Below are 281930 nucleotides of genomic sequence, written 5' to 3'. Positions count from 1 at the left end.
AAATGTAGCGAGTGATTAGGAAAGTGAATAGAATGTTATAATTTATTATAAGTGAAATTCATTACAAAAATAAGAGGTTATGCTTCAATTGTACAGGACTTTGGTCAGATCACATTTGGAGTATTGTGTACAGTATCGATTTTCATATTTAAAGAAATATGAGAAGAAGATGGTTAACGAGAATAATAGCAGGAATTGATGGGTTGTCTCATAAGGAAATGTTGGAGAGATTAGGTTTGTATCCACTAGAGTTTTAACGAGTAAGAGGCAACTTTAACAGTACGTTTTAGATCAAAGATTTTAAAATCTTTTTATTGGCATTTCTTATATTTGTAAACAATTGTATATATACATCACATTTTTCTTATCCGTGTTAATTTACTTTATTGTATGGAGTGGTTTATTTTGTCTTTCATTTAATTGACCCTATATACATTCCGTCGCCCTCTGGATCAGTCTATGGTCCCTCCTACCCTCCCCAACCACCCCTTTGGCTTCGGCTGTGTTTTGCTTTTATTTTCGGGAAAGGGGAAGGTATCCCCTCCCTCCTCTTCTCTTCTTTTGTTGTTTTTCCACCTTTCATCCGTCTCCCCCCCCCCCCCCCCCAACCCCCCCTCCCCTCCCCCCCTCCCTCACCGCAGTCCTTTGGTTCCCCATCTATTTTGTTTTTTTATTCTTAACTTACTCCTCGTTGCTGGCCTCGAACAGGTTTTGGAACTGGCCGACAAACTGCCCCCAAGTATCCAGGAAGCCTAGGATGGCATATTTAATCTTCTCCACCTTGATTCATGTATGGGGACATCCATATCTTCTGTATGTCAGAGCTATCAATCTCTCACCATTTCGATAATAAGCTTATTTTTTTTTATTCTTCCTGCCAAAATGGACAATTTCACTTTTCCCACATTATACTCAATTTGACAGATTTTTTGCCCACTGACTTCACCTCTCGATATCCCTTTGTAGCCTCCTCATGTCCTGTTCACTGTTTACTTTGCTACCTCAATAGGCATCGCTATGGAGAGGATTTGTCCTCTCGTTAGGGAATCTAAAACTATTGTTATGGGCGAGGCGTTTTCAGAATCCCAAAATGTATCATGGAGTTCAACCAACTGCTCCCTTTAATGGATTTGTTGCTTTTCCTAGCACACGGCTTTTTCCCTAGGGGTGGTATTACAATTATGGACACGTGCGTTTTCAAACACAAAACACTGTTTATTCCATGAACTCAACTTAACATCTTAAATAAACATTGGACCTCTTAACACCCCTTACTTCAGAGATAACTCAGAAAATATTGCAACAGTAAATAACTCCTTAAAATGTTCCTTCAAACTTCCAAGAGACTTAACAACTTTAAACAGTATCAAATCAGGTTAAAGTATATATATTTTTTCTGTAGAATGGCAGAGATATATTAGCTTGATTTCAGCTCGAGCACCTTGCTTTCTTCTTGCAGCTCTCTGGACACACACGGACACCCACCCACTGCTTTTTAAACTGGAACTAAAAACCTGCAAAACCAAACTGCAAAATGGCTGATCTGAGCTGAGCTCCACCCACTCTATGGCATCACTGTTTTCTTAAAGGTACAAGGTACATTGCTTAAACATCCATGTCTTAAAGGCACTCTCGCATGACACCTCCCCCCAAGAAAAAAAAATAAACCATCAACTTCAAGATGGTTTCATTTTTCACTTTTGCACCATCCACTAAGAAATGTACACAGTAAATATACCTTTTCATTTTTTAACAAAAACAACACATGCAAACAGGTATAATAATATAGTCCATTTTTCTTTGTTCTTCTTCCTCCAACCGAAATCTTTCTCGATTGACAGTCTCTTTGAACAAAGTCTCTGCACGATCCATCCATTCCTCTACTCCTCGGCATTTCTCTTCAGAATCAGATAATTTAGTTCAACCACAGAGCCCCTTGCAATTCTTCAATACAGGACCATTGGTGATCACAGCTTTCAGGCAGTGAAATGCCTGTTGAAAGTCCGCTGTCCATTGAAGTTTTTTTTGTTTCTTTAGCAAGTCCATCAGTGGAGTAATCACGCCACAAATCTTTTGCACAAAGGTTCGATCAAATTCATTCATGTTAAGAGATTGCATTGCCTCCCTTCGTCTTGAGGGTATCGGAAACTCCTCAAGGAAAGTGATTCGGGCTTCTCCAAATTCACTTTCGGCTAGGTTAATCACCAAACCCGCCACCAGAAGTCGATTGAAGAACTCCATACGATGTTTTAAATGTTCTTTCCTTGTCTGGAAGTTGGAAATAAAAGCAGATTGTCCCACTTTCTCCATGCAATCCTTCAATGGTGGGACAGGATAAGAGTCCGTTCTTGTAACTGCATTCACCTTTTTATAGTCCACACACAACCGTTGGGTACCGTCTTGTTTATGTACCATCACTATGGGCGAGCTCCATTGGATGCAACCCACTTCAATTATGCCATTTTTAAGCATACTCTCAACCTCTTTGTTAACCTGTGCCAATTTTAAAGGGTTAAGTCTATATGGATGTTGTTTGATTGGAACAGCATTTCCCACATCTCCATAATGTATAGCCATTTTAGTACTTCCCAATTTATCTCTACAAACATGCCCATGTGATATCAATAACTCTTTCAGGTCATTTCGTTTTTCATCTGGAAGGTAACTTAACAATTCATTCCAATTTTTCAGAACATCCTCATTTTCCAATTTAATTTGAGGTATGTCAAATTCACAGTCATCTGGATTTGGTTGGTCACTTTGAGTTGAAATGAAATGAAAATCGCTTATTGTCACAAGTAGGCTTCAAATGAAGTTACTGTGAAAAGCCCCTAGTCGCCACATTCAGGCGCCTGTTCGGGGAGGCTGGTACGGGAATTTGAATCATTAAAACCTTATTTTTTTCTCCTTCCCTTTCAAAGTACCTTTTAAGCATATTCACATGACACATTTGGTGAGTCTTCCTTCTATCTGGTGTTTTTACCACATAATTCACCTCACTTAATTTCCTTTCAATCTGATACGGTCCACAAAACCTAGCTTTTAAAGGCTCCCCTACCACTGGTAACAACACTAAAACTTTATCCCCACTGGCAAAACTACAAACTTTGGATTTCTTGTTGGCTACCCGTTTCATCACATTTTGTGCAACTTTCAAATGTTGTCTAGCCAATTCACCTGCTCTATTTAATCGTTCCCTAACATTTGACCCATAATCCAATAGTGTAATTTCCGATTTCTCACCCACCAATTTTTCCTGAATCAATTTAAGTGGTCCTCTTACCTCATGACCAAAAATTAGTTCAAAAGGACTAAATTTGGTAGACTCATTAGGTGCATCCCTAATTGCAAACAATACGAATGGGATTCCTTTATCCCAATCCTCTGGATAATCTTGACAATACGCCCTCAACATTGTCTTTAATGTCTGATGCCACCTTTCTAACGCTCCCTGCGATTCTGGATGGTACGCAGTTGATTTAAATTGTTTTAACTTCTTTGAATAACTTTGAAGTACAATTCGTTCCTTGATCCGATTGAATTTCTGTGGGTAGTCCATATCTAGTTAAGAATTTAAGTAACTCCTCCACAATCCTTTTAGCTGTAATATTATGTACTGGAATGGCCTCTAGAAACCTAGTAGACACATCCATTACAGTCAAAAGATATTGATTCCCACTTTTGATTTAGGAAACGGTCCTACACAATCGATTCGGACCCTTGTAAAAGGTTCCTCAAATGCTGGAATGGGTATTAAGGGTGCTGGTTTTATCGCTGCTTGAGGTTTCCCTATCACTTGACATGAATGACATGATTGACAAAATTTAACTACATCTTTATGTAGTCCAGGCCAATAAAAATGTTTCTGGATTTAACTTGAGTTTTCCTTATTCCCAAAAGACCTCCCACTGGTACCTCATGTCAACTCGCAACACCTCCTTTCTATACCCCACCGGCAACACTACTTGATGAACTTCTGCCCACTTTTCATCCGCCTGCATATGTACAGGTCTCCATTTTCTCACCAAGACATCATTTTTACGGTAATAACACTCTGGTATACTCTCAGATTCCTCTTCAGTATATGCTTTCTGATATATCCGTTTTATTTCTACATCTTTCTGTTGTAACTCCGCCAATTTTCCTGAACTAAAAATATCTGCCTCATCCTCCACCTGTTGTTGTTCTTTTTCAACCATCTGATCAAAAATCGTTTCTGATAATTGCACTTCAACTTCATCTTCACTCTTTGATTTCTCCTCTTGTCTTAACCTGTGACTTTGCGACCTTGTTACTACACAATCCGGAACAATCCCAGGATATTCGTCCTTCAACACTTCAGTTGACTGATTTTCCACTGGCTTATCAACCACAGTAGGCATCACTCCCACCTGCAATCCAGCTATATCATTACCCAAGATAAACTGTATTCCTGCACAAGATAGTTTATCTATTACTCCTACTACCACTTCACCACTCTTCACTGGACTTTCCAACCTTACCTTATATAATGGAACGCTACTCCTCTCACCCTGAATTCCACATATCACCACCTTTTCTGGCAACATTCTTCCCAAACTACATAATTCCTCATCTCTTACCATTAAAGATTGACTAGCCCCTGTATCTCTTAAAATTGTGACTTCTTTACCTGCTCCTCCTGATACACATGAGTAAACTTTACCCACACAAGTAAATTCTTTAAATACATCTGGCACCTTCTTAACAATTACTTCTTGAAAAGGCTGTCCAATCGTTTTCACCCCTTTCGCTTCCCTTGGGCCTTCCTTTACCACTCTAACAAATCCCACTGTCTTATCCTGTTTTACCACATCAGCCTTCCCAGTGCTTTTCTTCAACCACCAACACTGTGACTTTACATGGCCTAGTTTCTTACAGTGAAAACATTTGAAACTTTTCATTTCTTTTCCACCCTCCTGGATTTATTTTTCAATCTGAGGTACACTTTCTTTATTGTCCCCCATCAGATCACCTTTACCTTTTCCACTTGAGTATTTCTCATGTCCCCAGTTTCTATCCCTCACCATCTGAAACTGATGTCAGAAACCAATCTTTGATTTATGAACTAATTCATAATCATCTGCCATTTCCGCTGCTAATCTCGCAGTTTTAACCCTCTGTTCTTCCACATGAGTTCTCACTACATCAGGAATTGAATTTTTAAACTCCTCCAAAAGTATAATTTCTCTGAGAGCTTCATACGTTTGGTCTATTTTCAAAGCCCTTATCCACCTATCAAAATTACTCTGTTTGAGCCTTTCAAACTCCATGTATGTTTGACCAAATTCTTTCCTTAAATTTCTAAACCTTTGTCTGTAAGCTTCAGGCACTAGCTCATATGCATTTAAGATGGATTTCTTCACCTCCTCATACGTTCCAGATACCTCCTCCGGTAGTGATGCAAACACTTCACTAGCTCTACATACCAGCTTTCTTTGAATCAGTAACACCCACATGTCATGTGGCCATTTCATTTGTTTAGCTACCTTCTCAAATGAAATGAAAAAGGCTTCCACTTCCTTCTCGTCAAACCTTGGCAATGCTTGGACATATTTAAATAGGTTCTCACCACGTCCCCGACTATGACGCTCTGTCTCATTATCCTCATCCATCTGTACGTTCCCCTTTACGTCTGCCAATTTTAACTGATTGTCATGTTTCATGGCCATTTTCTGAAGTTCAAACTCCCTCTCTTTATCTTTTTCCCTGATCTGTATCTCTATTTCTTATTCTTTTTGTTCTGCTAGGGCTATTCTTTCTTTTCTCCTTTCTTCTCTCTCCTTTTCTTATTCCTCTCTCTCTCTTTCTCTTTCCTCTCTCTCACTCTCATATGCCAGCCGCTTTAATTCTTTCTCATGTTCCATTTGTTTAATTTGCAACTGAATGTTTGCCATTTCCAATGAGTCAAACTCTATCTCAGGCAACTTTAGATGCTTAACCACCGCCATAATTACCTCATCTTTTTGCATTGATCAGGTAATGTTAACTGCAATGTTCTTGCCAAATCTAACAGTATGAGTTTTGTTTCTGTCCGTAAAGTACTACGTGTGACATTCTCCACCCCCAAAAACTTCTGAGCCTCTGAAAGAACCATTGTTCACAACACTCTCCCCACTTAAACTAAAACACCACACCGGAAAAGCAACAATCCTTCACTGTCTTTAAGTTCACAAAAGCCAATCCAATAGATAGACTTTTATCCCCCTCGAGCCCCCAATTGTTATGGGCGACGTGTTTTCAGAACCCCAAAATGTATCATGGAGTTCAATCAACCTCTCCCTTTAGTGAATTTGTTGCTTTTCCTAGCACACGGCTTTTTCCCTTGGTGTGGTATTACAATTATGGACACGTGGGTTTTCAAACACAAAACACTGTTTATTCCATGAACTCAACTTAACATCTTAAATAAACATTGGATCTCTTAACACCCCTTACTTCAGAGATAACACAGAAAATATTGCAACAGTAAATAACTCCTTAAAATGTTCCTTCAAACTTCCAAGAGACTTAACACAATTAAACAGTATCACATCAGGTTAAAGGATATATATATTTTCTGTAGAATGGCAGAGATATATTAGCTTGGTTGATTTCAGCTCTAGCACCTTGCTTTCTTCTTGCAGCTCTCTGGACACACACACCCACTGGTTTTTAAACTGAAAATAAAAACCAGCAAAACCAAACTGCAAAATGGCTGAACTGAGCTGAGCTCCACCCACTCTATGACATCACTGTTTTCTTAAAGGTACATTGCTTAAACATCTATGTCTTAAAGGCACTCTCACATGGCACTATGGGTCATTGTTTTAAAATAAGGGGTCGATCATTAAAGACAGAGATTTTGAGAAATGTTTTCTCTCAGACAGTCGATAGTCTCGAGATCTCTCTTCCTCAAAAGCAGTGGAAGCAGAGACTTTGAATATTTTAAAAGCAGAGCTGGATAGATTCTTCATTAACGAGGGAGTGTAAAGTACTGGGAGTGGGCAGGAGTGTGGGATTGAATTTACAATCAGATCATCTATGATCTTATTGAATGACCGAGCAGGCTCGAGGTGCCAGGTTGCTGATTCCTGCTCCTCATTTGAATGTTTGTGACAACCTCCACTTCAGTGCTCATCCTGATCAGCAGCATCAGTCTCTGTTATTACCGAAGGGTGATGATCTCACGTACCGTGCAAATGGTAATGAAGTCAACAGGGGATAGGACACAGTTGCTGCCTGAGCACCACCTCTAAAGAAGGGATGTCAATATGACAGCTATAGAGTTTAATCTGGCTATCCATGTCCAAGGCGATATGTACATCATGAGGATGAACATTAAAGCTGTAAGGGAACTGCAAATTGACCGATGATATAAATAGTACCACAGTTTGATTCCCACAGGAGTCTAGTGGGATCCCTAGACAACCCTGTCAGCTCACAGTCCAATCATTATGTCCATCTGGGTCAGATGTAATTTGTCCAGTGGGTAACAGGAGGGATTGATTTGGGGACATACGATTACTGTGAGTTAGCGAGTGAGTTGTATTCAACTTCCTTGATGTTTGATTTGATTTGCTTTATTATTGTCACATGCATTAGTATACAGTGAAAAGTATTGTTTCTTGCATGCTGTACAAGCAATGCATACCGTACCTAGGGAAGGCATGAGAGGCTGCAGAATATAATGTTACAGTCATAGCAAGGTGTAGAGAAAGGATCAACTTAATACGAGTTAGGTCCATTCAAATGTCTGATGGCAGTAGGGAAAAAGCTGTTCTTGAGTCGGTTGGTACGTTACCTCAAACTTTGGTATCTTTTTCCTGATGGAAGAAGGTGGAAGAGAGTATGTCCGGCATGCGTAGGGTCCTTAAATGTCGCAATGACTGCTATTTGAGATGTTTGGGTTCACTGAAAGCATTCCCCAGCAGGCTTGTAATAAATGTTCATACGTTCCGCACATTCCCGACTCTGAGTGGTTTCTTCTACAATAGAAAGGAACTAACTGCTATTCGGAATATTACAAAGTTTCAACACATTGTATTCATCACAAAACGGATTTATTTGACTTTTATTCAGAACACTGACCCCTATAAATGGGCTGGAAAAGGTTGAAATAGGTGAACAAACCAGCTGAAAAAACTTCTGAAGAAATACAGCCTGAGTTTCAGCATGCATCCATCAGGAATCTCAGATCTTTTCTTCAAAGCAGCGTCAAGAGTTATATCTTTCTCAAAGAACAGCTCTGTAATGTACATATTCCTGAGTGCTGATGATTTAATTGAAAGCTGCAATGGTTACATTCTTGTTGCCTGAGTGGAATAAAGATAGCAGTTAAGTGTATTGTATTCACGACATTGAATACCATTGTTTCATGAGTAATTGTAAGTTATTTTTTCGTGTGATGTTAAAGATATACTAATGCTGTATTAGTAATACATTTATTTGAATATACCATATCCATGTTCCTTCATGAAATCAATCCTGAAGCGAGGTGTCCCTTCCACAAAGTCTTATAAAATGAAAATAAAATATTGGGGTCTCTGACCAGCATCCTAGCCACTGTTGGGGTCTGGTCAAGGATCATAATGCCATGGAAGCTGCTGGATTGTTGTAAAAATTCAATTGGTTCATTCATGCCTTCAGGAATTGGAACCTACCACCCAGTTTGGACCTAGACAAGCCTCTGGCCTCTGTGGACAGAAACAAAGAGAGAAAAACAGAGAGAGGTAGAGATCGGTGCATGGGCAATGGACTTCATTCAGCTGCAACTCCACCAAATTTGGATTGAACCTCCCCAACTCACAGCCCACACCACCCACAAAAGAGCCACTGGTGCATGAGAAAACCATCATCTCCAAGACAGACACCAGTGGATTTACTCTGGAGAGCAGCCATTCACCAGCTTCGAGTATGAGAAGGGATGTAGGTGTTCATCCAAGTGTTGAGAATCGGCGTGTTCACATGTGACTGCAGTGGTTCAATTCTGCTGTTAATCACACCCAGGACTGAACCATGTTCATTCAGACAGTTAGTGTCCATTTCTGGTGATGTTAAAAATCCTTGAAACTGGACAGAATTTCATATTCTGACAATCACTTTGCTTCACTATGTAACCTTTACTCTTGAAATTAAGTATTTTTCTTCAGGCTGTTCTCAAGGTGTTGGAAGCTGAAAGCAAACAGTGATTTATTTGTACCTTTTGCAATGTAGTTCATGTATGGCTTTCTCGCGATGTGGTCAGCTCTACACTGAGAAGACCAAAGACAGATTGGATCATCACTTTGTGGAACAATCTCCGTTCATACTGTGAGCTTGACCCTAAGCTTCCGCTCGCTTGTCATTTGATTTCTCCGCCCCACTCTCACTCTGTCTTCAATGTCCGTGGCCTGCTGTACTGTTCCAATGAAGATTGAGGAACAGCAGCTTATCTGTTCATCACTCGGATCGAGTTCAGTGGTTTCTGCACCAATGGAGAATTGCCGTTTTCTTTCATTTGGCCACAAGTCTACCAGTCTGCCATTGTTGTCCTGAAGCTGCACTATTTCCCTTGTGTCTGCCTACTTTCTCAGCTGGTGAGCCATAAGGCGACTGGTTTGTTCTCTGTGTTCATATAAGCTCACCCATGTCTGGCAGAGTTGGCTCACTTCTTTTCTGGTGGGCGACAGGTTAACATCCATTTGTAGCCTTTTCCCCTCTGCTAGAAGCTCTTTGGTCGGGGCCTCAGTGTATTGTCGGTCCACCTCCAGTACAGAGTGAAGCAGTTGTTGCCTAGCTGCTCTCTCTTCCCTGTGTTAGCATGCCTTGTAAGCGATAATCTCTCCTCTGATCATAGCTCTCAATGCCTCCCAGAATGTGGAGGGATGGAACCTCCTTCTGGTTGCCAGTAAATTTCTTTTTTGATTTGTTCATGGGACGTAGGCGTTGAAGGCTGTGCTAGAATTTATTACCCATCCCTAAATGCCCTTGAGGGGGCAGTTAATAGTCAACAACATTGATGTGGGTCTGGGGGCCAGACCAGGTAGGCAGATTTCCTTCCCTAAAGGACATTCGTGAACAGATGTTTTTTTTCTGACAATCGACAGTGGTTTCATGGTCATCATTAGATCTTTTTTTAAAATTCCAGATCCCACTCTGATTAGTTTGTGGGTGACCATATGGGTCTGCCATGGTCTTATTTATAAATTCCATGTCATCCCAGTTGGGCATGGACATTTTCACCAGGACCACTGGTGCCCCGTCCAGGGCACTGCTAACCATGTTGTACCATCCCCCTTGATTTGTAACTGTCTTCGTTACTGTAATTGCTGTCTTCTTACCAAGGAGTATGACTATTCGCTAGCTCTCATACCAAGACATGAATGGTACGTCTGGCCCACTCATCCCTTTCTTACCAGCAGTCGGTCCTTCTCCATCAGGTGTTTCTCTTGGAGGTAGACTCTGTTGGCTTTCATACTTTTCATGTGGTTGGCAGCTTCAAAGTCCGAGGAGCAAACATCACCAACAATCTGTCCGGTCCACACATGTCGGCGCTACGACCAAGAAAGCACAACAGTGCCTCAGGAAACGACGGAAATTCAGCATGTCCACATTGGCTCTCATCAATTTTTACAGACGCACTATAGAAAGCATCTTATCTGGCTGCAGGGCAACCTGGTATGGCAACTGCTCGGCCCAAGACCGTAAGAAACTGCAGAGAAGACTTCCAGTGTCGCCTCCAAAGCACGAAATGAGCTCGCAGAAAGATGGCTAGACCATCCCCTCAAACTCTACCACACACCGGCAAGGAGAAATGCCGGGAAGCAGGAGCCCCAGAGGTCGCAAAGAGACCAAAATCGGCGGCAAAGGTCAGGGGAAGCGAGTGAGGGGTTCAGCGGACCCACAAGGCGGGGTTCCCCAGCCACACTCAAGAGAGGAAGCTCAGTAACCCAGAAAACTAGCTCCACTCCGCCCGCCCACTCCGAGAGACGATGAACGGAAGACGTTCCTCATGAAGGAGCTGAAGGATGAAACTGAGGTCGAAATCAAGGCAGTGGTTAAGGTGGAAATCACAGAACCGTTGGCCACCTCCCTCAACAAGGTGGAAAAGAAACTGTTGGCCCAAGGAAACATGAATACGGACCTGGGAAAAGCCTTGTTGGACCAGAGCGACTGGATCGTCGCGCTGCAGTCGGAAATAAAGAAGTTGATGGCAATCCAGGAGACCACGAAGGAAAAGATTGAGGACGAGGTGAACTGGTCGAGGCACCAAAACCTCGATAGTGGGCCTGCCAGAGGGAACCGAGGGCAGGTAACCGACAGACTCAGTGGCCCAGATGCTGGGAAACCTGGTGGGGAAGGACAGCTTCCCCAACACGCAGAAGATCGACAGGGTCCATAGGTCATGCTGACCAAAAGCCAATGCTGGGGAGAAGCGAGGACGATCATTTCCAAACTGCTCCAGTACCAAGACCAGGAGAACATCGTGCACTGGGCCAGACAAATGAAGGCTTGAGACTGGGAGGGACGCAAGATCAGGATATACCAGGACATTGGGGCAAACCTGGAAAAACACCTCGACAACAAGGACACCCACGTGGGATTGCTTTTCATACACTACAGCCACGCCTTCAACACCATTATCCCGAATAGACTCATAATCAAACTCTGCAATCTTGGACTTAACCCCTCCCTGTGCAACTGGTTCCTTGATTTCCTCACCAACAGACTGCAATATGTGAGGATAGGCAACAGCACCTCCTCCACAATAGTCCTCAACACCGTGGCCGCGCAAGGATGTGTGCTCAGTCCTCTACTGTACTCCCTATACACACACGGCTGTGTGGCAAGATTTAACTGCAACTTAATCTATAGGTTTGTGGATGGTACGACTATGGTGGGTCATATCTCAAAGAATGACGAATCAGATTACAGATGTGAGATAGATCACTTGGTTGCACGATGTACCGAAAACAACCTCTCTCTAAATGTCGGAAAGACCCTGGAACTGATCATCAACTTCAGGAAGCGTAGCATGAGCCCCCGCCCCCCCTTGCCCGTCTGCATCAATGGCTCTGAAGTTGAGATGGTCGATAGCTTTAAATCCCTCGGGGTCACCATCACCAATAGTCTATCCTGGTCTACTCAAATTGATACAACAATTAGGAAAGCCCAACAACGTCTCTACTTCCTACGGGACCTAAAGAAATTTGGCATGTCTGCACCGACCTTTACAAGCGCCTACAGATGTGCCATAGAGAGCATCCTATCCAGCTGCATCACAACTTGGTATGGGAACTGCTTGGCCCAAGATCGCAAGAAACAGCAGAGTGTGGTGAACTCAGCCCAACGCATCACACAAGCTTGCCACCCTCACATTGATTCTGACTCTGGAAGGCAGACAGCATTATCAGAGACCCCTCTCTCCCAGGATTTGCCTTCTTCCAGACCCTTCCATCAGGCAGAAGGTACATAAGTCGCACATCCAGACATAGGAACAGCATCTTCCCCAAAGCATTTGGACTCCTCAACGACTCTCCCTCTTACTCATCTGTTCCCTGTAAGAACACAATTCACGATGCCCTACGCTGCTCTTGCTCATGTATTTGCTTTGTTTGGCCCCTTGCTCCGCACTGTAACCAATCACTGTTTGTGGATGTACCATTTGTCAATGTACTCTGTGGATTATTCTTTTTGTCTGCTATGTACGTACTGTGTACTTCCCTTGGCCGCATAAAAATACTTTTCACTGTACTCCGCTACATGTGACAACAAATCAAATCAAATCAAAATCAAATCAAATCAAACAAGGCCTTGCATAATTAAGGCAAGACACCCTTGATGCTGTACTCAAATTTTCTCGCTATAGTGGCCCACATTCCATTTGCCTTCTTTACTGCCTGCTGCACCTCCATGCTTGCCTGCAGGGACCGGTGTACGAGGACACCTAGGTCTCTTTGCACATTCCCCTCTCATAATGTATGGACAGTCGTGTACTAATATGCCTCCGTATTTTTGCTACAAATGTGGACAACCTCACATGAATCCAGCTGCCATTCATTTGCCAACTCACTCAGCTTGTCCAAATGACACTGAAACATCTCTGCATCCTCCTCACAGCTCACCCTTCAACCTAGCTTTGTGCCTTCTGCAAATTTGGAGACAATACATTTAGCTCCCTCATCTAAATCATTTATAGATATTGTGAACACCGATACCCCACGAGTCACTGCCAGCCATCTGGATAAATATCCGTTTATCCTAATCTTCGCTTCCTGTCTGCCAATCAGTTTTCTATTCATCGCTAACCAGAATCTCATACACTTTCAATTTTATAGGCTTATCTCTTCATAGAATTGATCGTAGAATTTAGAGTGCAAAAGGAAGCCATTCGGCCCATCTAGTCTGCACTGGCCCAAACGTCTACCCGATCCCCGGAACCCAGTAACCCCACTTCAGTTTTATGGACACTGTGGCAAATTTAGCATGGCCAATCCATCCAACCTGCTCGTCTTTGGAATGTGGGAGGAAACCGGGGTACCCAAAGGAAACCCACGCAAACGACATGCAGACTCCACAGACAGTGACGAAAGCCCGGAATCGAACCTGCTACCCACTGTGCTACTGTGCCACAATCTTAAGTTGGACGTTGTTCAAAACCTTCTTAAAGGTCAAATAAACTACATCAATTGGCGCCCCTTCATCAACTCTACTAGTCACATCCTCGGTGAATTCCAGTCGATTTGTCAAGTCTGATTTCCCTTTCATAAATCCCTGCTGACTCTGTCGGATCCTGCCACTGTTTTCCAAGCGCTCTCTTATAAAATCTTTGGGAATATATTCTGGAACTCTCTCCACAGCCGACGGCAGCCTTGCTGCTCTATAATCCCGTTTTCTCTATACCTCCCTTTTTGAATAGTGGTGTTGCATTCTCTGCCCTGAAATTTGTAGAAATGGTTGCAGAATCTACGGAATCTTGAAAGATGACCACCGTGATGCTATTGATTGGTGGCGAAAGTTGGGTGGGCCAAGTTGTCTATTCCTGCTGTTATTTATTGTGTTCAGGTGTATGATGAAATCAGTTCTGGGCAGCCTTCTCCAAGGCAATGCCCAATGTTGTGGGGGTGAGGGTAAAGCCATGCCCAATAGTGGCAATCTTCGGGGTATCGGAGCAGCCAGAGCTACACATGGGGAAGCGGGCTAACGCCCTTGCTTTCGCTTCCCGAATCGCACGCGGGAGAATCCTGCTCGGCTGGCGATCGGCAGCACCACCCACAGCTGCAGACTGGCTCGCTGACCTCTCGAAATTTCTCCACCTGGTCTCTTACCAAATATTCAAATTGCCCAGAAGCAGGTATTCGAGTTGAATTCCTGATGTGCAGTAACGAGAATCCCTCCGATGTCTCAGATCAGTTAATTTAACTGAAACATCAGGGAAAGACGTCTTGACTGTCTCAGCTCATTCTGACAGTTCACCCTTCATTCTCCTCTGATTCCGGTTCCCAAAGAGTTTCCAAAGATTTAGAAAGCTGGAGACTGGGTTTTCTAGTTTGTTCCTTCTCCAATCTACCCAACTGCCAACTGACAACATTTTTCAAAATATCCTCTCAATCCTTCACCTTGCATCATATCCAGGGGTGAGGAAATTCAGTTTTGTGGAGCGATTATAGAGACTAGGATTGTTTCAATTCCAGCAAAGAAGGTTAAATGGAAATTTAAAATTCAATCTGTGGTAATGGGTACCGGCAGTTTAACGGGGAGTAACTGATTCTCCTGCCTGGAGGCAAGAATCGGAGGATGGGGTTTGACGAAATAGAGGTTTGCGTTTACATCGCACAACACCCTTTTTGAAAGTTCTTTTTACGTGTCATCATTTTTGTTACTGAGCAACAAATCACTTGTGGCACCCGGATTTGAATGGGGATCTCTTCATCTGCACTTATTTGTTCTGTTACTGAGATCTCTGTTACTGCCGGGTGTGAATGGGGATTCCCCCTCCCCAGCCATACAACACAGAAGACTCAACACAGTCTTAAATTGCTCCGCCACGATTCCACACAAAAACTGTGCTAATCATGTCCTGAGAAAGAAATTAACGGAGTGACTTTTGGTTTTCCAGACTTCCATAAGTAACTTCGGCGAGGTGAATATCGTAAACCAGGAAAACGGCGCTTGTTGTCTGTGATTGCAATGTTCTCTGCTGCAAACGGAACATTAAATACACATTACCCTCACCTTTCCATAAAATATATGTACAACCTCTTCAAAGGCATCAGGGACGCAAAGAGACAATACGTGACCGAGCTAGAGTCCCCGACTAACACCAAGAATCAGTAAGCATAAACAACAACACATCCTCTACAACAGTGCTCAATACCGGGTCCCCACAGGCTGCGTACTTAGCCTCCCACTGTACTATACACACACGATTGTGTGGAAAAATTTGGCTCCTACTCCATCTACAAGTTTGCTTGTTACACGACCGTAGTGGGTGGTATCTCAAACAGCAATGAATCAGAGTACACGAGGGAGATAGAGAACCTCGTGCCATGATGCAACGACAACAGTCTCTCCCTCAATGCAGCAAAACTAACGAGCTGGTCACTAACTTCAGGAAGTGATATGTCCGACAGCCCCATATCTGCATTAATGGTGCCCTGGTGGAGATGGTTGTCAGCTTCAAATTCTTGGGTGCAAACATCACCAACAATCTGTCCTGGCCCAGCCATGTTGATACCACGACCATGAAAGCAGAACAGAACCTATGTTTCCTCAGGATACTAAGGAAAGTCGGCATGTCAACATTGACTCTTACCAATTTCTGCAGATGCACCACAGAAAGCATCGTATCTGTTATGGCAACTTCTTGGCCCAAGACCGTAAGAAACTGCAGAGAGGATTTCCGGTGGTGGGATGAGCCAATTGGACGCCCACAAGGTGACTCTCCCCCAAAGCTCGAGAAAATAGGGACTTCTAACCAAAATGAGCTCGCATAAAGATGGCAAGACCATCCCCTCAACACCGACAAGGAGAAATGCCGGGAAGCAGGAACTCCAGAGGCCGCTAAGAGACCAAAATCGACGGCAAAGGTCTGGTGAAGCGAGTGAGGGGTTCAGTGGACCCACGAGGCGGGGTTCCCCAGCCACACTCGAGAGAGGAAGACCAGCAACCCCCCCCCCCCCCACTCTGCCAGACGGTGCATGGAAGACGTTCCTCATGAAGGAATTGAAGGAGCTGAAGGATGGAATTGAGGACAAAATCAAGGCACCGGTTAAGTTGGCGATTACAGAAGCGTTGGCCACCTCCCTCAACAAGGTGGAAAAGAGACTGTAGGCCGAGCTAAATACTAAAACGGACCTGCAAAATGCCTCGATGGACCAGAGCGACTGGATCGTCGCGCTGGAGGTGGAATTAAAGAGGTTGGTGCGACCCAGGGAACCTTGAAATGAAAGATTGAGGACCAGGTGAACTGGTTGAGACGCAAAAATACCTCAGGATAGTGGGCATGCCAGAGGGAACCGAGGGCAGGTACCTGCCAGTCTACGTGGCCCAGATGCTGGGAAACATGCTGGGGAGGGACAGCTTTCCCAACCCACAGAATATCGACAGGGCCCATAGGTCACGCTGGCCAAAACCCAATGCTAAGGAGCAGCGAGACTATCACTGCAAAACTGCTCCGGTACCAAGATGAGGAGAACATCCTGCACTGGGGCAGAGAAATGAAGGCTTAAAACTGGGAGGGATGCAAGATCAGGATATACCAGGATATTGGGGCCGAATTCAATAATGCGAAGGCGGCCCTGTACAGGAATGAAGGGAAATTCAGGACTCCCTAACCAGCCAGACTTTGGGTCACGTACCAGAACAAGGATCATTTTTTCCGATTCTTGCGGATGCGGATAAAGTCGTCCAAAATAATGGGCTGGGTAAACAGCAGCGGAGGCTGCAATGAGGCAGACTCAGGAGATGCGCTAAATGTTAAAGAACAATTTGCATGGAACAGTATTGCCACAGTCGAATAGGTGAGGATGGATAAGAGTTCCTGCATAGGGATGTCCGTCCGAGCCTTGCCACAACAGCATTCCCATCCATAAGACCAACAGACCATATGACATATGAGCAGACTTAGGCCACTCGACCCATCGGGTCTACTCCGACACTCAATCAAGGCTGATATTTTTCTCATCCCCATTCTACTGCCTTCTCCCCAGAACCCCTGATCCTCTTATTAATCAAGAAGTTATCTATCTCTGTCTTAAAGACGCTTAATGATTTGACCTCCACAGCATTCTGCGGCAAAGTATTCTACAGATCCACCACACGCTGGCTGAAGAAAGTCCTCCTCATCTCTGTTTCAAAGGATCATCCCTTCAGTCTGATGTTTTTCCTCTGGTTCTAGTGTTTCCTTCGAATGGAAATATCCTCTCCACGTCCACTCTATGCAGGCCTTGCATAATGAGTTTCAGTAACATCCCCCTCATCCTTCTAAACTCCAACGAGTACAGACCCCCAAATCCTCAACCGCTCCTCGTACAACAAGCTTTTCATTCCAGGGATCATTCTTGTGAACCTCCTATGGACCCTTTCCAAGGCCAGCGTATGCAGGGTCCAAAACAATTCACAATACTCCATATGTGGTCGAAGCAGAGTCTTATACAGCCTCAGATGTACATCCCTGCTCTTGCAGTAATAATAATCTTCATCATTGTCACAAGTCGGCCTACATTGGCACTGCTATAAGGTTACAGCGAAATGTCCCTAGTCGCCACACCAAGGCACCTATTCAGATATACAGAGGGAGAATTCTGAATGCCCAATTCACCTAACAAGTGCATCTTTCGGTACTTGTGGGAGGAAACCAGAGCACCCAAAGGAAACCCACACAGACACGAGGTGAACGTGCAGACTCCGCACTGACAGGGATCCAACCGGGAATCGAACCTGGGACCCTGGCACTGTGAGGCAACAGTGCTAACCATTGTGCCATCCTAAATTTCATTCCCAGGTTTCGAAACCAGCGAATGGTGGTGAAAGCACCGAATCCTAACCATTGGACCACCAGGGAAGCAGCAGTCTAGCCCTCTCGACATGAATGTTAACATTGCATTTGCCTTCCTAACTGCCGACTGAACCTGCACGTTAAACTTAAGAGAATACTGAACAAGGACTCCAAAGTCCCTTGAAGCATTTTCCCATTTAGAAAATAGTTTGTGCCTCTATTCCTCCTTCCAAAATGCGTAAGCTCAGTTTTCCACATTGTCTTCTACCTGCCACTTATTTGCCCACTTTCCTATCCTGTCCAATTCCTTCTGCAGCCCTCTCGTTCCTCAATACTACCTGACCCTCTGCATATCTTTGTATCATCTGCAAACTTAGTCCTGCCCTCAGCTCCTTCTTTCAGATCGTTAACATGTATTGTGAAAACTTGTGGTCCCAACACCGACTCCTGAGGCACGACACTCTGCAACGGCTGCCATCCTGAAAAAGATCCATTTATCAACACTCTCTGCCTTCTGGCAGTCAGCCAATCCTCTACCCATGTCAGTATCTTACCCTTAACACTATGGGCTCTTAACTTAGCCAACAACCTCCTTTGTAGTATCTTGTCAAAGGCCTTCTGGAAAGCTAAATAAGTCTTGTTCACTGGTTCTCCTTTGTCTACATCTTTGTTACCTCTCAAAGAACTCTAACGGATTCGTCAGACATGACCTTCCCTTGACGAAGCCGTGTGAACTCAGTCCTATTTTATCATGCACTTCCAAGTACCTCGAAATATCATCTTTAATAATGGACTCTTAAATATTACCAATGACTGAAACCGAGCTAACTGGCATATAATTTCCTGTCTGCTGCCTTCCTCTCTTCTTGAATAGGTGTATTAAATTAGCCATTTTCCAGTCCACTGGGACGCTCTCTTCCTCCAGTGATTCTTGAAAGATCCCCACCAAAATGTCGACCATGGTCCCCATCTGCGGCACCCACTGGTCCACGCCAGCCACGAGAGATGCCACCATTTAGAAGTTGACATAGGATGGAGGCACATTGACAATTAGGGACTTCTACGTGGACGGCAGAGTAGCGACGTTCGAGGAACTGACAGAAATGTTACAACTGCAAATCTGGGATTAAATGCGACAATTACAAGAAAGAAACTTCCTCCACAAGGCGACGCCATAATACCAACGGACACCAAGATTCTAAATATTAGAGGAACTGTTGGCCACTGGCAACGTGGGTAGGGTGAAGTGCGTGTATCTGTCTGGATAACTATTAGAAGGGCCACCCTCTCCGATGAATGAGTAATGGTGCAAATGGGAGGGAGAACTAGGGATAGAAACAGGGTGGGGATTCTGGACGAAGTACTAATGCGGACCAACTCCACTTCCACATGTGCAAGCCAAATGCAACTGAACGTCGTGTAGAGAGTGCAGCTGACTAGAATCTGTGAATGACCAGTTTCCTCTCGGAGATGGAGGTCAAATTTGAACGGTGCCAGGGAGGCCTGGGCAACCTCATCAATATGCTCTGGGCATGCGTTGATTTGTCGGGCTCCCGACCGCATTCTTTGAAGCAATGTTCAAAGTTGTGGGGGTGAGCGAGGTGTCAAGCCCGAATTTGGCTGTTTTGGGGTATCAGACCAGCCAGATCTATTCAGGAGAGGGGGACCGATTCCGCTGTTTTTGCCTCCCTAACCGGCCGCCGAAGAATCTGCTCGGAGGGCGATCAGCAGCACCACCCAGACATGAACTCTGTCGGAGTTTCTCCACCTGGGGAAAATCAAATTTACCATGTGGGATTGGAACATGGCTTCCAGATGGCGTGCAAGTCATTTACCAACTTGTTCCAGGACCTGGTTGAAGACAAGAGCCAATAGAGCGAGGAGGGGAGAGGGTGGGAGCTCTGCAGAAGGGCCCCAAAGGGCCAAAGAATCAGAGAAAGTGGGTAATGTGGAAGGGGTAAAGGAGCGACGGTGTGGGGTGCGAGAGCCAGACTACAGAGAAATGACCCGACGCAGGGTCAAATATCAGAGGTCTGAACGCTGGCAAGGACATATGGAACTAACCTGTACGGGGAGGGGCATCACCGCCGACAACACCGCCCCCCCCCCCCCCGCCCCGCCAGACGGAAATATGTAAATAAAACCGGCGAACTAGCCAACCCATTGCACATCCGGAGGGTGCGAAAGGGATAGAGGCGAGATACCCACATTTAACACCTGCCTCTCTCGTCTTTTTTGATGGAGTTGGCATGCATAAATAACGAAAACCCTGAAGATATGTAATATAGAATTTGACGCCAACGAAATTCTTAAACAGTTAGAGTTGAGATGGGAGTGAGTCAGTTGATTTGATGTGAGGGTTGGGGAGGGGTGTTCCTCCTGCTCTATGTTAATTTATGGTCTTATGGAAACTCAGTAAAAAATCGTTAAAATCTCAATGAAAATATTTTTTTGAAATATAAAATATAGTCATGAACACAGCCCAGCCCACCACGTGAACACGTTTCCCGTCCATTGACCCTGTCCACATCTCCCGCTGCCTTGGGAAAGCGGGCACCATAATCAAAGACCCCGCCCATGCAGGGAAAACCTCTCCCATGCAGGGAAAACCTCTCCATCAGGCAGAAGAAACAAAAGTCAGAGAACAGGCACGAAATACAAAGCAGATTCAAAAACAGCTTCTTCCCCGCTGTTACCAGACTGCTGAAAGACTCTCTTAGGGACTGAATTAATCTCTCCACGCATATTTTCTAGCAGTGAGCGCTGTACTCCCTATGCTTCAGCCCATGTCTATGTCTATCTATTTACATTGTGTATTTATCGTATGTCCTGGGTTTTTCATTTATGGAAACAGCTACCTGCACTGTACGCAGAACAATAAACTTCACTGTACCTCGGTACACGTTAATATCATAAGGCGATACAAAGTCGCTTTCCGCCTGTCATTACAATGTATATGGCACACTGACTGCCAGTCCATTCCCCACTACCTACATGTTGCAGCTGCAGCAAAATGCAGGTGAGGATCCAACTCACAATCTTGGCACAGCCCGCTGATTGCACTGTTGCGCAAGTACTGCCCGACAACCCATTGCCCCACTGGGGCACATGGCACTTTTGCAATTGAAGCTGCTTCTTTTCATTCACTGTTACCCATCTCAGAAAATTCCACATCCAACAAATATCAGGCAACTGCAAATTCCGCCAGTTTCACGCTCCACTGCTTATGATCGACTTTAGGGTCAACAGCTCAGCAGTCAGCTCCATAACTCAGTGGTCAGAGCACTGGTCTTGTGTGTCAGGGATTGGGAGTTCAATTATCGCTGGAGCCTAGGTTTAAATTTGGCTGCCGTTCGCAAGTTGGATGGCAAAGGAAGCTTTTAGGGACAGACTGAAGAGAGATTCAGATCGTTGACGGGGTAACAACCTGGTCAGAAGTGGGGGCAGTATTTGAAAAGCTGCGAAACCTCTCTGGTCTCAATGTTCCACCTGCAGAAGAAACGCAGAAAGTTAACATACTGTTGCAGTAAATAATTTGCAAGGCCAATGGCATTTTGGTCAATACTGAAAGGGGTGAGAGTAAAATGAAAAAAATACTTTATACAGTTGTCCCTGTAAGACCACATCTGGAATACTGTGGGCAGTTTTGGTCTCCACATTTAAGAAATGGTTCCCCTGCATTAGAGACGGTACAGCAAAGGTTCACAAGTTTGATCCCTGGGATGATGATGAGAGGCTGAGTAAATTGGGCTGAAATCCCCTGGAGTTTAGAAGAGTAAGATATCTCATTGAAACCTCCACAATTCTGTCAGGATAAGGGGCTGATCATTTACGACTGAGATGAGGAGACATTTCTTCACAATGTGAATCTTTGGAATTCTCTACCCCAGAGAGTTGTGGATTTTCCATCAGTCAGCAGTCTCCACTCAAATAAAGAACCAGCGAGGGTCAATATACTTTTGCAACTTTTAAGCGTGCTGGTAAAAATGTGTTCATCACCATGATTGGATTGGATTGGATTGGATTTGTTTATTGTGACGTGTACCGAGGTACAGTGAAAAGTATTTTTCTGCGAGCAGCTCAACAGATCATTAAGTACATGAGAAGAAAAGGGAATAAAAGAAAATACATAATAGGGCAACACAGCATATACAATGTAACTACAAAGGCACTGGCATCGGATGAAGCATACAGGGTGTAGTGTTAATGAAATCAGTCCATAAGAGGGTCATTTAGGAGTCTGGTGACAGTGGGGAAGAAGCTGTTTTTGAGTCTGTTCGTGCGTGTTCTCAGACTTCTGTATCTCCTGCCCGATGGAAGAAGTTGGCAGAGTGAGTAAGCCGGGTGGGAGGGATCTTTGATTATGCTGCCCGCTTTCCCCAGGCAGTGTAGATGGAGTCAATGGATGGGAGGCAAGTTCGCGTGCTGGACTGGGCTGTGTTCACGACTCTCTGAAGTGCGCCTCACTGGCACATGCAGTGGGATTCACATAGATACGGACACTGAGGGTGACAGAGGGCTGAAGAGAAACAGACAGGAGGGATTCGGAATCTGAGCGTATGCTGCTCATTGATGGAACAAATAAGATGAAAAGATTATGTGTTCAAATCTGAATGCTCCGAGCGATTCGTTGCTCTGCTACGATGATGATGATGTGTAAAAATGTGTGTCTTCGGCTGTCATTTCTCCTTCATTGCAACAGTTTAGAAAGTTCTCACTGGAACTTCGCATGCAGACATCGTCTGGAGAAACGACGAGACGTCATCGGCTGCTTGAACGTGAAGCCGATTCTGTTTTTCTTTATTCGTGTTAAATCCCCATTGCTGCTGCTGCACTACGTCAGTGAAAACAGCTTCTTCCTATTTGATCTGTTGACCAGTCCACACATTCATAATTTTTAGCAGGTCCAATAAGTCCACCTTTTATACAATCCAATTTTTGGTGAATATTGGTCCATGCAATTCGTGAGATATACGTTTGAGCAGTATGCACGCCATCCCCGAGTGAGTGCGTCACCAAAAAAATGATGACGGAGCTGCTCTCCGAAAGCTGGAGATTCCAAACAAAACTGTTGGACTTTAACCTGCTGTTGGAACACCTCTTACTGTGCTCACAAATAAAAGGCACAGCAACTTACTGAATGTCTTCACTGTTCAGTTCCATTATTTAAATGAAAAGCTCACCTTTGGGAATCCGACAACACCACCACGCAACTTGTGTTACCGAGCGACTTCTTTCCAATTGCTTGTCCGTCACGTTTGCAATTCAATTTGATTAATATATGTAACCGAATGTAAGTTTGAAATGATTGCACAAAGCGGGAAAATCTTTCCTCCAGGAAAAGATCCTGCGGAAAGTAGATCACAATGGCAGAAATGGAGTACATTGGTTAGGACTGATGCTTGGCAGGTTGGATTGCCGACTTGGTTCACTGTCCGTGTGGAGTTTGCAATGCACGTTCTCCCTGTGTCTGCGTGGGTTTCCATGATAATGTCCAAAAATGTTAGCTGGGGTTATTGGCATGGGAGTAGCTGTGGGCTTATATAAAGTACTCTTTCCGTGAGGCGGTGCAGACTCGATGGGCCTACGTGTGCACTGTAAAATCTATGATTCTGTGATAATGCTCGGAAGGCGTTCCAGCTTAGAAACGGAAAATGTGATTGCTTCAATTAATTTCGCTCCCATTGCTTTCAAGCAGTTATAATACTGTGATAAGAAGCTGAATGCTCGGCCATCTCAGTCGGAAGAGCATGAGTGTTTCAATATCAGGGTTCACGTCGGGCGCAATTACTTTGCAACTTCACTGTTTTCCTGGGTGAACTCTCGCACTCAATTTCTCCGGCAGTGCCAATGCTCAACCCGAGTTCTTCTCCACTATGCTTTGTTAATATCCTAGTTTATTTGTGAAAACTGATTCCAAATGTAGATGAGGACTGATGTACATAGAATGATGACACTTCATCGTGGACTGATAGCTGCGGGCTCTCGTCCAAGGGGATCCAGACAATAACAATCCAATGGAAAAATCTAGGCGAGAGAAATCCAGAACTCGCTCTGAACGTTTTCCAGGACGAAATGAATATGTTTCTTCATGTGTGAATTGTGTTCCTTTGCTCACCGAAGTGTGTATTCTCTTGATCAAAGGGCAAGGATTTGAGATCTTTCAGTGTGCGGCAGCAGTGATCTGCATGAACAAACAGAAAAGCAAAATATTCCCAGAGCAGTACGACCTGGTTCAAACAGAATGACATTTCCACATTCTATCCCTTTAGTTGTTCCATTGATATCTTATTCTGTTTTTCACCATCATCCCATTTGTTACTTAATCTCTTCTGCCGTCCATTCTTCCACAGTTTCCCTTTTGATCTTTCATCCTGATCTGCTGAATATTTCCAGTGCGTATCGAATGTAAAGTCAAGAGACATTGTGAAAAATGTGCATCTACGGGAATAAATTGAAGGTCGTCACCAATATATCGAACACACACTTTGGACTAAAGCAGACAGAATACAAAGCTCGATAAGTGGAATGAGGATTCATCGTATCATTGCTCTGAAACAGCTTGTGGGGGTATAGCTCAGTGGTAGAGCATTTGACTGCAGATCAAGAGGTCACTGGTTTGAGTCCAGATGCCCCCTGTCCTCTTTGGCTGTCATTTCACCTTCAGTGCAGCAGTTTAGAAAATTCTCACCATAACTTGGCATGCAGACATGGTTTGGAGAACACTATGAGAAGTCATCGGCTGCTTTAACGTGAAGCCGATTCTGTTTTTCTTTATTTGTGTTAAATCCCCATTTGCTGCTGCTGCACTACGTTAGTGAAAACAGCTTCTTCCTATTTGATCTGTTGACCTGTCCCAAATCGCACATTCATAATTTTCAGCTGGTCCATTAAGTCCACCTTTTATACCAGCCAATGTTTGGTGAATATTGGTCCATGCAATTCGTGAGATATACGTTTGAGCAGTATGCACGCCATCCCCGAGCGAGTGGATCACCAAAAAAATGATGAAGGAGCTGCTCTCCGATAGCTGGAGATTCCAAACAAACCTGTTGGACTTTAACCTGCTGTTGGAACACCTCTTACTGTTCTCACAAATAAAAGGCACAGCAACTTTATGAATGTCTTCACTGTTGAGTTCCATTATTTCATTGAAAAGCTCACTTTTGGGAATCCGACAACACCACCACGCAACTTGTGTTACCGAGCGACTTCTTTCCAATTGCTTGTCCGTCACGTTTGCAATTCAATTTGATTAATATATGTAACCGAATGTAAGTTCGAAATGATTGCACAAAGCGGGAAAATTTTTCCTCCAGGAAAAGATCCTGCGGAAAGTGGATCACAATGGCAGAAATGTAGTACATTGGTTAGGACTGATGCTTGGCAGGTTGGATTGCCGACTTGGTTCACTGTCCGTGTGGAGTTTGCAATGCACGTTCTCCCTGTGTCTGCGTGGGTTTCCATGATAATGTCCAAAAATGTTAGCTAGGGTTATTAGCATGGGAGTAGCTGTGGGCTTATATAAAGTACTCTTTCCGTGAGGCGGTGCAGACTCGATGGGCCGACGTGTGCACTGTAAAATCTATGATTCTGTGATAATGCTCGGAAGGCGTTCCAGCTTAGAAACGGAAAATGTGATTGCGTAAAATAACTTTCGCTCCCATTGCTTTCAAGCAGTTATAATACTATGATAAGAAGCTGAATGCTCGGCCATCTCAGTCGGAAGAGCATGAGTGTTTCAATATCAGGGTTCACGTCGGGCGCAATTACTTTGAAACTTCACTGTTTTCCTGGGTGAACTCTCGCACTCAATTTCTCCGGCAGTGCCAATGCTCAACCCGAGTTCTTCTCCACTATGCTTTGTTAATATCCTAGTTTATTTGTGAAAACTGATTCCAAATGTAGATGAGGACTGATGAACATAGAATGATGACACTTCATCGTGGACTGATAGCTGCGGGCTCTCGTCCAAGGGGATCCAGACAATAACAATCCAATGGAAAAATCTAGGCGAGAGAAATCCAGAACTCCCTCTGAACGTTTTCCAGGACGAAATGAATATGTTTCTTCATGTGTGAATTGTGTTCCTTTGCTCACCGAAGTGTGTATTCTCTTTATCAAAGGGGAAGGATTTGAGATCTTTCAGTGTGCGGCAGCAGTGATCTGCATGAACAAACAGAAAAGCAAAATATTCCCAGAGCAGTACGACCTGGTTCAAACAGAATGACATTTCCACATTCTATCCCTTTAGTTGTTCCATTGATATCTTATTCTGTTTTTCACCATCATCCCATTTGTTACTTAATCTCTTCTGCCGTCCATTCTTCCACAGTTTCCCTTTTGATCTTTCATCCTGATCTGCTGAATATTTCCAGTGCGTATCGAATGTAAAGCCAAGAGACATTGTGAAAAATGTGCATATACGGTAATAAATTGAAGGTCGTCACCAATATATCGAACACACACTTTGGACTAAAGCAGACAGAATACAAAGCTCGATAAGTGGAATGAGGATTCATCGTATCATTGCTCTGAAACAGCTTGTGGGGTTATAGCTCAGTGGTAGAGCATTTGACTGCAGATCAAGAGGTTTCTGGTTCGAGTCCAGATGCCCCCTGTCCTCTTTGGCTGTCATTTCTCCTTCAGTGGAGCAGTTAAAAAAATTCTCACCGTAACTTTGCATGCAGACATGGTCTGGAGAACACTATGAGAAGTCATTGGCTGCTTGAGCGTGAAGCCGATTCTTTATTTGTGTTAAATCCCCATTTGCTGCTGCTGCACTACGTCAGTGAAAACAGCTTCTTCCTATTTGATCTGTTGACCTGTCCCAAACCGCACATTCATAATTTTCAGCAGGTCCATTAAGTCCACCTTTTATACCACCCAATTTTTGGTGAATATTGGTCCATGCAATTCGTGAGATATACGTTTGAGCAGTATGCACGCCATCCCCGAGCGAGTGCATCACCAAAATGATGATGAAGGAGCTGCTCTCCGATAGCTGGAGATTCCAAACAAACCTGTTGGACTTTAACCTGCTGTTGGAACACCTCTTACTGTTCTCACAAATAAAAGGCACAGCAACTTTATGAATGTCTTCACTGTTGAGTTCCGTTATTTAATTGAAAAGCTCACTTTTGGGAATCCGACAACACCACCACGCAACTTGTGTTACCGAGCGACTTCTTTCCAATTGCTTGTCCGTCACGTTTGCAATTCAATTTGATTAATATATGTAACCGAATGTAAGTTCGAAATGATTGCACAAAGCGGGAAAATTTTTCCTCCAGGAAAAGATCCTGCGGAAAGTGGATCACAATGGCAGAAATGTAGTACATTGGTTAGGACTGATGCTTGGCAGGTTGGATTGCCGACTTGGTTCACTGTCCGTGTGGAGTTTGCAATGCACGTTCTCCCTGTGTCTGCGTGGGTTTCCATGATAATGTCCAAAATTGTTAGCTGGGGTTATTGGCATAGGAGTAGCTGTGGGCTTATATAAAGTACTCTTTCCGTGAGGCGGTGCAGACTCGATGGGCCTACGTGTGCACTGTAAAATCTATGATTCTGTGATAATGCTCGGAAGGCGTTCCAGCTTAGAAACGGAAAATGTGATTGCGTAAAATAACTTTCGCTCCCATTGCTTTCAAGCAGTTATAATACTGTGATAAGAAGCTGAATGCTCGGCCATCTCAGTGGGAAGAGCATGAGTGTTTCAATATCAGGGTTCACGTCGGGCGCAATTACTTTGAAACTTCACTGTTTTCCTGGGTGAACTCTCGCACTCAATTTCTCCGGCAGTGCCAATGCTCAACCCGAGTTCTTCTCCACTATGCTTTGTTAATATCCTAGTTTATTTGTGAAAACTGATTCCAAATGTAGATGAGGACTGATGTACATGGAATGATGACACTTCATCGTGGACTGATAGCTGCGGGCTCTCGTCCAAGGGGATCCAGACAATAACAATCGAATGGAAAAATCTAGGCGAGAGAAATCCAGAACTCCCTCTCAATGTTTTCCAGGACAAAATGAATATGTTTCTTCATGTGTGAATTGTGTTCCTTTGCTCACCGAAGTGTGTATTCTCTTGATCAAAGGGCAAGGATTTGAGATCTTTCAGTGTGCGGCAGCAGTGATCTGCATGAACAAACAGAAAAGCAAAATATTCCCAGAGCAGTACGACCTGGTTCAAACAGAATGACATTTCCACATTCTATCCCTTTAGTTGTTCCATTGATATCTTATTCTGTTTTTCACCATCATCCCATTTGTTACTTAATCTCTTCTGCCGTCCATTCTTCCACAGTTTCCCTTTTGATCTTTCATCCTGATCTGCTGAATATTTCCAGTGCGTATCGAATGTAAAGTCAAGAGACATTGTGAACAATGTGCATCTACGGGAATAAATTGAAGGTCGTCACCAATATATCGAACACACACTTTGGACTAAAGCAGACAGAATACAAAGCTCGATAAGTGGAATGAGGATTCATCGTATCATTGCTCTGAAACAGATTGTGGGTGTATAGCTCAGTGGTAGAGCATTTGACTGCAGATCAAGAGGTCTCTGGTTCAAGTCCAGATGCCCCCTGTCCTCTTTGGCTGTCATTTCTCCTTCAGTGCAGCAGTTTGGAAAATGCTCACTGCAACTTTGCATGCAGACATGGTCTGGAGAACACTATGAGAAGTCATCGGCTGCTTGAACATGAAGCCGATTCTGTTTTTCTTTATTTTGTTAAATCCCCATTTGCTGCTGCTGCACTACGTCAGTGAAAACAGCTTCTTCCTATTTGATCTGTTGACCTGTCCCAAACCGCACATTCATAATTTTCAGCAGGTCCATTAAGTCCACCTTTTATACCACCCAATGTTTGGTGAATATTGGTCCATGCAATTCGTGAGATATACGTTTGAGCAGTATGCACGCCATCCCCGAGCGAGTGCATCACCAAAAAAATGATGAAGGAGCTGCTCTCCGATAGCTGGAGATTCCAAACAAACCTGTTGGATTTTAACCTGCTGTTGGAACACCTCTTACTGTTCTCACAAATAAAAGGCACAGCAACTTTATGAATGTCTTCACTGTTGAGTTCCATTATTTAATTGAAAAGCTCACTTTTGGGAATCCAACAACACCACCACGCAACTTGTGTTACCGAGTGACTTCTTTCCAATTGCTTGTCCGTCACGTTTGCAATTCAATTTGATTAATATATGTAACCGAATGTAAGTTCGAAATGATTGCACAAAGCGGGAAAATTTTTCCTCCAGGAAAAGATCCTGCGGAAAGTGGATCACAATGGCAGAAATGGAGTACATTGGTTAGGACTGATGCTTGGCAGGTTGGATTGCCGACTTGGTTCACTGTCCGTGTGGAGTTTGCAATGCACGTTCTCCCTGTGTCTGCGTGGGTTTCCATGATAATGTCCAAAAATGTTAGCTGGGGTTATTGGCATAGGAGTAGCTGTGGGCTTATATAAAGTACTCTTTCCGTGAGGCGATGCAGACTCGATGGGCCTACGTGTGCACTGTAAAATCTATGATTCTGTGATAATGCTCGGAAGGCGTTCCAGCTTAGAAACGGAAAATGTGATTGCGTAAAATAACTTTCGCTCCCATTGCTTTCAAGCAGTTATAATACTGTGATAAGAAGCTGAATGCTCGGCCATCTCAGTGGGAAGAGCGTGAGTGTTTCAATATCAGGGTTCACGTCGGGCGCAATTACTTTGAAACTTCACTGTTTCCCTGGGTGAACTCTCGCACTCAATTTCTCCGGCAGTGCCAATGCTCAACCCGAGTTCTTCTCCACTATGCTTTGTTAATATCCTAGTTTATTTGTGAAAACTGATTCCAAATGTAGATGAGGACTGATGTACATAGAATGATGACACTTCATCGTGGACTGATAGCTGCGGGCTCTCGTCCAAGGGGATCCAGACAATAACAATCCAATGGAAAAATCTAGGCGAGAGAAATCCAGAACTCCCTCTGAACGTTTTCAAGGACGAAATGAATATGTTTCTTCATGTGTGAATTGTGTTCCTTTGCTCACCGAAGTGTGTATTCTCTTTATCAAAGGGGAAGGATTTGAGATCTTTCAGTGTGCGGCAGCAGTGATCTGCATGAACAAACAGAAAAGCAAAATATTCCCAGAGCAGTACGACCTGGTTCAAACAGAATGACATTTCCACATTCTATCCCTTTAGTTGTTCCATTGATATCTTATTCTGTTTTTCACCATCATCCCATTTGTTACTTAATCTCTTCTGCCGTCCATTCTTCCACAGTTTCCCTTTTGATCTTTCATCCTGATCTGCTGAATATTTCCAGTGCGAATCGAATGTAAAGTCAAGAGACATTGTGAAAAATGCGCATCTACGGGAATAAATTGAAGGTCGTCACCAATATATCGAACACACACTTTGGACGAAAGCAGACATAATACAAAGCTAGATAAGTGGAATGAGGATTCATCGTATCATTGCTCTGAAACAGCTTGTGGGGATATAGCTCAGTGGTAGAGCATTTGACTGCAGATCAAGAGGTCTCTGGTTTGAGTCTAGATGCCCCCTGTCCTCTTTGGCTGTCATTTCTCCTTCAGTGCAGCAGATTAGAAAATTCTCACCATAACTTTGCATGCAGACATGGTCTGGAGAACACTATGAGAAGTCATCGGCTGCTTGAACGTGAAGCCGATTCTGTTTTTCTTTATTTGTGTTAAATCCCCATTTGCTGCTGCTGCACTACGTCAGTGAAAACAGCTTCTTCCTATTTGATCTGTTGACCTGTCCCAATCCGCACATTCATAATTTTCAGCAGGTCCATTAAGTCCACCTTTTATACCACGCAATTTTTGGTGAATATTGGTCCATGCAATTCGTGAGATATACGTTTGAGCAGTATGCACGCCATCCCCGAGCGAGTGCATCACCAAAATGATGATGAAGGAGCTGCTCTCCGATAGCTGGAGATTCCAAACAAACCTGTTGGACTTTAACCTGCTGTTGGAACACCTCTTACTGTTCTCACAAATAAAAGGCACAGCAACTTTATGAATGTCTTCACTGTTGAGTTCCATTATTTAATTGAAAAGCTCACTTTTGGGAATCCGACAACACCACCACGCAACTTGTGTTACCGAGCGACTTCTTTCCAATTGCTTGTCCGTCATGTTTGCAATTCAATTTGATTAATATATGTAACCGAATGTAAGTTCGAAATGATTGCACAAAGCGGGAAAATTTTTCCTCCAGGAAAAGATCCTGCGGAAAGTGGATCACAATGGCAGAAATGTAGTACATTGGTTAGGACTGATGCTTGGCAGGTTGGATTGCCGACTTGGTTCACTGTCCGTGTGGAGTTTGCAATGCACGTTCTCCCTGTGTCTGCGTGGGTTTCCATGATAATGTCCAAAAATGCTAGCTGGGGTTATTGGCATGGGAGTAGCTGTGGGCTTATATAAAGTACTCTTTCCGTGAGGCGGTGCAGACTCGATGGGCCTACGTGTGCACTGTAAAATCTATGATTCTGTGATAATGCTCGGAAGGCGTTCCAGCTTAGAAACGGAAAATGTGATTGCGTAAAATAACTTTCGCTCCCATTGCTTTCAAGCAGTTATAATACTGTGATAAGAAGCTGAATGCTCGGCCATCTCAGTGGGAAGAGCATGAGTGTTTCAATATCAGGGTTCACGTCGGGCGCAATTACTTTGAAACTACACTGTTTTCCTGGGTGAACTCTCGCACTCAATTTCTCCGGCAGTGCCAATGCTCAACCCGAGTTCTTCTCCACTATGCTTTGTTAATATCCTAGTTTATTTGTGAAAACTGATTCCAAATGTAGATGAGGACTGATGTACATAGAATGATGACACTTCATCGTGGACTGATAGCTGCGGGCTCTCGTCCAAGGGGATCCAGACAATAACAATCCAATGGAAAAATCTAGGCGAGAGAAATCCAGAACTCCCTCTCAATGTTTTCCAGGACGAAATGAATATGTTTCTTCATGTGTGAATTGTGTTCCTTTGCTCACCGAAGTGTGTATTCACTTGATCAAAGGGCAAGGATTTGAGATCTTTCAGTGTGCGGCAGCAGTGATCTGCATGAACAAACAGAAAAGCAAAATATTCCCAGAGCAGTACGACCTGGTTCAAACAGAATGACATTTCCACATTCTATCCCTTTAGTTGTTCCATTGATATCTTATTCTGTTTTTCACCATCATCCCATTTGTTACTTAATCTCTTCTGCCGTCCATTCTTCCACAGTTTCCCTTTTGATCTTTCATCCTGATCTGCTGAATATTTCCAGTGCGTATCGAATGTAAAGTCAAGAGACATTGTGAAAAATGCGCATCTACGGGAATAAATTGAAGGTCGTCACCAATATATCGAACACACACTTTGGACTAAAGCAGACAGAATACAAAGCTCGATAAGTGGAATGAGGATTCATCGTATCATTGCTCTAGAATAGTTTATGGGGGTATAGCTCAGTGGTAGAGCATTTGACTGCAGATCAAGACGTCTCTGGTTCAAGTCCAGATGCCCCCTGTTCTCTTTGGCTGTCATTTCTCCTTCAGTGCAGCAGTTTAGAAAATTATCACCACAACTTTGCATGCAGACATGGTCTGGAGAACACTATGAGAAGTCATCGGCTGCTTGAACGTGAAGCCGATTCTGTTTTTCTTTATTTTGTTAAATCCCCATTTGCTGCTGCTGCACTACGTCAGTGAAAACAGCTTCTTCCTATTTGATCTGTTGACCTGTCCCAAACCGCACATTCATAATTTTCAGCAGGTCCATTAAGTCCACCTTTTATACCACCCAATGTTTGGTGAATATTGGTCCATGCAATTCGTGAGATATACGTTTGAGCAGTATGCACGCCATCCCCGAGCGAGTGCATCACCAAAAAAATGATGAAGGAGCTGCTCTCCGATAGCTGGAGATTCCAAACAAACCTGTTGGACTTTAACCTGCTGTTGGAACACCTCTTACTGTTCTCACAAATAAAAGGCACAGCAACTTTATGAATGTCTTCACTGTTGAGTTCCATTATTTAATTGAAAAGCTCACTTTTGGGAATCCAACAACACCACCACGCAACTTGTGTTACCGAGTGACTTCTTTCCAATTGCTTGTCCGTCACGTTTGCAATTCAATTTGATTAATATATGTAACCGAATGTAAGTTCGAAATGATTGCACAAAGCGGGAAAATTTTTCCTCCAGGAAAAGATCCTGCGGAAAGTGGATCACAATGGCAGGAATGTAGTACATTGGTTAGGACTGATGCTTGGCAGGTTGGATTGCCGACTTGGTTCACTGTCCGTGTGGAGTTTGCAATGCACGTTCTCCCTGTGTCTGCGTGGGTTTCCATGATAATGTCCAAAAATGTTAGCTGGGGTTATTGGCATAGGAGTAGCTGTGGGCTTATATAAAGTACTCTTTCCGTGAGGCGATGCAGACTCGATGGGCCTACGTGTGCACTGTAAAATCTATGATTCTGTGATAATGCTCGGAAGGTGTTCCAGCTTAGAAACGGAAAATGTGATTGCGTAAAATAACTTTCGCTCCCATTGCTTTCAAGCAGTTATAATACTGTGATAAGAAGCTGAATGCTCGGCCATCTCAGTGGGAAGAGCATGAGTGTTTCAATATCAGGGTTCACGTCGGGCGCAATTACTTTGAAACTTCACTGTTTCCCTGGGTGAACTCTCGCACTCAATTTCTCCGGCAGTGCCAATGCTCAACCCGAGTTCTTCTCCACTATGCTTTGTTAATATCCTAGTTTATTTGTGAAAACTGATTCCAAATGTAGATGAGGACTGATGTACATAGAATGATGACACTTCATCGTGGACTGATAGCTGCGGGCTCTCGTCCAAGGGGATCCAGACAATAACAATCCAATGGAAAAATCTAGGCGAGAGAAATCCAGAACTCCCTCTGAACGTTTTCCAGGACGAAATGAATATGTTTCTTCATGTGTGAATTGTGTTCCTTTGCTCACCGAAGTGTGTATTCTCTTTATCAAAGGGGAAGGATTTGAGATCTTTCAGTGTGCGGCAGCAGTGATCTGCATGAACAAACAGAAAAGCAAAATATTCCCAGAGCAGTACGACCTGGTTCAAACAGAATGACATTTCCACATTCTATCCCTTTAGTTGTTCCATTGATATCTTATTCTGTTTTTCACCATCATCCCATTTGTTACTTAATCTCTTCTGCCGTCCATTCTTCCACAGTTTCCCTTTTGATCTTTCATCCTGATCTGCTGAATATTTCCAGTGCGAATCGAATGTAAAGTCAAGAGACATTGTGAAAAATGCGCATCTACGGGAATAAATTGAAGGTCGTCACCAATATATCGAACACACACTTTGGACGAAAGCAGACATAATACAAAGCTAGATAAGTGGAATGAGGATTCATCGTATCATTGCTCTGAAACAGCTTGTGGGGGTATTGCTCAGTGGTAGAGCATTTGACTGCAGATCAAGAGGTCTCTGGTTCGAGTCCAGATGCCCCCTGTCCTCTTTGGCTGTCATTTCTCCTTCAGTGCAGCAGATTAGAAAATTCTCACCATAACTTTGCATGCAGACATGGTCTGGAGAACACTATGAGAAGTCATCGGCTGCTTGAACGTGAAGCCGATTCTGTTTTTCTTTATTTGTGTTAAATCCCCATTTGCTGCTGCACTACGTCAGTGAAAACAGCTTCTTCCTATTTGATCTGTTGACCTGTCCCAATCCGCATATTCATAATTTTCAGCAGGTCCATTACGTCCACCTTTTATACCACCCAATTTTTGGTGAATATTGGTCCATGCAATTCGTGAGATATACGTTTGAGCAGTATGCACGCCATCCCCGAGCGAGTGCATCACCAAAATGATGATGAAGGAGCTGCTCTCCGATAGCTGGAGATTCCAAACAAACCTGTTGGACTTTAACCTGCTGTTGGAACACCTCTTACTGTTCTCACAAATAAAAGGCACAGCAACTTTATGAATGTCTTCACTGTTGAGTTCCATTATTTAATTGAAAAGCTCACTTTTGGGAATCCGACAACACCACCACGCAACTTGTGTTACCGAGCGACTTCTTTCCAATTGCTTGTCCGTCACGTTTGCAATTCAATTTGATTAATATATGTAACCGAATGTAAGTTCGAAATGATTGCACAAAGCGGGAAAATTTTTCCTCCAGGAAAAGATCCTGCGGAAAGTGGATCACAATGGCAGAAATGTAGTACATTGGTTAGGACTGATGCTTGGCAGGTTGGATTGCCGACTTGGTTCACTGTCCGTGTGGAGTTTGCAATGCACGTTCTCCCTGTATCTGCGTGGGTTTCCATGATAATGTCCAAAAACGTTAGCTGGGGTTATTGGCATGGGAGTAGCTGTGGGCTTATATAAAGTACTCTTTCCGTGAGGCGGTGCAGACTCGATGGGCCTACGTGTGCACTGTAAAATCTATGATTCTGTGATAATGCTCGGAAGGCGTTCCAGCTTAGAAACGGAAAATGTGATTGCGTAAAATAACTTTCGCTCCCATTGCTTTCAAGCAGTTATAATACTGTGATAAGAAGCTGAATGCTCGGCCATCTCAGTGGGAAGAGCATGAGTGTTTCAATATCAGGGTTCACGTCGGGCGCAATTACTTTGAAACTTCACTGTTTTCCTGGGTGAACTCTCGCACTCAATTTCTCCGGCAGTGCCAATGCTCAACCCGAGTTCTTCTCCACTATGCTTTGTTAATATCCTAGTTTATTTGTGAAAACTGATTCCAAATGTAGATGAGGACTGATGTACATAGAATGATGACACTTCATCGTGGACTGATAGCTGCGGGCTCTCGTCCAAGGGGATCCAGACAATAACAATCGAATGGAAAAATCTAGGCGAGAGAAATCCAGAACTCCCTCTCAATGTTTTCCAGGACAAAATGAATATGTTTCTTCATGTGTGAATTGTGTTCCTTTGCTCACCGAAGTGTGTATTCTCTTGATCAAAGGGCAAGGATTTGAGATCTTTCAGTGTGCGGCAGCAGTGATCTGCATGAACAAACAGAAAAGCAAAATATTCCCAGAGCAGTACGACCTGGTTCAAACAGAATGACATTTCCACATTCTATCCCTTTAGTTGTTCCATTGATATCTTATTCTGTTTTTCACCATCATCCCATTTGTTACTTAATCTCTTCTGCCGTCCATTGTTCCACAGTTTCCCTTTTGATCTTTCATCCTGATCTGCTGAATATTTCCAGTGCGTATCGAATGTAAAGTCAAGAGACATTGTGAACAATGTGCATCTACGGGAATAAATTGAAGGTCGTCACCAATATATCGAACACACACTTTGGACGAAAGCAGACAGAATACAAAGCTCGATAAGTGGAATGAGGATTAATCGTATCATTGCTCTGAAACAGCTTGTCGGGGTATAGCTCAGTGGTAGAGCATTTGACTGCAGATCAAGAGGTCTCTGGTTCAAGTCCAGATACCCCCTGTCCTCTTTGGCTGTCATTTCTCCTTCAGTGCAGCAGTTTGGAAAATGCTCACTGCAACTTTGCATGCAGACATGGTCTGGAGAACACTATGAGAAGTCATCGGCTGCTTGAACATGAAGCTGATTATGTTTTTCTTTATTTTGTTAAATCCCCATTTGCTGCTGCTGCACTACGTCAGTGAAAACAGCTTCTTCCTATTTGATCTGTTGACCTGTCCCAAACCGCACATTCATAACTTTCAGCAGGTCCATTAAGTCCACCTTTTATACCACCCAATGTTTGGTGAATATTGGTCCATGCAATTCGTGAGATATACGTTTGAGCAGTATGCACGCCATCCCCGAGCGAGTGCATCACCAAAAAAATGATGAAGGAGCTGCTCACCGATAGCTGGAGATTCCAAACAAACCTGTTGGACTTTAACCTGCTGTTGGAACACCTCTTACTGTTCTCACAAATAAAAGGCACAGCAACTTTATGAATGTCTTCACTGTTGAGTTCCATTATTTAATTGAAAAGCTCACTTTTGGGAATCCAACAACACCACCACGCAACTTGTGTTACCGAGTGACTTCTTTCCAATTGCTTGTCCGTCACGTTTGCAATTCAATTTGATTAATATATGTAACCGAATGTAAGTTCGAAATGATTGCACAAAGCGGGAACATTTTTCCTCCAGGAAAAGATCCTGCGGAAAGTGGATCACAATGGCAGAAATGTAGTACATTGGTTAGGACTGATGCTTGGCAGGTTGGATTGCCGACTTGGTTCACTGTCCGTGTGGAGTTTGCAATGCACGTTCTCCCTGTGTCTGCGTGGGTTTCCATGATAATGTCCAAAAATGTTAGCTGGGGTTATTGGCATGGGAGTAGCTGTGGGCTTATATAAAGTACTCTTTCCGTGAGGCGATGCAGACTCGATGGGCCTACGTGTGCACTGTAAAATCTATGATTCTGTGATAATGCTCGGAAGGCGTTCCAGCTTAGAAACGGAAAATGTGATTGCGTAAAATAACTTTCGCTCCCATTGCTTTCAAGCAGTTATAATACTGTGATAAGAAGCTGAATGCTCGGCCATCTCAGTGGGAAGAGCATGAGTGTTTCAATATCAGGGTTCACGTCGGGCGCAATTACTTTGAAACTTCACTGTTTCCCTGGGTGAACTCTCGCACTCAATTTCTCCGGCAGTGCCAATGCTCAACCCGAGTTCTTCTCCACTATGCTTTGTTAATATCCTAGTTTATTTGTGAAAACTGATTCCAAATGTAGATGAGGACTGATGTACATAGAATGATGACACTTCATCGTGGACTGATAGCTGCGGGCTCTCGTCCAAGGGGATCCAGACAATAACAATCCAATGGAAAAATCTAGGCGAGAGAAATCCAGAACTCCCTCTGAACGTTTTCCAGGACGAAATGAATATGTTTCTTCATTGTGAATTGTGTTCCTTTGCTCACCGAAGTGTGTATTCTCTTGATCAAAGGGCAAGGATTTGAGATCTTTCAGTGTGCGGCAGCAGTGATCTGCATGAACAAACAGAAAAGCAAAATATTCCCAGAGCAGTACGACCTGGTTCAAACAGAATGACATTTCCACATTCTATCCCTTTAGTTGTTCCATTGATATCTTATTCTGTTTTTCACCATCATCCCATTTGTTACTTAATCTCTTCTGCCGTCCATTCTTCCACAGTTTCCCTTTTGATCTTTCATCCTGATCTGCTGAATATTTCCAGTGCGTATCGAATGTAAAGTCAAGAGACATTGTGAAAAATGCGCATCTACGGGAATAAATTGAAGGTCGTCACCAATATATCGAACACACACTTTGGACTAAAGCAGACAGAATACAAAGCGCGATAAGTGGAATGAGGATTCATCGTATCATTGCTCCGAAACAGCTTGTGGGGGTATAGCTCAGTGGTAGAGCATTTGACTGCAGATCAAGAGGTCTCTGGTTCGAGTCCAGATGCCCCATGTCCTCTTTGGCTGTCATTTCTCCTTCAGTGCAGCAGATTAGAAAATTATCACCACAACTTTGCATGCAGACATGGTCTGGAGAACACTATGAGAAGTCATCGGCTGCTTGAACGTGAAGCCGATTCTGTTTTTCTTTATTTTGTTAAATCCCCATTTGCTGCTGCTGCACTACGTCAGTGAAAACAGCTTCTTCCTATTTGATCTGTTCACCTGTCCCAAACCGCACATTCATAATTTTCAGCAGGTCCATTAAGTCCACCTTTTATACCACCCAATGTTTGGTGAATATTGGTCCATGCAATTCGTGAGATATACGTTTGAGCAGTATGCACGCCATCCCCGAGCGAGTGCATCACCAAAAAAATGATGAAGGAGCTGCTCTCCGATAGCTGGAGATTCCAAACAAACCTGTTGGACTTTAACCTGCTGTTGGAACACCTCTTACTGTTCTCACAAATAAAAGGCACAGCAACTTTATGAATGTCTTCACTGTTGAGTTCCATTATTTAATTGAAAAGCTCACTTTTGGGAATCCAACAACACCACCACGCAACTTGTGTTACCGAGTGACTTCTTTCCAATTGCTTGTCCGTCACGTTTGCAATTCAATTTGATTAATATATGTAACCGAATGTAAGTTCGAAATGATTGCACAAAGCGGGAAAATTTTTCCTCCAGGAAAAGATCCTGCGGAAAGTGGATCACAATGGCAGAAATGTAGTACATTGGTTAGGACTGATGCTTGGCAGGTTGGATTGCCGACTTGGTTCACTGTCCGTGTGGAGTTTGCAATGCACGTTCTCCCTGTGTCTGCGTGGGTTTCCATGATAATGTCCAAAAATGTTAGCTGGGGTTATTGGCATGGGAGTAGCTGTGGGCTTATATAAAGTACTCTTTCCGTGAGGCGATGCAGACTCGATGGGCCTACGTGTGCACTGTAAAATCTATGATTCTGTGATAATGCTCGGAAGGCGTTCCAGCTTAGAAACGGAAAATGTGATTGCGTAAAATAACTTTCGCTCCCATTGCTTTCAAGCAGTTATAATACTGTGATAAGAAGCTGAATGCTCGGCCATCTCAGTGGGAAGAGCATGAGTGTTTCAATATCAGGGTTCACGTCGGGCGCAATTACTTTGAAACTTCACTGTTTCCCTGGGTGAACTCTCGCACTCAATTTCTCCGGCAGTGCCAATGCTCAACCCGAGTTCTTCTCCACTATGCTTTGTTAATATCCTAGTTTATTTGTGAAAACTGATTCCAAATGTAGATGAGGACTGATGTACATAGAATGATGACACTTCATCGTGGACTGATAGCTGCGGGCTCTCGTCCAAGGGGATCCAGACAATAACAATCCAATGGAAAAATCTAGGCGAGAGAAATCCAGAACTCCCTCTGAACGTTTTCCAGGACGAAATGAATATGTTTCTTCATTGTGAATTGTGTTCCTTTGCTCACCGAAGTGTGTATTCTCTTGATCAAAGGGCAAGGATTTGAGATCTTTCAGTGTGCGGCAGCAGTGATCTGCATGAACAAACAGAAAAGCAAAATATTCCCAGAGCAGTACGACCTGGTTCAAACAGAATGACATTTCCACATTCTATCCCTTTAGTTGTTCCATTGATATCTTATTCTGTTTTTCACCATCATCCCATTTGTTACTTAATCTCTTCTGCCGTCCATTCTTCCACAGTTTCCCTTTTGATCTTTCATCCTGATCTGCTGAATATTTCCAGTGCGTATCGAATGTAAAGTCAAGAGACATTGTGAAAAATGCGCATCTACGGGAATAAATTGAAGGTCGTCACCAATATATCGAACACACACTTTGGACTAAAGCAGACAGAATACAAAGCGCGATAAGTGGAATGAGGATTCATCGTATCATTGCTCCGAAACAGCTTGTGGGGGTATAGCTCAGTGGTAGAGCATTTGACTGCAGATCAAGAGGTCTCTGGTTCGAGTCCAGATGCCCCATGTCCTCTTTGGCTGTCATTTCTCCTTCAGTGCAGCAGATTAGAAAATTATCACCACAACTTTGCATGCAGACATGGTCTGGAGAACACTATGAGAAGTCATCGGCTGCTTGAACGTGAAGCCGATTCTGTTTTTCTTTATTTTGTTAAATCCCCATTTGCTGCTGCTGCACTACGTCAGTGAAAACAGCTTCTTCCTATTTGATCTGTTCACCTGTCCCAAACCGCACATTCATAATTTTCAGCAGGTCCATTAAGTCCACCTTTTATACCACCCAATGTTTGGTGAATATTGGTCCATGCAATTCGTGAGATATACGTTTGAGCAGTATGCACGCCATCCCCGAGCGAGTGCATCACCAAAAAAATGATGAAGGAGCTGCTCTCCGATAGCTGGAGATTCCAAACAAACCTGTTGGACTTTAACCTGCTGTTGGAACACCTCTTACTGTTCTCACAAATAAAAGGCACAGCAACTTTATGAATGTCTTCACTGTTGAGTTCCATTATTTAATTGAAAAGCTCACTTTTGGGAATCCAACAACACCACCACGCAACTTGTGTTACCGAGTGACTTCTTTCCAATTGCTTGTCCGTTACGTTTGCAATTCAATTTGATTAATATATGTAACCGAATGTAAGTTCGAAATGATTGCACAAAGCGGGAAAATTTTTCCTCCAGGAAAAGATCCTGCGGAAAGTGGATCACAATGGCAGAAATGTAGTACATTGGTTAGGACTGATGCTTGGCAGGTTGGAATGCCGACTTGGTTCACTGTCCGTGTGGAGTTTGCAATGCACGTTCTCCCTGTGTCTGCGTGGGTTTCCATGATAATGTCCAAAAATGTTAGCTGGGGTTATTGGCATGGGAGTAGCTGTGGGCTTATATAAAGTACTCTTTCCGTGAGGCGATGCAGACTCGATGGGCCTACGTGTGCACTGTAAAATCTATGATTCTGTGATAATGCTCGGAAGGCGTTCCAGCTTAGAAACGGAAAATGTGATTGCGTAAAATAACTTTCGCTCCCATTGCTTTCAAGCAGTTATAATACTGTGATAAGAAGCTGAATGCTCGGCCATCTCAGTGGGAAGAGCATGAGTGTTTCAATATCAGGGTTCACGTCGGGCGCAATTACTTTGAAACTTCACTGTTTCCCTGGGTGAACTCTCGCACTCAATTTCTCCGGCAGTGCCAATGCTCAACCCGAGTTCTTCTCCACTATGCTTTGTTAATATCCTAGTTTATTTGTGAAAACTGATTCCAAATGTAGATGAGGACTGATGTACATAGAATGATGACACTTCATCGTGGACTGATAGCTGCGGGCTCTCGTCCAAGGGGATCCAGACAATAACAATCCAATGGAAAAATCTAGGCGAGAGAAATCCAGAACTCCCTCTGAACGTTTTCCAGGACGAAATGAATATGTTTCTTCATGTGTGAATTGTGTTCCTTTGCTCACCGAAGTGTGTATTCTCTTTATCAAAGGGGAAGGATTTGAGATCTTTCAGTGTGCGGCAGCAGTGATCTGCATGAACAAACAGAAAAGCAAAATATTCCCAGAGCAGTACGACCTGGTTCAAACAGAATGACATTTCCACATTCTATCCCTTTAGTTGTTCCATTGATATCTTATTCTGTTTTTCACCATCATCCCATTTGTTACTTAATCTCTTCTGCCGTCCATTCTTCCACAGTTTCCCTTTTGATCTTTCATCCTGATCTGCTGAATATTTCCAGTGCGTATCGAATGTAAAGTCAAGAGACATTGTGAAAAATCTGCATCTACGGGAATAAATTGAAGGTCGTCACCAATATATCGAACACACACTTTGGACGAAAGCAGACAGAATACAAAGCTCGATAAGTGGAATGAGGATTCATCGTATCATTGCTCTGAAACAGCTTGTGGGGGTATAGCTCAGTGGTCGAGCATTTGACTGCAAATCAAGAGGTCCCTGGTTCAAGTCCAGATGCCCCCTGTCCTCTTTGGCTGTCATTTCTCCTTCAGTGCGGCAGTTTAGAAAATTCTCACCACAAGTTTGCATGCAGACATGGTCTGGAGAACACTATGAGAAGTCATCAGCTGCTTGAACGTGAAGCCGATTCTGTTTTTCTTTATTTGTGTTAAATCCCCATTTGCTGCTGCTGCACTACGTCAGTGAAAACAGCTTCTTCCTATTTGATCTGTTCACCTGTCCCAAACCGCACATTCATAATTTTCAGCAGGTCCATTAAGTCCACCTTTTATACCACCCAATTTTTGGTGAATATTGGTCCATGCAATTCGTGGGATATACGTTTGAGCAGTATGCACGCCATCCCCGAGCGAGTGCATCACCAAAAAAATGATGAAGGAGCTGCTCTCCGATAGCTGGAGATTCCAAACAAACCTGTTGGACTTTAACCTGCTGTTGGAACACCTCTTACTGTTCTCACAAATAAAAGGCACAGCAACTTTATGAATGTCTTCACTGTTGAGTTCCATTATTTAATTGAAAAGCTCACTTTTGGGAATCCGACAACACCACCACACAACTTGTGTTACCGAGCGACTTCTTTCCAATTGCTTGTCCGTCACGTTTGCAATTCAATTTGATTAATATATGTAACCGAATGTAAGTTCGAAATGATTGCACAAAGCGGGAAAATTTTTCCTCCAGGAAAAGATCCTGCGGAAAGTGGATCACAATGGCAGAAATGTAGTACATTGGTTAGGACTGATGCTTGGCAGGTTGGATTGCCGACTTGGTTCACTGTCCGTGTGGAGTTTGCAATGCACGTTCTCCCTGTGTCTGCGTGGGTTTCCATGATAATGTCCAAAAATGTTAGCTGGGGTTATTGGCATGGGAGTAGCTGTGGGCTTATATAAAGTACTCTTTCCGTGAGGCGGTGCAGACTCGATGGGCCTACGTGTGCACTGTAAAATCTATGATTCTGTGATAATGCTCGGAAGGCGTTCCAGCTTAGAAACGGAAAATGTGATTGCGTAAAATAACTTTCGCTCCCATTGCTTTCAAGCAGTTATAATACTGTGATAAGAAGCTGAATGCTCGGCCATCTCAGTGGGAAGAGCATGAGTGTTTCAATATCAGGGTTCACGTCGGGCGCAATTACTTTGAAACTTCACTGTTTTCCTGGGTGAACTCTCGCACTCAATTTCTCCGGCAGTGCCAATGCTCAACCCGAGTTCTTCTCCACTATGCTTTGTTAATATCCTAGTTTATTTGTGAAAACTGATTCCAAATGTAGATGAGGACTGATGTACATAGAATGATGACACTTCATCGTGGACTGATAGCTGCGGGCTCTCGTCCAAGGGGATCCAGACAATAACAATCCAATGGAAAAATCTAGGCGAGAGAAATCCAGAACTCCCTCTGAACGTTTTCCAGGACGAAATGAATATGTTTCTTCATGTGTGAATTGTGTTCCTTTGCTCACCGAAGTGTGTATTCTCTTTATCAAAGGGGAAGGATTTGAGATCTTTCAGTGTGCGGCAGCAGTGATCTGCATGAACAAACAGAAAAGCAAAATATTCCCAGAGCAGTACGACCTGGTTCAAACAGAATGACATTTCCACATTCTATCCCTTTAGTTGTTCCATTGATATCTTATTCTGTTTTTCACCATCATTCCATTTGTTACTTAATCTCTTCTGCCGTCCATTCTTCCACAGTTTCCCTTTTGATCTTTCATCCTGATCTGCTGAATATTTCCAGTGCGTATCGAATGTAAAGTCAAGAGACATTGTGAAAAATGTGCATCTACGGGAATAAATTGAAGGTCGTCACCAATATATCGAACACACACTTTGGACGAAAGCAGACAGAATACAAAGCTCGATAAGTGGAATGAGGATTCATCGTATCATTGCTCTGAAACAGCTTGTGGGGGTATAGCTCAGTGGTAGAGCATTTGACTGCAGATCAAGAGTTCTCTGGTTCAAGTCCAGATGCCCCCTTTCCTCTTTGGCTGTCATTTCTCCTTCAGTGCAGCAGTTTAGAAAATTCTCACCACAACTTTGCATGCAGACATGGTCTGGAGAACACTATGAGAAGTCATCGGCAGCTTGAACGTGAAGCCGATTCTGTTTTTCTTTATTTGTGTTAAATCCCCATTTGCTGCTGCTGCACTACGTTAGTGAAAACAGCTTCTTCCTATTTGATCTGTTGACCTGTCCCAAATCGCACATTCATAATTTTCAGCTGGTCCATTAAGTCCACCTTTTATACCAGCCAATGTTTGGTGAATATTGGTCCATGCAATTCGTGAGATATACGTTTGAGCAGTATGCACGCAATCCCCGAGCGAGTGCATCACCAAATAAATGATGAAGGAGCTGCTCTCCGATAGCTGGAGATTCCAAACAAACCTGTTGGACTTTAACCTGCTGTTGGAACACCTCTTACTGTTCTCACAAATAAAAGGCACAGCAACTTTATGAATGTCTTCACTGTTGAGTTCCATTATTTAATTGAAAAGCTCACTTTTGGGAATCCGACAACACCACCACGTAACTTGTGTTACCGAGCGACTTCTTTCCAATTGCTTGTCCGTCACGTTTGCAATTCAATTTGATTAATATATGTAACCGAATGTAAGTTCGAAATGATTGCACAAAGCGGGAAAATTTTTCCTCCAGGAAAAGATCCTGCGGAAAGTGGATCACAATGGCAGAAATGGAGTACATTGGTTAGGACTGATGCTTGGCAGGTTGGATTGCCGACTTGGTTCACTGTCCGTGTGGAGTTTGCAATGCACGTTCTCCATGTGTCTGCGTGGGTTTCCATGATAATGTCCAAAAATGTTAGCTGGGGTTATTAGCATGGGAGTAGCTGTGGGCTTATATAAAGTACTCTTTCCGTGAGGCGGTGCAGACTCGATGGGCCTACGTGTGCACTGTAAAATCTATGATTCTGTGATAATGCTCGGAAGGCGTTCCAGCTTAGAAACGGAAAATGTGATTGCGTAAAATAACTTTCGCTCCCATTGCTTTCAAGCAGTTATAATACTGTGATAAGAAGCTGAATGCTCGGCCATCTCAGTCGGAAGAGCATGAGTGTTTCAATATCAGGGTTCACGTCGGGCACAATTGCTTTGAAACTTCACTGTTTTCCTGGGTGAACTCTCGCACTCAATTTCTCCGGCAGTGCCAATGCTCAACCCGAGTTCTTCTCCACTATGCTTTGTTAATATCCTAGTTTATTTGTGAAAACTGATTCCAAATGTAGATGAGGACTGATGTACATAGAATGATGACACTTCATCGTGAACTGATAGCTGCGGGCTCTCGTCCAAGGGGATCCAGACAATAACAATCCAATGGAAAAATCTAGGCGAGAGAAATCCAGAACTCCCTCTGAACGTTTTCCAGGACGAAATGAATATGTTTCTTCATGTGTGAATTGTGTTCCTTTGCTCACCGAAGTGTGTATTCTCTTTATCAAAGGGGAAGGATTTGAGATCTTTCAGTGTGCGGCAGCAGTGATCTGCATGAACAAACAGAAAAGCAAAATATTCCCAGAGCAGTACGACCTGGTTCAAACAGAATGACATTTCCACATTCTATCCCTTTAGTTGTTCCATTGATATCTTATTCTGTTTTTCACCATCATCCCATTTGTTACTTAATCTCTTCTGCCGTCCATTCTTCCACAGTTTCCCTTTTGATCTTTCATCCTGATCTGCTGAATATTTCCAGTGCGTATCGAATGTAAAGTCAAGCGACATTGTGAAAAATGTGCATCTACGGGAATAAATTGAAGGTCGTCACCAATATATCGAACACACACTTTGGACTAAAGCAGACAGAATACAAAGCTCGATAAGTGGAATGAGGTTTCATCGTATCATTGCACTGGAATAGCTTGTGGGGGTATAGCTCAGTGGTAGAGCATTTGACTGCAGATCAAGAGGTCTCTGGTTCGAGTCCAGATGCCCCCTGTCCTCTTTGGCTGTCATTTCTCCTTCAGTGCAGCAGTTTAGAAAATTCTCACCATAACTTGGCATGCAGACATGGTCTCGAGAACACTATGAGAAGTCATCGGCTGCTTGAACGTGAAGCCGATTCTGTTTTTCTTTATTTGTGTTAAATCCCCATTTGCTGCTGCTGCACTACGTCAGTGAAAACAGCTTCTTCCTATTTGATCTGTTGACCTGTCCCAAACCGCACATTCATAATTTTCAGCAGGTCCATTAAGTCCACCTTTTATACCACCCAATTTTTGGTGAATATTGGTCCATGCAATTCGTGAGATATACGTTTGAGCAGTATGCACGCCATCCCCGAGCGAGTGCATCACCAAAAAAATGATGAAGGAGCTGCTCTCCGATAGCTGGAGATTCCAAACAAACCTGTTGGACTTTAACCTGCTGTTGGAACACCTCTTACTGTTCTCACAAATAAAAGGCACAGCAACTTTATGAATGTCTTCACTGTTGAGTTCCATTATTTAATTGAAAAGCTCACTTTTGGGAATCCGACAACACCACCACGCAACTTGTGTTACCGAGCGACTTCTTTCCAATTGCTTGTCCGTCACGTTTGCAATTCAATTTGATTAATATATGTAACCGAATGTAAGTTCGAAATGATTGCACAAAGCGGGAAAATTTTTCCTCCAGGAAATGATCCTGCGGAAAGTGGATCACAATGGCAGAAATGGAGTACGTTGGTTAGGACTGATGCTTGGCAGGTTGGATTGCCGACTTGGTTCACTGTCCGTGTGGAGTTTGCAATGCACGTTCTCCCTGTGTCTGCGTGGGTTTCCATGATAATGTCCAAAAATGTTAGCTGGGGTTATTGGCATGGGAGTAGCTGTGGGCTTATATAAAGTACTCTTTCCGTGAGGCGGTGCAGACTCGATGGGCCTACGTGTGCACTGTAAAATCTATGATTCTGTGATAATGCTCGGAAGGCGATCCAGCTGAGAAACGGAAAATGTGATTGCGTAAAATAACTTTCGCTCCCATTGCTTTCAAGCAGTTATAATACTGTGATAAGAAGCTGAATGCTCGGCCATCTCAGTGGGAAGAGCATGAGTGTTTCAATATCAGGGTTCACGTCGGGCGCAATTACTTTGAAACTTCACTGTTTTCCTGGGTGAACTCTCGCACTCAATTTCTCCGGCAGTGCCAATGCTCAACCCGAGTTCTTCTCCACTATGCTTTGTTAATATCCTAGTTTATTTGTGAAAACTGATTCCAAATGTAGTTGAGGACTGATGTACATAGAATGATGACACTTCATCGTGGACTGATAGCTGCGGGCTCTCGTCCAAGGGGATCCAGACAATAACAATCCAATGGAAAAATCTAGGCGAGAGAAATCCAGAACTCCCTCTCAATGTTTTCCAGGACGAAATGAATTCATGTGTGAATTGTGTTCCTTTGCCCACCGAAGTGTGTATTCTCTTCATCAAAGGGGAAGGATTTGAGATCTTTCAGTGTGCGGCAGCAGTGATCTGCATGAACAAACAGAAAAGCAAAATATTCCCAGAGCAGTACGACCTGGTTCAAACAGAATGACATTTCCACATTCTATCCCTTTAGTTGTTCCATTGATATCTTATTCTGTTTTTCACCATCATCCCATTTGTTACTTAATCTCTTCTGCCGTCCATTCTTCCACAGTTTCCCTTTTGATCTTTCATCCTGATCTGCTGAATATTTCCAGTGCGTATCGAATGTAAAGTCAAGAGACATTGTGAAAAATATGCATCTACGGGAATAAATTGAAGGTTGTCACCAATATATCGAACACACACTTTGGACGAAAGCAGACAGAATACAAAGCTCGATAAGTGGAATGAGGATTCATCGTATCATTGCTCTGGAACAGCTTGTGGGGGTATAGCTCAGTGGTAGAGCATTTGACTGCAGATCAAGAGGTCTTTGGTTCAAGTCCAGATGCCCCCTGTCCTCTTTGGCTGTCATTTCTCCTTCAGTGCAGCAGTTTAGAAAATTCTCACCATAACTTTGCATGCAGACATGGTTTGGAGAACACTATGAGAAGTCATCGGCTGCTTGAACGTGAAGCCGATTCTGTTTTTCTTTATTTGTGTTAAATCCCCATTTGCTGCTGCTGCACTACGTCAGTGAAAACAGCTTCTTCCTATTTGATCTGTTGACCTGTCCCAATCCGCACATTCATAATTTTCAGCAGGTCCATTAAGTCCACCTTTTATACCAGCCAATTTTTGGTGAATATTGGTCCATGCAATTCGTGAGATATACGTTTGAGCAGTATGCACGCCATCCCCGAGCGAGTGCATCACCAAAATGATGATGAAGGAGCTGCTCTCCGATAGCTGGAGATTCCAAACAAACCTGTTGGACTTTAACCTGCTGTTGGAACACCTCTTACTGTTCTCACAAATAAAAGGCACAGCAACTTTATGAATGTCTTCACTGTTGAGTTCCATTATTTAATTGAAAAGCTCACTTTTGGGAATCCGACAACACCACCACACAACTTGTGTTACCGAGCGACTTCTTTCCAATTGCTTGTCCGTCACGTTTGCAATTCAATTTGATTAATATATGTAACCGAATGTAAGTTCGAAATGATTGCACAAAGCGGGAAAATTTTTCCTCCAGGAAAAGATCCTGCGGAAAGTGGATCACAATGGCAGAAATGTAGTACATTGGTTAGGACTGATGCTTGGCAGGTTGGATTGCCGACATGGTTCACTGTCCGTGTGGAGTTTGCAATGCACGTTCTCCCTGTGTCTGCGTGGGTTTCCATGATAATGTCCAAAAATGTTAGCTGGGGTTATTGGCATGGGAGTAGCTGTGGGCTTATATAAAGTACTCTTTCCGTGAGGCGGTGCAGACTCGATGGGCCTACGTGTGCACTGTAAAATCTATGATTCTGTGATAATGCTCGGAAGGCGTTCCAGCTTAGAAACGGAAAATGTGATTGCGTAAAATAACTTTCGCTCCCATTGCTTTCAAGCAGTTATAATACTGTGATAAGAAGCTGAATGCTCGGCCATCTCAGTGGGAAGAGCATGAGTGTTTCAATATCAGGGTTCACGTCGGGCGCAATTACTTTGAAACTTCACTGTTTTCCTGGGTGAACTCTCGCACTCAATTTCTCCGGCAGTGCCAATGCTCAACCCGAGTTCTTCTCCACTATGCTTTGTTAATATCCTAGTTTATTTGTGAAAACTGATTCCAAATGTAGATGAGGACTGATGTACATAGAATGATGACACTTCATCGTGGACTGATAGCTGCGGGCTCTCGTCCAAGGGGATCCAGACAATAACAATCCAATGGAAAAATCTAGGCGAGAGAAATCCAGAACTCCCTCTGAACGTTTTCCAGGACGAAATGAATATGTTTCTTCATGTGTGAATTGTGTTCCTTTGCTCACCGAAGTGTGTATTCTCTTTATCAAAGGGGAAGGATTTGAGATCTTTCAGTGTGCGGCAGCAGTGATCTGCAAGAACAAACAGAAAAGCAAAATATTCCCAGAGCAGTACGACCTGGTTCAAACAGAATGACATTTCCACATTCTATCCCTTTAGTTGTTCCATTGATATCTTATTCTGTTTTTCACCATCATTCCATTTGTTACTTAATCTCTTCTGCCGTCCATTCTTCCACAGTTTCCCTTTTGATCTTTCATCCTGATCTGCTGAATATTTCCAGTGCGTATCGAATGTAAAGTCAAGAGACATTGTGAAAAATGTGCATCTACGGGAATAAATTGAAGGTCGTCACCAATATATCGAACACACACTTTGGACGAAAGCAGACAGAATACAAAGCTCGATAAGTGGAATGAGGATTCATCGTATCATTGCTCTGAAACAGCTTGTGGGGGTATAGCTCAGTGGTAGAGCATTTGACTGCAAATCAAGAGTTCTCTGGTTCAAGTCCAGATGCCCCCTTTCCTCTTTGGCTGTCATTTCTCCTTCAGTGCAGCAGTTTAGAAAATTCTCACCACAACTTTGCATGCAGACATGGTCTGGAGAACACTATGAGAAGTCATCGGCAGCTTGAACGTGAAGCCGATTCTGTTTTTCTTTATTTGTGTTAAATCCCCATTTGCTGCTGCTGCACTACGTTAGTGAAAACAGCTTCTTCCTATTTGATCTGTTGACCTGTCCCAAATCGCACATTCATAATTTTCAGCTGGTCCATTAAGTCCACCTTTTATACCAGCCAATGTTTGGTGAATATTGGTCCATGCAATTCGTGAGATATACGTTTGAGCAGTATGCACGCAATCCCCGAGCGAGTGCATCACCAAAAAAATGATGAAGGAGCTGCTCTCCGATAGCTGGAGATTCCAAACAAACCTGTTGGACTTTAACCTGCTGTTGGAACACCTCTTACTGTTCTCACAAATAAAAGGCACAGCAACTTTATGAATGTCTTCACTGTTGAGTTCCATTATTTAATTGAAAAGCTCACTTTTGGGAATCCGACAACACCACCACGTAACTTGTGTTACCGAGCGACTTCTTTCCAATTGCTTGTCCGTCACGTTTGCAATTCAATTTGATTAATATATGTAACCGAATGTAAGTTCGAAATGATTGCACAAAGCGGGAAAATTTTTCCTCCAGGAAAAGATCCTGCGGAAAGTGGATCACAATGGCAGAAATGGAGTACATTGGTTAGGACTGATGCTTGGCAGGTTGGATTGCCGACTTGGTTCACTGTCCGTGTGGAGTTTGCAATGCACGTTCTCCATGTGTCTGCGTGGGTTTCCATGATAATGTCCAAAAATGTTAGCTGGGGTTATTAGCATGGGAGTAGCTGTGGGCTTATATAAAGTACTCTTTCCGTGAGGCGGTGCAGACTCGATGGGCCTACGTGTGCACTGTAAAATCTATGATTCTGTGATAATGCTCGGAAGGCGTTCCAGCTTAGAAACGGAAAATGTGATTGCGTAAAATAACTTTCGCTCCCATTGCTTTCAAGCAGTTATAATACTGTGATAAGAAGCTGAATGCTCGGCCATCTCAGTCGGAAGAGCATGAGTGTTTCAATATCAGGGTTCACGTCGGGCACAATTGCTTTGAAACTTCACTGTTTTCCTGGGTGAACTCTCGCACTCAATTTCTCCGGCAGTGCCAATGCTCAACCCGAGTTCTTCTCCACTATGCTTTGTTAATATCCTAGTTTATTTGTGAAAACTGATTCCAAATGTAGATGAGGACTGATGTACATAGAATGATGACACTTCATCGTGAACTGATAGCTGCGGGCTCTCGTCCAAGGGGATCCAGACAATAACAATCCAATGGAAAAATCTAGGCGAGAGAAATCCAGAACTCCCTCTGAACGTTTTCCAGGACGAAATGAATATGTTTCTTCATGTGTGAATTGTGTTCCTTTGCTCACCGAAGTGTGTATTCTCTTTATCAAAGGGGAAGGATTTGAGATCTTTCAGTGTGCGGCAGCAGTGATCTGCATGAACAAACAGAAAAGCAAAATATTCCCAGAGCAGTACGACCTGGTTCAAACAGAATGACATTTCCACATTCTATCCCTTTAGTTGTTCCATTGATATCTTATTCTGTTTTTCACCATCATCCCATTTGTTACTTAATCTCTTCTGCCGTCCATTCTTCCACAGTTTCCCTTTTGATCTTTCATCCTGATCTGCTGAATATTTCCAGTGCGTATCGAATGTAAAGTCAAGCGACATTGTGAAAAATGTGCATCTACGGGAATAAATTGAAGGTCGTCACCAATATATCGAACACACACTTTGGACTAAAGCAGACAGAATACAAAGCTCGATAAGTGGAATGAGGTTTCATCGTATCATTGCACTGGAATAGCTTGTGGGGGTATAGCTCAGTGGTAGAGCATTTGACTGCAGATCAAGAGGTCTCTGGTTCGAGTCCAGATGCCCCCTGTCCTCTTTGGCTGTCATTTCTCCTTCAGTGCAGCAGTTTAGAAAATTCTCACCATAACTTGGCATGCAGACATGGTCTCGAGAACACTATGAGAAGTCATCGGCTGCTTGAACGTGAAGCCGATTCTGTTTTTCTTTATTTGTGTTAAATCCCCATTTGCTGCTGCTGCACTACGTCAGTGAAAACAGCTTCTTCCTATTTGATCTGTTGACCTGTCCCAAACCGCACATTCATAATTTTCAGCAGGTCCATTAAGTCCACCTTTTATACCACCCAATTTTTGGTGAATATTGGTCCATGCAATTCGTGAGACATACGTTTGAGCAGTATGCACGCCATCCCCGAGCGAGTGCATCACCAAAAAAATGATGAAGGAGCTGCTCTCCGATAGCTGGAGATTCCAAACAAACCTGTTGGACTTTAACCTGCTGTTGGAACACCTCTTACTGTTCTCACAAATAAAAGGCACAGCAACTTTATGAATGTCTTCACTGTTGAGTTCCATTATTTAATTGAAAAGCTCACTTTTGGGAATCCGACAACACCACCACGCAACTTGTGTTACCGAGCGACTTCTTTCCAATTGCTTGTCCGTCACGTTTGCAATTCAATTTGATTAATATATGTAACCGAATGTAAGTTCGAAATGATTGCACAAAGCGGGAAAATTTTTCCTCCAGGAAAAGATCCTGCGGAAAGTGGATCACAATGGCAGAAATGGAGTACGTTGGTTAGGACTGATGCTTGGCAGGTTGGATTGCCGACTTGGTTCACTGTCCGTGTGGAGTTTGCAATGCACGTTCTCCCTGTGTCTGCGTGGGTTTCCATGATAATGTCCAAAAATGTTAGCTGGGGTTATTGGCATGGGAGTAGCTGTGGGCTTATATAAAGTACTCTTTCCGTGAGGCGGTGCAGACTCGATGGGCCTACGTGTGCACTGTAAAATCTATGATTCTGTGATAATGCTCGGAAGGCGATCCAGCTGAGAAACGGAAAATGTGATTGCGTAAAATAACTTTCGCTCCCATTGCTTTCAAGCAGTTATAATACTGTGATAAGAAGCTGAATGCTCGGCCATCTCAGTGGGAAGAGCATGAGTGTTTCAATATCAGGGTTCACGTCGGGCGCAATTACTTTGAAACTTCACTGTTTTCCTGGGTGAACTCTCGCACTCAATTTCTCCGGCAGTTCCAATGCTCAACCCGAGTTCTTCTCCACTATGCTTTGTTAATATCCTAGTTTATTTGTGAAAACTGATTCCAAATGTAGTTGAGGACTGATGTACATAGAATGATGACACTTCATCGTGGACTGATAGCTGCGGGCTCTCGTCCAAGGGGATCCAGACAATAACAATCCAATGGAAAAATCTAGGCGAGAGAAATCCAGAACTCCCTCTCAATGTTTTCCAGGACGAAATGAATTGATGTGTGAATTGTGTTCCTTTGCCCACCGAAGTGTGTATTCTCTTTATCAAAGGGGAAGGATTTGAGATCTTTCAGTGTGCGGCAGCAGTGATCTGCATGAACAAACAGAAAAGCAAAATATTCCCAGAGCAGTACGACCTGGTTCAAACAGAATGACATTTCCACATTCTATCCCTTTAGTTGTTCCATTGATATCTTATTCTGTTTTTCACCATCATCCCATTTGTTACTTAATCTCTTCTACCGTCCATTCTTCCACAGTTTCCCTTTTGATCTTTCATCCTGATCTGCTGAATATTTCCAGTGCGTATCGAATGTAAAGTCAAGAGACATTGTGAAAAATGTGCATCTACGGGAATAAATTGAAGGTTGTCACCAATATATCGAACACACACTTTGGACGAAAGCAGACAGAATACAAAGCTCGATAAGTGGAATGAGGATTCATCGTATCATTGCTCTGGAACAGCTTGTGGGGGTATAGCTCAGTGGTAGAGCATTTGACTGCAGATCAAGAGGTCTTTGGTTCAAGTCCAGATGCCCCCTGTCCTCTTTGGCTGTCATTTCTCCTTCAGTGCAGCAGTTTAGAAAATTATCACCATAACTTTGCATGCAGACATGGTTTGGAGAACACTATGAGAAGTCATCGGCTGCTTGAACGTGAAGCCGATTCTGTTTTTCTTTATTTGTGTTAAATCCCCATTTGCTGCTGCTGCACTACGTCAGTGAAAACAGCTTCTTCCTATTTGATCTGTTGACCTGTCCCAATCCGCACATTCATAATTTTCAGCAGGTCCATTAAGTCCACCTTTTATACCAGCCAATTTTTGGTGAATATTGGTCCATGCAATTCGTGAGATATACGTTTGAGCAGTATGCACGCCATCCCCGAGCGAGTGCATCACCAAAATGATGATGAAGGAGCTGCTCTCCGATAGCTGGAGATTCCAAACAAACCTGTTGGACTTTAACCTGCTGTTGGAACACCTCTTACTGTTCTCACAAATAAAAGGCACAGCAACTTTATGAATGTCTTCACTGTTGAGTTCCATTATTTAATTGAAAAGCTCACTTTTGGGAATCCGACAACACCACCACGCAACTTGTGTTACCGAGCGACTTCTTTCCAATTGCTTGCCCGTCACGTTTGCAATTCAATTTGATTAATATATGTAACCGAATGTAAGTTCGAAATGATTGCACAAAGCGGGAAAATTTTTCCTCCAGGAAAAGATCCTGCGGAAAGTGGATCACAATGGCAGAAATGTAGTACATTGGTTAGGACTGATGCTTGGCAGGTTGGATTGCCGACTTGGTTCACTGTCCGTGTGGAGTTTGCAATGCACGTTCTCCCTGTGTCTGCGTGGGTTTCCATGATAATGTCCAAAAATGTTAGCTGGGGTTATTGGCATGGGAGTAGCTGTGGGCTTATATAATGTACTCTTTCCGTGAGGCGGTGCAGACTCGATGGGCCTACGTGTGCACTGTAAAATCTATGATTCTGTGATAATGCTCGGAAGGCGTTCCAGCTTAGAAACGGAAAATGTGATTGCGTAAAATAACTTTCGCTCCCATTGCTTTCAAGCAGTTATAATACTGTGATAAGAAGCTGAATGCTCGGCCATCTCAGTCGGAAGAGCATGAGTGTTTCAATATCAGGGTTCAGGTTGGGCGCAATTACTTTGAAACTTCACTGTTTTCCTGGGTGAACTCTCGCACTCAATTTCTCCGGCAGTGCCAATGCTCAACCCGAGTTCTTCTCCACTATGCTTTGTTAATATCCTAGTTTATTTGTGAAAACTGATTCCAAATGTAGATGAGGACTGATGTACATAGAATGATGACACTTCATCGTGGACTGATAGCTGCGGGCTCTCGTCCAAGGGGATCCAGACAATAACAATCCAATGGAAAAATCTAGGCGAGAGAAATCCAGAACTCCCTCTGAACGTTTTCCAGAACGAAATGAATATGTTTCTTCATGTGTGAATTGTGTTCCTTTGCTCACCGAAGTGTGTATTCTCTTTATCAAAGGGGAAGGATTTGAGATCTTTCAGTGTGCGGCAGCAGTGATCTGCATGAACAAACAGAAAAGCAAAATATTCCCAGAGCAGTACGACCTGGTTCAAACAGAATGACATTTCCACATTCTATTCCTTTAGTTGTTCCATTGATATCTTATTCTGTTTTTCACCATCATCCCATTTGTTACTTAATCTCTTCTGCCGTCCATTCTTCCACAGTTTCCCTTTTGATCTTTCATCCTGATCTGCTGAATATTTCCAGTGCGTATCGAATGTAAAGTCAAGAGACATTGTGAAAAATGTGCATCTACGGGAATAAATTGAAGGTCGTCACCAATATATCGAACACACACTTTGGATGAAAGCAGACAGAAGACAAAGCTCGATAAGTGGAATGAGGATTCATCGTATCATTGCTCTGAAACAGCTCGTGGGGGTATAGCTCAGTGGTAGAGCATTTGACTGCAAATCAAGAGGTCTCTGGTTCAAGTCCAGATGCCCCCTGTCCTCTTTGGCTGTCATTTCTCCTTCAGTGCAGCAGTTTAGAAAATTCTCACCATAACTTTGCCTGCAGACATGGTCTGGAGAACACGATGAGAAGTCATCGGCTGCTTGAACGTGAAGCCGATTCTGTTTTTCTTTATTTTGTTAAATCCCCATTTGCTGCTGCTGCACTACGTCAGTGAAAACAGCTTCTTCCTATTTGATCTGTTGACCTGTCCCAAACCGCACATTCATAATTTTCAGCAGGTCCATTAAGTCCACCTTTTATACCACCCAATTTTTGGTGAATATTGGTCCATGCAATTCGTGGGATATACGTTTGAGCAGTATGCACGCCATCCCCGAGCGAGTGCATCACCAAAAAAATGATGAAGGAGCTGCTCTCCGATAGCTGGAGATTCCAAACAAACCTGTTGGACTTTAACCTGCTGTTGGAACACCTCTTACTGTTCTCACAAATAAAAGGCACAGCAACTTTATGAATGTCTTCACTGTTGAGTTCCATTATTTAATTGAAAAGCTCACTTTTGGGAATCCGACAACACCACCACGCAACTTGTGTTACCGAGCGACTTCTTTCCAATTGCTTGTCTGTCACGTTTGCAATTCAATTTGATTAATATATGTAACCGGATGTAAGTTCGAAATGATTGCACAAAGCGGGAACATTTTTCCTCCAGGAAAAGATCCTGCGGAAAGTGGATCACAATGGCAGAAATGGAGTACATTGGTTAGGACTGATGCTTGGCAGGTTGGATTGCAGACTTGGTTCACTGTCCGTGTGGAGTTTGCAATGCATGTTCTCCCTGTGTCTGCGTGGGTTTCCATGATAATGTCCAAAAATGTTAGCTGGGGTTATTGGCATGGGAGTAGCTGTGGGCTTATATAAAGTACTCTTTCCGTGAGGCGGTGCAGACTCGATGGGCCTACGTGTGCACTGTAAAATCTATGATTCTGTGATAATGCTCGGAAGGCGTTCCAGCTTAGAAACGGAAAATGTGATTGCGTAAAATAACTTTTGCTCCCATTGCTTTCAAGCAGTTATAATACTGTGATAAGAAGCTGAATGCTCGGCCATCTCAGTGGGAAGAGCATGAGTGTTTCAATATCAGGGTTCACGTCGGGCGCAATTACTTTGAAACTTCACTGTTTTCCTGGGTGAACTCTCGCACTCAATTTCTCCGGCAGTGCCAATGCTCAACCCGAGTTCTTCTCCACTATGCTTTGTTAATATCCTAGTTTATTTGTGAAAACTGATTCCAAATGTAGATGAGGACTGATGTACATAGAATGATGACACTTCATCGTGGACTGATAGCTGCGGGCTCTCGTCCAAGGGGATCCAGACAATAACAATCCAATGGAAAAATCTAGGCGAGAGAAATCCAGAACTCCCTCTGAACGTTTTCCAGGACGAAATGAATATGTTTCTTCATGTGTGAATTGTGTTCCTTTGCTCACCGAAGTGTGTATTCTCTTTATCAAAGGGGAAGGATTTGAGATCTTTCAGTGTGCGGCAGCAGTGATCTGCATGAACAAACAGAAAAGCAAAATATTCCCAGAGCAGTACGACCTGGTTCAAACAGAATGACATTTCCACATTCTATCCCTTTAGTTGTTCCATTGATATCTTATTCTGTTTTTCACCATCATCCCATTTGTTACTTAATCTCTTCTGCCGTCCATTCTTCCACAGTTTCCCTTTTGATCTTTCATCCTGATCTGCTGAATATTTCCAGTGCGTATCGAATGTAAAGTCAAGAGACATTGTGAAAAATGTGCATCTACGGGAATAAATTGAAGGTCGTCACCAATATATCGAACACACACTTTGGACTAAAGCAGACAGAATACAAAGCGCGATAAGTGGAATGAGGATTCATCGTATCATTGCTCTGAAACAGCTTGTGGGGGTATAGCTCAGTGGTAGAGCATTTGACTGCAGATCAAGAAGTCTCTGGTTCGAGTCCAGATGCCCCCTGTCCTCTTTGGCTGTCATTTCTCTTTCAGTGCAGCAGTTTAGAAAATTCTCACCATAACTTTGCATGCCGACATGGTCTGGAGAACACGATGAGAAGTCATCGGCTGCTTGAACGTGAAGCCGATTCTGTTTTTCTTTATTTGTGTTAAATCCCCATTTGCTGCTGCTGCACTACGTCAGTGAAAACAGCTTCTTCCTATTTGATCTGTTGACCTGTCCCAAACCGCACATTCATAATTTTCAGCAGGTCCATTAAGTCCACCATTTATACCACCCAATTTTTGGTGAATATTGGTCCATGCAATTCGTGAGATATACGTTTGAGCAGTATGCACGCCATCCCCGAGCGAGTGCATCACCAAAATGATGATGAAGGAGCTGCTCTCCGATAGCTGGAGATTCCAAACAAACTTGTTGGACTTTAACCTGCTGTTGGAACACCTCTTACTGTTCTCACAAATAAAAGGCACAGCAACTTTATGAATGTCTTCACTGTTGAGTTCCATTATTTAATTGAAAAGCTCACTTTTGGGAATCCGACAACACCACCACGCAACTTGTGTTACCGAGCGACTTCTTTCCAATTGCTTGTCCGTCACGTTTGCAATTCAATTTGATTAATATATGTAACCGAATGTAAGTTCGAAATGATTGCACAAAGCGGGAAAATTTTTCCTCCAGGAAAAGATCCTGCGGAAAGTGGATCACAATGGCAGAAATGGAGTACATTGGTTAGGACTGATGCTTGGCAGGTTGGATTGCCGACTTGGTTCACTGTCCGTGTGGAGTTTGCAATGCACGTTCTCCCTGTGTCTGCGTGGGTTTCCATGATAATGTCCAAAAATGTTAGCTGGGGTTATTAGCATGGGAGTAGCTGTGGGCTTATATAAAGTACTCTTTCCGTGAGGTGGTGCAGACTCGATGGGCCTACGTGTGCACTGTAAAATCTATGATTCTGTGATAATGCTCGGAAGGCGTTCCAGCTTACAAACGGAAAATGTGATTGCGTAAAATAACTTTCGCTCCCATTGCTTTCAAGCAGTTATAATACTGTGATAAGAAGCTGAATGCTCGGCCATCTCAGTCGGAAGAGCATGAGTGTTTCAATATCAGGGTTCACGTCGGGCACAATTACTTTGAAACTTCACTGTTTTCCTGGGTGAACTCTCGCACTCAATTTCTCCGGCAGTGCCAATGCACAACCCGAGTTCTTCTCCACTATGCTTTGTTAATATCCTAGTTTATTTGTGAAAACTGATTCCAAATGTAGATGAGGACTGATGTACATAGAATGATGACACTTCATCGTGAACTGATAGCTGCGGGCTCTCGTCCAAGGGGATCCAGACAATAACAATCCAATGGAATAATCTAGGCGAGAGAAATCCAGAACTCCCTCTGAACGTTTTCCAGGACGAAATGAATATGTTTCTTCATGTGTGAATTGTGTTCCTTTGCTCACCGAAGTGTGTATTCTCTTTATCAAAGGGGAAGGATTTGAGATCTTTCAGTGTGCGGCAGCAGTGATCTGCATGAACAAACAGAAAAGCAAAATATTCCCAGAGCAGTACGACCTGGTTCAAACAGAATGACATTTCCACATTCTATCCCTTTAGTTGTTCCATTGATATCTTATTCTGTTTTTCACCATCATCCCATTTGTTACTTAATCTCTTCTGCCGTCCATTGTTCCACAGTTTCCCTTTTGATCTTTCATCCTGATCTGCTGAATATTTCCAGTGCGTATCGAATGTAAAGTCACGAGACATTGTGAAAAATGTGCATCTACGGGAATAAATTGAAGGTCGTCACCAATATATCGAACACACACTTTGGACTAAAGCAGACAGAATACAAAGCTCGATAAGTGGAATGGGGATTCATCGTATCATTGCTCTGAAACAGCTTGTGGGAGTATAGCTCAGTGGTAGAGCATTTGACTGCAGATCAAGAGGTCTCTGGTTCGAGTCCAGATGCCCCCTGTCCTCTTTGGCTGTCATTTCTCCTTCAGTGCAGCAGTTTAGAAAATGCTCACCATAACTTTGCATGCAGACATGGTCTGGAGAACACTATGAGAAGTCATCGGCTGCTTGAACGTGAAGCCGATTCTGTTTTTCTTTATTTGTGTTAAATCCCCATTTGCTGCTGCTGCACTACGTCAGTGAAAACAGCTTCTTCCTATTTGATCTGTTGACCTGTCCCAATCCGCACATTCATAATTTTCAGCAGGTCCATTAAGTCCACCTTTTATACCACCCAATTTTTGGTGAATATTGGTCCATGCAATTCGTGAGATATACGTTTGAGCAGTATGCACGCCATCCCCGAGCGAGTGCATCACCAAAATGATGATGAAGGAGCTGCTCTCCGATAGCTGGAGATTCCAAACAAACCTGTTGGACTTTAACCTGCTGTTGGAACACCTCTTACTGTTCTCACAAATAAAAGGCACAGCAACTTTATGAATGTCTTCACTGTTGAGTTCCATTATTTCCTTGAAAAGCTCACTTTTGGGAATCCGACAACACCACCAGGCAACTTGTGTTACCGAGCGACTTCTTTCCAATTGCTTGTCCGTCACGTTTGCAATTCAATTTGATTAATATATGTAACCGAATGTAAGTTCGAAATGATTGCACAAAGCGGGAAAATTTTTCCTCCAGGAAAAGATCCTGCGGAAAGTGGATCACAATGGCAGAAATGGAGTACATTGGTTAGGACTGATGCTTGGCAGGTTGGATTGCCGACTTGGTTCACTGTCCGTGTGGAGTTTGCAATGCACGTTCTCCCTGTGTCTGCGTGGGTTTCCATGATAATGTCCAAAAATGTTAGCTGGGGTTATTGGCATAGGAGTAGCTGTGGGCTTATATAAAGTACTCTTTCCGTGAGGCGGTGCAGACTCGATGGGCCTACTTGTGCACTGTAAAATCTATGATTCTGTGATAATGCTCGGAAGGCGATCCAGCTGAGAAACGGAAAATGTGATTGCGTAAAATAACTTTCGCTCCCATTGCTTTCAAGCAGTTATAATACTGTGATAAGAAGCTGAATGCTCGGCCATCTCAGTGGGAAGAGCATGAGTGTTTCAATATCAGGGTTCACGTCGGGCGCAATTACTTTGAAACTTCACTGTTTTCCTGGGTGAACTCTCGCACTCAATTTCTCCGGCAGTGCCAATGCTCAACCCGAGTCCTTCTCCACTATGCTTTGTTAATATCCTAGTTTATTTGTGAAAACTGATTCCAAATGTAGTTGAGGACTGATGTACATAGAATGATGACACTTCATCGTGGACTGATAGCTGCGGGCTCTCGTCCAAGGGGATCCAGACAATAACAATCCAATGGAAAAATCTAGGCGAGAGAAATCCAGAACTCCCTCTCAATGTTTTCCAGGACGAAATGAATATGTTTCTTCATGTGTGAATTGTGTTCCTTTGCTCACCGAAGTGTGTATTCTCTTTATCAAAGGGGAAGGATTGGAGATCTTTCAGTGTGCGGCAGCAGTGATCTGCATGAACAAACAGAAAAGCAAAATATTCCCAGAGCAGTACGACCTGGTTCAAACAGAATGACATTTCCACATTCTATCCCTTTAGTTGTTCCATTGATATCTTATTCTGTTTTTCACCATCATCCCATTTGTTACTTAATCTCTTCTGCCGTCCATTCTTCCACAGTTTCCCTTTTGATCTTTCATCCTGATCTGCTGAATATTTCCAGTGCGTATCGAATGTAAAGTCAAGAGACATTGTGAAAAATGTGCATCTACGGGAATAAATTGAAGGTCGTCACCAATATATCGAACACACACTTTGGACTAAAGCAGACAGAATACAAAGCACGATAAGTGGAATGAGGATTCATCGTTTCATTGCTCTGAAACAGCTTGTGGGGGTATAGCTCAGTGGTAGAGCATTTGACTGCAGATCTAGAGGTCTCTGGTTCGAGTCCAGATGCCCCCTGTCCTCTTTGGCTGTCATTTCTCCTTCAGTGCAGCAGTTTAGAAAATGCTCACCATAACTTTGCATGCAGACATGGTCTGGAGAACACTATGAGAAGTCATCAGCTGCTTGAACTTGAAGCCGATTCTGTTTTTCTTTATTTGTGTTAAATCCCCATTTGCTGCTGCTGCACTACGTCAGTGAAAACAGCTTCTTCCTATTTGATCTGTTGACCTGTCCCAATCCGCACATTCATAATTTTCAGCAGGTCCATTAAGTCCACCTTTTATACCACCCAATGTTTGGTGAATATTGGTCCATGCAATTCGTGAGATATACGTTTGAGCAGTATGCACGCCATCCCCGAGCGAGTGCATCACCAAAATGATGATGAAGGAGCTGCTCTCCGATAGCTGGAGATTCCAAACAAACCTGTTGGACTTTAACCTGCTGTTGGAACACCTCTTACTGTTCTCACAAATAAAAGGCACAGCAACTTTATGAATGTCTTCACTGTTGAGTTCCATTATTTCATTGAAAAGCTCACTTTTGGGAATCCGACAACACCACCACGCAACTTGTGTTACCGAGCGACTTCTTTCCAATTGCTTGTCCGTCACGTTTGCAATTCAATTTGATTAATATATGTAACCGAATGTAAGTTCGAAATGATTGCACAAAGCGGGAAAATTTTTCCTCCAGGAAAAGATCCTGCGGAAAGTGGATCACAATGGCAGAAATGTAGTACATTGGTTAGGACTGATGCTTGGCAGGTTGGATTGCCGACTTGGTTCACTGTCCGTGTGGAGTTTGCAATGCACGTTCTCCCTGTGTCTGCGTGGGTTTCCATGATAATGTCCAAAAATGTTAGCTGGGGTTATTGGCATAGGAGTAGCTGTGGGCTTATATAAAGTACTCTTTCCGTGAGGCGGTGCAGACTCGATGGGCCTACGTGTGCACTGTAAAATCTATGATTCTGTGATAATGCTCGGAAGGCGATCCAGCTGAGAAACGGAAAATGTGATTGCGTGAAATAACTTTTGCTCCCATTGCTTTCAAGCAGTTATAATACTGTGATAAGAAGCTGAATGCTCGGCCATCTCAGTGGGAAGAGCATGAGTGTTTCAATATCAGGGTTCACGTCGGGCGCAATTACTTTGAAACTTCACTGTTTTCCTGGGTGAACTCTCGCACTCAATTTCTCCGGCAGTGCCAATGCTCAACCCGAGTTCTTCTCCACTATGCTTTGTTAATATCCTAGTTTATTTGTGAAAACTGATTCCAAATGTAGTTGAGGACTGATGTACATAGAATGATGACACTTCATCGTGGACTGATAGCTGCGGGCTCTCGTCCAAGGGGATCCAGACAATAACAATCCAATGGAAAAATCTAGGCGAGAGAAATCCAGAACTCCCTCTCAATGTTTTCCAGGACGAAATGAATATGTTTCTTCATGTGTGAATTGTGTTCCTTTGCTCACCGAAGTGTGTATTCTCTTTATCAAAGGGGAAGGATTTGAGATCTTTCAGTGTGCGGCAGCAGTGATCTGCATGAACAAACAGAAAAGCAAAATATTCCCAGAGCAGTACGACCTGGTTCAAACAGAATGACATTTCCACATTCAATCCCTTTAGTTGTTCCATTGATATCTTATTCTGTTTTTCACCATCATCCCATTTGTTACTTAATCTCTTCTGCCGTCCATTCTTCCACAGTTTCCCTTTTGATCTTTCATCCTGATCTGCTGAATATTTCCAGTGCGTATCGAATGTAAAGTCAAGAGACATTGTGAAAAATGTGCATCTACGGGAATAAATTGAAGGTCGTCACCAATATATCGAACACACACTTTGGACTAAAGCAGACAGAATACAAAGCTCGATAAGTGGAATGAGGATTCATCGTATCATTGCTCTGAAACAGCTTGTGGGGGTATAGCTCAGTGGTAGAGCATTTGACTACAGATCAAGCGGTCTCTGGTTCAAGTCCAGATGCCCCCTGTTCTCTTTGGCTGTCATTTCAACTTCAGTGCAGCAGTTTAGAAAATTCTCACCACAACTTTGCATGCAGACATGGTCTGGAGAACGCTATGAGAAGTCATCGGCTGCTTGAACGTGAAGCCGATTCTGTTTTTCTTTATTTGTGTTAAATCCCCATGTGATGCTGCTGCACTACGTCAGTGAAAACAGCTTCTTCCTATTTGATCTGTTGACCTGTCCCAATCCGCACATTCATAATTTTCAGCAGGTCCATTAAGTCCACCTTTTATACCACCCAATTTTTGGTGAATATTGGTCCATGCAATTCGTGAGATATACGTTTGAGCAGTATGCACGCCATCCCCGAGCGAGTGCATCACCAAAATGATGATGAAGGAGCTGCTCTCCGATAGCTGGAGATTCCAAACAAACCTGTTGGACTTTAACCTGCTGTTGGAACACCTCTTACTGTTCTCACAAATAAAAGGCACAGCAACATTATGAATGTCTTCACTGTTGAGTTCCATTATTTAATTGAAAAGCTCACTTTTGGGAATCCGACAACACCACCACGCAACTTGTGTTACCGAGCGACTTCTTTCCAATTGCTTGTCCGTCACGTTTGCAATTCAATTTGATTAATATATGTAACCGAATGTAAGTTCGAAATGATTGCACAAAGCGGGAAAATTTTTCCTCCAGGAAAAGATCCTGCGGAAAGTGGATCACAATGGCAGAAATGGAGTACATTGGTTAGGACTGATGCTTGGCAGGTTGGATTGCCGACTTGGTTCACTGTCCGTGTGGAGTTTGCAATGCACGTTCTCCCTGTGTCTGCGAGGGTTTCCATGATAATGTCCAAAAATGTTAGCTCGGGTTATTGGCATGGGAGTAGCTGTGGGCTTATATAAAGTACTCTTTCCGTGAGGTGGTGCAGACTCGATGGGCCTACGTGTGCACTGTAAAATCTATGATTCTGTGATAATGCTCGGAAGGCGTTCCAGCTTAGAAACGGAAAATGTGATTGCGTAAAATAACTTTCGCTCCCATTGCTTTCAAGCAGTTATAATACTGTGATAAGAAGCTGAATGCTCGGCCATCTCAGTCGGAAGAGCATGAGTGTTTCAATATCAGGGTTCAGGTCGGGCGCAATTACTTTGAAACTTCACTGTTTTCCTGGATGAACTCTCGCACTCAATTTCTCCGGCAGTGCCAATGCTCAACCCGAGTTCTTCTCCACTATGCTTTGTTAATATCCTAGTTTATTTGTGAAAACTGATTCCAAATGTAGATGAGGACTGATGTACATAGAATGATGACACTTCATCGTGGACTGATAGCTGCGGGCTCTCGTCCAAGGGGATCCAGACAATAACAATCCAATGGAAAAATCTAGGCGAGAGAAATCCAGAACTCCCTCTGAACGTTTTCCAGGACGAAATGAATATGTTTCTTCATGTGTGAATTGTGTTCCTTTGCTCACCGAAGTGTGTATTCTCTTTATCAAAGGGGAAGGATTTGAGATCTTTCAGTGTGCGGCAGCAGTGATCTGCATGAACAAACAGAAAAGCAAAATATTCCCAGAGCAGTACGACCTGGTTCAAACAGAATGACATTTCCACATTCTATCCCTTTAGTTGTTCCATTCATATCTTATTCTGTTTTTCACCATCATCCCATTTGTTACTTAATCTCTTCTGCCGTCCATTCTTCCACAGTTTCCCTTTTGATCTTTCATCCTGATCTGCTGAATATTTCCAGTGCGTATCGAATGTAAAGTCAAGAGACATTGTGAAAAATGTGCATCTACGGGAATAAATTGAAGGTCGTCACCAATATATCGAACACACACTTTGGACGAAAGCAGACAGAATACAAAGCTCGATAAGTGGAATGAGGATTCATCGTATCACTGCTCGGAAACAGCTTGTGGGGGTATAGCTCAGTGGTAGAGCATTTGACTGTAAATCAAGAGGTCTCTGGTTCAAGTCCAGATGCCCCCTGTCCTCTTTGGCTGTCATTTCTCCTTCAGTGCAGCAGTTTAGAAAATTCTCACCACAACTTTGCATGCAGACATGGTCTGGAGAACACGATGAGAGGTCATCGGCTGCTTGAACGTGAAGCCGATTCTGTTTTTCTTTATTTTGTTAAATCCTCATTTGCTGCTGCTGCACTACGTCAGTGAAAACAGCTTCTTCCTATTTGATCTGTTGACCTGTCCCAAACCGCACATTCATAATTTTCAGCAGGTCCATTAAGTCCACCTTTTATACCACCCAATTTTTGGTGAATATTGGTCCATGCAATTCGTGAGATATACGTTTGAGCAGTATGCACGCCATCCCCGAGCGAGTGCATCACCAAAAAAATTATGAAGGAGCTGCTCTCCGATAGCTGGAGATTCCAAACAAACCTGTTGGACTTTAACCTGCTGTTGGAACACCTCTTACTGTTCTCACAAATAAAAGGCACAGCAACTTTATGAATGTCTTCACTTTTGAGTTCCATTATTTAATTGAAAAGCTCACTTTTGGGAATCCGACAACACCACCACGCAACTTGTGTTACCGAGCGACTTCTTTCCAATTGCTTGTCCGTCACGTTTGCAATTCAATTTGATTAATATATGTAACCGAATGTAAGTTCGAAATGATTGCACAAAGCGGGAAAATTTTTCCTCCAGGAAAAGATCCTGCGGAAAGTGGATCACAATGGCAGAAATGGAGTACATTGGTTAGGACTGATGCTTGGCAGGTTGGATTGCCGACTTGGTTCACTGTCCGTGTGGAGTTTGCAATGCACGTTCTCCCTGTGTCTGCGTGGGTTTCCATGATAATGTCCAAAAATGTTAGCTGGGGTTATTGGCATGGGAGTAGCTGTGGGCTTATATAAAGTACTCTTTCCGTGAGGCGGTGCAGACTCGATGGGCCTACTTGTGCACTGTAAAATCTATGATTCTGTGATAATGCTCGGAAGGCGATCCAGCTGAGAAACGGAAAATGTGATTGCGTAAAATAACTTTCGCTCCCATTGCTTTCAAGCAGTTATAATACTGTGATAAGAAGCTGAATGCTCGGCCATCTCAGTGGGAAGAGCATGAGTGTTTCAATATCAGGGTTCACGTCGGGCGCAATTACTTTGAAACTTCACTGTTTTCCTGGGTGAACTCTCGCACTCAATTTCTCCGGCAGTGCCAATGCTCAACCCGAGTCCTTCTCCACTATGCTTTGTTAATATCCTAGTTTATTTGTGAAAACTGATTCCAAATGTAGTTGAGGACTGATGTACATAGAATGATGACACTTCATCGTGGACTGATAGCTGCGGGCTCTCGTCCAAGGGGATCCAGACAATAACAATCCAATGGAAAAATCTAGGCGAGAGAAATCCAGAACTCCCTCTCAATGTTTTCCAGGACGAAATGAATATGTTTCTTCATGTGTGAATTGTGTTCCTTTGCTCACCGAAGTGTGTATTCTCTTTATCAAAGGGGAAGGATTTGAGATCTTTCAGTGTGCGGCAGCAGTGATCTGCATGAACAAACAGAAAAGCAAAATATTCCCAGAGCAGTACGACCTGGTTCAAACAGAATGACATTTCCACATTCTATCCCTTTAGTTGTTCCATTGATATCTTATTCTGTTTTTCACCATCATCCCATTTGTTACTTAATCTCTTCTGCCGTCCATTCTTCCACAGTTTCCCTTTTGATCTTTCATCCTGATCTGCTGAATATTTCCAGTGCGTATCGAATGTAAAGTCAAGAGACATTGTGAAAAATGTGCATCTACGGGAATAAATTGAAGGTCGTCACCAATATATCGAACACACACTTTGGACTAAAGCAGACAGAATACAAAGCACGATAAGTGGAATGAGGATTCATCGTTTCATTGCTCTGAAACAGCTTGTGGGGGTATAGCTCAGTGGTAGAGCATTTGACTGCAGATCAAGAGGTCTCTGGTTCGAGTCCAGATGCCCCCTGTCCTCTTTGGCTGTCATTTCTCCTTCAGTGCAGCAGTTTAGAAAATGCTCACCATAACTTTGCATGCAGACATGGTCTGGAGAACACTATGAGAAGTCATCAGCTGCTTGAACTTGAAGCCGATTCTGTTTTTCTTTATTTGTGTTAAATCCCCATTTGCTGCTGCTGCACTACGTCAGTGAAAACAGCTTCTTCCTATTTGATCTGTTGACCTGTCCCAATCCGCACATTCATAATTTTCAGCAGGTCCATTAAGTCCACCTTTTATACCACCCAATGTTTGGTGAATATTGGTCCATGCAATTCGTGAGATATACGTTTGAGCAGTATGCACGCCATCCCCGAGCGAGTGCATCACCAAAATGATGATGAAGGAGCTGCTCTCCGATAGCTGGAGATTCCAAACAAACCTGTTGGACTTTAACCTGCTGTTGGAACACCTCTTACTGTTCTCACAAATAAAAGGCACAGCAACTTTATGAATGTCTTCACTGTTGAGTTCCATTATTTCATTGAAAAGCTCACTTTTGGGAATCCGACAACACCACCACGCAACTTGTGTTACCGAGCGACTTCTTTCCAATTGCTTGTCCGTCACGTTTGCAATTCAATTTGATTAATATATGTAACCGAATGTAAGTTCGAAATGATTGCACAAAGCGGGAAAATTTTTCCTCCAGGAAAAGATCCTGCGGAAAGTGGATCACAATGGCAGAAATGTAGTACATTGGTTAGGACTGATGCTTGGCAGGTTGGATTGCCGACTTGGTTCACTGTCCGTGTGGAGTTTGCAATGCACGTTCTCCCTGTGTCTGCGTGGGTTTCCATGATAATGTCCAAAAATGTTAGCTGGGGTTATTGGCATAGGAGTAGCTGTGGGCTTATATAAAGTACTCTTTCCGTGAGGCGGTGCAGACTCGATGGGCCTACGTGTGCACTGTAAAATCTATGATTCTGTGATAATGCTCGGAAGGCGATCCAGCTGAGAAACGGAAAATGTGATTGCGTGAAATAACTTTTGCTCCCATTGCTTTCAAGCAGTTATAATACTGTGATAAGAAGCTGAATGCTCGGCCATCTCAGTGGGAAGAGCATGAGTGTTTCAATATCAGGGTTCACGTCGGGCGCAATTACTTTGAAACTTCACTGTTTTCCTGGGTGAACTCTCGCACTCAATTTCTCCGGCAGTGCCAATGCTCAACCCGAGTTCTTCTCCACTATGCTTTGTTAATATCCTAGTTTATTTGTGAAAACTGATTCCAAATGTAGTTGAGGACTGATGTACATAGAATGATGACACTTCATCGTGGACTGATAGCTGCGGGCTCTCGTCCAAGGGGATCCAGACAATAACAATCCAATGGAAAAATCTAGGCGAGAGAAATCCAGAACTCCCTCTCAATGTTTTCCAGGACGAAATGAATATGTTTCTTCATGTGTGAATTGTGTTCCTTTGCTCACCGAAGTGTGTATTCTCTTTATCAAAGGGGAAGGATTTGAGATCTTTCAGTGTGCGGCAGCAGTGATCTGCATGAACAAACAGAAAAGCAAAATATTCCCAGAGCAGTACGACCTGGTTCAAACAGAATGACATTTCCACATTCAATCCCTTTAGTTGTTCCATTGATATCTTATTCTGTTTTTCACCATCATCCCATTTGTTACTTAATCTCTTCTGCCGTCCATTCTTCCACAGTTTCCCTTTTGATCTTTCATCCTGATCTGCTGAATATTTCCAGTGCGTATCGAATGTAAAGTCAAGAGACATTGTGAAAAATGTGCATCTACGGGAATAAATTGAAGGTCGTCACCAATATATCGAACACACACTTTGGACTAAAGCAGACAGAATACAAAGCTCGATAAGTGGAATGAGGATTCATCGTATCATTGCTCTGAAACAGCTTGTGGGGGTATAGCTCAGTGGTAGAGCATTTGACTACAGATCAAGCGGTCTCTGGTTCAAGTCCAGATGCCCCCTGTTCTCTTTGGCTGTCATTTCAACTTCAGTGCAGCAGTTTAGAAAATTCTCACCACAACTTTGCATGCAGACATGGTCTGGAGAACGCTATGAGAAGTCATCGGCTGCTTGAACGTGAAGCCGATTCTGTTTTTCTTTATTTGTGTTAAATCCCCATGTGATGCTGCTGCACTACGTCAGTGAAAACAGCTTCTTCCTATTTGATCTGTTGACCTGTCCCAATCCGCACATTCATAATTTTCAGCAGGTCCATTAAGTCCACCTTTTATACCACCCAATTTTTGGTGAATATTGGTCCATGCAATTCGTGAGATATACGTTTGAGCAGTATGCACGCCATCCCCGAGCGAGTGCATCACCAAAATGATGATGAAGGAGCTGCTCTCCGATAGCTGGAGATTCCAAACAAACCTGTTGGACTTTAACCTGCTGTTGGAACACCTCTTACTGTTCTCACAAATAAAAGGCACAGCAACATTATGAATGTCTTCACTGTTGAGTTCCATTATTTAATTGAAAAGCTCACTTTTGGGAATCCGACAACACCACCACGCAACTTGTGTTACCGAGCGACTTCTTTCCAATTGCTTGTCCGTCACGTTTGCAATTCAATTTGATTAATATATGTAACCGAATGTAAGTTCGAAATGATTGCACAAAGCGGGAAAATTTTTCCTCCAGGAAAAGATCCTGCGGAAAGTGGATCACAATGGCAGAAATGGAGTACATTGGTTAGGACTGATGCTTGGCAGGTTGGATTGCCGACTTGGTTCACTGTCCGTGTGGAGTTTGCAATGCACGTTCTCCCTGTGTCTGCGAGGGTTTCCATGATAATGTCCAAAAATGTTAGCTCGGGTTATTGGCATGGGAGTAGCTGTGGGCTTATATAAAGTACTCTTTCCGTGAGGTGGTGCAGACTCGATGGGCCTACGTGTGCACTGTAAAATCTATGATTCTGTGATAATGCTCGGAAGGCGTTCCAGCTTAGAAACGGAAAATGTGATTGCGTAAAATAACTTTCGCTCCCATTGCTTTCAAGCAGTTATAATACTGTGATAAGAAGCTGAATGCTCGGCCATCTCAGTCGGAAGAGCATGAGTGTTTCAATATCAGGGTTCAGGTCGGGCGCAATTACTTTGAAACTTCACTGTTTTCCTGGATGAACTCTCGCACTCAATTTCTCCGGCAGTGCCAATGCTCAACCCGAGTTCTTCTCCACTATGCTTTGTTAATATCCTAGTTTATTTGTGAAAACTGATTCCAAATGTAGATGAGGACTGATGTACATAGAATGATGACACTTCATCGTGGACTGATAGCTGCGGGCTCTCGTCCAAGGGGATCCAGACAATAACAATCCAATGGAAAAATCTAGGCGAGAGAAATCCAGAACTCCCTCTGAACGTTTTCCAGGACGAAATGAATATGTTTCTTCATGTGTGAATTGTGTTCCTTTGCTCACCGAAGTGTGTATTCTCTTTATCAAAGGGGAAGGATTTGAGATCTTTCAGTGTGCGGCAGCAGTGATCTGCATGAACAAACAGAAAAGCAAAATATTCCCAGAGCAGTACGACCTGGTTCAAACAGAATGACATTTCCACATTCTATCCCTTTAGTTGTTCCATTCATATCTTATTCTGTTTTTCACCATCATCCCATTTGTTACTTAATCTCTTCTGCCGTCCATTCTTCCACAGTTTCCCTTTTGATCTTTCATCCTGATCTGCTGAATATTTCCAGTGCGTATCGAATGTAAAGTCAAGAGACATTGTGAAAAATGTGCATCTACGGGAATAAATTGAAGGTCGTCACCAATATATCGAACACACACTTTGGACGAAAGCAGACAGAATACAAAGCTCGATAAGTGGAATGAGGATTCATCGTATCACTGCTCGGAAACAGCTTGTGGGGGTATAGCTCAGTGGTAGAGCATTTGACTGTAAATCAAGAGGTCTCTGGTTCAAGTCCAGATGCCCCCTGTCCTCTTTGGCTGTCATTTCTCCTTCAGTGCAGCAGTTTAGAAAATTCTCACCACAACTTTGCATGCAGACATGGTCTGGAGAACACGATGAGAGGTCATCGGCTGCTTGAACGTGAAGCCGATTCTGTTTTTCTTTATTTTGTTAAATCCTCATTTGCTGCTGCTGCACTACGTCAGTGAAAACAGCTTCTTCCTATTTGATCTGTTGACCTGTCCCAAACCGCACATTCATAATTTTCAGCAGGTCCATTAAGTCCACCTTTTATACCACCCAATTTTTGGTGAATATTGGTCCATGCAATTCGTGAGATATACGTTTGAGCAGTATGCACGCCATCCCCGAGCGAGTGCATCACCAAAAAAATTATGAAGGAGCTGCTCTCCGATAGCTGGAGATTCCAAACAAACCTGTTGGACTTTAACCTGCTGTTGGAACACCTCTTACTGTTCTCACAAATAAAAGGCACAGCAACTTTATGAATGTCTTCACTTTTGAGTTCCATTATTTAATTGAAAAGCTCACTTTTGGGAATCCGACAACACCACCACGCAACTTGTGTTACCGAGCGACTTCTTTCCAATTGCTTGTCCGTCACGTTTGCAATTCAATTTGATTAATATATGTAACCGAATGTAAGTTCGAAATGATTGCACAAAGCGGGAAAATTTTTCCTCCAGGAAAAGATCCTGCGGAAAGTGGATCACAATGGCAGAAATGGAGTACATTGGTTAGGACTGATGCTTGGCAGGTTGGATTGCCGACTTGGTTCACTGTCCGTGTGGAGTTTGCAATGCACGTTCTCCCTGTGTCTGCGTGGGTTTCCATGATAATGTCCAAAAATGTTAGCTGGGGTTATTGGCATGGGAGTAGCTGTGGGCTTATATAAAGTACTCTTTCCGTGAGGCGGTGCAGACTCGATGGGCCTACGTGTGCACTGTAAAATCTATGATTCTGTGATAATGCTCGGAAGGCGTTCCAGCTTAGAAACGGAAAATGTGATTGCGTAAAATAACTTTCGCTCCCATTGCTTTCAAGCAGTTATAATACTGTGATAAGAAGCTGAATGCTCGGCCATCTCAGTGGGAAGAGCATGAGTGTTTCAATATCAGGGTTCACGTCTGGCGCAATTACTTTGAAACTTCACTGTTTTCCTGGGTGAACTCTCGCACTCAATTTCTCCGGCAGTGCCAATGCTCAATCCAAGTTCTTCTCCACTATGCTTTGTTAATATCCTAATTTATTTGTGAAAACTGATTCCAAATGCAGATGAGAACTGATGTACATAGAATGATGACACTTCATCGTGGACTGATAGCTGCGGGCTCTCGTCCAAGGGGATCCAGACAATAACAATCCAATGGAAAAATCTAGGCGAGAGAAATCCAGAACTCCCTCTGAACGTATTCCAGGGCGAAATGAATATGTTTCTTCATGTGTGAATTGTGTTCCTTTGCTCACCGAAGTGTGTATTCTCTTTATCAAAGGGGAAGGATTTGAGATCTTTCAGTGTGCGGCAGCAGTGATCTGCATGAACAAACAGAAAAGCAAAATATTCCCAGAGCAGTACGACCTGGTTCAAACAGAATGACATTTCCACATTCTATCCCTTTAGTTGTTCCATTGATATCTTATTCTGTTTTTCACCATCATCCCATTTGTTACTTAATCTCTTCTGCCGTCCATTCTTCCACAGTTTCCCTTTTGATCTTTCATCCTGATCTGCTGAATATTTCCAGTGCGTATCGAATGTAAAGTCAAGAGACATTGTGAAAAATGTGCATCTACGGGAATAAATTGAAGGTCGTCACCAATATATCGAACACACACTTTGGACTAAAGCAGACAGAGTACAAAGCTCGATAAGTGGAATGAGGATTCATCGTATCATTGCTCTGAAACATCTTGTGGGGGTATAGCTCAGTGGTAGAGCATTTGACTGCAGATCAAGAGGTCTCTGTTTCGAGTCCAGATGCCCCCTGTCCTCTTTGGCTGTCATTTCTCCTTCAGTGCAGCAGTTTAGAAAATTCTCACCATAACTTTGCATGCAGACATGGTCTGGAGAACACCATGAGAAGTCATCGGCTGCTTGAACGTGAAGCCGATTCTGTTTTTCTTTATTTGTGTTAAATCCCCATTTGCTGCTGCACTACGTCAGTGAAAACAGCTTCTTCCTATTTGATCTGTTGACCTGTCCCAATCCGCATATTCATAATTTTCAGCAGGTCCATTAAGTCCACCTTTTATACCACCCAATTTTTGGTGAATATTGGTCCATGCAATTCGTGAGATATACGTTTGAGCAGTATGCACGCCATCCCCGAGCGAGTGCATCACCAAAATGATGATGAAGGAGCTGCTCTCCGATAGCTGGAGATTCCAAACAAACCTGTTGGACTTTAACCTGCTGTTGGAACACCTCTTACTGTTCTCACAAATAAAAGGCACAGCAACATTATGAATGTCTTCACTGTTGAGTTCCATTATTTAATTGAAAAGCTCACTTTTGGGAATCCGACAACACCACCACGCAACTTGTGTTACCGAGCGACTTCTTTCCAATTGCTTGTCCGTCACGTTTGCAATTCAATTTGATTAATATATGTAACCGAATGTAAGTTCGAAATGATTGCACAAAGCGGGAAAATTTTTCCTCCAGGAAAAGATCCTGCGGAAAGTGGATCACAATGGCAGAAATGGAGTACATTGGTTAGGACTGATGCTTGGCAGGTTGGATTGCCGACTTGGTTCACTGTCCGTGTGGAGTTTGCAATGCACGTTCTCCCTGTGTCTGCGTGGGTTTCCATGATAATGTCCAAAAATGTTAGCTGGGGTTATTGGCATGGGAGTAGCTGTGGGCTTATATAAAGTACTCTTTCCGTGAGGCGGTGCAGACTCGATGGGCCTACGTGTGCACTGTAAAATCTATGATTCTGTGATAATGCTCGGAAGGCGTTCCAGCTTAGAAACGGAAAATGTGATTGCGTAAAATAACTTTCGCTCCCATTGCTTTCAAGCAGTTATAATACTGTGATAAGAAGCTGAATGCTCGGCCATCTCAGTCGGAAGAGCATGAGTGTTTCAATATCAGGGTTCAGGTCGGGCTCAATTACTTTGAAACTTCACTGTTTTCCTGGGTGAACTCTCGCACTCAATTTCTCCGGCAGTGCCAATGCTCAACCCGAGTTCTTCTCGACTATGCTTTGTTAATATCCTAGTTTATTTGTGAAAACTGATTACAAATATAGATGAGGACTGATGTACATAGAATGATGACACTTCATCGTGGACTGATAGCTGCGGGCTCTCGTCCAAGGGGATCAGACAATAACAATCCAATGGAAAAATCTAGGCGAGAGAAATCCAGAACTCCCTCTGAACGTTTTCCAGGACGAAATGAATATGTTTCTTCATGTGTGAATTGTGTTCCTTTGCTCACCGAAGTGTGTATTCTCTTTATCAAAGGGGAAGGATTTGAGATCTTTCAGTGTGCGGCAGCAGTGATCTGTATGAACAAACAGAAAAGCAAAATATTCCCAGAGCAGTACGACCTGGTTCAAACAGAATGACATTTCCACATTCTATCCCTTTAGTTGTTCCATTGATATCTTATTCTGTTTTTCACCATCATCGCATTTGTTACTTAATCTCTTCTGCCGTCCATTCTTCCACAGTTTCCCTTTTGATCTTTCATCCTGATCTGCTGAATATTTCCAGTGCGTATCGAATGTAAAGTCAAGAGACATTGTGAAAAATGTGCATCTACGGGAATAAATTGAAGGTCGTCACCAATATATCGAACACACACTTTGGACTAAAGCAGACAGAATACAAAGCGCGATAAGTGGAATGAGGATTCATCGTATCATTGCTCTGAAACAGCTTGTGGGGGTATAGCTCAGTGGTAGAGCATTTGACTGCAGATCAAGAGATCTCTGGTTTGAGTCCAGATGCCCCCTGTCCTCTTTGGCTGTCATTTCTCCTTCAGTGCAGCAGTTTAGAAAAGTCTCACCATAACTTTGCATGCAGACATGGTCTGGAGAACACTATGAGAAGTCATCGGCTGCTTGAACGTGAAGCCGATTCTGTTTTTCTTTATTTGTGTTAAATCCCCATTTGCTGCTGCTGCACTACGTCAGTGAAAACAGCTTCTTCCTATTTGATCTGTTGACCTGTCCCAATCCGCATATTCATAATTTTCAGCAGGTCCATTAAGTCCACCTTTTATACCACCCAATTTTTGGTGAATATTGGTCCATGCAATTCGTGAGATATACGTTTGAGCAGTATGCACGCCATCCCCGAGCGAGTGCATCACCAAAATGATGATGAAGGAGCTGCTCTCCGATAGCTGGAGATTCCAAACAAACCTGTTGGACTTTAACCTGCTGTTGGAACACCTCTTACTGTTCTCACAAATAAAAGGCACAGCAACATTATGAATGTCTTCACTGTTGAGTTCCATTATTTAATTGAAAAGCTCACTTTTGGGAATCCGACAACACCACCACGCAACTTGTGTTACCGAGCGACTTCTTTCCAATTGCTTGTCCGTCACGTTTGCAATTCAATTTGATTAATATATGTAACCGAATGTAAGTTTGAAATGATTGCACAAAGCGGGAACATTTTTCCTCCAGGAAAAGATCCTGCGGAAAGTGGATCACAATGGCAGAAATGGAGTACATTGGTTAGGACTGATGCTTGGCAGGTTGGATTGCCGACTTGGTTCACTGTCCGTGTGGAGTTTGCAATGCACGTTCTCCCTGTGTCTGCGTGGGTTTCCATGATAATGTCCAAAAATGTTAGCTGGGGTTATTGGCATGGGAGTAGCTGTGGGTTTATATAAAGTACTCTTTCCGTGAGGCGGTGCAGACTCGATGGGCCTACATGTGCACTGTAAAATCTATGATTCTGTGATAATGCTCGGAAGGCGTTCCAGCTTAGAAACGGAAAATGTGATTGCGTAAAATAACTTTCGCTCCCATTGCTTTCAAGCAGTTATAATACTGTGATAAGAAGCTGAATGCTCGGCCATCTCAGTCGGAAGAGCATGAGTGTTTCAATATCAGGGTTCAGGTCGGGCGCAATTACTTTGAAACTTCACTGTTTTCCTGGGTGAACTCTCGCACTCAATTTCTCCGGCAGTGCCAATGCTCAACCCGAGTTCTTCTCCACTATGCTTTGTTAATATCCTAGTTTATTTGTGAAAACTGATTCCAAATGTAGATGAGGTCTGATGTACATAGAATGATGACACTTCATCGTGGACTGATAGCTGCGGGCTCTCGTCCAAGGGGATCCAGACAATAACAATCCAATGGAAAAATCTAGGCGAGAGAAATCCAGAACTCCCTCTGAACGTTTTCCAGGACGAAATGAATATGTTTCTTCATGTGTGAATTGTGTTCCTTTGCTCACCGAAGTGTGTATCCTCTTTATCAAAGGGGAAGGATTTGAGATCTTTCAGTGTGCGGCAGCAGTGATCTGCATGAACAAACAGAAAAGCAAAATATTCCCAGAGCAGTACGACCTGGTTCAAACAGAATGACATTTCCACATTATAGAACATAGAACATAGAACAATACAGCGCAGTACAGGCCCTTCGGCCCACGATGTTGCACCGAAACAAAAGCCATCTAACCTACACTATGCCATTATCATCCATATGTTTATCCAATAAACTTTTAAATGCCCTCAATGTTGGCGAGTTCACTACTGTAGCAGGTAGGGCATTCCACGGCCTCACTACTCTTTGCGTAAAGAACCTACCTCTGACCTCTGTCCTATATCTATTACCCCTCAGTTTAAAGTTATGTCCCCTCGTGCCAGCCATATCCATCCGCGGGAGAAGGCTCTCACTGTCCACCCTATCCAACCCCCTGATCATTTTGTATGCCTCTATTAAGTCTCCTCTTAACCTTCTTCTCTCCAACGAAAACAACCTCAAGTCCGTCAGCCTTTCCTCATAAGATTTTCCCTCCATACCAGGCAACATCCTGGTAAATCTCCTCTGCACCCGCTCCAAAGCCTCCACGTCCTTCCTATAATGCGGTGACCAGAACTGTACGCAATACTCCAAATGCGGCCGGACCAGAGTTCTGTACAGCTGCAACATGACCTCCCGACTCCGGAACTCAATCCCTCTACCAATAAAGGCCAACACTCCATAGGCCTTCTTCACAACCCTATCAACCTGGGTGGCAACTTTCAGGGATCTATGTACATGGACACCTAGATCCCTCTGCTCAGCCACACTTTCAAGAACTTTACCATTAGCCAAATATTCCGCATTCCTGTTATTCCTTCCAAAGTGAATCACCTCACACTTCTCTACATTAAACTCCATTTGCCACCTCTCAGCCCAGCTCTGCAGCTTATCTATATCCCTCTGTAACCTGCTACATCCTTCCACACTATCGACAACACCACCGACTTTAGTATCATCTGCAAATTTACTCACCCACCCTTCTGTGCCTTCCTCTAGGTCATTGATAAAAATGACAAACAGCAACGGCCCCAGAACAGATCCTTGTGGTACTCCACTTGTGACTGTACTCCATTCTGAACATTTCCCATCAACCACCACCCTCTGTCTTCTTTCAGCAAGCCAATTTCTGATCCACATCTCTAAATCACCCTTAATCCCCAGCCTCCGTATTTTTTGCAATAGCCTACCGTGGGAAACCTTATCAAACGCTTTGCTGAAATCCATATACACCACATCAACTGCTCTACCCTCGTCTACCTGTTCAGTCACCTTCTCAAAGAACTCAATAAGGTTTGTGAGGCATGACCTACCCTTCACAAAGCCATGCTGACTATCCCTGATCATATCATTCCTATCTAGATGATTATAAATCTTGTCCCTTATAATCCCCTCCAAGACTTTACCCACTACAGACGTGAGGCTCACCGGTCTATAGTTGCCGGGGTTGTCTCTGCTCCCCTTTTTGAACAAAGGGACCACATTTGCTGTCCTCCAGTCCTCTGGCACTATTCCTGTAGCCAATGATGACATAAAAATCAAAGCCAAAGGTCCAGCAATCTCTTCCCTGGCCTCCCATAGAATCCTAGGATAAATCCCATCAGATCCCGGGGACTTATCTATTTTCAGCCTGTCCAGAATTGCCAACACCTCTTCCCTACGTACCTCAATGCCATCTATTCTATTAGCCTGGGGCTCAGCATTCTCCTCCACAACATTATCTTTTTCCTGAGTGAATACTGACGAAAAATATTCATTTAGTATCTCGCCTATCTCTTCAGACTCCACACACAATTTCCCATCCCTGTCCTTGACTGGTCCTACTCTTTCCCTAGTCATTCGCTTATTCCTGACATACCTATAGAAAGCTTTTGGGTTTTCCTTGATCCTTCCTGCCAAATACTTCTCATGTCCCCTCCTTGCTCGTCTTAGCTCTCTCTTTAGATCCTTCCTCGCTACCTTGTAACTATCCATCGCCCCAACCGAAACTTCACACCTCATCTTCACATAGGCCTCCTTCTTCCTCTTAACAAGAGATTCCACTTCCCTGGTAAACCACGGTTCCCTCGCTCGACGCCTTCCTCTCTGTCTGACCGGTACATACTTATCAAGAACACGCAGTAGCTGATCCTTGAACAAGCCCCACTTATCCAGTGTGCCCAACACTTGCAGCCTACTTCTCCACCTTATCCCCCCCAAGTCACGTCTAATGGCATCATAATTGCCCTTCCCCCAGCTATAACTCTTGCCCTGCGGTGTATACTTATCCCTTTCCATCATTAACGTAAACGTCACCGAATTGTGGTCACTGTCCCCAAAGTGCTCTCCTACCTCCAAATCCAACACCTGGCCTGGTTCATTACCCAAAACCAAATCCAACGTGGCCTCGCCTCTTGTTGGCCTGTCAACATATTGTTTCAGGAAACCCTCCTGCACACACTGTACAAAAAACGACCCATCTATTGTACTCGAACTATATCTTTTCCAGTCAATATTTGGAAAGTTAAAGTCTCCCATAATAACTACCCTGTTACTATCGCTCATATCCAGAATCATCTTCGCCATCCTTTCCTCTACATCCCTAGAACTATTAGGAGGCCTATAAAAAACTCCCAACAGGGTGACCTCTCCTTTCCTGTTTCTAACTTCAGCCAATACTACCTCGGAAGAAGAGTCCCCATCTAGCATCCTCTCCGCCACCGTAATACTGCTCTTGACTAGCAGTGCCACACCTCCCCCTCTTTTGCCTCCTTCTCTGAGCTTACTAAAACACCTAAACCCCGGAACCTGCAACATCCATTCCTGTCCCTGCTCTATCCATGTCTCCGAAATGGCCACAACATCGAAGTCCCAGGTACCAACCCACGCTGCCAGTTCCCCTACCTTGTTTCGTATACTCCTGGCATTGAAGTAGACACACTTCAAACCACCTACCTGAACGCTGGCCCCCTCCTGCGACGTCAAATCTGTGCTCCTGACCTCTATACTCTCATTCTCCCTTACCCTAAAACTACAATCCAGGTTCCCATGCCCCTGCTGCATTAGTTTAAACCCCCCCAAAGAGCACTAACAAATCTCCCCCCCAGGATATTTGTGCCCCTCAGGTTCAGATGTAGGCCATCCTGTCTGTAGAGGTCCCACCTTCCCCAGAAAGAGCCCCAGTTATCCAAAAATCTGAAACCCTCCCGCCTGCACCATCCCTGTAGCCACGTGTTTAAATGCTCTCTCTCCCTATTCCTCATCTCACTATCACGTGGCACGGGCAACAACCCAGAGATAACAACTCTGTTTGTTCTAGTTCTGAGCTTCCATCCTAGCTTCCTGAAAGCCTGCCTGACATCCTTGTCCCCTTTCCTACCTATGTCGTTGGTGCCAATGTGGACCACGACTTGGGGCTGCTCCCCCTCCCCCCTAAGGACCCGGAAAACACGATCCGAGACATCACGTACCCTTGCACCTGGGAGGCAACATACCAAACGTGAGTCTCTCATGCTCCCACAAAATCTCCTATCTGTGCCCCTGACTATAGAGTCCCCAATTACTAATGCTCTGCTCCTCTCCCCCCTTCCCTTCTGAGCAACAGGGACAGACTCCGTGCCAGAGGCCCGTACCCCATGGCTTACCCCTGGTAAGTCGTCCCCCCACAAGTATCCAAAGCGGTATACTTGTTTCTCAGGGGAACGACCGCAGGGGATCCCTGCACTGACTGTTTTTTCCCAGTCCCTCTTACAGTTACCCACCTATCTCCAATCTTTGGTGTAACTAATTCCCTGAAGCTGCTATCTATGACCCCTTCTGCCTCCCGAATGATCCGAAGTTCTTCCAACTCCAGCTCCAGTTCCCTCACTCGGTCTTGGAGGAGCTGGAGATGGCAGCACTTCCTGCAGGTAAAATCAGCAGGGACACTAACTGCATCCCTCACCTCAAACATCCTGCAGGAGGAACATTGTACTCCCTTCCCTGCCATTCCTCTAACTTTCTACCAAGATCTAGCTAACAACTAAATTAAATTTTTATAAAAAATAATAATAATATAATAAAAATATGGTACTTACCTCAGACCAATGGGTTTTATTATTAGGTTAGAGGAGGAGGGCGGGTGGGAGACACTACACGTGTAGTGTCTCGGGTTTCCTCTCCACCAGAATTTATTGGTGAGGGTCTTCCCAGACGTCCGCGGGTCGACTTCCTGATCCCGCCTAAAAAACTAATTTAAAGAAAAGAGAAAAAGTCTCAGCTCCTGCTGAAACTGACTCACCACTCACCAGCTGCTCTCACGCCGCCGAAATCGACTGGCCTGCCCCTGCAAAGAGAAGTGCTTTTAAAGGTTGACTTACCTCCCAGCACCCTCCTTCCGCAATGCTCCCGCTGAAACTGACTAACCAGCTGCTCTCACGCCACCGAAATCGACTGGCCTGCCCCTGCAAAGAGAAGTGCTTTTAAAGGTTGACTTACCTCCCAGCACCCTCCTTCCGCAATGCTCCCGCTGAAACTGACTAACCAGCTGCTCTCACGCCACCGAAATCGACTGGCCTGCCCCTGCAAAGAGAAGTGCTTTTAAAGGTTGACTTACCTCCCAGCACCCTCCTTCCGCAATGCTCCCGCTGAAACTGACTAACCAGCTGCTCTCACGCCACCGAATCGACATTCTATCCCTTTAGTTGTTCCATTGATATCTTATTCTGTTTTTCACCATCATCCCATTTGTTACTTAATCTCTTCTGCCGTCCATTCTTCCACAGTTTCCCTTTTGATCTTTCATCCTGATCTGCTGAATATTTCCAGTGCGTATCGAATGTAAAGTCAAGAGACATTGTGAAAAATGTGCATCTACGGGAATAAATTGAAGGTCGTCACCAATATATCGAACACACACTTTGGACTAAAGCAGACAGAATACAAAGCTCGATAAGTGGAATGAGGATTCATCGTATCATTGCTCTGAAACATCTTGTGGGGGTATAGCTCAGTGGTAGAGCATTTGACTGCAGATCAAGAGGTCTCTGGTTCAAGTCCAGATGCCCCCTGTCCTCTTTGGCTGTCATTTCTCCTTCAGTGCAGCAGTTTAGAAAATTCTCACCACAACTTTGCATGCAGACATGGTCTGGAGAACACGATGAGAGGTCATCGGCTGCTTTAACGTGAAGCCGATTCTGTTTTTCTTTATTTTGTTAAATCCCCATTTGCTGCTGCTGCACTACGTCAGTGAAAACAGCTTCTTCCTATTTGATCTGTTGACCTGTCCCAAACCGCACATTCATAATTTTCAGCAGGTCCATTAAGTCCACCTTTTATACCACCCAATTTTTGGTGAATATTGGTCCATGCAATTCGTGAGATATACGTTTGAGCAGTATGCACGCCATCCCCGAGCGAGTGCATCACCAAAAAAATGATGAAGGAGCTGCTCTCCGATAGCTGGAGATTCCAAACAAACCTGTTGGACTTTAACCTGCTGTTGGAACACCTCTTACTGTTCTCACAAATAAAAGGCACAGCAACTTTATGAATGTCTTCACTGTTGAGTTCCATTATTTAATTGAAAAGCTCACTTTTGGGAATCCGACAACACCACCACGCAACTTGTGTTACCGAGCGACTTCTTTCCAATTGCTTGTCCGTCACGTTTGCAATTCAATTTTATTAATATATGTAACCGAATGTAAGTTCGAAATGATTGCACAAAGCGGGAAAATTTTTCCTCCAGGAAAAGATCCTGCGGAAAGTGGATCACAATGGCAGAAATGGAGTACATTGGTTAGGACTGATGCTTGGCAGGTTGGATTGCCGACTTGGTTCATTGTCCGTGTGGAGTTTGCAATGCACGTTCTCCCTGTGTCTGCGTGGGTTTCCATGATAATGTCCAAAAATGTTAGCTGGGGTTATTGGCATGGGAGTAGCTGTGGGCTTATATAAAGTACTCTTTCCGTGAGGCGGTGCAGACTCGATGGGCCTACGTGTGCACTGTAAAATCTATGATTCTGTGATAATGCTCGGAAGGCGTTCCAGCTTAGAAACGGAAAATGTGATTGCGTAAAATAACTTTTGCTCCCATTGCTTTCAAGCAGTTATAATACTGTGATAAGAAGCTGAATGCTCGGCCATCTCAGTGGGAAGAGCATGAGTGTTTCAATATCAGGGTTCACGTCGGGCGCAATTACTTTGAAACTTCACTGTTTTCCTGGGTGAACTCTCGCACTCAATTTCTCCGGCAGTGCCAATGCTCAACCCGAGTTCTTCTCCACTATGCTTTGTTAATATCCTAGTTTATTTGTGAAAACTGATTCCAAATGCAGATGAGGACTGATGTACATAGAATGATGACACTTCATCGTGGACTGATAGCTGCGGGCTCTCGTCCAAGGGGATCCAGACAATAACAATCCAATGGAAAAATCTAGGCGAGAGAAATCCAGAACTCCCTCTGAACGTATTCCAGGGCGAAATTAATATGTTTCTTCATGTGTGAATTGTGTTCCTTTGCTCACCGAAGTGTGTATTCTCTTTATCAAAGGGGAAGGATTTGAGATCTTTCAGTGTGCGGCAGCAGTGATCTGCATGAACAAACAGAAAAGCAAAATATTCCCAGAGCAGTACGACCTGGTTCAAACAGAATGACATTTCCACATTCTATCCCTTTAGTTGTTCCAGTGATATCTTATTCTGTTTTTCACCATCATCCCATTTGTTACTTAATCTCTTCTGCCGTCCATTCTTCCACAGTTTCCCTTTTGATCTTTCACCCTGATCTGTGAATATTTCCAGTGCGTATCGAATGTAAAGTCAAGAGACATTGTGAAAAATGTGCATCTATGGGAATAAATTGAAGGTCGTCACCAATATATCGAACACACACTTTGGACAAAAGCAGACAGAATACAAAGCTCGTTAAGTGGAATGAGGATTCATCGTATCATTGCTCTGAAACAGCTTGTGGGGGTATAGCTCAGTGGTAGAGCATTTGACTGCAGATCAAGAGGTCTCTGGTTCGAGTCCAGATGCCCCCTGTCCTCTTTGGCTGTCATTTCTCCTTCAGTGCAGCAGTTTAGAAAATTCTCACCATAACTTTGCATGCAGACATGGTCTGCAGAACACTATGAGAAGTCATCGGCTGCTTGAACGTGAAGCCGATTCTGTTTTTCTTTATTTGTGTTAAATCCCCATGTGATGCTGCTGCACTACGTCAGTGAAAACAGCTTCTTCCTATTTGATCTGTTGACCTGTCCCAATCCGCACATTCATAATTTTCAGCAGGTCCATTAAGTCCACCTTTTATACCACCCAATTTTTGGTGAATATTGGTCCATGCAATTCGTGAGATATACGTTTGAGCAGTATGCACGCCATCCCCGAGCGAGTGCATCACCAAAATGATGATGAAGGAGCTGCTCTCCGATAGCTGGAGATTCCAAACAAACCTGTTGGACTTTAACCTGCTGTTGGAACACCTCTTACTGTTCTCACAAATAAAAGGCACAGCAACATTATGAATGTCTTCACTGTTGAGTTCCATTATTTAATTGAAAAGCTCACTTTTGGGAATCCGACAACACCACCACGCAACTTGTGTTACCGAGCGACTTCTTTCCAATTGCTTGTCCGTCACGTTTGCAATTCAATTTGATTAATATATGTAACCGAATGTAAGTTTGAAATCATTGCACAAAGCGGGAACATTTTTCCTCCAGGAAAAGATCCTGCGGAAAGTGGATCACAATGGCAGAAATGGAGTACATTGGTTAGGACTGATGCTTGGCAGGTTGGATTGCCGACTTGGTTCACTGTCCGTGTGGAGTTTGCAATGCACGTTCTCCCTGTGTCTGCGTGGGTTTCCATGATAATGTCCAAAAATGTTAGCTGGGGTTATTGGCATGGGAGTAGCTGTGGGTTTATATAAAGTACTCTTTCCGTGAGGCGGTGCAGACTCGATGGGCCTACGTGTGCACTGTAAAATCTATGATTCTGTGATAATGCTCGGAAGGCGTTCCAGCTTAGAAACGGAAAATGTGATTGCGTAAAATAACTTTCGCTCCCATTGCTTTCAAGCAGTTATAATACTGTGATAAGAAGCTGAATGCTCGGCCATCTCAGTGGGAAGAGCATGAGTGTTTCAATATCAGGGTTCAGGTCGGGCGCAATTACTTTGAAACTTCACTGTTTTCCTGGGTGAACTCTCGCACTCAATTTCTCCGGCAGTGCCAATGCTCAACCCGAGTTCTTCTCCACTATGCTTTGTTAATATCCTAGTTTATTTGTGAAAAATCATTCCAAATGTAGATGAGGTCTGATGTACATAGAATGATGACACTTCATCGTGGACTGATAGCTGCGGGCTCTCGTCCAAGGGGATCCAGACAATAACAATCCAATGGAAAAATCTAGGCGAGAGAAATCCAGAACTCCCTCTGAACGTTTTCCTGGACGAAATGAATATGTTTCTTCATGTGTGAATTGTGTTCCTTTGCTCACCGAAGTGTGTATTCTCTTTATCAAAGGGGAAGGATTTGAGATCTTTCAGTGTGCGGCAGCAGTGATCTGCATGAACAAACAGAAAAGCAAAATATTCCCAGAGCAGTACGACCTGGTTCAAACAGAATGACATTTCCACATTCTATCCCTTTAGTTGTTCCATTGATATCTTATTCTGTTTTTCACCATCATCCCATTTGTTACTTAATCTCTTCTGCCGTCCATTCTTCCACAGTTTCCCTTTTGATCTTTCATCCTGATCTGCTGAATATTTCCAGTGCGTATCGAATGTAAAGTCAAGAGACATTGTGAAAAATGTGCATCTACGGGAATAAATTGAAGGTCGTCACCAATATATCGAACACACACTTTGGACTAAAGCAGACAGAATACAAAGCTCGATAAGTGGAATGAGGATTCATCGTATCATTGCTCTGAAACATCTTGTGGGGGTATAGCTCAGTGGTAGAGCATTTGACTGCAGATCAAGAGGTCTCTGGTTCGAGTCCAGATGCCCCCTGTCCTCTTTGGCTGTCATTTCTCCTTCAGTGCAGCAGAAAAATGTGCATCTACGGGAATAATTGAAGGTCGTCAACAATATATCGAACACACACTTTGGACTAAAGCAGACAGAATACAAAGCTCGATAAGTGGAATGAGGATTCATCATATCATTGCTCTGAAACATCTTGTGGGGGTATAGCTCAGTGGTAGAGCATTTGACTGCAGATCAAGAGGTCTCTGGTTCGAGTCCAGATGCCCCCTGTCCTCTTTGGCTGTCATTTCTCCTTCAGTGCAGCAGTTTAGAAAATTCTCGCCACAACTTTGCATGCAGACATGGTCTGGAGAACACTATGAGAAGTCATCGGCTGCTTGAATGTGAAGCCGATTCTGTTTTTCTTTATTTGTGTTAAATCCCCATTTGCTGCTGCTGCACTACGTCAGTGAAAACAGCTTCTTCCTATTTGATCTGTTGACCTGTCCCAATCCGCACATTCATAATTTTCAGCAGGTCCATTAAGTCCACCTTTTCTACCACCCAATTTTTTGTGAATATTGGTCCATGCAATTCGTGAGATATACGTTTGAGCAGTATGCACGCCATCCCCGAGCGAGTGCATCACCAAAATGATGGTGAAGGAGCTGCTCTCCGATAGCTGGAGATTCCAAACAAACCTGTTGGACTTTAACCTGCTGTTGGAACACCTCTTACTGTTCTCACAAATAAAAGGCACAGCAACTTTATGAATGTCTTCACTGTTGAGTTCCATTATTTAATTGAAAAGCTCACTTTTGGGAATCCGACAACACCACCACGCAACTTGTGTTACCGAGCGACTTCTTTCCAATTGCTTGTCCGTCACGTTTGCAATTCAATTTGATTAATATATGTAACCGAATGTAAGTTTGAAATGATTGCACAAAGCGGGAACATTTTTCCTCCAGGAAAAGATCCTGCGGAAAGTGGATCACAATGGCAGAAATGGAGTACATTGGTTAGGACTGATGCTTGGCAGGTTGGATTGCCGACTTGGTTCACTGTCCGTGTGGAGTTTGCAATGCACGTTCTCCCTGTGTCTGCGTGGGTTTCCATGATAATGTCCAAAAATGTTAGCTGGGGTTATTGGCATGGGAGTAGCTGTGGGTTTATATAAAGTACTCTTTCCGTGAGGCGGTGCAGACTCGATGGGCCTACGTGTGCACTGTAAAATCTATGATTCTGTGATAATGCTCGGAAGGCGTTCCAGCTTAGAAACGGAAAATGTGATTGCGTAAAATAACTTTCGCTCCCATTGCTTTCAAGCAGTTATAATACTGTGATAAGAAGCTGAATGCTCGGCCATCTCAGTCGGAAGAGCATGAGTGTTTCAATATCAGGGTTCAGGTCGGGCTCAATTACTTTGAAACTTCACTGTTTTCCTGGGTGAACTCTCGCACTCAATTTCTCCGGCAGTGCCAATGCTCAACCCGAGTTCTTCTCGACTATGCTTTGTTAATATCCTAGTTTATTTGTGAAAACTGATTACAAATATAGATGAGGACTGATGTACATAGAATGATGACACTTCATCGTGGACTGATAGCTGCGGGCTCTCGTCCAAGGGGATCAGACAATAACAATCCAATGGAAAAATCTAGGCGAGAGAAATCCAGAACTCCCTCTGAACGTTTTCCAGGACGAAATGAATATGTTTCTTCATGTGTGAATTGTGTTCCTTTGCTCACCGAAGTGTGTATTCTCTTTATCAAAGGGGAAGGATTTGAGATCTTTCAGTGTGCGGCAGCAGTGATCTGCATGAACAAACAGAAAAGCAAAATATTCCCAGAGCAGTACGACCTGGTTCAAACAGAATGACATTTCCACATTCTATCCCTTTAGTTGTTCCATTGATATCTTATTCTGTTTTTCACCATCATCGCATTTGTTACTTAATCTCTTCTGCCGTCCATTCTTCCACAGTTTCCCTTTTGATCTTTCATCCTGATCTGCTGAATATTTCCAGTGCGTATCGAATGTAAAGTCAAGAGACATTGTGAAAAATGTGCATCTACGGGAATAAATTGAAGGTCGTCACCAATATATCGAACACACACTTTGGACGAAAGCAGACAGAATACAAAGCGCGATAAGTGGAATGAGGATTCATCGTATCATTGCTCTGAAACAGCTTGTGGGGGTATAGCTCAGTGGTAGAGCATTTGACTGCAGATCAAGAGGTCTCTGGTTCAAGTCCAGATGCCCCCTGTCCTCTTTGGCTGTCATTTCTCCTTCAGTGCAGCAGTTTAGAAAATTCTCACCACAACTTTGCATGCAGACATGGTCTGGAGAACACTATGAGAGGTCATCGGCTGCTTGAACGTGAAGCCGATTCTGTTTTTCTTTATTTTGTTAAATCCCCATTTACTGCTGCTGCACTACGTCAGTGAAAACAGCTTCTTCCTATTTGATCTGTTGACCTGTCCCAATCCGCACATTCATAATTTTCAGCAGGTCCATTAAGTCCACCTTTTATACCACTCAATTTTTGGTGAATATTGGTCCATGCAATTCGTGAGATATACGTTTGAGCAGTATGCACGCCATCCCCGAGCGAGTGCATCACCAAAATGATGATGAAGGAGCTGCTCTCCGATAGCTGGAGATTCCAAACAAACCTGTTGGACTTTAACCTGCTGTTGGAACACCTCTTACTGTTCTCACAAATAAAAGGCACAGCAACATTATGAATGTCTTCACTGTTGAGTTCCATTATTTAATTGAAAAGCTCACTTTTGGGAATCCGACAACACCACCACGCAACTTGTGTTACCGAGCGACTTCTTTCCAATTGCTTGTCCGTCACGTTTGCAATTCAATTTGATTAATATATGTAACCGAATGTAAGTTTGAAATGATTGCACAAAGCGGGAACATTTTTCCTCCAGGAAAAGATCCTGCGGAAAGTGGATCACAATGGCAGAAATGGAGTACATTGGTTAGGACTGATGCTTGGCAGGTTGGATTGCCGACTTGGTTCACTGTCCGTGTGGAGTTTGCAATGCACGTTCTCCCTGTGTCTGCGTGGGTTTCCATGATAATGTCCAAAAATGTTAGCTGGGGTTATTGGCATGGGAGTAGCTGTGGGTTTATATAAAGTACTCTTTCCGTGAGGCGGTGCAGACTCGATGGGCCTACGTGTGCACTGTAAAATCTATGATTCTGTGATAATGCTCGGAAGGCGTTCCAGCTTAGAAACGGAAAATGTGATTGCGTAAAATAACTTTTGCTCCCATTGCTTTCAAGCAGTTATAATACTGTGATAAGAAGCTGAATGCTCGGCCATCTCAGTGGGAAGAGCATGAGTGTTTCAATATCAGGGTTCACGTCGGGCGCAATTACTTTGAAACTTCACTGTTTTCCTGGGTGAACTCTCGCACTCAATTTCTCCGGCAGTGCCAATGCTCAACCCGAGTTCTTCTCCACTATGCTTTGTTAATATCCTAGTTTATTTGTGAAATCTGATTCCAAATGCAGATGAGGACTGATGTACATAGAATGATGACACTTCATCGTGGACTGATAGCTGCGGGCTCTCGTCCAAGGGGATCCAGACAATAACAATCCAATGGAAAAATCTAGGCGAGAGAAATCCAGAACTCCCTCTGAACGTATTCCAGGGCGAAATGAATATGTTTCTTCATGTGTGAATTGTGTTCCTTTGCTCACCGAAGTGTGTATTCTCTTTATCAAAGGGGAAGGATTTGAGATCTTTCAGTGTGCGGCAGCAGTGATCTGCATGAACAAACAGAAAAGCAAAATATTCCCAGAGCAGTACGACCTGGTTCAAACAGAATGACATTTCCACATTCTATCCCTTTAGTTGTTCCATTGATATCTTATTCTGTTTTTCACCATCATCCCATTTGTTACTTAATCTCTTCTGCCGTCCATTCTTCCACAGTTTCCCTTTTGATCTTTCATCCTGATCTGCTGAATATTTCCAGTGCGTATCGAATGTAAAGTCAAGAGACATTGTGAAAAATGTGCATCTATGGGAATAAATTGAAGGTCGTCACCAATATATCGAACACACACTTTGGACAAAAGCAGACAGAATACAAAGCTCGTTAAGTGGAATGAGGATTCGTCGTATCATTGCTCTGAAACAGCTTGTGGGGGTATAGCTCAGTGGTAGAGCATTTGACTGCAGATCAAGAGGTCTCTGGTTCGAGTCCAGATGCCCCCTGTCCTCTTTGGCTGTCATTTCTCCTTCAGTGCAGCAGTTTAGAAAATTCTCACCATAACTTTGCATGCAGACATGGTCTGGAGAACACTATGAGAAGTCATCGGCTGCTTGAACGTGAAGCCGATTCTGTTTTTCTTTATTTGTGTTAAATCCCCATGTGATGCTGCTGCACTACGTCAGTGAAAACAGCTTCTTCCTATTTGATCTGTTGACCTGTCCCAATCCGCACATTCATAATTTTCAGCAGGTCCATTAAGTCCACCTTTTATACCACCCAATTTTTGGTGAATATTGGTCCATGCAATTCGTGAGATATACGTTTGAGCAGTATGCACGCCATCCCCGAGCGAGTGCATCACCAAAATGATGATGAAGGAGCTGCTCTCCGATAGCTGGAGATTCCAAACAAACCTGTTGGACTTTAACCTGCTGTTGGAACACCTCTTACTGTTCTCACAAATAAAAGGCACAGCAACATTATGAATGTCTTCACTGTTGAGTTCCATTATTTAATTGAAAAGCTCACTTTTGGGAATCCGACAACACCACCACGCAACTTGTGTTACCGAGCGACTTCTTTCCAATTGCTTGTCCGTCACGTTTGCAATTCAATTTGATTAATATATGTAACCGAATGTAAGTTTGAAATGATTGCACAAAGCGGGAACATTTTTCCTCCAGGAAAGGATCCTGCGGAAAGTGGATCACAATGGCAGAAATGGAGTACATTGGTTAGGACTGATGCTTGGCAGGTTGGATTGCCGACTTGGTTCACTGTCCGTGTGGAGTTTGCAATGCACGTTCTCCCTGTGTCTGCGTGGGTTTCCATGATAATGTCCAAAAATGTTAGCTGGGGTTATTGGCATGGGAGTAGCTGTGGGTTTATATAAAGTACTCTTACCGTGAGGCGGTGCAGACTCGATGGGCCTACGTGTGCACTGTAAAATCTATGATTCTGTGATAATGCTCGGAAGGCGTTCCAGCTTAGAAACGGAAAATGTGATTGCGTAAAATAACTTTCGCTCCCATTGCTTTCAAGCAGTTATAATACTGTGATAAGAAGCTGAATGCTCGGCCATCTCAGTGGGAAGAGCATGAGTGTTTCAATATCAGGGTTCAGGTCGGGCGCAATTACTTTGAAACTTCACTGTTTTCCTGGGTGAACTCTCGCACTCAATTTCTCCGGCAGTGCCAATGCTCAACCCGAGTTCTTCTCCACTATGCTTTGTTAATATCCTAGTTTATTTGTGAAAAATCATTCCAAATGTAGATGAGGTCTGATGTACATAGAATGATGACACTTCATCGTGGACTGATAGCTGCGGGCTCTCGTCCAAGGGGATCCAGACAATAACAATCCAATGGAAAAATCTAGGCGAGAGAAATCCAGAACTCCCTCTGAACGTTTTCCTGGACGAAATGAATATGTTTCTTCATGTGTGAATTGTGTTCCTTTGCTCACCGAAGTGTGTATTCTCTTTATCAAAGGGGAAGGATTTGAGATCTTTCAGTGTGCGGCAGCAGTGATCTGCATGAACAAACAGAAAAGCAAAATATTCCCAGAGCAGTACGACCTGGTTCAAACAGAATGACATTTCCACATTCTATCCCTTTAGTTGTTCCATTGATATCTTATTCTGTTTTTCACCATCATCCCATTTGTTACTTAATCTCTTCTGCCGTCCATTCTTCCACAGTTTCCCTTTTGATCTTTCATCCTGATCTGCTGAATATTTCCAGTGCGTATCGAATGTAAAGTCAAGAGACATTGTGAAAAATGTGCATCTACGGGAATAAATTGAAGGTCGTCACCAATATATCGAACACACACTTTGGACTAAAGCAGACAGAATACAAAGCTCGATAAGTGGAATGAGGATTCATCGTATCATTGCTCTGAAACATCTTGTGGGGGTATAGCTCAGTGGTAGAGCATTTGACTGCAGATCAAGAGGTCTCTGGTTCGAGTCCAGATGCCCCCTGTCCTCTTTGGCTGTCATTTCTCCTTCAGTGCAGCAGAAAAATGTGCATCTACGGGAATAATTGAAGGTCGTCAACAATATATCGAACACACACTTTGGACTAAAGCAGACAGAATACAAAGCTCGATAAGTGGAATGAGGATTCATCGTATCATTGCTCTGAAACATCTTGTGGGGGTATAGCTCAGTGGTAGAGCATTTGACTGCAGATCAAGAGGTCTCTGGTTCGAGTCCAGATGCCCCCTGTCCTCTTTGGCTGTCATTTCTCCTTCAGTGCAGCAGTTTAGAAAATTCTCGCCACAACTTTGCATGCAGACATGGTCTGGAGAACACTATGAGAAGTCATCGGCTGCTTGAATGTGAAGCCGATTCTGTTTTTCTTTATTTGTGTTAAATCCCCATTTGCTGCTGCTGCACTACGTCAGTGAAAACAGCTTCTTCCTATTTGATCTGTTGACCTGTCCCAATCCGCACATTCATAATTTTCAGCAGGTCCATTAAGTCCACCTTTTCTACCACCCAATTTTTTGTGAATATTGGTCCATGCAATTCGTGAGATATACGTTTGAGCAGTATGCACGCCATCCCCGAGCGAGTGCATCACCAAAATGATGGTGAAGGAGCTGCTCTCCGATAGCTGGAGATTCCAAACAAACCTGTTGGACTTTAACCTGCTGTTGGAACACCTCTTACTGTTCTCACAAATAAAAGGCACAGCAACTTTATGAATGTCTTCACTGTTGAGTTCCATTATTTAATTGAAAAGCTCACTTTTGGGAATCCGACAACACCACCACGCAACTTGTGTTACCGAGCGACTTCTTTCCAATTGCTTGTCCGTCACGTTTGCAATTCAATTTGATTAATATATGTAACCGAATGTAAGTTTGAAATGATTGCACAAAGCGGGAACATTTTTCCTCCAGGAAAAGATCCTGCGGAAAGTGGATCACAATGGCAGAAATGGAGTACATTGGTTAGGACTGATGCTTGGCAGGTTGGATTGCCGACTTGGTTCACTGTCCGTGTGGAGTTTGCAATGCACGTTCTCCCTGTGTCTGCGTGGGTTTCCATGATAATGTCCAAAAATGTTAGCTGGGGTTATTGGCATGGGAGTAGCTGTGGGTTTATATAAAGTACTCTTTCCGTGAGGCGGTGCAGACTCGATGGGCCTACGTGTGCACTGTAAAATCTATGATTCTGTGATAATGCTCGGAAGGCGTTCCAGCTTAGAAACGGAAAATGTGATTGCGTAAAATAACTTTCGCTCCCATTGCTTTCAAGCAGTTATAATACTGTGATAAGAAGCTGAATGCTCGGCCATCTCAGTCGGAAGAGCATGAGTGTTTCAATATCAGGGTTCAGGTCGGGCTCAATTACTTTGAAACTTCACTGTTTTCCTGGGTGAACTCTCGCACTCAATTTCTCCGGCAGTGCCAATGCTCAACCCGAGTTCTTCTCGACTATGCTTTGTTAATATCCTAGTTTATTTGTGAAAACTGATTACAAATATAGATGAGGACTGATGTACATAGAATGATGACACTTCATCGTGGACTGATAGCTGCGGGCTCTCGTCCAAGGGGATCAGACAATAACAATCCAATGGAAAAATCTAGGCGAGAGAAATCCAGAACTCCCTCTGAACGTTTTCCAGGACGAAATGAATATGTTTCTTCATGTGTGAATTGTGTTCCTTTGCTCACCGAAGTGTGTATTCTCTTTATCAAAGGGGAAGGATTTGAGATCTTTCAGTGTGCGGCAGCAGTGATCTGCATGAACAAACAGAAAAGCAAAATATTCCCAGAGCAGTACGACCTGGTTCAAACAGAATGACATTTCCACATTCTATCCCTTTAGTTGTTCCATTGATATCTTATTCTGTTTTTCACCATCATCGCATTTGTTACTTAATCTCTTCTGCCGTCCATTCTTCCACAGTTTCCCTTTTGATCTTTCATCCTGATCTGCTGAATATTTCCAGTGCGTATCGAATGTAAAGTCAAGAGACATTGTGAAAAATGTGCATCTACGGGAATAAATTGAAGGTCGTCACCAATATATCGAACACACACTTTGGACGAAAGCAGACAGAATACAAAGCGCGATAAGTGGAATGAGGATTCATCGTATCATTGCTCTGAAACAGCTTGTGGGGGTATAGCTCAGTGGTAGAGCATTTGACTGCAGATCAAGAGGTCTCTGGTTCAAGTCCAGATGCCCCCTGTCCTCTTTGGCTGTCATTTCTCCTTCAGTGCAGCAGTTTAGAAAATTCTCACCACAACTTTGCATGCAGACATGGTCTGGAGAACACTATGAGAGGTCATCGGCTGCTTGAACGTGAAGCCGATTCTGTTTTTCTTTATTTTGTTAAATCCCCATTTACTGCTGCTGCACTACGTCAGTGAAAACAGCTTCTTCCTATTTGATCTGTTGACCTGTCCCAATCCGCACATTCATAATTTTCAGCAGGTCCATTAAGTCCACCTTTTATACCACTCAATTTTTGGTGAATATTGGTCCATGCAATTCGTGAGATATACGTTTGAGCAGTATGCACGCCATCCCCGAGCGAGTGCATCACCAAAATGATGATGAAGGAGCTGCTCTCCGATAGCTGGAGATTCCAAACAAACCTGTTGGACTTTAACCTGCTGTTGGAACACCTCTTACTGTTCTCACAAATAAAAGGCACAGCAACATTATGAATGTCTTCACTGTTGAGTTCCATTATTTAATTGAAAAGCTCACTTTTGGGAATCCGACAACACCACCACGCAACTTGTGTTACCGAGCGACTTCTTTCCAATTGCTTGTCCGTCACGTTTGCAATTCAATTTGATTAATATATGTAACCGAATGTAAGTTTGAAATGATTGCACAAAGCGGGAACATTTTTCCTCCAGGAAAAGATCCTGCGGAAAGTGGATCACAATGGCAGAAATGGAGTACATTGGTTAGGACTGATGCTTGGCAGGTTGGATTGCCGACTTGGTTCACTGTCCGTGTGGAGTTTGCAATGCACGTTCTCCCTGTGTCTGCGTGGGTTTCCATGATAATGTCCAAAAATGTTAGCTGGGGTTATTGGCATGGGAGTAGCTGTGGGTTTATATAAAGTACTCTTTCCGTGAGGCGGTGCAGACTCGATGGGCCTACGTGTGCACTGTAAAATCTATGATTCTGTGATAATGCTCGGAAGGCGTTCCAGCTTAGAAACGGAAAATGTGATTGCGTAAAATAACTTTTGCTCCCATTGCTTTCAAGCAGTTATAATACTGTGATAAGAAGCTGAATGCTCGGCCATCTCAGTGGGAAGAGCATGAGTGTTTCAATATCAGGGTTCACGTCGGGCGCAATTACTTTGAAACTTCACTGTTTTCCTGGGTGAACTCTCGCACTCAATTTCTCCGGCAGTGCCAATGCTCAACCCGAGTTCTTCTCCACTATGCTTTGTTAATATCCTAGTTTATTTGTGAAAACTGATTCCAAATGCAGATGAGGACTGATGTACATAGAATGATGACACTTCATCGTGGACTGATAGCTGCGGGCTCTCGTCCAAGGGGATCCAGACAATAACAATCCAATGGAAAAATCTAGGCGAGAGAAATCCAGAACTCCCTCTGAACGTATTCCAGGGCGAAATGAATATGTTTCTTCATGTGTGAATTGTGTTCCTTTGCTCACCGAAGTGTGTATTCTCTTTATCAAAGGGGAAGGATTTGAGATCTTTCAGTGTGCGGCAGCAGTGATCTGCATGAACAAACAGAAAAGCAAAATATTCCCAGAGCAGTACGACCTGGTTCAAACAGAATGACATTTCCACATTCTATCCCTTTAGTTGTTCCATTGATATCTTATTCTGTTTTTCACCATCATCCCATTTGTTACTTAATCTCTTCTGCCGTCCATTCTTCCACAGTTTCCCTTTTGATCTTTCATCCTGATCTGCTGAATATTTCCAGTGCGTATCGAATGTAAAGTCAAGAGACATTGTGAAAAATGTGCATCTATGGGAATAAATTGAAGGTCGTCACCAATATATCGAACACACACTTTGGACAAAAGCAGACAGAATACAAAGCTCGTTAAGTGGAATGAGGATTCGTCGTATCATTGCTCTGAAACAGCTTGTGGGGGTATAGCTCAGTGGTAGAGCATTTGACTGCAGATCAAGAGGTCTCTGGTTCGAGTCCAGATGCCCCCTGTCCTCTTTGGCTGTCATTTCTCCTTCAGTGCAGCAGTTTAGAAAATTCTCACCATAACTTTGCATGCAGACATGGTCTGGAGAACACTATGAGAAGTCATCGGCTGCTTGAACGTGAAGCCGATTCTGTTTTTCTTTATTTGTGTTAAATCCCCATGTGATGCTGCTGCACTACGTCAGTGAAAACAGCTTCTTCCTATTTGATCTGTTGACCTGTCCCAATCCGCACATTCATAATTTTCAGCAGGTCCATTAAGTCCACCTTTTATACCACCCAATTTTTGGTGAATATTGGTCCATGCAATTCGTGAGATATACGTTTGAGCAGTATGCACGCCATCCCCGAGCGAGTGCATCACCAAAATGATGATGAAGGAGCTGCTCTCCGATAGCTGGAGATTCCAAACAAACCTGTTGGACTTTAACCTGCTGTTGGAACACCTCTTACTGTTCTCACAAATAAAAGGCACAGCAACATTATGAATGTCTTCACTGTTGAGTTCCATTATTTAATTGAAAAGCTCACTTTTGGGAATCCGACAACACCACCACGCAACTTGTGTTACCGAGCGACTTCTTTCCAATTGCTTGTCCGTCACGTTTGCAATTCAATTTGATTAATATATGTAACCGAATGTAAGTTTGAAATGATTGCACAAAGCGGGAACATTTTTCCTCCAGGAAAGGATCCTGCGGAAAGTGGATCACAATGGCAGAAATGGAGTACATTGGTTAGGACTGATGCTTGGCAGGTTGGATTGCCGACTTGGTTCACTGTCCGTGTGGAGTTTGCAATGCACGTTCTCCCTGTGTCTGCGTGGGTTTCCATGATAATGTCCAAAAATGTTAGCTGGGGTTATTGGCATGGGAGTAGCTGTGGGTTTATATAAAGTACTCTTACCGTGAGGCGGTGCAGACTCGATGGGCCTACGTGTGCACTGTAAAATCTATGATTCTGTGATAATGCTCGGAAGGCGTTCCAGCTTAGAAACGGAAAATGTGATTGCGTAAAATAACTTTCGCTCCCATTGCTTTCAAGCAGTTATAATACTGTGATAAGAAGCTGAATGCTCGGCCATCTCAGTCGGAAGAGCATGAGTGTTTCAATATCAGGGTTCAGGTCGGGCGCAATTACTTTGAAACTTCACTGTTTTCCTGGGTGAACTCTCGCACTCAATTTCTCCGGCAGTGCCAATGCTCAACCCGAGTTCTTCTCCACTATGCTTTGTTAATATCCTAGTTTATTTGTGAAAACTGATTCCAAATGTAGATGAGGTCTGATGTACATAGAATGATGACACTTCATCGTGGACTGATAGCTGCGGGCTCTCGTCCAAGGGGATCCAGACAATAACAATCCAATGGAAAAATCTAGGCGAGAGAAATCCAGAACTCCCTCTGAACGTTTTCCAGGACGAAATGAATATGTTTCTTCATGTGTGAATTGTGTTCCTTTGCTCACCGAAGTGTGTATTCTCTTTATCAAAGGGGAAGGATTTGAGATCTTTCAGTGTGCGGCAGCAGTGATCTGCATGAACAAACAGAAAAGCAAAATATTCCCAGAGCAGTACGACCTGGTTCAAACAGAATGGCATTTCCACATTCTATCCCTTTAGTTGTTCCATTGATATCTTATTCTGTTTTTCACCATCATCCCATTTGTTACTTAATCTCTTCTGCCGTCCATTCTTCCACAGTTTCCCTTTTGATCTTTCATCCTGATCTGCTGAATATTTCCAGTGCGTATCGAATGTAAAGTCAAGAGACATTGTGAAAAATGTGCATCTACGGGAATAAATTGAAGGTCGTCACCAATATATCGAACACACACTTTGGACTAAAGCAGACAGAATACAAAGCTCGATAAGTGGAATGAGGATTCATCGTATCATTGCTCTGAAACATCTTGTGGGGGTATAGCTCAGTGGTTGAGCATTTGACTGCAGATCAAGAGGTCTCTGGTTCGAGTCCAGATGCCCCCTGTCCTCTTTGGCTGTCATTTCTCCTTCAGTGCAGCAGTTTAGAAAATTCTCACCACAACTTTGCATGCAGACATGGTCTGGAGAACACGATGAGAGGTCATCGGCTGCTTGAACGTGAAGCCGATTCTGTTTTTCTTTATTTTGTTAAATCCCCATTTGCTGCTGCTGCACTACGTCAGTGAAAACAGCTTCTTCCTATTTGATCTGTTGACCTGTCCCAAACCGCACATTCATAATTTTCAGCAGGTCCATTAAGTCCACCTTTTATACCACCCAATTTTTGGTGAATATTGGTCCATGCAATTCGTGAGATATACGTTTGAGCAGTATGCACGCCATCCCCGAGCGAGTGCATCACCAAAAAAATGATGAAGGAGCTGGAGATAGCTGGAGATTCCAAACAAACCTGTTGGACTTTAACCTGCTGTTGGAACACCTCTTACTGTTCTCACAAATAAAAGGCACAGCAACATTATGAATGTCTTCACTGTTGAGTTCCATTATTTAATTGAAAAGCTCACTTTTGGGAATCCGACAACACCACCACGCAACTTGTGTTACCGAGCGACTTCGTTCCAATTGCTTGTCCGTCACGTTTGCAATTCAATTTGATTAATATATGTAACCGAATGTAAGTTTGAAATGATTGCACAAAGCGGGAACATTTTTCCTCCAGGAAAAGATCCTGCGGAAAGTGGATCACAATGGCAGAAATGGAGTACATTGGTTAGGACTGATGCTTGGCAGGTTGGATTGCCGACTTGGTTCACTGTCCGTGTGGAGTTTGCAATGCACGTTCTCCCTGTGTCTGCGTGGGTTTCCATGATAATGTCCAAAAATGTTAGCTGGGGTTATTGGCATGGGAGTAGCTGTGGGTTTATATAAAGTACTCTTTCCGTGAGGCGGTGCAGACTCGATGGGCCTACGTGTGCACTGTAAAATCTATGATTCTGTGATAATGCTCGGAAGGCGTTCCAGCTTAGAAACGGAAAATGTGATTGCGTAAAATAACTTTCGCTCCCATTGCTTTCAAGCAGTTATAATACTGTGATAAGAAGCTGAATGCTCGGCCATCTCAGTGGGAAGAGCATGAGTGTTTCAATATCAGGGTTCAGGTCGGGCGCAATTACTTTGAAACTTCACTGTTTTCCTGGGTGAACTCTCGCACTCAATTTCTCCGGCAGTGCCAATGCTCAACCCGAGTTCTTCTCCACTATGCTTTGTTAATATCCTAGTTTATTTGTGAAAAATCATTCCAAATGTAGATGAGGTCTGATGTACATAGAATGATGACACTTCATCGTGGACTGATAGCTGCGGGCTCTCGTCCAAGGGGATCCAGACAATAACAATCCAATGGAAAAATCTAGGCGAGAGAAATCCAGAACTCCCTCTGAACGTTTTCCTGGACGAAATGAATATGTTTCTTCATGTGTGAATTGTGTTCCTTTGCTCACCGAAGTGTGTATTCTCTTTATCAAAGGGGAAGGATTTGAGATCTTTCAGTGTGCGGCAGCAGTGATCTGCATGAACAAACAGAAAAGCAAAATATTCCCAGAGCAGTACGACCTGGTTCAAACAGAATGACATTTCCACATTCTATCCCTTTAGTTGTTCCATTGATATCTTATTCTGTTTTTCACCATCATCCCATTTGTTACTTAATCTCTTCTGCCGTCCATTCTTCCACAGTTTCCCTTTTGATCTTTCATCCTGATCTGCTGAATATTTCCAGTGCGTATCGAATGTAAAGTCAAGAGACATTGTGAAAAATGTGCATCTACGGGAATAAATTGAAGGTCGTCACCAATATATCGAACACACACTTTGGACTAAAGCAGACAGAATACAAAGCTCGATAAGTGGAATGAGGATTCATCGTATCATTGCTCTGAAACATCTTGTGGGGGTATAGCTCAGTGGTAGAGCATTTGACTGCAGATCAAGAGGTCTCTGGTTCGAGTCCAGATGCCCCCTGTCCTCTTTGGCTGTCATTTCTCCTTCAGTGCAGCAGAAAAATGTGCATCTACGGGAATAATTGAAGGTCGTCAACAATATATCGAACACACACTTTGGACTAAAGCAGACAGAATACAAAGCTCGATAAGTGGAATGAGGATTCATCGTATCATTGCTCTGAAACATCTTGTGGGGGTATAGCTCAGTGGTAGAGCATTTGACTGCAGATCAAGAGGTCTCTGGTTCAAGTCCAGATGCCCCCTGTCCTCTTTGGCTGTCATTTCTCCTTCAGTGCAGCAGTTTAGGAAAGTCTCACCATAACTTTGCATGCAGACATGGTCTGGAGAACACTATGAGAAGTCATCGGTTGCTTGAACGTGAAGCCGATTCTGTTTTTCTTTATTTGTGTTAAATCCCCATTTGCTGCTGCTGCACTACGTCAGTGAAAACAGCTTCTTCCTATTTGATCTGTTGACCTGTCCCAATCCGCATATTCATAATTTTCAGCAGGTCCATTAAGTCCACCTTTTATACCACCCAATTTTTGGTGAATATTGGTCCATGCAATTCGTGAGATGTACGTTTGAGCAGTATGCACGCCATCCCCGAGCGAGTGCATCACCAAAATGATGATGAAGGAGCTGCTCTCCGATAGCTGGAGATTCCAAACAAACCTGTTGGACTTTACCTGCTGTTGGAACACCTCTTACTGTTCTCACAAATAAAAGGCACAGCAACATTATGAATGTCTTCACTGTTGAGTTCCATTATTTAATTGAAAAGCTCACTTTTGGGAATCCGACAACACCACCACGCAACTTGTGTTACCGAGCGACTTCTTTCCAATTGCTTGTCCGTCACGTTTGCAATTCAATTTGATTAATATATGTAACCGAATGTAAGTTCGAAATGATTGCACAAAGCGGGAAAATTTTTCCTCCAGGAAAAGATCCTGCGGAAAGTGGATCACAATGGCAGAAATGGAGTACATTGGTTAGGACTGATGCTTGGCAGGTTGGATTGCCGACTTGGTTCACTGTCCGTGTGGAGTTTGCAATGCACGTTCTCCCTCTGTCTGCGTGGGTTTCCATGATAATGTCCAAAAATGTTAGCTGGGGTTATTGGCATGGGAGTAGCTGTGGGCTTATATAAAGTACTCTTTCCGTGAGGCGGTGCAGACTCGATGGGCCTACGTGTGCACTGTAAAATCTATGATTCTGTGATAATGCTCGGAAGGCGTTCCAGCTTAGAAACGGAAAATGTGATTGCGTAAAATAACTTTCGCTCCCATTGCTTTCAAGCAGTTATAATACTGTGATAAGAAGCTGAATGCTCGGCCATCTCAGTCGGAAGAGCATGAGTGTTTCAATATCAGGGTTCAGGTCGGGCGCAATTACTTTGAAACTTCACTGTTTTCCTGGGTGAACTCTCGCACTCAATTTCTCCGGCAGTGCCAATGCTCAACCCGAGTTCTTCTCCACTATGCTTTGTTAATATCCTAGTTTATTTGTGAAAAATCATTCCAAATGTAGATGAGGTCTGATGTACATAGAATGATGACACTTCATCGTGGACTGATAGCTGCGGGCTCTCGTCCAAGGGGATCCAGACAATAACAATCCAATGGAAAAATCTAGGCGAGAGAAATCCAGAACTCCCTCTGAACGTTTTCCTGGACGAAATGAATATGTTTCTTCATGTGTGAATTGTGTTCCTTTGCTCACCGAAGTGTGTATTCTCTTTATCAAAGGGGAAGGATTTGAGATCTTTCAGTGTGCGGCAGCAGTGATCTGCATGAACAAACAGAAAAGCAAAATATTCCCAGAGCAGTACGACCTGGTTCAAACAGAATGACATTTCCACATTCTATCCCTTTAGTTGTTCCATTGATATCTTATTCTGTTTTTCACCATCATCCCATTTGTTACTTAATCTCTTCTGCCGTCCATTCTTCCACAGTTTCCCTTTTGATCTTTCATCCTGATCTGCTGAATATTTCCAGTGCGTATCGAATGTAAAGTCAAGAGACATTGTGAAAAATGTGCATCTACGGGAATAAATTGAAGGTCGTCACCAATATATCGAACACACACTTTGGACTAAAGCAGACAGAATACAAAGCTCGATAAGTGGAATGAGGATTCATCGTATCATTGCGCTGAAACATCTTGTGGGGGTATAGCTCAGTGGTAGAGCATTTGACTGCAGATCAAGAGGTCTCTGGTTCGAGTCCAGATGCCCCCTGTCCTCTTTGGCTGTCATTTCTCCTTCAGTGCAGCAGAAAAATGTGCATCTACGGGAATAATTGAAGGTCGTCAACAATATATCGAACACACACTTTGGACTAAAGCAGACAGAATACAAAGCTCGATAAGTGGAATGAGGATTCATCGTATCATTGCTCTGAAACATCTTGTGGGGGTATAGCTCAGTGGTAGAGCATTTGACTGCAGATCAAGAGGTCTCTGGTTCGAGTCCAGATGCCCCCTGTCCTCTTTGGCTGTCATTTCTCCTTCAGTGCAGCAGTTTAGAAAATTCTCGCCACAACTTTGCATGCAGACATGGTCTGGAGAACACTATGAGAAGTCATCGGCTGCTTGAACGTGAAGCCGATTCTGTTTTTCTTTATTTGTGTTAAATCCCCATTTGCTGCTGCTGCACTACGTCAGTGAAAACAGCTTCTTCCTATTTGATCTGTTGACCTGTCCCAATCCGCACATTCATAATTTTCAGCAGGTCCATTAAGTCCACCTTTTCTACCACCCAATTTTTTGTGAATATTGGTCCATGCAATTCGTGAGATATACGTTTGAGCAGTATGCACGCCATCCCCGAGCGAGTGCATCACCAAAATGATGATGAAGGAGCTGCTCTCCGATAGCTGGAGATTCCAAACAAACCTGTTGGACTTTAACCTGCTGTTGGAACACCTCTTACTGTTCTCACAAATAAAAGGCACAGCAACTTTATGAATGTCTTCACTGTTGAGTTCCATTATTTAATTGAAAAGCTCACTTTTGGGAATCCGACAACACCACCACGCAACTTGTGTTACCGAGCGACTTCTTTCCAATTGCTTGTCCGTCACGTTTGCAATTCAATTTGATTAATATATGTAACCGAATGTAAGTTTGAAATGATTGCACAAAGCGGGAACATTTTTCCTCCAGGAAAAGATCCTGCGGAAAGTGGATCACAATGGCAGAAATGGAGTACATTGGTTAGGACTGATGCTTGGCAGGTTGGATTGCCGACTTGGTTCACTGTCCGTGTGGAGTTTGCAATGCACGTTCTCCCTCTGTCTGCGTGGGTTTCCATGATAATGTCCAAAAATGTTAGCTGGGGTTATTGGCATGGGAGTAGCTGTGGGTTTATATAAAGTACTCTTTCCGTGAGGCGGTGCAGACTCGATGGGCCTACGTGTGCACTGTAAAATCTATGATTCTGTGATAATGCTCGGAAGGCGTTCCAGCTTAGAAACGGAAAATGTGATTGCGTAAAATAACTTTCGCTCCCATTGCTTTCAAGCAGTTATAATACTGTGATAAGAAGCTGAATGCTCGGCCATCTCAGTCGGAAGAGCATGAGTGTTTCAATATCAGGGTTCAGGTCGGGCTCAATTACTTTGAAACTTCACTGTTTTCCTGGGTGAACTCTCGCACTCAATTTCTCCGGCAGTGCCAATGCTCAACCCGAGTTCTTCTCGACTATGCTTTGTTAATATCCTAGTTTATTTGTGAAAACTGATTACAAATATAGATGAGGACTGATGTACATAGAATGATGACACTTCATCGTGGACTGATAGCTGCGGGCTCTCGTCCAAGGGGATCAGACAATAACAATCCAATGGAAAAATCTAGGCGAGAGAAATCCAGAACTCCCTCTGAACGTTTTCCAGGACGAAATGAATATGTTTCTTCATGTGTGAATTGTGTTCCTTTGCTCACCGAAGTGTGTATTCTCTTTATCAAAGGGGAAGGATTTGAGATCTTTCAGTGTGCGGCAGCAGTGATCTGCATGAACAAACAGAAAAGCAAAATATTCCCAGAGCAGTACGACCTGGTTCAAACAGAATGACATTTCCACATTCTATCCCTTTAGTTGTTCCATTGATATCTTATTCTGTTTTTCACCATCATCGCATTTGTTACTTAATCTCTTCTGCCGTCCATTCTTCCACAGTTTCCCTTTTGATCTTTCATCCTGATCTGCTGAATATTTCCAGTGCGTCTCGAATGTAAAGTCAAGAGACATTGTGAAAAATGTGCATCTACGGGAATAAATTGAAGGTCGTCACCAATATATCGAACACACACTTTGGACTAAAGCAGACAGAATACAAAGCGCGATAAGTGGAATGAGGATTCATCGTATCATTGGTCTGAAACAGCTTGTGGGGGTATAGCTCAGTGGTAGAGCATTTGACTGCAGATCAAGAGGTCTCTGGTTCGAGTCCAGATGCCCCCTGTCCTCTTTGGCTGTCATTTCTCCTTCAGTGCAGCAGTTTAGAAAATTCTCACCACAACTTTGCATGCAGACATGGTCTGGAGAACACTATGAGAGGTCATCGGCTGCTTGAACGTGAAGCCGATTCTGTTTTTCTTTATTTTGTTAAATCCCCATTTACTGCTGCTGCACTACGTCAGTGAAAACAGCTTCTTCCTATTTGATCTGTTGACCTGTCCCAATCCGCACATTCATAATTTTCAGCAGGTCCATTAAGTCCACCTTTTATACCACCCAATCTTTGGTGAATATTGGTCCATGCAATTCGTGAGATATACGTTTGAGCAGTATGCACGCCATCCCCGAGCGAGTGCATCACCAAAATGATGATGAAGGAGCTGCTCTCCGATAGCTGGAGATTCCAAACAAACCTGTTGGACTTTAACCTGCTGTTGGAACACCTCTTACTGTTCTCACAAATAAAAGGCACAGCAACATTATGAATGTCTTCACTGTTGAGTTCCATTATTTAATTGAAAAGCTCACTTTTGGGAATCCGACAACACCACCACGCAACTTGTGTTACCGAGCGACTTCTTTCCAATTGCTTGTCCGTCACGTTTGCAATTCAATTTGATTAATATATGTAACCGAATGTAAGTTTGAAATGATTGCACAAAGCGGGAACATTTTTCCTCCAGGAAAAGATCCTGCGGAAAGTGGATCACAATGGCAGAAATGGAGTACATTGGTTAGGACTGATGCTTGGCAGGTTGGATTGCCGACTTGGTTCACTGTCCGTGTGGAGTTTGCAATGCACGTTCTCCCTGTGTCTGCGTGGGTTTCCATGATAATGTCCAAAAATGTTAGCTGGGGTTATTGGCATGGGAGTAGCTGTGGGTTTGTATAAAGTACTCTTTCCGTGAGGCGGTGCAGACTCGATGGGCCTACGTGTGCACTGTAAAATCTATGATTCTGTGATAATGCTCGGAAGGCGTTCCAGCTTAGAAACGGAAAATGTGATTGCGTAAAATAACTTTTGCTCCCATTGCTTTCAAGCAGTTATAATACTGTGATAAGAAGCTGAATGCTCGGCCATCTCAGTGGGAAGAGCATGAGTGTTTCAATATCAGGGTTCACGTCGGGCGCAATTACTTTGAAACTTCACTGTTTTCCTGGGTGAACTCTCGCACTCAATTTCTCCGGCAGTGCCAATGCTCAACCCGAGTTCTTCTCCACTATGCTTTGTTAATATCCTAGTTTATTTGTGAAAACTGATTCCAAATGCAGATGAGGACTGATGTACATAGAATGATGACACTTCATCGTGGACTGATAGCTGCGGGCTCTCGTCCAAGGGGATCCAGACAATAACAATCCAATGGAAAAATCTAGGCGAGAGAAATCCAGAACTCCCTCTGAACGTATTCCAGGGCGAAATGAATATGTTTCTTCATGTGTGAATTGTGTTCCTTTGCTCACCGAAGTGTGTATTCTCTTTATCAAAGGGGAAGGATTTGAGATCTTTCAGTGTGCGGCAGCAGTGATCTGCATGAACAAACAGAAAAGCAAAATATTCCCAGAGCAGTACGACCTGGTTCAAACAGAATGACATTTCCACATTCTATCCCTTTAGTTGTTCCATTGATATCTTATTCTGTTTTTCACCATCATCCCATTTGTTACTTAATCTCTTCTGCCGTCCATTCTTCCACAGTTTCCCTTTTGATCTTTCATCCTGATCTGCTGAATATTTCCAGTGCGTATCGAATGTAAAGTCAAGAGACATTGTGAAAAATGTGCATCTATGGGAATAAATTGAAGGTCGTCACCAATATATCGAACACACACTTTGGACAAAAGCAGACAGAATACAAAGCTCGTTAAGTGGAATGAGGATTCGTCGTATCATTGCTCTGAAACAGCTTGTGGGGGTATAGCTCAGTGGTAGAGCATTTGAGTGCAGATCAAGAGATCTCTGGTTCGAATCCAGATGCCCCCTGTCCTCTTTGGCTGTCATTTCTCCTTCAGTGCAGCAGTTTAGAAAATTCTCACCATAACTTTGCATGTTGACATGGTCTGGAGAACACTATGAGAAGTCATCGGCTGCTTGAACGTGAAGCCGATTCTGTTTTTCTTTATTTGTGTTAAATCCCCATGTGATGCTGCTGCACTACGTCAGTGAAAACAGCTTCTTCCTATTTGATCTGTTGACCTGTCCCAATCCGCACATTCATAATTTTCAGCAGGTCCATTAAGTCCACCTTTTATACCACCCAATTTTTGGTGAATATTGGTCCATGCAATTCGTGAGATATACGTTTGAGCAGTATGCACGCCATCCCCGAGCGAGTGCATCACCAAAATGATGATGAAGGAGCTGCTCTCCGATAGCTGGAGATTCCAAACAAACCTGTTGGACTTTAACCTGCTGTTGGAACACCTCTTACTGTTCTCACAAATAAAAGGCACAGCAACATTATGAATGTCTTCACTGTTGAGTTCCATTATTTAATTGAAAAGCTCACTTTTGGGAATCCGACAACACCACCACGCAACTTGTGTTACCGAGCGACTTCTTTCCAATTGCTTGTCCGTCACGTTTGCAATTCAATTTGATTAATATATGTAACCGAATGTAAGTTCGAAATGATTGCACAAAGCGGGAACATTTTTCCTCCAGGAAAAGATCCTGCGGAAAGTGGATCACAATGGCAGAAATGGAGTACATTGGTTAGGACTGATGCTTGGCAGGTTGGATTGCCGACTTGGTTCACTGTCCGTGTGGAGTTTGCAATGCACGTTCTCCCTGTGTCTGCGTGGGTTTCCATGATAATGTCCAAAAATGTTAGCTGGGGTTATTGGCATGGGAGTAGCTGTGGGCTTATATAAAGTACTCTTTCCGTGAGGCGGTGCAGACTCGATGGGCCTACGTGTGCACTGTAAAATCTATGATTCTGTGATAATGCTCGGAAGGCGTTCCAGCTTAGAAACGGAAAATGTGATTGCGTAAAATAACTTTCGCTCCCATTGCTTTCAAGCAGTTATAATACTGTGATAAGAAGCTGAATGCTCGGCCATCTCAGTCGGAAGAGCATGAGTGTTTCAATATCAGGGTTCAGGTCGGGCGCAATTACTTTGAAACTTCACTGTTTTCCTGGGTGAACTCTCGCACTCAATTTCTCCGGCAGTGCCAATGCTCAACCCGAGTTCTTCTCCACTATGCTTTGTTAATATCCTAGTTTATTTGTGAAAACTGATTCCAAATGTAGATGAGGTCTGATGTACATAGAATGATGACACTTCATCGTGGACTGATAGCTGCGGGCTCTCGTCCAAGGGGATCCAGACAATAACAATCCAATGGAAAAATCTAGGCGAGAGAAATCCAGAACTCCCTCTGAACGTATTCCAGGGCGAAATGAATATGTTTCTTCATGTGTGAATTGTGTTCCTTTGCTCACCGAAGTGTGTATTCTCTTTATCAAAGGGGAAGGATTTGAGATCTTTCAGTGTGCGGCAGCAGTGATCTGCATGAACAAACAGAAAAGCAAAATATTCCCAGAGCAGTACGACCTGGTTCAAACAGAATGACATTTCCACATTCTATCCCTTTAGTTGTTCCATTGATATCTTATTCTGTTTTTCACCATCATCCCATTTGTTACTTAATCTCTTCTGCCATCCATTCTTCCACAGTTTCCCTTTTGATCTTTCATCCTGATCTGCTGAATATTTCCAGTGCGTATCGAATGTAAAGTCAAGAGACATTGTGAAAAATGTGCATCTACGGGAATAAATTGAAGGTCGTCACCAATATATCGAACACACACTTTGGACAAAAGCAGACAGAATACAAAGCTCGTTAAGTGGAATGAGGATTCATCGTATCATTGCTCTGAAACAGCTTGTGGGGGTATAGCTCAGTGGTAGAGCATTTGACTGCAGATCAAGAGGTCTCTGGTTCGAGTCCAGATGCCCCCTGTCCTCTTTGGCTGTCATTTCTCCTTCAGTGCAGCAGTTTAGAAAATTCTCACCACAACTTTGCATGCAGACATGGTCTGGAGAACACGATGAGAGGTCATCGGCTGCTTGAACGTGAAGCCGATTCTGTTTTTCTTTATTTGTGTTAAATCCCCATTTGCTGCTGCTGCACTACGTCAGTGAAAACAGCTTCTTCATATTTGATCTGTTGACCTGTCCCAATCCGCACATTCATAATTTTCAGCAGGTCCATTAAGTCCACCTTTTATACCACCCAATTTTTGGTGAATATTGGTCCATGCAATTCGTGAGATATACGTTTGAGCAGTATGCACGCCATCCCCGAGCGAGTGCATCACCAAAATGATGATGAAGGAGCTGCTCTCCGATAGCTGGAGATTCCAAACAAACCTGTTGGACTTTAACCTGCTGTTGGAATACCTCTTACTGTTCTCACAAATAAAAGGCACAGCAACTTTATGAATGTCTTCACTGTTGAGTTCCATTATTTAATTGAAAAGCTCACTTTTGGGAATCCGACAACACCACCACGCAACTTGTGTTACCGAGCGACTTCTTTCCAATTGCTTGTCCGTCACGTTTGCAATTCAATTTGATTAATATATGTAACCGAATGTAAGTTTGAAATGATTGCACAAAGCGGGAACATTTTTCCTCCAGGAAAAGATCCTGCGGAAAGTGGATCACAATGGCAGAAATGGAGTACATTGGTTAGGACTGATGCTTGGCAGGTTGGATTGCCGACTTGGTTCACTGTCCGTGTGGAGTTTGCAATGCACGTTCTCCCTCTGTCTGCGTGGGTTTCCATGATAATGTCCAAAAATGTTAGCTGGGGTTATTGGCATGGGAGTAGCTGTGGGTTTATATAAAGTACTCTTTCCGTGAGGCGGTGCAGACTCGATGGGCCTACGTGTGCACTGTAAAATCTATGATTCTGTGATAATGCTCGGAAGGCGTTCCAGCTTAGAAACGGAAAATGTGATTGCGTAAAATAACTTTCGCTCCCATTGCTTTCAAGCAGTTATAATACTGTGATAAGAAGCTGAATGCTCGGCCATCTCAGTCGGAAGAGCATGAGTGTTTCAATATCAGGGTTCAGGTCGGGCTCAATTACTTTGAAACTTCACTGTTTTCCTGGGTGAACTCTCGCACTCAATTTCTCCGGCAGTGCCAATGCTCAACCCGAGTTCTTCTCGACTATGCTTTGTTAATATCCTAGTTTATTTGTGAAAACTGATTACAAATATAGATGAGGACTGATGTACATAGAATGATGACACTTCATCGTGGACTGATAGCTGCGGGCTCTCGTCCAAGGGGATCAGACAATAACAATCCAATGGAAAAATCTAGGCGAGAGAAATCCAGAACTCCCTCTGAACGTTTTCCAGGACGAAATGAATATGTTTCTTCATGTGTGAATTGTGTTCCTTTGCTCACCGAAGTGTGTATTCTCTTTATCAAAGGGGAAGGATTTGAGATCTTTCAGTGTGCGGCAGCAGTGATCTGTATGAACAAACAGAAAAGCAAAATATTCCCAGAGCAGTACGACCTGGTTCAAACAGAATGACATTTCCACATTCTATCCCTTTAGTTGTTCCATTGATATCTTATTCTGTTTTTCACCATCATCGCATTTGTTACTTAATCTCTTCTGCCGTCCATTCTTCCACAGTTTCCCTTTTGATCTTTCATCCTGATCTGCTGAATATTTCCAGTGCGTATCGAATGTAAAGTCAAGAGACATTGTGAAAAATGTGCATCTACGGGAATAAATTGAAGGTCGTCACCAATATATCGAACACACACTTTGGACTAAAGCAGACAGAATACAAAGCGCGATAAGTGGAATGAGGATTCATCGTATCATTGCTCTGAAACAGCTTGTGGGGGTATAGCTCAGTGGTAGAGCATTTGACTGCAGATCAAGAGGTCTCTGGTTCAAGTCCAGATGCCCCCTGTCCTCTTTGGCTGTCATTTCTCCTTCAGTGCAGCAGTTTAGAAAATTCTCACCACAACTTTGCATGCAGACATGGTCTGGAGAACACGATGAGAGGTCATCGGCTGCTTGAACGTGAAGCCGATTCTGTTTTTCTTTATTTTGTTAAATCCCCATTTGCTGCTGCTGCACTACGTCAGTGAAAACAGCTTCTTCCTATTTGATCTGTTGACCTGTCCCAAACCGCACATTCATAATTTTCAGCAGGTCCATTAAGTCCACCTTTTATACCACCCAATTTTTGGTGAATATTGGTCCATGCAATTCGTGAGATATACGTTTGAGCAGTATGCACGCCATCCCCGAGCGAGTGCATCACCAAAAAAATGATGAAGGAGCTGCTCTCCGATAGCTGGAGATTCCAAACAAACCTGTTGGACTTTAACCTGCTGTTGGAACACCTCTTACTGTTCTCACAAATAAAAGGCACAGCAACTTTATGAATGTCTTCACTGTTGAGTTCCATTATTTAATTGAAAAGCTCACTTTTGGGAATCCGACAACACCACCACGCAACTTGTGTTACCGAGCGACTTCTTTCCAATTGCTTGTCCGTCACGTTTGCAATTCAATTTGATTAATATATGTAACCGAATGTAAGTTCGAAATGATTGCACAAAGCGGGAAAATTTTTCCTCCAGGAAAAGATCCTGCGGAAAGTGGATCACAATGGCAGAAATGGAGTACATTGGTTAGGACTGATGCTTGGCAAGTTGGATTGCCGACTTGGTTCACTGTCCGTGTGGAGTTTGCAATGCACGTTCTCCCTGTGTCTGCGTGGGTTTCCATGATAATGTCCAAAAATGTTAGCTGGGGTTATTGGCATGGGAGTAGCTGTGGGCTTATATAAAGTACTCTTTCCGTGAGGCGGTGCAGACTCGATGGGCCTACGTGTGCACTGTAAAATCTATGATTCTGTGATAATGCTCGGAAGGCGTTCCAGCTTAGAAACGGAAAATGTGATTGCGTAAAATAACTTTTGCTCCCATTGCTTTCAAGCAGTTATAATACTGTGATAAGAAGCTGAATGCTCGGCCATCTCAGTGGGAAGAGCATGAGTGTTTCAATATCAGGGTTCACGTCGGGCGCAATTACTTTGAAACTTCACTGTTTTCCTGGGTGAACTCTCGCACTCAATTTCTCCGGCAGTGCCAATGCTCAACCCGAGTTCTTCTCCACTATGCTTTGTTAATATCCTAGTTTATTTGTGAAAACTGATTCCAAATGCAGATGAGGACTGATGTACATAGAATGATGACACTTCATCGTGGACTGATAGCTGCGGGCTCTCGTCCAAGGGGATCCAGACAATAACAATCCAATGGAAAAATCTAGGCGAGAGAAATCCAGAACTCCCTCTGAACGTATTCCAGGGCGAAATGAATATGTTTCTTCATGTGTGAATTGTGTTCCTTTGCTCACCGAAGTGTGTATTCTCTTTATCAAAGGGGAAGGATTTGAGATCTTTCAGTGTGCGGCAGCAGTGATCTGCATGAACAAACAGAAAAGCAAAATATTCCCAGAGCAGTACGACCTGGTTCAAACAGAATGACATTTCCACATTCTATCCCTTTAGTTGTTCCATTGATATCTTATTCTGTTTTTCACCATCATCCCATTTGTTACTTAATCTCTTCTGCCGTCCATTCTTCCACAGTTTCCCTTTTGATCTTTCATCCTGATCTGCTGAATATTTCCAGTGCGTATCGAATGTAAAGTCAAGAGACATTGTGAAAAATGTGCATCTACGGGAATAAATTGAAGGTCGTCACCAATATACCGAACACACACTTTGGACAAAAGCAGACAGAATACAAAGCTCGTTAAGTGGAATGAGGATTCATCGTATCATTGCTCTGAAACAGCTTGTGGGGGTATAGCTCAGTGGTAGAGCATTTGACTGCAGATCAAGAGGTCTCTGGTTCGAGTCCAGATGCCCCCTGTCCTCTTTGGCTGTCATTTCTCCTTCAGTGCAGCAGTTTCGAAAATTCTCACCATAACTTTGCATGCAGACATGGTCTGGAGAACACTATGAGAAGTCATCAGCTGCTTGAACGTGAAGCCGATTCTGTTTTTCTTTATTTGTGTTAAATCCCCATGTGCTGCTGCTGCACTACGTCAGTGAAAACAGCTTCTTCCTATTTGATCTGTTGACCTGTCCCAATCCGCACATTCATAATTTTCAGCAGGTCCATTAAGTCCACCTTTTATACCACCCAATTTTTGGTGAATATTGGTCCATGCAATTCGTGAGATATACGTTTGAGCAGTATGCACGCCATCCCCGAGCGAGTGCATCACCAAAATGATGATGAAGGAGCTGCTCTCCGATAGCTGGAGATTCCAAACAAACCTGTTGGACTTTAACCTGCTGTTGGAACACCTCTTACTGTTCTCACAAATAAAAGGCACAGCAACTTTATGAATGTCTTCACTGTTGAGTTCCATTATTTAATTGAAAAGCTCACTTTTGGGAATCCGACAACACCACCACGCAACTTGTGTTACCGAGCGACTTCTTTCCAATTGCTTGTCCGTCACGTTTGCAATTCAATTTGATTAATATATGTAACCGAATGTAAGTTTGAAATGATTGCACAAAGCGGGAACATTTTTCCTCCAGGAAAAGATCCTGCGGAAAGTGGATCACAATGGCAGAAATGGAGTACATTGGTTAGGACTGATGCTTGGCAGGTTGGATTGCCGACTTGGTTCACTGTCCGTGTGGAGTTTGCAATGCACGTTCTCCCTCTGTCTGCGTGGGTTTCCATGATAATGTCCAAAAATGTTAGCTGGGGTTATTGGCATGGGAGTAGCTGTGGGTTTATATAAAGTACTCTTTCCGTGAGGCGGTGCAGACTCGATGGGCCTACGTGTGCACTGTAAAATCTATGATTCTGTGATAATGCTCGGAAGGCGTTCCAGCTTAGAAACGGAAAATGTGATTGCGTAAAATAACTTTCGCTCCCATTGCTTTCAAGCAGTTATAATACTGTGATAAGAAGCTGAATGCTCGGCCATCTCAGTCGGAAGAGCATGAGTGTTTCAATATCAGGGTTCAGGTCGGGCTCAATTACTTTGAAACTTCACTGTTTTCCTGGGTGAACTCTCGCACTCAATTTCTCCGGCAGTGCCAATGCTCAACCCGAGTTCTTCTCGACTATGCTTTGTTAATATCCTAGTTTATTTGTGAAAACTGATTCCAAATGTAGATGAGGTCTGATGTACATAGAATGATGACACTTCATCGTGGACTGATAGCTGCGGGCTCTCGTCCAAGGGGATCCAGACAATAACAATCCAATGGAAAAATCTAGGCGAGAGAAATCCAGAACTCCCTCTGAACGTTTTCCAGGACGAAATGAATATGTTTCTTCATGTGTGAATTGTGTTCCTTTGCTCACCGAAGTGTGTATTCTCTTTATCAAAGGGGAAGGATTTGAGATCTTTCAGTGTGCGGCAGCAGTGATCTGCATGAACAAACAGAAAAGCAAAATATTCCCAGAGCAGTACGACCTGGTTCAAACAGAATGACATTTCCACATTCTATCCCTTTAGTTGTTCCATTGATATCTTATTCTGTTTTTCACCATCATCCCATTTGTTACTTAATCTCTTCTGCCGTCCATTCTTCCACAGTTTCCCTTTTGATCTTTCATCCTGATCTGCTGAATATTTCCAGTGCGTATCGAATGTAAAGTCAAGAGACATTGTGAAAAATGTGCATCTACGGGAATAAATTGAAGGTCGTCACCAATATATCGAACACACACATTGGACTAAAGCAGACAGAATACAAAGCTCGATAAGTGGAATGAGGATTCATCGTATCATTGCTCTGAAACATCTTGTGGGGGTATAGCTCAGTGGTAGAGCATTTGACTGCAGATCAAGAGGTCTCTGGTTCGAGTCCAGATGCCCCCTGTCCTCTTTGGCTGTCATTTCTCCTTCAGTGCAGCAGTTTAGAAAATTCTCACCACAACTTTGCATGCAGACATGGTCTGGAGAACACGATGAGAGGTCATCGGCTGCTTGAACGTGAAGCCGATTCTGTTTTTCTTTATTTTGTTAAATCCCCATTTGCTGCTGCTGCACTACGTCAGTGAAAACAGCTTCTTCCTATTTGATCTGTTGACCTGTCCCAAACCGCACATTCATAATTTTCAGCAGGTCCATTAAGTCCACCTTTTATACCACCCAATTTTTGGTGAATATTGGTCCATGCAATTCGTGAGATATACGTTTGAGCAGTATGCACGCCATCCCCGAGCGAGTGCATCACCAAAAAAATGATGAAGGAGCTGCTCTCCGATAGCTGGAGATTCCAAACAAACCTGTTGGACTTTAACCTGCTGTTGGAACACCTCTTACTGTTCTCACAAATAAAAGGCACAGCAACTTTATGAATGTCTTCACTGTTGAGTTCCATTATTTAATTGAAAAGCTCACTTTTGGGAATCCGACAACACCACCACGCAACTTGTGTTACCGAGCGACTTCTTTCCAATTGCTTGTCCGTCACGTTTGCAATTCAATTTGATTAATATATGTAACCGAATGTAAGTTCGAAATGATTGCACAAAGCGGGAAAATTTTTCCTCCAGGAAAAGATCCTGCGGAAAGTGGATCACAATGGCAGAAATGGAGTACATTGGTTAGGACTGATGCTTGGCAAGTTGGATTGCCGACTTGGTTCACTGTCCGTGTGGAGTTTGCAATGCACGTTCTCCCTGTGTCTGCGTGGGTTTCCATGATAATGTCCAAAAATGTTAGCTGGGGTTATTGGCATGGGAGTAGCTGTGGGCTTATATAAAGTACTCTTTCCGTGAGGCGGTGCAGACTCGATGGGCCTACGTGTGCACTGTAAAATCTATGATTCTGTGATAATGCTCGGAAGGCGTTCCAGCTTAGAAACGGAAAATGTGATTGCGTAAAATAACTTTTGCTCCCATTGCTTTCAAGCAGTTATAATACTGTGATAAGAAGCTGAATGCTCGGCCATCTCAGTGGGAAGAGCATGAGTGTTTCAATATCAGGGTTCACGTCGGGCGCAATTACTTTGAAACTTCACTGTTTTCCTGGGTGAACTCTCGCACTCAATTTCTCCGGCAGTGCCAATGCTCAACCCGAGTTCTTCTCCACTATGCTTTGTTAATATCCTAGTTTATTTGTGAAAACTGATTCCAAATGCAGATGAGGACTGATGTACATAGAATGATGACACTTCATCGTGGACTGATAGCTTCGGGCTCTCGTCCAAGGGGATCCAGACAATAACAATCCAATGGAAAAATCTAGGCGAGAGAAATCCAGAACTCCCTCTGAACGTATTCCAGGGCGAAATGAATATGTTTCTTCATGTGTGAATTGTGTTCCTTTGCTCACCGAAGTGTGTATTCTCTTTATCAAAGGGGAAGGATTTGAGATCTTTCAGTGTGCGGCAGCAGTGATCTGCATGAACAAACAGAAAAGCAAAATATTCCCAGAGCAGTACGACCTGGTTCAAACAGAATGACATTTCCACATTCTATCCCTTTAGTTGTTCCATTGATATCTTATTCTGTTTTTCACCATCATCCCATTTGTTACTTAATCTCTTCTGCCATCCATTCTTCCACAGTTTCCCTTTTGATCTTTCATCCTGATCTGCTGAATATTTCCAGTGCGTATCGAATGTAAAGTCAAGAGACATTGTGAAAAATGTGCATCTACGGGAATAAATTGAAGGTCGTCACCAATATATCGAACACACACTTTGGACAAAAGCAGACAGAATACAAAGCTCGTTAAGTGGAATGAGGATTCATCGTATCATTGCTCTGAAACAGCTTGTGGGGGTATAGCTCAGTGGTAGAGCATTTGACTGCAGATCAAGACGTCTCTGGTTCGAGTCCGGATGCCCCCTGTCCTCTTTGGCTGTCATTTCTCCTTCAGTGCAGCAGTTTAGAAAATTCTCACCATAACTTTGCATGCAGACATGGTCTGGAGAACACTATGAGAAGTCATCGGCTGCTTGAACGTGAAGCCGATTCTGTTTTTCTTTATTTGTGTTAAATCCCCATTTGCTGCTGCTGCACTACGTCAGTGAAAACAGCTTCTTCATATTTGATCTGTTGACCTGTCCCAATCCGCACATTCATAATTTTCAGCAGGTCCATTAAGTCCACCTTTTATACCACCCAATTTTTGGTGAATATTGGTCCATGCAATTCGTGAGATATACGTTTGAGCAGTATGCACGCCATCCCCGAGCGAGTGCATCACCAAAATGATGATGAAGGAGCTGCTCTCCGATAGCTGGAGATTCCAAACAAACCTGTTGGACTTTAACCTGCTGTTGGAATACCTCTTACTGTTCTCACAAATAAAAGGCACAGCAACTTTATGAATGTCTTCACTGTTGAGTTCCATTATTTAATTGAAAAGCTCACTTTTGGGAATCCGACAACACCACCACGCAACTTGTGTTACCGAGCGACTTCTTTCCAATTGCTTGTCCGTCACGTTTGCAATTCAATTTGATTAATATATGTAACCGAATGTAAGTTTGAAATGATTGCACAAAGCGGGAACATTTTTCCTCCAGGAAAAGATCCTGCGGAAAGTGGATCACAATGGCAGAAATGGAGTACATTGGTTAGGACTGATGCTTGGCAGGTTGGATTGCCGACTTGGTTCACTGTCCGTGTGGAGTTTGCAATGCACGTTCTCCCTCTGTCTGCGTGGGTTTCCATGATAATGTCCAAAAATGTTAGCTGGGGTTATTGGCATGGGAGTAGCTGTGGGTTTATATAAAGTACTCTTTCCGTGAGGCGGTGCAGACTCGATGGGCCTACGTGTGCACTGTAAAATCTATGATTCTGTGATAATGCTCGGAAGGCGTTCCAGCTTAGAAACGGAAAATGTGATTGCGTAAAATAACTTTTGCTCCCATTGCTTTCAAGCAGTTATAATACTGTGATAAGAAGCTGAATGCTCGGCCATCTCAGTCGGAAGAGCATGAGTGTTTCAATATCAGGGTTCAGGTCGGGCTCAATTACTTTGAAACTTCACTGTTTTCCTGGGTGAACTCTCGCACTCAATTTCTCCGGCAGTGCCAATGCTCAACCCGAGTTCTTCTCGACTATGCTTTGCTAATATCCTAGTTTATTTGTGAAAACTGATTACAAATATAGATGAGGACTGATGTACATAGAATGATGACACTTCATCGTGGACTGATAGCTGCGGGCTCTCGTCCAAGGGGATCAGACAATAACAATCCAATGGAAAAATCTAGGCGAGAGAAATCCAGAACTCCCTCTGAACGTTTTCCAGGACGAAATGAATATGTTTCTTCATGTGTGAATTGTGTTCCTTTGCTCACCGAAGTGTGTATTCTCTTTATCAAAGGGGAAGGATTTGAGATCTTTCAGTGTGCGGCAGCAGTGATCTGTATGAACAAACAGAAAAGCAAAATATTCCCAGAGCAGTACGACCTGGTTCAAACAGAATGACATTTCCACATTCTATCCCTTTAGTTGTTCCATTGATATCTTATTCTGTTTTTCACCATCATCGCATTTGTTACTTAATCTCTTCTGCCGTCCATTCTTCCACAGTTTCCCTTTTGATCTTTCATCCTGATCTGCTGAATATTTCCAGTGCGTATCGAATGTAAAGTCAAGAGACATTGTGAAAAATGTGCATCTACGGGAATAAATTGAAGGTCGTCACCAATATATCGAACACACACTTTGGACTAAAGCAGACAGAATACAAAGCGCGATAAGTGGAATGAGGATTCATCGTATCATTGCTCTGAAACAGCTTGTGGGGGTATAGCTCAGTGGTAGAGCATTTGACTGCAGATCAAGAGGTCTCTGGTTCAAGTCCGGATGCCCCCTGTCCTCTTTGGCTGTCATTTCTCCTTCAGTGCAGCAGTTTAGAAAATTCTCACCACAACTTTGCATGCAGACATGGTCTGGAGAACACGATGAGAGGTCATCGGCTGCTTGAACGTGAAGCCGATTCTGTTTTTCTTTATTTTGTTAAATCCCCATTTGCTGCTGCTGCACTACGTCAGTGAAAACAGCTTCTTCCTATTTGATCTGTTGACCTGTCCCATACCGCACATTCATAATTTTCAGCAGGTCCATTAAGTCCACCTTTTATACCACCCAATTTTTGGTGAATATTGGTCCATGCAATTCGTGAGATATACGTTTGAGCAGTATGCACGCCATCCCCGAGCGAGTGCATCACCAAAAAAATGATGAAGGAGCTGCTCTCCGATAGCTGGAGATTCCAAACAAACCTGTTGGACTTTAACCTGCTGTTGGAACACCTCTTACTGTTCTCACAAATAAAAGGCACAGCAACTTTATGAATGTCTTCACTGTTGAGTTCCATTATTTAATTGAAAAGCTCACTTTTGGGAATCCGACAACACCACCACGCAACTTGTGTTACCGAGCGACTTCTTTCCAATTGCTTGTCCGTCACGTTTGCAATTCAATTTGATTAATATATGTAACCGAATGTAAGTTCGAAATGATTGCACAAAGCGGGAAAATTTTTCCTCCAGGAAAAGATCCTGCGGAAAGTGGATCACAATGGCAGAAATGGAGTACATTGGTTAGGACTGATGCTTGGCAAGTTGGATTGCCGACTTGGTTCACTGTCCGTGTGGAGTTTGCAATGCACGTTCTCCCTGTGTCTGCGTGGGTTTCCATGATAATGTCCAAAAATGTTAGCTGGGGTTATTGGCATGGGAGTAGCTGTGGGCTTATATAAAGTACTCTTTCCGTGAGGCGGTGCAGACTCGATGGGCCTACGTGTGCACTGTAAAATCTATGATTCTGTGATAATGCTCGGAAGGCGTTCCAGCTTAGAAACGGAAAATGTGATTGCGTAAAATAACTTTTGCTCCCATTGCTTTCAAGCAGTTATAATACTGTGATAAGAAGCTGAATGCTCGGCCATCTCAGTGGGAAGAGCATGAGTGTTTCAATATCAGGGTTCACGTCGGGCGCAATTACTTTGAAACTTCACTGTTTTCCTGGGTGAACTCTCGCACTCAATTTCTCCGGCAGTGCCAATGCTCAACCCAAGTTCTTCTCCACTATGCTTTGTTAATATCCTAGTTTATTTGTGAAAACTGATTCCAAATGTAGATGAGGACTGATGTACATAGAATGATGACACTTCATCGTGGACTGATAGCTGCGGGCTCTCGTCCAAGGGGATCCAGACAATAACAATCCAATGGAAAAATCTAGGCGAGAGAAATCCAGAACTCCCTCTGAACGTTTTCCAGGACGAAATGAATATGTTTCTTCATGTGTGAATTGTGTTCCTTTGCTCACCGAAGTGTGTATTCTCTTTATCAAAGGGGAAGGATTTGAGATCTTTCAGTGTGCGGCAGCAGTGATCTGCATGAACAAACAGAAAAGCAAAATATTCCCAGAGCAGTACGACCTGGTTCAAACAGAATGACATTTCCACATTCTATCCCTTTAGTTGTTCCATTGATATCTTATTCTGTTTTTCACCATCATTCCATTTGTTACTTAATCTCTTCTGCCGTCCATTCTTCCACAGTTTCCCTTTTGATCTTTCATCCTGATCTGCTGAATATTTCCAGTGCGTATCGAATGTAAAGTCAAGAGACATTGTGAAAAATGTGCATCTACGGGAATAAATTGAAGGTCGTCACCAATATATCGAACACACACTTTGGACTAAAGTAGACAATACAAAGCGCGATAAGTGGAATGAGGATTCATCGTATCATTGCTCTGAAACAGCTTGTGGGGGTATAGCTCAGTGGTAGAGCATTTGACTGCAGATTAAGAGGTCTTTGGTTCGAGTCCAGATGCCCCCTGTCCTCTTTGGCTGTCATTTCTCCTTCAGTGCAGCTGTTTAGAAAATTCTCACCATAACTTTGCATGCAGACATGGTCTGGAGAACACGATGAGAAGTCATCGGCTGCTTGAACGTGAAGCCGATTCTGTTTTTCTTTATTTGTGTTAAATCCCCATTTGCTGCTGCTGCACTACGTCAGTGAAAACAGCTTCTTCCTATTTGATATGTTGACCTGTCCCAATCCGCACATTCATAATTTTCAGCAGGTCCTTTAAGTCCACCTTTTATACCACCCAATTTTTGGTGAATATTGGTCCATGCAATTCGTGAGATATACGTTTGAGCAGTATGCACGCCATCCCCGAGCGAGTGCATCACCAAAAAAATGATGAAGGAGCTGCTCTCCGATAGCTGGAGATTCCAAACAAACCTGTTGGATTTTAACCTGCTGTTGGAACACCTCTTACTGTTCTCACAAATAAAAGGCACAGCAACTTTATGAATGTCTTCACTGTTGAGTTCCATTATTTAATTGAAAAGCTCACTTTTGGGAATCCGACAACACCACCACGCAACTTGTGTTACCGAGCGACTTCTTTCCAATTGCTTGTCCGTCACGTTTGCAATTCAATTTGATTAATATATGTAACCGAATGTAAGTTCGAAATGATTGCACAAAGCGGGAAAATTTTTCCTCCAGGAAAAGATCCTGCGGAAAGTGGATCACAATGGCAGAAATGGAGTACATTGGTTAGGACTGATGCTTGGCAGGTTGGATTGCCGACTTGGTTCACTGTCCGTGTGGAGTTTGCAATGCACGTTCTCCCTGTGTCTGCGTGGGTTTCCATGATAATGTCCAAAAATGTTAGCTGGGGTTATTGGCATGGGAGTAGCTGTGGGCTTATATAAAGTACTCTTTCCGTGAGGCGGTGCAGACTCGATGGGCCTACGTGTGCACTGTAAAATCTATGATTCTGTGATAATGCTCGGAAGGCGTTCCAGCTTAGAAACGGAAAATGTGATTGCGTAAAATAACTTTTGCTCCCATTGCTTTCAAGCAGTTATAATACTGTGATAAGAAGCTGAGTGCTCGGCCATCTCAGTGGGAAGAGCATGAGTGTTTCAATATCAGTGTTCACGTCGGGCGCAATTACTTTGAAACTTCACTGTTTTCCTGGGTGAACTCTCGCACTCAATTTCTCCGGCAGTGCCAATGCTCAACCCAAGTTCTTCTCCACTATGCTTTGTTAATATCCTAGTTTATTTGTGAAAACTGATTCCAAATGCAGATGAGGACTGATGTACATAGAATGATGACACTTCATCGTGGACTGATAGCTGCGGGCTCTCGTCCAAGGGGATCCAGACAATAACAATCCAATGGAAAAATCTAGGCGAGAGAAATCCAGAACTCCCTCTGAACGTATTCCAGGGCGAAATGAATATGTTTCTTCATGTGTGAATTGTGTTCCTTTGCTCACCGAAGTGTGTATTCTCTTTATCAAAGGGGAAGGATTTGAGATCTTTCAGTGTGCGGCAGCAATGATCTGCATGAACAAACAGAAAAGCAAAATATTCCCAGAGCAGTATGACCTGGTTCAAACAGAATGACATTTCCACATTCTATCCCTTTAGTTGTTCCATTGATATCTTATTCTGTTTTTCACCATCATCCCATTTGTTACTTAATCTCTTCTGCCGTCCATTCTTCCACAGTTTCCCTTTTGATCTTTCATCCTGATCTGCTGAATATTTCCAGTGCGTATCGATTGTAAAGTCAAGAGACATTGTGAAAAATGTGCATCTACGGGAATAAATTGAAGGTCGTCACCAATATACCGAACACACACTTTGGACTAAAGTAGACAGAATACAAAGCGCGATAAGTGGAATGAGGATTCATCGTATCATTGCTCGGAAACAGCTAGTGGGGGTATAGCTCAGTGGTAGAGCATTTGACTGCAGATTAAGAGGTCTCTGGTTCGAGTCCAGATGCCCCCTGTCCTCTTTGGCTGTCATTTCTCCTTCAGTGCAGCAGTTTAGAAAATTCTCACCATAACTTTGCATGCAGACATGGTCTGGAGAACACGATGAGAAGTCATCGGCTGCTTGAACGTGAAGCCGATTCTGTTTTTCTTTATTTGTGTTAAATCCCCATTTGCTGCTGCTGCACTACGTCAGTGAAAACAGCTTCTTCCTATTTGATCTGTTGACCTGTCCCAATCCGCACGTTCATAATTTTCAGCAGGTCCTTTAAGTCCACCTTTTATACCACCCAATTTTTGGTGAATATTGGTCCATGCAATTCGTGAGATATACGTTTGAGCAGTATGCACGCCATCCCCGAGCGAGTGCATCACCAAAAAAATGATGAAGGAGCTGCTCTCCGATAGCTGGAGATTCCAAACAAACCTGTTGGACTTTAACCTGCTGTTGGAACACCTCTTACTGTTCTCACAAATAAAAGGCACAGCAACTTTATGAATGTCTTCACTGTTGAGTTCCATTATTTAATTGAAAAGCTCACTTTTGGGAATCCGACAACACCACCACGCAACTTGTGTTACCGAGCGACTTCTTTCCAATTGCTTGTCCGTCACGTTTGCAATTCAATTTGATTAATATATGTAACCGAATGTAAGTTCGAAATGATTGCACAAAGCGGGAAAATTTTTCCTCCAGGAAAAGATCCTGCGGAAAGTGGATCACAATGGCAGAAATGGAGTACATTGGTTAGGACTGATGCTTGGCAGGTTGGATTGCCGACTTGGTTCACTGTCCGTGTGGAGTTTGCAATGCACGTTCTCCCTGTGTCTGCGTGGGTTTCCATGATAATGTCCAAAAATGTTAGCTGGGGTTATTGGCATGGGAGTAGCTGTGGGCTTATATAAAGTACTCTTTCCGTGAGGCGGTGCAGACTCGATGGGCCTACGTGTGCACTGTAAAATCTATGATTCTGTGATAATGCTCGGAAGGCGTTCCAGCTTAGAAACGGAAAATGTGATTGCGTAAAATAACTTTCGCTCCCATTGCTTTCAAGCAGTTATAATACTGTGATAAGAAGCTGAATGCTCGGCCATCTCAGTGGGAAGAGCATGAGTGTTTCAATATCAGGGTTCACGTCGGGCGCAATTACTTTGAAACTTCACTGTTTTCCTGGGTGAACTCTCGCACTCAATTTCTCCGGCAGTGCCAATGCTCAACCCGAGTTCTTCTCCACTATGCTTTGTTAATATCCTAGTTTATTTGTGAAAACTGATTCCAAATGTAGTTGAGGACTGATGTACATAGAATGATGACACTTGATCGTGGACTGATAGCTGCGGGCTCTCGTCCAAGGGGATCCAGACAATAACAATCCAATGGAAAAATCTAGGCGAGAGAAATCCAGAACTCCCTCTGAACGTATTCCAGGGCGAAATGAATATGTTTCTTCATGTGTGAATTGTGTTCCTTTGCTCACCGAAGTGTGTATTCTCTTTATCAAAGGGGAAGGATTTGAGATCTTTCAGTGTGCGGCAGCAGTGATCTGCATGAACAAACAGAAAAGCAAAATATTCCCAGAGCAGTACGACCTGGTTCAAACAAAATGACATTTCCACATTCTATCCCTTTAGTTGTTCCATTGATATCTTATTCTGTTTTTCACCATCATCCCATTTGTTACTTAATCTCTTCTGCCGTCCATTCTTCCACAGTTTCCCTTTTGATCTTTCATCCTGATCTGCTGAATATTTCCAGTGCGTATCGAATGTAAAGTCAAGAGACATTGTGAAAAATGTGCATCTACGGGAATAAATTGAAGGTCGTCACCAATATATCGAACACACACTTTGGACAAAAGCAGACAGAATACAAAGCGCGATAAGTGGAATGAGGATTCATCGTATCATTGCTCTGAAACAGCTTGTGGGGGTATAGCTCAGTGGTAGAGCATTTGACTGCAGATCAAGAGGTCTCTGGTTCGAGTCCAGATGCCCCCTGTCCTCTTTGGCTGTCATTTCTCATTCAGTGCAGCAGTTTAGAAAATTCTCACCACAACTTTGCATGCAGACATGGTCTGGAGAACACGATGAGAGGTCATCGGCTGCTTGAACGTGAAGCTGATTCTGTTTTACTTTATTTTGTTAAATCCCCATTTGCTGCTGCTGCACTACGTCAGTGAAAACAGCTTCTTCCTATTTGATCTGTTGACCTGTCCCAAACCGCACATTCATAATTTTCAGCAGGTCCATTAAGTCCACCTTTTATACCACCCAATTTTTGGTGAATATTGGTCCATGCAATTCGTGAGATATACGTTTGAGCAGTATGCACGCCATCCCCGAGCGAGTGCATCACCAAAAAAATGATGAAGGAGCTGCTCTCCGATAGCTGGAGATTCCAAACAAACCTGTTGGACTTTAACCTGCTGTTGGAACACCTCTTACTGTTCTCACAAATAAAAGGCACAGCAACTTTATGAATGTCTTCACTGTTGAGTTCCATTATTTAATTGAAAAGCTCACTTTTGGGAATCCGACAACACCACCACGCAACTTGTGTTACCGAGCGACTTCTTTCCAATTGCTTGTCCGTCACGTTTGCAATTCAATTTGATTAATATATGTAACCGAATGTAAGTTCGAAATGATTGCACAAAGCGGGAAAATTTTTCCTCCGGGAAAAGATCCTGCGGAAAGTGGATCACAATGGCAGAAATGGAGTACATTGGTTAGGACTGATGCTTGGCAGGTTGGATTGCCGACTTGGTTCACTGTCCGTGTGGAGTTTGCAATGCACGTTCTCCCTGTGTCTGCGTGGGTTTCCATGATAATGTCCAAAAATGTTAGCTGGGGTTATTGGCATGGGAGTAGCTGTGGGCTTATATAAAGTACTCTTTCCGTGAGGCGGTGCAGACTCGATGGGCCTACGTGTGCACTGTAAAATCTATGATTCTGTGATAATGCTCGGAAGGCGTTCCAGCTTAGAAACGGAAAATGTGATTGCGTAAAATAACTTTCGCTCCCATTGCTTTCAAGCAGTTATAATACTGTGATAAGAAGCTGAATGCTCGGCCATCTCAGTGGGAAGAGCATGAGTGTTTCAATATCAGGGTTCACGTCGGGCGCAATTACTTTGAAACTTCACTGTTTTCCTGGGTGAACTCTCGCACTCAATTTCTCCGGCAGTGCCAATGCTCAACCCAAGTTCTTCTCCACTATGCTTTGTTAATATCCTAGTTTATTTGTGAAAACTGATTCCAAATGCAGATGAGGACTGATGTACATAGAATGATGACACATCATCGTGGACTGATAGCTGCGGGCTCTCGTCCAAGGGGATCCAGACAATAACAATCCAATGGAAAAATCTAGGCGAGAGAAATCCAGAACTCCCTCTGAACGTTTTCCAGGACGAAATGAATATGTTTCTTCATGTGTGAATTGTGTTCCTTTGCTCACCGAAGTGTGTATTCTCTTTATCAAAGGGGAAGGATTTGAGATCTTTCAGTGTGCGGCAGCAGTGATCTGCATGAACAAACAGAAAAGCAAAATATTCCCAGAGCAGTACGACCTGGTTCAAACAGAATGACATTTCCACATTCTATCCCTTTAGTTGTTCCATTGATATCTTATTCTGTTTTTCACCATCATCCCATTTGTTACTTAATCTCTTCTGCCGTCCATTCTTCCACAGTTTCCCTTTTGATCATTCATCCTGATCTGCTGAATATTTCCAGTGCGTATCGATTGTAAAGTCAAGAGACATTGTGAAAAATGTGCATCTACGGGAATAAATTGAAGGTCGTCACCAATATATCGAACACACACTTTGGACTAAAGCAGACAGAATACAAAGCGCGATAAGTGGAATGAGGATTCATCGTATCATTGCTCTGAAACAGCTTGTGGGGGTATAGCTCAGTGGTAGAGCATTTGACTGCAGATCAAGAGGTCTCTGGTTCAAGTCCAGATGCCCCCTGTCCTCTTTGGCTGTCATTTCTCCTTCAGTGCAGCAGTTTAGAAAATTCTCACCACAACTTTGCATGCAGACATGGTCTGGAGAACACGATGAGAGGTCATCGGCTGCTTGAACGTGAAGCTGATTCTGTTTTACTTTATTTTGTTAAATCCCCATTTGCTGCTGCTGCACTACGTCAGTGAAAACAGCTTCTTCCTATTTGATCTGTTGACCTGTCCCAAACCGCACATTCATAATTTTCAGCAGGTCCATTAAGTCCACCTTTTATACCACCCAATTTTTGGTGAATATTGGTCCATGCAATTCGTGAGATATACGTTTGAGCAGTATGCACGCCATCCCCGAGCGAGTGCATCACCAAAAAAATGATGAAGGAGCTGCTCTCCGATAGCTGGAGATTCCAAACAAACCTGTTGGACTTTAACCTGCTGTTGGAACACCTCTTACTGTTCTCACAAATAAAAGGCACAGCAACTTTATGAATGTCTTCACTGTTGAGTTCCATTATTTAATTGAAAAGCTCACTTTTGGGAATCCGACAACACCACCACGCAACTTGTGTTACCGAGCGACTTCTTTCCAATTGCTTGTCCGTCACGTTTGCAATTCAATTTGATTAATATATGTAACCGAATGTAAGTTCGAAATGATTGCACAAAGCGGGAAAATTTTTCCTCCGGGAAAAGATCCTGCGGAAAGTGGATCACAATGGCAGAAATGGAGTACATTGGTTAGGACTGATGCTTGGCAGGTTGGATTGCCGACTTGGTTCACTGTCCGTGTGGAGTTTGCAATGCACGTTCTCCCTGTGTCTGCGTGGGTTTCCATGATAATGTCCAAAAATGTTAGCTGGGGTTATTGGCATGGGAGTAGCTGTGGGCTTATATAAAGTACTCTTTCCGTGAGGCGGTGCAGACTCGATGGGCCTACGTGTGCACTGTAAAATCTATGATTCTGTGATAATGCTCGGAAGGCGTTCCAGCTTAGAAACGGAAAATGTGATTGCGTAAAATAACTTTCGCTCCCATTGCTTTCAAGCAGTTATAATACTGTGATAAGAAGCTGAATGCTCGGCCATCTCAGTGGGAAGAGCATGAGTGTTTCAATATCAGGGTTCACGTCGGGCGCAATTACTTTGAAACTTCACTGTTTTCCTGGGTGAACTCTCGCACTCAATTTCTCCGGCAGTGCCAATGCTCAACCCAAGTTCTTCTCCACTATGCTTTGTTAATATCCTAGTTTATTTGTGAAAACTGATTCCAAATGCAGATGAGGACTGATGTACATAGAATGATGACACTTCATCGTGGACTGATAGCTGCGGGCTCTCGTCCAAGGGGATCCAGACAATAACAATCCAATGGAAAAATCTAGGCGAGAGAAATCCAGAACTCCCTCTGAACGTATTCCAGGGCGAAATGAATATGTTTCTTCATGTGTGAATTGTGTTCCTTTGCTCACCGAAGTGTGTATTCTCTTTATCAAAGGGGAAGGATTTGAGATCTTTCAGTGTGCGGCAGCAATGATCTGCATGAACAAACAGAAAAGCAAAATATTCCCAGAGCAGTATGACCTGGTTCAAACAGAATGACATTTCCACATTCTATCCCTTTAGTTGTTCCATTGATATCTTATTCTGTTTTTCACCATCATCCCATTTGTTACTTAATCTCTTCTGCCGTCCATTCTTCCACAGTTTCCCTTTTGATCTTTCATCCTGATCTGCTGAATATTTCCAGTGCGTATCGATTGTAAAGTCAAGAGACATTGTGAAAAATGTGCATCTACGGGAATAAATTGAAGGTCGTCACCAATATACCGAACACACACTTTGGACTAAAGTAGACAGAATACAAAGCGCGATAAGTGGAATGAGGATTCATCGTATCATTGCTCGGAAACAGCTAGTGGGGGTATAGCTCAGTGGTAGAGCATTTGACTGCAGATTAAGAGGTCTCTGGTTCGAGTCCAGATGCCCCCTGTCCTCTTTGGCTGTCATTTCTCCTTCAGTGCAGCAGTTTAGAAAATTCTCACCATAACTTTGCATGCAGACATGGTCTGGAGAACACGATGAGAAGTCATCGGCTGCTTGAACGTGAAGCCGATTCTGTTTTTCTTTATTTGTGTTAAATCCCCATTTGCTGCTGCTGCACTACGTCAGTGAAAACAGCTTCTTCCTATTTGATCTGTTGACCTGTCCCAATCCGCACGTTCATAATTTTCAGCAGGTCCTTTAAGTCCACCTTTTATACCACCCAATTTTTGGTGAATATTGGTCCATGCAATTCGTGAGATATACGTTTGAGCAGTATGCACGCCATCCCCGAGCGAGTGCATCACCAAAAAAATGATGAAGGAGCTGCTCTCCGATAGCTGGAGATTCCAAACAAACCTGTTGGACTTTAACCTGCTGTTGGAACACCTCTTACTGTTCTCACAAATAAAAGGCACAGCAACTTTATGAATGTCTTCACTGTTGAGTTCCATTATTTAATTGAAAAGCTCACTTTTGGGAATCCGACAACACCACCACGCAACTTGTGTTACCGAGCGACTTCTTTCCAATTGCTTGTCCGTCACGTTTGCAATTCAATTTGATTAATATATGTAACCGAATGTAAGTTCGAAATGATTGCACAAAGCGGGAAAATTTTTCCTCCAGGAAAAGATCCTGCGGAAAGTGGATCACAATGGCAGAAATGGAGTACATTGGTTAGGACTGATGCTTGGCAGGTTGGATTGCCGACTTGGTTCACTGTCCGTGTGGAGTTTGCAATGCACGTTCTCCCTGTGTCTGCGTGGGTTTCCATGATAATGTCCAAAAATGTTAGCTGGGGTTATTGGCATGGGAGTAGCTGTGGGCTTATATAAAGTACTCTTTCCGTGAGGCGGTGCAGACTCGATGGGCCTACGTGTGCACTGTAAAATCTATGATTCTGTGATAATGCTCGGAAGGCGTTCCAGCTTAGAAACGGAAAATGTGATTGCGTAAAATAACTTTCGCTCCCATTGCTTTCAAGCAGTTATAATACTGTGATAAGAAGCTGAATGCTCGGCCATCTCAGTGGGAAGAGCATGAGTGTTTCAATATCAGGGTTCACGTCGGGCGCAATTACTTTGAAACTTCACTGTTTTCCTGGGTGAACTCTCGCACTCAATTTCTCCGGCAGTGCCAATGCTCAACCCGAGTTCTTCTCCACTATGCTTTGTTAATATCCTAGTTTATTTGTGAAAACTGATTCCAAATGTAGTTGAGGACTGATGTACATAGAATGATGACACTTGATCGTGGACTGATAGCTGCGGGCTCTCGTCCAAGGGGATCCAGACAATAACAATCCAATGGAAAAATCTAGGCGAGAGAAATCCAGAACTCCCTCTGAACGTATTCCAGGGCGAAATGAATATGTTTCTTCATGTGTGAATTGTGTTCCTTTGCTCACCGAAGTGTGTATTCTCTTTATCAAAGGGGAAGGATTTGAGATCTTTCAGTGTGCGGCAGCAGTGATCTGCATGAACAAACAGAAAAGCAAAATATTCCCAGAGCAGTACGACCTGGTTCAAACAGAATGACATTTCCACATTCTATCCCTTTAGTTGTTCCATTGATATCTTATTCTGTTTTTCACCATCATCCCATTTGTTACTTAATCTCTTCTGCCGTCCATTCTTCCACAGTTTCCCTTTTGATCTTTCATCCTGATCTGCTGAATATTTCCAGTGCGTATCGAATGTAAAGTCAAGAGACATTGTGAAAAATGTGCATCTACGGGAATAAATTGAAGGTCGTCACCAATATATCGAACACACACTTTGGACAAAAGCAGACAGAATACAAAGCGCGATAAGTGGAATGAGGATTCATCGTATCATTGCTCTGAAACAGCTTGTGGGGGTATAGCTCAGTGGTAGAGCATTTGACTGCAGATCAAGAGGTCTCTGGTTCGAGTCCAGATGCCCCCTGTCCTCTTTGGCTGTCATTTCTCATTCAGTGCAGCAGTTTAGAAAATTCTCACCACAACTTTGCATGCAGACATGGTCTGGAGAACACGATGAGAGGTCATCGGCTGCTTGAACGTGAAGCTGATTCTGTTTTACTTTATTTTGTTAAATCCCCATTTGCTGCTGCTGCACTACGTCAGTGAAAACAGCTTCTTCCTATTTGATCTGTTGACCTGTCCCAAACCGCACATTCATAATTTTCAGCAGGTCCATTAAGTCCACCTTTTATACCACCCAATTTTTGGTGAATATTGGTCCATGCAATTCGTGAGATATACGTTTGAGCAGTATGCACGCCATCCCCGAGCGAGTGCATCACCAAAAAAATGATGAAGGAGCTGCTCTCCGATAGCTGGAGATTCCAAACAAACCTGTTGGACTTTAACCTGCTGTTGGAACACCTCTTACTGTTCTCACAAATAAAAGGCACAGCAACTTTATGAATGTCTTCACTGTTGAGTTCCATTATTTAATTGAAAAGCTCACTTTTGGGAATCCGACAACACCACCACGCAACTTGTGTTACCGAGCGACTTCTTTCCAATTGCTTGTCCGTCACGTTTGCAATTCAATTTGATTAATATATGTAACCGAATGTAAGTTCGAAATGATTGCACAAAGCGGGAAAATTTTTCCTCCGGGAAAAGATCCTGCGGAAAGTGGATCACAATGGCAGAAATGGAGTACATTGGTTAGGACTGATGCTTGGCAGGTTGGATTGCCGACTTGGTTCACTGTCCGTGTGGAGTTTGCAATGCACGTTCTCCCTGTGTCTGCGTGGGTTTCCATGATAATGTCCAAAAATGTTAGCTGGGGTTATTGGCATGGGAGTAGCTGTGGGCTTATATAAAGTACTCTTTCCGTGAGGCGGTGCAGACTCGATGGGCCTACGTGTGCACTGTAAAATCTATGATTCTGTGATAATGCTCGGAAGGCGTTCCAGCTTAGAAACGGAAAATGTGATTGCGTAAAATAACTTTCGCTCCCATTGCTTTCAAGCAGTTATAATACTGTGATAAGAAGCTGAATGCTCGGCCATCTCAGTGGGAAGAGCATGAGTGTTTCAATATCAGGGTTCACGTCGGGCGCAATTACTTTGAAACTTCACTGTTTTCCTGGGTGAACTCTCGCACTCAATTTCTCCGGCAGTGCCAATGCTCAACCCAAGTTCTTCTCCACTATGCTTTGTTAATATCCTAGTTTATTTGTGAAAACTGATTCCAAATGCAGATGAGGACTGATGTACATAGAATGATGACACATCATCGTGGACTGATAGCTGCGGGCTCTCGTCCAAGGGGATCCAGACAATAACAATCCAATGGAAAAATCTAGGCGAGAGAAATCCAGAACTCCCTCTGAACGTTTTCCAGGACGAAATGAATATGTTTCTTCATGTGTGAATTGTGTTCCTTTGCTCACCGAAGTGTGTATTCTCTTTATCAAAGGGGAAGGATTTGAGATCTTTCAGTGTGCGGCAGCAGTGATCTGCATGAACAAACAGAAAAGCAAAATATTCCCAGAGCAGTACGACCTGGTTCAAACAGAATGACATTTCCACATTCTATCCCTTTAGTTGTTCCATTGATATCTTATTCTGTTTTTCACCATCATCCCATTTGTTACTTAATCTCTTCTGCCGTCCATTCTTCCACAGTTTCCCTTTTGATCATTCATCCTGATCTGCTGAATATTTCCAGTGCGTATCGATTGTAAAGTCAAGAGACATTGTGAAAAATGTGCATCTACGGGAATAAATTGAAGGTCGTCACCAATATATCGAACACACACTTTGGACTAAAGCAGACAGAATACAAAGCGCGATAAGTGGAATGAGGATTCATCGTATCATTGCTCTGAAACAGCTTGTGGGGGTATAGCTCAGTGGTAGAGCATTTGACTGCAGATCAAGAGGTCTCTGGTTCAAGTCCAGATGCCCCCTGTCCTCTTTGGCTGTCATTTCTCCTTCAGTGCAGCAGTTTAGAAAATTCTCACCACAAATTTGCATGCAGACATGGTCTGGAGAACACGATGAGAGGTCATCGGCTGCTTGAACGTGAAGCTGATTCTGTTTTACTTTATTTTGTTAAATCCCCATTTGCTGCTGCTGCACTACGTCAGTGAAAACAGCTTCTTCCTATTTGATCTGTTGACCTGTCCCAAACCGCACATTCATAGTTTTCAGCAGGTCCATTAAGTCCACCTTTTATACCACCCAATTTTTGGTGAATATTGGTCCATGCAATTCGTGAGATATACGTTTGAGCAGTATGCACGCCATCCCCGAGCGAGTGCATCACCAAAAAAATGATGAAGGAGCTGCTCTCCGATAGCTGGAGATTCCAAACAAACCTGTTGGACTTTAACCTGCTGTTGGAACACCTCTTACTGTTCTCACAAATAAAAGGCACAGCAACTTTATGAATGTCTTCACTGTTGAGTTCCATTATTTAATTGAAAAGCTCACTTTTGGGAATCCGACAACACCACCACGCAACTTGTGTTACCGAGCGACTTCTTTCCAATTGCTTGTCCGTCACGTTTGCAATTCAATTTGATTAATATATGTAACCGAATGTAAGTTCGAAATGATTGCACAAAGCGGGAAAATTTTTCCTCCGGGAAAAGATCCTGCGGAAAGTGGATCACAATGGCAGAAATGGAGTACATTGGTTAGGACTGATGCTTGGCAGGTTGGATTGCCGACTTGGTTCACTGTCCGTGTGGAGTTTGCAATGCACGTTCTCCCTGTGTCTGCGTGGGTTTCCATGATAATGTCCAAAAATGTTAGCTGGGGTTATTGGCATGGGAGTAGCTGTGGGCTTATATAAAGTACTCTTTCCGTGAGGCGGTGCAGACTCGATGGGCCTACGTGTGCACTGTAAAATCTATGATTCTGTGATAATGCTCGGAAGGCGTTCCAGCTTAGAAACGGAAAATGTGATTGCGTAAAATAACTTTCGCTCCCATTGCTTTCAAGCAGTTATAATACTGTGATAAGAAGCTGAATGCTCGGCCATCTCAGTGGGAAGAGCATGAGTGTTTCAATATCAGGGTTCACGTCGGGCGCAATTACTTTGAAACTTCACTGTTTTCCTGGGTGAACTCTCGCACTCAATTTCTCCGGCAGTGCCAATGCTCAACCCAAGTTCTTCTCCACTATGCTTTGTTAATATCCTAGTTTATTTGTGAAAACTGATTCCAAATGCAGATGAGGACTGATGTACATAGAATGATGACACATCATCGTGGACTGATAGCTGCGGGCTCTCGTCCAAGGGGATCCAGACAATAACAATCCAATGGAAAAATCTAGGCGAGAGAAATCCAGAACTCCCTCTGAACGTTTTCCAGGACGAAATGAATATGTTTCTTCATGTGTGAATTGTGTTCCTTTGCTCACCGAAGTGTGTATTCTCTTTATCAAAGGGGAAGGATTTGAGATCTTTCAGTGTGCGGCAGCAGTGATCTGCATGAACAAACAGAAAAGCAAAATATTCCCAGAGCAGTACGACCTGGTTCAAACAGAATGACATTTCCACATTCTATCCCTTTAGTTGTTCCATTGATATCTTATTCTGTTTTTCACCATCATCCCATTTGTTACTTAATCTCTTCTGCCGTCCATTCTTCCACAGTTTCCCTTTTGATCATTCATCCTGATCTGCTGAATATTTCCAGTGCGTATCGATTGTAAAGTCAAGAGACATTGTGAAAAATGTGCATCTACGGGAATAAATTGAAGGTCGTCACCAATATATCGAACACACACTTTGGACTAAAGCAGACAGAATACAAAGCGCGATAAGTGGAATGAGGATTCATCGTATCATTGCTCTGAAACAGCTTGTGGGGGTATAGCTCAGTGGTAGAGCATTTGACTGCAGATCAAGAGGTCTCTGGTTCAAGTCCAGATGCCCCCTGTCCTCTTTGGCTGTCATTTCTCCTTCAGTGCAGCAGTTGAGAAAATTCTCACCACAACTTTGCATGCAGACATGGTCTGGAGAACACTATGAGAGGTCATCGGCTGCTTGAACGTGAAGCCGATTCTGTTTTTCTTTATTTTGTTAAATCCCCATTTACTGCTGCTGCACTACGTCAGTGAAAACAGCTTCTTCCTATTTGATCTGTTGACCTGTCCCAATCCGCACATTCATAATTTTCAGCAGGTCCATTAAGTCCACCTTTTATACCACCCAATTTTTGGTGAATATTGGTCCATGCAATTCGTGAGATATACGTTTGAGCAGTATGCACGCCATCCCCGAGCGAGTGCATCACCAAAATGATGATGAAGGAGCTGCTCTCCGATAGCTGGAGATTCCAAACAAACCTGTTGGACTTTAACCTGCTGTTGGAACACCTCTTACTGTTCTCACAAATAAAAGGCACAGCAACATTATGAATGTCTTCACTGTTGAGTTCCATTATTTAATTGAAAAGCTCACTTTTGGGAATCCGACAACACCACCACGCAACTTGTGTTACCGAGCGACTTCTTTCCAATTGCTTGTCCGTCACGTTTGCAATTCAATTTGATTAATATATGTAACCGAATGTAAGTTTGAAATGATTGCACAAAGCGGGAACATTTTTCCTCCAGGAAAAGATCCTGCGGAAAGTGGATCACAATGGCAGAAATGGAGTACATTGGTTAGGACTGATGCTTGGCAGGTTGGATTGCCGACTTGGTTCACTGTCCGTGTGGAGTTTGCAATGCACGTTCTCCCTGTGTCTGCGTGGGTTTCCATGATAATGTCCAAAAATGTTAGCTGGGGTTATTGGCATGGGAGTAGCTGTGGGTTTATATAAAGTACTCTTTCCGTGAGGCGGTGCAGACTCGATGGGCCTACGTGTGCACTGTAAAATCTATGATTCTGTGATAATGCTCGGAAGGCGTTCCAGCTTAGAAACGGAAAATGTGATTGCGTAAAATAACTTTTGCTCCCATTGCTTTCAAGCAGTTATAATACTGTGATAAGAAGCTGAATGCTCGGCCATCTCAGTGGGAAGAGCATGAGTGTTTCAATATCAGGGTTCACGTCGGGCGCAATTACTTTGAAACTTCACTGTTTTCCTGGGTGAACTCTCGCACTCAATTTCTCCGGCAGTGCCAATGCTCAACCCGAGTTCTTCTCCACTATGCTTTGTTAATATCCTAGTTTATTTGTGAAAACTGATTCCAAATGCAGATGAGGACTGATGTACATAGAATGATGACACTTCATCGTGGACTGATAGCTGCGGGCTCTCGTCCAAGGGGATCCAGACAATAACAATCCAATGGAAAAATCTAGGCGAGAGAAATCCAGAACTCCCTCTGAACGTATTCCAGGGCGAAATGAATATGTTTCTTCATGTGTGAATTGTGTTCCTTTGCTCACCGAAGTGTGTATTCTCTTTATCAAAGGGGAAGGATTTGAGATCTTTCAGTGTGCGGCAGCAGTGATCTGCATGAACAAACAGAAAAGCAAAATATTCCCAGAGCAGTACGACCTGGTTCAAACAGAATGACATTTCCACATTCTATCCCTTTAGTTGTTCCATTGATATCTTATTCTGTTTTTCACCATCATCCCATTTGTTACTTAATCTCTTCTGCCGTCCATTCTTCCACAGTTTCCCTTTTGATCTTTCATCCTGATCTGCTGAATATTTCCAGTGCGTATCGAATGTAAAGTCAAGAGACATTGTGAAAAATGTGCATCTATGGGAATAAATTGAAGGTCGTCACCAATATATCGAACACACACTTTGGACAAAAGCAGACAGAATACAAAGCTCGTTAAGTGGAATGAGGATTCGTCGTATCATTGCTCTGAAACAGCTTGTGGGGGTATAGCTCAGTGGTAGAGCATTTGACTGCAGATCAAGAGGTATCTGGTTCGAGTCCAGATGCCCCCTGTCCTCTTTGGCTGTCATTTCTCCTTCAGTGCAGCAGTTTAGAAAATTCTCACCATAACTTTGCATGCAGACATGGTCTGGAGAACACTATGAGAAGTCATCGGCTGCTTGAACGTGAAGCCGATTCTGTTTTTCTTTATTTGTGTTAAATCCCCATGTGATGCTGCTGCACTACGTCAGTGAAAACAGCTTCTTCCTATTTGATCTGTTGACCTGTCCCAATCCGCACATTCATAATTTTCAGCAGGTCCATTAAGTCCACCTTTTATACCACCCAATTTTTGGTGAATATTGGTCCATGCAATTCGTGAGATATACGTTTGAGCAGTATGCACGCCATCCCCGAGCGAGTGCATCACCAAAATGATGATGAAGGAGCTGCTCTCCGATAGCTGGAGATTCCAAACAAACCTGTTGGACTTTAACTTGCTGTTGGAACACCTCTTACTGTTCTCACAAATAAAAGGCACAGCAACATTATGAATGTCTTCACTGTTGAGTTCCATTATTTAATTGAAAAGCTCACTTTTGGGAATCCGACAACACCACCACGCAACTTGTGTTACCGAGCGACTTCTTTCCAATTGCTTGTCCGTCACGTTTGCAATTCAATTTGATTAATATATGTAACCGAATGTAAGTTTGAAATGATTGCACAAAGCGGGAACATTTTTCCTCCAGGAAAAGATCCTGCGGAAAGTGGATCACAATGGCAGAAATGGAGTACATTGGTTAGGACTGATGCTTGGCAGGTTGGATTGCCGACTTGGTTCACTGTCCGTGTGGAGTTTGCAATGCACGTTCTCCCTGTGTCTGCGTGGGTTTCCATGATAATGTCCAAAAATGTTAGCTGGGGTTATTGGCATGGGAGTAGCTGTGGGTTTATATAAAGTACTCTTTCCGTGAGGCGGTGCAGACTCGATGGGCCTACGTGTGCACTGTAAAATCTATGATTCTGTGATAATGCTCGGAAGGCGTTCCAGCTTAGAAACGGAAAATGTGATTGCGTAAAATAACTTTCGCTCCCATTGCTTTCAAGCAGTTATAATACTGTGATAAGAAGCTGAATGCTCGGCCATCTCAGTCGGAAGAGCATGAGTGTTTCAATATCAGGGTTCAGGTCGGGCGCAATTACTTTGAAACTTCACTGTTTTCCTGGGTGAACTCTCGCACTCAATTTCTCCGGCAGTGCCAATGCTCAACCCGAGTTCTTCTCCACTATGCTTTGTTAATATCCTAGTTTATTTGTGAAAACTGATTCCAAATGTAGATGAGGTCTGATGTACATAGAATGATGACACTTCATCGTGGACTGATAGCTGCGGGCTCTCGTCCAAGGGGATCCAGACAATAACAATCCAATGGAAAAATCTAGGCGAGAGAAATCCAGAACTCCCTCTGAACGTTTTCCAGGACGAAATGAATATGTTTCTTCATGTGTGAATTGTGTTCCTTTGCTCACCGAAGTGTGTATTCTCTTTATCAAAGGGGAAGGATTTGAGATCTTTCAGTGTGCGGCAGCAGTGATCTGCATGAACAAACAGAAAAGCAAAATATTCCCAGAGCAGTACGACCTGGTTCAAACAGAATGACATTTCCACATTCTATCCCTTTAGTTGTTCCATTGATATCTTATTCTGTTTTTCACCATCATCCCATTTGTTACTTCATCTCTTCTGCCGTCCATTCTTCCACAGTTTCCCTTTTGATCTTTCATCCTGATCTGCTGAATATTTCCAGTGCGTATCGAATGTAAAGTCAAGAGACATTGTGAAAAATGTGCATCTACGGGAATAAATTGAAGGTCGTCACCAATATATCGAACACACACTTTGGACTTGTGGTAGTATGTATTGGGGGTCATGTGGGACTGGAAGCCCTAATGTCATTGGCTGACAGATCCCGGGTCCTGGTTGGCCGTTGACCTCATACTCCGCCCTGAAGGCGAAGTATAAGAAGCCGGTGCCTTCCCCCGCATGCCAGTTTACTATCGGGCTGCTGGGGAACAGACACGCTTAATAAAGCCTCATCGACTTCACTCTGTTTGTCTCACGGAGTCTTTGTGCGCCACAGGACTAAAGCAGACAGAATACAAAGCTCGATAAGTGGAATGAGGATTCATCGTATCATTGCTCTGAAACATCTTGTGGGGGTATAGCTCAGTGGTAGAGCATTTGACTGCAGATCAAGAGGTCTCTGGTTCGAGTCCAGATGCCCCCTGTCCTCTTTGGCTGTCATTTCTCCTTCAGTGCAGCAGTTTAGAAAATTCTCACCACAACTTTGCATGCAGACATGGTCTGGAGAACACGATGAGAGGTCATCGGCTGCTTGAACGTGAAGCCGATTCTGTTTTTCTTTATTTTGTTAAATCCCCATTTGCTGCTGCTGCACTACGTCAGTGAAAACAGCTTCTTCCTATTTGATCTGTTGACCTGTCCCAAACCGCACATTCATAATTTTCAGCAGGTCCATTAAGTCACCTTTTATACCACCCAATTTTTGGTGAATATTGGTCCATGCAATTCGTGAGATATACGTTTGAGCAGTATGCACGCCATCCCCGAGCGAGTGCATCACCAAAAAAATGATGAAGGAGCTGCTCTCCGATAGCTGGAGATTCCAAACAAACCTGTTGGACTTTAACCTGCTGTTGGAACACCTCTTACTGTTCTCACAAATAAAAGGCACAGCAACTTTATGAATGTCTTCACTGTTGAGTTCCATTATTTAATTGAAAAGCTCACTTTTGGGAATCCGACAACACCACCACGCAACTTGTGTTACCGAGCGACTTCTTTCCAATTGCTTGTCCGTCACGTTTGCAATTCAATTTGATTAATATATGTAACTGAATGTAAGTTCGAAATGATTGCACAAAGCGGGAAAATTTTTCCTCCAGGAAAAGATCCTGCGGAAAGTGGATCACAATGGCAGAAATGGAGTACATTGGTTAGGACTGATGCTTGGCAGCTGGATTGCCGACTTGGTTCACTGTCCGTGTGGAGTTTGCAATGCACGTTCTCCCTGTGTCTGCGTGGGTTTCCATGATAATGTCCAAAAATGTTAGCTGGGGTTATTGGCATGGGAGTAGCTGTGGGTTTATATAAAGTACTCTTTATGTGAGGCGGTGCAGACTCGATGGGCCTACGTGTGCACTGTAAAATCTATGATTCTGTGATAATGCTCGGAAGGCGTTCCAGCTTAGAAACGGAAAATGTGATTGCGTAAAATAACTTTTGCTCCCATTGCTTTCAAGCAGTTATAATACTGTGATAAGAAGCTGAATGCTCGGCCATCTCAGTGGGAAGAGCATGAGTGTTTCAATATCAGGGTTCACGTCGGGCGCAATTACTTTGAAACTTCACTGTTTTCCTGGGTGAACTCTCGCACTCAATTTCTCCGGCAGTGCCAATGCTCAACCCGAGTTCTTCTCGACTATGCTTTGTTAATATCCTAGTTTATTTGTGAAAACTGATTCCAAATGCAGATGAGGACTGATCTACATAGAATGATGACACTTCATCGTGGACTGATAGCTGCGGGCTCTCGTCCAAGGGGATCCAGACAATAACAATCCAATGGAAAAATCTAGGCGAGAGAAATCCAGAACTCCCTCTGAACGTATTCCAGGGCGAAATGAATATGTTTCTTCATGTGTGAATTGTGTTCCTTTGCTCACCGAAGTGTGTATTCTCTTTATCAAAGGGGAAGGATTTGAGATCTTTCAGTGTGCGGCAGCAGTGATCTGCATGAACAAACAGAAAAGCAAAATATTCCCAGAGCAGTACGACCTGGTTCAAACAGAATGACATTTCCACATTCTATCCCTTTAGTTGTTCCATTGATATCTTATTCTGTTTCTCACCATCATCCCATTTGTTACTTAATCTCTTCTGCCGTCCATTCTTCCACAGTTTCCCTTTTGATCTTTCATCCTGATCTGCTGAATATTTCCAGTGCGTATCGAATGTAAAGTCAAGAGACATTGTGAAAAATGTGCATCTACGGGAATAAATTGAAGGTCGTCAGCAATATATCGAACACACACTTTGGACAAAAGCAGACAGAATACAAAGCTCGTTAAGTGGAATGAGGATTCATCGTATCATTGCTCTGAAACAGCTTGTGGGGGTATAGCTCAGTGGTAGAGCATTTGACTGCAGATCAAGAGGTCTCTGGTTTGAGTCCAGATGCCCCCTGTCCTCTTTGGCTGTCATTTCTCCTTCAGTGCAGCAGTTTAGAAAATTCTCACCATAACTTTGCATGCAGACATGGTCTGGAGAACATTATGAGAAGTCATCGGCTGCTTGAACGTGAAGCCGATTCTGTTTTTCTTTATTTGTGTTAAATCCCCATTTGCTGCTGCTGCACTACGTCAGTGAAAACAGCTTCTTCCTATTTGATCTGTTGACCTGTCCCAATCCGCACATTCATAATTTTCAGCAGGTCCATTAAGTCCACCTTTTATACCACCCAATTTTTGGTGAATATTGGTCCATGCAATTCGTGAGATATACGTTTGAGCAGTATGCACGCCATCCCCGAGCGAGTGCATCACCAAAAAAATGATGAACGAGCTGCTCTCCGATAGCTGGAGATTCCAAACAAACCTGTTGGACTTTAACCTGCTGTTGGAACACCTCTTACTGTTCTCACAAATAAAAGGCACAGCAACTTTATGAATGTCTTCACTGTTGAGTTCCATTATTTAATTGAAAAGCTCACTTTTGGGAATCCGACAACACCACCACGCAACTTGTGTTACCGAGCGACTTCTTTCCAATTGCTTGTCCGTCACGTTTGCAATTCAATTTGATTAATATATGTAACCGAATGTAAGTTCGAAATGATTGCACAAAGCGGGAAAATTTTTCCTCCAGGAAAAGATCCTGCGGAAAGTGGATCACAATGGCAGAAATGGAGTACATTGGTTAGGACTGATGCTTGGCAGGTTGGATTGCCGACTTGGTTCACTGTCCGTGTGGAGTTTGCAATGCACGTTCTCCCTGTGTCTGCGTGGGTTTCCATGATAATGTCCAAAAATGTTAGCTGGGGTTATTGGCATGGGAGTAGCTGTGGGCTTATATAAAGTACTCTTTCCGTGAGGCGGTGCAGACTCGATGGGCCTACGTGTGCACTGTAAAATCTATGATTCTGTGATAATGCTCGGAATGCGTTCCAGCTTAGAAACGGAAAATGTGATTGCGTAAAATAACTTTTGCTCCCATTGCTTTCAAGCAGTTATAATACTGTGATAAGAAGCTGAGTGCTCGGCCATCTCAGTGGGAAGAGCATGAGTGTTTCAATATCAGGGTTCACGTCGGGCGCAATTACTTTGAAACTTCACTGTTTTCCTGGGTGAACTCTCGCACTCAATTTCTCCGGCAGTGCCAATGCTCAACCCAAGTTCTTCTCCACTATGCTTTGTTAATATCCTAGTTTATTTGTGAAAACTGATTCCAAATGCAAATGAGGACTGATGTACATAGAATGATGACACTTCATCGTGGACTGATAGCTGCGGGCTCTCGTCCAAGGGGATCCAGACAATAACAATCCAATGGAAAAATCTAGGCGAGAGAAATCCAGAACTCCCTCTGAACGTATTCCAGGGCGAAATGAATATGTTTCTTCATGTGTGAATTGTGTTCCTTTGCTCACCGAAGTGTGTATTCTCTTTATCAAAGGGGAAGGATTTGAGATCTTTCAGTGTGCGGCAGCAATGATCTGCATGAACAAACAGAAAAGCAAAATATTCCCAGAGCAGTATGACCTGGTTCAAACAGAATGACATTTCCACATTCTATCCCTTTAGTTGTTCCATTGATATCTTATTCTGTTTTTCACCATCATCCCATTTGTTACTTAATCTCTTCTGCCGTCCATTCTTCCACAGTTTCCCTTTTGATCTTTCATCCTGATCTGCTGAATATTTCCAGTGCGTATCGAATGTAAAGTCAAGAGACATTGTGAAAAATGTGCATCTACGGGAATAAATTGAAGGTCGTCACCAATATACCGAACACACACTTTGGACTAAAGTAGACAGAATACAAAGCGCGATAAGTGGAATGAGGATTCATCGTATCATTGCTCGGAAACAGCTAGTGGGGGTATAGCTCAGTGGTAGAGCATTTGACTGCAGATTAAGAGGTCTCTGGTTCGAGTCCAGATGCCCCCTGTCCTCTTTGGCTGTCATTTCTCCTTCAGTGCAGCAGTTTAGAAAATTCTCACCATAACTTTGCATGCAGACATGGTCTCGAGAACACGATGAGAAGTCATCGGCTGCTTGAACGTGAAGCCGATTCTGTTTTTCTTTATTTGTGTTAAATCCCCATTTGCTGCTGCTGCACTACGTCAGTGAAAACAGCTTCTTCCTATTTGATCTGTTGACCTGTCCCAATCCGCACATCCATAATTTTCAGCAGGTCCTTTAAGTCCACCTTTTATACCACCCAATTTTTGGTGAATATTGGTCCATGCAATTCGTGAGATATACGTTGGAGCAGTATGCACGCCATCCCCGAGCGAGTGCATCACGAAAAAAATGATGAAGGAGCTGCTCTCCGATAGCTGGAGATTCCAAACAAACCTGTTGGACTTTAACCTGCTGTTGGAACACCTCTTACTGTTCTCACAAATAAAAGGCACAGCAACTTTATGAATGTCTTCACTGTTGAGTTCCATTATTTAATTGAAAAGCTCACTTTTGGGAATCCGACAACACCACCACGCAACTTGTGTTACCGAGCGACTTCTTTCCAATTGCTTGTCCGTCACGTTTGCAATTCAATTTGATTAATATATGTAACCGAATGTAAGTTCGAAATGATTGCACAAAGCGGGAAAATTTTTCCTCCAGGAAAAGATCCTGCGGAAAGTGGATCACAATGGCAGAAATGGAGTACATTGGTTAGGACTGATGCTTGGCAGGTTGGATTGCCGACTTGGTTCACTGTCCGTGTGGAGTTTGCAATGCACGTTCTCCCTGTGTCTGCGTGGGTTTCCATGATAATGTCCAAAAATGTTAGCTGGGGTTATTGGCATGGGAGTAGCTGTGGGCTTATATAAAGTACTCTTTCCGTGAGGCGGTGCAGACTCGATGGGCCTACGTGTGCACTGTAAAATCTATGATTCTGTGATAATGCTCGGAAGGCGTTCCAGCCTAGAAACGGAAAATGTGATTGCGTAAAATAACTTTCGCTCCCATTGCTTTCAAGCAGTTATAATACTGTGATAAGAAGCTGAATGCTCGGCCATCTCAGTGGGAAGAGCATGAGTGTTTCAATATCAGGGTTCACGTCGGGCGCAATTACTTTGAAACTTCACTGTTTTCCTGGGTGAACTCTCGCACTCAATTTCTCCGGCAGTGCCAATGCTCAACCCGAGTTCTTCTCCACTATGCTTTGTTAATATCCTAGTTTATTTGTGAAAACTGATTCCAAATGTAGATGAGGACTGATGTACATAGAATGATGACACTTCATCGTGGACTGATAGCTGCGGGCTCTCGTCCAAGGGGATCCAGACAATAACAATCCAATGGAAAAATCTAGGCGAGAGAAATCCAGAACTCCCTCTGAACGTTTTCCAGGACGAAATGAATATGTTTCTTCATGTGTGAATTGTGTTCCTTTGCTCACCGAAGTGTGTATTCTCTTTATCAAAGGGGAAGGATTTGAGATCTTTCAGTGTGCGGCAGCAGTGATCTGCATGAACAAACAGAAAAGCAAAATATTCCCAGAGCAGTACGACCTGGTTCAAACAGAATGACATTTCCACATTCTATCCCTTTAGTTGTTCCATTGATATCTTATTCTGTTTTTCACCATCATTCCATTTGTTACTTAATCTCTTCTGCCGTCCATTCTTCCACAGTTTCCCTTTTGATCTTTCATCCTGATCTGCTGAATATTTCCAGTGCGTATCGAATGTAAAGTCAAGAGACATTGTGAAAAATGTGCATCTACGGGAATAAATTGAAGGTCGTCACCAATATATCGAACACACACTTTCGACTAAAGTAGACAGAATACAAAGCGCGATAAGTGGAATGAGGATTCATCGTATCATTGCTCTGAAACAGCTTGTGGGGGTATAGCTCAGTGGTAGAGCATTTGACTGCAGATTAAGAGGTCTCTGGTTCGGGTCCAGATGCCCCCTGTTCTCTTTGGCTGTCATTTCTCCTTCAGTGCAGCAGTTTAGAAAATTCTCACCATAACTTTGCATGCAGACATGGTCTCGAGAACACGATGAGAAGTCATCGGCTGCTTGAACGTGAAGCCGATTCAGTTTTTCTTTATTTTGTTAAATCCCCATTTGCTGCTGCTGCACTACGTCAGTGAAAACAGCTTCTTCCTATTTGATCTGTTGACCTGTCCCAAACCGCACATTCATAATTTTCAGCAGGTCCATTAAGTCCACCTTTTATACCACCCAATTTTTGGTGAATATTGGTCCATGCAATTCGTGAGATATACGTTTGAGCAGTATGCACGCCATCCCCGAGCGAGTGCATCACCAAAAAAATGATGAAGGAGCTGCTCTCCGATAGCTGGAGATTCCAAACAAACCTGTTGGACTTTAACCTGCTGTTGGAACACCTCTTACTGTTCTCACAAATAAAAGGCACAGCAACTTTATGAATGTCTTCACTGTTGAGTTCCATTATTTAATTGAAAAGCTCACTTTTGGGAATCCGACAACACCACCACGCAACTTGTGTTACCGAGCGACTTCTTTCCAATTGCTTGTCCGTCACGTTTGCAATTCAATTTGATTAATATATGTAACCGAATGTAAGTTCGAAATGATTGCACAAAGCGGGAAAATTTTTCCTCCAGGAAAAGATCCTGCGGAAAGTGGATCACAATGGCAGAAATGGAGTACATTGGTTAGGACTGATGCTTGGCAGGTTGGATTGCCGACTTGGTTCACTGTCCGTGTGGAGTTTGCAATGCACGTTCTCCCTGTGTCTGCGTGGGTTTCCATGATAATGTCCAAAAATGTTAGCTGGGGTTATTGGCATGGGAGTAGCTGTGGGCTTATATAAAGTACTCTTTCCGTGAGGCGGTGCAGACTCGATGGGCCTACGTGTGCACTGTAAAATCTATGATTCTGTGATAATGCTCGGAAGGCGTTCCAGCTTAGAAACGGAAAATGTGATTGCGTAAAATAACTTTCGCTCCCATTGCTTTCAAGCAGTTATAATACTGTGATAAGAAGCTGAATGCTCGGCCATCTCAGTGGGAAGAGCATGAGTGTTTCAATATCAGGGTTCACGTCGGGCGCAATTACTTTGAAACTTCACTGTTTTCCTGGGTGAACTCTCGCACTCAATTTCTCCGGCAGTGCCAATGCTCAACCCGAGTTCTTCTCCACTATGCTTTGTTAATATCCTAGTTTATTTGTGAAAACTGATTCCAAATGCAGATGAGGACTGATGTACATAGAATGATGACACTTCATCGTGGACTGATAGCTGCGGGCTCTCGTCCAAGGGGATCCAGACAATAACAATCCAATGGAAAAATCTAGGCGAGAGAAATCCAGAACTCCCTCTGAACGTATTCCAGGGCGAAATGAATATGTTTCTTCATGTGTGAATTGTGTTCCTTTGCTCACCGAAGTGTGTATTCTCTTTATCAAAGGGGAAGGATTTGAGATCTTTCAGTGTGCGGCAGCAATGATCTGCATGAACAAACAGAAAAGCAAAATATTCCCAGAGCAGTACGACCTGGTTCAAACAGAATGACATTTCCACATTCTATCCCTTTAGTTGTTCCATTGATATCTTATTCTGTTTTTCACCATCATCCCATTTGTTACTTAATCTCTTCTGCCGTCCATTCTTCCACAGTTTCCCTTTTGATCTTTCATCCTGATCTGCTGAATATTTCCAGTGCGTATCGAATGTAAAGTCAAGAGACATTGTGAAAAATGTGCATCTATGGGAATAAATTGAAGGTCGTCACCAATATATCGAACACACACTTTGGACAAAAGCAGACAGAATACAAAGCTCGTTAAGTGGAATGAGGATTCGTCGTATCATTGCTCTGAAACAGCTTGTGGGGGTATAGCTCAGTGGTAGAGCATTTGACTGCAGATCAAGAGGTATCTGGTTCGAGTCCAGATGCCCCCTGTCCTCTTTGGCTGTCATTTCTCCTTCAGTGCAGCAGTTTAGAAAATTCTCACCATAACTTTGCATGCAGACATGGTCTGGAGAACACTATGAGAAGTCATCGGCTGCTTGAACGTGAAGCCGATTCTGTTTTTCTTTATTTGTGTTAAATCCCCATGTGATGCTGCTGCACTACGTCAGTGAAAACAGCTTCTTCCTATTTGATCTGTTGACCTGTCCCAATCCGCACATTCATAATTTTCAGCAGGTCCATTAAGTCCACCTTTTATACCACCCAATTTTTGGTGAATATTGGTCCATGCAATTCGTGAGATATACGTTTGAGCAGTATGCACGCCATCCCCGAGCGAGTGCATCACCAAAATGATGATGAAGGAGCTGCTCTCCGATAGCTGGAGATTCCAAACAAACCTGTTGGACTTTAACTTGCTGTTGGAACACCTCTTACTGTTCTCACAAATAAAAGGCACAGCAACATTATGAATGTCTTCACTGTTGAGTTCCATTATTTAATTGAAAAGCTCACTTTTGGGAATCCGACAACACCACCACGCAACTTGTGTTACCGAGCGACTTCTTTCCAATTGCTTGTCCGTCACGTTTGCAATTCAATTTGATTAATATATGTAACCGAATGTAAGTTTGAAATGATTGCACAAAGCGGGAACATTTTTCCTCCAGGAAAAGATCCTGCGGAAAGTGGATCACAATGGCAGAAATGGAGTACATTGGTTAGGACTGATGCTTGGCAGGTTGGATTGCCGACTTGGTTCACTGTCCGTGTGGAGTTTGCAATGCACGTTCTCCCTGTGTCTGCGTGGGTTTCCATGATAATGTCCAAAAATGTTAGCTGGGGTTATTGGCATGGGAGTAGCTGTGGGTTTATATAAAGTACTCTTTCCGTGAGGCGGTGCAGACTCGATGGGCCTACGTGTGCACTGTAAAATCTATGATTCTGTGATAATGCTCGGAAGGCGTTCCAGCTTAGAAACGGAAAATGTGATTGCGTAAAATAACTTTCGCTCCCATTGCTTTCAAGCAGTTATAATACTGTGATAAGAAGCTGAATGCTCGGCCATCTCAGTCGGAAGAGCATGAGTGTTTCAATATCAGGGTTCAGGTCGGGCGCAATTACTTTGAAACTTCACTGTTTTCCTGGGTGAACTCTCGCACTCAATTTCTCCGGCAGTGCCAATGCTCAACCCGAGTTCTTCTCCACTATGCTTTGTTAATATCCTAGTTTATTTGTGAAAACTGATTCCAAATGTAGATGAGGTCTGATGTACATAGAATGATGACACTTCATCGTGGACTGATAGCTGCGGGCTCTCGTCCAAGGGGATCCAGACAATAACAATCCAATGGAAAAATCTAGGCGAGAGAAATCCAGAACTCCCTCTGAACGTTTTCCAGGACGAAATGAATATGTTTCTTCATGTGTGAATTGTGTTCCTTTGCTCACCGAAGTGTGTATTCTCTTTATCAAAGGGGAAGGATTTGAGATCTTTCAGTGTGCGGCAGCAGTGATCTGCATGAACAAACAGAAAAGCAAAATATTCCCAGAGCAGTACGACCTGGTTCAAACAGAATGACATTTCCACATTCTATCCCTTTAGTTGTTCCATTGATATCTTATTCTGTTTTTCACCATCATCCCATTTGTTACTTAATCTCTTCTGCCGTCCATTCTTCCACAGTTTCCCTTTTGATCTTTCATCCTGATCTGCTGAATATTTCCAGTGCGTATCGAATGTAAAGTCAAGAGACATTGTGAAAAATGTGCATCTACGGGAATAAATTGAAGGTCGTCACCAATATATCGAACACACACTTTGGACTTGTGGTAGTATGTATTGGGGGTCATGTGGGACTGGAAGCCCTAATGTCATTGGCTGACAGATCCCGGGTCCTGGTTGGCCGTTGACCTCATACTCCGCCCTGAAGGCGAAGTATAAGAAGCCGGTGCCTTCCCCCGCATGCCAGTTTACTATCGGGCTGCTGGGGAACAGACACGCTTAATAAAGCCTCATCGACTTCACTCTGTTTGTCTCACGGAGTCTTTGTGCGCCACAGGACTAAAGCAGACAGAATACAAAGCTCGATAAGTGGAATGAGGATTCATCGTATCATTGCTCTGAAACATCTTGTGGGGGTATAGCTCAGTGGTAGAGCATTTGACTGCAGATCAAGAGGTCTCTGGTTCGAGTCCAGATGCCCCCTGTCCTCTTTGGCTGTCATTTCTCCTTCAGTGCAGCAGTTTAGAAAATTCTCACCACAACTTTGCATGCAGACATGGTCTGGAGAACACGATGAGAGGTCATCGGCTGCTTGAACGTGAAGCCGATTCTGTTTTTCTTTATTTTGTTAAATCCCCATTTGCTGCTGCTGCACTACGTCAGTGAAAACAGCTTCTTCCTATTTGATCTGTTGACCTGTCCCAAACCGCACATTCATAATTTTCAGCAGGTCCATTAAGTCACCTTTTATACCACCCAATTTTTGGTGAATATTGGTCCATGCAATTCGTGAGATATACGTTTGAGCAGTATGCACGCCATCCCCGAGCGAGTGCATCACCAAAAAAATGATGAAGGAGCTGCTCTCCGATAGCTGGAGATTCCAAACAAACCTGTTGGACTTTAACCTGCTGTTGGAACACCTCTTACTGTTCTCACAAATAAAAGGCACAGCAACTTTATGAATGTCTTCACTGTTGAGTTCCATTATTTAATTGAAAAGCTCACTTTTGGGAATCCGACAACACCACCACGCAACTTGTGTTACCGAGCGACTTCTTTCCAATTGCTTGTCCGTCACGTTTGCAATTCAATTTGATTAATATATGTAACTGAATGTAAGTTCGAAATGATTGCACAAAGCGGGAAAATTTTTCCTCCAGGAAAAGATCCTGCGGAAAGTGGATCACAATGGCAGAAATGGAGTACATTGGTTAGGACTGATGCTTGGCAGGTTGGATTGCCGACTTGGTTCACTGTCCGTGTGGAGTTTGCAATGCACGTTCTCCCTGTGTCTGCGTGGGTTTCCATGATAATGTCCAAAAATGTTAGCTGGGGTTATTGGCATGGGAGTAGCTGTGGGTTTATATAAAGTACTCTTTATGTGAGGCGGTGCAGACTCGATGGGCCTACGTGTGCACTGTAAAATCTATGATTCTGTGATAATGCTCGGAAGGCGTTCCAGCTTAGAAACGGAAAATGTGATTGCGTAAAATAACTTTTGCTCCCATTGCTTTCAAGCAGTTATAATACTGTGATAAGAAGCTGAATGCTCGGCCATCTCAGTGGGAAGAGCATGAGTGTTTCAATATCAGGGTTCACGTCGGGCGCAATTACTTTGAAACTTCACTGTTTTCCTGGGTGAACTCTCGCACTCAATTTCTCCGGCAGTGCCAATGCTCAACCCGAGTTCTTCTCGACTATGCTTTGTTAATATCCTAGTTTATTTGTGAAAACTGATTCCAAATGCAGATGAGGACTGATCTACATAGAATGATGACACTTCATCGTGGACTGATAGCTGCGGGCTCTCGTCCAAGGGGATCCAGACAATAACAATCCAATGGAAAAATCTAGGCGAGAGAAATCCAGAACTCCCTCTGAACGTATTCCAGGGCGAAATGAATATGTTTCTTCATGTGTGAATTGTGTTCCTTTGCTCACCGAAGTGTGTATTCTCTTTATCAAAGGGGAAGGATTTGAGATCTTTCAGTGTGCGGCAGCAGTGATCTGCATGAACAAACAGAAAAGCAAAATATTCCCAGAGCAGTACGACCTGGTTCAAACAGAATGACATTTCCACATTCTATCCCTTTAGTTGTTCCATTGATATCTTATTCTGTTTCTCACCATCATCCCATTTGTTACTTAATCTCTTCTGCCGTCCATTCTTCCACAGTTTCCCTTTTGATCTTTCATCCTGATCTGCTGAATATTTCCAGTGCGTATCGAATGTAAAGTCAAGAGACATTGTGAAAAATGTGCATCTACGGGAATAAATTGAAGGTCGTCAGCAATATATCGAACACACACTTTGGACAAAAGCAGACAGAATACAAAGCTCGTTAAGTGGAATGAGGATTCATCGTATCATTGCTCTGAAACAGCTTGTGGGGGTATAGCTCAGTGGTAGAGCATTTGACTGCAGATCAAGAGGTCTCTGGTTTGAGTCCAGATGCCCCCTGTCCTCTTTGGCTGTCATTTCTCCTTCAGTGCAGCAGTTTAGAAAATTCTCACCATAACTTTGCATGCAGACATGGTCTGGAGAACATTATGAGAAGTCATCGGCTGCTTGAACGTGAAGCCGATTCTGTTTTTCTTTATTTGTGTTAAATCCCCATTTGCTGCTGCTGCACTACGTCAGTGAAAACAGCTTCTTCCTATTTGATCTGTTGACCTGTCCCAATCCGCACATTCATAATTTTCAGCAGGTCCATTAAGTCCACCTTTTATACCACCCAATTTTTGGTGAATATTGGTCCATGCAATTCGTGAGATATACGTTTGAGCAGTATGCACGCCATCCCCGAGCGAGTGCATCACCAAAAAAATGATGAACGAGCTGCTCTCCGATAGCTGGAGATTCCAAACAAACCTGTTGGACTTTAACCTGCTGTTGGAACACCTCTTACTGTTCTCACAAATAAAAGGCACAGCAACTTTATGAATGTCTTCACTGTTGAGTTCCATTATTTAATTGAAAAGCTCACTTTTGGGAATCCGACAACACCACCACGCAACTTGTGTTACCGAGCGACTTCTTTCCAATTGCTTGTCCGTCACGTTTGCAATTCAATTTGATTAATATATGTAACCGAATGTAAGTTCGAAATGATTGCACAAAGCGGGAAAATTTTTCCTCCAGGAAAAGATCCTGCGGAAAGTGGATCACAATGGCAGAAATGGAGTACATTGGTTAGGACTGATGCTTGGCAGGTTGGATTGCCGACTTGGTTCACTGTCCGTGTGGAGTTTGCAATGCACGTTCTCCCTGTGTCTGCGTGGGTTTCCATGATAATGTCCAAAAATGTTAGCTGGGGTTATTGGCATGGGAGTAGCTGTGGGCTTATATAAAGTACTCTTTCCGTGAGGCGGTGCAGACTCGATGGGCCTACGTGTGCACTGTAAAATCTATGATTCTGTGATAATGCTCGGAAGGCGTTCCAGCTTAGAAACGGAAAATGTGATTGCGTAAAATAACTTTTGCTCCCATTGCTTTCAAGCAGTTATAATACTGTGATAAGAAGCTGAGTGCTCGGCCATCTCAGTGGGAAGAGCATGAGTGTTTCAATATCAGGGTTCACGTCGGGCGCAATTACTTTGAAACTTCACTGTTTTCCTGGGTGAACTCTCGCACTCAATTTCTCCGGCAGTGCCAATGCTCAACCCAAGTTCTTCTCCACTATGCTTTGTTAATATCCTAGTTTATTTGTGAAAACTGATTCCAAATGCAAATGAGGACTGATGTACATAGAATGATGACACTTCATCGTGGACTGATAGCTGCGGGCTCTCGTCCAAGGGGATCCAGACAATAACAATCCAATGGAAAAATCTAGGCGAGAGAAATCCAGAACTCCCTCTGAACGTATTCCAGGGCGAAATGAATATGTTTCTTCATGTGTGAATTGTGTTCCTTTGCTCACCGAAGTGTGTATTCTCTTTATCAAAGGGGAAGGATTTGAGATCTTTCAGTGTGCGGCAGCAATGATCTGCATGAACAAACAGAAAAGCAAAATATTCCCAGAGCAGTATGACCTGGTTCAAACAGAATGACATTTCCACATTCTATCCCTTTAGTTGTTCCATTGATATCTTATTCTGTTTTTCACCATCATCCCATTTGTTACTTAATCTCTTCTGCCGTCCATTCTTCCACAGTTTCCCTTTTGATCTTTCATCCTGATCTGCTGAATATTTCCAGTGCGTATCGAATGTAAAGTCAAGAGACATTGTGAAAAATGTGCATCTACGGGAATAAATTGAAGGTCGTCACCAATATACCGAACACACACTTTGGACTAAAGTAGACAGAATACAAAGCGCGATAAGTGGAATGAGGATTCATCGTATCATTGCTCGGAAACAGCTAGTGGGGGTATAGCTCAGTGGTAGAGCATTTGACTGCAGATTAAGAGGTCTCTGGTTCGAGTCCAGATGCCCCCTGTCCTCTTTGGCTGTCATTTCTCCTTCAGTGCAGCAGTTTAGAAAATTCTCACCATAACTTTGCATGCAGACATGGTCTCGAGAACACGATGAGAAGTCATCGGCTGCTTGAACGTGAAGCCGATTCTGTTTTTCTTTATTTGTGTTAAATCCCCATTTGCTGCTGCTGCACTACGTCAGTGAAAACAGCTTCTTCCTATTTGATCTGTTGACCTGTCCCAATCCGCACATCCATAATTTTCAGCAGGTCCTTTAAGTCCACCTTTTATACCACCCAATTTTTGGTGAATATTGGTCCATGCAATTCGTGAGATATACGTTGGAGCAGTATGCACGCCATCCCCGAGCGAGTGCATCACGAAAAAAATGATGAAGGAGCTGCTCTCCGATAGCTGGAGATTCCAAACAAACCTGTTGGACTTTAACCTGCTGTTGGAACACCTCTTACTGTTCTCACAAATAAAAGGCACAGCAACTTTATGAATGTCTTCACTGTTGAGTTCCATTATTTAATTGAAAAGCTCACTTTTGGGAATCCGACAACACCACCACGCAACTTGTGTTACCGAGCGACTTCTTTCCAATTGCTTGTCCGTCACGTTTGCAATTCAATTTGATTAATATATGTAACCGAATGTAAGTTCGAAATGATTGCACAAAGCGGGAAAATTTTTCCTCCAGGAAAAGATCCTGCGGAAAGTGGATCACAATGGCAGAAATGGAGTACATTGGTTAGGACTGATGCTTGGCAGGTTGGATTGCCGACTTGGTTCACTGTCCGTGTGGAGTTTGCAATGCACGTTCTCCCTGTGTCTGCGTGGGTTTCCATGATAATGTCCAAAAATGTTAGCTGGGGTTATTGGCATGGGAGTAGCTGTGGGCTTATATAAAGTACTCTTTCCGTGAGGCGGTGCAGACTCGATGGGCCTACGTGTGCACTGTAAAATCTATGATTCTGTGATAATGCTCGGAAGGCGTTCCAGCCTAGAAACGGAAAATGTGATTGCGTAAAATAACTTTCGCTCCCATTGCTTTCAAGCAGTTATAATACTGTGATAAGAAGCTGAATGCTCGGCCATCTCAGTGGGAAGAGCATGAGTGTTTCAATATCAGGGTTCACGTCGGGCGCAATTACTTTGAAACTTCACTGTTTTCCTGGGTGAACTCTCGCACTCAATTTCTCCGGCAGTGCCAATGCTCAACCCGAGTTCTTCTCCACTATGCTTTGTTAATATCCTAGTTTATTTGTGAAAACTGATTCCAAATGTAGATGAGGACTGATGTACATAGAATGATGACACTTCATCGTGGACTGATAGCTGCGGGCTCTCGTCCAAGGGGATCCAGACAATAACAATCCAATGGAAAAATCTAGGCGAGAGAAATCCAGAACTCCCTCTGAACGTTTTCCAGGACGAAATGAATATGTTTCTTCATGTGTGAATTGTGTTCCTTTGCTCACCGAAGTGTGTATTCTCTTTATCAAAGGGGAAGGATTTGAGATCTTTCAGTGTGCGGCAGCAGTGATCTGCATGAACAAACAGAAAAGCAAAATATTCCCAGAGCAGTACGACCTGGTTCAAACAGAATGACATTTCCACATTCTATCCCTTTAGTTGTTCCATTGATATCTTATTCTGTTTTTCACCATCATTCCATTTGTTACTTAATCTCTTCTGCCGTCCATTCTTCCACAGTTTCCCTTTTGATCTTTCATCCTGATCTGCTGAATATTTCCAGTGCGTATCGAATGTAAAGTCAAGAGACATTGTGAAAAATGTGCATCTACGGGAATAAATTGAAGGTCGTCACCAATATATCGAACACACACTTTCGACTAAAGTAGACAGAATACAAAGCGCGATAAGTGGAATGAGGATTCATCGTATCATTGCTCTGAAACAGCTTGTGGGGGTATAGCTCAGTGGTAGAGCATTTGACTGCAGATTAAGAGGTCTCTGGTTCGGGTCCAGATGCCCCCTGTTCTCTTTGGCTGTCATTTCTCCTTCAGTGCAGCAGTTTAGAAAATTCTCACCATAACTTTGCATGCAGACATGGTCTCGAGAACACGATGAGAAGTCATCGGCTGCTTGAACGTGAAGCCGATTCAGTTTTTCTTTATTTTGTTAAATCCCCATTTGCTGCTGCTGCACTACGTCAGTGAAAACAGCTTCTTCCTATTTGATCTGTTGACCTGTCCCAAACCGCACATTCATAATTTTCAGCAGGTCCATTAAGTCCACCTTTTATACCACCCAATTTTTGGTGAATATTGGTCCATGCAATTCGTGAGATATACGTTTGAGCAGTATGCACGCCATCCCCGAGCGAGTGCATCACCAAAAAAATGATGAAGGAGCTGCTCTCCGATAGCTGGAGATTCCAAACAAACCTGTTGGACTTTAACCTGCTGTTGGAACACCTCTTACTGTTCTCACAAATAAAAGGCACAGCAACTTTATGAATGTCTTCACTGTTGAGTTCCATTATTTAATTGAAAAGCTCACTTTTGGGAATCCGACAACACCACCACGCAACTTGTGTTACCGAGCGACTTCTTTCCAATTGCTTGTCCGTCACGTTTGCAATTCAATTTGATTAATATATGTAACCGAATGTAAGTTCGAAATGATTGCACAAAGCGGGAAAATTTTTCCTCCAGGAAAAGATCCTGCGGAAAGTGGATCACAATGGCAGAAATGGAGTACATTGGTTAGGACTGATGCTTGGCAGGTTGGATTGCCGACTTGGTTCACTGTCCGTGTGGAGTTTGCAATGCACGTTCTCCCTGTGTCTGCGTGGGTTTCCATGATAATGTCCAAAAATGTTAGCTGGGGTTATTGGCATGGGAGTAGCTGTGGGCTTATATAAAGTACTCTTTCCGTGAGGCGGTGCAGACTCGATGGGCCTACGTGTGCACTGTAAAATCTATGATTCTGTGATAATGCTCGGAAGGCGTTCCAGCTTAGAAACGGAAAATGTGATTGCGTAAAATAACTTTCGCTCCCATTGCTTTCAAGCAGTTATAATACTGTGATAAGAAGCTGAATGCTCGGCCATCTCAGTGGGAAGAGCATGAGTGTTTCAATATCAGGGTTCACGTCGGGCGCAATTACTTTGAAACTTCACTGTTTTCCTGGGTGAACTCTCGCACTCAATTTCTCCGGCAGTGCCAATGCTCAACCCGAGTTCTTCTCCACTATGCTTTGTTAATATCCTAGTTTATTTGTGAAAACTGATTCCAAATGCAGATGAGGACTGATGTACATAGAATGATGACACTTCATCGTGGACTGATAGCTGCGGGCTCTCGTCCAAGGGGATCCAGACAATAACAATCCAATGGAAAAATCTAGGCGAGAGAAATCCAGAACTCCCTCTGAACGTATTCCAGGGCGAAATGAATATGTTTCTTCATGTGTGAATTGTGTTCCTTTGCTCACCGAAGTGTGTATTCTCTTTATCAAAGGGGAAGGATTTGAGATCTTTCAGTGTGCGGCAGCAATGATCTGCATGAACAAACAGAAAAGCAAAATATTCCCAGAGCAGTACGACCTGGTTCAAACAGAATGACATTTCCACATTCTATCCCTTTAGTTGTTCCATTGATATCTTATTCTGTTTTTCACCATCATCCCATTTGTTACTTAATCTCTTCTGCCGTCCATTCTTCCACAGTTTCCCTTTTGATCTTTCATCCTGATCTGCTGAATATTTCCAGTGCGTATCGAATGTAAAGTCAAGAGACATTGTGATAAATCTGCATCTACGGGAATAAATTGAAGGTCGTCACCAATATATCGAACACACACTTTGGACAAAAGCAGACAGAATACAAAGCTCGATAAGTGGAATGAGGATTCATCGTATCATTGCTCTGAAACAGCTTGTGGGGGTATAGCTCAGTGGTAGAGCATTTGACTGCAGATCAAGAGGTCTCTGGTTTGAGTCCAGATGCCCCCTGTCCTCTTTGGCTGTCATTTCTCCTTCAATGCAGCAGTTTAGAAAATTCTCACCATAACTTTGCATGCAGACATGGTCTCGAGAACACGATGAGAAGTCATCGGCTGCTTGAACGTGAAGCCAATTCTGTTTTTCTTTATTTGTGTTAAATCCACATTTGCTGCTGCTGCACTACGTCAGTGAAAACAGCTTCTTCCTATTTGATCTGTTGACCTGTCCCAATCCGCACATTCATAATTTTCAGCAGGTCCATTAAGTCCACCTTTTATACCACCCAATTTTTGGTGAATATTGGACCATGCAATTCGTGAGATATACGTTTGAGCAGTATGCACGCCATCCCCGAGCGAGTGCATCACCAAAATGATGATGAAGGAGCTGCTCTCCGATAGCTGGAGATTCCAAACAAACCTGTTGGACTTTAACCTGCTGTTGGAACACCTCTTACTGTTCTCACAAATAAAAGGCACAGCAACATTATGAATGTCTTCACTGTTGAGTTCCATTATTTAATTGAAAAGCTCACTTTTGGGAATCCGACAACACCACCACGCAACTTGTGTTACCGAGCGACTTCTTTCCAATTGCTTGTCCGTCACGTTTGCAATTCAATTTGATTAATATATGTAACCGAATGTAAGTTCGAAATGATTGCACAAAGCGGGAAAATTTTTCCTCCAGGAAAAGATCCTGCGGAAAGTGGATCACAATGGCAGAAATGTAGTACATTGGTTAGGACTGATGCTTGGCAGGTTGGATTGCCGACTTGGTTCACTGTCCGTGTGGAGTTTGCAATGCACGTTCTCCCTGTGTCTGCGTGGGTTTCCATGATAATGTCCAAAAATGTTAGCTGGGGTTATTGGCATGGGAGTAGCTGTGGGCTTATATAAAGTGCTCTTTCCGTGAGGCGGTGCAGACTCGATGGGCCTACGTGTGCACTGTAAAATCTATGATTCTGTGATAATGCTCGGAAGGCGATCCAGCTGAGAAACGGAAAATGTGATTGCGTAAAATAACTTTTGCTCCCATTGCTTTCAAGCAGTTATAATACTGTGATAAGAAGCTGAATGCTCGGCCATCTCAGTGGGAAGAGCATGAGTGTTTCAATATCAGGGTTCACGTCGGGCGCAATTACTTTGAAACTTCACTGTTTTCCTGGGTGAACTCTCGCACTCAATTTGTCCGGCAGTGCCAATGCTCAACCCGAGTTCTTCTCCACTATGCTTTGTTAATATCCTAGTTTATTTGTGAAAACTGATTCCAAATGTAGTTGAGGACTGATGTACATAGAATGATGACACTTCATCGTGGACTGATAGCTGCGGGCTCTCGTCCAAGGGGATCCAGACAATAACAATCCAATGGAAAAATCTAGGCGAGAGAAATCCAGAACTCCCTCTCAATGTTTTCCAGGACGAAATGAATATGTTTCTTCATGTGTGAATTGTGTTCCTTTGCTCACCGAAGTGTGTATTCTCTTTATCAAAGGGGAAGGATTTGAGATCTTTCAGTGTGCGGCAGCAGTGATCTGCATGAACAAACAGAAAAGCAAAATATTCCCAGAGCAGTACGACCTGGTTCAAACAGAATGACATTTCCACATTCTATCCCTTTAGTTGTTCCATTGATATCTTATTCTGTTTTTCACCATCATCCCATTTGTTACTTAATCTCTTCTGCCGTCCATTCTTCCACAGTTTCCCTTTTGATCTTTCATCCTGTTCTGCTGAATATTTCCAGTGCGTATCGAATGTAAAGTCAAGAGACATTGTGAAAAATGCGCATCTACGGGAATAAATTGAAGGTCGTCACCAATATATCGAACACACACTTTGGACTAAAGCAGACAGAATACAAAGCGCGATAAGTGGAATGAGGATTCATCGTATCATTCCTCTGAAACAGCTTGTGGGGGTATAGCTCAGTGGTAGAGCATTTGACTGCAGATCAAGAGGTCTCTGGTTCGAGTCCAGATGCCCCCTGTCCTCTTTGGCTGTCATTTCTCCTTCAGTGCAGCAGTTTAGAAAATTCTCACCATAACTTTGCATGCAGACATGGTCTGGAGAACACTATGAGAAGTCATCGGCTGCTTGAACGTGAAGCCGATTCTGTTTTTCTTTATTTGTGTTAAATCCCCATTTGCTGCTGCTGCACTACGTCAGTGAAAACAGCTTCTTCCTATTTGATCTGTTGACCTGTCCCAAACCGCACATTCATAATTTTCAGCAGGTCCATTAAGTCCACCTTTTATACCACCCAATTTTTGGTGAATATTGGTCCATGCAATTCGCGAGATATACGTTTGAGCAGTATGCACGCCATCCCCGAGCGAGTGCATCACCAAAAAAATGATGAAGGCGCTGCTCTCCGATAGCTGGAGATTCCAAACAAACCTGTTGGACTTTAACCTGCTGTTGGAACACCTCTTACTGTTCTCACAAATAAAAGGCACAGCAACTTTATGAATGTCTTCACTGTTGAGTTCCATTATTTAATTGAAAAGCTCACTTTTGGGAATCCGACAACACCACCACGCAACTTGTGTTACCGAGCGACTTCTTTCCAATTGCTTGTCCGTCACGTTTGCAATTCAATTTTATTAATATATGTAACCGAATGTAAGTTCGAAATGAGTGCACAAAGCGGGAAAATTTTTCCCCCAGGAAAAGATCCTGCGGAAAGTGGATCACAATGGCAGAAATGGAGTACATTGGTTAGGACTGATGCTTGGCAGGTTGGATTGCCGACTTGGTTCACTGTCCGTGTGGAGTTTGCAATGCACGTTCTCCCTGTGTCTGCGTGGGTTTCCATGATAATGTCCAAAAATGTTAGCTGGGGTTATTGGCATGGGAGTAGCTGTGGGCTTATATAAAGTACTCTTTCCGTGAGGCGGTGCAGACTCGATGGGCCTACGTGTGCACTGTAAAATCTATGATTCTGTGATAATGATCGGAAGGCGTTCCAGCTTAGAAACGGAAAATGTGATTGCGTAAAATAACTTTTGCTCCCATTGCTTTCAAGCAGTTATAATACTGTGATAAGAAGCTGAATGCTCGGCCATCTCAGTGGGAAGAGCATGAGTGTTTCAATATCAGGGTTCACGACGGGCGCAATTACTTTGAAACTTCACTGTTTTCCTGGGTGAACTCTCGCACTCAATTTCTCCGGCAGTGCCAATGCTCAACCCGAGTTCTTCTCCACTATGCTTTGTTAATATCCTAGTTTATTTGTGAAAACTGATTCCAAATGTAGATGAGGACTGATGTACATAGAATGATGACACTTCATCGTGGACTGATAGCTGCAGGCTCTCGTCCAAGGGGATCCAGACAATAACAATCCAATGGAAAAATCTAGGCGAGAGAAATCCAGAACTCCCTCTGAACGTATTCAAGGGCGAAATGAATATGTTTCTTCATGTGTGAATTGTGTTCCTTTGCTCACCGAAGTGTGTATTCTCTTTATCAAAGGGGAAGGATTTGAGATCTTTCAGTGTGCGGCAGCAGTGATCTGCATGAACAAACAGAAAAGCAAAATATTCCCAGAGCAGTACGACCTGGTTCAAACAGAATGACATTTCCACATTCTATCCCTTTAGTTGTTCCATTGATATCTTATTCTGTTTTTCACCATCATCCCATTTGTTACTTAATCTCTTCTGCCGTCCATTCTTCCACAGTTTCCCTTTTGATCTTTCATCCTGATCTGCTGAATATTTCCAGTGCGTATCGAATGTAAAGTCAAGAGACATTGTTAAAAATGCGCATCTACGGGAATAAATTGAAGGTCGTCACCAATATATCGAACACACACTTTGGACTAAAGCAGACAGAATACAAAGCTCGATAAGTGGAATGAGGATTCATCGTATCATTGCTCTGAAACAGCTTGTGGGGGTATAGCTCAGTGGTAGAGCATTTGACTGCAGATCAAGAGGTCTCTGGTTCAAGTCCAGATGCCCCCTGTCCTCTTTGGCTGTCATTTCTCCTTCAGTGCAGCAGTTTAGAAAATTCTCACCACAACTTTGCATGCAGACATGGTCTGGAGAACACTATGAGAAGTCATCGGCTGCTGGAACGTGAAGCCGATTCTGTTTTTCTTTATTTGTGTTAAATCCCCATTTGCTGCTGCTGCACTACGTCAGTGAAAACAGCTTCTTCCTATTTGATCTGTTGACCTGTCCCAATCCGCACATTCATAATTTTCAGCAGGTCCATTAAGTCCACCTTTTATACCACCCAATTTTTGGTGAATATTGGTCCATGCAATTCGTGAGATATACGTTTGAGCAGTATGCACGCCATCCCCGAGCGAGTGCATCACCAAAATGATGATGAAGGAGCTGCTCTCCGATAGCTGGAGATTCCAAACAAACCTGTTGGACTTTAACCTGCTGTTGGAACACCTCTTACTGTTCTCACAAATAAAAGGCACAGCAACTTTATGAATGTCTTCACTGTTGAGTTCCATTATTTAATTGAAAAGCTCACTTTTGGGAATCCGACAACACCACCACGCAACTTGTGTTACCGAGCGACTTCTTTCCAATTGCTTGTCCGTCACGTTTGCAATTCAATTTGATTAATATATGTAACCGAATGTAAGTTCGAAATGATTGCACAAAGCGGGAAAATTTTTCCTCCAGGAAAAGATCCTGCGGAAAGTGGATCACAATGGCAGAAATGTAGTACATTGGTTAGGACTGATGCTTGGCAGGTTGGATTGCCGACTTAGTTCACTGTCCGTGTGGAGTTTGCAATGCACGTTCTCCCTGTGTCTGCGTGGGTTTCCATGATAATGTCCAAAAATGTTAGCTGGGGTTATTGGCATGGGAGTAGCTGTGGGCTTATATAAAGTACTCTTTCCGTGAGGCGGTGCAGACTCGATGGGCCTACGTGTGCACTGTAAAATCTATGATTCTGTGATAATGCTCGGAAGGCGTTCCAGCTGAGAAACGGTAAATGTGATTGCGTAAAATAACTTTCGCTCCCATTGCTTTCAAGCAGTTATAATACTGTGATAAGAAGCTGAATGCTCGGCCATCTCAGTGGGAAGAGCATGAGTGTTTAAATATCAGGGTTCACGTCGGGCGCAATTACTTTGAAACTTCACTGTTTTCCTGGGTGAACTCTCGCACTCAATTTCTCCGGCAGTGCCAATGCTCAACCCGAATTCTTCTCCACTATGCTTTGTTAATATCCTAGTTTATTTGTGAAAACTGATTCCAAATGTAGTTGAGGACTGATGTACATAGAATGATGACACTTCATCGTGGACTGATAGCTGCGGGCTCTCGTCCAAGGGGATCCAGACAATAACAATCCAATGGAAAAATCTAGGCGAGAGAAATTCAGAACTCCCTCTGAACGTATTCCAGGGCGAAATGAATATGTTTCTTCATGTGTGAATTGTGTTCCTTTGCTCACCGAAGTGTGTATTCTCTTTATCAAAGGGGAAGGATTTGAGATCTTTCAGTGTGCGGCAGCAGTGATCTGCATGAACAAACAGAAAAGCAAAATATTCCCAGAGCAGTACGACCTGGTTCAAACAGAATGACATTTCCACATTCTATCCCTTTAGTTGTTCCATTGATATCTTATTCTGTTTTTCACCATCATCCCATTTGTTACTTAATCTCTTCTGCCGTCCATTCTTCCACAGTTTCCCTTTTGATCTTTCATCCTGATCTGCTGAATATTTCCAGTGCGTATCGAATGTAAAGTCAAGAGACATTGTGAAAAATGTGCATCTACGGGAATAAATTGAAGGTCGTCACCAATATATCGAACACACACTTTGGACTAAAGCAGACAGAATACAAAGCGCGATAAGTGGAATGAGGATTCATCGTATCATTGCTCTGAAACAGCTTGTGGGGGTATAGCTCAGTGGTAGAGCATTTGACTGCAGATTAAGAGGTCTCTGGTTCGAGTCCAGATGCCCCCTGTCCTCTTTGGCTGTCATTTCTCCTTCAGTGCAGCAATTTAGAAAATTCTCACCATAACTTTGCATGCAGACATGGTCTGGAGAACACGATGAGAAGTCATCGGCTGCTTGAACGTGAAGCCAATTCTGTTTTTCTTTATTTGTGTTAAATCCCCATTTGCTGCTGCTGCACTACGTCAGTGAAAACAGCTTCTTCCTATTTGATCTGTTGACCTGTCCCAATCCGCACATTCATAATTTTCAGCAGGTCCTTTAAGTCCACCTTTTATACCACCCAATTTTTGGTGAATATTGGTCCATGCAATTCGTGAGATATACGTTTGAGCAGTATGCACGCCATCCCCGAGCGAGTGCATCACCAAAATGATGATGAAGGAGCTGCTCTCCGATAGCTGGAGATTCCAAACAAACCTGTTGGACTTTAACCTGCTGTTGGAACACCTCTTACTGTTCTCACAAATAAAAGGCACAGCAACTTTATGAATGTCTTCACTGTTGAGTTCCATTATTTAATTGAAAAGCTCACTTTTGGGAATCCGACAACACCACCACGCAACTTGTGTTACCGAGCGACTTCTTTCCAATTGCTTGTCCGTCACGTTTGCAATTCAATTTGATTAATATATGTAACCGAATGTAAGTTCGAAATGATTGCACAAAGCGGGAAAATTATTCCTCCAGGAAAAGATCCTGCGGAAAGTGGATCACAATGGCAGAAATGTAGTACATTGGTTAGGACTGATGCTTGGCAGGTTGGATTGCCGACGTGGTTCACTGTCCGTGTGGAGTTTGCAATGCACGTTCTCCATGTGTCTGCGTGGGTTTCCATGATACTGTCCAAAAATGTTAGCTGGGGTTGTTGGCATGGGAGTAGCTGTGGGCTTATATAAAGTACTCTTTCCGTGAGGCGGTGCAGACTCGATGAGCCTACGTGTGCACTGTAAAATCTATGATTCTGTGATAATGCTCGGAAGGCGTTCCAGCTTAGAAACGGAAAATGTGATTGCGTAAAATAACTTTCGCTCCCATTGCTTTCAAGCAGTTATACTACTGTGATAAGAAGCTGAATGCTCAGCCATCTCAGTGGGAAGAGCATGAGTGTTTCAATATCAGGGTTCACGTCGGGCGCAATTACTTTGAAACTTCACTGTTTTCCTGGGTGAACTCTCGCACTCAATTTCTCCGGCAGTGCCAATGCTCAACCCGAGTTCTTCTCCACTATGCTTTGTTAATATCCTAGTTTATTTGTGAAAACTGATTCCAAATGTAGATGAGGACTGATGTACATAGAATGATGACACTTCATCGTGGACTGATAGCTGCGGGCTCTCGTCCAAGGGGATCCAGACAATAACAATCCAATGGAAAAATCTAGGCGAGAGAAATCCAGAACGCCCTCTGAACGTTTTCCAGGACGAAATGAATATGTTTCTTCATGTGTGAATTGTGTTCCTTTGCTCATCGAAGTGTGTATTCTCTTTATCAAAGGGGAAGGATTTGAGATCTTTCAGTGTGCTTCAGCAGTGATCTGCATGAACAAACAGAAAAGCAAAATATTCCCAGAGCAGTACGACCTGGTTCAAACAGAATGACATTTCCACATTCTATCCATTTAGTTGTTCCATTGATATCTTATTCTGTTTTTCACCATCATTCCATTTGTTACTTAATCTCTTCTGCCGTCCATTCTTCCACAGTTTCCCTTTTGATCTTTCATCCTGATCTGCTGAATATTTCCAGTGCGTATCGAATGTAAAGTCAAGAGACGTTGTGAAAAATGTGCATCTACGGGAATAAATTGAAGGTCGTCACCAATATATCGAACACACACTTTGGACTAAAGCAGACAGAATACAAAGCTCGATAAGTGGAATGAGGATTCATCGTATCATTGCTCTGAAACAGCTTGTGGGGGTATAGCTCAGTGGTAGAGCATTTGACTGCAGATCAAGAGGTCTCTGGTTCAAGTCCCGATGCCCCCTGTCTTCTTTGGCTGTCATTTCTCCTTCAGTGCAGGAGTTTAGAAAATTCTCACCACAACTTTGCATGCAGACATGGTCTGGAGAACACGATGAGAGGTCATCGGCTGCTTGAACGTGAAGCCAATTCTGTTTTTCTTTATTTTGTTAAATCCCCATTTGCTGCTGCTGCACTACGTCAGTGAAAACAGCTTCTTCCTATTTGATCTGTTGACCTGTCCCAAACCGCACATTCATAATTTTCAGCAGGTCCATTAAGTCCACCTTTTATACCACCCAATTTTTGGTGAATATTGGTCCATGCAATTCGTGAGATATACGTTTGAGCAGTATGCACGCCATCCCCGAGCGAGTGCATCACCAAAAAAATGATGAAGGAGCTGCTCTCCGATAGCTGGAGATTCCAAACAAACCTGTTGGACTTTAACCTGCTGTTGGAACACCTCTTACTGTTCTCACAAATAAAAGGCACAGCAACTTTATGAATGTCTTCACTGTTGAGTTCCATTATTTAATTGAAAAGCTCACTTTTGGGAATCCGACAACACCACCACGCAACTTGTGTTACCGAGCGACTTCTTTCCAATTGCTTGTCCGTCACGTTTGCAATTCAATTTGATTAATATATGTAACCGAATGTAAGTTCGAAATGATTGCACAAAGCGGGAAAATTTTTCCTCCAGGAAAAGATCCTGCGGAAAGTGGATCACAATGGCAGAAATGGAGTACATTGGTTAGGACTGATGCTTGGCAGGTTGGATTGCCGACTTGGTTCACTGTCCGTGTGGAGTTTGCAATGCACGTTCTCCCTGTGTCTGCGTGGGTTTCCATGATAATGTCCAAAAATGTTAGCTGGGGTTATTAGCATGGGAGTAGCTGTGGGCTTATATAAAGTACACTTTCCGTGAGGTGGTGCAGACTCGATGGGCCTACGTGTGCACTGTAAAATCTATGATTCTGTGATAATGCTCGGAAGGCGTTCCAGCTTAGAAACGGAAAATGTGATTGCGTAAAATAACTTTTGCTCCCATTGCTTTCAAGCAGTTATAATACTGTGATAAGAAGCTGAATGCTCGGCCATCTCAGTCGGAAGAGCATGAGTGTTTCAATATCAGGGTTCACGTCGGGCACAATTACTTTGAAACTTCACTGTTTTCCTGGGTGAACTCTCGCACTCAATTTCTCCGGCAGTGCCAATGCTCAACCCGAGTTCTTCTCCACTATGCTTTGTTAATATCCTAGTTTATTTGTGAAAACTGATTCCAAATGCAGATGAGGACTGATGTACATAGAATGATGACACTTCATCGTGGACTGATAGCTGCGGGCTCTCGTCCAAGGGGATCCAGTCAATAACAATCCAATGGAAAAATCTAGGCGAGAGAAATCCAGAACTCCCTCTGAACGTATTCCAGGGCGAAATGAATATGTTTCTTCATGTGTGAATTGTGTTCCTTTGCTCACCGAAGTGTGTATTCTCTTTATCAAAGGGGAAGGATTTGAGATCTTTCAGTGTGCGGCAGCAGTGATCTGCATGAACAAACAGAAAAGCAAAATATTCCCAGAGCAGTACGACCTGGTTCAAACAGAATGACATTTCCACATTCTATCCCTTTAGTTGTTCCATTGATATCTTATTCTGTTTTTCACCATCATCCCATTTGTTACTTAATCTCTTCTGCCGTCCATTCTTCCACAGTTTCCCTTTTGATCTTTCATCCTGATCTGCTGAATATTTCCAGTGCGTATCGAATGTAAAGTCAAGAGACATTGTGAAAAATGTGCATCTACGGGAATAAATTGAAGGTCGTCACCAATATATCGAACACACACTTTGGACTAAAGCAGACAGAATACAAAGCTCGATAAGTGGAATGAGGATTCATCGTATCATTGCTCTGGAACAGCTTGTGGGGGTATAGCTCAGTGGTAGAGCATTTGACTGCAGATCAAGAGGTCTCTGGTTCGAGTCCCCTGTCCTCTTTGGCTGTCATTTCTCCTTCAGTGCAGCAGTTTAAAAAATGCTCACCATAACTTTGCATGCACACATGGTCTGAAGAACACTATGAGAAGTCATTGGCTGCTTGAACGTGAAGCCAATTCTGTTTTTCTTTATTTGTGTTAAATCCCCATTTGCTGCTGCTGCACTACGTCAGTGAAAACAGCTTCTTCCTATTTGATCTGTTGACCTGTCCCAATCCGCACATTCATAATTTTCAGCAGGTCCATTAAGTCCACCTTTTATACCACCCAATTTTTGGTGAATATTGGTCCATGCAATTCGTGAGATATACGTTTGAGCAGTATGCACGCCATCCCCGAGCGAGTGCATCACCAAAATGATGATGAAGGAGCTGCTCTCCGATAGCTGGAGATTCCAAACAAACCTGTTGGACTTTAACCTGCTGTTGGAACACCTCTTACTGTTCTCACAAATAAAAGGCACAGCAACTTTATGAATGTCTTCACTGTTGAGTTCCATTATTTAATTGAAAAGCTCACTTTTGGGAATCCGACAACACCACCACGCAACTTGTGTTACCGAGCGACTTCTTTCCAATTGCTTGTCCGTCACGTTTGCAATTCAATTTGATTAATATATGTAACCGAATGTAAGTTCGAAATGATTGCACAAAGCGGGAAAATTTTTCCTCCAGGAAAAGATCCTGCGGAAAGTGGATCACAATGGCAGAAATGGAGTACATTGGTTAGGACTGATGCTTGGCAGGTTGGATTGCCGACTTGGTTCACTGTCCGTGTGGAGTTTGCAATGCACGTTCTCCCTGTGTCTGCGTGGGTTTCCATGATAATGTCCAAAAATGTTAGCTGGGGTTATTGGCATGGGAGTAGCTGTGGGCTTATATAAAGTACTCTTTCCGTGAGGCGGTGCAGACTCGATGGGCCTACGTGTGCACTGTAAAATCTATGATTCTGTGATAATGCTCGGAAGGCGATCCAGCTGAGAAACGGAAAATGTGATTGCGTAAAATAACTTTTGCTCCCATTGCTTTCAAGCAGTTATAATACTGTGATAAGAAGCTGAATGCTCGGCCATCTCAGTGGGAAGAGCATGAGTGTTTCAATATCAGGGTTCACGTCGGGCGCAATTACTTTGAAACTTCACTGTTTTCCTGGGTGAACTCTCGCACTCAATTTCTCCGGCAGTGCCAATGCTCAACCCGAGTTCTTCTCCACTATGCTTTGTTAATATCCTAGTTTATTTGTGAAAACTGATTCCAAATGTAGTTGAGGACTGATGTACATAGAATGATGACACTTCATCGTGGACTGATAGCTGCGGGCTCTCGTCCAAGGGGATCCAGACAATAACAATCCAATGGAAAAATCTAGGCGAGAGAAATCCAGAACTCCCTCTCAATGTTTTCCAGGACGAAATGAATATGTTTCTTCATGTGTGAATTGTGTTCCTTTGCTCACCGAAGTGTGTATTCTCTTTATCAAAGGGGAAGGATTTGAGATCTTTCAGTGTGCGGCAGCAGTGATCTGCATGAACAAACAGAAAAGCAAAATATTCCCAGAGCAGTACGACCTGGTTCAAACAGAATGACATTTCCACATTCTATCCCTTTAGTTGTTCCATTGATATCTTATTCTGTTTTTCACCATCATCCCATTTGTTACTTAATCTCTTCTGCCGTCCATTCTTCCACAGTTTCCCTTTTGATCTTTCATCCTGATCTGCTGAATATTTCCAGTGCGTATCGAATGTAAAGTCAAGAGACATTGTGAAAAATGTGCATCTACGGGAATAAATTGAAGGTCGTCACCAATATATCGAACACACACTTTGGACTAAAGCAGACAGAATACAAAGCGCGATAAGTGGAATGAGGATTCATCGTATCATTGCTCTAAAACAGCTTGTGGGGGTATAGCTCAGTGGTAGAGCATTTGACTGCAGATCAAGAGGTCTCTGGTTCGAGTCCAGATGCCCCCTGTCCTCTTTGGCTGTCAATTCTCCTTCAGTGCAGCAGTTTAGAAAATGCTCACCATAACTTTGCATGCAGACATGGTCTCGAGAACGCTATGAGAAGTCATCGGCTGCTTGAACGTGAAGCCGATTCTGTTTTTCTTTATTTGTGTTAAATCCCCATTTGCTGCTGCTGCACTACGTCAGTGAGAACAGCTTCTTCCTATTTGATCTGTTGACCTGTCCCAATCCGCACATTCATAATTTTCAGCAGGTCCATTAAGTCCACCTTTTATGCCACCCAATTTTTGGTGAATATTGGTCCATGCAATTCGTGAGATATACGTTTGAGCAGTATGCACGCCATCCCCGAGCGGGTGCATCACCAAAATGATGATGAAGGAGCTGCTCTCCGATAGCTGGAGATTCCAAACAAACCTGTTGGACTTTAACCTGCTGTTGGAACACCTCTTACTGTTCTCACAAATAAAAGGCACAGCAACTTTATGAATGTCTTCACTGTTGAGTTCCATTATTTAATTGAAAAGCTCACTTTTGGGAATCCGACAACACCACCACGCAACTTGTGTTACCGAGCGACTTCTTTCCAATTGCTTGTCCGTCACGTTTGCAATTCAATTTGATTAATATATGTAACCGAATGTAAGTTCGAAATGATTGCACAAAGCGGGAAAATTTTTCCTCCAGGAAAAGATCCTGCGGAAAGTGGATCACAATGGCAGAAATGTAGTACATTGGTTAGGACTGATGCTTGGCAGGTTGGATTGCCGACTTGGTTCACTGTCCGTGTGGAGTTTGCAATGCACGTTCTCCCTGTGTCTGCGTGGGTTTCCATGATAATGTCCAAAAATGTTAGCTGGGGTTATTGGCATAGGAGTAGCTGTGGGCTTATATAAAGTACTCTTTCCGTGAGGCGGTGCAGACTCGATGGGCCTACGTGTGCACTGTAAAATCTATGATTCTGTGATAATGCTCGGAAGGCGATCCAGCTGAGAAACGGAAAATGTGATTGCGTAAAATAACTTTTGCTCCCATTGCTTTCAAGCAGTTATAATACTGTGATAAGAAGCTGAATGCTCGGCCATCTCAGTGGGAAGAGCATGAGTGTTTCAATATCAGGGTTCACGTCGGGCGCAATTACTTTGAAACTTCACTGTTTTCCTGGGTGAACTCTCGCACTCAATTTGTCCGGCAGTGCCAATGCTCAACCCGAGTTCTTCTCCACTATGCTTTGTTAATATCCTAGTTTATTTGTGAAAACTGATTCCAAATGTAGTTGAGGACTGATGTACATAGAATGATGACACTTCATCGTGGACTGATAGCTGCGGGCTCTCGTCCAAGGGGATCCAGACAATAACAATCCAATGGAAAAATCTAGGCGAGAGAAATCCAGAACTCCCTCTCAATGTTTTCCAGGACGAAATGAATATGTTTCTTCATGTGTGAATTGTGTTCCTTTGCTCACCGAAGTGTGTATTCTCTTTATCAAAGGGGAAGGATTTGAGATCTTTCAGTGTGCGGCAGCAGTGATCTGCATGAACAAACAGAAAAGCAAAATATTCCCAGAGCAGTACGACCTGGTTCAAACAGAATGACATTTCCACATTCTATCCCTTTAGTTGTTCCATTGATATCTTATTCTGTTTTTCACCATCATCCCATTTGTTACTTAATCTCTTCTGCCGTCCATTCTTCCACAGTTTCCCTTTTGATCTTTCATCCTGTTCTGCTGAATATTTCCAGTGCGTATCGAATGTAAAGTCAAGAGACATTGTGAAAAATGCGCATCTACGGGAATAAATTGAAGGTCGTCACCAATATATCGAACACACACTTTGGACTAAAGCAGACAGAATACAAAGCGCGATAAGTGGAATGAGGATTCATCGTATCATTCCTCTGAAACAGCTTGTGGGGGTATAGCTCAGTGGTAGAGCATTTGACTGCAGATCAAGAGGTCTCTGGTTCGAGTCCAGATGCCCCCTGTCCTCTTTGGCTGTCATTTCTCCTTCAGTGCAGCAGTTTAGAAAATTCTCACCATAACTTTGCATGCAGACATGGTCTGGAGAACACTATGAGAAGTCATCGGCTGCTTGAACGTGAAGCCGATTCTGTTTTTCTTTATTTGTGTTAAATCCCCATTTGCTGCTGCTGCACTACGTCAGTGAAAACAGCTTCTTCCTATTTGATCTGTTGACCTGTCCCAAACCGCACATTCATAATTTTCAGCAGGTCCATTAAGTCCACCTTTTATACCACCCAATTTTTGGTGAATATTGGTCCATGCAATTCGCGAGATATACGTTTGAGCAGTATGCACGCCATCCCCGAGCGAGTGCATCACCAAAAAAATGATGAAGGCGCTGCTCTCCGATAGCTGGAGATTCCAAACAAACCTGTTGGACTTTAACCTGCTGTTGGAACACCTCTTACTGTTCTCACAAATAAAAGGCACAGCAACTTTATGAATGTCTTCACTGTTGAGTTCCATTATTTAATTGAAAAGCTCACTTTTGGGAATCCGACAACACCACCACGCAACTTGTGTTACCGAGCGACTTCTTTCCAATTGCTTGTCCGTCACGTTTGCAATTCAATTTTATTAATATATGTAACCGAATGTAAGTTCGAAATGAGTGCACAAAGCGGGAAAATTTTTCCTCCAGGAAAAGATCCTGCGGAAAGTGGATCACAATGGCAGAAATGGAGTACATTGGTTAGGACTGATGCTTGGCAGGTTGGATTGCCGACTTGGTTCACTGTCCGTGTGGAGTTTGCAATGCACGTTCTCCCTGTGTCTGCGTGGGTTTCCATGATAATGTCCAAAAATGTTAGCTGGGGTTATTGGCATGGGAGTAGCTGTGGGCTTATATAAAGTACTCTTTCCGTGAGGCGGTGCAGACTCGATGGGCCTACGTGTGCACTGTAAAATCTATGATTCTGTGATAATGATCGGAAGGCGTTCCAGCTTAGAAACGGAAAATGTGATTGCGTAAAATAACTTTTGCTCCCATTGCTTTCAAGCAGTTATAATACTGTGATAAGAAGCTGAATGCTCGGCCATCTCAGTGGGAAGAGCATGAGTGTTTCAATATCAGGGTTCACGACGGGCGCAATTACTTTGAAACTTCACTGTTTTCCTGGGTGAACTCTCGCACTCAATTTCTCCGGCAGTGCCAATGCTCAACCCGAGTTCTTCTCCACTATGCTTTGTTAATATCCTAGTTTATTTGTGAAAACTGATTCCAAATGTAGATGAGGACTGATGTACATAGAATGATGACACTTCATCGTGGACTGATAGCTGCAGGCTCTCGTCCAAGGGGATCCAGACAATAACAATCCAATGGAAAAATCTAGGCGAGAGAAATCCAGAACTCCCTCTGAACGTATTCAAGGGCGAAATGAATATGTTTCTTCATGTGTGAATTGTGTTCCTTTGCTCACCGAAGTGTGTATTCTCTTTATCAAAGGGGAAGGATTTGAGATCTTTCAGTGTGCGGCAGCAGTGATCTGCATGAACAAACAGAAAAGCAAAATATTCCCAGAGCAGTACGACCTGGTTCAAACAGAATGACATTTCCACATTCTATCCCTTTAGTTGTTCCATTGATATCTTATTCTGTTTTTCACCATCATCCCATTTGTTACTTAATCTCTTCTGCCGTCCATTCTTCCACAGTTTCCCTTTTGATCTTTCATCCTGATCTGCTGAATATTTCCAGTGCGTATCGAATGTAAAGTCAAGAGACATTGTTAAAAATGCGCATCTACGGGAATAAATTGAAGGTCGTCACCAATATATCGAACACACACTTTGGACTAAAGCAGACAGAATACAAAGCTCGATAAGTGGAATGAGGATTCATCGTATCATTGCTCTGAAACAGCTTGTGGGGGTATAGCTCAGTGGTAGAGCATTTGACTGCAGATCAAGAGGTCTCTGGTTCAAGTCCAGATGCCCCCTGTCCTCTTTGGCTGTCATTTCTCCTTCAGTGCAGCAGTTTAGAAAATTCTCACCACAACTTTGCATGCAGACATGGTCTGGAGAACACTATGAGAAGTCATCGGCTGCTGGAACGTGAAGCCGATTCTGTTTTTCTTTATTTGTGTTAAATCCCCATTTGCTGCTGCTGCACTACGTCAGTGAAAACAGCTTCTTCCTATTTGATCTGTTGACCTGTCCCAATCCGCACATTCATAATTTTCAGCAGGTCCATTAAGTCCACCTTTTATACCACCCAATTTTTGGTGAATATTGGTCCATGCAATTCGTGAGATATACGTTTGAGCAGTATGCACGCCATCCCCGAGCGAGTGCATCACCAAAATGATGATGAAGGAGCTGCTCTCCGATAGCTGGAGATTCCAAACAAACCTGTTGGACTTTAACCTGCTGTTGGAACACCTCTTACTGTTCTCACAAATAAAAGGCACAGCAACTTTATGAATGTCTTCACTGTTGAGTTCCATTATTTAATTGAAAAGCTCACTTTTGGGAATCCGACAACACCACCACGCAACTTGTGTTACCGAGCGACTTCTTTCCAATTGCTTGTCCGTCACGTTTGCAATTCAATTTGATTAATATATGTAACCGAATGTAAGTTCGAAATGATTGCACAAAGCGGGAAAATTTTTCCTCCAGGAAAAGATCCTGCGGAAAGTGGATCACAATGGCAGAAATGTAGTACATTGGTTAGGACTGATGCTTGGCAGGTTGGATTGCCGACTTAGTTCACTGTCCGTGTGGAGTTTGCAATGCACGTTCTCCCTGTGTCTGCGTGGGTTTCCATGATAATGTCCAAAAATGTTAGCTGGGGTTATTGGCATGGGAGTAGCTGTGGGCTTATATAAAGTACTCTTTCCGTGAGGCGGTGCAGACTCGATGGGCCTACGTGTGCACTGTAAAATCTATGATTCTGTGATAATGCTCGGAAGGCGTTCCAGCTGAGAAACGGTAAATGTGATTGCGTAAAATAACTTTCGCTCCCATTGCTTTCAAGCAGTTATAATACTGTGATAAGAAGCTGAATGCTCGGCCATCTCAGTGGGAAGAGCATGAGTGTTTAAATATCAGGGTTCACGTCGGGCGCAATTACTTTGAAACTTCACTGTTTTCCTGGGTGAACTCTCGCACTCAATTTCTCCGGCAGTGCCAATGCTCAACCCGAATTCTTCTCCACTATGCTTTGTTAATATCCTAGTTTATTTGTGAAAACTGATTCCAAATGTAGTTGAGGACTGATGTACATAGAATGATGACACTTCATCGTGGACTGATAGCTGCGGGCTCTCGTCCAAGGGGATCCAGACAATAACAATCCAATGGAAAAATCTAGGCGAGAGAAATCCAGAACTCCCTCTGAACGTATTCCAGGGCGAAATGAATATGTTTCTTCATGTGTGAATTGTGTTCCTTTGCTCACCGAAGTGTGTATTCTCTTTATCAAAGGGGAAGGATTTGAGATCTTTCAGTGTGCGGCAGCAGTGATCTGCATGAACAAACAGAAAAGCAAAATATTCCCAGAGCAGTACGACCTGGTTCAAACAGAATGACATTTCCACATTCTATCCCTTTAGTTGTTCCATTGATATCTTATTCTGTTTTTCACCATCATCCCATTTGTTACTTAATCTCTTCTGCCGTCCATTCTTCCACAGTTTCCCTTTTGATCTTTCATCCTGATCTGCTGAATATTTCCAGTGCGTATCGAATGTAAAGTCAAGAGACATTGTGAAAAATGTGCATCTACGGGAATAAATTGAAGGTCGTCACCAATATATCGAACACACACTTTGGACTAAAGCAGACAGAATACAAAGCGCGATAAGTGGAATGAGGATTCATCGTATCATTGCTCTGAAACAGCTTGTGGGGGTATAGCTCAGTGGTAGAGCATTTGACTGCAGATTAAGAGGTCTCTGGTTCGAGTCCAGATGCCCCCTGTCCTCTTTGGCTGTCATTTCTCCTTCAGTGCAGCAATTTAGAAAATTCTCACCATAACTTTGCATGCAGACATGGTCTGGAGAACACGATGAGAAGTCATCGGCTGCTTGAACGTGAAGCCAATTCTGTTTTTCTTTATTTGTGTTAAATCCCCATTTGCTGCTGCTGCACTACGTCAGTGAAAACAGCTTCTTCCTATTTGATCTGTTGACCTGTCCCAATCCGCACATTCATAATTTTCAGCAGGTCCTTTAAGTCCACCTTTTATACCACCCAATTTTTGGTGAATATTGGTCCATGCAATTCGTGAGATATACGTTTGAGCAGTATGCACGCCATCCCCGAGCGAGTGCATCACCAAAATGATGATGAAGGAGCTGCTCTCCGATAGCTGGAGATTCCAAACAAACCTGTTGGACTTTAACCTGCTGTTGGAACACCTCTTACTGTTCTCACAAATAAAAGGCACAGCAACTTTATGAATGTCTTCACTGTTGAGTTCCATTATTTAATTGAAAAGCTCACTTTTGGGAATCCGACAACACCACCACGCAACTTGTGTTACCGAGCGACTTCTTTCCAATTGCTTGTCCGTCACGTTTGCAATTCAATTTGATTAATATATGTAACCGAATGTAAGTTCGAAATGATTGCACAAAGCGGGAAAATTATTCCTCCAGGAAAAGATCCTGCGGAAAGTGGATCACAATGGCAGAAATGTAGTACATTGGTTAGGACTGATGCTTGGCAGGTTGGATTGCCGACGTGGTTCACTGTCCGTGTGGAGTTTGCAATGCACGTTCTCCATGTGTCTGCGTGGGTTTCCATGATACTGTCCAAAAATGTTAGCTGGGGTTGTTGGCATGGGAGTAGCTGTGGGCTTATATAAAGTACTCTTTCCGTGAGGCGGTGCAGACTCGATGAGCCTACGTGTGCACTGTAAAATCTATGATTCTGTGATAATGCTCGGAAGGCGTTCCAGCTTAGAAACGGAAAATGTGATTGCGTAAAATAACTTTCGCTCCCATTGCTTTCAAGCAGTTATACTACTGTGATAAGAAGCTGAATGCTCAGCCATCTCAGTGGGAAGAGCATGAGTGTTTCAATATCAGGGTTCACGTCGGGCGCAATTACTTTGAAACTTCACTGTTTTCCTGGGTGAACTCTCGCACTCAATTTCTCCGGCAGTGCCAATGCTCAACCCGAGTTCTTCTCCACTATGCTTTGTTAATATCCTAGTTTATTTGTGAAAACTGATTCCAAATGTAGATGAGGACTGATGTACATAGAATGATGACACTTCATCGTGGACTGATAGCTGCGGGCTCTCGTCCAAGGGGATCCAGACAATAACAATCCAATGGAAAAATCTAGGCGAGAGAAATCCAGAACGCCCTCTGAACGTTTTCCAGGACGAAATGAATATGTTTCTTCATGTGTGAATTGTGTTCCTTTGCTCATCGAAGTGTGTATTCTCTTTATCAAAGGGGAAGGATTTGAGATCTTTCAGTGTGCTTCAGCAGTGATCTGCATGAACAAACAGAAAAGCAAAATATTCCCAGAGCAGTACGACCTGGTTCAAACAGAATGACATTTCCACATTCTATCCATTTAGTTGTTCCATTGATATCTTATTCTGTTTTTCACCATCATTCCATTTGTTACTTAATCTCTTCTGCCGTCCATTCTTCCACAGTTTCCCTTTTGATCTTTCATCCTGATCTGCTGAATATTTCCAGTGCGTATCGAATGTAAAGTCAAGAGACGTTGTGAAAAATGTGCATCTACGGGAATAAATTGAAGGTCGTCACCAATATATCGAACACACACTTTGGACTAAAGCAGACAGAATACAAAGCTCGATAAGTGGAATGAGGATTCATCGTATCATTGCTCTGAAACAGCTTGTGGGGGTATAGCTCAGTGTTAGAGCATTTGACTGCAGATCAAGAGGTCTCTGGTTCAAGTCCAGATGCCCCCTGTTCTCTTTGGCTGTCATTTCTCCTTCAGTGCAGCAGTTTAGAAAATTCTCACCACAACTTTGCATGCAGACATGGTCTGGAGAACACTATGAGAAGTCATCGGCTGCTGGAACGTGAAGCCGATTCTGTTTTTCTTTATTTGTGTTAAATCCCCATTTGCTGCTGCTGCGCTACGTCAGTGAAAACAGCTTCTTCCTATTTGATCTGTTGACCTGTCCCAATCCGCACATTCATAATTTTCAGCAGGTCCATTAAGTCCACCTTTTATACCACCCAATTTTTGGTGAATATTGGTCCATGCAATTCGTGAGATATACGTTTGAGCAGTATGCACGCCATCCCCGAGCGAGTGCATCACCAAAATGATGATGAAGGAGCTGCTCTCCGATAGCTGGAGATTCCAAACAAACCTGTTGGACTTTAACCTGCTGTTGGAACACCTCTTACTGTTCTCACAAATAAAAGGCACAGCAACTTTATGAATGTCTTCACTGTTGAGTTCCATTATTTAATTGAAAAGCTCACTTTTGGGAATCCGACAACACCACCACGCAACTTGTGTTACCGAGCGACTTCTTTCCAATTGCTTGTCCGTCACGTTTGCAATTCAATTTGATTAATATATGTAACCGAATGTAAGTTCGAAATGATTGCACAAAGCGGGAAAATTTTTCCTCCAGGAAAAGATCCTGCGGAAAGTGGATCACAATGGCAGAAATGTAGTACATTGGTTAGGACTGATGCTTGGCAGGTTGGATTGCCGACTTAGTTCACTGTCCGTGTGGAGTTTGCAATGCACGTTCTCCCTGTGTCTGCGTGGGTTTCCATGATAATGTCCAAAAATGTTAGCTGGGGTTATTGGCATGGGAGTAGCTGTGGGCTTATATAAAGTACTCTTTCCGTGAGGCGGTGCAGACTCGATGGGCCTACGTGTGCACTGTAAAATCTATGATTCTGTGATAATGCTCGGAAGGCGTTCCAGCTGAGAAACGGTAAATGTGATTGCGTAAAATAACTTTCGCTCCCATTGCTTTCAAGCAGTTATAATACTGTGATAAGAAGCTGAATGCTCGGCCATCTCAGTGGGAAGAGCATGAGTGTTTAAATATCAGGGTTCACGTCGGGCGCAATTACTTTGAAACTTCACTGTTTTCCTGGGTGAACTCTCGCACTCAATTTCTCCGGCAGTGACAATGCTCAACCCGAATTCTTCTCCACTATGCTTTGTTAATATCCTAGTTTATTTGTGAAAACTGATTCCAAATGTAGTTGAGGACTGATGTACATAGAATGATGACACTTCATCGTGGACTGATAGCTGCGGGCTCTCGTCCAAGGGGATCCAGACAATAACAATCCAATGGAAAAATCTAGGCGAGAGAAATCCAGAACTCCCTCTGAACGTATTCCAGGGCGAAATGAATATGTTTCTTCATGTGTGAATTGTGTTCCTTTGCTCACCGAAGTGTGTATTCTCTTTATCAAAGGGGAAGGATTTGAGATCTTTCGGTGTGCGGCAGCAGTGATCTGCATGAACAAACAGAAAAGCAAAATATTCCCAGAGCAGTACGACCTGGTTCAAACAGAATGACATTTCCACATTCTATCCCTTTAGTTGTTCCATTGATATCTTATTCTGTTTTTCACCATCATCCCATTTGTTACTTAATCTCTTCTGCCGTCCATTCTTCCACAGTTTCCCTTTTGATCTTTCATCCTGATCTGCTGAATATTTCCAGTGCGTATCGAATGTAAAGTCAAGAGACATTGTGAAAAATGTGCATCTACGGGAATAAATTGAAGGTCGTCACCAATATATCGAACACACACTTTGGACTAAAGCAGACAGAATACAAAGCGCGATAAGTGGAATTAGGATTCATCGTATCATTGCTCTGAAACAGCTTGTGGGGGTATAGCTCAGTGGTAGAGCATTTGACTGCAGATTAAGAGGTCTCTGGTTCGAGTCCAGATGCCCCCTGTCCTCTTTGGCTGTCATTTCTCCTTCAGTGCAGCAGTTTAGAAAATTCTCACCATAACTTTGCATGCAGACATGGTCTGGAGAACACGATGAGAAGTCATCGGCTGCTTGAACGTGAAGCCAATTCTGTTTTTCTTTATTTGTGTTAAATCCCCATTTGCTGCTGCTGCACTACGTCAGTGAAAACAGCTTCTTCCTATTTGATCTGTTGACCTGTCCCAATCCGCACATTCATAATTTTCAGCAGGTCCTTTAAGTCCACCTTTTATACCACCCAATTTTTGGTGAATATTGGTCCATGCAATTCGTGAGATATACGTTTGAGCAGTATGCACGCCATCCCCGAGCGAGTGCATCACCAAAATGATGATGAAGGAGCTGCTCTCCGATAGCTGGAGATTCCAAACAAACCTGTTGGACTTTAACCTGCTGTTGGAACACCTCTTACTGTTCTCACAAATAAAAGGCACAGCAACTTTATGAATGTCTTCACTGTTGAGTTCCATTATTTAATTGAAAAGCTCACTTTTGGGAATCCGACAACACCACCACGCAACTTGTGTTACCGAGCGACTTCTTTCCAATTGCTTGTCCGTCACGTTTGCAATTCAATTTGATTAATATATGTAACCGAATGTAAGTTCGAAATGATTGCACAAAGCGGGAAAATTTTTCCTCCAGGAAAAGATCCTGCGGAAAGTGGATCACAATGGCAGAAATGGAGTACATTGGTTAGGACTGATGCTTGGCAGGTTGGATTGCCGACTTGGTTCACTGTCCGTGTGGAGTTTGCAATGCACGTTCTCCATGTGTCTGCGTGGGTTTCCATGATAATGTCCAAAAATGTTAGCTGGGGTTATTGGCATGGGAGTAGCTGTGGGCTTATATAAAGTACTCTTTCCGTGAGGCGGTGCAGACTCGATGGGCCTACGTGTGCACTGTAAAATCTATGATTCTGTGATAATGCTCGGAAGGCGTTCCAGCTTAGAAACGGAAAATGTGATTGCGTAAAATAACTTTCGCTCCCATTGCTTTCAAGCAGTTATACTCCTGTGATAAGAAGCTGAATGCTCAGCCATCTCAGTGGGAAGAGCATGAGTGTTTCAATATCAGGGTTCACGTCGGGCGCAATTACTTTGAAACTTCACTGTTTTCCTGGGTGAACTCTCGCACTCAATTTCTCCGGCAGTGCCAATGCTCAACCCGAGTTCTTCTCCACTATGCTTTGTTAATATCCTAGTTTATTTGTGAAAACTGATTCCAAATGTAGATGAGGACTGATGTACATAGAATGATGACACTTCATCGTGGACTGATAGCTGCGGGCTCTCGTCCAAGGGGATCCAGACAATAACAATCCAATGGAAAAATCTAGGCGAGAGAAATCCAGAACGCCCTCTGAACGTTTTCCAGGACGAAATGAATATGTTTCTTCATGTGTGAATTGTGTTCCTTTGCTCACCGAAGTGTGTATTCTCTTTATCAAAGGGGAAGGATTTGAGATCTTTCAGTGTGCGTCAGCAGTGATCTGCATGAACAAACAGAAAAGCAAAATATTCCCAGAGCAGTACGACCTGGTTCAAACAGAATGACATTTCCACATTCTATCCCTTTAGTTGTTCCATTGATATCTTATTCTGTTTTTCACCATCATTCCATTTGTTACTTAATCTCTTCTGCCGTCCATTCTTCCACAGTTTCCCTTTTGATCTTTCATCCTGATCTGCTGAATATTTCCAGTGCGTATCGAATGTAAAGTCAAGAGACATTGTGAAAAATGTGCATCTACGGGAATAAATTGAAGGTCGTCACCAATATATCGAACACACACTTTGGACTAAAGCAGACAGAATACAAAGCGCGATAAGTGGAATGAGGATTCATCGTATCATTGCTCTGAAACAGCTTGTGCGGGTATAGCTCAGTGGTAGAGCATTTGACTGCAGATTAAGAGGTCTCTGGTTCGAGTCCAGATGCCCCCTGTCCTCTTTGGCTGTCATTTCTCCTTCAGTGCAGCAATTTAGAAAATTCTCACCATAACTTTGCATGCAGACATGGTCTGGAGAACACGATGAGAAGTCATCGGCTGCTTGAACGTGAAGCCGATTCTGTTTTTCTTTATTTGTGTTAAATCCCCATTTGCTGCTGCTGCACTACGTCAGTGAAAACAGCTTCTTCCTATTTGATCTGTTGACCTGTCCCAATCTGCACATTCATAATTTTCAGCAGGTCCTTTAAGTCCACCTTTTATACCACCCAATTTTTGGTGAATATTGGTCCATGCAATTCGTGAGATATACGTTTGAGCAGTATGCACGCCATCCCCGAGCGAGTGCATCACCAAAATGATGATGAAGGAGCTGCTCTCCGATAGCTGGAGATTCCAAACAAACCTGTTGGACTTTAACCTGCTGTTGGAACACCTCTTACTGTTCTCACAAATAAAAGGCACAGCAACTTTATGAATGTCTTCACTGTTGAGTTCCATTATTTAATTGAAAAGCTCACTTTTGGGAATCCGACAACACCACCACGCAACTTGTGTTACCGAGCGACTTCTTTCCAATTGCTTGTCCGTCACGTTTGCAATTCAATTTGATTAATATATGTAACCGAATGTAAGTTCGAAATGATTGCACAAAGCGGGAAAATTTTTCCTCCAGGAAAAGATCCTGCGGAAAGTGGATCACAATGGCAGAAATGGAGTACATTGGTTAGGACTGATGCTTGGCAGGTTGGATTGCCGACTTGGTTCACTGTCCGTGTGGAGTTTGCAATGCACGTTCTCCATGTGTCTGCGTGGGTTTCCATGATAATGTCCAAAAATGTTAGCTGGGGTTATTGGCATGGGAGTAGCTGTGGGCTTATATAAAGTACTCTTTCCGTGAGGCGGTGCAGACTCGATGGGCCTACGTGTGCACTGTAAAATCTATGATTCTGTGATAATGCTCGGAAGGCGTTCCAGCTTAGAAACGGAAAATGTGATTGCGTAAAATAACTTTCGCTCCCATTGCTTTCAAGCAGTTATACTACTGTGATAAGAAGCTGAATGCTCAGCCATCTCAGTGGGAAGAGCATGAGTGTTTCAATATCAGGGTTCACGTCGGGCGCAATTACTTTGAAACTTCACTGTTTTCCTGGGTGAACTCTCGCACTCAATTTCTCCGGCAGTGCCAATGCTCAACCCGAGTTCTTCTCCACTATGCTTTGTTAATATCCTAGTTTATTTGTGAAAACTGATTCCAAATGTAGATGAGGACTGATGTACATAGAATGATGACACTTCATCGTGGACTGATAGCTGCGGGCTCTCGTCCAAGGGGATCCAGACAATAACAATCCAATGGAAAAATCTAGGCGAGAGAAATCCAGAACGCCCTCTGAACGTTTTCCAGGACGAAATGAATATGTTTCTTCATGTGTGAATTGTGTTCCTTTGCTCACCGAAGTGTGTATTCTCTTTATCAAAGGGGAAGGATTTGAGATCTTTCAGTGTGCGTCAGCAGTGATCTGCATGAACAAACAGAAAAGCAAAATATTCCCAGAGCAGTACGACCTGGTTCAAACAGAATGACATTTCCACATTCTATCCCTTTAGTTGTTCCATTGATATCTTATTCTGTTTTTCACCATCATTCCATTTGTTACTTAATCTCTTCTGCCGTCCATTCTTCCACAACAAACAAAAAGAACAAAGAAATGTACAGCACAGGAACAGGCCCTTCGGCCCTCCAAGCCCGTGCCGACCATACTGCCCGACTAAACTACAATCTTCTACACTTCCTGGGTCCGTATCCTTCTATTCCCATCCTATTCATATATTTGTCAAGATGCCCCTTAAATGTCCCTATCGTCCCTGCCTCCACTACCTCCTCCGGTAGTGAGTTCCAGGCACCCACTACCCTCTGCGTAAAAAACTTGCCTCGTACATCTACTCTAAACTTTGCCCCTCTCACCTTAAACCTATGCCCCCTAGTAATTGACCCCTCTACCCTGGGGAAAAGCCTTTTGATCTTTCATCCTGATCTGCTGAATATTTCCAGTGCGTATCGAATGTAAAGTCAAGAGACATTGTGAAAAATGTGCATCTACGGGAATAAATTGAAGGTCGTCACCAATATATCGAACACACACTTTGGACTAAAGCAGACAGAATACAAAGCTCGATAAGTGGAATGAGGATTCATCGTATCATTGCTCTGAAACAGCTTGTGGGGGTATAGCTCAGTGGTAGAGCATTTGACTGCAGATTAAGAGGTCTCTGGTTCGAGTCCAGATGCCCCCTGTCCTCTTTGGCTGTCATTTCTCCTTCAGTGCAGCAATTTAGAAAATTCTCACCATAACTTTGCATGCAGACATGGTCTGGAGAACACGATGAGAAGTCATCGGCTGCTTGAACGTGAAGCCGATTCTGTTTTTCTTTATTTGTGTTAAATCCCCATTTGCTGCTGCTGCACTACGTCAGTGAAAACAGCTTCTTCCTATTTGATCTGTTGACCTGTCCCAATCCGCACATTCATAATTTTCAGCAGGTCCTTTAAGTCCACCTATTATACCACCCAATTTTTGGTGAATATTGGTCCATGCAATTCGTGAGATATACGTTTGAGCAGTATGCACGCCATCCCCGAGCGAGTGCATCACCAAAATGATGATGAAGGAGCTGCTCTCCGATAGCTGGAGATTCCAAACAAACCTGTTGGACTTTAACCTGCTGTTGGAACACCTCTTACTGTTCTCACAAATAAAAGGCACAGCAACTTTATGAATGTCTTCACTGTTGAGTTCCATTATTTAATTGAAAAGCTCACTTTTGGGAATCCGACAACACCACCACGCAACTTGTGTTACCGAGCGACTTCTTTCCAATTGCTTGTCCGTCACGTTTGCAATTCAATTTGATTAATATATGTAACCGAATGTAAGTTCGAAATGATTGCACAAAGCGGGAAAATTTTTCCTCCAGGAAAAGATCCTGCGGAAAGTGGATCACAATGGCAGAAATGGAGTACATTGGTTAGGACTGATGCTTGGCAGGTTGGATTGCCGACTTGGTTCACTGTCCGTGTGGAGTTTGCAATGCACGTTCTCCATGTGTCTGCGTGGGTTTCCATGATAATGTCCAAAAATGTTAGCTGGGGTTATTGGCATGGGAGTAGCTGTGGGCTTATATAAAGTACTCTTTCCGTGAGGCGGTGCAGACTCGATGGGCCTACGTGTACACTGTAAAATCTATGATTCTGTGATAATGCTCGGAAGGCGTTCCAGCTTAGAAACGGAAAATGTGATTGCGTAAAATAACTTTCGCTCCCATTGCTTTCAAGCAGTTATACTACTGTGATAAGAAGCTGAATGCTCAGCCATCTCAGTGGGAAGAGCATGAGTGTTTCAATATCAGGGTTCACGTCGGGCGCAATTACTTTGAAACTTCACTGTTTTCCTGGGTGAACTCTCGCACTCAATTTCTCCGGCAGTGCCAATGCTCAACCCGAATTCTTCTCCACTATGCTTTGTTAATATCCTAGTTTATTTGTGAAAACTGATTCCAAATGTAGATGAGGACTGATGTACATAGAATGATGACACTTCATCGTGGACTGATAGCTGCGGGCTCTCGTCCAAGGGGATCCAGACAATAACAATCCAATGGAAAAATCTAGGCGAGAGAAATCCAGAACGCCCTCTGAACGTATTCCAGGGCGAAATGAATATGTTTCTTCATGTGTGAATTGTGTTCCTTTGCTCACCGAAGTGTGTATTCTCTTTATCAAAGGGGAAGGATTTGAGATCTTTCAGTGTGCGGCAGCAGTGATCTGCATGAACAAACAGAAAAGCAAAATATTCCCAGAGCAGTACGACCTGGTTCAAACAGAATGACATTTCCACATTCTATCCCTTTAGTTGTTCCATTGATATCTTATTCTGTTTTTCACCATCATCCCATTTGTTACTTAATCTCTTCTGCCGTCCATTCTTCCACAGTTTCCCTTTTGATCTTTCATCCTGATCTGCTGAATATTTCCAGTGCGTATCGAATGTAAAGTCAAGAGACATTGTGATAAATGTGCATCTACGGGAATAAATTGAAGGTCGTCACCAATATATCGAACACACACTTTAGACAAAAGCAGACAGAATACAAAGCTCGATAAGTGGAATGAGGATTCATCGTATCATTGCTCTGAAACAGCTTGTGGGGGTATAGCTCAGTGGTAGAGCATTTGACTGCAGATCAAAAGGTTTCTGGTTCAAGTCCAGATGCCCCCTGTCCTCTTTGGCTGTCATTTCTCCTTCAGTGCAGCAGTTTAGAAAATTCTCACCACAACTTTGCATGCAGACATGGTCTGGAGAACACGATGAGAGGTCATCGGCTGCTTGAACGTGAAGCCGATTCTGTTTTTCTTTATTTTGTTAAATCCCCATTTGCTGCTGCTGCACTACGTCAGTGAAAACAGCTTCTTCCTATTTGATCTGTTGACCTGTCCCAAACCGCACATTCATAATTTTCAGCAGGTCCATTAAGTCCACCTTTTATACCACCCAATTTTTGGTGAATATTGGTCCATGCAATTCGTGAGATATACGTTTGAGCAGTATGCACGCCATCCCCGAGCGAGTGCATCACCAAAAAAATGATGAAGGAGCTGCTCTCCGATAGCTGGAGATTCCAAACAAACCTGTTGGACTTTAACCTGCTGTTGGAACACCTCTTACTGTTCTCACAAATAAAAGGCACAGCAACTTTATGAATGTCTTCACTGTTGAGTTCCATTATTTAATTGAAAAGCTCACTTTTGGGAATCCGACAACACCACCACGCAACTTGTGTTACCGAGCGACTTCTTTCCAATTGCTTGTCCGTCACGTTTGCAATTCAATTTGATTAATATATGTAACCGAATGTAAGTTCGAAATGATTGCACAAAGCGGGAAAATTTTTCCTCCAGGAAAAGATCCTGCGGAAAGTGGATCACAATGGCAGAAATGGAGTACATTGGTTAGGACTGATGCTTGGCAGGTTGGATTGCCGACTTGGTTCACTGTCCGTGTGGAGTTTGCAATGCACGTTCTCCATGTGTCTGCGTGGGTTTCCATGATAATGTCCAAAAATGTTAGCTGGGGTTATTGGCATGGGAGTAGCTGTGGGCTTATATAAAGTACTCTTTCCGTGAGGCGGTGCAGACTCGATGGGCCTACGTGTGCACTGTAAAATCTATGATTCTGTGATAATGCTCGGAAGGCGTTCCAGCTTAGAAACGGAAAATGTGATTGCGTAAAATAACTTTCGCTCCCATTGCTTTCAAGCAGTTATAATACTGTGATAAGAAGCTGAATGCTCGGCCATCTCAGTGGGAAGAGCATGAGTGTTTCAATATCAGGGTTCACGTCGGGCGCAATTACTTTGAAACTTCACTGTTTTCCTGGGTGAACTCTCGCACTCAATTTCTCCGGCAGTGCCAATGCTCAACCCGAGTTCTTCTCCACTATGCTTTGTTAATATCCTAGTTTATTTGTGAAAACTGATTCCAAATGTAGATGAGGACTGATGTACATAGAATGATGACACTTCATCGTGGACTGATAGCTGCGGGCTCTCGTCCAAGGGGATCCAGACAATAACAATCCAATGGAAAAATCTAGGCGATAGAAATCCAGAACTCCCTCTGAACGTATTCAAGGGCGAAATGAATATGTTTCTTCATGTGTGAATTGTGTTCCTTTGCTCACCGAAGTGTGTATTCTCTTTATCAAAGGGGAAGGATTTGAGATCTTTCAGTGTGCTGCAGCAGTGATCTGCATGAACAAACAGAAAAGCAAAATATTCCCAGAGCAGTACGACCTGGTTCAAACAGAATGACATTTCCACATTCTATCCCTTTAGTTGTTCCATTGATATCTTATTCTGTTTTTCACCATCATCCCATTTGTTACTTAATCTCTTCTGCCGTCCATTCTTCCACAGTTTCCCTTTTGATCTTTCATCCTGATATGCTGAATATTTCCAGTGCGTATCGAATGTAAAGTCAAGAGACATTGTGATAAATGTGCATCTACGGGAATAAATTGAAGGTCGTCACCAATATATCGAACACACACTTTAGACAAAAGCAGACAGAATACAAAGCTCGATAAGTGGAATGAGGATTCATCGTATCATTGCTCTGAAACAGCTTGTGGGGGTATAGCTCAGTGGTAGAGCATTTGACTGCAGATCAAAAGGTTTCTGGTTCAAGTCCAGATGCCCCCTGTCCTCTTTGGCTGTCATTTCTCCTTCAGTGCAGCAGTTTAGAAAATTCTCACCACAACTTTGCATGCAGACATGGTCTGGAGAACACGATGAGAGGTCATCGGCTGCTTGAACGTGAAGCCGATTCTGTTTTTCTTTATTTTGTTAAATCCCCATTTGCTGCTGCTGCACTACGTCAGTGAAAACAGCTTCTTCCTATTTGATCTGTTGACCTGTCCCAAACCGCACATTCATAATTTTCAGCAGGTCCATTAAGTCCACCTTTTATACCACCCAATTTTTGGTGAATATTGGTCCATGCAATTCGTGAGATATACGTTTGAGCAGTATGCACGCCATCCCCGAGCGAGTGCATCACCAAAAAAATGATGAAGGAGCTGCTCTCCGATAGCTGGAGATTCCAAACAAACCTGTTGGACTTTAACCTGCTGTTGGAACACCTCTTACTGTTCTCACAAATAAAAGGCACAGCAACTTTATGAATGTCTTCACTGTTGAGTTCCATTATTTAATTGAAAAGCTCACTTTTGGGAATCCGACAACACCACCACGCAACTTGTGTTACCGAGCGACTTCTTTCCAATTGCTTGTCCGTCACGTTTGCAATTCAATTTGATTAATATATGTAACCGAATGTAAGTTCGAAATGATTGCACAAAGCGGGAAAATTTTTCCTCCAGGAAAAGATCCTGCGGAAAGTGGATCACAATGGCAGAAATGGAGTACATTGGTTAGGACTGATGCTTGGCAGGTTGGATTGCCGACTTGGTTCACTGTCCGTGTGGAGTTTGCAATGCACGTTCTCCATGTGTCTGCGTGGGTTTCCATGATAATGTCCAAAAATGTTAGCTGGGGTTATTGGCATGGGAGTAGCTGTGGGCTTATATAAAGTACTCTTTCCGTGAGGCGGTGCAGACTCGATGGGCCTACGTGTGCACTGTAAAATCTATGATTCTGTGATAATGCTCGGAAGGCGTTCCAGCTTAGAAACGGAAAATGTGATTGCGTAAAATAACTTTCGCTCCCATTGCTTTCAAGCAGTTATAATACTGTGATAAGAAGCTGAATGCTCGGCCATCTCAGTGGGAAGAGCATGAGTGTTTCAATATCAGGGTTCACGTCGGGCGCAATTACTTTGAAACTTCACTGTTTTCCTGGGTGAACTCTCGCACTCAATTTCTCCGGCAGTGCCAATGCTCAACCCGAGTTCTTCTCCACTATGCTTTATTAATATCCTAGTTTATTTGTGAAAACTGATTCCAAATGTAGATGAGGACTGATGTACATAGAATGATGACACTTCATCGTGGACTGATAGCTGCGGGCTCTCGTCCAAGGGGATCCAGACAATAACAATCCAATGGAAAAATCTAGGCGATAGAAATCCAGAACTCCCTCTGAACGTATTCAAGGGCGAAATGAATATGTTTCTTCATGTGTGAATTGTGTTCCTTTGCTCACCGAAGTGTGTATTCTCTTTATCAAAGGGGAAGGATTTGAGATCTTTCAGTGTGCGGCAGCAGTGATCTGCATGAACAAACAGAAAAGCAAAATATTCCCAGAGCAGTACGACCTGGTTCAAACAGAATGACATTTCCACATTCTATCCCTTTAGTTGTTCCATTGATATCTTATTCTGTTTTTCACCATCATCCCATTTGTTACTTAATCTCTTCTGCCGTCCATTCTTCCACAGTTTCCCTTTTGATCTTTCATCCTGATATGCTGAATATTTCCAGTGCGAATCGAATGTAAAGTCAAGAGACATTGTGAAAAATGCGCATCTACGGGAATAAATTGAAGGTCGTCACCAATATATCGAACACACACTTTGGACTAAAGCAGACAGAATACAAAGCGCGATAAGTGGAATGAGGATTCATCGTATCATTGCTCTGAAACAGCTTTTGGGGGTATAGCTCAGTGGTAGAGCATTTGACTGCAGATCAAGAGGTCTCTGGTTCGAGTCCAGATGCCCCCTGTCCTCTTTGGCTGTCATTTCTCCTTCAGTGCAGCAGTTTAGAAAATTCTCACCATAACTTTGCATGCAGACATGGTCTGGAGAACACTATGAAAAGTCATCGGCTGCTGGAACGTGAAGCCGATTCTGTTTTTCTTTATTTGTGTTAAATCCCCATTTGCTGCTGCTGCACTACGTCAGTGAAAACAGCTTCTTCCTATTTGATCTGTTGACCTGTCCCAATCCGCACATTCATAATTTTCAGCAGGTCCATTAAGTCCACCTTTTATACCACCCAATTTTTGGTGAATATTGGTCCATGCAATTCGTGAGATATACGTTTGAGCAGTATGCACGCCATCCCCGAGCGAGTGCATCACCAAAATGATGATGAAGGAGCTGCTCTCCGATAGCTGGAGATTCCAAACAAACCTGTTGGACTTTAACTTGCTGTTGGAACACCTCTTACTGTTCTCACAAATAAAAGGCACAGCAACTTTATGAATGTCTTCACTGTTGAGTTCCATTATTTAATTGAAAAGCTCACTTTTGGGAATCCGACAACACCACCACGCAACTTGTGTTACCGAGCGACTTCTTTCCAATTGCTTGTCCGTCACGTTTGCAATTCAATTTGATTAATATATGTAACCGAATGTAAGTTTGAAATGATTGCACAAAGCGGGAACATTTTTCCTCCAGGAAAAGATCCTGCGGAAAGTGGATCACAATGGCAGAAATGGAGTACATTGGTTAGGACTGATGCTTGGCAGGTTGGATTGCCGACTTGGTTCACTGTCCGTGTGGAGTTTGCAATGCACGTTCTCCATGTGTCTGCGTGGGTTTCCATGATAATGTCCAAAAATGTTAGCTGGGGTTATTGGCATGGGAGTAGCTGTGGGCTTATATAAAGTACTCTTTCCGTGAGGCGGTGCAGACTCGATGGGCCTACGTGTGCACTGTAAAATCTATGATTCTGTGATAATGCTCGGAAGGCGTTCCAGCTTAGAAACGGAAAATGTGATTGCGTAAAATAACTTTCGCTCCCATTGCTTTCAAGCAGTTATACTACTGTGATAAGAAGCTGAATGCTCAGCCATCTCAGTGGGAAGAGCATGAGTGTTTCAATATCAGGGTTCAGGTCGGGCGCAATTACTTTGAAACTTCACTGTTTTCCTGGGTGAGCTCTCGCACTCAATTTCTCCGGCAGTGCCAATGCTCAACCCGAGTTCTTCTCCACTATGCTTTGTTAATATCCTAGTTTATTTGTGAAAACTGATTCCAAATGTAGATGAGGACTGATGTACATAGAATGATGACACTTCATCGTGGACTGATAGCTGCGGGCTCTCGTCCAAGGGGATCCAGACAATAACAATCCAATGGAAAAATCTAGGCGAGAGAAATCCAGAACTCCCTCTGAACGTTTTCCAGGACGAAATGAATATGTTTCTTCATGTGTGAATTGTGTTCCTTTGCTCACCGAAGTGTGTATTCTCTTTATCAAAGGGGAAGGATTTGAGATCTTTCAGTGTGCGGCAGCAGTGATCTGCATGAACAAACAGAAAAGCAAAATATTCCCAGAGCAGTACGACCTGGTTCAAACAGAATGACATTTCCACATTCTATCCCTTTAGTTGTTCCATTGATATCTTATTCTGTTTTTCACCATCATCCCATTTGTTACTTAATCTCTTCTGCCGTCCATTCTTCCACAGTTTCCCTTTTGATCTTTCATCCTGATCTGCTGAATATTTCCAGTGCGTATCGAATGTAAAGTCAAGAGACATTGTGAAAAATGTGCATCTACGGGAATAAATTGAAGGTCGTCACCAATATATCGAACACACACTTTGGACTAAAGCAGACAGAATACAAAGCTCGATAAGTGGAATGAGGATTCATCGTATCATTGCTCTGAAACAGCTTGTGGGGGTATAGCTCAGTGGTAGAGCATTTGACTGCAGGTCAAAAGGTTTCTGGTTCAAGTCCAGATGCCCCCTGTCCTCTTTGGCTGTCATTTCTCCTTCAGTGCAGGAGTTTAGAAAATTCTCACTATAACTTTGCATGCAGACATGGTCTGGAGAACACGATGAGAGGTCATCGGCTGCTTGAACGTGAAGCCGATTCTGTTTTTCTTTATTTTGTTAAATCCCCATTTGCTGCTGCTGCACTACGTCAGTGAAAACAGCTTCTTCCTATTTGATCTGTTGACCTGTCCCAAACCGCACATTCATAATTTTCAGCAGGTCCATTAAGTCCACCTTTTATACCACCCAATTTTTGGTGAATATTGGTCCATGCAATTCGTGAGATATACGTTTGAGCAGTATGCACGCCATCCCCGAGCGAGTGCATCACCAAAAAAATGATGAAGGAGCTGCTCTCCGATAGCTGGAGATTCCAAACAAACCTGTTGGACTTTAACCTGCTGTTGGAACACCTCTTACTGTTCTCACAAATAAAAGGCACAGCAACTTTATGAATGTCTTCACTGTTGAGTTCCATTATTTAATTGAAAAGCTCACTTTTGGGAATCCGACAACACCACCACGCAACTTGTGTTACCGAGCGACTTCTTTCCAATTGCTTGTCCGTCACGTTTGCAATTCAATTTGATTAATATATGTAACCGAATGTAAGTTCGAAATGATTGCACAAAGCGGGAAAATTTTTCCTCCAGGAAAAGATCCTGCGGAAAGTGGATCACAATGGCAGAAATGGAGTACATTGGTTAGGACTGATGCTTGGCAGGTTGGATTGCCGACTTGGTTCACTGTCCGTGTGGAGTTTGCAATGCACGTTCTCCCTGTGTCTGCGTGGGTTTCCATGATAATGTCCAAAAATGTTAGCTGGGGTTATTGGCATGGGAGTAGCTGTGGGCTTATATAAAGTACTCTTTCCGTGAGGCGGTGCAGACTCGATGGGCCTACGTGTGCACTGTAAAATCTATGATTCTGTGATAATGCTCGGAAGGCGTTCCAGCTTAGAAACGGAAAATGTGATTGCGTAAAATAACTTTCGCTCCCATTGCTTTCAAGCAGTTATAATACTGTGATAAGAAGCTGAATGCTCGGCCATCTCAGTGGGAAGAGCATGAGTGTTTCAATATCAGGGTTCACGTCGGGCGCAATTACTTTGAAACTTCACTGTTTTCCTGGGTGAACTCTCGCACTCAATTTCTCCGGCAGTGCCAATGCTCAACCCGAGTTCTTCTCCACTATGCTTTGTTAATATCCTAGTTTATTTGTGAAAACTGATTCCAAATGTAGATGAGGACTGATGTACATAGAATGATGACACTTCATCGTGGACTGATAGTTGCGGGCTCTCGTCCAAGGGGATCCAGACAATAACAATCCAATGGAAAAATCTAGGCGAGAGAAATCCAGAACTCCCTCTGAACGTATTCAAGGGCGAAATGAATATGTTTCTTCATGTGTGAATTGTGTTCCTTTGCTCACCGAAGTGTGTATTCTCTTTATCAAAGGGGAAGGATTTGAGAACTTTCAGTGTGCGGCAGCAGTGATCTGCATGAACAAACAGAAAAGCAAAATATTCCCAGAGCAGTACGACCTGGTTCAAACAGAATGACATTTCCACATTCTATCCCTTTAGTTGTTCCATTGATATCTTATTCTGTTTTTCACCATCATCCCATTTGTTACTTAATCTCTTCTGCCGTCCATTCTTCCACAGTTTCCCTTTTGATCTTTCATCCTGATCTGCTGAATATTTCAAGTGCGTATCGAATGTAAAGTCAAGAGACATTGTGAAAAATGTGCATCTACGGGAATAAATTGAAGGTCGTCACCAATATATCGAACACACACTTTGGACTAAAGCAGACAGAATACAAAGCTCGATAAGTGGAATGAGGATTCATCGTATCATTGCTCTGAAACAGCTTGTGGGGGTATAGCTCAGTGGTAGAGCATTTGACTGCAGATCAAAAGGTTTCTGGTTCAAGTCCCGATGCCCCCTGTCCTCTTTGGCTGTCATTTCTCCTTCAGTGCAGCAGTTTAGAAAATTCTCACCACAACTTTGCATGCAGACATGGTCTGGAGAACACGATGAGAGGTCATCGGCTGCTTGAACGTGAAGCCGATTCTGTTTTTCTTTATTTTGTTAAATCCCCATTTGCTGCTGCTGCACTACGTCAGTGAAAACAGCTTCTTCCTATTTGATCTGTTGACCTGTCCCAAACCGCACATTCATAATTTTCACAGGTCCATTAAGTCCACCTTTTATACCACCCAATTTTTGGTGAATATTGGTCCATGCAATTCGTGAGATATACGTTTGAGCAGTATGCACGCCATCCCCGAGCGAGTGCATCACCAAAAAAATGATGAAGGAGCTGCTCTCCGATAGCTGGAGATTCCAAACAAACCTGTTGGACTTTAACCTGCTGTTGGAACACCTCTTACTGTTCTCACAAATAAAAGGCACAGCAACTTTATGAATGTCTTCACTGTTGAGTTCCATTATTTAATTGAAAAGCTCACTTTTGGGAATCCGACAACACCACCACGCAACTTGTGTTACCGAGCGACTTCTTTCCAATTGCTTGTCCGTCACGTTTGCAATTCAATTTGATTAATATATGTAACCGAATGTAAGTTCGAAATGATTGCACAAAGCGGGAACATTTTTCCTCCAGGAAAAGATCCTGCGGAAAGTGGATCACAATGGCAGAAATGGAGTACATTGGTTAGGACTGATGCTTGGCAGGTTGGATTGCCGACTTGGTTCACTGTCCGTGTGGAGTTTGCAATGCACGTTCTCCCTGTGTCTGCGTGGGTTTCCATGATAATGTCCAAAAATGTTAGCTGGGGTTATTGGCATGGGAGTAGCTGTGGGCTTATATAAAGTACTCTTTCCGTGAGGCGGTGCAGACTCGATGGGCCTACGTGTGCACTGTAAAATCTATGATTCTGTGATAATGCTCGGAAGGCGTTCCAGCTTAGAAACGGAAAATGTGATTGCGTAAAATAACTTTCGCTCCCATTGCTTTCAAGCAGTTATAATACTGTGATAAGAAGCTGAATGCTCGGCCATCTCAGTGGGAAGAGCATGAGTGTTTCAATATCAGGGTTCACATCGGGCGCAATTACTTTGAAACTTCACTGTTTTCCTGGGTGAACTCTCGCACTCAATTTCTCCGGCAGTGCCAATGCTCAACCCGAGTTCTTCTCCACTATGCTTTGTTAATATCCTAGTTTATTTGTGAAAACTGATTCCAAATGCAGATGAGGACTGATGTACATAGAATGATGACACTTCATCGTGGACTGATAGCTGCGGGCTCTCGTCCAAGGGGATCCAGACAATAACAATCCAATGGAAAAATCTAGGCGAGAGAAATCCAGAACTCCCTCTGAACGTATTCCAGGGCGAAATGAATATGTTTCTTCATGTGTGAATTGTGTTCCTTTGCTCACCGAAGTGTGTATTCTCTTTATCAAAGGGGAAGGATTTGAGATCTTTCAGTGTGCGGCAGCAGTGATCTGCATGAACAAACAGAAAAGCAAAATATTCCCAGAGCAGTACGACCTGGTTCAAACAGAATGACATTTCCACATTCTATCCCTTTAGTTGTTCCATTGATATCTTATTCTGTTTTTCACCATCATCCCATTTGTTACTTAATCTCTTCTGCCGTCCATTCTTCCACAGTTTCCCTTTTGATCTTTCATCCTGATCTGCTGAATATTTCCAGTGCGTATCGAATGTAAAGTCAAGAGACATTGTGATAAATGTGCATCTACGGGAATAAATTGAAGGTCGTCACCAATATATCGAACACACACTTTAGACAAAAGCAGACAGAATACAAAGCTCGATAAGTGGAATGAGGATTCATCGTATCATTGCTCTGAAACAGCTTGTGGGGGTATAGCTCAGTGGTAGAGCATTTGACTGCAGATCAAAAGGTTTCTGGTTCAAGTCCAGATGCCCCCTGTCCTCTTTGGCTGTCATTTCTCCTTCAGTGCAGCAGTTTAGAAAATTCTCACCACAACTTTGCATGCAGACATGGTCTGGAGAACACGATGAGAGGTCATCGGCTGCTTGAACGTGAAGCCGATTCTGTTTTTCTTTATTTTGTTAAATCCCCATTTGCTGCTGCTGCACTACGTCAGTGAAAACAGCTTCTTCCTATTTGATCTGTTGACCTGTCCCAAACCGCACATTCATAATTTTCAGCAGGTCCATTAAGTCCACCTTTTATACCACCCAATTTTTGGTGAATATTGGTCCATGCAATTCGTGAGATATACGTTTGAGCAGTATGCACGCCATCCCCGAGCGAGTGCATCACCAAAAAAATGATGAAGGAGCTGCTCTCCGATAGCTGGAGATTCCAAACAAACCTGTTGGACTTTAACCTGCTGTTGGAACACCTCTTACTGTTCTCACAAATAAAAGGCACAGCAACTTTATGAATGTCTTCACTGTTGAGTTCCATTATTTAATTGAAAAGCTCACTTTTGGGAATCCGACAACACCACCACGCAACTTGTGTTACCGAGCGACTTCTTTCCAATTGCTTGTCCGTCACGTTTGCAATTCAATTTGATTAATATATGTAACCGAATGTAAGTTCGAAATGATTGCACAAAGCGGGAAAATTTTTCCTCCAGGAAAAGATCCTGCGGAAAGTGGATCACAATGGCAGAAATGGAGTACATTGGTTAGGACTGATGCTTGGCAGGTTGGATTGCCGACTTGGTTCACTGTCCGTGTGGAGTTTGCAATGCACGTTCTCCATGTGTCTGCGTGGGTTTCCATGATAATGTCCAAAAATGTTAGCTGGGGTTATTGGCATGGGAGTAGCTGTGGGCTTATATAAAGTACTCTTTCCGTGAGGCGGTGCAGACTCGATGGGCCTACGTGTGCACTGTAAAATCTATGATTCTGTGATAATGCTCGGAAGGCGTTCCAGCTTAGAAACGGAAAATGTGATTGCGTAAAATAACTTTCGCTCCCATTGCTTTCAAGCAGTTATAATACTGTGATAAGAAGCTGAATGCTCGGCCATCTCAGTGGGAAGAGCATGAGTGTTTCAATATCAGGGTTCACGTCGGGCGCAATTACTTTGAAACTTCACTGTTTTCCTGGGTGAACTCTCGCACTCAATTTCTCCGGCAGTGCCAATGCTCAACCCGAGTTCTTCTCCACTATGCTTTGTTAATATCCTAGTTTATTTGTGAAAACTGATTCCAAATGTAGATGAGGACTGATGTACATAGAATGATGACACTTCATCGTGGACTGATAGCTGCGGGCTCTCGTCCAAGGGGATCCAGACAATAACAATCCAATGGAAAAATCTAGGCGATAGAAATCCAGAACTCCCTCTGAACGTATTCAAGGGCGAAATGAATATGTTTCTTCATGTGTGAATTGTGTTCCTTTGCTCACCGAAGTGTGTATTCTCTTTATCAAAGGGGAAGGATTTGAGATCTTTCAGTGTGCTGCAGCAGTGATCTGCATGAACAAACAGAAAAGCAAAATATTCCCAGAGCAGTACGACCTGGTTCAAACAGAATGACATTTCCACATTCTATCCCTTTAGTTGTTCCATTGATATCTTATTCTGTTTTTCACCATCATCCCATTTGTTACTTAATCTCTTCTGCCGTCCATTCTTCCACAGTTTCCCTTTTGATCTTTCATCCTGATATGCTGAATATTTCCAGTGCGTATCGAATGTAAAGTCAAGAGACATTGTGATAAATGTGCATCTACGGGAATAAATTGAAGGTCGTCACCAATATATCGAACACACACTTTAGACAAAAGCAGACAGAATACAAAGCTCGATAAGTGGAATGAGGATTCATCGTATCATTGCTCTGAAACAGCTTGTGGGGGTATAGCTCAGTGGTAGAGCATTTGACTGCAGATCAAAAGGTTTCTGGTTCAAGTCCAGATGCCCCCTGTCCTCTTTGGCTGTCATTTCTCCTTCAGTGCAGCAGTTTAGAAAATTCTCACCACAACTTTGCATGCAGACATGGTCTGGAGAACACGATGAGAGGTCATCGGCTGCTTGAACGTGAAGCCGATTCTGTTTTTCTTTATTTTGTTAAATCCCCATTTGCTGCTGCTGCACTACGTCAGTGAAAACAGCTTCTTCCTATTTGATCTGTTGACCTGTCCCAAACCGCACATTCATAATTTTCAGCAGGTCCATTAAGTCCACCTTTTATACCACCCAATTTTTGGTGAATATTGGTCCATGCAATTCGTGAGATATACGTTTGAGCAGTATGCACGCCATCCCCGAGCGAGTGCATCACCAAAAAAATGATGAAGGAGCTGCTCTCCGATAGCTGGAGATTCCAAACAAACCTGTTGGACTTTAACCTGCTGTTGGAACACCTCTTACTGTTCTCACAAATAAAAGGCACAGCAACTTTATGAATGTCTTCACTGTTGAGTTCCATTATTTAATTGAAAAGCTCACTTTTGGGAATCCGACAACACCACCACGCAACTTGTGTTACCGAGCGACTTCTTTCCAATTGCTTGTCCGTCACGTTTGCAATTCAATTTGATTAATATATGTAACCGAATGTAAGTTCGAAATGATTGCACAAAGCGGGAAAATTTTTCCTCCAGGAAAAGATCCTGCGGAAAGTGGATCACAATGGCAGAAATGGAGTACATTGGTTAGGACTGATGCTTGGCAGGTTGGATTGCCGACTTGGTTCACTGTCCGTGTGGAGTTTGCAATGCACGTTCTCCATGTGTCTGCGTGGGTTTCCATGATAATGTCCAAAAATGTTAGCTGGGGTTATTGGCATGGGAGTAGCTGTGGGCTTATATAAAGTACTCTTTCCGTGAGGCGGTGCAGACTCGATGGGCCTACGTGTGCACTGTAAAATCTATGATTCTGTGATAATGCTCGGAAGGCGTTCCAGCTTAGAAACGGAAAATGTGATTGCGTAAAATAACTTTCGCTCCCATTGCTTTCAAGCAGTTATAATACTGTGATAAGAAGCTGAATGCTCGGCCATCTCAGTGGGAAGAGCATGAGTGTTTCAATATCAGGGTTCACGTCGGGCGCAATTACTTTGAAACTTCACTGTTTTCCTGGGTGAACTCTCGCACTCAATTTCTCCGGCAGTGCCAATGCTCAACCCGAGTTCTTCTCCACTATGCTTTGTTAATATCCTAGTTTATTTGTGAAAACTGATTCCAAATGTAGATGAGGACTGATGTACATAGAATGATGACACTTCATCGTGGACTGATAGCTGCGGGCTCTCGTCCAAGGGGATCCAGACAATAACAATCCAATGGAAAAATCTAGGCGATAGAAATCCAGAACTCCCTCTGAACGTATTCAAGGGCGAAATGAATATGTTTCTTCATGTGTGAATTGTGTTCCTTTGCTCACCGAAGTGTGTATTCTCTTTATCAAAGGGGAAGGATTTGAGATCTTTCAGTGTGCGGCAGCAGTGATCTGCATGAACAAACAGAAAAGCAAAATATTCCCAGAGCAGTACGACCTGGTTCAAACAGAATGACATTTCCACATTCTATCCCTTTAGTTGTTCCATTGATATCTTATTCTGTTTTTCACCATCATCCCATTTGTTACTTAATCTCTTCTGCCGTCCATTCTTCCACAGTTTCCCTTTTGATCTTTCATCCTGATATGCTGAATATTTCCAGTGCGTATCGAATGTAAAGTCAAGAGACATTGTGAAAAATGCGCATCTACGGGAATAAATTGAAGGTCGTCACCAATATATCGAACACACACTTTGGACTAAAGCAGACAGAATACAAAGCGCGATAAGTGGAATGAGGATTCATCGTATCATTGCTCTGAAACAGCTTTTGGGGGTATAGCTCAGTGGTAGAGCATTTGACTGCAGATCAAGAGGTCTCTGGTTCGAGTCCAGATGCCCCCTGTCCTCTTTGGCTGTCATTTCTCCTTCAGTGCAGCAGTTTAGAAAATTCTCACCATAACTTTGCATGCAGACATGGTCTGGAGAACACTATGAAAAGTCATCGGCTGCTGGAACGTGAAGCCGATTCTGTTTTTCTTTATTTGTGTTAAATCCCCATTTGCTGCTGCTGCACTACGTCAGTGAAAACAGCTTCTTCCTATTTGATCTGTTGACCTGTCCCAATCCGCACATTCATAATTTTCAGCAGGTCCATTAAGTCCACCTTTTATACCACCCAATTTTTGGTGAATATTGGTCCATGCAATTCGTGAGATATACGTTTGAGCAGTATGCACGCCATCCCCGAGCGAGTGCATCACCAAAATGATGATGAAGGAGCTGCTCTCCGATAGCTGGAGATTCCAAACAAACCTGTTGGACTTTAACTTGCTGTTGGAACACCTCTTACTGTTCTCACAAATAAAAGGCACAGCAACTTTATGAATGTCTTCACTGTTGAGTTCCATTATTTAATTGAAAAGCTCACTTTTGGGAATCCGACAACACCACCACGCAACTTGTGTTACCGAGCGACTTCTTTCCAATTGCTTGTCCGTCACGTTTGCAATTCAATTTGATTAATATATGTAACCGAATGTAAGTTTGAAATGATTGCACAAAGCGGGAACATTTTTCCTCCAGGAAAAGATCCTGCGGAAAGTGGATCACAATGGCAGAAATGGAGTACATTGGTTAGGACTGATGCTTGGCAGGTTGGATTGCCGACTTGGTTCACTGTCCGTGTGGAGTTTGCAATGCACGTTCTCCATGTGTCTGCGTGGGTTTCCATGATAATGTCCAAAAATGTTAGCTGGGGTTATTGGCATGGGAGTAGCTGTGGGCTTATATAAAGTACTCTTTCCGTGAGGCGGTGCAGACTCGATGGGCCTACGTGTGCACTGTAAAATCTATGATTCTGTGATAATGCTCGGAAGGCGTTCCAGCTTAGAAACGGAAAATGTGATTGCGTAAAATAACTTTCGCTCCCATTGCTTTCAAGCAGTTATACTACTGTGATAAGAAGCTGAATGCTCAGCCATCTCAGTGGGAAGAGCATGAGTGTTTCAATATCAGGGTTCAGGTCGGGCGCAATTACTTTGAAACTTCACTGTTTTCCTGGGTGAGCTCTCGCACTCAATTTCTCCGGCAGTGCCAATGCTCAACCCGAGTTCTTCTCCACTATGCTTTGTTAATATCCTAGTTTATTTGTGAAAACTGATTCCAAATGTAGATGAGGACTGATGTACATAGAATGATGACACTTCATCGTGGACTGATAGCTGCGGGCTCTCGTCCAAGGGGATCCAGACAATAACAATCCAATGGAAAAATCTAGGCGAGAGAAATCCAGAACTCCCTCTGAACGTTTTCCAGGACGAAATGAATATGTTTCTTCATGTGTGAATTGTGTTCCTTTGCTCACCGAAGTGTGTATTCTCTTTATCAAAGGGGAAGGATTTGAGATCTTTCAGTGTGCGGCAGCAGTGATCTGCATGAACAAACAGAAAAGCAAAATATTCCCAGAGCAGTACGACCTGGTTCAAACAGAATGACATTTCCACATTCTATCCCTTTAGTTGTTCCATTGATATCTTATTCTGTTTTTCACCATCATCCCATTTGTTACTTAATCTCTTCTGCCGTCCATTCTTCCACAGTTTCCCTTTTGATCTTTCATCCTGATCTGCTGAATATTTCCAGTGCGTATCGAATGTAAAGTCAAGAGACATTGTGAAAAATGTGCATCTACGGGAATAAATTGAAGGTCGTCACCAATATATCGAACACACACTTTGGACTAAAGCAGACAGAATACAAAGCTCGATAAGTGGAATGAGGATTCATCGTATCATTGCTCTGAAACAGCTTGTGGGGGTATAGCTCAGTGGTAGAGCATTTGACTGCAGGTCAAAAGGTTTCTGGTTCAAGTCCAGATGCCCCCTGTCCTCTTTGGCTGTCATTTCTCCTTCAGTGCAGGAGTTTAGAAAATTCTCACTATAACTTTGCATGCAGACATGGTCTGGAGAACACGATGAGAGGTCATCGGCTGCTTGAACGTGAAGCCGATTCTGTTTTTCTTTATTTTGTTAAATCCCCATTTGCTGCTGCTGCACTACGTCAGTGAAAACAGCTTCTTCCTATTTGATCTGTTGACCTGTCCCAAACCGCACATTCATAATTTTCAGCAGGTCCATTAAGTCCACCTTTTATACCACCCAATTTTTGGTGAATATTGGTCCATGCAATTCGTGAGATATACGTTTGAGCAGTATGCACGCCATCCCCGAGCGAGTGCATCACCAAAAAAATGATGAAGGAGCTGCTCTCCGATAGCTGGAGATTCCAAACAAACCTGTTGGACTTTAACCTGCTGTTGGAACACCTCTTACTGTTCTCACAAATAAAAGGCACAGCAACTTTATGAATGTCTTCACTGTTGAGTTCCATTATTTAATTGAAAAGCTCACTTTTGGGAATCCGACAACACCACCACGCAACTTGTGTTACCGAGCGACTTCTTTCCAATTGCTTGTCCGTCACGTTTGCAATTCAATTTGATTAATATATGTAACCGAATGTAAGTTCGAAATGATTGCACAAAGCGGGAAAATTTTTCCTCCAGGAAAAGATCCTGCGGAAAGTGGATCACAATGGCAGAAATGGAGTACATTGGTTAGGACTGATGCTTGGCAGGTTGGATTGCCGACTTGGTTCACTGTCCGTGTGGAGTTTGCAATGCACGTTCTCCCTGTGTCTGCGTGGGTTTCCATGATAATGTCCAAAAATGTTAGCTGGGGTTATTGGCATGGGAGTAGCTGTGGGCTTATATAAAGTACTCTTTCCGTGAGGCGGTGCAGACTCGATGGGCCTACGTGTGCACTGTAAAATCTATGATTCTGTGATAATGCTCGGAAGGCGTTCCAGCTTAGAAACGGAAAATGTGATTGCGTAAAATAACTTTCGCTCCCATTGCTTTCAAGCAGTTATAATACTGTGATAAGAAGCTGAATGCTCGGCCATCTCAGTGGGAAGAGCATGAGTGTTTCAATATCAGGGTTCACGTCGGGCGCAATTACTTTGAAACTTCACTGTTTTCCTGGGTGAACTCTCGCACTCAATTTCTCCGGCAGTGCCAATGCTCAACCCGAGTTCTTCTCCACTATGCTTTGTTAATATCCTAGTTTATTTGTGAAAACTGATTCCAAATGCAGATGAGGACTGATGTACATAGAATGATGACACTTCATCGTGGACTGATAGCTGCGGGCTCTCGTCCAAGGGGATCCAGACAATAACAATCCAATGGAAAAATCTAGGCGAGAGAAATCCAGAACTCCCTCTGAACGTATTCCAGGGCGAAATGAATATGTTTCTTCATGTGTGAATTGTGTTCCTTTGCTCACCGAAGTGTGTATTCTCTTTATCAAAGGGGAAGGATTTGAGATCTTTCAGTGTGCGGCAGCAGTGATCTGCATGAACAAACAGAAAAGCAAAATATTCCCAGAGCAGTACGACCTGGTTCAAACAGAATGACATTTCCACATTCTATCCCTTTAGTTGTTCCATTGATATCTTATTCTGTTTTTCACCATCATCCCATTTGTTACTTAATCTCTTCTGCCGTCCATTCTTCCACAGTTTCCCTTTTGATCTTTCATCCTGATCTGCTGAATATTTCCAGTGCGTATCGAATGTAAAGTCAAGAGACATTGTGAAAAATGTGCATCTACGGGAATAAATTGAAGGTCGTCACCAATATATCGAACACACACTTTGGACTAAAGCAGACAGAATACAAAGCTCGATAAGTGGAATGAGGATTCATCGTATCATTGCTCTGAAACAGCTTGTGGGGGTATAGCTCAGTGGTAGAGCATTTGACTGCAGATCAAAAGGTTTCTGGTTCAAGTCCAAATGCCCCCTGTCCTCTTTGGCTGTCATTTCTCCTTCAGTGCAGCAGTTTAGAAAATTCTCACCACAACTTTGCATGCAGACATGGTCTGGAGAACGCGATGAGAGGTCATCGGCTGCTTGAACGTGAAGCCGATTCTGTTTTTCTTTATTTTGTTAAATCCCCATTTGCTGCTGCTGCACTACGTCAGTGAAAACAGCTTCTTCCTATTTGATCTGTTGACCTGTCCCAAACCGCACATTCATAATTTTCAGCAGGTCCATTAAGTCCACCTTTTATACCACCCAATTTTTGGTGAATATTGGTCCATGCAATTCGTGAGATATACATTTGAGCAGTATGCACGCCATCCCCGAGCGAGTGCATCACCAAAAAAATGATGAAGGAGCTGCTCTCCGATAGCTGGAGATTCCAAACAAACCTGTTGGACTTTAACCTGCTGTTGGAACACCTCTTACTGTTCTCACAAATAAAAGGCACAGCAACTTTATGAATGTCTTCACTGTTGAGTTCCATTATTTAATTGAAAAGCTCACTTTTGGGAATCCGACAACACCACCACGCAACTTGTGTTACCGAGCGACTTCTTTCCAATTGCTTGTCCGTCACGTTTGCAATTCAATTTGATTAATATATGTAACCGAATGTAAGTTCGAAATGATTGCACAAAGCGGGAAAATTTTTCCTCCAGGAAAAGATCCTGCGGAAAGTGGATCACAATGGCAGAAATGGAGTACATTGGTTAGGACTGATGCTTGGCAGGTTGGATTGCCGACTTGGTTCACTGTCCGTGTGGAGTTTGCAATGCACGTTCTCCATGTGTCTGCGTGGGTTTCCATGATAATGTCCAAAAATGTTAGCTGGGGTTATTGGCATGGGAGTAGCTGTGGGCTTATATAAAGTACTCTTTCCGTGAGGCGGTGCAGACTCGATGGGCCTACGTGTGCACTGTAAAATCTATGATTCTGTGATAATGCTCGGAAGGCGTTCCAGCTTAGAAACGGAAAATGTGATTGCGTAAAATAACTTTTGCTCCCATTGCTTTCAAGCAGTTATAATGCTGTGATAAGAAGCTGAATGCTCGGCCATCTCAGTGGGAAGAGCATGAGTGTTTCAATATCAGGGTTCACGTCGGGCGCAATTACTTTGAAACTTCACTGTTTTCCTGGGTGAACTCTCGCACTCAATTTCTCCGGCAGTGCCAATGCTCAACCCGAGTTCTTCTCCACTATGCTTTGTTAATATCCTAGTTTATTTGTGAAAACTGATTCCAAATGTAGATGAGGACTGATGTACATAGAATGATGACACTTCATCGTGGACTGATAGCTGCGGGCTCTCGTCCAAGGGGATCCAGACAATAACAATCCAATGGAAAAATCTAGGCGATAGAAATCCAGAACTCCCTCTGAACGTATTCAAGGGCGAAATGAATATGTTTCTTCATGTGTGAATTGTGTTCCTTTGCTCACCGAAGTGTGTATTCTCTTTATCAAAGGGGAAGGATTTGAGATCTTTCAGTGTGCGGCAGCAGTGATCTGCATGAACAAACAGAAAAGCAAAATATTCCCAGAGCAGTACGACCTGGTTCAAACAGAATGACATTTCCACATTCTATCCCTTTAGTTGTTCCATTGATATCTTATTCTGTTTTTCACCATCATCCCATTTGTTACTTAATCTCTTCTGCCGTCCATTCTTCCACAGTTTCCCTTTTGATCTTTCATCCTGATCTGCTGAATATTTCCAGTGCGTATCGAATGTAAAGTCAAGAGACATTGTGAAAAATGTGCATCTACGGGAATAAATTGAAGGTCGTCACCAATATATCGAACACACACTTTGGACTAAAGCAGACAGAATACAAAGCTCGATAAGTGGAATGAGGATTCATCGTATCATTGCTCTGAAACAGCTTGTGGGGGTATAGCTCAGTGGTAGAGCATTTGACTGCAGATCAAAAGGTCTCTGGTTCGAGTCCAGATGCCCCCTGTTCTCTTTGGCTGTCATTTCTCCTTCAGGGCAGCAGTTTAGAAAATTCTCACCATAACTTTGCATGCAGACATGGTCTCGAGAGCACGATGAGAAGTCGTCGGCTGCTTGAACGTGAAGCAGATTCTGTTTTTCTTTATTTGTGTTAAATCCACATTTGCTGCTGCTGCACTACGTCAGTGAAAACAGCTTCTTCCTATTTGATCTGTTGACCTGTCCCAATCCGCACATTCATAATTTTCAGCAGGTCCATTAAGTCCACCTTATATACCACCCAATTTTTGGTGAATATTGGTCCATGCAATTCGTGAGATATACGTTTGAGCAGTATGCACGCCATCCCCGAGCGAGTGCATCACCAAAATGATGATGAAGGAGCTGCTCTCCGATAGCTGGAGATTCCAAACAAACCTGTTGGACTTTAACCTGCTGTTGGAACACCTCTTACTGTTCTCACAAATAAAAGGCACAGCAACATTATGAATGTCTTCACTGTTGAGTTCCATTATTTAATTGAAAAGCTCACTTTTGGGAATCCGACAACACCACCACGCAACTTGTGTTACCGAGCGACTTCTTTCCAATTGCTTGTCCGTCACGTTTGCAATTCAATTTGATTAATATATGTAACCGAATGTAAGTTCGAAATGATTGCACAAAGCGGGAAAATTTTTCCTCCAGGAAAAGATCCTGCGGAAAGTGGATCACAATGGCAGAAATGTAGTACATTGGTTAGGACTGATGCTTGGCAGGTTGGATTGCCGACTTGGTTCATTGTCCGTGTGGAGTTTGCAATGCACGTTCTCCCTGTGTCTGCGTGGGTTTCCATGATAATGTCCAAAAATGTTAGCTGGGGTTATTGGCATGGGAGTAGCTGTGGTCTTATATAAAGTACTCTTTCCGTGAGGCGGTGCAGACTCGATGGGCCTACGTGTGCACTGTAAAATCTATGATTCTGTGATAATGCTCGGAAGGCGTTCCAGCTTAGAAACGGAAAATGTGATTGCGTAAAATAACTTTCGCTCCCATTGCTTTCAAGCAGTTATAATACTGTGATAAGAAGCTGAATGCTCGGCCATCTCAGTCGGAAGAGCATGAGTGTTTCAATATCAGGGTTCAGGTCGGGCGCAATTACTTTGAAACTTCACTGTTTTCCTGGGTGAACTCTCGCACTCAATTTCTCCGGCAGTGCCAATGCTCAACCCGAGTTCTTCTCCACTATGCTTTGTTAATATCCTAGTTTATTTGTGAAAACTGATTCCAAATGTAGATGAGGACTGATGTACATAGAATGATGACACTTCATCGTGGACTGATAGCTGCGGGCTCTCGTCCAAGGGGATCCAGACAATAACAATCCAATGGAAAAATCTAGGTGAGAGAAATCCAGAACTCCCTCTGAACGTTTTCCAGGACGAAATGAATATGTTTCTTCATGTGTGAATTGTGTTCCTTTGCTCACCGAAGTGTGTATTCTCTTTATCAAAGGGGAAGGATTTGAGATCTTTCAGTGTGCGGCAGCAGTGATCTGCATGAACAAACAGAAAAGCAAAATATTCCCAGAGCAGTACGACCTGGTTCAAACAGAATGACATTTCCACATTCTATCCCTTTAGTTGTTCCATTGATATCTTATTCTGTTTTTCACCATCATCCCATTTGTTACTTAATCTCTTCTGCCGTCCATTCTTCCACAGTTTCCCTTTTGATCTTTCATCCTGATCTGCTGAATATTTCCAGTGCGTATCGAATGTAAAGTCAAGAGACATTGTGAAAAATGTGCATCTACGGGAATAAATTGAAGGTCGTCACCAATATATCGAACACACACTTTGGACTAAAGCAGACAGAATACAAAGCTCGATAAGTGGAATGAGGATTCATCGTATCATTGCTCTGAAACAGCTTGTGGGGGTATAGCTCAGTGGTAGAGCATTTGACTGCAGATCAAAAGGTTTCTGGTTCAAGTCCAGATGCCCCCTGTCCTCTTTGGCTGTCATTTCTCCTTCAGTGCAGCAGTTTAGAAAATTCTCACCACAACTTTGCATGCAGACATGGTCTGGAGAACACGATGAGAGGTCATCGGCTGCATGAACGTGAAGCCGATTCTGTTTTTCTTTATTTGTGTTAAATCCCCATTTGCTGCTGCTGCACTACGTCAGTGAAAACAGCTTCTTCCTATTTGATCTGTTGACCTGTCCCAATCCGCACATTCATAATTTTCAGCAGGTCCATTAAGTCCACCTTTTATACCACCCAATTTTTGGTGAATATTGGTCCATGCAATTCGTGAGATATACGTTTGAGCAGTATGCACGCCATCCCCGAGCGAGTGCATCACCAAAATGATGATGAAGGAGCTGCTCTCCGATAGCTGGAGATTCCAAACAAACCTGTTGGACTTTAACCTGCTGTTGGAACACCTCTTACTGTTCTCACAAATAAAAGGCACAGCAACTTTATGAATGTCTTCACTGTTGAGTTCCATTATTTAATTGAAAAGCTCACTTTTGGGAATCCGACAACACCACCACGCAACTTGTGTTACCGAGCGACTTCTTTCCAATTGCTTGTCCGTCACGTTTGCAATTCAATTTGATTAATATATGTAACCGAATGTAAGTTCGAAATGATTGCACAAAGCGGGAAAATTTTTCCTCCAGGAAAAGATCCTGCGGAAAGTGGATCACAATGGCAGAAATGGAGTACATTGGTTAGGACTGATGCTTGGCAGGTTGGATTGCCGACTTGGTTCACTGTCCGTGTGGAGTTTGCAATGCACGTTCTCCATGTGTCTGCGTGGGTTTCCATGATAATGTCCAAAAATGTTAGCTGGGGTTATTGGCATGGGAGTAGCTGTGGGCTTATATAAAGTACTCTTTCCGTGAGGCGGTGCAGACTCGATGGGCCTACGTGTGCACTGTAAAATTTATGATTCTGTGATAATGCTCGGAAGGCGTTCCAGCTTAGAAACGGAAAATGTGATTGCGTAAAATAACTTTCGCTCCCATTGCTTTCAAGCAGTTATAATACTGTGATAAGAAGCTGAATGCTCGGCCATCTCAGTGGGAAGAGCATGAGTGTTTCAATATCAGGGTTCACGTCGGGCGCAATTACTTTGAAACTTCACTGTTTTCCTGGGTGAACTCTCGCACTCAATTTCTCCGGCAGTGCCAATGCTCAACCCGAGTTCTTCTCCACTATGTTTGTTAATATCCTAGTTTATTTGTGAAAACTGATTCCAAATGTAGATGAGGACTGATGTACATAGAATGATGACACTTCATCGTGGACTGATAGCTGCGGGCTCTCGTCCAAGGGGATCCAGACAATAACAATCCAATGGAAAAATCTAGGCGAGAGGAATCCAGTACTCCCTCTGAACGTATTCAAGGGCGAAATGAATATGTTTCTTCATGTGTGAATTGTGTTCCTTTGCTCACCGAAGTGTGTATTCTCTTTATCAAAGGGGATGGATTTGAGATCTTTCAGTGTGCGGCAGCAGTGATCTGCATGAACAAACAGAAAAGCAAAATATTCCCAGAGCAGTACGACATGGTTCAAACAGAATGACATTTCCACATTCTATCCCTTTAGTTGTTCCATTGATATCTTATTCTGTTTTTCACCATCATCCCATTTGTTACTTAATCTCTTCTGCCGTCCATTCTTCCACAGTTTCCCTTTTGATCTTTTATCCTGATCTGCTGAATATTTCCAGTGCGTATCGAATGTAAAGTCAAGAGACATTGTGATAAATGTGCATCTACGGGAATAAATTGAAGGTCGTCACCAATATATCGAACACACACTTTGGACTAAAGCAGACAGGATACAAAGCGCGATAAGTGGAATGAGGATTCATCGTATCATTGCTCTGAAACAGCTTGTGGGGGTATAGCTCAGTGGTAGAGCATTTGACTGCAGATCAAGAGGTCTCTGATTCGAGTCCAGATGCCCCCTGTCCTCTTTGGCTGTCATTTCTCCTTCAGTGCAGCAGTTTAGAAAATGCTCACCATAACTTTGCATGCAGACATGGTCTGGAGAACACGATGAGAAGTCATCGGCTGCTTGAACGTGGAGCCGATTCTGTTTTTCTTTATTTGTGTTAAATCCCCATTTGCTGCTGCTGCACTACGTCAGTGAAAACAGCTTCTTCCTATTTGATCTGTTGACCTGTCCCAATCCGCACATTCATAATTTTCAGCAGGTCCATTAAGTCCACCTTTTATACCACCCAATTTTTGGTGAATATTGGTCCATGCAATTCGTGAGATATACGTTTGAGCAGTATGCACGCCATCCCCGAGTGAGTGCATCACCAAAATGATGATGAAGGAGCTGCTCTCCGATAGCTGGAGATTCCAAACAAACCTGTTGGACTTTAACCTGCTGTTGGAACACCTCTTACTGTTCTCACAAATAAAAGGCACAGCAACTTTATGAATGTCTTCACTGTTGAGTTCCATTATTTAATTGAAAAGCTCACTTTTCGGAATCCGACAACACCACCACGCAACTTGTGTTACCGAGCGACTTCTTTCCAATTGCTTGTCCGTCACGTTTGCAATTCAATTTGATTAATATATGTAACCGAATGTAAGTTCGAAATGATTGCACAAAGCGGGAAAATTTTTCCTCCAGGAAAAGATCCTGCGGAAAGTGGATCACAATGGCAGAAATGGAGTACATTGGTTAGGACTGATGCTTGGCAGGTTGGATTGCCGACTTGGTACACTGTCCGTGTGGAGTTTGCAATGCACGTTCTCCATGTGTCTGCGTGGGTTTCCATGATAATGTCCAAAAATGTTAGCTGGGGTTATTGGCATGGGAGTAGCTGTGGGCTTATATAAAGTACTCTTTCCGTGAGGCGGTGCAGACTCGATGGGCCTACGTGTGCACTGTAAAATCTATGATTCTGTGATAATGCTCGGAAGGCGTTCCAGCTTAGAAACGGAAAATGTGATTGCGTAAAATAACTTTCGCTCCCATTGCTTTCAAGCAGTTATACTACTGTGATAAGAAGCTGAATGCTCAGCCATCTCAGTGGGAAGAGCATGAGTGTTTCAATATCAGGGTTCACGTCGGGCGCAATTACTTTGAAACTTCACTGTTTTCCTGGGTGAACTCTCGCACTCAATTTCTCCGGCAGTGCCAATGCTCAACCCGAGTTCTTCTCCACTATGCTTTGTTAATATCCTAGTTTATTTGTGAAAACTGATTCCAAATGTAGATGAGGACTGATGTACATAGAATGATGACACTTCATCGTGGACTGATAGCTGCGGGCTCTCGTCCAAGGGGATCCATACAATAACAATCCAATGGAAAAATCTAGGCAAGAGGAATCCAGAACTCCCTCTGAACGTTTTCCAGGACGAAATGAATATGTTTCTTCATGTGTGAATTGTGTTCCTTTGCTCACCGAAGTGTGTATTCTCTTTATCAAAGGGGAAGGATTTGAGATCTTTCAGTGTGCGGCAGCAGTGATCTGCATGAACAAACAGAAAAGCAAAATATTCCCAGAGCAGTACGACCTGGTTCAAACAGAATGACATTTCCACATTCTATCCCTTTAGTTGTTCCATTGATATCTTATTCTGTTTTTCACCATCATCCCATTTGTTACTTAATCTCTTCTGCCGTCCATTCTTCCACAGTTTCCCTTTTGATCTTTTATCCTGATCTGCTGAATATTTCCAGTGCGTATCGAATGTAAAGTCAAGAGACATTGTGAAAAATGTGCATCTACGGGAATAAATTGAAGGTCGTCACCAATATATCGAACACACACTTTGGACTAAAGCAGACAGGATACAAAGCGCGATAAGTGGAATGAGGATTCATCGTATCATTGCTCTGAAACAGCTTGAGGGGGTATAGCTCAGTGGTAGAGCATTTGACTGCAGATCAAGAGGTCTCTGGTTTAAGTCCAGATGCCCCCTGTCCTCTTTGGCTGTCATTTCTCCTTCAGTGCAGCAGTTTAGAAAATTCTCACCACAACTTTGCATGCAGACATGGTCTGGAGAACACGATGAGAGGTCATCGGCTGCTTGAACGTGAAGCCGATTCTGTTTTTCTTTATTTTGTTAAATCCCCATTTGCTGCTGCTGCACTACGTCAGTGAAAACAGCTTCTTCCTATTTGATCTGTTGACCTGTCCCAAACCGCACATTCATAATTTTCAGCAGGTCCATTAAGTCCACCTTTTATACCACCCAATTTTTGGTGAATATTGGTCCATGCAATTCGTGAGATATACGTTTGAGCAGTATGCACGCCATCCCCGAGCGAGTGCATCACCAAAAAAATGATGAAGGAGCTGCTCTCCGATAGCTGGAGATTCCAAACAAACCTGTTGGACTTTAACCTGCTGTTGGAACACCTCTTACTGTTCTCACAAATAAAAGGCACAGCAACTTTATGAATGTCTTCACTGTTGAGTTCCATTATTTAATTGAAAAGCTCACTTTTGGGAATCCGACAACACCACCACGCAACTTGTGTTACCGAGCGACTTCTTTCCAATTGCTTGTCCGTCACGTTTGCAATTCAATTTGATTAATATATGTAACCGAATGTAAGTTCGAAATGATTGCACAAAGCGGGAAAATTTTTCCTCCAGGAAAAGATCCTGCGGAAAGTGGATCACAATGGCAGAAATGGAGTACATTGGTTAGGACTGATGCTTGGCAGGTTGGATTGCCGACTTGGTTCACTGTCCGTGTGGAGTTTGCAATGCACGTTCTCCCTGTGTCTGCGTGGGTTTCCATGATAATGTCCAAAAATGTTAGCTGGGGTTATTGGCATGGGAGTAGCTGTGGGCTTATATAAAGTACTCTTTCCGTGAGGCGGTGCAGACTCGATGGGCCTACGTGTGCACTGTAAAATCTATGATTCTGTGATAATGCTCTGAAGGCGTTCCAGCTGAGAAACGGAAAATGTGATTGCGTAAAATAACTTTCGCTCCCATTGCTTTCAAGCAGTTATAATACTGTGATAAGAAGCTGAATGCTCGGCCATCTCAGTGGGAAGAGCATGAGTGTTTCAATATCAGGGTTCACGTCGGGCGCAATTACTTTGAAACTTCACTGTTTTCCTGGGTGAACTCTCGCACTCAATTTCTCCGGCAGTGCCAATGCTCAACCCGAGTTCTTCTCCACTATGCTTTGTTAATATCCTAGTTTATTTGTGAAAACTGATTCCAAATGTAGATGAGGACTGATGTACATAGAATGATGACACTTCATCGTGGACTGATAGCTGCGGGCTCTCGTCCAAGGGGATCCAGACAATAACAATCCAATGGAAAAATCTAGGCGAGAGAAATCCAGAACTCCCTCTCAATGTTTTCCAGGACAAAATGAATATGTTTCTTCATGTGTGAATTGTGTTCCTTTGCTCACCGAAGTGTGTATTCTCTTTATCAAAGGGGAAGGATTTGAGATCTTTCAGTGTGCGGCAGCAGTGATCTGCATGAACAAACAGAAAAGCAAAATATTCCCAGAGCAGTACGACCTGGTTGACAGAATGACATTTCCACATTCTATCCCTTTAGTTGTTCCATTGATATCTTATTCTGTTTTTCACCATCATCCCATTTGTTACTTAATCTCTTCTGCCGTCCATTCTTCCACAGTTTCCCTTTTGATCTTTCATCCTGATCTGCTGAATATTTCCAGTGCGTATCGAATGTAAAGTCAAGAGACGTTGTGAAAAATGCGCATCTACGGGAATAAATTGAAGGTCGTCACCAATATATCGAACACACACTTTGGACTAAAGCAGACAGAATACAAAGCGCGATAAGTGGAATGAGGATTCATCGTATCATTGCTCTGAAACAGCTTGTGGGGGTATAGCTCAGTGGTAGAGCATTTGACTGCAGATCAAGCGGTCTCTGGTTCAAGTCCAGATGCCCCCTGTCCTCTTTGGCTGTCATTTCTCCTTCAGTGCAGCAGTTTAGAAAATTCTCACCATAACTTTGCATGCAGACATGGTCTGGAGAACACTGTGAGAAGTCATCGGCTGCTTGAACGTGAAGCCGATTCTGTTTTTCTTTATTTGTGTTAAATCCCCATTTGCTGCTGCTGCACTACGTCAGTGAAAACAGCTTCTTCCTATTTGATCTGTTGACCTGTCCCAATCCGCACATTCATAATTTTCAGCAGGTCCATTAAGTCCACCTTTTATACCACCCAATTTTTGGTGAATATTGGTCCATGCAATTCGTGAGATATACGTTTGAGCAGTATGCACGCCATCCCCTAGCGAGTGCATCACCAAAATGATGATGAAGGAGCTGCTCTCCGATAGCTGGAGATTCCAAACAAACCTGTTGGACTTTAACCTGCTGTTGGAACACCTCTTACTGTTCTCACAAATAAAAGGCACAGCAACTTTATGAATGTCTTCACTGTTGAGTTCCATTATTTAATTGAAAAGCTCACTTTTGGGAATCCGACAACACCACCACGCAACTTGTGTTACCGAGCGACTTCTTTCCAATTGCTTGTCCGTCACGTTTGCAATTCAATTTGATTAATATATGTAACCGAATGTAAGTTCGAAATGATTGCACAAAGCGGGAAAATTTTTCCTCCAGGAAAAGATCCTGCGGAAAGTGGATCACAATGGCAGAAATGGAGTACATTGGTTAGGACTGATGCTTGGCAGGTTGGATTGCCGACTTGGTTCACTGTCCGTGTGGAGTTTGCAATGCACGTTCTCCATGTGTCTGCGTGGGTTTCCATGATAATGTCCAAAAATGTTAGCTGGGGGTATTGGCATGGGAGTAGCTGTGGGCTTATATAAAGTACTCTTTCCGTGAGGCGGTGCAGACTCGATGGGCCTACGTGTGCACTGTAAAATCTATGATTCTGTGATAATGCTCGGAAGGCGTTCCAGCTTAGAAACGGAAAATGTGATTGCGTAAAATAACTTTCGCTCCCATTGCTTTCAAGCAGTTATAATACTGTGATAAGAAGCTGAATGCTCAGCCATCTCAGTGGGAAGAGCATGAGTGTTTCAATATCAGGGTTCACGTCGGGCGCAATTACTTTGAAACTTCACTGTTTTCCTGGGTGAACTCTCGCACTCAATTTCTCCGGCAGTGCCAATGCTCAACCCGAGTTCTTCTCCACTATGCTTTGTTAATATCCTAGTTTATTTGTGAAAACTGATTCCAAATGTAGATGAGGACTGATGTACATAGAATGATGACACTTCATCGTGGACTGATAGCTGCGGGCTCTCGTCCAAGGGGATCCAGACAATAACAATCCAATGGAAAAATCTAGGCGAGAGAAATCCAGAACTCCCTCTGAACGTTTTCCAGGACGAAATGAATATGTTTCTTCATGTGTGAATTGTGTTCCTTTGCTCACCGAAGTGTGTATTCTCTTTATCAAAGGGGAAGGATTTGAGATCTTTCAGTGTGCGGCAGCAGTGATCTGCATGAACAAACAGAAAAGCAAAATATTCCCAGAGCAGTACGACCTGGTTCAAACAGAATGACATTTCCACATTCTATCCCTTTAGTTGTTCCATTGATATCTTATTCTGTTTTTCACCATCATCCCATTTGTTACTTAATCTCTTCTGCCGTCCATTCTTCCACAGTTTCCCTTTTGATCTTTCATCCTGATCTGCTGAATATTTCCAGTGCGTATCGAATGTAAAGTCAAGAGACATTGTGAAAAATGTGCATCTACGGGAATAAATTGAAGGTCGTCACCAATATATCGAACACACACTTTGGACTAAAGCAGACACAATACAAAGCTCGATAAGTGGAATGAGGATTCATCGTATCATTGCTCAGAAACGTCTTGTGGGGGTATAGCTCAGTGGTAGAGCATTTGACTGCAGATCAAGAGGTCCTTGGTTCAAGTCCAGATGCCCCCTGTCCTCTTTGGCTGTCATTTCTCCTTCAGTGCAGAAGTTTAGAAAATTCTCACCACAACTTTGCATGCAGACGTGGTCTGGAGAACACGATGAGTAGTCATCGGCTGCTTGAACGTGAAGCCGATTCTGTTTTACTTTATTTTGTTAAATCCCCATTTGCTGCTGCTGCACTACGTCAGTGAAAACAGCTTCTTCCTATTTGATCTGTTGACCTGTCCCAAACCGCACATTCATAATTTTCAGCAGGTCCATTAAGTCCACCTTTTATACCACCCAATTTTTGGTGAATATTGGTCCATGCAATTCGTGAGATATACGTTTGAGCAGTATGCACGCCATCCCCGAGCGAGTGCATCACCAAAAAAATGATGAAGGAGCTGCTCTCCGATAGCTGGAGATTCCAAACAAACCTGTTGGACTTTAACCTGCTGTTGGAACACCTCTTACTGTTCTCACAAATAAAAGGCACAGCAACTTTATGAATGTCTTCACTGTTGAGTTCCATTATTTAATTGAAAAGCTCACTTTTGGGAATCCGACAACACCACCACGCAACTTGTGTTACCGAGCGACTTCTTTCCAATTGCTTGTCCGTCACGTTTGCAATTCAATTTGATTAATATATGTAACCGAATGTAAGTTCGAAATGATTGCACAAAGCGGGAAAATTTTTCCTCCAGTAAAAGATCCTGCGGAAAGTGGATCACAATGGCAGAAATGGAGTACATTGGTTAGGACTGATGCTTGGCAGGTTGGATTGCCGACTTGGTTCACTGTCCGTGTGGAGTTTGCAATGCACGTTCTCCCTGTGTCTGCGTGGGTTTCCATGATAATGTCCAAAAATGTTAGCTGGGGTTATTGGCATGGGAGTAGCTGTGGGCTTTTATAAAGTACTCTTTCCGTGAGGTGGTGCAGACTCGATGGGCCTACGTGTGCACTGTAAAATCTATGATTCTGTGATAATGCTCGGAAGGCGTTCCAGCTTAGAAACGGAAAATGTGATTGCGTAAAATAACTTTCGCTCCCATTGCTTTCAAGCAGTTATAATACTGTGATAAGAAGCTGAATGCTCGGCCATCTCAGTGGGAAGAGCATGAGTGTTTCAATATCAGGGTTCACGTCGGGCGCAATTACTTTGAAACTTCACTGTTTTCCTGGGTGAACTCTCGCACTCAATTTCTCCGGCAGTGCCAATGCTCAACCCGAGTTCTTCTCCACTATGCTTTGTTAATATCCTAGTTTATTTGTGAAAACTGATTCCAAATGTAGATGAGGACTGATGTACATAGAATGATGACACTTCATCGTGGACTGATAGCTGCGGGCTCTCGTCCAAGGGGATCCAGACAATAACAATCCAATGGAAAAATCTAGGCGAGAGAAATCCAGAACTCCCTCTGAACGTTTTCCAGGACGAAATGAATATGTTTCTTCATGTGTGAATTGTGTTCCTTTGCTCACCGAAGTGTGTATTCTCTTTATCAAAGGGGAAGGATTTGAGATCTTTCAGTGTGCGGCAGCAGTGATCTGCATGAACAAACAGAAAAGCAAAATATTCCCAGAGCAGTACGACCTGGTTCAAACAGAATGACATTTCCACATTCTATCCCTTTAGTTGTTCCATTGATATCTTATTCTGTTTTTCACCATCATCCCATTTGTTACTTAATCTCTTCTGCCGTCCATTCTTCCACAGTTTCCCTTTTGATCTTTCATCCTGATCTGCTGAATATTTCCAGTGCGTATCGAATGTAAAGTCAAGAGACATTGTGAAAAATGTGCATCTCCGGGAATAAATTGAAGGTCGTCACCAATATATCGAACACACACTTTGGACTAAAGCAGACAGAATACAAAGCTCGATAAGTGGAATGAGGATTCATCGTATCATTGCTCGGAAAAGTCTTGTGGGGGTATAGCTCAGTGGTAGAGCATTTGACTGCAGATCAAGAGGTCCCTGGTTCAAGTCCAGATGCCCCCTGTCCTCTTTGGCTGTCATTTCTCCTTCAGTGCAGCAGTTTAGAAAATTCTCACCACAACTTTGCATGCAGACGTGGTCTGGAGAACACGATGAGAGGTCATCGGCTGCTTGAACGTGAAGCCGTTTCTGTTTTTCTTTATTTTGTTAAATCCCCATTTGCTGCTGCTGCACTACGTCAGTGAAAACAGCTTCTTCCTATTTGATCTGTTGACCTGTCCCAAACCGCACATTCATAATTTTCAGCAGGTCCATTAAGTCCACCTTTTATACCACCCAATTTTTGGTGAATATTGGTCCATGCAATTCGTGAGATATACGTTTGAGCAGTATGCACGCCATCCCCGAGCGAGTGCATCACCAAAAAAATGATGAAGGAGCTGCTCTCCGATAGCTGGAGATTCCAAACAAACCTGTTGGACTTTAACCTGCTGTTGGAACACCTCTTACTGTTCTCACAAATAAAAGGCACAGCAACTTTATGAATGTCTTCACTGTTGAGTTCCATTATTTAATTGAAAAGCTCACTTTTGGGAATCCGACAACACCACCACGCAACTTGTGTTACCGAGCGACTTCTTTCCAATTGCTTGTCCGTCACGTTTGCAATTCAATTTGATTAATATATGTAACCGAATGTAAGTTCGAAATGATTGCACAAAGCGGGAAAATTTTTCCTCCAGGAAAAGATCCTGCGGAAAGTGGATCACAATGGCAGAAATGTAGTACATTGGTTAGGACTGATGCTTGGCAGGTTGGATTGCCGACTTGGTTCACTGTCCGTGTGGAGTTTGCAATGCACGTTCTCCATGTGTCTGCGTGGGTTTCCATGATAATGTCCAAAAATGTTAGCTGGGGTTATTGGCATGGGAGTAGCTGTGGGCTTATATAAAGTACTCTTTCCGTGAGGCGGTGCAGACTCGATGGGCCTACGTGTGCACTGTAAAATCTATGATTCTGTGATAATGCTCGGAAGGCGTTCCAGCTTAGAAACGGAAAATGTGATTGCGTAAAATAACTTTCGCTCCCATTGCTTTCAAGCAGTTATAATACTGTGATAAGAAGCTGAATGCTCAGCCATCTCAGTGGGAAGAGCATGAGTGTTTCAATATCAGGGTTCACGTCAGGCGCAATTACTTTGAAACTTCACTGTTTTCCTGGGTGAACTCTCGCACTCAATTTCTCCGGCAGTGCCAATGCTCAACCCGAGTTCTTCTCCACTATGCTTTGTTAATATCCTAGTTTATTTGTGAAAACTGATTCCAAATGTAGTTGAGGACTGATGTACATAGAATGATGACACTTCATCGTGGACTGATAGCTGCGGGCTCTCGTCCAAGGGGATCCAGACAATAACAATCCAATGGAAAAATCTAGGCGAGAGAAATCCAGAACTCCCTCTCAATGTTTTCCAGGACGAAATGAATATGTTTCTTCATGTGTGAATTGTGTTCCTTTGCTCACCGAAATGTGTATTCTCTTTATCAAAGGGGAAGGATTTGAGATCTTTCGGTGTGCGGCAGCAGTGATCTGCATGAACAAACAGAAAAGCAAAATATTCCCAGAGCAGTACGACCTGGTTCAAACAGAATGACATTTCCACATTCTATCCCTTTAGTTGTTCCATTGATATCTTATTCTGTTTTTCACCATCATCCCATTTGTTACTTAATCTCTTCTGCCGTCCATTCTTCCACAGTTTCCCTTTTGATCTTTCATCCTGATCTGCTGAATATTTCCAGTGCGTATCGAATGTAAAGTCAAGAGACATTGTGAAAAATGTGCATCTACGGGAATAAATTGAAGGTCGTCACCAATATATCGAACACACACTTTGGATGAAAGCAGACAGAATACAAAGCTCGATAAGTGGAATGAGGATTCATCGTATCATTGCTCTGAAACAGCTTGTGGGGGTATAGCTCAGTGGTAGAGCATTTGACTGCAGATCAAGAGGTCTTTGGTTCGAGTCCAGATGCCCCCTGTCCTCTTTGGCTGTCATTTCTCCTTCAGTGCAGCAGTTTCGAAAATTCTCACCATAACTTTGCATGCAGACATGGTCTGGAGAACACTATGAGAAGTCATCGGCTGCTTGAACGTGAAGCCGATTCTGTTTTTCTTTATTTGTGTTAAATCCCCATTTGCTGCTGCTGCACTACGTCAGTGAAAACAGCTTCTTCCCATTTGATCTGTTGACCTGTCCCAAACCGCACATTCATAATTTTCAGCAGGTCCATTAAGTCCACCTTTTATACCACCCAATTTTTGGTGAATATTGGTCCATGCAATTCGTGAGATATACGTTTGAGCAGTATGCACGCCATCCCCGAGCGAGTGCATCACCAAAATGATGATGAAGGAGCTGCTCTCCGATAGCTGGAGATTCCAAACAAACCTGTTGGACTTTAACCTGCTGTTGGAACACCTCTTACTGTTCTCACAAATAAAAGGCACAGCAACATTATGAATGTCTTCACTGTTGAGTTCCATTATTTAATTGAAAAGCTCACTTTTGGGAATCCGACAACACTACCACGCAACCTGTGTTACCGAGCGACTTCTTTCCAATTGCTTGTCCGTCACGTTTGCAATTCAATTTGATTAATATATGTAACTGAATGTAAGTTCGAAGTGATTGCACAAAGCGGGAAAATTTTTCCTCCAGGAAAAGATCCTGCGGAAAGTGGATCACAATGGCAGAAATGTAGTACATTGGTTAGGACTGATGCTTGGCAGGTTGGATTGCCGACTTGGTTCACTGTCCGTGTGGAGTTTGCAATGCACGTTCTCCCTGTGTCTGCGTGGGTTTCCATGATAATGTCCAAAAATGTTAGCTGGGGTTATTGGCATGGGAGTAGCTGTGGGCTTATATAAAGCACTCTCTCCGTGAGGCGGTGCAGACTCGATGGGCCTACGTGTGCACTGTAAAATCTATGATTCTGTGATAATGCTCGGAAGGCGTTCCAGCTTAGAAACGGAAAATGTGATTGCGTAAAATAACTTTCGCTCCCATTGCTTTCAAGCAGTTATAATACTGTGATAAGAAGCTGAATGCTCGGCCATCTCAGTGGGAAGAGCATGAGTGTTTCAATATCAGGGTTCACGTCGGGCGCAATTACTTTGAAACTTCACTGTTTTCCTGGGTGAACTCTCGCACTCAATTTCTCCGGCAGTGCCAATGCTCAACCCGAGTTCTTCTCCACTATGCTTTGTTAATATCCTAGTTTATTTGTGAAAACTGATTCCAAATGTAGATGAGGACTGATGTACATAGAATGATGACACTTCATCGTGGACTGATAGCTGCGGGCGCTCGTCCAAGGGGATCCAGACAATAACAATCCAATGGAAAAATCTAGGCGAGAGAAATCCAGAACTCCCTCTGAGTTCTCCCAGTGAGACAGAGAAGACAGCCAGAGTGAGACAGCAAAGAGTGAGTTTGGGAATTTGAATCGAGGTGGGAATTGAATTGAATTAAATTGAATCAGTAAGGCAGCTCCTTTTAAATTTCAGGAGTTTAAATTCATTTAAATTAAGTTAGTATTGTGCAGTGTAGGTTAACAAGAGCTGCCCCCCCCACTCACATAACTGGTTGGCAGTTAAGTGTCAGTCACTTTAATCTACTTTGATCTGAAAGCAGGTGGGGGAGGGGAGTCAATTCAGGACAGTTTAAAAAGAGCCACTTGTTAACTCACTCCAGTGAGTTCTCCCAGTGAGCCAGAGAGAAGACAGCCAGGAGTGAGACAGCAAAGAGTGAGTTTGGGAATTTGAATCGAGGTGGGAATTCAAAGCTTGGTGGGGAGGAAGTGCTTTTTATCCCTGGTAAGTGACTGGTAAGTAGTGTTTCTGTTTTTCTGTTTCTTTTCATTGGTATATATATATATATTTTTTTTTTCTTCATTGTTTATTTATTTAGTTAAATTTTTGGGGAGGAAATTGAAATTGTTCAAGTTAACCGAAGGTTTAAGACATGGCAGGAGATCTCAGACCCGTGTCATGCTCCTCGTGTGCGATGTGGGAGCTCAGGGACACGTCCACTGTCCCTGACTCCTTCACGTGCAAGAAGTGTGTCCAGTTGCAGCTCCTGTTAGACCGCTTGACGGCTCTGGAGCTGCGGATGGACTCACTTTGGAGCGTCCGTGATGCTGAGGACGTCATGGATAGCACGTTTAGCGAGCTGGTCACACCGCAGGTGAAAGGTACTGAGGGAGATAGTAAATGGGTGACCAAAAGACAGAGCAAGAGTAGGAAGGCAGTGCAGGTGTCCTCTGCGGTCATCTCCCTGCAAAACAGATGTACCGCTTTGGATACTGTTGAGGGAGATGGCTCACCAGGGGAAGGCGGCAGCAGCCAGGTTCATGGCACCGTGGCTGGCTCTGCTGCGCAGCTGGGCAGGAAGAAGAATGGCAGGGCTATAGTGATAGGGGACTCAATTGTAAGACAGGCGGTTCTGCGGACAAAATCGAGACTCCAGGATGGTATGTTGCCTCCCTGGTGCAAGGGTCAAGGATGTCTCGGAGCGGCTGCAGGACATTCTGGGGGGGGGAGGGTGAACAGCCAGCTGTCGTGGTGCACGTAGGCACCAACGATATTGGTAAAAAACGGGACGAGGTCCTACAAGCTGAATTTAGGGAGCTAGGAGTTAAACTAAAAAGTAGGACCTCAAAGGTAGTAATCTCAGGATTGCTACCAGTGCCACGAGCTAGTCAGAGTAGGAATGTCAGGATAGAGAGGATGAAAACGTGGCTCGAGAGATGGTGCAAGAGGGAGGGATTCAAATTCCTGGGACATTGGAACCGATTCTGGGGGAGGTGGGACCAGTACAAACCGGACGGCCTGCACCTGGGCAGGACTGGAACTGATGTCCTGATGTTTGCTAGAGCTGTTGGGGAGAGTTTAAACTAATGTGGCAGGGGGATGGGAACCGATGCAGGAAGTTGGAAGGTAGTAAAACAGGGACAGAAATAAAAGGCAGTAAGGGGGAAAGTGTAAGGCAGAGAAGCCATAGTCAAAAATCAAAAAGGGCGACAGTACAAGGTACAGTGACTGAGGGGAGCTCAGTGAATAGGACCAGGAATACTAAAAGAAATAAAAGGGGAAGTGAAAACATTAATGGTAAGCGATGCGGCAGGTTGTTACAGGAAGATGTGGGTTCGACGACAAGGAAAATTAGGAGAAAGGTTAAGAGGAAATATAACTTAGGAGAGGTTACTGATCGAGGTGTTAAGATTAAGAACAGAGGTAAAAAAGCCAACATAAGTGTACTTTACCTGAATGCTCGTAGTATTCGGAATAAGGTAAATGAGTTGATGGCGCAAATCATCGTGAATGACTATGATTTAGTGGCCATTACTGAAACATGGTTAAAGGATGGTCACGACTGGGAGTTAAATATCCGAGGGCATCAAACTTTTCGGAAGGACAGAGTGGATGGTAAGGGAGGTGGTGTAGCTCTGTTATTTAAGGATGACATCCGGGCAACAGTAAGGGATGACATCGGTGCTATGGAGGATAAGGTTAAATCCATTTGGGTGGAAATCAGGAATAGTAAGGCGAAAAAGTCACTGATAGGAGTAATCTATAGGCCACCAAATAGTAACATTATGGTGGGGCAGGCTATAACCAAAGAAATAACAGATGCATGTAGAAATGGTACAGCAGTTATCATGGGGGATTTTAATCTACATGTTGATTGGTTTAACCAGGTCGGTCAAGGCAGCCTTGAGGAGGAGTTTATAGAATGTATCCGCGATAGTTTCCTCGAACAGTATGTAATGGAACCTACGAGGGAACAAGCGGTCCTAGATCTGGTCCTGTGTAATGAGACAGGATTGATTCAGGATCTCATAGTTAGGGATCCTTTCGGAAGGAGCGATCACAATATGGTGGAATTTAAAATACAGATGGAGGGTGAGAAGGTAAAATCAAGCACTTGTGTTTTGTGCTTAAACAAAGGAGATTACAATGGGATGAGAGAAGAACTAGCTAAGGTAGACTGGGAGCAAAGACTTGATGGTGAAACAGTTGAGGAACAGTGGAGAACCTTCCAAGTGATTTTTCACAGTGCCTAGCAAAGGTTTATACCAACAAAAAGGAAGGACGGTAAAAAGAGGGAAAATCGACCGTGGATATCTAAGGAAATAAGGGAGAGTATCAAATTGAAGGAAAAAACATACAAAGTAGCAAAGATCAGTGGGAGACTAGAGGACTGGGAAATCTTTAGGGGGCAAAAGAAAGCTACTAAAAAAGCTATAAAGAAGAGTAAGATAGATTATGAGAGTAAACTTGCTCAGAATATAAAAACAGATAGTAAAAGTTTCTACAAATACATAAAATGAAAAAGAGTGGCTAAGGTAAATATTGGTCCTTTAGAGGATGAGAAGGGAGATTTAATAATGGGAGATGAGGAAATGGCTGAGGAACTGAACAGGTTTTTTGGGTCGGTCTTCACAGTGGAAGACACAAATAACATGCCAGTGACTGATGGAAATGAGGCTATGACAGGTGAGGACCTTGAGAGGATTGATATCACCAAGGAGGTAGTGATGGGCAAGCTAATGGGGCTAAAGGTAGACCAGTCTCCTGGCCCTGATGGAATGCATCCCAGAGTGCTAAAAGAGATGGCTAGGGAAATTGCAAATGCACTAATGATAATTTACCAAAATTCACTAGACTCTGGGGTGGTCCCGGCGGATTGGAAATTAGCAAACGTGACACCACTGTTTAAAAAAGGAGGTAGGCAGAAAGTGGGTAATTATAGGCCAGTGAGCTTAACTTCGGTAGTAGGGAAGATGGTGGAATTTATCATCAAGGAAGAAATAGCGAGGCATCTGGATGGAAATTGTCCCATTGGACAGACGCAGCATGGGTTCATAAAGGGCAGGTCGTGCCTAACTAATTTAGTGGAATTTTTTGAGGACATTAACAGTGCGGTAGATAACGGGGAGCCAATGGATGTGGGATATCTGGATTTCCAGAAAGCCTTTGACAAGGTGCCACACAAAAGGTTGTTGCATAAGATAAAGATGCATGGCATTAAGGGGAAAGTAGGAGCATGGATAGAGGATTGGTTAATTAATAGAAAGCAAAGAGTGGGGATTAATGGGTGTTTCTCTGGTTGGCAATCAGTAGCTAGTGGTGTCCCTCAGGGATCAGTGTTGGGCCCACAACTGTTCACAATTTACATAGATGATTTGGAGTTGGGGACCAAGGGCAATGTGTCCAAGTTTGCAGACGACACTAAGATAAGTGGTAAAGCAAAAAGTGCAGAGGATACTGGAAGTCTGCAGAGGGATTTGGACAGGCTAAGTGAATGGGCTAGGGTCTGGCAGATGGAATACAATGTTGGCAAATGTGAGGTTATCCATTTTGGTAAGAATAACGGCAAAAGGGATTATTATTTAAATGATAAAATATTAAAACATGCTGCTGTGCAGAGAGACCTGGGTGTGCTCGTGCATGAGTCGCAGAAAGTTGGTTTTCAGGTGCAACAGGTGATTAAGAAGGCAAATGGAATTTTGTCCTTCATTGCTAGAGGGATGGAGTTTAAGACTAGGGAGGTTATGCTGCAATTGTATAAGGTGTTAGTGAGGCCACACCTGGAGTATTGTGTTCAGTTTTGGTCTCCTTACTTGAGAAAGGACGTACTGGCACTGGAGGGTGTGCAGAGGAGATTCACTAGGTTAATCCCAGAGCTGAAGGGGTTGGATTACGAGGAGAGGTTGAGTAGACTGGGACTGTACTCATTGGAATTTAGAAGGATGAGGGAGGATCTTATAGAAACATATAAAATTATGAAGGGAATCGATAGGATCGATGCGGGCAGGTTGTTTCCACTGGCGGGTGAAAGCAGAACTAGGGGGCATAGCCTCAAAATAAGGGGAAGTAGATTTAGGACTGAGTTTAGGAGGAACTTCTTCACCCAAAGGGTTGTGAATCTATGGAATTCCTTGCCCAGTGAAGCAGTAGAGGCTCCTTCATTAAATGTTTTTAAGATAAAGATAGATAGTTTTTTGAAGAATAAAGGGATTAAGGGGTATGGTGTTCGGGCCGGAAAGTGGAGCTGAGTCCACAAAAGATTAGCCATGATCTCATTGAATGGCGGAGCAGGCTCGAGGGGCCAGATGGCCTACTCCTGCTCCTAGTTCTTATGTTCTTATGTTCTTATGAACGTTTTCCAGGACGAAATGAATATGTTTCTTCATGGGTGAATTGTGTTCCTTTGCTCACCGAAGTGTGTATTCTCTTTATCAAAGGGGAAGGATTTGAGATCTTTCAGTGTGCGGCAGCAGTGATCTGCATGAACAAACAGAAAAGCAAAATATTCCCAGAGCAGTGCGACCTGATTCAAACAGAATGACATTTCCACATTCTATCCCTTTAGTTGTTCCATTGATATCTTATTCTGTTTTTCACCATCATCCCATTTGTTACTTAATCTCTTCTGCCGTCCATTCTTCCACAGTTTCCCTTTTGATCTTTCATCCTGATCTGCTGAATATTTCCAGTGCGTATCGAATGTAAAGTCAAGAGACATTGTGAAAAATGTGCATCTACGAGAATAAATTGAAGGTCGTCACCACTATATCGAACACACACTTTGGACTAAAGCAGACAGAAAACAAAGCTTGATAAGTGGAATGAGGATTGCTTCGTATCATTGCTTTGAAACAGCTTGTGGGGGTATAGCTCAGTGGTAGAGCATTTGACTGCAGATCAAGAGGACTCTGGTTTGAGTCCAGATGCCACCTGTGCTCTTTGGCTGTCATTTCTCCTTCAGTGCAACAGTTTAGAAAATTCTCGCCTTAACTTCGCATGCAGACATCATCTGGAGAACACTGTGGGAACTCATCGGCTGCTTGAACGTAAAGCCGATTCTGTTTTTCTTTATTTGTGTTAAATCCCCATTTGCAGCTGCTGCACTACGTCAGTGAAAACAGCTTCTTCCTATTTGATCTGTTGACCTGTCCCAAACCGCACATTCATAATTTTCAGCAGGTCCATTAAGTCCACCTTTTATACCACGCAATTTTTGGTGAATATTGGTCCATGCAATTCGAGAGATATACGTTTGAGCAGTATGCACGCCATCCCCGAGCGAGTGCGTCACCAAAAAAATGATGAAGGAGCTGCTCTCCGAAAGCTGGAGATTCCAAACAAACCTGTTGGGCTTTAACCTGCTATTGGAACACCTCTTACTGTTCTCACAAATAAAAGGCACAGCAACTTTATGAATGTCTTCACTGTTGAGTTCCATTATTTAATTGAAAAGCTAACTTTTGGGAATCCGACAACACCACCACGCAACTTGTGTTACCGAGCGACTTCTTTCCAATTGCTTGTCCGTCACGTTTGCAATTCAGTTTGATTAATATATGTAACTGAATGTAAGTTCGAAATGATTGCACAAAGCGGGAAAATTTTTCCTCCAGGAAAAGATCCTGCGGAAAGTGGATCACAATGGCAGAAATGTAGTACATTGGTTTGGACTGATGCTTCGCAGGTTGGATTGCCGACTTGGTTCACCGTCCGTGTGGAGTTTGCAATGCACGTTCTCCCTGTGTCTGCGTGGGTTTCCATGATAATGTCCAAAAATGTTAGCTGGGGTTATTGGCATGGGAGTAGCTGTGGGCTTATATAAAGTATTCTTTCCGTGAGGCGGTGCAGACTCGATTGGCCTACGTGTGCACTGTAAAATCTATGATTCTGTGATAATACTCGGAAGGCGTTCCAGCTTAGAAACGGAAAATGTGATTGCGTCAATTACTTTCGCTCCCATTGCTTTCAAGCAGTTATAATACTGTGATAAGAAGCTGAATGCTCGGCCATCTCAGTGGGAAGAGCATGAGTGTTTCAATATCAGGGTTCACGTCGGGCGCAATTACTTTGAAACTTCACTGTTTTCCTGGGTGAACTCTCGCACTCCATTTCTCCGGCAGTGCCAATGCTCAACCAGAGTTCTTCTCCACTATGCTTTGTTAATATCCTAGTTTATTTGTGAAAACTGATTCCATTCGTAGATGACGATCCAGCAGACGGCAGTAGAGCAGAGCTGCTGATTGGTGTTACAAGGGACATTTGCATACCTCCGTCGTGGTCACCCTAAATTGCAGGTGAACCTGAGCTAAAGACCCGAGCTGTTCGAGTAAAGACAAGCATCCAGCAGAGGGCTGTAGAGCGGAGCTGCTGATAGGTGTTACAAGGGAAATTTGCATACCTCCGTCGTGGTTTGGAGGAGGAGCAGTCTCTGTCAGGGAGAGAACCTGAGAACATCTAAGACACTCAGAAGGTAAGTAAGTGATTTTTACTTTTATACCTTTTTCAAATTGTGTGTGTCGGGGGGAAACAGAAAAGCTGTGACCTGAGTGGCTGGTTGGGAATCTACGCTAAATTTAAAAAAATTAAGCATTGGTAACTAATTAAACATAATTACATAATTATAATTTAGAGGGGTATCTAAGCCAGAGATCGGAGAGTACTATATTTAGCTTTCACATTTATATTAGAAATCTAGTGCTAGGAGACAGATAGTTAACAGTAACTTTAAAAGTATATATATATTAAAACATTTTTTAAAAAACTTTTAATTTTAATTAATTGACGCAATGTCAGAGAGGTGCAGTGCTCTGACTGTGAGATGTGGCAGGTCCGGGAGGCTTCCAGCATCCCGGATGGCTTCATCTGCAGAAAGTGCACCCAACTGGAGCTCCTCACAGACCGCATGGTTCGGTTGGAGCTGCAATTGGATGCACTTAGGAGCATGCGGGTGGCGGAAAGCGTCATAGATCGCAGTTATATAAATGTGGTCACACCCAAGGTGCAGGCAGAGAAATGGGTGACCACCAGAAAGGGCAGGCAGTCAGTGCAGGAATCCCCTGTGGTTGTCCCCCTCTCGAACAGATATACCCCTTTGGATACTGTCGGGGGGGGATAGCCTATCAGGGGAAAACAGCAGCAGCCAGAGCAGTGGCACCACGGCTGGCTCTGATGTTCAGAAGGGAGGGTCAAAGCGCAGAAGAGTAATAGTAATAGGGGACTCTAGTCAGGGGCACAGATAGGTGCTTCTGTGGACGTGAAAGAGACTCCAGGGTGGTATGTTGCCTCCCTGGTGCCAGGGTCCAGGATGTCTCCGAACCGGTAGAGGGCATCCTGAAGGGGGAGGGCAAACAGGCAGGGGTCGTTGTACATATTGGTACTAACGACATAGGCAGGAAGGGGCATGAGATCCTGCAGCAGGAGTTCAGGGAGCTAGGCAGAAAGTTAAAAGACAGGACCTCTAGGGTTGTAATCTCGGGATTACTCCCTGTGCCACGTGCCAGTGAGGCTAGAAATAGGAAGATAGAGCAGCTAAACATGTGGCTAAACAGCTGGTGTAGGAGGGAGGGTTTCCGTTATCTGGACCACTGGGAGCTCTTCCGGGGCAGGTGTGACCTATATAAGAAGGAAGGGTTGCATCTAAACTGGAGAGGCATAAATATCCTGGCCGCAAGGTTTGCTAGTGTCACACGGGAGGGTTTAAACTAGTATGGCAGGGGGATGGGCACGGGAGCAATAGGTCAGAAGGTGAGAGCATTGAGGGAGAACTAGGGAATAGGGACAGTGGGGCTCTGAGGCAGAGCAGACAGGGAGAAGTTGCTGAACACAGCGGGTCTGGTGGCCTGAAGTGCATATGTTTTAATGCAAGAAGTATTACGGGTAAGGCAGATGAACTTAGAGCTTGGATTAGTACTTGGAACTATGATGTTGTTGCCATTACAGAGACCTGGTTGAGGGAAGGGCAGGATTGGCAGTTAAACGTTCCAGGATTGAGATGTTTCAGGCGGGATAGAGGGGGATGTAAAAGGGGTGGCGGAGTTGCGCTACTGGTTCGGGAGAATATCACAGCTGTACTGCGGGAGGACACCTCAGAGGGCAGTGAGGCTATATGGGTAGAGATCAGGAATAAGAAGGGTGCAGTCACCATGTTGGGGGTTTACTACAGGCCTCCCAACAGCCAGCGGGAGATAGAGGAGCAGATAGGTAGACAGATTTTGGAAAAGAGTAAAAACAAAGGGTTGTGGTGATGGGAGACTTCAACTTCCCCAATATTGACTGGGACTCACTTAGTGCCAGGGGCTTAGACGGGGCGGAGTTTGTAAGGAGCATCCAGGAGGGCTTCTTAAAACAATATGTGGACAGTCCAACTAGGGAAGGGGTTGTACTGGACCTGGTTTTGGGGAATGAGCCCGGCCAGGTGGTAGATGTTTCAGTAGGGAAGCATTTCGGGAACAGTGACCACAATTCAGTAAGTTTTAAAGTGCTGGTGGACAAGGATAAGAGTGGTCCGAGGATGAATGTGCTAAATTGGGGGAAGGCTAATTATAACAATATTAGGCGGGAACTGAAGAACCTAGGTTGGGGCGGATGTTTGAGGGCGAATCAACATCTGACATGTGGGAGGCTTTCAAGTGTCAGTTGAAAGGAATTCAGGACCTGCAAACTTACTAATCAGACCTGTGAGGAAGAAGGATAAATACGGCAATTTTCGGGAACCTTGGATAACGAGAGATATTGTAGGCCTCGCCAAAAAGAAAAAGGAGGCATTTGTCAGGGCTAAAAGGCTGGGAACAGATGAAGCCTGTGTGGAATATAAGGAAAGTAGGAAGGAACTTAAGCAAGGAGTCAGGAGGGCTAGAAGGGGTCACGAAAAGTCATTGGCAAATAGGGTTAAGGAAAATCCCAAGGCTTTTTACACGTACATAAAATGCAAGAGGGTAGCCAGGGAAAGGGTTGGCCCACTGAAGGATAGGCAAGGGAATCTATGTGTGGAGCCAGAGGAAATGGGCGAGGTACTAAATGAATACTTTGCATCAGTATTCAACAAAGAGAAGAAATTGGTAGATGTTGAGTCTGGAGAAGGGTGTGTAGATAGCCTGGGTCACATTGAGATCCAAAAAGACGAGGTGTTGGGTGTCTTAAAAAATATTAAGGTAGATAAGTCCCCAGGGCCTGATGGGATCTACCCCAGAATACTGAAGGAGGCTGGAGAGGAAATTGCTGAGGCCTTGACAGAAATCTTTGGATCCTCACTGTCTTCAGGTGATGTCCCGGAGGACTGGAGAATAGCCAATGTTGTTCCTCTGTTTAAGAAGGGTAGCAAGGATAATCCCGGGAACTACAGGCCGGTGAGCCTTACTTCAGTGGTAGGGAAATTACTGGAGAGAATTCTTCGAGACAGGATCTACTCCCATTTGGAAGCAAATGGACGTACTAGTGAGAGGCAGCATGGTTTTGTGAAGGGGAGGTCGTGTCTCACTAACTTGATAGAGTTTTTCGAGGAGGTCACTAAGATGATTGATGCAGGTAGGGCAGTGGATGTTGTCTATATGGACTTCAGTAAGGCCTTTGACAAGGTCCCTCATGGTAGACTAGTACAAAAGGTGAAGTCACACGGGATCAGGGGTGAGCTGGCAAGGTGGATACAGAACTGGCTAGGTCATAGAAGGCATAGAGTAGCAATGGAAGGATGCTTTTTTAATTGGAGGGTTGTGACCAGTGGTGTTCCACAGGGATCAGTGCTGGGACCTTTGCTCTTTGTAGTATATATAAATGATTTGGAGGAAAATGTAACTGGTCTGATTAGTAAGTTTGCAGACGACACAAAGGTTGGTGGAATTGCGGATGGCAATGAGGACTGTCAGAGGTTACAGCAGGATTTAGATTGTTTGGAGACTTGGGCGGAGAGATGGCAGATGGAGTTTAATCCAGACAAATGTGAGGTATTGCATTTTGGAAGGTCTAATGCAGGTATGGAATATACAGTGAATGGTAGAACCCTCAAGAGTATTGAAAGTCAAAGAGATCTAGGAGTACATGTCCACAGGTCACTGAAAGGGGCAACACAGGTGGAGAAGGTAGTCAAGAAGGCATACGGCATGCTTGCCTTCATTGGCCGGGGCATTGAGTATAAGAATTGACAAGTCATGTTGCAGCTGTATAGAAGCTTAGTTAGGCCACACTTGGAGTATAGTGTTCAATTCTGGTCGCCACACTACCAGAAGGATGTGGAGGCTTTAGAGAGGGTGCAGAAGAGATTTACCAGAATGTTGCCTGGTATGGAGGGCATTAGCTATGAGGAGCGGTTGAATAAACTTGGTTTGTTCTCACTGGAACGAAGGAGGTTGAGGGGCGACCTGATAGAGGCCTACAAAATTATGAGGGGCATAGACAGAGTGGATAGTCAGAGGCTTTTCCCCAGGGTAGAGGGGTCAATTACTAGGGGGCATAGGTTTAAGGTGAGAGGGGCAAGGTTTAGAGTAGATGTACGAGGCAAGTTTTTTACGCAGAGGGTCGTGGGTGCCTGGAACTAGTTACCGGAGGAGGTGGTGGAAGCAGGGACGATAGTGACATTTAAGGGGCATCTTGACAAATACATGAAAAGGATGGGAATAGAGGGATACGGACCCAGGAAGTGTAGAACATTGTAGTTTAGTCTGGCAGCATGGTCGGCACGGGCTTGGAGCGCCGATGGGCCAGTTCCCGGGCTGTACATTTCTTTGTTCTTTGTTCTTTGTTTGAGGACTGATGTACATAGAATGATGACACTTCATCGTGGACTGATAGCTGCGGGCTCTCGTCCAAGGGGATCCAGACAATAACAATCCAATGGAAAAATCTAGGCGAGAGAAATCCAGAACTCGCTCTGAACGTTTTCCAGGACAAAATGTATATGTTTCTTTGTGTATGAATTGTGTTTGTTTGCTCACCGAAGTGTGCATTCTCTTTATTGGAAGGGAAGGATTTGAGATCTTTCAGTGTGCGGCAGCAGTGAACTGCATGAACAAACAGAAAAGCAAAATATTCCCAGAGCAGTGCGACGTGATTCAAACAGAATGGCATTTCCACATTCTATCCCTTTAGTTGTTCCATTGATATCTTATTCTGTTTTTCACCATCATCCCGTTTGTTACTTGATCTCTTCTGCCGTCCATTCTTCCACAGTTTCCCTTTTGATCTTTCATCCTGATCTGCTGAATATTTCCAGTGCGTATCGAATGTAAAGTCAAGAGACATTGTGAAAAATGAGCATCAACGAGAATAAATATAAGGTCGTCACGAATATATCGAACACACACTTTGGACTAAAGCAGACAGAATACAAAGCTCGATAAGTGGAATGATGATTCATCGTATCATTGCTCTGAAACAGCTTGTGGGGGTATAGCGCTGTGGTAGAGAATTTGACTGCAGATCAAAAGGTTTCTGGTTCGAGTCCTGATGCCTCCTGTGCTCTTTGGCTGTCATTTCCTCTTCATTGCAACAGTTTAGAAAATTCCCATAACTTTGCATGCAGACATGGTCTGGAGAACACTATGAAACGTCATCGGCTGCTTGAACATAAAGCCGTTTCTGTCTTTCTTTATTTGTGTTAAATCCCCATTTGCTGCTGCTGCACTACGTCAGTGAAAACAGCTTCTTCCTATTTGATCTGTTGACCTGTCCCAATCCGCACATTCATAATTTTCAGCAGGTCCATTAAGTCCACCTTTTATACAATTAAATTTTTGATGAATATTGGTCCATGCAATTCGCGAGATATACGTTTGAGCAGTATGCACACCATCCCCGAGCGAGTGCATCACCACAAAAATGATGAAGGAGCTGCTCTCCGATAGCTGGAGATTCCAAACAAACCTGTTGGACTTTAACCTGCTGTTGGAACACCTCTTACTGTTCTCACAAATAAAAGGCACAGCAACTTTCTGAATGTCTTCACTGTTGAGTTCCATTATTTAATTGAAAAGCTCACTTTTGGGAATCCGACAACACCACCACGCAACTTGTGTTACCGAGCGACTTCTTTCCAATTGCTTGTCCGTCACTTTTGCAATTCAATTTGATTAATATATGTAACCGAATGTAAGTTTGAAATGATTGCACAAAGCGGGAACGTTTTTCATCCGGGAAAAGATCCTGCGGAAAGTGGATCACAATGGCAGAAATGGAGTACATTGGTTAGGACTGATGCTTGGCAGGTTGGATTGCCGACTTGGTTCACTGTCCGTGTGGAGTTTGCACTGCACGTTCTCCCTGTGTCTGCATGGGTGTCCATGATAATGTCCAAAAATGTTAGCTGTGGTTAGTGGCATGGGAGTCGCTGTGGGCTTATATAAAGTACTCTTTCCGTGAGGCGGTGCAGACTCGATGGGCCTACGTCTGCACTGTAAAATCTATGATTCTGTGATAATGCTCGGAAGGCGTTCCAGCTTAGAAACGGAAAATGTGATTGCGTCAATTACTTTCGCTCCCATTGCTTTCAAGCAGTTATAATACTGTGATAAGAAGCTGAATGCTCGGCCATCTCAGTCGGAAGAGCATGAGTGTTTCAATATCAGGGTTCACGTCGGGCGCAATTACTTTGAAACTTCACTGTTTTCCTGGGTGAACTCTCGCACTCAATTTCTCCGGCAGTGCCAATGCTCAACCCGAGTTCTTCTCCACTATGCTTTGTTAATATCGTAGTTTATTTGTGAAAACTGATTCCATTTGTAGATGAGGACTGATGTACATAGAATGATGACACTTCATCGTGGACTGATAGCTGCGTGTTCTCGTCCTAGGGGATCCAGACAATAACAATCCAATGGAACAATCTAGGCCAAAGAAATCCAGAACTCCCTCTGAACGTTTTCCAGGACGAAATGAATATGTTTCTTCATGTGTGAATTGTGTTCCTTTGCTCACCGAAATAAGTATTCTCTTTATTGGAGGGGAAAGATTTGAGACATTTCAGTGTGCGGCAGCAGTGAACTGCATGAACAAACATGAAAAACAAAATATTCCCAGAGCAGTGCGACCTGGTTCAAACAGAATGACACTTCCACATTCTATCCCTTTAGTTGTTCCATTGATATCTTATTCTGTTTTTCACCATCATCCCATTTGTTACTTAATCTCTTCTGCCGTCCATTCTTCCACAGTTTCCCTTTTGATCTTCATCCTGATCTGCTGAATATTTCCAGTGCGTATCGAATGTAAAGTCAAGAAACAGTGTGAAAAATGTGCATCTATGGGAATAAATTGAAGGTCGTCACCAATATATCGAACACACACTTTGGACTAAAGCAGACAGAAAACAAAGCTCGATAAGTGGAATGAAGATTCATCGTATCATTGCTCTGAAACAGCTCGTGGGGGCATAGCTCGGTGGTAGAGCATTTGACTGCAGATCAAGATTCTCTGGTTCGAGTCCAGATTCCCCCTGTGCTCTTTGGCTGTCATTTCTCCTTCATTGCAACAGTTTAGAAAATTCTCACCGTAACTTTGCATGCAGACATCGTCTGGAGAACACTATGAGACGTCATCGGCTGCTTGAACGTAAAGCCAATTCCGTTTTTCTTTATTTGTGTTAAATCCCCATTTGCTGCTGCTGCACTACGTCAGTGAAAACAGCTTCTTACTATTTGACCTGTTGACCTGTCCCAAACCGCACATTCATAATTTTCAGCAGGTCCATTAAGTCCACCTTTTATACCACCCAATTTTTGGTGAATATTGGTCCATGCAATTCGTGAGATATACGTTTGAGCAGTATGCACGCCATCCCCGAGCGAGTGCATCACCAAAAAAATGATGAAGGAGCTGCTCTCCGATAGCTGGAGATTCCAAACAAACCTGTTGGACTTTAACCTGCTGTTGGAACACCTCTTACTGTTCTCACAAATAAAAGGCACAGCAACTTTATGAATGTCTTCACTGTTGAGTTCCATTATTTAATTGAAAAGCTCACTTTTGGGAATCCGACAACACCACCACGCAACTTGTGTTACCGAGCGACTTCTTTCCAATTGCTTGTCCGTCACGTTTGCAATTCAATTTGATTAATATATGTAACCGAACGTAAGTTCGAAATGATTGCACAAAGCGGGAAAATTTTTCCTCCAGGAAAAGATCCTGCGGAAAGTGGATCACAATGGCAGAAATGGAGTACATTGGTTAGGACTGATGCTTGGCAGGTTGGATTGCTGACTTGGTTCACTGCCCGTGTGGAGTTTGCAATGCACGTTCTCCATGTGTCTGCGTGGGTTTCCATGATAATGTCCAAAAATGTTAGCTGGGGTTATTGGCATGGGAGTAGCTGTGGGCTTATATAAAGTACTCTTTCCGTGAGGCGGTGCAGACTCGATGGGCCTACGTGTGCACTGTAAAATCTATGATTCTGTGATAATGCTCGGAAGGCGTTCCAGCTTAGAAACGGAAAATGTGATTGCGTAAAATAACTTTCGCTCCCATTGCTTTCAAGCAGTTATAATACTGTGATAAGAAGCTGAATGCTCAGCCATCTCAGTGGGAAGAGCATGAGTGTTTCAATATCAGGGTTCACGTCGGGCGCAATTACTTTGAAACTTCACTGTTTTCCTGGGTGAACTCTCGCACTCAATTTCTCCGGCAGTGCCAATGCTCAACCCGAGTTCTTCTCCACTATGCTTTGTTAATATCCTAGTTTATTTGTGAAAACTGATTCCAAATGTAGAATCCATATTTAATTTCTTCAGGGATTTAGTTATTTACGTGTGTCAACTCCATCAAACAAAGACGGGAGAGGCCGGCGTTACATGGGGGTTTCTCGCCTCTATCCCTTTCCGCCCCTATGTATATCCAATGGCTCGGCTCGTTCGCCGGTTTTATTTACACTTTTCCGTCAGGGGCTGGGGGGGGTGACCGTCCCCGTACGGGCTTAGCTGGGATTGTGTTTTCCCCCCATTCTGACTGGGGATATTTTGACCCTGCTGTCGGGGCCTTTCTCTGTAGCCTTGCTCTCCCAGCCCCCTGTCGCCCCTCCCCCTCCCTTTTGCCCCACCCATTTTTCCCTCATCTCTCTCCGTATTGTTTGGCGATTTGGGGAGCCCTCTGCCGAGCCCCCTCCCTCTTCCTACTTCGCTCTGTTGGCTCTTGTCTACAAACAGGTCCTGGAACAAGTTGGTGAATGGCTTGTGTGGTGCTGCTGATCGCCCGCCAAGCAGGATTTCTCGGTGGGCTATGAGGCAGGAAAAGGCAAGGGTGCCCCCCTTCCCTGAATGGTTCTGGCTAGTCTAGTACCCCACAAATTGGCTCCTCGCTCACACCCACAACCTTGGACATTTCTTCAAAAAAGGCTGTACAGAACCAGACAAGTCTGGAGCATGCCCAGAACATGTGGATGAGGTTGGCCAGGCCTCCATGGCACCGTTCACATTTGAGCTCCATCTCTCAGAGGAAACTGCTCATTCGGATTCTAGTTAGGTGCGCTCTGTGCACCACTTTCAGTTGCATTTGGCTTGCACATGTGGAGGTGGATTGCCCCTGATAAGTGCTTTGATCCAGAGTCCCCACCCTATTTCTGTCCCTAGTCTTTCCTCCAATTTTCACCATCACTCATCCATCAGAGTGCATGCCCCTCTAACAGTTACCCATACAGATCCACGCAGTTCGCCCCACCCACGTTGCCCACGTCCATCAATTCCTCTAATATTGAGTGTCTTGGTGTCAGTCGGTATGAAGTCGTCACCTTGCGGAGGAAGATTTTTACTTGCAAGCGTCGCATTTAACCCTGGTTTGGCAGTTGCAATATTTCCTTTTTTTTAAAAAGACATTTTATTGAGGCATTGATATATTTATACATCAAACACAAGCATGAAACAAAACAAGCCAACGGGACTGCAAATAATCAAATCACCAAAATATCTAACACCCCACCATCCCACCTCCCAACTCCCCTACCTCCTTTTTTAACACAACCCCCCCCCCCCCCCCCCCCTCCCCCGCCCACCTCCGCTGACATCTTAACTGTTCTCAAAGAAGTCGATCAATGGCTGTCATCTCCGGACAAACCCCTCCACAGATACACTCATGGCGAACTTTATCTTCTCCAGCTGAAGAAACTCTCCAGGCCACTCACCCACGCCCCCATATTCAGTGGCCCCAAGTCCCTCAGTTCCAATAAGATCCGCCTCCGGGCTGCCAGGGTGGCAAAGGGCAAGACATCGGCCTCTCTCGCCTCCTGAACTCTTCTGGCACTCCCAAATTCCAGTAAGAATTGTTAGCAAGGACTAATCAGCAGTTTCTAACTGGACATGTTAATCAGTGGGACCTCTGAGACACTGGTGGGGAGTTCATTCCAATTTAGGATTGAAAGCAAGCCAGGATGTTATTGTGTACTAAATTCTGATGAGAGTTCCTGAATTTTTTCTTTTTTTTTATTCGTTCATGGGATGTGGGCTAGCAAGGCCAGCATTTGTTGTCCATTCCTAATTGCTCTTGAATGGAGTGGTTTGCTAGGCCATTTCAGAAGAGTCAACCATATGCTGTGGATCTGGAGTCACATGTAGGCCAGACAAGGTAAGGACAGCAGATTTCCTCCCCTCAAGGACAATAGAGAGCCAGATGTTTTTTACGGGGAATGATCAGAAATTGAACTTTTCAAGAGGGAGACAAAGCCTTGGAAATCAGTGACGCATCCAGAATATTAAAGCCCAGCCAGTTATAGAGTTGTTTACATCAGCAGAAATAAATCAAATATTGTCAGTCTATCCGTCCTGGAGGTGATTATCAGCAACGATAACAGCAGAATCCAATCCCCGTAGGCACTTGTGAACTCGTTAGTGCATGAGTAATTTGGTTTGCCTGAGTGAATCCCTTTCCACACAGGTGAATAGTCTCTCCCCAGTGTGATGACGTCTGTGTACATTGAGATTGGATGGAGATCTGAACCTCTTCCACATTCAGTGCAGCTAAATGGCTTCTCCCCAGTGAATTTGCTGGTGTGACTGAGTAAATCCCTTTCCACACACCTGGCAGGTGAACAGCTTCTCCCCAGTGTGAATTTGCTGGCGTCATTGAAGAGTGGCTGACTGAGCAACTCCCTTCCCTCACACCGAGCAGGTGAACGGCTTCTCCCCAGTGTGAAATCGCTGGTGGGATCGAAGAGTGGAGGACTGAGTGAACCCCTTCCTACAAACCAAGCAGCTGAATTATTTATTCCCAGTTGCACTCCCTGGTGTGCAGTGAGAATGGAGAAATGTCTGATAGGAAGTACAGCTGATTGCCCTCTTCTCAGTGTGAATTTGCAGGTGTTTCAGCAGGTTGGAGGACACAATGAATCCCTTCCCACAGACGGGACAGAGCAGTGTACCCAGTGTGACCTCACTGTTGTGTCAGCAGAGTCGGTGACTGAGAGAATCTCGTCCTACAAACAGAACAGGTGAACGGCTCCTCCAGTGTGAACACATTGATGGTTTCTCAGTCGGGATGAATAATTGAATATTTACCACAGTCCTCGCATTTTCACGGTTTCTCCAATGTGCTGACCCCAGTTTGAATGCGTCTCTTAAATTCCAGCTGCGGTGGACAATTGAATTATTTACCACAGTCCTCATATTTCCGCGTCCACACACACAACATGTGCACAGTTTCTCCTCACTGTGAATGGTGTCATTTTTTTTTCAGCCTCTCTCCCTGCTTAGAGCTCTTTCCATAGTTAATTTACTGGAACACTCTCATTCGTGTGTGTCTGTGGCTCAGCGCTTTTACAGTCACACTTATGTTTGAAGTATTTTCCCTCAGATCTCACAGACCAGAATTTCTCCTTCCACACTCAAATGGTCAATTAGATTCAAATCCTGATGGCTTGAGAGACACAAGCAAATCTTAATGCTTGATAATGCTCCACATCTGCAAACCCATCCCTTCTAATCCCGTGTAAAAGGAGTTAACAAAAGTAAGCAATGTCAGTACAGTAAAAAAAAGTATAAGAAGAAAATATCCTAGTTTCTGTCGAACACCCTTTGCCCTGTGTTGAAATCCAAACCCTTCACACAATCTCCACCATTTCCTTGTTCTACTCCCAACTGTCCCTCTCCCACTTATCTGGCTGTGTTCAGGTTTCCAAGTCCCTGTGAAAGGAATTTGAATCCCATCACCATCAGTCCAGAGTATGAATTGAGAAGAGACAAACATTTCTCTTGATTTGAGTTTAAATATAATCTTAAAGTGCAGAAGGAGATTATTCGGCCCATCGAATCAACACCGACCCTCTGAAAGAACACCCTGACGAGACCCACTCCCTCGCCCTCGTAACCCCACCTTCGCACAACGTCGGACACTAAGTGGCAATTGTAGCGTGGCCAAACCACCAAACCTGCACGTATTTGGTGTTTGCTGTTTGTAAATCCTCCCTTTCTAAATTTCTGCAAAAGGGGTTTCGAACATACCCCAGTGTCAGTACAGGGTAGAAAGTCACAACTTTCTCCACTCCTGGTAGCTGGAGTAGGGCGGTCGCTGTCGATCTGCTAAGTATTTGAAAATGTTTATTTTTTTCTTTTATCTTTTATTGCTCCAGAATTGGACATGCGATTTACTGGTGCCGAACAGAACTGACATATATTTATTGTCCTCCAACCACAAGTGGAAATACTTTCACTTGTCTGCCCTATCAATTTATTTCATTATCTGAAAGGTTATAATCAGGTCAGTCATCACTCTGGAGAGAAAAGTGTTCAGTCTGTTCTATCATTCCTTCTTCGGTATAACCTTAAATGAACAAGTTTTGTTAATGTTTCTACCCAATTTCGAAGTGAGAGCCTCCAGTGAAAAGCAACCGTGCTCTCCTATCCCCTATTGAAACTGAGCTCTCCACCCATCAAGCTCCACAGAGGCTCTGCTCTCCACTCCGCCACACAAACGTTGTGCAGCGAAGAGCCCAATGGAGCAGCCTAGACTGTTAAATGGTGATGATATGCAAAGCACTTTGGGACTTTGTTTTGAAGAAATGGAATACGCTGTTCTCATTAGGATTGCTAGAGACAGACATAATAATAATAATCTTTATTACTGTCACAAGTAGGCTTACATTAACACTGCAATGACGTATCTGTAAAAATCCCGTAGTTGTCACACTATTGCGCCTGTTCGGGCACACTGAGGGACAATTCAGAATGTGCAATTCACCTAACAAGCATGTCTTTCGGGACTTAAAGGAGGAAACCGGAGCAGACACGGGAGAATGTACAGATTCCACACAGACAGTGACCCAAGTCAGGAGTCGAACCCGGGTCATTGGTGCTGTAAAGCAACAGTGCTAACCAGATATTGGTTAGCACGGTAGCATAGTGGTTAGCACTGTGGCTTCACAGCGCCAGGGTCCCAGATTCGATTCCCAGCTTGGGTCACTGTCTGTGTGGAGTCTGCACGTTCTCCCCGTGTCTGCATGGGTTTCCTCGGGATGCCCCGGATTCCTCCCACTCGTCCCGAAAGAAGTGCTTTCAGATAATTTAGACATTCTGAATTCTCCCTCTGTGTACCCGAACAGGCACCGGAATGTGGCGACTAGGGGATTTTCAGAGTAACGTCATTGCAAAGCAAGCCTACTTGTGACAATAAAGATTATTATTATATCAACACTGTCATCATCAAGTAGCAGAGCATTGATAAAGTTATTCCACCCATTGAGTCGATAGAATTAGTGGAGCAGATATGTCTCAGAGGATTGTAGGATGTGAAGAGCTATAGAGATGGGGAAGGCCCAATTAACCCAGAAATCAATCCAAATATATATACAAGAATGACCCAAGATTCGGTTATACTACCCGCAAAGATGGTGTGTTTGAAGGGTGGCTCTGATTCCTGAATCCTTCTGGTCCATCGTCATGAAGATAGGTCTCACTGGCAGCTTCCTCCTTCCTTTCTTCTGGTCAGTTCTTCGGATAGTCGTGGGCAGCACGGTGGCGCAGTGGTTAGCACTGCAGACTCATGGCATTGAGGTCCCAGGTTCGATCCCAGCCCTGGGTCACAGTCCGTGTTTGTGTGGGTTTCGCCCCCACAGCATAAAGATGTGCAGGGTAGGTGGATTGGCCATGCTAAATTGCCCCTTAATTGGAAAAATGAATTGGATGCTCGAAAATGATTTTATAAAGTTCTTCTGATGGTCTAGGACACCACCCACATCGAACTTCCGCTGTCGAGATGCCACAAGTGTCAATCTCTTTTTCCAACACCGCATTTCGCCACATCCCCTGGCGTCCTGCCAATGAAGCCTGGGGAAGGGCGGGGCGGCGGGTCACAGCATCTAATAGTCTGGTTGCTGACCAATTGACGCCTAGACGCGTCCCAAGCGTCCATTTTCCATAGTGTGGCCTGAATGTAACACCTTGCCAAATAAGGGAACAGCGGGGAATGGCTCCGCCCAGGACTCTGGCTCATTCAAGGCTGCAGACTAAAGACCTGTGCATGTCAACAACATGCGATGATCTCTTGTTGGGCGATGCACAGGGCGAGGTGCAGACATGCCAGGCAATCTGTTTGCATTCTGTATATTTCAACTTGGCTAAATCCGAATTCTCAGTGTGCCATTTGCTGGAGGCGTCTGTAGTATAATTTAGAGTGTCCAATTGTTTAGTTTAGGATATTCAATTTTATTCGGGCTCAAAACAAGGCCGACTGGGTCCCCCCAGGTTTATCAGTTCTGAATAAAGGAACAGATGGTCCACGCTGATGCCTGGGCATCAGAATTTGTGAATCACTTGCAGCCTGGTGATTTTTGTGGTTGAAAGCACGGCCCATCAGCAAGTTTTTCTTGACAGGTGTTGTCAGCAAGAACAAATTACAGCCAGTAAGTGGTTATTTTCCCAGGTTTCCGAATGCACCTCTGGCCAGGTGCAGCTGCAGCAAAACACCGGTGAGGGACGAACACACAGCATAGCCCATCGATTACACTGTCGTATAAGTACCGCGCGCTAACCGATTGCGCCACTGGAGCACATAGCAAACGAGCGATTTGATTTAATTACATTTTACAGCCAATACTGGTGACAAATATGAAGCCCCAGCCTTTCGAGTCTCGCTTCATTGCTGAAACGCTCCATCCCAGGTAACATCCTGGTGAATCTCCTCTGCATCCTTTCTCCTGCAATCACATCCTTCCTGTAGCGTGGCTGCTAGAACTGCACACAGTCCGCTCGCTTATCTTCTAGAAGTAACAATCCGTCCTCGAAGTACAAGTCTTTGACCCAATTTTAGTCTCTTCCTCCATAACAACAAACAACAAACGGGAATGAGACAATTCTTCATCACACTGTAAGATGACTATGTTTTAATAATGATTTGTTTCCCCTGTTCTCGGTCAGATAATTTATCATATGAGTGTGATAATCACTGCACTCCAGAAATAGGTGAAACAAGGAAACGTTTAGAATTTGATGTCAGTTACTTTCAGTGATGAATGTCTGCCGGGTGCTTTCTGGGAAGATTCACATGAGCCGCAGTGGTCAGGTTGGTGGGTTTTGGAAATCGAATGTTCGACGTGAGCCTCATGGTCGATTTCATGTTCCAATTAACAGCAATCTTTATTGACATTGGCTGAGAAGTAGCTTGTGTTACAAATAAATCACTAGCTTTCTGAGCACAGCTCCTGCCTCAGGTGAATGAAGAGGTGGGTTCCAGAAACTCATATATAGTCAATGATGCAAGATGATACTTTGAATGCCAGTCTTTGCAGGTAATAAAGTCTTTACGGGCCCAGACGGTGCGACTGGAGAGAGGGATAATCACAGGTTAAAGAGGTGTGTATTGTCTCGAGTCAGGCCACTTGGTAGGATTTCGTATTCCCAGGCCAGATGGTGGGGGGGTGAATGTAATGCGACATGAATCCAAAATCCCGGTTGAGGTCGTACTCATGTGTGCAGAACCTGGCTATCAATTTCTGCTCGGCATTTATGCGTTGTCGCGTGTCCTGGAGACCGCCTTGGAGAACGCTTACCCGAAGATCCTTACTCCAATATCCTTTCAAGCCAGTTAGAGATGTCCCTCACCATGAAACCGGGCATGCAGCATACCATGCTGGACTCTTGGTCCTGCTTTACAAAGGATGCTATCAGGTCCCTTAATTATATAATCCCCGACTACTATCACTTATATTATTGCTCCCCCCCGCTTGAATGGCCTGCTGTACCATGTTGTCGTTGTCTGCTAGCTCATCCTCCCTCCAGTCCTTTTCCTCGTCCACACAGGGAGCAAGTACCTAATACCTGTTGATCAAGAGCTGAGGCTTCTCCATTTCTGAATTTAGGATCTCTCTACCTGCCTCACTCAAGCTCACAACTGGCTGTACCTGACCACTGGTCGAATTTGAGGTACTTAATCTAAACAAAGCATCCAGGAAACTCTCCCCTCCCGGATGTGCCACACTGTCTGAAGCTCAGACTCGTCAATTCTGAGCCAAAATTCCTCCGGCAACAAACACTTGCTGCAAACAGTAGCACAAGTGGATAGCATTCACAGCGCCAGGGTCCCAGATTCAATTCCCCGTTGGGTCAGTCTGTGCGGAGTCTGTACGTTCTCCCCGTGCCTGCGTGGGTTTCCTCCGGGTGCTTTGGTTTCCTCTCACAGTCCAAAAATGTGCAGATTAGGTGGATTGGCCATGATAAAATGCCCTTAGTGACCAAAAAGGTTAGGAGGGGTGATTGGGTTATGGGGATAGGGTGACAGTGAGCTCTTAGATAGGTCGGTGCAGACTCGATGGGCCGGATGGCCTCCTTCTGCACTGTATGTTCTATGGTCTATGTTCAAACATGGTTCCTGCAGCTTGCAATGGGATCTGCGAGCTCCCACACGATGCAGCTACAGCACATCACCTGCCCAGCCATCTCTACTTAGTTAATTAATTGGTTTTTTAATGTGTTTTTTTTTCACATTAATGCAGATACCCTACCAGCCAATCAGGTCACAGCTTTACTGTAACGTTACTTTTCAGGTTTTTCAGCTTCCGAGGTAAGTTACTTTATACTTACTGCGAGATGCTCAACCCTCCGAGTCCACTCTCTGGAGACATACGCTGTGTCTCCGCCATTCTCTTTTACTCTGTCATTCAGCCATCACAACTGCTGACCCACTCATGAGACCTTTTAAATGTCCAGACTGCGGAAATTGCTTTAAACGATCTAGGAACCTGGTGACCCATCAACATGTCCACACTAACTAGAGACCGCTTTGGCATTCTCAGTGTGGGACTGGGTTCAGGCAATCTTGTCATCTCACTTTACACCAACGAGTTCACACTGGATAGACTCTGTTCAGCTATTCTGAGTACGGGAAGGGATTCTCAATCTTCAAACTTACTGAGACATCAGCGTGTTTACACAGGGGAGAGGCTATTCACCTGCTTAGAGTGTGGGAAGGGATTCACTCAGACATCCCACCTGTTGACACACCAATGTATTCACACTGGGGAGACACCAGAGTTGGAAGGGATTCAATCACCTATCACACCGACTGAGATACCAGTGAGTTCACAAGTAACTACAGTGATTGGATTTTGCTGTTTTTTAAAAAATTTGGAGTACTCAATTCTATTTTTCCAATTAAAGGGCAATTTAGCGTGGCCAATTCACCTACCCTGCACATCTTTTTGGGACCCACGCAGACATGGGGTGAATGTGAAAACTCCACACGGAGTGACCCAGGACTTGGATCAATCCCGGGTCCTCGGTCCCATAAGGCAGGTGCTAATCAGTGTGCCAACATGCTGCCCCAGATTTTGCTCTTAATCACATCCATGTTCATTGGGATTTGTTTCTGTTGATGATAAACCCCGCACAAATTAACACAGAACATACAGTGCAGAAGGAGGCCATTCCGCCCATCAAGTCTGCACCAGTCCACTTAAGCCCTCACTTCCACCCTATCTCCTTAACCCAATAACCCCCTAACCTTTTTGGACACTGAGGGCAATTTAGCATGGCCAATCCACGTAACCTGCACGTCATTGGACTGTGGGATGAAACCGCAGCAACCGGAGGAAACCCATGCAGACACGGGGAGAACGTGCACACTCCACACAGTGACCCAGCAGGTAATCGAACCTGGGACTCTGGCACTGTGAAGCCGCAGTGCTAACCACTATGCTACCGCGCTGCCTCAAATAAGTATTTTAGCTAATAAACATAGAACATACAGTGCAGAAGGAGGCCATTCAGCCCATCGAGTCTGCACCGACCCACTTAAATCCCCATTTCCACCCTATCCCTGTAAGCGAATAGCCCCTCCTAACTTTTTTGGTCACTAACGGCAATTTATCATGGCCAATCCACCTAACCTGCACATCTTTGAACTGTGGGAGGAAACCGGAGCACCCGGAGGAAACCCACGCAGACATGGGGAGAACATGCAGACTCCGCACAGTGACCAGGGGGGGGGGGAATTGAACCTGGGACTCTGGCGCTGTGAAGCCACAGTGCTATCCACTTGTGCTACCGTGCTGCCCACTTTTCAAAAACATTTCTTACCATTTCCAAATTTCCCGAGATAATAATTGTTGATATTCTGAATATAAGTCAAATAAATCGACAGTGAGTTAAGTAGAGTGTCCTTTCTTTTAATATCTCTAACACAAGTTATATCCTTTTGAAGGGCTATCCGCTCTGTATCCTCCAGTCTCACCTCCAACAAGTGAGGAGTTTCTTTACAATCCGATCAGCTATCTCTGCTACCTCCCTCCCTTCCGGCTGATTGACGGCAGCTTCAGACCAATAGGAAGAACGGGACCGGCTGGTCCTCCAACCAATCAGTGAATGAGATGTGGAGCTGGCAGTGAAACAAGCGCAGTGTGAGTAATGGCGATCCTGGAGGTTGAATTGATCCGTTCTCGGTAAACGGGTTGAATCGCGGAACAAAGCAGGCGATAGATCTGGAGGGTGGGCGGAGGGGCATCGTAAACACGTTGTGTAAACCGCAAGCCCCGAAAAATAACTTCCGGTTCCCCAGAAGGGGGCCGGAGCTTTTTCCAATCACAGGCTCGTGTTGACGGCGCCATGATTCCAGTGGGCAATGTGCAGTCGCCATTTTTGTGAGGGGCAATGTACACGGCATGCACGGCCGCTATGTTTATGGGGGGCGATGTTTTCAATCATACAATCCCTGCATTACAGAAGGAGGCCATTCGGCTCATCCAGTCTGTACGGACCCTCCGAAAGAGTACCCTACCTTGGTAATCCCATCTTTTGGACAATTAAGCATGGCCTATCCGCCAAACCTGCACATTTTGGACTGTGGAGGAAACTGGAGCACCCAGAGGAAACCCACACAGACACAAGGAGGACATGCAAATTCCACACAGTCACCTGAGGCCGGAATCCTTGGCGCTGTGAGGCACCAGTGCTAACCATTGTGCCACCCTGCTGCGCTTTGCAGTTTTCACAATTTTTCCACTCTTTGAGTTACAATGTCTTCTTGAGGAAGCAGAACAATGATATATGTCCAATTCAGTGACTTATGATTATATTTATATTGTACCTGTAACATAAAACTTTCCATGTAATTTCACAGAAATGTGATAAAATAACATTTCACACTGAGCCACGGAAGAAGATATTAGGACAGGTGACCAAAAGCTTGATCAATGGGGGAGATTTTAAGGAGAGTAGTAAAGGAGGAAAGTGAGATGGAGCGATTTAAGGAAGAAATCCGTGAGCTGGCCCCAGACAAATGGAATATCAGTCACCAATTTTGGAAAATTCAAATTAGAAATGTTCAAGAGGCTAGAATTAGGTGAGTGTAGAGATCTTGGAAGACTCTGTGCGTGGAGGAGGACTACAGAGATAGGGGTGGTCACAACCATGGAGGAAAACATGGATGAGAATTTAAAATTGAGATGCTTCTGAACCTGAGGCCTTTGTAGATCAGTGAACATAGAAATTAGGAGCAGGAGGCAGAAATTCAACCCCTCAATTATGGCTGATCTCATTCTGGTCTCAAATCCATTTCCTTGCCTGTTCCCCATATCCCTCCAACCCATTTTTCAATCAGAAATATACCTATCTCCTTGAAACCATTTAATGATTCAGTCTCCTTTGCATTATGGGGCAGTGAGTTCCACAAGTTCACTGCCCTCTGTGAGAAGTAGTTCCTCCTCATAGAGTGCACAGAGATGATAGATGAGCAAGACGTGGTGCGCTTAAGCACACAGGCAGAAGAGTTTTGGATGACTGCAAGATTGCAGGAAGGTTGAATGTGAGAGACTGACCGGGCATGCATTAGGATAGCTAAGTTGAGAGGTAACAAAATAGTAAATAAGAGTTTCAGCAGCAGATGAGTGTGGTTTGGGGGGGGGGGGGGGGGGGGGGGGGAGCAGAGTGGGGTGCAGGGGGTAATGCTACTGACATGGCAAGACACGGTATTGGCAATGATGTGGATAAGGGATTGAATGCTCCTCTTGCAGGCAGTTGTGACGCCAAATATGTAAATAATGTGGTTGCTCATCAGACATTTCCCGAAGAAAGGGATGGAATCAGGGTCTAGGGAGTGAAGTTTGTAGTGGGGACTGAAGAAAATGACTCAGTCTGCCCTTTAAATGGAGGAAATTTCTGTTCAACCAGTACTGGATGTCAGATAAGTCGGGGTGGTGTGTGACTCCAAAGGGAACTTGGACACACACACCTGCTCTCCTGGTCCTTCTGGGGGGGGAGTCCAGCTTACTGAGACTTTGGGAGATTCTGCCTCTCTTCCGTCACCCACTCTCTCTGTCCTCCATGAAGTCCAGAGTCTCGTTTAGGTCCAGATTGTTTGTCAGGTTCCCTTCCCTGAAGGACCATTAATGAAACAGTTGGGTTTTTACAACAATCCAGCAGTTTTCCTGGTGCCTACCCCACAAATTCATTCAGCTCAATTTCACAACCTGCCTTTGTGTTTTTGTGGGTTCTCTCTCACTCGTTTCTTTCTGTTGTAAATTAATTTCACAGGATACTAGAAGGGGAGGATTTGCAGTCGGGAAACTCAAATCAAACATCACATCAGAATCTGGCAGATTCGCCAATTTATTATAACCTGAATATCATCGGATTTTGAACATGGAAGGAAAAAGCACCTTTCACAGTGGGGAGAAACTGTACATGTGTTCTGTGTGTGGACTTAGTTTCAGCCAATCATCTGGGCTATCAGAGCATAAACTCAGTCATACTGGGGAGAAACCATGGAAATGTGGTGATTGTGGGAAGGGATTTAAATACCCATCAGAGCTAAAAACTCACCGGCGCAATCACACCGGGGAGAGACCATTCACCTGCTCCACATGTGGAAAGACATTCACTCGGTCATCCAACCTGCTGATACACAAGCGGGTTCATACTGGGGAGAGGCCTTTTACCTGTTCCGAGTGTGGGAAGGGATTTACTCAATCATCTGATCTACAGTCACATAAGCAGGTTCACACTGAGGAGAGACCTTTTAAATGCCCAGACTGCGGGAAGGGCTTCAAAGGTTCCAGGGAGCTGTTGCGCCATCAACGTGTTCATTCTGATGAGAGACCATTCAGGTGCTCTCACTGCGGGACTGGATTCAGGCAAGCAAATCAACTCACTGTACACCAGCGAATTCACACTGGGGAGAGACCATTTAACTGCTCAGACTGTGGTAAGGGATTCATTAATGCATCCAACCTGCTGACACACCAGCGAGTCCATACTGGAGAGAGACCATTTACCTGCTTCGAATGTGGTAAGGGATTCATGAATTCATCCCATCTCCTGACACACCAGCGAGCTCACACTGGGAGGAAATGGTTTATCTGCTCCCAGTGTAGGAAAGCATTCATTACTTCAGCCCACCTGTTAGCACATCAGCGAGTTCACACTGGAGAGAGACCGTTCTCCTGCTGTTTGTGTGGGAAGAATTTTACTCAGTCATCCTCCCAGCTGAGACACCAGCGAGTTCACAAGTAGCTACAGTGAATGGACTTTGCTGTTAATCACATCCAGGACTGAACCGTGTTCATTGGGGTCAGTTTCTGCAGACGCTAATAAACTTCAACCTAGCAGTAGCTGATAATATTGTGGATAAAAGTCTAATAAATCAGCTTTGTAATAAATACACAGTGTGGTGAATTTTTTTAGTATCTTGAACACAAGTTAGTTCCTTTTGAAGGGCCCTCCCTTTCTGCTGTCTCCTCCATCCTCACCTCGAACAACAGGTGTGCGGAGATCATGGAGCTTCTTTACCACTGAGATTGAGATAATCCGATTAACTGCCTCTGCTACTTCCCTCCTCACATGATCCCAATACCTTCACTTTTCACTACTTGTAAACTACTTAATAAAGATTATTAAAAAGATCCCTGTCCAATCTCTGGCCTCTTTCCACTCCATAGTCCTTATCACATCCCAAATTCATGCACATCATTCCTGAATCTCCAGGTTTGAATCTTTCCTGTAGAATTTCTGGATGTCACAGTATCTTCCCAAAGTCACAAATTAGATCCATGTGAATGTTACAAAGGTAACCTCACCGATTGTCTCTTTTGTCAAAATACTGCACTTCCTCCCGAACTGCACTGTGGATGTACACACACATGGACTGCAGAGGTTCAAGAAGGCAGCTCACCATCACCTTCTCAAGGGTATTTAGGAATGGTATTAAATGCAGGCCCAGCCAGTGACATGAGAGATTACTTATTTTTGAAAAATCTCATCTGTTTATGAAACTCTTATTCATTCTCTCTAAACTTGATGATGATACTAGATCCCTGACCAGCCTCCCACATCCAAACCCCTGAGAAACAGTAGACCATCCAAAATTCTACAAACTGTGTTCTTTCACTCTTTAAAAATATTTTTATTGAAGCATTTGCAAAGTTTTTATAACAATAACAAACACAACAATAATAGCATAAACATCAACATGGTAAACTAGACATTTCCCACCCAACCCCTTCTGTACATCCCTTAACCATATTGCACCTACCCACCCCCCTCCCCCCTTCAGAATGCTGCTTCTGCTGACATATTAATTTTCCCCGCGAAAGTTGACGAACGGCTGCCACCTCTGAGAGAACCTCAGCATTGACCCCCTCAAGGCAAACTTTATTTTCTCCAGCTTGAGAATCCCAGCCATGTCACTGACCCAAGTCTCCACACTCGGGGGCTTCGAGTTCCTCCACATTAAAAGGATCTGTCCCCGGGCTACCAGGGAGACAAAGGCCAAAACGTCGGCCTCTTTCACTCCCTGAACTCCCGGGTCTTCTGATACTCCAAAGATCGCTATCTCTGGACTCGGCACCACCGTGGATATTGCCGTGGCAAACCCCTGCCAGAATCCTCCAAGCTTCGGGCATGCCTAAAACATGTGTACATGGTTTGCTGGGCTTCCTGCACACCTCGCACATCTATCTTCTACTCCGAAAAACTTGCTCATTCTCGCCGCCGTCATGTGTGCCCGGTGGACCACCTTAAACTGTATTAGACTGAGCCTAGGGCATGATGAGGAGGAATTAACCCTGCTTAGGGCGTCCGCCCACAGACCCGCCTCTAACTCCCCACCTAGCTCCTCCTCCCACTTGCCCTTCAGTTCCTCCACTGGGGTCTCCTCCGCCTCCAACAACACCTGATAGATATCCGACACTTTCCCCTCCCCCACCCAGGTACCGGACACTACTCTGTCCTGTATCCCCCATAGCGGGAATCGCCAACACCTGTTTCCTCAGAAAGTCCCGGACTTGTAAATATCTGAAACCATTCCCCGGCGGCAGCTTGAACTTGTCCCCCAGCGCCTTCATACTGGGAAAACTCCCATCTATGAATAGATCTCCCATCCTCCTAATTCCTGCTCTCTGCCAACTTCGGAACCCGCCATCTATCCTGCCCGGCGCGAACCTGTGGTTGTTGCAAATTGGGGTCCAGACTGATGCACCCTCCACAATCTTATACCTCCTCCATTGCCCCCAGATCCTCAATGCCGCCACCACCACCAGGCTCGTGGAGTACCGGGCCAGCGAGAACTGCAGAATCAGTGCTCCCAAACTGGTGCCTTTGCAAGACGGCGCTCCCATGCCGACCCCTCCCCCATTACCCACTTCCTAATCATCGCTATATTCGCCGCCCAGTAGTAGTTGCAGAAGTTCGGCAGCGCCAACCCACCCTCCCCCCAACTGCGCTCCAACAACATTTTCTTCACCCGCGGGGTTTTATTTGCCCACACAAAGCCCAAAATAATCTTGTTTACCTGCTTGAAAAAGGCCTTAGGGATGAAGATGGGGAGGCACTGGAAGACAAACCAAAATCTGGGGAGCACTGTAATTTTCACGGTCTGTACCCTCCCCACCAGTGATAGCGGCCCGTTTCCCCAGGGGTTGTAGCTGGTTGTCCTGCTCGAGGCAATGACCCTGTTGAGCAGGGACTGGCGCAGCTCATAGCTCATAAATGACTGGCATTATGGTGGTCTTCTTGAAGGAGGTTGCGGCCTCGCCACATCCGGCGCATGTTCGGGTACACTGAGGGAGAACTCAGTATGTCCTATTCACCTAACAGCTCGTCTTTGGGACTTGTGGGAGGAAACCGGAGCAACTGAAGGAAACTCACGCAGACACAGTGGGCATTTTCTCGACCCTTAACTTCCGCCTCAATGTCAACACCTTTACATACACCTGACAGAAGCACAGACGCTAGTCTCGCCTATGTACCACCATGGCGTCAAGGAATGGCAGCCGCCACCCCCCACTCCCACCCCCCGCCTACCGCTTTCTTCTCCAGCTAGCCCATGATGCACTATCAATTACGACGAGTGGAGAGTAGTCGAGACTTTATTACACAGAGATATATGGCCTCCTACAGCTGCTGCCGAAATGGCTGCAGTTCGTGAGAGCACACACATTTATACTCCACCTACTGGGCGGAGCCAGCAGGCCGGGATCTACCCCGGTACCTGTAGTACAGGGGCCTTACCGTAATACCCTCATATGCAGTGCAGTATATACAATATAATACAACTGTGGTGACTACCACATTCACCCCCTGTTAGAAATGAGTCCAGCGGGGGGGGTGGAAAACTATTGGTTGTCATTAAAATTTCAGAGAACGTTACAAATTTAGACGGTCGGGGGCCTTGATCCGTCGTTGAGAGCGCCGCAGTGCTAGTGGCAAGTTAGGCGTCGGCTTGGTCGTCGGTGACTCCGGGAGCATGTTGAAATCCTCTTCATCCCTGGGTGGGACCAAGGGGAGGACGGATTGTCCTGGAGCGGGGGCTGTGGTGGGGTGCGCTGGGGGAAGGGTGGGTGGTGCCGGGGCAGCGGGGGGTATGTGTGGGGACCCAGCTGGTGCCAGGTCCCTGAGGGAGACTGTCTTGGCAGCCATCGGGGTACGCTACGTAGGTGTACTGCGGGTTTGCGTGGAGTAGCTGTACCCTCTCAACCAACGGGTCCACCTTGTGGAGCCGCACGTGCTTGCAGAGGAGAACGGGTCCTGGAGCTGCCAGCCACGTTGGGAGCGAAACCCCGGAGGTGGACTTCCTGGGGAAGGCAAAGAGACGTTCATGGGGGGTTTCGTTAGTCGCCGTGGAGCGACCGAATGGAGTGAAGTGCATCGGGGAGGACCTCCTGCCAGCAGAAGGCCAGGAGATGTCTGGACCATAGGGCCAGCTGGACGGCCTTCCAGACTGGCCCATTCTCCTGCTCCACCTGCCCGTTTCCCCGGGAGTTGTAGCTGGTTGTCCTGCTCGAGGCAATGACCCTGTTGAGCAGGTACTGGCGCAGCTCATCACTCATAAATGAGGATCCCCGGTCGCTGTGGATGTAGGTGGGGAAACCGAACAGAGCGAAGATGGCGTTGAGGGCTTTGATGACGGTGGCAGACGTCACATGGGATGGCGAAGGGGAATCTGAAATGTCCGTCGACCACATTGAGAAAATACGTGTTGCGGTCGGTGGAGGGGAGGGGCCCTTTGAAGTCCATGCTGAGGCGTTCAGAGGGGCGGGAGGCCTTCACCAGGCACGCACAGTCTGGCCGGTAGAAGTGCGGTTTGCACTCCGCGCAGACCTGGCAGTCTCTGGTGACAGCCCTGACTTCCTTGATGGAGTAGGGCAGATTGCGGGCCTTAATGAAGTGATAAAAACGGGTGACCCCTGGGTGACAGAGATCGTCGTGCAGGGACCGGAGTCGGTCCACTTGTGCGCTGGCACATTTACCTCGGGACAGGGCATCGGGGGGCTCATTGAGCTTACCGGGGCGATGCAAAATCTCGTAATTAAAGGTGGAGAGCTCGATCCTCCACCGCAAGATCTTATCATTTTTGATCTTGCCCCGCTGTGTGTTGTTAAACATGAAGGCAACCGACCATTGGTCTGTGAGGAGAGTGAATCTCCTGCCGTCCAGGTAATGCCTCCAGTGCCGCACAACTTCAACGATGGCTTGGGTCCCCTTTTCGACAGAGGAGTGCCGAATTTCGGAGACATGGAGGGTGCGGGAAATGATGCCACAGGCCTGCCTGCCTGGTTGAAGGTGGCGGCCAGAGTGAAGTCTGATGCATCGCTCTCGACTTGGAAGGGGAGCATCTCGTCGACCGTGTGCATTGCGGCCTTGGCGATGTCGGCCTTGATACGGTTAAAGGCCTGGTGAGCCTCGGCCATCAGTGGGAAACCGGTGGAGTAGATGAGTGGGCGGGCCTTGTCCGCATAGTTAGGGACCCACTGGGCATAGTACGAAAAGAACCCCAGGCACTGTTTGAGGGCCTTGGGGCAGTGGGGAAGGGGAAGATCCATGAGGGGGCGCATGCGATCGGGGTTGGGCCCTGGAACTCCATTCTGAACCACATAGCCGAAGATGGCTAATCGGTTCGTGCTGAACACACACTTCTCCTTATTGTTGGTTAGGTTGAGGAGTTTGGCAGTGTGGAGAAATTTGGAACGGTTAGCGTCATGGTCCTGCTGGTCGTGGCCGCAGATGGTGATGTTATCCAGGTCCGGGAAAGTGGCCTGCAGTCCGTACCGGTCAACCATTCGGTCCATCTCCCGTTGGAAGACCGAGACCCCGTTAGTGACGCCAAAGGGAACCCGAAGGAAATGGTAAAGGCGGCCATCCGTTTCAAACGCGGTGTACGGGCCTTGCGAATGGGAAGCTGGTGGTAGGCAGACTGTCCACTGTCAAGAAGACCCAGTACTGTGCAATCTGATTGACCATATCAGATATGCGTGGGAGGGGGTACGCATGGAGCTGCGTGTACCGATTGATGGTCTGACTGTAGTCAACGACCATCTTGTTTTTCTCCCCCGTTTTCACCACTAATAAATTGATAGTCCATCAATTTATTATAGTGATTTTACAAAGATGGATATCCGCATCAAGCCGGATCACCTGCAGCTGCATCCTCAAACAGACAATGCCAAAAAGGACTTCGCACATTGGCTAGCTTGCTTTGAAGTATACATACATCGGATCTGCGACAGACCCAATCCCAGAAGCACAGAAGCTCCAGATTCTGTACACGCGGCTCTCACCACTTGGGCTCTCCAGGGGCTGTTGCTGGCCTCGATTATACCTTCCCGCAGCAGCCGCTGGACCTCAGACTTGGTGAAGGTCCTGTCCTGGGCGCTGTAACATCTGCTCATGGTGGCGGCGGGTTTGAAATCCGGGGTGAGATTTGCAAACAGAGAAGGCGGGCTGACCTTAAGGGTCGTGAGGCCGCATACAGTAAGGGGTGGTCGGGGCCCGCCAAATTTCAGGGTTAGGCTCTGGAGGTTGCGCTGGAAGTCCAGGCCAAGTAGCAAGGCAGCGCAGAGGTTGGGGAGGGCGTAGAGCCGGAAGCCGCTGTACTCTACGCCCTGGATGGTGAGGGTGGCGATGCAGTACCCCCGGATCGCCACGGAGTGGGATCCGGAGGCCAGGGAGATTCTTTGGTTAATGGGGTGTACCACGAGGGAGCAGCGCCTTACCGTATTGGGGTGGATGAATCTCTCAGTGCTCCCGGAGTCCAGAAGGCAGGATATCTCATGCCTGTCGACCTTCTCCTTTGTCGACGTGGTCGCGAGGTTGTGCGGTCGGGACAGGTCGATCGTGATGGAGGCGAGACGCGGCTGGTCATCGGCAGTTGCAGGCGATAAACGGCCCGATGAGGTGCCCAACGGGCAGGGGTCCTGAGGCGGGGAAGATGGCGGCGACCACGGGCCGCACGTTTCCTGAGGCAGGCAAGATGGCGGCGCACTTGGGCTGCACGTGTCCTGGGGCAGTCAAGATGGCTCCGCCCTTTGGTTGTGAGGCAAGCAAGATGGCGGCGCCCACGGGCCACACGTGGTCTGAGGCGAGGAAGATGGCGGTGCCCACTGTCCGCACGCAGGGGGTGCAGGGACAATAGCGGCAATTGAGCGGGCCAGGCACACTGCAGCGAAATGTCCTTTCTTGCCGCAGGCCTTGCAGAGCGCGCTCCGCACCGGGTAGCGCTGCTGGGGGTGTTTTGTCTGTCCGCAGAAGTAGCACTTGGGTCTCCCGGGGTTGGTTGGCTGCTGCGCGGCGCAGGCGTGGGGTTGGCTGGGGGCGGTCGCTGATGGGGTCCACGATGGGGTGGCTGCTGGCAGGGTCCACGATGCCCAGGAGGGGTGGGCCATGTGGCTGGGGGCATACGCCTGTACGTTGCATGAGGCGAATGTGAGCAACAGCGCTAGTTTCTGGGTTGCCGCGAGGTCAAGCGTAGCCCCTTCTAAGAGGCGCTGGCGGATGTAGGCCGACCCTATGCCCATAATGAATGCGTCTCTCATTAGGTTAGAATGTTCAGCAGCCAAAACGGCCTGGCAATCACAGTCTCTCACCAGGGCGAGCAGGGCACGTCAGAAATCTTCCACAGACTCACCGGGAAGTTGGTGCCACGTGGACAGGAGGTGCCTGGCGTAGATCTTGTTGGTCTGCTGAGTGTAGTTTTCCTTCAGTAGTGCCATGGCCTCTGCGTAGTCCTGGATGAGAGGAAAGACATCGGAGCTCAGCCGCGTGTACAGAATCTGGAGCTCCTGTGCTTCTGGGATTGGGTCTGTCGCAGATCCGATGTATGTATACTTCAAAGCAAGCTAGCCAATGTGCGAAGTCCTTTTTGGCATTGTCTGTTTGAGGATGCAGCTGCAGGTGATCCGGCTTGATGCGGAGATCCATCTTTGTAAAATCACTGTTATAAATTGATGGACTATCAATTATGACGAGACGAGAGTAGAGAGTAATCGAGGCTTTATTACAGCTCCTACAGCTGCGGCCGGAATGGCTGCAGTTCGGAGAGCACACACATTTATACTCAGCCTACTGGGCGGAGCCAGCAAGCAGGGATCTACCCCCGTACCTGTAGTACAGGGGCCTTACCGTAATTCCCTCGTATGCAGTGCAGTGTATACAATATAATACAACAGTGGTGACTACCACAGCCCAGAAGCAATGAAATGAGTCCACAAACCGCTTATTTTCCAGAAGCAGGTTGTTAACATGCCAGTACGTGGACCGCAACTGATAGCAGTATGGGCGAGTCTCACCCACACCAGGCAGTGGTCCAAGCATGGCACCTGCTGCACAGACGCCGTCAGAAGGCTGGGCAGGTGAACTCTCGAAATTTAAAGGCAGTCGATTCTAGACACTCTGACTCCAGGGTGCACAAAGGGGAACACCAAATTCTGATCTTCGGGTAAGCGTTCTCCAAGGCAGCCTTCAGGACACACGACAACGCAGGACCGCCGAGCAGAAACTTATCGCCAAGTTCTGCACAGCCTCAACCTGGATCTTGGATTCATGTCGCATTACATTCACCCACCAACATCTCGCATGGGCTTGCGAAATCCGACAAATTTTCCTGGCTTGAGATAATTCACACCTCTTTCAGCTGGGATTATCCCTCTCCAGTTGCTCCGTTTGGACTTGTAACGACTTAATTACCTGCAAAGACTCACATTCAAATTATCGTCTTGCATCTTTGACTTTGTTCAAAGAGGGCAGCACGGTAGCATTGTGGTTCGATTCCGGCTTGGGTCACTGTCTGTGCGGAGTCTGCACATCCTCCCCGTGTGTGCGTGGGTTTCCTCCCAGGGCACCGGTTTCCTCCCACAGTCCAAAGATGTGCAGGTTAGGTGGATTGGTCATAAATTGCCCTTAGTGTCCAAATTGTCCTTAGTGTTGGGTGGGGTTACTGGGTTATGGGGATAGGGTGGAGGTGTTGACCTTGGGCAGGGTGCTCTTTCCAAGAGCCGGTGCAGACTCGATGGGCTGAATGGCCTCCTTCTGCACTAAATTCTATGATAAATGTTCCTGGAACCTAGCTCTTGATTCACCTGGGGAAGAAGCAGTGCACTGAAATCTAATAATTCAAAACAAACCTGTTGGATTTTAACATAAGAACATAAGAATTAGGAACAGGAGTAGGCCATCTGGCCCCTCGAGCCTGCTCCGCCATTTAATGAGATCATGGCTGATCTTTGTGGACTCAGCTCCACTCTCCGGCCCGTACACCATATCCCCGAATCCCTTTATTCTTTAGAAAGGCATTTATCTTTTTCTTAAAATCGTTTAAAGGAGCCTCAACTGCTTCACTGGGCAAGGAATTCCAGAGATTCACAACCCTTTGGGTGAAGAAGTTCCTCCTACACTCCGTCCTAAATCTACCTCCCCTTATTTTGAGGCTATGCCCCCTAGTTCTGCTTTCCCCGACCAGTGGAAACAACCTGCCCGCATCTATCCTATCTATTCTCTTCATAATTTTATATGTCTCAATAAGATCCCCCGGCATCCTTCTTTTTTTTTTTTATAAATATTTTATTGAAAATTTTTGGTCAACCAACACAGTACATTGTGCATCCTTTACACAATATAATAACAACACAAATAACAATGACCTATTTTATAAACAAAAGATGAATAAATAATAAATAACAAAAATGAAAACTAACCCAAATTGGCAACTGCCTTATCACAAGTAACACTCTCCAAAAATATAATTTAACAGTCCAATATATAATTATCTGTCGCAACGACCTATACATATTATACAGTATATATTAACAACCCTGAGAGTCCTTCTGGTTCCTCCTCCGCCCCACCCCCCCACCCCCCCCCCCCCCCCCCCCCCCCCCCCCCCTCCGATCCTGGGCTGCTGCTGCTGCCTTCTTTTTTCCATTCCATCTATCTTTCTGCGAGGTATTCGACGAACGGTTGCCACCGCCTGGTGAACCCTTGAGCCGACCCCCTTAGAACGAACTTAATCCGCTCTAGCTTTATAAATCCTGCCATGTCATTTATCCAGGTCTCCACCCCCGGGGGCTTGGCTTCTTTCCACATTAACAATATCCTGCGCCGGGCTACTAGGGACGCAAAGGCCAAAACATCAGCCTCTCTCGCCTCCTGCACTCCCGGCTCTTGTGCAACCCCAAATATAGCCAACCCCCAGCTTGGTTCGACCCGGACCCCCACTACTTTTGAAAGCACCTTTGTCACCCTCATCCAAAACCCCATGTAGTGCCGGGCATGACCAAAACATATGGGTATGATTCACTGGGCTTCTCGAGCACCTCGCACACCTATCCTCCACCCCAGAAAATTTACTGAGCCTTGCTCCAGTCATATGCGCCCTGTGTAATAACTTAAACTGAATCAGGCTTAGCCTGGCATACGAGGACGACGAGTTTACCCTGCTTAGGGCATCTGCCCACAGCCCCTCCTCGATCTCCTCCCCAGCTCTTCTTCCCATTTCCCTTTTAGTTCATCTACCATAGTCTCCCCTTCATCCCTCATTTCCCTATATATATCTGACACCTTACCATCCCCCACCCATGTCTTTGAGATCACGCTGTCCTGCACCTCTTGTGTCGGGAGCTGCGGGAATTCCCTCACCTGTTGCCTCGCAAAAGCCCTCAGTTGCATATACCTGAATGCATTCCCTTGGGGCAACCCATATTTCTCGGTCAGCGCTCCCAGACTCGCGAACTTCCCATCCACAAACAGATCTTTCAGTTGCGTTATTCCTGCTCTTTGCCACATTCCATATCCCCCATCCATTCCCCCCGGGGCAAACCTATGGTTGTTTCTTATCGGGGACCCCCCCAAGGCTCCAGTCTTTCCCTTATGCCGTCTCCACTGTCCCCAAATCTTCAGTGTAGCCACCACCACTGTGGTGTAGTTCCTCGGTGAGAACGGCAATGGGGTTCTCCCGCCGCCGAAATTGACTGGCCTGCCCCTGCAAAGACAAGTGCTTTTAAAGGTTGACTTACCTCCCAGCAACCTCCTTCCGCAATGCTCCCGCTGAAACTGACTCACCAGCTGTTCTCCCGCCGCCGCCGAAATCCTTTCTCAGGTAAGGAGACCAAAACTGAACACAATACTCCAGATGCGGCCTCACCAACACCCTATACAATTGCAGCATAACCTCACTAGTCTTGAACTCCATCCCTCTAGCAATGAAAGACAAAACTCGATTAGCCTTCTTAATCACCTGTTGCACCTGCACACCAACTTCTTGCGACTCGTGCACCAGCACACCCAGGTCCCTCTGCACAGAAGCATGTTTTAACATCTTACCGTTTAAATAATAATCCATTCTGCTGTTATTCCTCCCAAAATGGATAGCCTGATGTTGGAAGACATCTTGGGCAGCACGGTAGCACAAGTGGATAGCACTGTGGCTTCAAAGCGCCAGGGTCCCAGGTTCAATTCCCTGCTGGGTCACTGTCTGTGCGGAGTTTGCACATTCTCCCCATGTCTGCGTGGGTTTCCTCCGGTTTCCTCCCACAGTCCAAAGACGCAGGTTAGGTGGATTGGCCACTATAAATTGCCCTTAGTGACCAAAACAAAGGTTAAATGTTATTGGGTAACGGGGATAGGGTGGAAGTGAGGGCTTAAATGGGTCGTTGCAGACTCGATTGGCCGAATGGCCTCCTTCTGCACTGCATGTTCTGTTACAATAATCAGCAAGTCAGTCTTTGACCCAAGACGATTTGAAACCGCCACAATACCAGTCTGGTTGACGGTAGCTCCGGACCAATAGGAAGAGAGGGGGCGGGACTGGAGGACTGAGCGGAAGCGACTGGTCCTCCAAGCAATCAGCAGTGAATGAGGGTCGGGGTCGGCAATGAGTGAAGCATGCACACTGAGTTAAGGCGATGGAGCGACCCTGATCTGATGCGGAATCAGTAAGTAGGCCGAATGGTAAGGAGGGAATGATGGGTCGGGCGAGTGGCGGAGATGCTTTGTAAACATGTTGTGTGAGCTGCAAATCCTGAAAATGAACTTCTTGGTCACCATTTTCCACCGCAGGGAACCACAGTTTCTTCCCAGACAGACCTGCCAACCGGTAATGTGAGGACAGGCGTATGCGCGAATACATCTTTGTGAGGGATGCTGTGAAATACAGCGCATGCGCAATCACCATGTTTATTGGGGGCAATGTTCTTCAATGTTTTCAATGACAGAATGGGAACAACCTGTCCATCAAACTGCTACACACATTGAGTTACAATGTCTTATTGATGAGGCAGAGCAATGATATATCTCCAAGTCAGGGATAATAATGTGTATAAATCTTGTGCCTTTTCTTTTTAATTTAGAGGATGATGCACGATCAATGACCACTAAAGCGAGGTTGTAGTCCAACTGAAGGCTTTAATAAGCTAGATGTTTCCCCCAGCAGCTCGGGTACAGTATGAAGGCTGCTGGGGCAGCACGGGCTCTTATACCCCGCCTTGCTGGGCGGAGCTACCATACAGCTTGACCAATAGGAAACATACAATATCTACCAATGGTGTTCCAGCATTACCAGGTACCATAATACCTCTACACAGACTACCACAGAGGACCCAAATTTGTTTTGGCAATTAGTGGCAATTTAGCATGACCAATCCACCTAACGTGCACATCTTTGGGTTGTGGGGGTGAAACACACGCAGACACGGGGAGAATGTGCAAAATCCCCACGGCAGCGACCCAGGGGTGGGATCGACTCGGGACCTCAGCTCCATAAGCAGCAGTGCTAATCACTGCATCTCCGTGCCGGCCTATCTTGTGCCTTTAATAAAACACAATTCTCCTTTAAGGAGAATCTTAAAGGAGCAAAGAGAGTTGGAGAGGTTTAAGGAGGAAATTCCAGAGTTCGTGCCGCAGACAAATTAAAGAATAGTCCCAATGGTGGAGCGATTAAAATCAGGAATGTTCAAGAGGCAGGAATTGGGTGAGTGCTGAGATCTTGGCGGGCGTGTGGCTGGAGGAGATTACAGAGATAGGGATGGTCACAACCATGGAGGAAGACAGAGATGTAGAATTTTGAAATGTTAATGCTTCTTAACCAAGAACCTTTGTAGGTCAGTGAACACAGGGGTGATGGGTGAACAAGACTTGGTGCGAGTAGAAACACAGATAGCAGAGTTTTAGATGACCTCAAGATTACAGAGATGCTGGCCAGGGCTGCATCAGTCTTGAGGTAACATAGGAATAGAAAAGTGCTTCAGTAGCAGATGAGCTGAGACTGGGGTGGTGTTAGGCAATGTTACTGAACTGGAAATAGGCAGCCTTGGTGATCATGCCATATGGAATTTTAAGGTCATTTTGGAGTCACTTGTGACACCAAAATTGGGACCAGTCTGTTTCTGCATCAGATGTTTCCCAGAGAAAGCAATGCTGTCAGTGGCTAGGGAGTAGAGTTTGGAGTGGGGACTGAAGACAAGGATCTCAGTCTTCCTAATATATAAGTGGAGGGAATTTTTGCTTCTGCAGTACTTGATTTCAGATAAGTCAGGACAGTGTGCGGCTCATATTCACCTCTCCCTGGATTTGGATTTGATTTATTTTGGATTTGATTTATTGTCACGTGTACCAAGGTACAGTAAAAGTATTGTTTAGCATACAGTCCAGACAGATCGTTCCATACATGACAAAAGCATAGGAAACATAAATACAGAATGTAAATACATAGGCACAGGCATCGGCTGAAGCATACGGAGTGTAGTACTACTCAGTAGAGAAGGTGTGAAGAGATCAGTTCAGTCCATAAGAGGGTCATTCAAGAATCTGGTAACAGCAGGGAAGAAGCTTTCAGACTTTTGTATCTCCTGCCCGATGGAAGATAATAATAAGAATAATCTTAATTGTCACAAATAGGCTTACATTAACACTGCAATGAAGTTACTATGAAAAGCCCCTCATCGCCACTCTCAGGCGCTTGGTCGGGTACACAGATGGAGAATTCAGAATGTCCAATTCAGCTAGCAAGCACGTCTTTCGGGACTTGTGGAAGGAACCCGTAGCACCTGGAGGAAACCCACGCAGACACCGGGAGAACGTGCAGACTCCACACAGACCGTGACCCAAGCTGGGACCCTGGCGCTGTGAAGCAACAGTGCTAATCAATGTGCTACTGTGCCGTTGGAAGAAAGAATAACCGGGGTGGGATGGGGTCTTTGATCATGCTGCCTGCTTTCCCAAGGCAGCAGAAGGTGCAGACCGAGCCAGTGGATGGGAGGGGGGGGGGGGGGGGGGGGGGGGGTTCACTTGATGGACTGGGCTGTATTCACGACTCTTTGTAGTTTCTTACGGTCTTGGGCCGAGCAGTTGCCATACCAAGCAGGCTGTGATGCAGCCAGATGGGTTGCTTTCTGGGGTGCATCTGTAAAAATTGGTAAAAGTCAATGTGGACATGCCAAATATCCTGAGGAAATCTAGGCTCTGTTGTGCTTTCTTGGTCATCGCGTTGAAGTGGGTGGACCAGGACAAATTGTTAGTGACGTGCACACCTAGGAATTTGAAGCTGTCAACCATTACCACCTCGGCACCATTGATGCAGACAGGGGTGTTGGATATTTCGCCTCCTGAAGTCAATGGCCAGCTCCTTAGTTTTGCTGACGTTGAGGGAGAGATTGTTGTCATTACACCATGCCACTAGGTTCTCCTGTACTCCGACTCATCGTTGCTGGAGATCCGACCCACTACAGTCGTGTCATCAGCAAACTTGGAGATGGTGTTGGAGCCAAGTTTTGCCACACAGGTGCGTGTGTACAGGGAGTATAGTAGGGGGCTAAGTAGCAGCCTTCTGAGGCCCTAGTATTGAGGACTATCGTGGAGGAAGTGCTGTTGTTTATCGTTATTGATTGTGGTCTATGGGTTCGGAAGTTGAGCATCCAGTTGCAGAGGGAGGAGCCAAGTGCTTGGTTTTGGAGTTTGATATGGGGTTGGCTAGGATTATAGTGTTGAAGGTGGAGCTGTAGTCAATGAATAGGAGTTTGACGTAGGAGTCCTTGTTGTCAAGATGCTCCACGGATGAGTGCAGAGCCAGGGGGATGACGTCTGCTGTGGATTAGTTGTGATGGTATGTGAATTGCAGCGAACATAGAACATAGAACATTACAGCGCAGTACAGGCCCTTCGGCCCTCAATGTTGCGCCGACCTGTGAAACCACTCTAAAACCCATCCTCACTATTCCCTTATCGTCCATATGTCTATCCAATGACCATTTGAATGCCCTTAGTGTTGGCGAGTCCACTACTGTTGCAGGCAGGGCATTCCACACCCTTACTACTCTCTGAGCAAAAAACTTACCTCTGACATCTGTCCTATATCTATCTCCCCTCAATTTAAAACTATGTCCCCTCATGCTAGACATCACCATCCGAGGAAAAAGGCTCACTGTCCACCCTATCCAATCCTCTGATCATCTTGTATGCCTCAATTAAGTCACCTCTTAACCTTCTTCTCTCTAAAGAAAACAGCCTCAAGTCCCTCAGCCTTTCCTCATAAGATCTTCCCTCCATACCAGGCAACATTCTGGTAAATCTCCTCTGCACCCTTTCCAATGCTTCCACATCCTTCCTATAATGCGGTGACCAGAATTGCGTGCAATTCTGGGAGTACGGAGTTGATGTGTTTCATTACCAATCTCTCAAAGCACTTCATAATAATAGGGGCTGGTTTAGCACAGTGGGTTAAACAGCTAGCTTGCAATGCAGAATAACGCCAGCAGCGCAGGTTCAATTCCCGTACTGGCCTCCCCAAACAGGCGCTGGAATGTGGCGACTAGGGGCTTTTCACAGGAACTTCATTGAAGCCTATTTGTGACAATAAGCGCTAATTATTATTATTTTAATGATAGATATCAAGGCCATCGGATGGTCGTCTTTGAGGCGCATTGCCTGGTTCTTTGGCACCGGTATGATGGTGATCTTCTTGCAGCAGGTGGGAATCTCGGAATGGAGTAGTGAACGGTTGAAGATGTCCGCGAACACACCCACCTGTTGGTCCGAGCAGGATGTTGTCGCCCCTGGTGGGACAGGAGATGTGTTGGTGGAATTTTGGTAGTAGACTCTTGAGGTTGGCCTGGTTGAAGTCCCCGGCCAAGTTGAACATGGTCTCCGGGTGTTCTGTTTCACTGTTATTTATAGCTGTGTACAATTCATCAAGCGCCTTCTTCATTTCCGCCTGGGATGGGATGTAGACTGTCGTGATAAAGGCAGAAGTGAACTCCTGTGGAAGGTAGTATGGGCGGCACTTCACGGTCAGGTATTCCAGGTCTGCGGAGCAGTTGTTAGCCATGGTCGCCACGTCCGAGCACAGGAGTTTAAAAAATATATATATTTATTAAGAATTTTAACACAATTTTTCACCCTGACAAACAAACCCCCCCCCCCCCGGTAACAAAAAGAAAGAAAGCGCACATGGCAAGACATGATGGTAAAACAATATGTTACAGAGCTTTGTACATTGGATTCCTCCCATTTGGATAAACATATGGATGATAATGGCATAGTGTAGGTTAGATGGCTTTTGTTTCGGTGCAACATCGTGGGCCAAAGGGCCTGTACTGCGCTGTATTGTTCTACGTTCTATGTACATGTCAGTTTTCCAGATCCTGCATGTATTTTCTTGCTCAAATACCCAGACAGACCCCCCTTCCCCCCCGCGCCCCCCCCCCCCCCCCCCCACGCAAGACATCCCCCCCTTCCCCCTCGGGTTGCTGCTGCTGTTGACCAACCTTCATCTAACGCTCCGCGAGATAGTCTAGGAACGGTTGCCACCGCCTGTAGAATCCCTGGCAGACTCTCTCAAGGCAAACTTTATCCTCTCCAGCTTGATAAACCCTGCCATGTCATTTATCCAGGCCTCGACGCTGGGGGGCTTCGCCTCCTTCCACATTAGCAAGATCCTTCGCCGGGCTACTAGGGATGCAAAGGCCACAATGCCGGCCTCTTTCGCCTCCTGCACTCCCGGCTCGTCCACGACTCCAAATAGTGCTAGCCTCCAGCTTGGCTTGACCCGGACTTTCACCACCTTAGATACTGTTCCCGCCACTCCCCTCCAGTGCCGGGCATGACCAAAACATATGGACATGGTTTGCCGGACTTCCTGAGCACCTCTCACATCTGTCCTCTACCCCAAAGAACTTACTCAGCCTCGCCCCCGTCATGTGCGCTCTATGAACCACCTTAAATTGTATCAGGCTAAGCATGGCACACGAAGAAGAGGAATTAACCCTACTTAGGGCATCAGCCCATAGCCCCTCCTCAATCTCCTCCCCCAGCTCCTCCTCCCATTTACCCTTCAGCTCCTCTACCAACGCCTCCCCCTCTTCTTTCATCTCCTGGTATATCGCCAACACCTTGCCCTCTCCGACCCATACACCCGAGATCACCCTGTCTTGAATCTCCTGTGCCGGGAGCAACGGGAATTCCCTCACCTGTCGCCTCACAAACGCCCTCACCTGCATGTATCTGAAAGCATTTCCCCGGGGGTAGCCCAAACGTCTCCTAGGCTCGCAAATGTCCCATCAATGAACAGGTCCCCCATTCTTCTAATCCCTGCTCGATGCCAGCTCTGAAACCCCCCGTCCATCCTCCCTGGGACAAACCAATGGTTACCCCTGATTGGGGACCACACCGAGGCTCCCATTGCACCCCGTGCCGTCTCCACTGGCCCCAGATCTTTAGCGTTGCCGCCACCACCGGACTCGTGGTGTACCTTGTCGGCGAGAGCGGCAGCGGTGCCGTCACCAGCGCCCCCAGGCTCGTTTTCTTGCAGGATGCCATCTCCAACCTCTTCCATGCCGCCCCCTCTCCCTCCATCACCCACTTACGGATCACTGCCACATTTGCTGCCCAGTAGTAGCCACCCAGATTCGGCAACGCCAACCCTCCTCGGTCCCTACTGCGCTCCAGAAACCCTCTCCTTACCCTCGGGGTCTTATTCGCCCACACAAAACCCATAATACTCCTGCCTACCCTCTTAAAAAAGGCCTTGGTGATTACAATTGGAAGGCACTGGAACACAAAAAGAAACCTCGGGAGGACCACCATTTTGACCGACTGCACTCTACCCGCTAGCGAGAGCGGCAACATGTCCCATCGTTTGAAGTCCTCCTCCATCTGCTCCACCAGCTTCGTCAGATTAAGTTTATGTAGGGCCCCCCAACTCCTAGCTATTTGGATCCCCAGGTACCGAAAGCTCCTTTCCGCCCTCCTCAGCGGTAGATCATCTATCCCCCTTTCCTGGTCTCCTGACTGTACTACAAAAAGCTCACTCTTCCCTACGTTAAGCTTATAGCCCGAAAAATCCCCAAACTCTCTTAGAGTCTGCATGACCTCCACCATCCCCTCCACTGGATCCGCCACATACAGCAACAGGTCGTCTGCATAAAGCGACACTCGATGCTCCTCTCCCCCTCGGACACCCCCCCCTCCATTTCCTAGACTCCCTTAATGACATGGCCAAGGGTTCAATTGCTAATGCAAACAGGGGGGACAAGGGTCACCCCTGCCTCATCCCACGATACAGCCGAAAATACTCCGCCCTCCGCTGATTCGTAACCACACTCGCCACCGGGGCTCTGTATAGCTTAACCCAACTAATAAACCCTCCCCCGAACCCAAACCTATGCAGCACTTCCCAGAGGTACTCCCACTCTACTCGGTCAAAGGCCTTCTCCGCGTCCATAGCCGCCACTATCTCCGCCTCTCCCTCCACCGGTGGCATCATTATCACGTTTAAGAGCCGCCGCACATTGGTGTTTAGCTGCCTACCCTTTACAAATCCCGCCTGGTCCTCGTGAATCACCCCCGGGACACAGTCCTCGATCCTCGTAGCCAGCACTTTTGCCAGCAACTTAGCATCCGCATTGAGGAGCGAGATCGGCCTGTACGACCCACATTGCAGTGGGTCCTTGTCCCGCTTCAGGATCAAAGAGATTGTCGCCCCCGACATTGTTGGGGGCAGGGTCCCTCCCTCCCTTGCCTCATTAAAAGTCCTCACTAGCAACGGGGCCAACAGGTCTACGTACTTCCTATAGAACTCAACCGGGAACCTGTCTGGTCCCGGGGCCTTCCCTGCCTGCATACTCCCCAGACCTTTGATCGGCTCCTCCAACCCAATTGGTGCCCCCAAACCAGCCACCTCCTGCTCCTCCACCCTCGGGAACCTCAGTTGGTCCAAGAATTGTCGCATCCCCTCTTCCCCCGCTGGGGGCTGGGATCTGTACAGCTCCTCATAGAAGGCCTTGAATGCCTCATTTACTTTCGTCGCACTCCGCACCGTAGCTCCCCTTCCATCCTTGACTCCACCTATTTCCCTCGCTGCCATCCTCTTACGGAGCTGGTGGGCCAGCATCCGACTCGCCTTCTCCCCATACTCATACGTCGCCCCCTGCACTTTCCTCCACTGTGCCTCTGCCTTCCCTGTGGTCAACAGGTCAAACTCCGTCTGGAGACGTCGCCTTTCCCTAAGTAGTCCCTCTTCAGGGGCCTCTGCGTATCTCCTGTCCACTCTTAAAATCTCCCCCGCTAACCTCTCCCTTTCTATGTCCTCTATCTTCTCCCTATGAGCCCTGATGGAGATTAGCTCTCCCCTGATCACCGCCTTCAGCGCCTCCCATACCACCCACACCTGCACCTCCCCGTTGTCGTTGGCCTCCAAGTACCTTTCAATACACTCCCTCATCCTCCCACACCCCACCTCATCTGCCAGCAGTCCCACATCCAACCGCCACAACGGGCGTTGGTCCCTCTCCTCTCCCAACTCCAGTTCCACCCAGTGCGGAGCGTGATCTGAAATTGCTATGGCCGAATACTCCGTTCCCTCCACTTTCAGGATCAGCGCCCTGCCCAGAAAAAAAAATCTATCCGGGAGTAGGCTTTGTGCATGTGGGAGAAAAAAGAAAATTCCCTGGCCTGTGGCCTGGCAAACCTCCACGTGTCCACTCCCCCCATCTGATCCATAAACCCCCTAAGCACCTTGGCCGCAGCCGGCCTCTTTCCAGTCCTAGATCTGGAGCGATCCAGTACTGGGTCCAACACCGTATTAAAATCCCCACCCATTATCAAGCTTCCTACCTCCAGGTCCGGAATGCGCCCCAACATGCGCTTCATGAATCCGGCATCATCCCAGTTCGGGGCGTGTACATTTACCAATACCACCCACGTCCCCTGCAACTTACCGCTCACCATCATGTATCGACCTCCATTGTCTACTACGATATTCTTGGCCTCAAACGACACCCGCTTCCCCACCAATATTGCCACCCCTCTGTTCTTCGCATCCAGCCCTGAATGGAATACCTGTCCTACCCATCCCTTTCTTAACCTGACCTGATCCGCCACCTTCAAATGTGTCTCCTGAAGCATGACCACATCTGCCTTCAGTCCCTTTAAGTGCGCGAACACTCGGGCCCTCTTTACCGGCCCATTCAGGCCCCTCGCATTCCGCGTTATCAGCCGGATTGGGCCCCCCCACCCCCCCCCCACCCCTGCCGACTAGCCATTTCCTTTCCTAAGCCTGCCCCGCCCCCTCTGGCGCCGCTCCTGTCACGGCCTTGTCTCATTTCCCCCATCCCAGAGCCTCCTCTCCCTCCAGCCCAAGCGCCCACCGTCTCGTACGGTCTTCTCACCCGGTCCCTTTCCCCATCCCCATCCATCCCCCAGCCCGTGGAACATTTCCTGCGCGTGATTAACATCCTATGTACAACAAACATCAAACATCCCCCCCACCCTCACAAACCCTCAGTTTGAGTCCAACTTTACAGTTTGAATAAAGGTCCAAGCCGCCTCAGGCGTTTCAAAATAGTGATGTTGATCCTTGAATGTGACCCATATCGCGCTGGCTGCATCATTCCGAATCTCACTCCTTTCCGGAGCAGCACCGCCTTGGCCCGATTGAAACCCGCTCTCCTCTTTGCTACCTCCGTGCTCCAGTCCGGGTATATTCGGATCTCCGCATTCTCCCAGCTGCTGCTCTGCTCTTTCTTGGCCCATTTCAAGACCCTCTCTTTGTCCGTGAAACGGTGAAACCTCACCACAATCGCCCTTGGCGGCTCATTAGCCTTGGGCCTCCTCGCCAGCACCCGGTGTGCCACATCCATCTCCAAAGGCCTCGAAGGGGCCTCCGCGCCCATCATCAACTCGAGCATCGTGCTCGCATATGCCCTGGCATCGGCCCCCTCCACTCCTTCAGGGAGACCCAGAATTCAAAGATTCTTTCTCCTCGACCTGTTCTCCAGGTCTTCGAATCTTCACGCCCACCTTTTGTGCAGCGCCTCGTGCGCCTCCACCTTCACCGCCAGGCCCAAGATCTCATCCTCGTTCTCATTAATTTTTTTCTGCACCTCCTGGATCTTTACCTCGTGGGCCTTCTGGTCATCCCTAATCCTTCAATCGCCGACAGGATAGGCGCCAGCATCTCTTTCCGCAGCTCCTCAAAACAGCGCTTACTGAACTCTTGCAGCTCCGGCCCGCCTTCCACTTTATCTCTGGCCGTCGCCATCTTGTTTTTCTTCCCTCGCTTCTCCCGCTGCTCCAACGCCGCTTTTTTGGCCGTTTCACTTCTTTTCCGATCCATAAACAGTGAAGGGGGACCTCACTCTCCCCTTCCCACACGGAACGTCTTCAAAAAATTCCTTTGGGGCTCTTCTAGAGAGCCCGAAAGTCCGTGATCGCGGGAGCTGCCGAATCGTGCGGCTTAGCTCCGCATCGCCGCAACCGGAAGTCGAGCACAGGAGGAGTTGATGGGGAGGCAAACACTTCCACCCTTCGCTTTGCCCGATGACACCGTGCGGTACATCCGGTGTATTGAGAAGCCGTCAGGTTGTATGGCACAGTCTGGTGAGGCAGGGATGAGCCATGTCTCTGAGAAACAGAGCACATAGCAGTGTCTTACTTCCCTCTGAGAGGTAGGTCTAGCGTTAAGCTCGTCCAACTTGTTTTCGATCGCTTGAACGTTTGCCAGGTGTATGCTGGGGAGAGGAGATTTGAAACCGTATTATTTTAGTTTCACCTGCAGAATGGCGCGTTTCCCTCACTTCCTCAGTCGGTTGCTGCTTCTGGTTGGTCCCAGGATCCGATAGGAGAAGTCTGAACTTGTGGAAGGTAAGTGGTTGTGCCTGGAGGGGTCCCGGGCGCTGGTTGTGATTTCGGGGTCACCAGTGGTGGGGGGTATTCGCAATCTGGTCGGGCCCCAGGGCTGCGCGATTACGGGTCTAACCTTTGGCGCGTTCGGGTCCTCACGTGGGGTCTCCGCCATTTTGGGGGTCTTTAGTCCGGGTATGGGTCGCAGGCAGGGTCTTCCTGGGTCAGGTCAGGCCGGGTCCCATGTTCGGTTCACGCGTTGACAGTCTGGTAGGGGCACTCCTGGAATCAGTTCTTGGAGCAATACTAGTCGGGCCTCCATATGGATTCTCCTCCTTTCTTCCATCTGCCGGTAAGTTAGGTCGTTGGGCAAGCCTCTCCGGGTCGAGTCGCTGGGCAGGCCTCTCCAGGTCGGGGCGGGTCTTTTGGTCAGGCATTCTGACAGCTGGTTCAGGCGTTCCGGGGGCCAGCCTCGCTTCCCAGTCCGGGCCAGGTGCTCCGAGAGCCAGGTCAGGTCCTACGCGAGGTCGGGGTTGGACTTCCGGGTCGGGCCTCATCCACTTCAGGTCGAGGCCAGAGTTGGGTTTTTGAGGAGTCCTTCTGGGTCGGGCCATGCGGGCCGATCCACGGACGTCGGAGGATCTTCAGACCTGCGAAGGAACATAAAAGGGGAAGGTTAGAGATAGTGTTAGTGTTAGAATTTAATTTTAAAAGCTTAGTATGGTTCTAACAGATGTAGGAAGAGAATCTGTGGGAGAGAGCGCACAGAGAATCGCCATGCTTAGGTATTTGTCCTTGTCCTTCTGGGTGGTGGAGATGGTGCTTTGGGTGATTTCATCAAGGATTTGATTGTGTTATGGATATCTTAAATCTTGAACCTTCACTTCATGGTCACTTCCTCCTAGTACTGGCCTCCCACATTACCAGATTCATTCAACTCAATTTCAAATCCTGTTTTTGTGTGTCTCTCTCACTCCAATCTTTTCTCTTTTAAATCAATTTCGCAGGGTATCAGAAGGGGAGGATTTGCAGTCGGGAAACTGAAACCAAACAACACATCAGGATCTGACAGGGTCGCCCATTATATCATAATCTGAATTTCATGGCATTTTGAACATGGAAGGACAAAACATCGTTCACAGTTGGAGAGAAACTGTGTTTTGTGTTTGGAAGAGACTTCGACCAATCATCTGGCCTATCACAACATAAATGCTGTCGTAATGAAGAGAAACGGTGGAAATGTGCAGACTGTGGGAAGAGATTCAAGTACCCATCTGACCTGGAAAAGCATCAACGTAGTCATTCCCTTGAGAGGTCGTTCAGTTGCTCTGAGAGTGAGAAGGGATTCACTCAATTATCCCACTTGCTGAGACACCAGCGGGTTCACAGAGGTGAGAGACCTTTTCAGTGCCCAGACTTTGGGAAGTGCTTTAAAAGTTCCGGGGAACTGAACTGGGAGTGCGTTCAGACAATCATCTCAATTCACTGTGCATCAGTGGATTCACTCTGGGGAGAGGCCATTCACCTGCACCCTATGTGGTATGGGATTTACTCAGTCATCTCAGCTGCTGTCACACCAGCAAGTTCACACTGATGTGAGACTTTTTAAATGTTCAAATTGTGGGAAATGCTGTAACTGTCGAGGGAACTGATGTCCCATCAACGTGTTCACACTGATATGGGAGTGGGTACAAGACATTGTCTCCCCTCACTGTACACCAGCGCACTCACACTGAGGAGAGACCGTTCAGATGCTTTCAATGTGGTTGAGGCAATTGAGTGACCTCACTCTTTACCAGCGCAGTCACACTGGAGAGAGGCCGTTCACCTGCTCCGAATGTGGGAAGGGAGTCACTCAGTCATCTAATCTGTTGAGACACCAGTGACTTCACACTGACGAGAGACCTTTTACCTGCTCCCAGTGTGGGCAGGGTTCACTTAGTCATCCACCCTGCTGAGACACCAGCGAGTTCACAGCGACATGAAACGTTTTAAATGCCCAGACTGCAGGAGGAGCTATAAAAGTGCCGGGAACCTGACAACCCATCAACGTGCTCACACTGCAACCGAGACAATGGCATAATGGTGAACGCACTGGACTATAACCCAGTGGCCCAGGGTAATGTTCTGGGGACAAGAGTTCAAATCCCGCCATGATAGCTGTGAGAATAAAATTTGGTTCACTAATGTCCTTTAGAGAAAGGAACCTGCCGGCTGTACCTGGCCTGGCTTACGCCTGACTCCAGGCTCACAGAAATGTGGTTGACTCTTAAATGCCCACGGAAATGGCCGAGCAAACCGCTCAGTTCAAGAGAAATTGAGGCTTGGACGAAAATTGCTGAGCTTTACAATGACACCCACATCCCATCAGAAGTGAAAAAATATACTGACGAGAGACCGTTCAGGTGCTCTCACTGTGGGACTGGATTCAGATTGTCTGACCTCACTAAATATGAGCCAGTTCACCCTGGAGATAGATCATGCCCTTGCTCCAAATGTGGGAAGGGATTCACTTGTTTATCCAATCTACTGAGGCACCAGCGAGTTCACAAATTTGTACAGTAATTGTATTCTGCTGTTGCGTTTGAAGGCTCTCCCTGTCCGTCTCCTCCATCCTCACCTTCAACAAAAAGCTCATGCAGCTTCTATGTCACTAAGATTGAGACAGTGCGAACTACTGTTTTTCTCCTTTCACTGGGCCAAACTGTCTCCAAACGCCGCCCTACTCCAAGTCCTGAACTCACATCTTTCTCCATCCAGCCCCCACACACGCCAGTGAGTTCAGACTGGAGAGAGAGAGAGAGAGAGGGGGGTTAAATGCTGAGACAGTGAGAAGAAGTTTAAAAACCCACATTCACTGATGGGTCACCAGTGCCTTCACTCTGGTTCCACTCCATTCATCTGCTCTCACTGCAGGAAGTGGTTCAGGAAATTGTCCATCCTGCTGTAACAATGAGTTCACACTGGGGAGAGGCCATTCACCTGCTCCATGTGTGGGGAAGGAATTTTCTAATTCATCCAACCTGTTGACATCCCAGCGGGTTCACACTCACAGAAGATCATTTAAATGTCTGGAATACGGGAAGTGTTATAAATTTTCTGTGGAGCTGATGTCCCATCAACATGTTCACACTGACAGGCCGCTCAGCTGCTCTCACTGTGGGACTGGCTTCAGTTGATCCTGTGGACTCAGTGACCACCAGCACACTCACACTGGGGAGAGACATTCACCTGTTCTGAATGTGTGAAAGAGATAATTAAGTCATCCCACCTCAATACACATCAACTTGTTCACACTGGTCAGAAACCATTTCAGCATTGTGACCCGTGAGCAGAGATTTAAAATCAAATTGCATCTGCTGACACACAAACACATTCACACTGGGGAGAGGCTGTTCACCTTCTCTGTGTGTGGGAAGAGATTCGCTCACCAATGAGTTTACAAATGACTGCAGGGACTGAAGTTTGCTGTTGATCATGATCGGGCAGCATGGTAGCATTGTGGTTAGCACAATTGCTTCACAGCTCTAGGGTCCCAGGTTTGATTCCTGGCTTGGGTCACTGTCTGTGCGGAGCCTGCACACCCTCCCCGTGTCTGCGTGGGTTTCTTCCGGGTGCTCCGGTTTCCTCCCACAGTCCAAAGATGTGCGGGTTAGGTGGATTGGCCACGCTAAATTGTCCTTAGTGTCCAAAATTGCCCTTAGTTTTGGGTGGGGTTACTGGGTAATGGGGATAGGTGGGGTTACTGGGTAATGGGGATAGGGTGGAGGTGTGGGTTTTGGTAGGGTGCTCTTTCTAAGAGCCAGTGCAGACTCGATGGGCCGAATGGCCTCCTTCTGCACTGTAAATTCTATGATTCTATATCCAACATTGAACCATGTTTATTCTGACAGCTAGAGTTTGTTTCTGCCGGTGTTAGTAACCCCTGTTATTGGGTTGGAGTTTAATAATCTGGATGAAAGTGCAATAAATCAGTTTTGTTTAAACACATTTTGTAGATGTTTATCTTTCCCACCTGAGTGCTTAACATCAGTTGGCTGGAGCTCAGAAAGGACAGTCTGGGGGAGGATCATACAACAGGAACAGAACTTCAGGCTGGACACAGTCCTTCAGGGTCACACTGAGAACGACAAACAGCATTTTGGTCTTTCTCATCATTGTTCACTCACAGCCAAGTCCCGTGTGGGTTAATCCTGAGGTTTGAAAGAAATGTGTCCCAGCCGTTCTCTTCCATGGTTCAGAGTTCCCAGATACGGAACAGAAGACTCCTTTACAACTGTGTTCAGAGACAGGAAAAACAACAGTGACATCAAAGCAAAAAATGGTGAATGCTGGAGATCCAAAATAAAAACAGAAAGTGATGCAAAAACTCATCCAGTCTGGCAGCAACTGTGGAGAGAAACAGAGTTAATGTTTTGAATGCAATATGATTGGAGCTGGAGGAGGTTACAGAGATGTTGAGGATCTGATTGGCATTGTCTATCTCAGGGCGTAATCAACAACTTGTCTTTACACCGAGGGTTATGGGGCTGGAGAAGGTTACAGAGATACTGAGGATCCAGTTCATATCGTTTATCACGGTGTAATCTCCAACAACTTGGGTTTACACAGAGGGTTGTAGGACTGGAGGAGGTTTCAGAGATACTGAGGGTCCGGTTCATATTGTCCAGATTCGTTTTCCACAGTGGCTCTGCTCTGCTATCCTGTCACTGGGTGAGGCAAACATTCAGTAGAACTTATTAAAATAGAACTAGATCCAGATAAATTATATCAGCATTTACTGACATCTCTATTTTATTTACTACTCCTGCTGTTCCCAATTCCTGACACCTCTTAGCTTGAACCATCTCATCAACACTTGGGAGTAAATGACTGGGCCGAGGGTCTGTCTGGGATAAAAACAAGAGGACCACTTGTCGTCACAGAATCATAGAAAATTACAGCACAGAGGAGGCCATTCAGTCCATCATGTCTGTGCTGGCTGAAAATGAGCTTTCCAGTCTGATCCGATTTCCAGCTCTCAGTCCATCGTCCTGCAGGTTACAGCATGTCCAGTGCATATCCCAGTCATATTTAACTGTGAGTATTTCTATCATGAGGAGAGATAGGAGAGAAACTGGAGAAATTGGGGCTGGTGTTCAGTACTTGGACAAGTGAGAACTTTAGAGTGGAAAGAAGGGAAGCAGCAGAGACAGCTGATTACTTGGAAACAGAGAGGGCGAGCCCTTTAAAAGGAACTAACTTTTGTTGGAGATATTAAAAAGACTTGACACACTGCATAGTTAATATAAAGCTGCTGTATTTGACTTCTTTCCAAACCCGTGTAACTAAGCGTTATTCACATCGGCAGAAACAGACTCCAATGAACATGGTTCAGCCCTGGATATAATTTAACAATAAAATCCAATCACTACAATTGTTTGTGAACTTGCTAGTGTTGGAACAGATTGGATAAGCAACTGAATCCCTTCCCACACTGGGAGCAGGTGAACGGTCTCTTCCCAATGTGAACCCGCTGGTGTACAGTGAGTTGAGAGGATCACTTGAACGCAGTCCCACAGTGAGAGCAGCTGAACGGTCAATGTGAACATGTTGATGGGATGTCAGTTCTTGGGAACTCATATGGCCTTTCCCACAGTCTAGGAATACGAACGGTCTCTCTCCAGTGTGAACATGTTGATGGTGTTTCAGCAGGTGTGATAACGGAGTGAACCCCTTCCCACACTGGGACCAGCTGAGTAGTCTCGCCCCCGTGTGAATTTGCAGTAAGATGTGGTGATCATCTGAACCCAGTCCCACAGTAAGAGCACCTGAATGGTCCCGCCTCAATGTGAACACGCTGATGATGCGTTAGTTCCCCAGAACTTTTATAGCAATTCCCACAGTTTGAACATTTAAATGTCCCCTTTCACTGTGAACGCGCTGGTGTGCCAGAAAGTTGGATCAATCATTGAATCCCCTCCCACACTCAGAACAGATGAACAGCCTCCTCCAGAAGTGATTCAGTTGTATCCATCCAATTCAGATATTTCAACCAGCTCCTTAATTAAAGTGTACTCAGGTGTCTTTATTTAGGAGGAGAATAAAGTACGGACACAGATATAATGCAACACACTTTATTAAATATAGTTAACCCGTAAATTACCCAAAATACATTCAAGAAACACTCTGGATTTGACTATACTACCCGCAAAGATGGTTTGATAAGTTGTAGATCCAATCCCAGAGTCCCTCTGGTTCCTCTTTGCAAAGGTGATTCTCACTGGCTGTTTCTTGCTTGCTTGCTTCCTTTCATTCTTCCGTCTAGTCTGGTCAAGGTCACTTCACACACCGAGTCTTTGCTCCCAATATCTCTGAGATGCCTACCTTTATCTCCCTCTCTCCATGCCTTTCCAGAAACTTCTCTGGCTTGCGGCCAATGAAGTCCCAGGAGGGGGTCCCAGCAGCCATATAAGGTTCGCATATAAGGTAACATTAGATACTCTGGGTGATAGAAAGTCTGGGCTACAAACAACAGCCTTAAAATTAGGCCCTGATTATATTACCACACAGTGAACGTTATCCCACAGTCTGAGCAGGTGAACAGTCTTTCCCCCCATGTGAACTAGCTGTTGTGTGCAGTGCAGATGACTAAGTGAATCCTTACCCACAATCAGAGCAGGTGAACAGGTTCTCCCCAGTATGAAATCACTGGTGTACAGTTAGTTTACATGAATGCCTGAACCCAGTGCCACAGTGAGAGCAGCTGAACAGTTTCAGTGTGAACACATTGATAGGTCATCTTATTCCCAGAACCTTTAATGCGCTTCCCACAGTTTGGACATGGAAATGGTCTCTCGTCAGTGTGCACTTGCTGGTGTGTCAGCAACGGAGATGAATCAGTGACTTCCTTCCCACATGTGAAGCAGCTGAAAGGTCGCTCCCCACAGTGATGGGTTTGTAGCAGGGATGGGTAATTGAATGCTTTCCCACAAGCCCCACATTGCTCTGGTTTCTCCCCACAATGAACGGTGCTTTTTCCTTCCATGTTAAAAATCCAATGATATTCTGGCTCTGATAAATGTGCGACTTCGATCAATCCTGATGTGATGTTTGGTTTCAGTTTCCCGACTGAAAATCCTCTCCTTCTAATACCTTGTGAAATTGAAATTGATTTGGAAACAAGTCAAAACAGGAGTGAGAGAACCCCCACAAAAACACAAAGGCAGGTTGTAAAATTGAGCTGAATGAATCCGGTAATTTGTGGTGTCGGCACAAGGAAAAATGACCGTGAATGCTGCTGCTTGTTGTAAAAACCCAACCGGTTCACTAATGTCCTGCAGTCCAGACATACACAAGAATGTGACTCTGAGAGGAGAAGGCGAGAGAAAGACATAAAAACATGAGAGCTAGGAACAGGAAGAGACAGTTCAGCCACTCGAGCCTGCGCCGCCATTAAATATGATCATGGCTGATCTCATCTCGGCCTCATCTCCAACTTCCTGCTCGATCCCCAGGGGTCCACAGAACCCTGTTTCTCACCACTAATTAAAAACTTATCTCCTGGAATTTGCACATTCTCCCCGTGTTTGCGTGGGTTTCGCCCCCACAACCCAAATATGTGCAGCGTAAGTGCAATGGCCATGCTAAATTGCCCCTTATTGGAAAAAATGAATTGGGTATTCTAAATTTATTTTAAAAAACTTAATCTCCTCCTACATTTGTTTAGTTTTCCAGTATTCAGTTTACACAAATGTAGAGAGTTCCACAGATTCACGACAATTTGATTGAGTAATTCCTCCTCGATTCGGTTTTAAATCTGCTGAGCAGTCCAATGTCCATATCGGAATCTGTGTCGCTGTCGACACCGTCACTGGTTGGGTCCATGGGTGCCACAGGTCTCCCAGTGTCCTGACATTCAACAGGAGGCAGAACGGGCAGGTGGGGCCCTGGTTCGCCTCTGGTCTCTGGCCTCTTCCTTGGCCTTATGGAGGACTCTAGCTCTTGAGTGGGACCTCCCGGCCACGTGCCAGTTCCTCGTTGTAAGTGGTCCAGGTGGCAGTGTGTCTCTGTGCCCTGCACCTGGATCACATAGGAGCTGGTCCGGTCACATAGAGGACTACGCCAGGGATCCATGTGGTTCCAGTCTCAAAGTTTCTCACATAAACCATGTCATCTGTCATGAAGGTCCACGCTCGCGGGTGGCGCTGAAAGTCTGTCTCCAAGTTGTCCTGCCATTGACGGACCCATGCCCGCGTCGGGAAGGACGAGACTGGTATGTGTCCAGACTCGCCCGCGCCCCCTGCACCCCCCCCCCCCCCCAACATGAGCAGCTCTGCCGGTGCAATGCTGCCGGCGGTGGCGTGAGGCGTCGTACAATAACAGCAAAGATATAACAGCAATAATGTGCCCAACCACATTTCCCACAAGCCCAAGTATATCTTTCACATGGCTTTATTGAATGTCTATACTGCCCCTTCAGCTAGCCGTTGGGAGGCCGGGTGGTATGGGGCCGTCCGCACGTGTCTGCTGCCATTTGTGGCAATGAATGAAGCAGACACCTGGCCACTCCATTGGTCGGATACAAGGACCTCGGGCATCCGTGAGCTAAAAATACCCCCCAGTCTGCCTGTAGTTGCCCGTGTGGTCGCTTTGGGGACCCGGTGTACTTCAAGCTGCTTGTAGTGTGTGTCCACTAATATAAGGAATGTGGTTCCCTGAAACGGGCCGGCAAAGTGGATGTGTACCCGGGAGAAAGGCTTCCCGGGCCAGTCCCAGGGGTGCATTGGGGCCGCCGGTGAGTCCTTCTGGTGTTCCTGGCATGGGATGCAATTGCGGGCCACCCGCTCAATCTCACCATCCAATCCGGGCCACCAAATGTAGCTGCGCGCCAATGTTTTAATTTTGTCCACTCCAGAGTGCCCGTTGTTGATGTCTTTCAACAGTGGTCACAGGAGGACGGCCGTCTTCAGCACTCATTTTGGGCAGTTTGGAGGTCCTCAGCCCATCTGGTATTGTCCTACGTCAGGCCCCGTATTGGGCCATGCTCGGACCGTTGACAACTCAGGGTCGATCTGGGTCTATTCTCGGATATGAGCTGCCTTTACTGGCAAAGTGTCCCGGAAATGAAGGGCGGCTATCAGCTCCATGGCTGTGGCAGGAGCTTGCGGCTTGGTAGGTAGGGCAGGCGGCCCAACATGTCCAGGATTCTTGTGCATGGGCGATGTTCTAATGTATACTTGTCGGCCGACAGAAGCAGGGCCCACCGTTGAACCCTGGCAGATGCTATCGGTGGAATCACCGGATCTTCCTTGAGTAGGCCCAGCAACGGTTGGTGGTCGGTATATACCGTGAACGTCGGCCCATAAATGTACTGGTAGAATTTCTTCACCGCGAAGACAACTGCCAAGCCTTCTTTGTCGATCAGCACGTACTTTCGCTCAATGACCACCAGCGTGTGGGATGCAAGAGCTTTAGATCACTCCGAGCCATTGGGCATGCGGTGTGCCAGGACCGCCCCAACACTGTATGGTGAGGTATCGCACATGAGGAGCAGGGGTTTTGTCTGGGTCAAAGTGGGTCAGCTATTCATCTGACGAGAGATGCTGCTTCACCTCTTGAAACTCCTTCTGGTGCAGGGTGCCCCAGTCCCACTTCTAACCCTTCTTCAGTACTTGGTGGAGCAGACGGAGCAAAGTGGCCATCCTGGCTATGAAATTCCCTTAATAGTTCACAAGGCCGAGGAAAGAGCAGAGCTCCATTTGGTCAGGAGAGATGGGGGTCTGGCGAATCGCCGGCACCTTTTCCTCCACTGGATGGAGGCCTCTGCTGTCTACTCAGTCGCCGAGATATGTGACCTCCAGTGCGTGGAAAATGCAATTCTCCCTATGGAGGCAGACCCGGCCCGAGGAAACCGCTCAAGGACCTCGGTTAGATTTTTCATGTGTTCCTGATGCAAGGTCCCAGTGATGAGAAGGTCGTCCAGGTAGATCGCCACACTTGACAACCCTTGCAAGATGTTCCCCATAACCCTGAAATATTGCACAAGCCGAGGAGACTCTGAACGGCAATCACGTATACTCGTTCAATCCCCAATGGGTATTGATTGTCACATATTTCCGGGAACTTGGTTCAAGCACCAGCTGCAAGCGTGCCTGGCTCATGTCCAGCTTAGTAAAAGTTTTTCCTCTGCTGAGCCGGGTAAAGAGATCCTCGATCAAAGGGACCGGGTAACGATCAAGGCTGGATACCTAGTTTACAGTCATTTTATAGTCCACACAGAGCTATACCGAGCCGTTCGACTTCAGCACAGGGATTAGAGGCAGTGTGCAATCGGCAGAGTGAACAGGGTGAATAATACCCAGATGCTCCAAACAATCGAATTCCCGGTCTACCTTGGTGCGTAAATACCGGGGCTGGACGTTCTCCTCCACATTAATCGTGATCGTGGCCATAGCTCCTTTAATGGTCCCGGGGCCTTGGGTGAAAACCAAAGGGAACTTGGACAGCACCCCATCCGGTCCACAGGTGTACATCTGGCACATGCGTTGCCTATCCAAATGGCTGGGCCCTTTGTCGCGGACTACCACCAATGGTAGTCCATAGACTGGTCTCCATATGCCACAGGCATGTGGGCGGTGCCCTCGATTTCTAAGGGCTCCCCGGTATACGTGGCCAGTCGGGCACCCGTGTCTTAAAGCTCGAGCGGCTGAAGATATGCCAGGATGGCGGTAAACAGGCGAAGGCTGAAAACCGAGACTGTGTCAAGTTCCATCTCGGTGGGGTGTCCGTTTAGCAGCAGCACCTGCCGGATAGGTGCCATTCTGGGGGTCAGTCACATAGTGCAGTGGTAGGGTTGGCTCCTCAGCTTCCAAGTCCTCCAGGAATGTTTGGGGGGGGGGGGGGGGGAATGGTGACTGCTCCATTTTCGGGGGACAGCGCCCTCATGTGGTCGCCCAGAGCCTGGTTCCTGTCCTTGGTTGCCCGCTCGATACTGCCGCCTGCAATCCGGCAACGCTGAGTCGGGAGAAAGTCCATGGTCCCTCCAGGGTGAATCGTGGCGGCGGTTGCGGGACCTGCAGTGACTTCCGACCTGGAACATTCCCAGCACCTTGCTTCCGGTACTTGTCGGTCAAAGGTCTTGATGATGCCCAATGTTCAGGACCGCAAGGCAGTGGAGTTCTTGAAGTCCGTGGTCAGCGCTTTCCTGGGTGAGCGCTATGTCGACGGCCCTATCAAGAGTCAGGGGGGTCTCCATTAGCAGCTTCTGCTGCGTCTCCCGGTCCTGAAGTCCACAAACAAAGCGGTCCCGCAGCGATTCAACCAGGGCATGCCAAACTCGCAGGGGGCTGCAAGTCCCCATATGCGCACCAAAAATTCCCCAGTAGACTCCGCCAGTGTCTGCGAAGCAGTACCGTCGGACCATAATCAGACTTACATCATAATTAGGTGCCAGCCCATCTTTTGATCAGCTTGGCAAATGGCAGTCCATCCGGCCTCCCTGGGTAAATCAAGTTCCTGATTAGTGCACAAGTCGGTCCACCAATGGCGGTCAGTAAGGTGACGGTCTGTCCTCATCACTGGTGATGGCTTGGACTTCCGGGTGCGGCTATGCGGAGCTAAGTCGCACATTCGGTGGCTCCTGCAAAAACGGACTTTCGGGCTCTTTTCAGGTCACTCAACTGCACTTTTT

At 44.4% G+C, this 281930-nt stretch overlaps 1 long non-coding RNA gene and 101 other non-coding genes across 102 annotated transcripts; all 102 read left to right on the top strand.

Annotated features, from left to right (window-relative positions):
- Positions 1–24543: 24543 nt before the first annotated feature.
- On the top strand, positions 24544–24615 carry trnac-gca (transfer RNA cysteine (anticodon GCA)). Its single transcript has one exon. It is a non-coding gene; the product is annotated as a tRNA-Cys (tRNA).
- A 1910-nt stretch (positions 24616–26525) lies between these two features.
- On the top strand, positions 26526–26597 carry trnac-gca (transfer RNA cysteine (anticodon GCA)). The gene has a single exon. It is a non-coding gene; the product is annotated as a tRNA-Cys (tRNA).
- Positions 26598–28499: 1902 nt separating this feature from the next.
- trnac-gca (transfer RNA cysteine (anticodon GCA)) lies at positions 28500–28571 on the top strand. Its single transcript has one exon. It is a non-coding gene; the product is annotated as a tRNA-Cys (tRNA).
- Positions 28572–30480: 1909 nt separating this feature from the next.
- Positions 30481–30552, top strand: trnac-gca (transfer RNA cysteine (anticodon GCA)). Its single transcript has one exon. It is a non-coding gene; the product is annotated as a tRNA-Cys (tRNA).
- Positions 30553–32462: 1910 nt separating this feature from the next.
- Positions 32463–32534, top strand: trnac-gca (transfer RNA cysteine (anticodon GCA)). The gene has a single exon. It is a non-coding gene; the product is annotated as a tRNA-Cys (tRNA).
- A 1909-nt stretch (positions 32535–34443) lies between these two features.
- trnac-gca (transfer RNA cysteine (anticodon GCA)) lies at positions 34444–34515 on the top strand. Its single transcript has one exon. It is a non-coding gene; the product is annotated as a tRNA-Cys (tRNA).
- A 1907-nt stretch (positions 34516–36422) lies between these two features.
- On the top strand, positions 36423–36494 carry trnac-gca (transfer RNA cysteine (anticodon GCA)). The gene has a single exon. It is a non-coding gene; the product is annotated as a tRNA-Cys (tRNA).
- Positions 36495–38401: 1907 nt separating this feature from the next.
- Positions 38402–38474, top strand: trnac-gca (transfer RNA cysteine (anticodon GCA)). Its single transcript has one exon. It is a non-coding gene; the product is annotated as a tRNA-Cys (tRNA).
- Positions 38475–40381: 1907 nt separating this feature from the next.
- On the top strand, positions 40382–40454 carry trnac-gca (transfer RNA cysteine (anticodon GCA)). The gene has a single exon. It is a non-coding gene; the product is annotated as a tRNA-Cys (tRNA).
- Positions 40455–42363: 1909 nt separating this feature from the next.
- trnac-gca (transfer RNA cysteine (anticodon GCA)) lies at positions 42364–42435 on the top strand. The gene has a single exon. It is a non-coding gene; the product is annotated as a tRNA-Cys (tRNA).
- A 1910-nt stretch (positions 42436–44345) lies between these two features.
- trnac-gca (transfer RNA cysteine (anticodon GCA)) lies at positions 44346–44417 on the top strand. Its single transcript has one exon. It is a non-coding gene; the product is annotated as a tRNA-Cys (tRNA).
- Positions 44418–46327: 1910 nt separating this feature from the next.
- trnac-gca (transfer RNA cysteine (anticodon GCA)) lies at positions 46328–46399 on the top strand. Its single transcript has one exon. It is a non-coding gene; the product is annotated as a tRNA-Cys (tRNA).
- Positions 46400–48301: 1902 nt separating this feature from the next.
- trnac-gca (transfer RNA cysteine (anticodon GCA)) lies at positions 48302–48373 on the top strand. The gene has a single exon. It is a non-coding gene; the product is annotated as a tRNA-Cys (tRNA).
- Positions 48374–50283: 1910 nt separating this feature from the next.
- trnac-gca (transfer RNA cysteine (anticodon GCA)) lies at positions 50284–50355 on the top strand. Its single transcript has one exon. It is a non-coding gene; the product is annotated as a tRNA-Cys (tRNA).
- A 1910-nt stretch (positions 50356–52265) lies between these two features.
- On the top strand, positions 52266–52337 carry trnac-gca (transfer RNA cysteine (anticodon GCA)). Its single transcript has one exon. It is a non-coding gene; the product is annotated as a tRNA-Cys (tRNA).
- Positions 52338–54239: 1902 nt separating this feature from the next.
- Positions 54240–54311, top strand: trnac-gca (transfer RNA cysteine (anticodon GCA)). Its single transcript has one exon. It is a non-coding gene; the product is annotated as a tRNA-Cys (tRNA).
- Positions 54312–56221: 1910 nt separating this feature from the next.
- On the top strand, positions 56222–56293 carry trnac-gca (transfer RNA cysteine (anticodon GCA)). The gene has a single exon. It is a non-coding gene; the product is annotated as a tRNA-Cys (tRNA).
- A 1909-nt stretch (positions 56294–58202) lies between these two features.
- On the top strand, positions 58203–58274 carry trnac-gca (transfer RNA cysteine (anticodon GCA)). The gene has a single exon. It is a non-coding gene; the product is annotated as a tRNA-Cys (tRNA).
- A 1910-nt stretch (positions 58275–60184) lies between these two features.
- Positions 60185–60256, top strand: trnac-gca (transfer RNA cysteine (anticodon GCA)). The gene has a single exon. It is a non-coding gene; the product is annotated as a tRNA-Cys (tRNA).
- A 1910-nt stretch (positions 60257–62166) lies between these two features.
- On the top strand, positions 62167–62238 carry trnac-gca (transfer RNA cysteine (anticodon GCA)). The gene has a single exon. It is a non-coding gene; the product is annotated as a tRNA-Cys (tRNA).
- Positions 62239–64148: 1910 nt separating this feature from the next.
- Positions 64149–64220, top strand: trnac-aca (transfer RNA cysteine (anticodon ACA)). Its single transcript has one exon. It is a non-coding gene; the product is annotated as a tRNA-Cys (tRNA).
- Positions 64221–66130: 1910 nt separating this feature from the next.
- trnay-gua (transfer RNA tyrosine (anticodon GUA)) lies at positions 66131–66202 on the top strand. Its single transcript has one exon. It is a non-coding gene; the product is annotated as a tRNA-Tyr (tRNA).
- A 1909-nt stretch (positions 66203–68111) lies between these two features.
- trnac-gca (transfer RNA cysteine (anticodon GCA)) lies at positions 68112–68183 on the top strand. Its single transcript has one exon. It is a non-coding gene; the product is annotated as a tRNA-Cys (tRNA).
- Positions 68184–70093: 1910 nt separating this feature from the next.
- Positions 70094–70165, top strand: trnac-aca (transfer RNA cysteine (anticodon ACA)). The gene has a single exon. It is a non-coding gene; the product is annotated as a tRNA-Cys (tRNA).
- A 1910-nt stretch (positions 70166–72075) lies between these two features.
- trnay-gua (transfer RNA tyrosine (anticodon GUA)) lies at positions 72076–72147 on the top strand. Its single transcript has one exon. It is a non-coding gene; the product is annotated as a tRNA-Tyr (tRNA).
- A 1909-nt stretch (positions 72148–74056) lies between these two features.
- trnac-gca (transfer RNA cysteine (anticodon GCA)) lies at positions 74057–74128 on the top strand. Its single transcript has one exon. It is a non-coding gene; the product is annotated as a tRNA-Cys (tRNA).
- Positions 74129–76034: 1906 nt separating this feature from the next.
- On the top strand, positions 76035–76106 carry trnac-gca (transfer RNA cysteine (anticodon GCA)). The gene has a single exon. It is a non-coding gene; the product is annotated as a tRNA-Cys (tRNA).
- Positions 76107–82591: 6485 nt separating this feature from the next.
- On the top strand, positions 82592–82663 carry trnac-gca (transfer RNA cysteine (anticodon GCA)). Its single transcript has one exon. It is a non-coding gene; the product is annotated as a tRNA-Cys (tRNA).
- Positions 82664–84571: 1908 nt separating this feature from the next.
- trnac-gca (transfer RNA cysteine (anticodon GCA)) lies at positions 84572–84643 on the top strand. The gene has a single exon. It is a non-coding gene; the product is annotated as a tRNA-Cys (tRNA).
- A 1910-nt stretch (positions 84644–86553) lies between these two features.
- On the top strand, positions 86554–86625 carry trnac-gca (transfer RNA cysteine (anticodon GCA)). Its single transcript has one exon. It is a non-coding gene; the product is annotated as a tRNA-Cys (tRNA).
- A 173-nt stretch (positions 86626–86798) lies between these two features.
- Positions 86799–86870, top strand: trnac-gca (transfer RNA cysteine (anticodon GCA)). Its single transcript has one exon. It is a non-coding gene; the product is annotated as a tRNA-Cys (tRNA).
- A 1909-nt stretch (positions 86871–88779) lies between these two features.
- On the top strand, positions 88780–88851 carry trnac-gca (transfer RNA cysteine (anticodon GCA)). The gene has a single exon. It is a non-coding gene; the product is annotated as a tRNA-Cys (tRNA).
- Positions 88852–90760: 1909 nt separating this feature from the next.
- On the top strand, positions 90761–90832 carry trnac-gca (transfer RNA cysteine (anticodon GCA)). Its single transcript has one exon. It is a non-coding gene; the product is annotated as a tRNA-Cys (tRNA).
- A 1910-nt stretch (positions 90833–92742) lies between these two features.
- trnac-gca (transfer RNA cysteine (anticodon GCA)) lies at positions 92743–92814 on the top strand. Its single transcript has one exon. It is a non-coding gene; the product is annotated as a tRNA-Cys (tRNA).
- A 173-nt stretch (positions 92815–92987) lies between these two features.
- Positions 92988–93059, top strand: trnac-gca (transfer RNA cysteine (anticodon GCA)). Its single transcript has one exon. It is a non-coding gene; the product is annotated as a tRNA-Cys (tRNA).
- Positions 93060–94968: 1909 nt separating this feature from the next.
- On the top strand, positions 94969–95040 carry trnac-gca (transfer RNA cysteine (anticodon GCA)). Its single transcript has one exon. It is a non-coding gene; the product is annotated as a tRNA-Cys (tRNA).
- Positions 95041–96949: 1909 nt separating this feature from the next.
- trnac-gca (transfer RNA cysteine (anticodon GCA)) lies at positions 96950–97021 on the top strand. Its single transcript has one exon. It is a non-coding gene; the product is annotated as a tRNA-Cys (tRNA).
- Positions 97022–98931: 1910 nt separating this feature from the next.
- On the top strand, positions 98932–99003 carry trnac-gca (transfer RNA cysteine (anticodon GCA)). Its single transcript has one exon. It is a non-coding gene; the product is annotated as a tRNA-Cys (tRNA).
- Positions 99004–100908: 1905 nt separating this feature from the next.
- trnac-gca (transfer RNA cysteine (anticodon GCA)) lies at positions 100909–100980 on the top strand. Its single transcript has one exon. It is a non-coding gene; the product is annotated as a tRNA-Cys (tRNA).
- A 173-nt stretch (positions 100981–101153) lies between these two features.
- Positions 101154–101225, top strand: trnac-gca (transfer RNA cysteine (anticodon GCA)). Its single transcript has one exon. It is a non-coding gene; the product is annotated as a tRNA-Cys (tRNA).
- A 1909-nt stretch (positions 101226–103134) lies between these two features.
- trnac-gca (transfer RNA cysteine (anticodon GCA)) lies at positions 103135–103206 on the top strand. The gene has a single exon. It is a non-coding gene; the product is annotated as a tRNA-Cys (tRNA).
- Positions 103207–103379: 173 nt separating this feature from the next.
- Positions 103380–103451, top strand: trnac-gca (transfer RNA cysteine (anticodon GCA)). The gene has a single exon. It is a non-coding gene; the product is annotated as a tRNA-Cys (tRNA).
- A 1909-nt stretch (positions 103452–105360) lies between these two features.
- On the top strand, positions 105361–105432 carry trnac-gca (transfer RNA cysteine (anticodon GCA)). Its single transcript has one exon. It is a non-coding gene; the product is annotated as a tRNA-Cys (tRNA).
- A 1909-nt stretch (positions 105433–107341) lies between these two features.
- On the top strand, positions 107342–107413 carry trnac-gca (transfer RNA cysteine (anticodon GCA)). Its single transcript has one exon. It is a non-coding gene; the product is annotated as a tRNA-Cys (tRNA).
- A 1910-nt stretch (positions 107414–109323) lies between these two features.
- On the top strand, positions 109324–109395 carry trnac-gca (transfer RNA cysteine (anticodon GCA)). The gene has a single exon. It is a non-coding gene; the product is annotated as a tRNA-Cys (tRNA).
- Positions 109396–111304: 1909 nt separating this feature from the next.
- On the top strand, positions 111305–111376 carry trnac-gca (transfer RNA cysteine (anticodon GCA)). The gene has a single exon. It is a non-coding gene; the product is annotated as a tRNA-Cys (tRNA).
- Positions 111377–113285: 1909 nt separating this feature from the next.
- Positions 113286–113357, top strand: trnac-gca (transfer RNA cysteine (anticodon GCA)). Its single transcript has one exon. It is a non-coding gene; the product is annotated as a tRNA-Cys (tRNA).
- Positions 113358–115267: 1910 nt separating this feature from the next.
- Positions 115268–115339, top strand: trnac-gca (transfer RNA cysteine (anticodon GCA)). Its single transcript has one exon. It is a non-coding gene; the product is annotated as a tRNA-Cys (tRNA).
- A 1909-nt stretch (positions 115340–117248) lies between these two features.
- Positions 117249–117320, top strand: trnac-gca (transfer RNA cysteine (anticodon GCA)). Its single transcript has one exon. It is a non-coding gene; the product is annotated as a tRNA-Cys (tRNA).
- A 1909-nt stretch (positions 117321–119229) lies between these two features.
- trnac-gca (transfer RNA cysteine (anticodon GCA)) lies at positions 119230–119301 on the top strand. The gene has a single exon. It is a non-coding gene; the product is annotated as a tRNA-Cys (tRNA).
- Positions 119302–121208: 1907 nt separating this feature from the next.
- trnac-gca (transfer RNA cysteine (anticodon GCA)) lies at positions 121209–121280 on the top strand. The gene has a single exon. It is a non-coding gene; the product is annotated as a tRNA-Cys (tRNA).
- A 1910-nt stretch (positions 121281–123190) lies between these two features.
- Positions 123191–123262, top strand: trnac-gca (transfer RNA cysteine (anticodon GCA)). The gene has a single exon. It is a non-coding gene; the product is annotated as a tRNA-Cys (tRNA).
- Positions 123263–125172: 1910 nt separating this feature from the next.
- Positions 125173–125244, top strand: trnac-gca (transfer RNA cysteine (anticodon GCA)). Its single transcript has one exon. It is a non-coding gene; the product is annotated as a tRNA-Cys (tRNA).
- Positions 125245–127153: 1909 nt separating this feature from the next.
- On the top strand, positions 127154–127225 carry trnac-gca (transfer RNA cysteine (anticodon GCA)). The gene has a single exon. It is a non-coding gene; the product is annotated as a tRNA-Cys (tRNA).
- Positions 127226–129134: 1909 nt separating this feature from the next.
- trnac-gca (transfer RNA cysteine (anticodon GCA)) lies at positions 129135–129206 on the top strand. Its single transcript has one exon. It is a non-coding gene; the product is annotated as a tRNA-Cys (tRNA).
- Positions 129207–131116: 1910 nt separating this feature from the next.
- On the top strand, positions 131117–131188 carry trnac-gca (transfer RNA cysteine (anticodon GCA)). Its single transcript has one exon. It is a non-coding gene; the product is annotated as a tRNA-Cys (tRNA).
- Positions 131189–133097: 1909 nt separating this feature from the next.
- Positions 133098–133169, top strand: trnac-gca (transfer RNA cysteine (anticodon GCA)). The gene has a single exon. It is a non-coding gene; the product is annotated as a tRNA-Cys (tRNA).
- A 1909-nt stretch (positions 133170–135078) lies between these two features.
- Positions 135079–135150, top strand: trnac-gca (transfer RNA cysteine (anticodon GCA)). The gene has a single exon. It is a non-coding gene; the product is annotated as a tRNA-Cys (tRNA).
- Positions 135151–137059: 1909 nt separating this feature from the next.
- Positions 137060–137131, top strand: trnac-gca (transfer RNA cysteine (anticodon GCA)). The gene has a single exon. It is a non-coding gene; the product is annotated as a tRNA-Cys (tRNA).
- Positions 137132–139279: 2148 nt separating this feature from the next.
- Positions 139280–139351, top strand: trnac-gca (transfer RNA cysteine (anticodon GCA)). The gene has a single exon. It is a non-coding gene; the product is annotated as a tRNA-Cys (tRNA).
- Positions 139352–141258: 1907 nt separating this feature from the next.
- Positions 141259–141330, top strand: trnac-gca (transfer RNA cysteine (anticodon GCA)). Its single transcript has one exon. It is a non-coding gene; the product is annotated as a tRNA-Cys (tRNA).
- A 1910-nt stretch (positions 141331–143240) lies between these two features.
- Positions 143241–143312, top strand: trnac-gca (transfer RNA cysteine (anticodon GCA)). Its single transcript has one exon. It is a non-coding gene; the product is annotated as a tRNA-Cys (tRNA).
- A 1910-nt stretch (positions 143313–145222) lies between these two features.
- trnac-gca (transfer RNA cysteine (anticodon GCA)) lies at positions 145223–145294 on the top strand. The gene has a single exon. It is a non-coding gene; the product is annotated as a tRNA-Cys (tRNA).
- A 1909-nt stretch (positions 145295–147203) lies between these two features.
- On the top strand, positions 147204–147275 carry trnac-gca (transfer RNA cysteine (anticodon GCA)). Its single transcript has one exon. It is a non-coding gene; the product is annotated as a tRNA-Cys (tRNA).
- Positions 147276–149423: 2148 nt separating this feature from the next.
- Positions 149424–149495, top strand: trnac-gca (transfer RNA cysteine (anticodon GCA)). The gene has a single exon. It is a non-coding gene; the product is annotated as a tRNA-Cys (tRNA).
- Positions 149496–151403: 1908 nt separating this feature from the next.
- trnac-gca (transfer RNA cysteine (anticodon GCA)) lies at positions 151404–151475 on the top strand. Its single transcript has one exon. It is a non-coding gene; the product is annotated as a tRNA-Cys (tRNA).
- Positions 151476–153385: 1910 nt separating this feature from the next.
- trnac-gca (transfer RNA cysteine (anticodon GCA)) lies at positions 153386–153457 on the top strand. Its single transcript has one exon. It is a non-coding gene; the product is annotated as a tRNA-Cys (tRNA).
- Positions 153458–155367: 1910 nt separating this feature from the next.
- trnac-gca (transfer RNA cysteine (anticodon GCA)) lies at positions 155368–155439 on the top strand. Its single transcript has one exon. It is a non-coding gene; the product is annotated as a tRNA-Cys (tRNA).
- A 1909-nt stretch (positions 155440–157348) lies between these two features.
- trnac-gca (transfer RNA cysteine (anticodon GCA)) lies at positions 157349–157420 on the top strand. Its single transcript has one exon. It is a non-coding gene; the product is annotated as a tRNA-Cys (tRNA).
- Positions 157421–159330: 1910 nt separating this feature from the next.
- trnac-gca (transfer RNA cysteine (anticodon GCA)) lies at positions 159331–159402 on the top strand. Its single transcript has one exon. It is a non-coding gene; the product is annotated as a tRNA-Cys (tRNA).
- Positions 159403–161312: 1910 nt separating this feature from the next.
- Positions 161313–161384, top strand: trnac-gca (transfer RNA cysteine (anticodon GCA)). Its single transcript has one exon. It is a non-coding gene; the product is annotated as a tRNA-Cys (tRNA).
- A 1910-nt stretch (positions 161385–163294) lies between these two features.
- Positions 163295–163366, top strand: trnac-gca (transfer RNA cysteine (anticodon GCA)). Its single transcript has one exon. It is a non-coding gene; the product is annotated as a tRNA-Cys (tRNA).
- Positions 163367–165276: 1910 nt separating this feature from the next.
- trnac-gca (transfer RNA cysteine (anticodon GCA)) lies at positions 165277–165348 on the top strand. Its single transcript has one exon. It is a non-coding gene; the product is annotated as a tRNA-Cys (tRNA).
- A 3883-nt stretch (positions 165349–169231) lies between these two features.
- trnac-gca (transfer RNA cysteine (anticodon GCA)) lies at positions 169232–169303 on the top strand. The gene has a single exon. It is a non-coding gene; the product is annotated as a tRNA-Cys (tRNA).
- Positions 169304–171213: 1910 nt separating this feature from the next.
- Positions 171214–171285, top strand: trnac-gca (transfer RNA cysteine (anticodon GCA)). Its single transcript has one exon. It is a non-coding gene; the product is annotated as a tRNA-Cys (tRNA).
- Positions 171286–173195: 1910 nt separating this feature from the next.
- Positions 173196–173267, top strand: trnac-gca (transfer RNA cysteine (anticodon GCA)). Its single transcript has one exon. It is a non-coding gene; the product is annotated as a tRNA-Cys (tRNA).
- A 1910-nt stretch (positions 173268–175177) lies between these two features.
- Positions 175178–175249, top strand: trnac-gca (transfer RNA cysteine (anticodon GCA)). The gene has a single exon. It is a non-coding gene; the product is annotated as a tRNA-Cys (tRNA).
- Positions 175250–177159: 1910 nt separating this feature from the next.
- Positions 177160–177231, top strand: trnac-gca (transfer RNA cysteine (anticodon GCA)). The gene has a single exon. It is a non-coding gene; the product is annotated as a tRNA-Cys (tRNA).
- Positions 177232–179141: 1910 nt separating this feature from the next.
- On the top strand, positions 179142–179213 carry trnac-gca (transfer RNA cysteine (anticodon GCA)). Its single transcript has one exon. It is a non-coding gene; the product is annotated as a tRNA-Cys (tRNA).
- Positions 179214–181123: 1910 nt separating this feature from the next.
- Positions 181124–181195, top strand: trnac-gca (transfer RNA cysteine (anticodon GCA)). Its single transcript has one exon. It is a non-coding gene; the product is annotated as a tRNA-Cys (tRNA).
- A 2231-nt stretch (positions 181196–183426) lies between these two features.
- Positions 183427–183498, top strand: trnac-gca (transfer RNA cysteine (anticodon GCA)). Its single transcript has one exon. It is a non-coding gene; the product is annotated as a tRNA-Cys (tRNA).
- Positions 183499–185408: 1910 nt separating this feature from the next.
- Positions 185409–185480, top strand: trnac-gca (transfer RNA cysteine (anticodon GCA)). The gene has a single exon. It is a non-coding gene; the product is annotated as a tRNA-Cys (tRNA).
- Positions 185481–187389: 1909 nt separating this feature from the next.
- On the top strand, positions 187390–187461 carry trnac-gca (transfer RNA cysteine (anticodon GCA)). The gene has a single exon. It is a non-coding gene; the product is annotated as a tRNA-Cys (tRNA).
- A 1909-nt stretch (positions 187462–189370) lies between these two features.
- Positions 189371–189442, top strand: trnac-gca (transfer RNA cysteine (anticodon GCA)). The gene has a single exon. It is a non-coding gene; the product is annotated as a tRNA-Cys (tRNA).
- Positions 189443–191352: 1910 nt separating this feature from the next.
- trnac-gca (transfer RNA cysteine (anticodon GCA)) lies at positions 191353–191424 on the top strand. The gene has a single exon. It is a non-coding gene; the product is annotated as a tRNA-Cys (tRNA).
- Positions 191425–193333: 1909 nt separating this feature from the next.
- On the top strand, positions 193334–193405 carry trnac-gca (transfer RNA cysteine (anticodon GCA)). Its single transcript has one exon. It is a non-coding gene; the product is annotated as a tRNA-Cys (tRNA).
- Positions 193406–195313: 1908 nt separating this feature from the next.
- On the top strand, positions 195314–195385 carry trnac-gca (transfer RNA cysteine (anticodon GCA)). Its single transcript has one exon. It is a non-coding gene; the product is annotated as a tRNA-Cys (tRNA).
- A 1909-nt stretch (positions 195386–197294) lies between these two features.
- trnac-gca (transfer RNA cysteine (anticodon GCA)) lies at positions 197295–197366 on the top strand. Its single transcript has one exon. It is a non-coding gene; the product is annotated as a tRNA-Cys (tRNA).
- A 1909-nt stretch (positions 197367–199275) lies between these two features.
- trnac-gca (transfer RNA cysteine (anticodon GCA)) lies at positions 199276–199347 on the top strand. Its single transcript has one exon. It is a non-coding gene; the product is annotated as a tRNA-Cys (tRNA).
- Positions 199348–201257: 1910 nt separating this feature from the next.
- On the top strand, positions 201258–201329 carry trnac-gca (transfer RNA cysteine (anticodon GCA)). Its single transcript has one exon. It is a non-coding gene; the product is annotated as a tRNA-Cys (tRNA).
- Positions 201330–203238: 1909 nt separating this feature from the next.
- trnac-gca (transfer RNA cysteine (anticodon GCA)) lies at positions 203239–203310 on the top strand. The gene has a single exon. It is a non-coding gene; the product is annotated as a tRNA-Cys (tRNA).
- A 1909-nt stretch (positions 203311–205219) lies between these two features.
- On the top strand, positions 205220–205291 carry trnac-gca (transfer RNA cysteine (anticodon GCA)). The gene has a single exon. It is a non-coding gene; the product is annotated as a tRNA-Cys (tRNA).
- A 1910-nt stretch (positions 205292–207201) lies between these two features.
- Positions 207202–207273, top strand: trnac-gca (transfer RNA cysteine (anticodon GCA)). The gene has a single exon. It is a non-coding gene; the product is annotated as a tRNA-Cys (tRNA).
- Positions 207274–209182: 1909 nt separating this feature from the next.
- trnac-gca (transfer RNA cysteine (anticodon GCA)) lies at positions 209183–209254 on the top strand. The gene has a single exon. It is a non-coding gene; the product is annotated as a tRNA-Cys (tRNA).
- A 1910-nt stretch (positions 209255–211164) lies between these two features.
- On the top strand, positions 211165–211236 carry trnac-gca (transfer RNA cysteine (anticodon GCA)). Its single transcript has one exon. It is a non-coding gene; the product is annotated as a tRNA-Cys (tRNA).
- A 1907-nt stretch (positions 211237–213143) lies between these two features.
- trnac-gca (transfer RNA cysteine (anticodon GCA)) lies at positions 213144–213215 on the top strand. Its single transcript has one exon. It is a non-coding gene; the product is annotated as a tRNA-Cys (tRNA).
- A 1910-nt stretch (positions 213216–215125) lies between these two features.
- Positions 215126–215197, top strand: trnac-gca (transfer RNA cysteine (anticodon GCA)). Its single transcript has one exon. It is a non-coding gene; the product is annotated as a tRNA-Cys (tRNA).
- A 1909-nt stretch (positions 215198–217106) lies between these two features.
- On the top strand, positions 217107–217178 carry trnac-gca (transfer RNA cysteine (anticodon GCA)). The gene has a single exon. It is a non-coding gene; the product is annotated as a tRNA-Cys (tRNA).
- Positions 217179–219087: 1909 nt separating this feature from the next.
- On the top strand, positions 219088–219159 carry trnac-gca (transfer RNA cysteine (anticodon GCA)). The gene has a single exon. It is a non-coding gene; the product is annotated as a tRNA-Cys (tRNA).
- Positions 219160–225853: 6694 nt separating this feature from the next.
- Positions 225854–225925, top strand: trnac-gca (transfer RNA cysteine (anticodon GCA)). The gene has a single exon. It is a non-coding gene; the product is annotated as a tRNA-Cys (tRNA).
- An 8420-nt stretch (positions 225926–234345) lies between these two features.
- trnac-gca (transfer RNA cysteine (anticodon GCA)) lies at positions 234346–234416 on the top strand. The gene has a single exon. It is a non-coding gene; the product is annotated as a tRNA-Cys (tRNA).
- Positions 234417–245754: 11338 nt separating this feature from the next.
- On the top strand, positions 245755–249042 carry LOC140405651 (uncharacterized). The gene is made up of 2 exons (XR_011938737.1): positions 245755–245787; positions 247919–249042. It is a non-coding gene; the product is annotated as an uncharacterized lncRNA (long non-coding RNA).
- Positions 249043–281930: the final 32888 nt, after the last annotated feature.

The sequence above is a fragment of the Scyliorhinus torazame genome, unplaced genomic scaffold (assembly GCF_047496885.1).
Source record: "Scyliorhinus torazame isolate Kashiwa2021f unplaced genomic scaffold, sScyTor2.1 scaffold_185, whole genome shotgun sequence".
Classification (NCBI taxonomy): domain Eukaryota; kingdom Metazoa; phylum Chordata; class Chondrichthyes; order Carcharhiniformes; family Scyliorhinidae; genus Scyliorhinus; species Scyliorhinus torazame.
This window is presented reverse-complemented; position numbering and strand designations above follow the sequence as displayed.